The 288358-nt window shown below is 43.8% G+C and overlaps 1 protein-coding gene across 3 annotated transcripts; it reads left to right on the top strand.

Annotated features, from left to right (window-relative positions):
• The first annotated feature begins 92741 nt into the window (after positions 1–92741).
• On the top strand, positions 92742–210117 carry MVB12B (multivesicular body subunit 12B). Of its 3 annotated transcripts, none has more exons than XM_056540967.1 (10): positions 92742–92937; positions 108985–109107; positions 133193–133300; positions 133384–133480; positions 136366–136495; positions 142133–142261; positions 156612–156706; positions 192162–192217; positions 193690–193770; positions 209775–210117. In XM_056540967.1, exons 2-10 carry the CDS (start codon positions 108997–108999, stop codon positions 209859–209861), a joined length of 894 nt encoding a protein of 297 aa, XP_056396942.1. In that variant the 5' UTR covers positions 92742–92937; positions 108985–108996; the 3' UTR covers positions 209862–210117. The 3 variants fall into 3 exon arrangements, with proteins under 3 accessions (XP_056396942.1, XP_056396940.1, XP_056396941.1); XM_056540965.1 differs by lacking the exon at positions 92742–92937 and adding an exon at positions 92966–93104; XM_056540966.1 differs by lacking the exon at positions 92742–92937 and adding an exon at positions 92968–93104 and having other exon boundaries at positions 193711–193770.
• The last annotated feature ends 78241 nt before the right edge of the window (positions 210118–288358 follow it).

Below are 288358 nucleotides of genomic sequence, written 5' to 3'. Positions count from 1 at the left end.
GTATTGCTTCAAATAGTCTTGCTCTAGAGGACTTGGATTGACCATGAGTGAAATCTTCATCCATTGACTTCAATGGGTGCTGATCCTTACTACATGTCCTCCTCTATGAAATGTGTAAGGTCCAGTGGCTAGCCTTGGGTGATCATTTATTCGACAAGGGTTCCACCTCAAGATCTTTTTAGACAAGAATGATTGGGACCAAAGGTTTAACTCTTTGCTTACATCTTTGTCAAAAGCTTTATCGTAGATTTTGTTGACTCTTAGGATTCTGCTCCAATAGACAAAGCTGCGGATCACTTGGTCATCAGCCATTTATGAAATCTTCATCATTTGACTTCAAAGGGTTATGAATACTCTTAAGCCGAAATGTGTAAACTCTTGCAAATAAGTTGTGGAAGGTTCCAACACAAGATCCATGTGATCTGTGATCCATGTGAACTATTGGGACCAAAGATGTAAGAGGCTTCACTTCAGATTCTGTTAAAACATTGGATCTGACTCCATTAGACAAAGCAGGAACGACCATGAATAAAATCTTCATAGGGTGCAGTAGAAATGTGTAGACCCCAGCAGCAACTGATCATTGAGGGTCGCAACTGTCACTACTCTTGCAGCTATCCTTAGTGAAAAGTTAGTCAGAGAGGGTTCCAGCTGAAATCCATGTAATCAATTAGCCATTGGGACCAAAGACATAACATTCTGCTCACATCTTTGTCGGAGGCTTTAGTGCAGATTCTGTCAGAACCCAGTTAACGGAATAAGATGCACTACAAGTCATTGGGGTCTGTTGGGCACCACTGGTGTCTGCCATGCAACAGAATAATAACAACTTGCAGTATTGTGATTTCCATCATAAGCCTACCTTGAAGCTGTAACCCGCTGGAAAATCTTTACCAAGGACCCGAAAGATTACACGCTATTTAAAGTTCTTTCAAATTATTGAGTCCACACAGGTACCACCACTGCTCCTCCTATGGTGTCACCTCTGATAAGGACAGCTTCTTCTTAAAAGGAGTTATAATGCAAACCTTGTTTGTACTGGTTTGGACCCCCTTGCCTTCATTCTTCATGGCATACTTTTTGCAAGGAGCTGGAAATGTTCCTCAGAGGTTTTGGTCCATACGGACATCACACAGTTCCTCCATATAGACATGATGACATCACACAGTTCCTCCATATGGACATAATTACATCACACAGTTCTTCCATATGGACATGATGACATCACACAGTTTCTCCATATGGACATGATGACATCACACAGTTCCTTCATATGGACATGATGACATCACACAGTTCCTCCATATGGACACGATGGCATCACACAGTTCCTCCATATGGACATGATGACATCACACAGTTCCCCCATATGGACATGATGACATCACATAGTTCCACCATATGAACATAATTACATCACACAGTTCTTCCATATGGACATGGTGACATCACACAGCTCCTCCATATGGACATGATGACATCACACAGTTCCTTCATATGGACATGATGACATCACACAGTTCCTCCATATGGACACGATGGCATCACACAGTTCCTCCATATGGACATGATGACATCACACAGTTCATCCATATGGACATGATGACATCACACAGTTCCTCCATATGGACATGATGACATCACACAGTTCCTCCATATGGACATGATGACATCACACAGTTCATCCATATGGACATAATGACATCACAAAGTTCATCCATATGGACATAATGACATCACAAAGTTCCTCCATACGGATATGATGACATCACAAAGTTACTCCATATGGACATGATGACATCACACAGTTCCTCCATATGGACATGATGACATCACACAGTTCCTTCATATGGACATGGTGACATCACACAGCTCCTCCATATGGACATGATGACATCACACAGTTCCTCCATATGGACACAATGGCATCAAGCAGTTACTGCACATTTGTCGACTGCACATCCATGATAAGAATCTCAAGTTCCACTACATCCCAAATGTAATCTATTGTATTAGGATCTGGTGACTGTAGTGGCCATTGGAGTCAAGTGACCTCATTGTAATGTGCAAGAAACCAGTTTGAGATGTGAGCCTTTTGACATGGTGCATTATCCTGCTGGAAGTAGCCATCAGAAGATGGGGGGACAAAAAGGGATAGACATAATCGTCAGCAATACTCAGGTAGGTTGTTGCATTTAAACAATGCTCATCTGGTACTAAGGGGTACAAAGTGTGCCAAGAAAATGTCCCCCACACCATTGCACCACCCACAGCCTGATCCGCTGATACAAGGCCGGATGGGTCCATGCTTTCATGTTGTCTATACCAAATTCTGACCCTGCCATCTGAATGTCACAGCCGGAACCAAGACTCATTAGACCAGGCAACATCTTTCCAGTCTTCCATTGTCCAAGTGACAGTATTTGCACCCGGTGTGATCTGCTTCAAGGTCCAATGTGTTGTGCATTCAGAGATGTCATGCTGCATACCATGGTTATAACAAGCGGTTATTTAAGTTACTGTTGCCTTTCTGTCATCTCAAACCAGTCTGCCCATTCTCCTCTAACACTAACAAGGCATTTTTCGACCACACAATTGCCGCTCACTGGATATTTTCTCTTTTTCGGACCATTCTCTATAAACCCCAGAAATGGTTGTGAGTGAAAATCCCAGTAGACCAGCTATGGGATTCTGTTAACCCATAGACTGGCATTGGGGGGAAATGGCCATGACTGGCGATGCGGGGCGGAGGTTTGTGACATCACAGTCATGCCCTGCTTATGACGTTACAAACCTCCGCCCCACATCGCCAGTCATCCGGCACGGAGCTAAGTTCGCTCCGTGCACCGAATGTCTGTGGTGCCGCAGCCGAGATCGCAGTGGGACCCCCACAATCACATATCTTATCCCCTATCCTTTGGATAGGGGATGTGATGTCTAGGGGCGGATTACCTTTAAGGCATTTTAAGGAAAAACTCTTGCTTCTATATAAAGGAATATGACTAAAAATAATTCATATTATTTGCCTATCAGACAAATTGCAGTCATAATGTGCAGAAGGCAAACACGACGTTCTCGATTGACAGAGCGCGCCAGCCATAAATTGCACCTGGATTCTATTAACGCCACCTGCAGGGGCATTTGGGGAAGGGGATTTATTTTGTCCGCACCTGCACAAAAGTATATCAACCCAACAAGAATCTTTAATTCCTGCCAAATTTATATTTGCTATCAAGACAAGGCTTCCACATAGAGCGGACTAGGCCACCAGAGCTCCCGTCTCACTTAAAAAAAAAAAACTTTAAAAGATTTAAAACTCATTTGCTTTGTATCCCCAAAGATCGGGGGATCATTATCGCAGGCAGAAGAAAGGCAAAATATGCACAATTTTTATTTTTTTCAGATAATGCAAATGATATCCTGCTGATAAAAATGACTATTCTATTTAATTAATAAGCAAAGTTGCGTGTTGAAACATTTATCTGAATGTCGGAGAATTGGGTTCGCTGAAGCCTTTTTAATTCTGGCTAATGGACATTTATTGCATTGTACACTGTGTTTAAATATCATTCTTCCAGGCCTCCTCCTTCGGAAGACGAATTTTCAAGAAGTGCGGTATTTACGGCCTCGAAAAGTAAGAACTACTGAAAAGGATTGCAATGGCTCCACCCGGTGCTCGTTTGGTGTCATTGCAGGCTTGTCGCTTCTGTGCTAAATTTTTCGGCATGAGATCTTTTATAGATGGATCCGTTCAAAGAAGCTAAAGGGTTTAGAAGGTTGATCCGGGGACTTATTCTAATTGGGAAGGAACAGCCTTTTGTTGTCCGGGCATGCTGGGAGTCATAGTTTTTTGAACAGCTGGAGGCCCATGGTTGGGAAACCCTGCGGTAGGGACACAGTAGGGATATAGGTTGAACTTGTCTATTTTCATCCTTATATACTATGTAACTAAGTGTTTTCCAGTTTGTTTTCAGCCATTGCAAAACTACAACTCCCAGCATGCCCGGACAGCCTTTGGCTGTCCGGGCATGCTGGGAGTTGAATTTTTGCAACAGCTGGAGGCCCATGATTGGGAAACCCTGCGGTAGGGACACAGTAGGGATATAGGTTGAACTTGTCTGTTTTCATCCTTATATACTATGTAACTAAGTGTTTTCCAGTTTGTTTCCAGCCATTGCAAAACTACAACTCCCAGCATGCCCGGACAGCCTTTGGCTGTCCGGGCATGCTGGGAGTTGTAGTTTTGCAACAGCTGGAGGCCAATGGTCGGGAAACACTGCGGTAGGAACACAGTAGGGGTATAGGTTGAACTTGATAGACTCACCCCCCCCCCCCCCCTTTATAAACGATGTAACTCCATGTTTTTCAAACAGTGTGTCTCCAGCTGTTGCAAACCTACAACTCCCAGCATGCCTTGGCAGCCTTTTGCTGTCCGGGCAAGCTGGAAGTTGTAGTTTTGCCACAGCTGGAGGCACACTGTTTGGAAATCACTAATATAACTACTATGTATAGTATGTGTGTCTGTCTACTTTTGCTCTATTTGTTATTTGTTATGAATAATGTTACATATTGGGATTTTTGTAAACGTATTTCCCTACAGTTGTATAGTGTTGACATAATTTCTTATCGGCAGTAGAGCTCACAACGTAACTTTCCTAGTTAGGGTTAATGCATTTAACAATTTAATTTCATGCATCTACTACTATTACTGTATCTCCACATGAAGCTGAATATAAATACAATGGCTTATTTTGCAAAACCGCTGCTCCTTTCCAACAGGAGACTTGGGACCCCCTATTTATGACAAAGCAGTCAAACTCCAATGATAATGCACTTATTCTGGGGATAAGTGATAAGTGCTGTTTGGGGGACAACCCCTATAAATGGGCACTGTCAGAATCAAAAACTTTTCATTATATGTACATCTTGACAAAACATTAACTTTTCTAATATACTTCATAAAAAAATGTTATCTGCTTTATATGGAAATCATAGCTTATAAAATAAATAAATAAATAAAAATTAAAAAAGACCACTAGGGGTCCCCATACCATCCAGAATAAATTCCTGTCCGGCTACGTCATCCTCTCTGTCCCAGCTGAAGCACAGTCCAGTAAGTGAGGGCAGGACTAGCACTCCTCTGTGCTCACTCCAGTCCTATCAAACTGCAGAGGAGGGGGTTACAGAGCAGCCTGCAGTGATTGGATAAAGAGACCCAGCACAGCACAGAAGACTCAGGGAGGAAGTGAATACATGGTGAGTGAGGGCTGTCACGATCACACCCTATCGGTCCAGCTAAGATGCTAGAGAGAGTGTGATGGTGCAAGGGTTAAGGCCACCAGACCTCTGGGTATCCACTGCTAGTCCCAGCAAGTCACCAAATTAACCCTGAGATAAACGTGTTTCCACCAGAGCTGCCTTCAGAAAGGTGAGCTCATATATTTAGAGATCAAAGACCAGAGCTGATTAATTAAACATTTAATCTGATAAAAGGTATCACAGTGCTATATATATAAAAATACAGGAACAAATGACATACAGGTATAACAATATATAAAAGAGTTTAGCAAGACAAGTTGAGAAAACAAAAGATTAAGTTCTTACAGCATGATGATATAGCAGTCCATGAGAGTGCTGTTCTTAGGATAGGTGATCATAAAAGAGCAAAAAAGACCTCGCAAATGGCGCTGCTGGTTCCGTGGAGATGTAGGAATAAACCAAAATCCAAGTTGGAATATTGTAAAAGCTTGTGGATTTTATTGCAAATGAATAAAACCAATAAAAGCAATAGCAATAAAAGAGTGATACAAGTTAAGATTACGCGTTTCGGGGGAGCCACCCCCTTCTTGTTCTTAGGATGGTCTTGTCAGCTTGTGGCACAGCCTTGAACAACAGTTGAGTCCAGCATTTTAAGTCTTATCTGCTTCTTTGGAGGGAAACTCCACCCCCCCCCCTCCCCTCTGATCCCACCAGGTGGGGCATCTCTCTTCCTGACCCCTTATCTGTTTGATTATATGATGGGACCAGTGTGCATGACTTCAAAGGAGATGCCAAACAGACCCCCAATAAAATGCAATACACAAACCCATAGTCTGAATGACCTCTCACCCCCAGGTCTTAGTTTATACACAGATACGATTATAAAACACATGTATGTTTCCATAATCAGGCCTTGGGCCTGACACCTCCCCCTTAAGATGGAGACAGAGAGATCTGGCCTCTCCAGGCTGATAGATCTGTCTCCCTTAACCATCTATTTCTTTTCTTGACACCACAGGCCCTGCATTCCCAGGCAAAGATGGCACTGAAGGGGCTTAGTACCTGATTAAGCTGCCTCCTCCTTTCATCTGAGAGCTGTGGATTGATCTCCACATCCTGAAGGGATCCCTGGCTCTTAGCTTCCTTCACTAGGTCTAGTAGGGGATCACTACCCAGCCCTTCCTCTGGTGCACTACATACACCTTCTCAGGGTCATAGTATGCCATATTAATGTGGTACAGTCTCTACCTCTGACCTTTCTCATCAAGGGCAACTACATATGTGGTGGGTTCTAGGCGCTGCAGAATGGGGAAGGGACCCTCCCAGGCAGCCTGCAACTTATTCTTCCTGATGGGGTTCAGAACCATTCCCTTCTGTCCCACTTCATAGACCCGGTCCCTTGCATTGTGATCACACCAATACTTCTGCCTGGACTGTGCTGCTGTGAGGTTGTCATGTACCAGCCCAGTCAATGCCTGCATCCTGTCCCTGAATCTCAGAACATACTCCACCACAGAAGTCTCAGGGGCATGTAGCCCCCCTTCCCATTCTTCCCTAACTAAATCTCGGGGTCCCCGCACTTTGTGACCATATAATAACTCAAAGGGTGAGAAACCTGTAGGCTCTTGGGGTACCTCCCTGTAAGCAAATAAAAGATGGGGTTAATACTTTTCCCAGTCTCTGCCCGATTCTACAAATGTTTTTAGCATTTGTTTCAAGGTGCCATTGTTACCGTACACTCTGTCCAACCAATGCAGAGGGTTGTGATCAGTTATGACAGTAAAATCCCTGCCATACAGGTATGGCTGTAATTCTTGCAAAGCCCAGACCACAGCTAGACATTCCTTCTCTATGACCGCATAGGCCACTCCCAAATATCCTGCCAGGGAGGTCTCATGGGCCAACCTCAGCATCTCTTTCCTGTACTGCCTAGGAACCACTAACGGCCTTTCTCCCTCCTGGGCCCCTAGCATGCCTTTGGAAAGGGACTCCCAGTATAAGATATCATTTTCCCAATATACGCGATGCCCCTCTGTGTCAACATATGTATGCTCAGCACGTTGTCTCAGCCCTTAAAGGGAAGGGTCACTGCGCAGAGCTTCCCGGAAATGCTCATTTCCCTCCCCCCATCTTTGGGCATCAGGGAGCACATTTCCCCCCAGGTGAACTAGCATATCCACCTTCCTCTCCCTTAGTTCCAGACATAACAATACAGGCATCATACACAGGGCTATCACTCCTTCCCTCCTCCTCCTTAGGCTCACAGGATTGGGACATATCACTCACTGCTGGTCCCTCATCCTTACATGTCACCAGGGGCACACCAACCCCTCCCCCTAGCCCATCTCCACCAGGTTTTGGCATAGGCAATGCATTGTCACCACATTTTACAATACACCCCATTCCACTTTTAGAAAACATTACTGGTTCAGTCACAGGTAAACATTTATCAATCCCATGCACTCCCTCCCAGTCACCACGTTTCACAATACATCCCATTCTACTTTTGGAAAACATTACTGGTTCAGTCACAGGTAAACAATTATCAATCCCCTGCACTCCCTCCCAGTTACCACATTTCGCAGTGTCTCCCAAAGTCTCGCACAGTACCTCAGAATGAACAGGGCTCTCTCCTAGCCCATCCGGTGTGCAGGTAGTGTCCTCTGGAGCATAATGACAGAGCATCCGACCCAAATCATTCCCCAGCAGAACATTAACAGGGATGTCCTCAGAGACCCCCACCTCCCGCAAACCTTTGCCTGTACCCCAATCCAGGTACACACGAGCCATGGGCACAGCAGGCCGCACACCTCCAATTCCTTTTAAAGCCATGGTTCTTCCAGGGATGATGTCCTCTGTATCCACCACTTCAGGCTGCACCAAGGTAAAGGAGGCTTCAGAATCTTGCAAACCCACTGTCACCCGGTCACCCACAGTTACACTCTGCAGGTTATCCGCTCTTTTCTCCACCGCTCCGGACACCAGAAGAATGGCTGTGTGTCCTCCAGCTACTGGTGGAAAATTCTTTTTGTTGGGCCAAGTGGTACTCAGGTGCCCAATATTGTTGCATCTGTAACATCGGCGGGTGTCCCCCTGACCCAATGTGGCTCCTGTTGCTTTTGGGAATGATGGCAAGAATTTCCCGGCTGACCTGGTGGTGCTTTGTGGTTGTGTGGCTCCCCTCCAGGTACTTGCTCCAGCTTGTGCAGATCCACGCTTTGCTGCTGGCGCCCGGTTGTTGGCAAAGGCATCTCCTAGTTCTGCTGCTTCCGTTGCTGTCTTGGGCTTGCAGTCCAATATCCACTCTCTGGCTTCAAAGCTCCGTGTTTGGAGAAACTGATCCAGGACCATCAAGTCCTCCAGGGCCTCATAGGTAGGTGACTTGTAGGCCCCCAGTCCATTGCCTGAATGCAGTCCTTAGCTGACCTGCATGTTGAGTGCAGCTTTCTTTGGCACTTTGTTGCAAAGTCCGAAACTTTTTCCGATAAGCCTCTGGAGTCAGATTAAAACTTTTTAGCAGGGCAGATTTTATTGCCTCATAGTCCTGGTCACTCTCAGAGGGAAGCGAAGCAAACACATGCAGAGCTTTCCCTCACAGCCGTGGGGTTAGATATCGTCCCCACTGTTCCTTAGGTAGATGGAACTGCCGGTAAACCTTTTCAAATCCCCTCAGGAACACATCCAGATCACCATCTTTCTCCAACATGGGGAAATGTTCCAAGCGGGGTTTGTGGTCTCCTTGATCCTGCACATCATTCCGTGCGGATGAAGCATCCCCTCTCAGCCTCAGAACCTCCAGTTCATGCCTCCGTTGGGCCTCTCTTTCTGCCGCCTCTCTCTCTCTGCAGCTCATATCTGTGCCTCTCTCTCTGCGGCTCCTGCCTGGGCCTCCCTCTCTGCAGTTTGGTACTGGAGAAGCAGTTGGAGTTTCATATTAGCATCCACATTCCCAAGGTGTTGTAAGGCAGTCCGCATATAAGAGTCCAAGGCCTCATGTGGAGTACTGTCCTGATGGGGAGTAATGTTGTACTCCCCAGGAGATATCAGTCCTTGGATGGCAGTTCCAGCTGTAGGAGTTTGTCTCATGTCACTCAGCTCTTCTGCACGGGCATCATACTCCACAAGATCAGCAATAAGTTGTTCCTTGTTCTTTCCTGCAGTAGGGATGTCCTTTTCTTGGCACATTAGCTCCAGTGCAGGCTTGGACTGCTTGCGATATGCTTCCATATTTCCGAGATGAGACAGAGGAGGTAAAACAGGAGATGGGGAGGACAGAACTGTCTTGCACTCTTTTTGTATGTCTTTTAAACCAGCACTGAGCTCTGTCTTTGGAATTTACACACAAGAATATGTATGCAATTTCTTTTTAGTGCTAAGATTTCCTTACACGTAAAATCCAGCAAACACTAAAAATCTCTAAATATATCCGACGCTGCCACCAGTTGTCACGATCACACCCTATCGGTCCAGCTAAGACGCTAGAGAGAGTGTGATGGTGCCAGGGTTAAGGCCACCAGACCTCTGGGTATCCACTACTAGTCCCAGCAAGTCACCAAATTAACCCTGAGATAAACGTGTTTCCACCAGAGCTGCCTTCAGAAAGGTGAGCTCATATATTTAGAGATCAAAGACCAGAGCTGATTAATTAAACATTTAATCTGATAAAAGGTATCACAGTGCTATATGTATAAAAATACAGGAACAAATGACATACAGGTATAACAATATATAAAAGAGTTTAGCAAGACAAGTTCAGAAAACAAAAGATGAAGTTCTTACAGCATGACGATATAGCAGTCCATGAGAGTACTGTTCTTAGGATGGTCTTGTCAGCTTGTAGCACAGCCTTGAACAACAGTTGAGTCCAGCATTTAAGTCTTATCTGCTTCTTTGGAGGGAAACTCCATTCCCCCCCCCCCTCCCCTCTGATCCCACCAGGTGGGGCATCTCTCTTCCTGACCCCTTATCTGTTTGATTATATGATGGGACCAGTGTGCATGACTTCAAAGGAGAGACCAAACAGCCAGACCCCCTCAATAAAATGCAATACACAAACCCACAGTCTGAATAACCTCTCACACCCAGGTCTTAGTTTATACACAGATACGATTATAAAACACATGTATGTTTCCATAATCAGGCCTTGGGCTTGACAAGGGCGGACTCAGTTCTTGCTTTGGACATGCCCCTTCCAGAGCAGTGGATGTCGGAATGAGTGAGCAACAGAACAGAGGCATTTGTGAGCCAAATACAAAAGCTAAACATATAAACATGTAAAGAATCTGCTTGACCTAGTGAGTAACTTATTCAAGCATTATTTTATTTTTCTGTGATATGACAGATACACTTTAAGGAGCTGTAGTACTTCAATGCACTGCTATGGCTCTTCTGTGTGCATGAGCCTTAAATTTAGGTTAATCCAGACCTATTCATTTTTCCTCATTGTTTTTTGAAAGATCTGTGTAGATCAACGCAGCAGAATAATGGACAGAACTTGATCTACAGGGTGCAGGCAGCAAAAAGGTTATAAAGTAGTGCCTGGAGAATTTAACACCATCATTATGCAAATGTTGGTGCGCACAATATTCCAACATTTGATATGTCAGGACTATAGTTGAGTGAGCTTTCCGAAAGCGTTTGGTTCGCTGCGCAAGGCAACTTAACTCTTTTTGGCTGAGCGCTATTGAAGTAGGTAATTAGCGCTGCTGAGCAGCGCTAGCTAACACCTTGGGAGGGAAGGGAGTGTATACATTGTACAAACATTTAATTGGCTCTTTTCTCTATAGAGTTAAGAGAGTGATACTTACCATCTCATCGCTGGTCCGGGCCTCTTCTTGTGTAGCCTTGCATCTAGCGATGATTTCACTGGAGGGCAGAGCTACACAAAAAGAGACCCAGACCAGTGACGGGATGGTAAGTATCACTCTCTTCACTGTATACATAATACAGCCATTTAGATGGTTGTCTAATGTGTACACTCCCCCCCCCCCCAAGGAGTTAACTAGCTAATTAACTCCTTATTTGCTGGGCTAACCTGTGATCCGGGTTCGGGGGGCTATGCTCGGTCAACTCTCATCAGGACAACGGGTTTCAGTGCTTACCTACACCTTCCTCAGGTCTAAAGATTAAAATACTGCCCAGCGTTCTGTGTTAAGACAGCAGTGCCTCACTGTGTGTGACTGACCTAAGCTTTTCTTTTCTTCCTTTGGTCAAGTTATTACATTCCATTGGGCTGTTGGATTGGGTCCATTGTGCAGGACACTGCATAGGAAATCTGCTGTACATAATGTTGTGCCTATGTCTAGCACAATTGTCGAAGGCAGAGCTCTCCAAACTTTTCTCCAAACTTTGCTGACACCCTTTTTAGACATGCATAATTCAGCGACACACTCCTTGTTGTACCTCCAATTGCTTGTATCACATTACGCGTCCTATGACGCACAAGGTTATACTAGTATGGGATATCAGCATTACAAATGTGGCTGATACCCCCTGTGCCATTTCATCCCCCCTTCATCAGCCCCTGTGACATTTAATTTCCTTTGAATCCCCCTCTTGTGCGACATCATTCTCCTGCTTGATCTTTCCCTGTGTCCACATTATTTCCCCCTTGATCCTTCCTTTTACTATTTAATCCACCCTCCTGACCACCCCCTGTGCCATTTCATATCCCCCTTATAACCCCCTGTCCCACATTACCCCCTCTGATCCCCCCCCATTCCATTTCATTCCCCCCTTTATCCTCTTCAATGCCATTTCAATTCCCCTCATTTATACCCCCTTGTGCCACATAATTTCCCCCCTCCCTCTCCTCCTACATCTGATCCCCTGCTGTGCGATTGCATTTCTTACCTGATTACCTGGTATGTGTCTCCCAGTGCGCTATGGCAGGCTCAGGTGCAGCTCTTCCCCTTGGCGGGTCTAACGAGTGTCCTCCCACTTTGCTTATAGGTGCGAAGTGAGGGGATCACTTGTCAGTCTCGGAAGCCACAGCTGCTCACTGATTTAAAGTCCCATGCCGCTGATCTTAAACCAGAGCCACGGCCACTTTTACAGTTTGGAAAGCCAAGGTCTAAGGTTAGAACCATGTGGTGTGTTGGTGGGGTCACCTGCTCACCTTTTCTTTTTTCCTTATACTCAGTACCTTCATAATGTGGCATTCAGTCAAACATGTTACAATAGTTTTTTTTTTTTTAATAATCATCTTCAGAGCGATCCTGTATCAACCTGTAGCAACACTCCCCATGACATACTCTCTATAATAACATGTGGTCAGATGGAGTGCTTGACAGGGTATTATAGCAGTCCTGCTGTAAAGTGACACATCTCCCTGAGGAAGAAGAGTGTTCTCTTTTAGAAATGCGTCAGAGGAATTCTTTCACTGTACAGTACCCAAAGGTAAGGTGACACTGCAAGAAGCAAAGAGGCATTTCTATGTCTATAAAAGAAGAAATGGGATTCAGAAGGTCCAAAACGAAATGCAGCTTTATTAAAAATATGAGAGACCTGTAATTTTCATCATAGGTATACCTCAACTATAAGATATGTAATGAGAAAAAAAATCCATAAAATCACATTATCTGATTTTTAAAGAATTTATTTGAAAATTATGGTGGTAAATAACAAAAGTTCATCTCAATACTTTGTTATATACCCTTTGTTGGCAATGACAGAGGTCAAACGTTTTCTGTAAGTCTTCACAAGGTTTTCACACACTGTTGCTGGTATTTTGGCCCATTCCTCCATGCAGATCTCCTATAGAGCATTGATTTGTTGGGGCTATCACTGGGCAAAACAGACTTTTAACTCCCTCAAAGGGTTTTCTATGGGGTTGAGATCTGAAGACTAGCTAGGCCACTCCAGGACCTTGAAATACTTCTTACGAAGCCACTCCTTCGTTGCCCGGGTGGTGTATTTGGAATCATTGTCATGCTGAAAGACCCAGCCATGTTTCATCTTCAATGCCCTTGCTGATAGAAGGAGGTTTTCACTCAAAATCTCACAATACATGGCCCCATTCATTCTTTCCTTTACACGGATCAGTAATCCTGATCCCTTAGCAGAAAAACAGCCCCAAAGCATGATGTTTCCACCCCCATGCTTCACAATAGGTATGGTGTTCTTTGGATGCAACTCAGCATTCTTTCTCCTCCAAAGACGACGAGTTGAGTTTTTACCAAAAAGTTCTACTTTGGTTTCATCTCACCATATGACATTCTCCCAATACTCTTCTGGATCATCCAAATGCTCTCTAGCAAACTTCAGATGGGCCCAGACATGTACTGGCTTAATCAGGGGGACATGTCTGCCACTGCATGATTTGACTTCCTGGCGGCGTAGTGTGTTACTGATGGTAGCTTTTTTTACTTTGGTCCCAGCTCTCTGCAGGTCCTTCACTAGGTCCCTCTGTGTGGTTCTGGAATTTTTGCTCACCATTCTTGTGATCATTTTGACACCAAGGGGTGAGATCTTGCATAAAGCCCCAGATCGGGGGAGATTATCAGTGGTCTTGTATGTCTTCCATTTTCTAATAATTGCTCCCACAGTTGATTTCTTACCACCAAGCTGCTTGTATATTGCAGATTCAGTCTTCCCAGCCTGGTGCAGGTCTACAATTTTGTTTCTGGTGTCCTTTGACAGCTCATTGGTCTTCGCAATAGTGGAGTTTGGAGTGTGACTGTTTGAGGTTGTGGACAGGTGTATTTTATACTGATAACAAGTTCAAACAGGGGCCATTAATAGAGGTAATGAGTGGAGGACAGAGGAGACTCTTAAAGAAGAAGTTACAGGTCTGTGAGAGCCAGAAATCTTGCTTGTTTGTAGGTGACCAAATACTTATTTTCCACCATAATTTGCCAATAAATTATTTTAAAAAAATCAGACAATGTGATTTTCTGGATTTTTTTTTCTCATTATGTCACATTTTTTTGGGCCCACTGTATTTGTGTTGAAGATCAGAACATACAGTACAATTACTTTTATGAACTAACAAAGAGTTAAATTAAATGCCATTGGTCTGATCTTTGGCAAGTGGCATGTCCTATAGGGCTATAGTAGTTGTAGTAGCCAAGTGAGGTGGTAGTACACAACTCATCATTCACCCCATCTACTCAGTCGGAGTAGTAGTCCCCAAGATAAAGATTGTCAACCTGGAGTTACAATTGTTTTCCTGTTGAGTTATGTATGAAAAAAAGAAACATTTTACTAACTCAAAGGCATGTGGAGCTACAGTAAAAGCTCCATGCACGTTTATGGGAGCCTATTACTGCTCCATATGAAACAGAGCTAAAATAGGGCTGCATGTATGATGCCATAAAGTGTACCTGGACTTTCTGATAATGTTTCAGCTTAAATGGGCACTGTCAGACACAAAAACTTTTCATATGTTGGACCTCTTGACAAAACATGAACATGAAAATATATGATGATGAAGCCCCAGAGAGCACTGTGGACAAGACAAAAGAAATTCAAAAATAAAATAATTTCCTCTGTATCATACAGCTGCTAAAAAGTACTGGAAGGGTAAAGGTTTTTTTTTATAGAAGTAATTTACAAATCTGTTTAACTTTCTGTCACAAGTTGATAAAAAAAAAAAAAAATTTCCACCGGAGTACCCCTTTAAACAGATTTATGAATTACTTCTATAAAAAAAATCTTAATCCTTCCAGTACTGATCAGCTGCTGTATGCTCCACAGGAAGTTCTTTTCTTTATGAATTTCCTTTCTGTCTGATCACAGTGCTCTCTGCTGACACCTCTGTCTATGTCAGGAACTGTCCAGAGCAGGATAGGTTTGCTATGGGGATTTGCTCAGTTGCTGGACAGTTCCTAAAATGGGCAGAGGTGTCAGCAGAGAGCACTGTGGTCAGACTGAAAGGAAATTAAAAAAAGAGAAGTCCTGTGGAGCATACAGCAGCTGATAAGTACTGGAAGGATTAAGATTTTTTTAATAGAAGTAATTTACAAATCTGTTTAACTTTCTGGCACCAGTTAATTTAAAACAAAATGTTTTTCAGTGGAGTACCCCTTTAACCCCTTAACGACATGGACGTGTATGCACGTCCAGGCACGATGCATGTTTCCGCACCAGGACGAGTATAGACGTCCATGGTTCTCGTGGGTGCTGCCCAGTGCATCCACAAGATCGCAACAGGGACTCGGCTGTAACACACAGCTGGGAACCTGCCGCACTGCCTGGACCGAAGCAGTTTAACCCTTACAGCCGCAGTCGGAAGTGACCGCTGGCTGTAAGTGTAATTACAGAGGGAGGGAGCTCCCCCCTGCAGCACCCCGCAGCGCGATCGCGGGGTGCTATGTCTCTCTGTCTCTCTGTCTCTACCTCTGTCTCTCTCCTGTAGCACCCCGCAATGATCGCGTGGTGCTGCTGGTTACCTGGGCAGCCGGGGTCTGTCCTGCTATGCTGCCTGCTAGTGTAAAACTAAGTATTCCAAAGCATTAAAAAAAAGTGTAAAAAAAACATATAAAATAAATAAAAGTGAAAAAATGTAAAAAAAAAGTGTGAGAAAAGTGTAAATAAAAATGCATTTATTAAATAACTATAATGAAAAATAAAAATGCATAATGTATAGGATCACATGGCGCACATCCGCAGCATATTACATTCTGCGGATGCCCGCCAGCAGTCACAATAATGAGCTGCTGCGGCTGGGTAGCTTTGTGTGTCCAGTCATGGCGGCAGATTTCCTGCCGGCAGTCATGAGCAGACACACTGAGCTACCCAGCCGCAGCAGTGATCTCGCCCTTGTGACTGCTGGGGGGCAGTCGATGTGGGAAATATGCTTTGGATGCGCTCTATGTGACCCTACACTGCGTCCCGTTCATTCTGCGTTTCTGCAGTGTTAGAGGTATCTGTCTGCATCACGTCAAAAGAAGTGATGCTGACGTATACTATAGCAGCTCCATTCATTTCTGAATGAGACGGCTACAATATACATTGGCATCCCTTTTCTGACATGACAACGGACACTGATACTGCAGAAACGCAGTATGAATGGGGACTATTCATGCAATGATGCCCTGAAAGCCAGAGGGGTCTCCTTTCCTTCTTGGTCCTACCAGGCGGTCAGGCAACCAAATATGGCCTAAGTAGGGGTACTGCCCAGCCCGGGATGAGCAGCGTGATAAAATATGGGGTGTATTTCCTCCATTTCAAAAGCGACTTACCAAAGTGATGTCCCACAAATAAAGAATTTGTGGGAAAAAAAGCTAATTGCTATTTTTTTCCACTGACTTTGAAATAATTCTAGCCACAAAATAAGGGCTCAATGTATTCACTTTTGCCCTAGGTGAATACTTTAGGGGGCGTAGTTTCGAAAATGGGGTCACATCTGGGGGTGAGGTATTGTTCTGACAGCTGGAATGCTTTGCGGCCTATAATTTGTATAATGATATCCTGAAAGCCAAATGGTGCTCCTCTCCTTCTGGGTCCCACCATGTGGCCATGCAACCAAATGTGGTCTAAGCAGGGGTATTACCGAACACAGGACGAACAGCGTAATAAAATATGGGGCGCATTTTCTACTTTTCAGATGCAATGTACAAAAAATATGTCCCACAAATTATGCATTTGTGGGGGAAAAAAGAAAATTACAATTTTTCCACTGAAAAAAAAAATTGTAACTTTTCCAGCCACAAAAAAAGGACTCAAAATACTCACTTTTGGTCTAGGTGAATACTTTAGGGGGTGTAGTTTCCAAAATGGGGTCACTTGTGGGGGTTCTGTATGGTTCTGGCAGCTAAAACCCTTTGCAGGCATGAAGTGCGGCCTATAATCCAATCGGTGTAAAATGATGCCCTGAAAGCCAAATGGCGCTCCTCTCCTTCTGGGTCCTACCACGCCGCCAAGGAACCAAATATGGCATAAGCGGGGGTATTTCCAAACACGGGCCAAGCAGCTCAATAAAATATAGGGTGCATTTCTTTCAATATCAGAAGTGATGTACAAAAAATATGCCCCACAAATTATGCATTTGTGAAAATAAGCAAATTTCACATTTTTAACGCTGACTTGTTTAGTCTTGAGAAGAGACGTTTAAGGGAGGATATGATAAACGTATATAAGTATATTAATGGCCCATACAAAAAATATGGAGAAAAACTGTTCCAGGTTAAACCCCCCAAAGGACGAGGGGGCACTCCCTCCGTCTGGAGAAGAAAAAGTTTAGTCTCAAGGGGCGACACGCCTTATTTACCGTGAGGACTGTGAATTTATGGAACGGTCTACCTCAGGAACTGGTCACAGCAGGAACAATTAACAGCTTTAAAACAGGATTAGATACATTCCTGGAACAAAATAACATTAATGCTTATGAAGAAATATAAAATCTCATCCCTTCCCCAATATCGCGCCACACCCCTACCCCTTAATTCCCTGGTTGAACTTGATGGACATATGTCTTTTTTCGACCGTACTAACTATGTAACTATGTAACTTTGTAATAATTCCTGCCAAAAAAACTATGGTGTTACAATACTCACTGTACCCCGTAGCGAATATCTTTATGGGCCTAGTTTTTAAAATGGGGTCATTTTCGGGGTTCCTATCTATGTTCTACCACCTTCAAATTTCTGCTAACCTTGCATAGCACATAAAAAAAAAGATGTACTTTTTAATTGTTAGGCTTCTAATTCATTTAAAATGTTAAAGTAGATGTCCGGCGCAGACTTTTTCTATTCCGTCCTGCCCGGGCTGCAAGAAAAGACAAAACAAACTTTCACTTAACTCCATATGTTGCCCCGGAGCTCCGCAACAGCTGATCAGTCGGCCGGGCTGTTTACTTTCTACTTCCTTTAGCCCGGTACATCACACGGCGCTTCAGCCTATCACTGGCAGAGGCGGGACATCGCTGCGGCCGGTGATTGGCTGAAGCACCATGTGACGTACCGGGCTAAAGGAAGTAGGAAGCAGACAGCCCGGCCGACCGATCAGCTGTTGGGGAGCTCCGGGGCTGGACAGGCATGCTGGGAGTTGTAGTTTTGCAACATCTGGAGGTCCGCAGGTTGAAGACCACTGTTCTAGAGTAATGCAAACTGATGGCAACCCTTGAACTTGTTCATCTCTAATCTTACCCGTCCATTGAATAGAGAGTGAGCCATTTTTAATGACAGTGTGATTAAAGACAATCCTGTCGGGTGACAGTACTTGGAGAGTCACCGAGGACATTTTATAATGGGAAAATAAATGAGAAGCCTCCTGAAACAGATAAGTGTTTATTACCTGGCAGTCCAGTAACTTACACAAACCTATAAAACTTGATTTAGCTACTATATCAAACAAATTACGTAGATTTATTTATTTATTTATTTATTTATTTATTTTTTTGGTGGATAACTAATACCTTTTATTAGAAAGAGCAATACTGTAGGTGACTGTAACACAATGAAAAATCAATCACAACCTAGCGATAAAAAACACATTGCTAGGACGGAAAAGAAAGTAGTATAATGGTAGGTAGAGCATTCCATCTGGACGTGATATTTGTATACATGACCATGAGATGATCTTGGCCAAAGTAGAAGTTTTTTACCAGTTAAATTAAAATAGTATACTCAATTAGAAAACCCAGAAAAAAAATTAAAACCTGGGAAAAAAAACGGAAAAAGTCTTTTGTACTGGTTAGGGCTGAACTTTAAGGGGTGTTCCAGGTAGAAAACAAATGTTTTAAAGTCAACTGGTGCCAAAAAAAAAGTTAATCAGATTTGTGATTTACTTCTATTTAAAAATTTTAATCCTTCCAGTACTTATCAGCTGCTGTATGCTCCAGCGGAAGTTCTTTTTTTTTCTTTTTTTTTTTCTTTCCAGTCTGACCACAGTGCTCTCTGCTGACACCTCTGTTCAAATCTGGAACTGTCCAGAGCAGGAGAGGTTTGCTATGGGGATTTGCTCCTGCTCTGGACAGTTCCTGACATGGACAGAGGTGTCAGCAGAGAGCACTGTGGTCAGACAGAAAGAAAATTCGAATTGAAAAGAACTTCCTGTGGAGCATATAGAAGCTGATAAGTACTAAGATTTTTAAATAGAAGTAATTTACAAATCTGTTTAACTTTCTGGCACCAGTTGATTAAAAACGTTTTGGTTTTTTTCCAGGGGAGTACCCCTTTAAATTAATCCTGTGGAAGTTTAGAAAATGGTGTAAAATGCACAGTTCAAATGTAGGGCTTCCAACACTAACTACACTCTTTAAAGGGGTATTCCAGGAAAAAACTTTTTTTTATATATCAACTGGCTCCAGAAAGTTAAACTGATTTGTAAATTACTTCTAATAAAAAAATCTTAATCCTATCAATAATTATCATCTGCTGAAGTAGAGTTGTTGTTTTCTGTCTGGCAACAGTGCTCTCTGCTGACATCTCTGCTTGTCTCGGGAACTGCACAGAGTAGAAGAGGTTTGCTATGGGGATTTGCTTCTACTCTGGACAGTTCCCGAGACACGTGTCATCAGAGAGCACTTAGACAGAAAAGAACAACTCAACTTCAGCAGTTCATAAGTACTGAAAGGATTAAAAAAAATTAATAGAAGTAATTTACAAATCTGTTTAATTTTCTGGAGCCAGTTGATATATATAAAAAAGTTTTTTCCTGGATAACCCCTTTAACCTACCCTCACTATATAAGTGGCTTACTACCGGCCACCTGATAAAACAAGCTTTAAATGTGTTACCTTATACAACTGGCAGTTGCCCCAGGAAAGGCTGGCGGACATTGGGGGAGATTTATCAAAACCTGTCCAGAGGAAAAGATTCCAGTTGCCCATAGCAACCGATCAGATCGCTCCTTTCATTTTGCAGAGGCCTTGTTAAAAATGAAAGAAGCGAGCTGATTGGTTGCTATGGGTAACTGGACAACTTTTCCTCTGGACAGGTTTTGATAAATCTCCCCCTTTATCTCCAAAACACAGCCCATCTCTTACCTCAAAGCCCTCCAGCCATTTCCTTCGATGAACTGGTCTCAGCAGTGGCTGCCCACTCAGCCAATCCCTGCTGAAGCGAGACATCACTGTGGTCAGTGATTGGTGGAGCATGCCATCACCTCAGAGACTAAATTGTCTTAGAGAGGTGGAGGTCGGAGTGCTCAGAGGTAATACACAAGGCCCCGTTCTGAAGATACCAGATCCAAGATCACACAGCATAACACTGCGTAAAAATTCCACTCAGAAATTCCACTGCAGCAGCCTCTCATTGTTTGCAATGGGATTCTGCTGCACCCTGCACATTCGGAAATTCAGATTCCGGACTCCGCAAAAAGAATGAAAATGTTCCTTCCTTCAGCGGATTTCCTCTCGGAAATGCATTGCCGTCTACGGATACTGCACTTTTCTGAGCAGTCTCAGTGCCGTATGATTCAGCTCACCGTGTCAATGGACCCAACATGTTCATTCTGCTCAGAAATGGATTGCCATCTTTGTAGACGGTACCTCTGAGCAGGCCTGCTGCCCACGGAGTCCGCAGTGTGAATGGGCCATTTTTCCTACAGCGCCACCACAGGGGAAATGTAGTATTACAATATGTGTATTCAAATTCATTTGTCTGTTCATACAGGTCCTCTAGAGCAGTGTTTCCTAACCAGGGTGCCTCCAGCTGTTGCAAAACTACATCTCCCAGCATGCCCGGACAGCCGAAGGCTGTCCGGGCATGCAGGGAGTTGTAGTTTTGTGCAACAGCTGGAGGCACCCTGGTTGGGAAACACTGCTATACAACCAGGGAAGTGCACAGACATTTGAGGGGGGGAGGGGAAGGCCCAAGTAGAAAAAAGGGCACTTAAAAAATTATTAAAAATTATTAAAATGTTAATACAATTAAAAAGAGTGTAAAAACACATTACACTCTTTTACACAATTCCTGAGGTAAGGGACCTCCGGCAGTCATGTCAGCTGAATGGGACCTATATCACTCCGAGAAGGTCCCAATCAGTGAGGGGATCATAGCAGGTGCGTTAAAAGGGCTGGGGCTCAAGACCCCTTTTGAGTCTGTGGGGGAGATTTATCAAAACCTGTCCAGAGGAAAAGTTGGCCAGTTGCCCATAGCAACCAATCAGATCGCTGCTTTCATTTTTAACAAGGCCTCTGCAAAGTGAAAGAAGCAATCTGACTGGTTGCTATGGGAAACTGGGCAACTTTTCCTCCGGGCAGGTTTTGATAAATCTCCCCCTATGTGTGCACATCCCTGTATACAACTCTTAGTAGCCATTCTCCACTGTCTCTACGTCCTGCCGCCTTGAAACGTTCCGACCCTATTGCGCTTCAAATCACACTGGACGTGACCAAATTCGGACAAAATTTGGAAAGTTCTTTCGTTGCCAGGAACTACTGTACTCGGGTTTGAGGTTTAACCCTTTGGTAGTTGACTTAGGCTTCCAGTCCCCTTCGGTGACAACCGCCGCCTGCTAAACTATAACGGCCCTGACTGCGTCTGCCATGGACTCATCCCCTGGAGTGGAGCGGGAGAGAGAGAGAGTTGGGAGGGCAGCGGGGGGGGAGAAGAAGAGACATCTTGTATCATCGATCTTCCTTAAATACTCACAGCTGTGACAAAACGAGAGGAACGAAATGATGATGAATGAGACAGGTATCTGATGTTTACCTGGGACATTCCGCCGAACCCTTTCACTGCCAGCAGCCACCAGGACGCTCCACCGAGCACGCTACGCCTTAACCAGCGACAACGAGCTACATAAATTACCCCCCCCCCCCCCCCTACATCCCTTAACGAAATCCCTTCTGGTTACCCCAAATTAAACCAGGTGCCAGATCCGTAGCGAGTGCATCATTTAGGATAACGTGGATGATTTCAGATGGAAAAAAAAAAAAGAAGCTCTCCATCATTTATGGAATCTGTCTAGTGTGAATATGATGAATTTTCATTGCTCTGTTTGCTCAGGATGTGCAAATAATTGCAGACCTGACAGTTTCGCTGCAATTAATCAAATCTATATAGGAATTTCTTTATTGCTCGCGCCCGCTAACCAGAAATCCTTCCTGATCCAACAAGATGGGGACCTGGAAGGAAATTGAACAGAGCAGTGAATTTTTAGCCAGTTGTTTATATATGATATAGGCTTTCTAGGAGATTTTACATCCCTGATAATTGTAATACTACCGCGGCCAGCACGGGTTTGATCAAATAAATTGAGAATTGTCCGTGGACGGAGCAAGACCGGGCAATTACCCGGCCATTGTCATTGGCAAATATTCCTATCAGTCAGTAGTCATTGGGTGCAGTTTGGGGAAAATCATTTGGTGTGGGTTAGGCTATGTTCACACTTCCGGAACATCAACATTAAAAAAATGTCTCTGTCCGGACATTTCAGAGACTGTGGGTGCAGGCATAACTTGCCAACGCTAGGACGCACGGAAAGGCGCCATCTCATAGACAGTTATGTATTTGGTGCGAAGTCCGCAGAAAGAATATACTGGTTCATTCTTTCTGCGGACACGAAAAACAGAATTTCCATGCCGGAAACATCTAACGCGGAAATTCCGCCGTGTGCACTGCGCAGCAGAATCCCATTGAATACAATGCTGCTCTGGAATCTCAGGTCGAATTACAATGGAAATTCCGGATGCGTGAACATAGCCTTAGGGTACGTTCACACGAGCGGATTTTCACAGCATATTTCGCTGTGGATCCACCGCTGAAGGACCCTCTGTATTCTGCCTTAACATGTGCCTGCTTGGAGCCGCAATACGCCGCTACGAGCAGACACAGTGCGATGTGCGAGTCGCCGCGCGCATCCGCAGTATACTCGCACATCGTGGCAGCTCTCGGCCTGGCTCATTGAGCAGGGGGAGCGGCCACGATGTGTGCGAGTACACCCCGAATCGTTTCAGTGTGTCTGCACGTTGCGGCGTATTGCCGCTACAAGCAGGCACATGTGAGGGCAGAATACAGAGGGTCCTTCAGCGCCGGATACGCAGCGTAAAGTACGCTGTGGATCCGCTCGTGTGAACGTACCCTTAGGGTATATTTACACACAGCAGATTTTCATTCCGTACATGTTGATTGGGTGGTTTTCCGAAGCAAGGATGGATTTCTGCAAGCGTCATTCAGACTAAGGACTCGTTCAAATTCAATGGAATTCCTGAGCGGAATCTGGCGGAAAAAATTCTGCTCGGAAATTCCAAGTCCCCATTGTTTTCAATGTCAATTCTCTCTGTGAAACATACTTGAAAATGCATTGCAGTCTATGGAGAAAGTGCATTTCCAATCGGTCCTAGCGCCGGCATGTTCTGCAGACGCCCACTGTCTGCAGAAATTTTCTGGCTGATCATTCTGCAAGGATTCCGCTATGAGAAAATAGCCTAATGCTGGGTTCACATGATGTAGACTCAACTCATTGACAAAACACGGCACCAAGAATTGAAGTTGGCCGCTAGGATCAGGGCTGGCTCTGCCTATAGGCAAAATAGGCAGCCGACTAGAGCGACCTTTTGATGGGGGCACCACTCTGCCTGCTGCAATAAAGTTCGCAAGCATCAGAAGCACTCGCCCATCCGAAGCACATGCCCATCAAGCAAAACCCCTCCAAGTATTTTCCTGGATAACCCCTTTAAGAAACACTGCTATTAAAGGAAGTTATACGTGATCTAAGCTATATATAAGCAGCTATCACTGCCTGTGCTAATCTCCGCCAACAGATCAGCATCAGAGAAGACAAAGCTGATCAGAAGTGGTCACAAATATTATATTTTTCATACTGTGCCATGGACCCAGTGTTGTCTGCATCCAATACAAACTCTCATTGAAGACTCTGGGGTACAGAATGACAAAGGGTTTACTTATCCATCTCACTATAACATTTAGAAGTTTAATTCTAAAGGTCTAAGAAGAATGGAAAAGTCACATCATATCATAGATCCACGACTACATGTCTTACATTAACTTGCCAGCAGGTGGCGCTGCTACTAAGCTGCTATTTTTGTGTCTATGTAGAATAGAGGACTGAAAATATATGGTATAAACATTCTTTACCCTTGCTACATATCTCCTGATACATCACAGTACAATAACATATATTTACTTAATTACCAAGTATAATTTCATCTTAATTGCAAATTGTATTTTAGCTGTAAGTTTCGGGGGAGAAGTGTTTTTGATAAGAATCAAAAAACAATCTGAGGTCAGATGGGGGAAAGATTAGAAGCACCATCACAAAATATTATTAGGGTATTAGATAGTTGGAGAAAACATCCAGGAGATGTGGTTGGTAAATACACAGTATAAGGATAAGTTCACACGTGCAGATTTTTTAGCAGGTTTTCCACTGCGTATTTGAAAGTGGGCGGGCTCTTCTCGGCTGTCGGCAGCAGATTTTCCGCGGCGGAATTTACGCTGCGGTAAATCCGCCACAGTCCCTACTGACTTCAATGGGGCTTGCGGCGGATTTTCCGCAGTGTACATTCCGCCACGGAAAATCTGCTGCGGACAGCCGAGAAGAGCCCGCCCACTTTCAAATACGCAGCGGAAAACCCGCTATGAAATCCGCGGGTGTGAACGTACCCTAAGGATAAGTTCACACAAGGGAATGTCCGCATGGAAAATCTATGCGCAGACATTCCCCTGAATGCGGAGTGCCGAGACATCATAGACGGCAATGCATTCTGTGCGGGTCCACAGAAAGAATAGACATGCACATTCTTTCTGAATTTCCACGCCTGTTTCCAGCGCAGAAATTCTGCTATGTGAACAGCGCAGCAGAATCCCATTAAAATCAATTGGACTCCAATGCAGAATTCCGCACAAAAATTCTGCCGTGTGAACATAGCCTAAGTGATTGGAATCCTGCCTGCGGTAAACTAGTATCTATCCTAAGAGTTCAAGAAATTTCCTCTTCAAATTCCATGCAAATTCTGCCTTGCATTAGACTCCCATTGACTTTAAAGGGTTACTCCGGAAAAAAACATCTTATCTCCTATCCACAGGATAGGGGATAAGATGTCTGATCGCGGGAGTCCCGCCGCTGGGGACCCCTGCGATCTCCGGCCCGGCAGCGGCGGTGTCCGGAACACGGAAGCTTGGAGCTTCCATGTTTGTGACGTCATGCCACACCCCCTTCATTTATGTCTATAGGAGGGGGTGTGACAGCTAGTACGTAGCTGTGACGCCTCTTGCCATAAACATGAATGGAGGGGGCTTGGAGGTTGTAGTGGCCAATCATCTTGCATGGAGCGGAGTTCGCTCCGTGCATGGATGACGGGGACTCCCGCAATCAGACATCTTATCCCCTATCCTTTGGATTTTTTTGCCAGAGTACCCCTTTAATGGGTTTTTCCTCTACTCTGTGCACACAGATTAATTTCCAACATGGAAACGAATTCTGGATGAAAAATAAATATGTCCATTCTCCTGGTTGAATCCACCATTGGCAGGAGAAGTTTTGCAACAGCTGGAGGCACCTTGATTGGTAAACACTGACCTAAACTGAAGTTTAATTTTTATTTTGCGCCCAGTTCAGGCATAAAGCCAGTTATTTTATTTGGTTAAAAGAAATATCTAATTTGGTGAACAAAAATACTTTGTCGGCACCAGTGGAGATACCCGATGTTGCCAGGAGGGCATCCAGGTTTTCTACTTTTTTCAACTTTATGCTACCAGTGTCCTCTGAATAATGGAAAGTTGAGTGGCTGAGTGACCTATACAGTTATACAGTACCCCATCAGCAGTACTATGAAAGCTAAGTGCATTTATATACAGTGATCCCTCAACATACGATGGTAATCCGTTCCAAATGAACCATCGTTTGTTGAAACCATCGCATGTTGAGGGATCCGTGCAATGTAAAGTATAGGACAGTGGTCTCCAACCTGCGGACCTCCAGATGTTGCAAAACTACAACTCCCAGCATGCTCGGACAGCCAACGGCTGTCCGGGCATGCTGGGAGTTGTAGTTTTGCAACATCTGGAGGTCCGCAGGTTGAAGACCACTGGTATAGGAGGTTATACTCACCTGTCCCCGTCGCTCACCGTTGCCCTGGATGTCGGCCTCCATCGCTGTCGCCGCGTCCCCGGAGCGTCTCTGCTGCGTCTCTTCATTGCCGTCATCACGTTGCTGCGCACGCCGCTCCTATTGGATGACGGGACGGCGTGCACGATGACGTGATGATGACGATGGAGAGCGCCGGCCATGCAGGGGATCCCGAAGAGGACGTGCCGGAGCCCCGAGGACAGGTGAGTGACACCCACCGGACCACACGGGGCACTGTAAACGGCTATGCGGTGGCAGCTGAAGCAGTCTGCGCTGCCGGATAAATGTTTATGCGATGGCCCCAACATTAAAAAGCATCATATGTTGATGCTGCCTCTGTGAGGCCATCGCATGTTGAAATTATCGTATGTCGGGGCCATCGTAGGTCGGGGGGTCACTGTAGATATATATGTGGTGTCCCAGCACAAGTGGCTGTCCCGTGGTTTTAGACTGTCGCGGGCAGCCTGGAAGCACAGGGTGTTGGGCCCACTGGCGTCCGTCCTTTTGTTATATTAATTATGTAAATGTGTAATAAAATAACAAAATAATATATTTTTCTTAAATTCATTTTGTTATGGTTCCATGTTAAACCCGTTACTGTGCCTTTAAAAATGCAAGCAGTGAACCCCATGTGACCATGTGAGCCAATGAGACCCCAAAAGTCCCCTCTGGATAGTGAGATACAGGGGAGGAGTTAGTCCGTTCACTCTAGAGCAGTGGTCTTCAACCTGCGGACCTCCAGATGTTGCAAAACTACAACTCCAGGCATGCTGGGAGTTGTAGTTTTGCAACATCTGGAGGTCCGCAGGTTGAAGACCACTGCTCTAGAGTCTAGCAGCTGCTAAGCTCAAGTGTGCGTAATCGTGTGTCCTAAGCAGAGGCCTACTTCCGTTTACTACTCGTCATCCTACAAGTGTTACTCGCGGGGAAGATTCATGCCCCTGCAGAATAGTCTACAGTGCCTTGGAAGGACCCTGGCTGACAGAATTCCAAATTCTACAATTCCGTCCGGTGAAAAGCACCACAAGTCTCAGAACGGCAACAAGGCTCGCAAGGGATACACTGCACTCTCACACCAAGGCCAGCTGTTTGTATTATACCCTCTTCACATGCTCAGTAAAAGGCTGTTTACTGTAACCTGACGTCAGTGTGTTTATTGACTCATTGGCCCTGATTTCCCTTATTTACTAAGAGTGTTGTGTAGGTTTCTTTGTGGGTTTTAATTCCCTACAATTTTTTTTTTCGACCTACGGTGACCCCGACATACGATCATTTCCACATGCGATGGCATCTCAGAGGCAGCATCAACATACGATGCTTTTGTATGTCGGGGCCATCGCATAAACGGTGCCCCGTGTGGTCCGCTGACAATCACTTACCTGTCCTCGGGGCTCCGGCGCGTCCTCTTCGGGATCCCCTGCATCGTCGGCGCTCTCCATCGTCGTCATCACGCCGTCCCGTCATCCAATAGGAGCGGCGTATGTAGCAACGTGATGGCAACGACAGAGAGCGAGGATGCCGGGGAAGCAGAGGCCTTACCCGAGCGTCGGGGACGCGGGGACAGCGATGGACGGCGACATCCCGGGCAGCGATGACAAGCGGTTATGGTCCGGAGCGGTGGGGACAGGTGGGGAGTACAACTTTCTCTAACAGTGGTCTTCAACCTGCGGACCTCAAGTTGATACAAAACTACAACTCCCAGCATGCCCGGACAGCCAACATTCTGGGTGTTGTAGTTTTGCAACATCTGGAGGTCCGCAGGTTGTAGACCACTGTCCTATACTTTACATTGCACGGATCCCTCAACATACGATGGTTTCAATAAACGATGGTCCATTTGGAACGGATTACCATCGTATGTTGAGGGACCACTGTACTGTATATACTAAGGTTTCCCTACATTTTCCTTTTTTTTTTTACACATGCTGTGATCTGTCGGGTTTTCCTCAGCGGAATCCACCACATTTTCTGTGGAAACCTTAGTAAATATGTAGTTTTTTTGTGAAAATGTCGGGAACACGCCCCTTTTGGGTGACCCCGCCCTCTTTCCCAACAGCCATGCCCCTTTTTCGGGTTTTCATAGCAAAATGGAGAGTTCGTCTGGGTTTTTTTCAATTCTGGCTCAAATTCTAGCGCAGACATGTCGGGTTTGCAATAGTAAATGAGGACCAATGTGTCTGGCCCAGAAATACTGCTTCCCACCTTCGGACCGTGGATCGGATAAACGGTGCCCTGGCGTCACAAAGTGAACAAGGTATGTCTACTAGCACCCAGTGGCCGCCACATATTGAAAAAATTCTAAAAAGATTCCCTTAGCACATGAAGCACCTTCTCCATTATTTTCTATGAGATCCTCCATTATGCTGGTCTTAATACAACTATTGCTACCATATAGAGCAGCCATGCCATACAGGTTGGCTGTCTGGGCATGCTGGGAGTTTGAGACCTCTGGGTTAGGGGCTGCACACAAGAATTTTGACACTGGAGAGGAGAGAACACAAGTAGGCAAACCACGAAAGAAGCTGGGCTATATGCATATACCTAGGTTAGGGCGAGTGGCATCTACCAATCTGGAGGAACCTATAAACCCAATGCATTACATAGCCCAATAATATCACTAAGAGAAGTGCAGTGGTCCCTCAACATACGATAGTAATCTGTTCCAAACGGACCATCGTTTGTTGAAACCATCGCATGTTGAGAGATCCGTGCAATGTAAAGTATAGGACAGTGGTCTACAACCTGCGGACCTCCAGATGTTGAAAAACTACAACACTCAGCATGCCCGGACAGCCAACGGCTGTCCGGGCATGCTGGGAGTTGTAGTTTTGCCACATCTGGAGGTCTTCAGGTTGAAGACCACTGGTATTGGAGGTTGTACTCACGTGTCCCCGCCGCTTCGGACCATCATCGCTCGTCACCGCTGCCCCGGATGTCGCCTTCCATCGCTGTCGCCGCGTCCCCGGGGTGTCCCTGACGCTCCGGCAAGGCTTCTGCTTCCCCGGCATCCTCACTCTCCGTCGCCGCCATCACGTCATTACGCACGCCGCTCCTTTTAGATGACGGGACGGCGTGCGCAGCGACGTGATGACGACGATGGAGAGCGCCGACGATGGAGGGGATCCCGAAGAGGACGCGTCGGAGCCCCGAGGACAGGTAAGTGATCGTCACCGGACCACACGGGGCACCGTAAACGGCTATCCGGTGGCAGCTGAAGTAGTCTGCGCCGCCGGATAGCCGTTTATGCGATGGCCCCGACATACAAAAGCATCGTATGTTGAGATGATCGTATGTCGGGGGGTCACTGTATAGTCATTCATTTCTCCTATGGAGGTGCTGTAGAAAATGTGACCATTTGTAGTGTTCCTCCACAGACAACAGCTGACCACTGAACGTTCCAGCAATAGGACACCTTGTGGTCATCTTATTATCAATGGACTGTTCTACCAAAAAGTGGGCAAGCCCTTTGGGACATTATCAATAAGCACATCCTCGATGTTCTCATTCCTACAAACAGGTCAGTAGCACCAAGACTTGATGTTTACTCTCTTCCAACATATCGGTAAGATTTACAGACCTGGACTTCGTTAGTACCCATATATTCCATCTAATTATTTATATCTTCTTTATTATGCCTCCATAAATCCAGGTCTATTAACATGACTCTTCTTTTTGCTAAGCCAGATTAATGTATTATCCTCGAGACATAGTTATAAATACTTGCAGGGTTTTTTTTTTTTGATGTCACAAATTCTTTTTTTCCAGGATGAGCTGAATTAAAACAGTAATAAAAATCACAATAAATATGACTATTTGTTTTACAGCAGTATTGGAGTTCAAGGGATTTACTAGTCTCGTGGTAGATAACGGTGCAGTAGATTAACCTCTGGGGTCAGTGATGTATTGACAAGTGTCAAGAGGGAAGATCTAAGAAGATATCATTTAGCATTAATGAGTTATGTCATTGTCATTAAGAATATTTTCTATCGAAATCGTCTACTGATAATATAAGTGCAGCAAAATTCCTTTAATCCTGCATCGGATGGTTTGTTAATCCATAAAGGATTAGCAGGAATGTATATGAACCTGATATTTTGGCGCTGGGTGAGTCTATGGCATTACTGGCAGCACATTTACGCACTCGGCAATACCAAATATGTCTATTAAATTTATTTTTTTACGCTTTTTGGGGGTAAAATCGGGAAAAAAACAGACGTTTTACTTTTTTTTTATTGGGGGAGGGGATTTTTCACTTTTTGTTTACTTTAAATTTTAAATTTTTAAACATTTTTTTTTTTTTACACTTGAACAGTCCCCATAGGGGACTATTCATAGCAATACCATGATTGCTAATACTGATCTGTTCTATGTATAGGACATAGAACAGATCAGTGTTTTCGGTGATCTTCTACTCTGGTCTGCTTGATCTCAGACCAGAGCAGAAGACGGGAGCCGGACAGAGGCAGGAGAGGGGACCTCCGTGCGGCGTTCTGAATGATCGGATCCCCGCAGCAGCACTGCGGGCGATCAGATCATTCATTGAAATCGCGTACTGCCGCAGATGCCGGGAACTGTATTGATCCCCGCATCTGAGGGGTTAATGGCCGATCTCGCGGGCGTCGGCCATTGCCGGCAGGTCCCTGGCTGCGATCAGCAGCCGGGATCAGCCGCGCATGACACGGGCATCGCTCCGATGCCCCTGGTTATGTACAGGACGTAAATGTACGTCCTGGTGCTTTAAGTACCACCGCACCAGGACGTACATTTATGTCTTGCGTCCTTAAGGGGTTAAAAAAGGACCAATAGGGGTCCCCATACCACCCAGAACACAATCCTGTCCGGCGGCAGCATCATCTTTGTCCCAGTTGCAGCAGAGGCTGTAACAAATTCCAGGAAGTGAGGGCGGGTCTAACACTCCTCTGTGCTCACTCCTGTCCTGTCTATCAGACTGTCTGAACACAGAAAGAAGGGGTTACGGAGCGGCCTGCAGTAATTGGATGAAGAGACCCAGCACGGCACAGCAGACTCAGGGAGGAAGTGAATGCATGGTGAGTGAGGGCAGGCTCAGTGCTTGCCTTGGACACGTCCCTTCCTGAGCAGTGGATGTCAGAATGAGTGAGCAGAAGAACAGAGGGATTTGTGAGCCAAATACAGAAGCTAGGCACATAAAAAAGAAATATAAAGCATCTGCATGACCTAGTGAGCAACATTTATAAGTATTATTTTTTTTACTGTGATATGGCAGATAAGCTTTAAAATCCATGAATAGCCAAATAATTAAACTTCGCCACCATTAAGAGGGGTTTAGCAGCTTATTGCGGCAGATTTCACTCATTTAACTCTCGTGCTTTCTTATCAGGAATATTGAGCTTGAATTACTGTAAAGGAATATTTAAAATACACCCCCCACCCAAAGATAATTGAATTCTTATATCACTTATGGGAAAGTACAATAATAACATGTTAATTATTTACATTGGATAAATAGACCATTTCCATACATAATACGGGAAATAATTGTTTGTGTTGTTAATGTTCTTGAGCCCTATCCCCGGCTGTCCTCCCAGTATTCTTCCCATCATTTCTCTCCTCACATCTGGCCGCTGCTGTTCTGTGTCATTATTACAGATTCACAGGCTGGCAAAGGAATCTCCGTATGCCCCTCTTAATACCAGAACTGATGGCATTGCTAATGTAATTAAGGAGAATATTATGTGGTCCCAGTATCAAGGCAGATGGCGTCCGGCTGGCACTGCTAGCTGGACCGCCCCACACCAGTGCATTGAGGAATAGGGGTGGGGGGTTTGGGAGGCTAGCATGCTGTTCAACCAGTACATGTTGTGTTTTCGAGCAAGTAACAGTTGGTTTTGTTAACACAAATCGGTATTAAAGGTTTTTTTCCATCACAGTATAGGTAGGATATGCCAACACATTGATAGGAATCTGCCTGCCTGGACCCCCGTGATCCTTAGGGTCTATTCACACAGTGGAATTTCTGCCAGCAGAATTCGGTGTGCGGTATTCTGCCTTAAATGAAAGCCCAATACACTTCTATGGGATTCCGCACTCCCGTTGACTCTTCGGAATTTCAGCTTGCGGAATTCCGCTAGCGGAATTCCGCAAGCTGAAATTCCGAAGTGTCAACGGGAGTGCGGAATCCCATAGAAGTGTATTGGGCTATCATTTTAAGTGCAATTCTGCCGTGTGAATAGACCCTTAGAATGAAGGCCCCACAGCCCTCGAAAAGTCTCCCTGACTCCTCCACAGAAGACCAGGAGTGCTGCTCCTCAGGGAAACACTGACAAGAAGTGCAGCACTTAGCTAGGGCTGAGACAGATCCATTGGAGCTCTGTAAAAGACATCAGTATCCAAGATAGGACAGTCAATTTAAAGTGTTTATGTCCAGAGAGAATAAAGATGCACTCATCACGTCTTGTAGCAGATTACTTCTGTTTATTGCAGTGTAGCTTCAAGCAAGACCCTTGCAGCCAGTGTAGGGAGTTCGTGCAGGATGCTGCCCATGTGCACGGGTGAAACAGCTGTCACACCTGAGACTCCCTACACTGGCTGCAAGGGTCTTGCTTGAAGCTACACTGCAATAAACAGAAGTTATCTGCTACAAGACGTGGTGAGTGCTTCTTTATTCTCTCTGGACGTATTCACATTGCACTATGTGCATTATAGATAACACCACCTTTCGACCAATTTTTACCGTGGTTGAGGTCTGAATTGAGTATAGCACTGAACAGTATCTGCTACGCTACACCGGCGGTGCTCGGCGTCGCTATTTCTGCTCTAGTTTAATTTAAATTGTTTGTTTTACTTGTTGGATATCCCAGATCAGTTGGCAAATCACAAGAGGGACCCCCATGATTGCTTTAAAGGGGTACTCCGGCCCTAATATATTTTATCCCCTATCCAAAGGATGGGGATAGGATGTAAGATCGTGGGGGTCCCGCCGCTGGGGACCCCCGCAATCTGTCATTCTGCACCCACCTTTGTGAACGCTCCGCAGAGCTGGAGACTCCGAGTGTGAAGAGTGACGACCACGGGGCTGGAGTATTGTGATGTCATAACTCCGTCCCCGTGTGACGTCCCACCCCGCCCCCTCAGTGCAAGTCTATGGAAGGGGGCGTGATGGCCCCTCCCACAGACTTGCCTTGAAGGGGGAGGGGTGTGACGTCACACGGGGGGCGTTACGGTACTCCTGCCCCGTGGTTGTCACGCTTCACACTTGGAGCCTCCAGCGCTGCGGAGAGGTGGGTGCGGAATGACAGATTGCGGAGGTCCTGCCTCTGGGGATCATACATCTTATCCCCTATCCTTTGGATAGGGGATAAGATGTATTAGGGCCGGAGTTCTCTTAACTATGGGATAAAATGAATTACAAAAATGTTAGGAATCAAAAAGGCTGTTAAAGGGGTACACCCCGGGAAAACATTTTTTTTTTTTTATCAACTGGTAAACAGATTTGTAAATTACGTCTATTTAAAAATCTTAATCCTTCCAGTACTTATCAGCTGTTGTATGCTCCACAGGAAGTTCTTTTCTTTTTGAATTTCCTTTCTGTCTGACCACACTGTTCTCTGCTGACACATTTGTCTATTTTAGGAACTGTCCAGAGCAGGATAGGTTTGCTATGGGGATTTGCTCCTACTCTGGACAGTTCCTAAAATGGACAGAGGTGTCAGCAGAGAGCAATGTTGTCAGACATAAAGGAAATTCAAAAAGAAAAGAACTTCCTGTGGAGAATACAGCAGCTGATAAGTACTGGAAGGGTTAAGATTTTTAAATAGAAGTAATTTACAAATCTGTTTAACTTTCTGGTGCCTGTTGATTTAAAAAAAACAATGGAACTACCCCTTAAATACACTTAATACACTTACTGGCCACTTTATTAGGTATACCTGTTCCCATGGCTAATCAGCCAATCACATGGCGGCAACTCATTGCATTTAGGCATAGAAGGGGTCAAGACAGCTTGCTAAAGTTCAAACTGAGCATCTGAATGGGGAAGAAAAAGGTTTACCATCCTCAGGGTTTACAGAGAACGGTCAAGAAAAGAAAAAAAATGCCTTGTTGATGTCAGAGGAGAATGGGCAAGCTGGTTCCAGATGATGGAAAGGCAACAATATCTCAAATAACCACTTATTACAACCAAGGTCTGCAGAATACAACATTTAAATGCACATGTCCAACCTTAAAGCAGATGGGCTACAGCAGTACAGATGACCACACCGGGTGCCACTCCTGTCAGCTAAAAACAGGAAACTGAGGCTACAATTCACACAGGTCACCAAAATTAGACAATAAAAGACTGTTGTCTGGTCTAAGAAGTCTTGATTTCAGCTGTGACAATTATTTGGCAGGGTCTGAATTTGGCGTACACAACATGAAAGCATGCCCCAGTGGGGACAGGGAAACACGGTGCCCGGAGCGGAGCTAACGGAGAAGATTACCGAAGATCCTGCTGGAACGGGACAAGGTGAATACCGTTGTCATCAGTGTCACCTGCACTACCTGTCGGTACTGACAGGTTAGTGCAGGTGACACTAGTGACAGATTTCCTTTAAGCTTATTTCTCTCTCTTTTATATACAAATCAATAACATGACATGGAGGGGAATGGCTTTATGTGATGGAATGGCTATATTTGCCCTTCTATAATCTATATTCCCTCTCATATAGCGTATATATTTCATTTTATATAAGCCAATTCACCTCATTTCATATTATGAATGGAATGGTTATATGAAATGGGGAGAGTTCACCATTTGTTTATTATATCGCAATCACAATATTTACCTCCATAATCGCAATCACACATTTTTCCCAAATCATGCAGCCCTAGTATGAAGTCTACAGGCTTTTTACCACATTTTTGTATTTTTATTTTTTACACATTTTGACCAAATTTTTTCTGTGATGTTTCCCAATAACTTCATAAATGATGCATTTTATTGTAATTTGTGCATTAACAGTAAAATGTGCCATTTTCCTGCGATCTTGGAATTTTTTTTATCAAAAAACGATTTTACTTCACTAGCGTACCTTGTTTGTGCTATTTTGTAACCTGACCTGATCTGACCTCTGCTTGTGATCAGACCTTGCCTTTTGAGCACTGATTTTGTACCACTCTACCATTTTTGACCCATGCTTGTCCTGACATTTCTGGTTTCATTTGCATATTGCATTGCCCTCTTAGTTTTTTACTTCCTACGCTTGTCCCTGGTTTACCCTTTGTCTACTGATTTTGTAATTTTTTTCCCATGTGTTGCTGACTTTGCCTGTTTGACTTCTCTTGTCTACTGATTATGATTTATTTTTTTTAATTTTTTTTTCCCCATGTGTTGCTGACCTGGTCTGTCTGACTTCTTCTGATGCTCTGTGCATTAAGTCCAGTGTAGGGACCATTGCCTTTTTGGGGGCCACTGTTAAGGGCAGATCGTTTAAGTAGGCATGTACATAGGTTTGGGGTGAGCTCAGCTCTGCACTGTTTCTTTGAAGGGGAATACTTTCTTAACATTTGTTTGCCCATGGTGTGTGACTTATCTTACACCTATTTTGAAGCTTCCAATAGCTAAGTAGAATGGATAGTTAAGGAACCATCAGGTGTTGCACAGGAATCTGACATACCTGCGAATGCTAATAAACAATGTGTTCCAAATATCCACAGAATAAATGATAATTGTCTGATCACAGGGGGGGGGGGGGGGGGGTTGGACCGCTGGGACCCAAAGAGATTAGAGTATTATACTTGGGCAACTCCGGCGCTCCCATAGAAATGTAAGCGCATGCTACAGACGGCACATGTTCCTCCCATCCAGGGGTTTGCAGGGGTCCCAGCGGTCCCACTCCCCATGATGAGACACTTATCCCCAGCCTGGGGTGTTGGAATTTGGTGGGGTTTACCCAATCAAGTCAAGTTTTTAGCAGATGCCTAGTTATGGCTATTTATGGGGCAAAGGAAGCCAATCTTTATATCCGGTTAACTAGGAATCACTGGAAAGATCTCCAGATGTGGAATATTTTCCGGTCCTCCTTCTTTGGGGTCATTGTTTTTCCGTTCCTGTTCATTGCAAATGTCATTTAATTGCAGAATTTCCTTCTCTAAAAAAAAAAAAAATAAATAGAAAAATAAATTATTATAGAAAGAAACCAACATTATTATGGTGCAGTGGAATGGGTGGAATGACCTGGACTTTTAACAGGAGTCAGCGTATTATTGATCTATATTAGTGGTCTCAAACTGTGGCCCATTGAGACCACTGATCTATATGATCAGTAGCTACTATAAGCTCCCACTGAGCAAGGTATAAACCATAAAATAAAAGTATTATTAAGAGAAGCCTCCGAAACACAAGTTACAGATATGAGATGTTGATATTACACTGTCCAATTGATTGTCAATAACCAGATAGAACAAGTAATGAAGCATGTGCGCTATTGTTAGTTGGAGTATAGAAGATACAATTACTAAGCTTAAAGGGGTACTCTGGTGAAAACCTTTTTTTCATTTAAATCAACTGGTGGCAGAAAGTTAAACATATTTGTAAATTACTTCTATTAAAAAATCCTAATCGTTCCAGTACTTATTAGCTGCTGAATGCTACAGAGGAAATTCCTTTCTTTTTGGAACACTGATGACATCACGAACACAGTGCTCTCTGCTGACATCTCTGTCCATTTTAGCAACCATGCATAGCAGATGTATGCTAAGGGAAGCATGGTGGCTCAGTGGTTAACACTGCTGCCTTGCAGTGCTGGGGACTTAGGTTCAAATCCCACTAAGGACAACAATAAATAAAGTGTTATTATTATTATAATAACGTCAGCAGAGAGTACTGTGGTCATGATGTCATCAGAGAGCATTCCAACAAGAAAATAATTTCCTCTGTAGTATTCAGCAGCTAATAAGTACAGGAAGGATTAAGATTTTTTTATAGAAGTAATTTACAAATATGTTTCCACTCTGGTGGAAAACAACTGGTGCCAGAAAGTTAAACAGATTTGTAAATTACTTCTATTTAAAAATCTTAATCCTTACAGTACTTATCAGCTGCTGTATGCTCCACAGGAAGTTGTCTTTCCACAGTGCTCTCTGCTGACACCTCTGTCCATGTCAGAAACTGTCCAGAGTACAAGCAAATCCCCATAGCAAACCTCTCCTGCTTTGGACAGTTCCTGATATTAACAGAGGTGTCAGCAGAGAGCAATGTGGACAGACTGAAAAGAACTCCAGAAAGAAATATAACTTCCTCTGCAGTATACAGCAGCTGATAAGTACTGGAAATATTAAGATTTCTAAATAAAAGTTTAATAATAATTTATAATAATTATAATAGCAATTTACTAATCTGTTTAACTTTCTGGCACCAGTTGATTTGAAAAAAAAAAAAGCATTTTCCACCGTAGTACCTCTTTAAGGAGCTATTGAGCAGTAAATATGTAGATTCAGCAGCACAAATGAGATGATTCTTTGTCTAGATATTATTCTATGGAGTTATAATCTTACCTGGTTTATGGATAATGAGAGACTCCAGAGAACAGTCTTTGGGGGCGCTATTGCTTTTCTCCGGAAAAATCCATTGTATGATTTTGCATCTCCTGATTTGATAGAGAAAATACATTGTAACCTCTGCTCTGAGGACATATTTTTCTACAGTAATAACAAAATTAATCGCAATATAATGTAATGTATGTAATATTTTTACAACTTACCATTGACTCATACAGATGAAAAACAGGATCACTATCAGAATTCCAGGTAGGATGATTTTTAGTAAAAGTTCTCGAACTGTTAAAGAATAACAAGAAAGAAAAACAATAAGGATGAAAGAACATTTCTTACAATACTATATATACACGGATAGCGGAGGGGGTCGTAATGAAATCCTGACCCTTCTGTGTAACTGTACCTAAGGCACCGGACAATTATTGGGCAGATGAGAGTTCCTAGAATTAGGATCTTTTGTGCGGCCAGTAAAACCATTGTTTTGTTAGAGCTGTGTCTCTTTAAATTTTCTAGTTGGGTTGCTGTGGTTACACTCTGGCCTATCCGTGGTTCTGTCTCTGTTTTTGGACTTCTCTCTGGTTCTCGTCACTATATATTATTGTTCTCTTGGTTTCCAGACTAGGCTTGTTGATAATCCTTTGTGTTCGTTTGTCTCCCTTGAGCATTGTTATAGTGTGTATTTACCTTCTGTTCCTGACTGTTTCCATAACCCTTTACAGTGTTTTTTAGTTTGTTATTTTGACTTGATGCCCCAGCACTTTAGTTAGGAAGGGACGTTCTTTATGGGTTGTGGATCCGTCGCTTAGGGCAGATATGCAATAGGCATGGACTGGTGAGTACTAATTTGCACAATCATTTGCCAGCCCTTCTGAAGGCTCCTCCCCCAAATATTTCCCCCTAGCCCATTGGCCCATGTAAACTCGTCATTATGAAGGATTTTTAGGACAAGGTTGTGACATTTGGTAAACTGTACAAGAGATTTGGGTAAAAAGATGATTTAAAGGGATACTCCAGGGAAGTAAAGAAAAAAAAATGCCCCAGAGCCTCTACAGTACCTTGTCTGTGTCCCTGTGCGTATTCTTTCCAATTCCGCCCGCTCCTGTGGCCCCTGGTGTAGTCTGGGACTTTTCTATGTTTTCTCCCCCTGCTTCTCTGCAAAACTACAACTCCCGACAGTCAGCGCGGCTGAGCTCTGACTGTCGAACTGTTCCTATCGGCCCCTAAGATCAATATAGGTAGCCATAAATCATGTTACCCTCTAAATGACAGCGGTCTAAATGACGGCGGTTGTGGTTTTCAGCCAGACACTGTGAAGCCAGACAAGACAGAGGTCACGTGGGCTTGTCTCAAAAGGTGGGGGCTAGTCTCAATGAGGACTTTGCTTTAAGACAAAGTGGATCGGAGAATGACATATTTCTCTCACTCCCTGCAAGTGAGTGACAGCTGAAACAGGGAAACTACTCTATATAGGTAATGAATGATATTTAGACAAATACTTAGGTTTGGGAGAAGGAAAGGATGAGCTATGGGTTTAGTTCCCTGGAAAAGGAACTGGAGAAGAGTTTTATCAAATTGCGCCATGGATTAACTGGGATCCAATTCTACTTACCTCTGGCCTCCAGGTATTTTGACAGGTTCTTGGCTTTTCTGGTGCCTATAGTTTAAATAGAGATTAAATAAGTAAATTTATTGGTCAACTCTATTCCTATAAATCCACATGATGGAATCAGTTTTATGACAGCAGACAACACTGAAGTAAAAATTTCGCAGAGACAACTGCCCTGGAGGATAGGACTTGAAATCTGGTATTTGTGCTATAGACGGACTGATAAATCATGTACAGAGGTATCCAGCACCAAAACCATCATTGGCAAATTACATCTTGTGCAAACCATAACCCCTTTACACAGTTTCCATGGCACACTATGCTATTAGTGTAAGGACAATAGAAAGTACAGAAGGGACAGAAAATTAGGGATGCTTATTTACTTCCTATAGATTTCCTTTTGCCTGGGCACTCTGCTCCTCACCCAGAAAATCTAGGATGTGCACCAGAGTAAGCTGTATAGGAGAGTTTCCACAGCCTGCGGCTATATGGGAGAAAAGTAGACACTTTTCTGGCGCTTGCTGGATGTAGAGCTGCAATGAAGAATTCAGACTTCAGAGTAGTGCAAATAAAATCCCTTTTTATTTGGAACAGATGGAGTGACAACACGTTTCGAGGGGATGGCTCCCCTCTTCATCAGGTCATGAGGGGACACATACTATGGCTACCTTTTATAGTGTGGACTGTTTGAAAAAAGCCCGTGAAATGGCTTGCAGGGCCCGGGGCTGACTCAATAGCTGCAGGGACAAAAATATACACATTTTTTTAAGTAATGTATATTACAAATATACATATAATGTTATTTTCTACATCATATAATACGGTTTTGCTATTCTCCTGTCTTTGTCTCCAGTTTGGGGGCGCTGTTACAACTTAACTCCATTCACTTCAATGGAACTGAGCTGCAAAACCACACACAACCTGGAGACAGACGGGGAGTGGACTTTGAAATAAATTATTTCTGTTTTTCGATTCCTGGATAACCCCATTAAATTAGCCATGCTGAATTATGATCAACGGTATTTACAAAAACACTCAGTTAGAGAATTGGAATTGGAATATGTGGAAACTTGGGATGAGGGTTGAACAGGGGTGTTGCAGGGTAGTGTTGCTGGGTATAGTATTAACCCTTAATTGTCGTGACGCCAGCGTGCGGGTTTCAGTATATATATCCTACCGCCACCCGTCCCAGGAACGATAGGGAGGAATAAAGCCGGAATTGTATTGAACTTGAAATAACTTTACTGCAGATTTTATGCAGGATGCAATTAACAAACGTCTTTACAAGAGGACCGGAATTTAGGCTCCTCACAGGTTGGCTGGGACCTTGTAGGGAATAAGCTTTGAATCCTTGATTTACGCTGTTCCACTGAATTTAGGGGTATGTTTTAGGTTCAGTAGTCACGTAGGATTTTAGGATGAAGTTGGATAAATTCACGGTTCAGTACGCGGCCTAAATTGCTTGTAGAATTACACAGAGCTCCGCTCGCTGTCATATCCTGGAGGAACGAGAGCGATCATTGGATACAGCGCCCTTATATCTGAAGGGGCAGGCTTATTGGTTCCCCAAACACGTGACCTAGTCACATGACTCGAAGGTCCTTAACTTCTAATACAACACAAATATCACTGATCACGTGACCTAAGGTCCTGTATATTACTTACTCTACATTATACCATATTAAATATATACAATTTTAAGAATACTATGAGGCGACTAGGGATTATGCCACTAGGAGAGCCCTATCAGCATGAGGAACTCTGACTATGGGGACTTACAACCAAAGGTACGGGACCGAGTCCAGTACCGGGACACCACAAATATCTCTTACCATGGGCGGAAGTGATGAGCAAAAGTAACGGCTGTAGAAAGCGAGGCACCATGTCTATATTGAGCCAACAGCAAGATGGGATCAACATTCACAGCACGCAGTAGTTTCCCTGCAGGGAGCTGTGACATCATAACGGTGACATGTGACATCAGGCTTAAAGCCATGAAAAGGGTGGAAGACACCTTGTGCATACCTATATGGACAGATAAAAATAACCATCATAATCCAACATTATTATATACCGTACACATAAATAGTTATTAATTATTAACATGTTTCCACGATAGAGTAAAACTCCATTGGTTTGACATATAATAGTCCTGAAATCCTGATAATCTGGCATAGAACAGGAAAAACCTGAACCTCATGTGGAATGGTAAATGCTGCAAGTTAGCAAATATCCAAATTCTTCCTTCAGCCACTTGGATACTGCACCTGCCCCATTGTATTATGGGCGTCAGCATTTATGAAGTGTATTGATGATCTGTGTGAATGTGAATTCATTGCATACACTATGGGGGAGATTTATCTAAACCTGTGCAGAGGAAAAGTTGACCAGTTGCCCATAGCAACCAATCAGATCGCTTCTTTCATTTTTAAAAAGGCCTCTGAAAAATGAAAGAAGCGATCTGATTGGTTGCTATGGGCAGTTGGTCAATTTTTCCTCAGCACAGGTTTTGATGAATTTCCCCCAATATCTATATAATCTACATATAGAACTCTATGGGGGATATTTATCAAAGCTGTCTATGTCCCGCATCAATATAGACCAAACTACAGAGGGTTAGTCTGGTCTATTGTGCACCTAATTTATCAAATGGCGCACGGCTCTTGATAAATTCTGTGCACAGACTCCATGATCTATGCTTTAGTCTATATTTATACCTGCTCCAACACTGACATTTTGGCGTACTTTCAGCCTATGCGACTTGTCGCTGAAAAGTTGCTTTTGTTAAATTCAGCACCAATGCATTTTTCAATGCATTTCAGTCTAAAATAGACCAGAATGCATCATGTTCTAAAAATCCTCTAGAGCAAAAGTCGCAGAAAAGTCGCACATATTTAGACTGCGACTTTCTGTGCGACAAATTTAGACAAGAAAAACCAGTCTAAATTCTTTGATAAATCTCCCCCTATGTGTTTATTAACACTCATTTTTCCATACAGAGAACCCCATATTTTACAGATTTCATCTCCGTACAATGAACAGGCGGCATCCTCCTATCATTTCAAGGCTTTTATTAGTAGTTGTGTCTCTAATGTAACTAAATAAGGTAAGTACCTTTCTTGAGTTAAAGGCCATCTGTGGCCGATAACAACTTATCCCAGGATAGGCGATGAGTGTTTGATCGGGGGGGGGCTATGGGGGGGGGGGGGGGTTCTGAATGCTTGGCTCTGCTGTGGCTCTCCCGTGCAGAAGGCGCGCCAGTCGCAGCATGACACCGCAGCCAACACACCTCCTCCATGTAGTTTTATGGGAGGGGCGGGGAGGCGTTCGTGCCTCCCCACCTCTCCCATAGAACTGTATGGGGAAGGGGCGGGGGCATAACCATCGACCTCTCTAGCGCTCTCTCTAGCGCTCTCACTGAGCGATAATGTGGGGGCCACATTTAGGAGAGGTAGGTCCCCCGCGAGAGGAGAGGTCCCAGAGGTAGGACCCCCCCCGCGATCAAACACTTATCCCCTATACGTGAGCGGAGATTCCGCAGTGTTAACATACCATAACTTATTTCTCATGTTATAAACAGGGAAATAGCACCACCTCAAGTCTAAAAAGGTAGATCTATTCTCACAGGGAAGGGTCAACACTCGTATTCCACGTGGTGCTCGCGGAGGTACAGAATAGAAGTCAAGAAAACAATCCTGGCAGTTACCATTTGTTGCATTTTGGCCAAAGCCTTAAGTTCTTGACATGGACAGAGGTAGGTGGCAGCAGAGAGTACTGTAGTCAGACTGGACTACAGCCTTCCTGTACTTCTTAGCAGCTGTATGCTACAGAGTAAAGGAATACAGCTGCTAATAAGTACTGGAAGGATTAAGATTTTTAAATAGAAGTAATTTACAAATCTGTTTAACTTTCTGGCACCAGTTCATTTAAAAAAACAAAAATGTTCCACTGGAGTACCCTTTAAGATGATTAAATTGAAGTAATTTACAACTTTCTGACAAAGATTGATTTGATTTGATTTGACTGTGCACTATTAGGTGCCTTTAATTCAGAGATGTTATAGATTGGTATATTCCTTTATTGTGTCTAACGTATACAACCAAAGTCTTTAAAATTTTAGGTAGCAAACAATACTACAGAAATGGTTAAATGGTCACTATCGTTTCTCTCCATTTCCTCCATTGTTTCTCTCCATTTAGTGATTCCTGACATATTTGTAAATCACCTCACTAACCAAAAATGACTCCTAACTGCAGAAAAAAGCTCTAAAGTCTTGTCTACTAGGTGTCTTACATCTCTGCAATCTGCTGTCCACTACCACCAGAAAGGGGAATTCAGTCTGTAGTAACAGAGAGACCAGGACAGAATAGAAGTAGTGAGGATTGAGTTTAGCTAATGCTGTGTGTAGGAGACAGCGTGTGCTGTGTACCTACAATCTGTGAGCCTGTCTGCCTCCTCCAGAGGTTTTTCACTGTCCCTGAATTGTAAGTCAAGGCTTCCTTCTCACTCCAGCAGCAACAGTTCAGTGCCTAATGTATCTCCTTCCTTGCAGCTGCTGTTTCTTTCATCTTTGCTCACATGACATTTCTGCACCTTGCAAAGCCTGTGCATCCCTATCCCCCTTCTCCCACTACATTCCTCTATAGTAGTGTATTGTAAATCACCCCCAGCACAGTGGACAGTGGACTTTTACTAGCAGTATGTCATGGCATATTGATAAGGACTGGGTGCTGTGATTGGCCAGATAAGTGTGGGAAAGGAATGTTCCGGTGTGTGTATAGTGGCAAACAGCCCATCTCTTGCCCTGTCCAATGAAATGTAAAGAATGAAAAATAACTGTGCGCTATGGAGGGTGGGGGCACTCAGGGGCTCGAATAACAGCAGAAATGTAGTGAAACAATTGGTTCATAACCTTTATATTATCACGGTATTGATGAGGTTATTATTGGTTAATATGAGAATATGCTATGATCAGAATTAACCCCTTCAGGACGGAGCCCATTTTGGCCTTAAGGACCGGAGCGTTTTTTGCACATCTGACCACTGTCACTTTAAACATTAATAACTCTGGAATGCTTTTAGTTATCGTTCTGATTCTTAGATTGTTTTTTCGTGACATATTCTACTTTAACATAGTGGTAAATTTTTGTCGATACTTGCATCCTTTCTTGGTGAAAAATCCGTAAATTTGATGAAAAATTTGAACATTTTGCATTTTTCTAACTTTGAAGCTCTCTGCTTGTAAGGAAAATGGATATTACGAATACATTTTTTTTTTGTTCACATATACAATATGTCTACTTTATATTGGCATCATAAAATTGACGTGTTTTTACTTTTGGAAGACACCAGAGGGCTTCAACGGTCAGCAGCAATTTTCCGATTTTTCACAAAATTTTCAAACTCAGTATTTTTCAGGGACCAGTTCAGGTTTGAAGTGGATTTGAAGGGTCTTCATATTAGAAATACCCCATAAATGACCCAATTATAAAAACTGCACCCCCCAAAGTATTCAAAATGACATTCAGTCAGCGTTTTAACCCTTTAGGTGTTTCACACGAATAGCAGCAAAGTGAAGGAGAAAATTCACAATCTTCATTTTTTACACTCACATGTTCTTGTAGACCCAATTTTTGAATTTTTACAAGGGGTAAAAGGACAAAATTTTTACTTGTATTTGTAGCCCAATTTCTCTCGAGTAAGGACATACCTCATATGTCTATGTAAAGTGTTCGGCGGGCCCAGTAGAGGGTCTCAGAAGGGAAGGAGCGACAAGGGGATTTTGGAGAGTACGTTTTTCTGAAATGGTTTTTGGGGGGCATGTTACCTTTAGGAAGCCCCTATGGTGCCAGAACAGCAAAAAAAAAAACACATGGCATACCATTTTGGAAACTAGACCCCTCGGGGAATGTAACATGGGATAAAGTGAACCTTAATACCCCACAGGTGTTTCACGACTTTTGCAAATGTAAAAAAAAAAATAATAATTTTACCTAAAATGCTTGTTTTCCCAAAAAATGTTTATTTTTAAAAAGGGTAATAGCAGAAAATACCCCTAAAAATTTGAAGCCCAATTTCTCCCGATTCAGAAAACACCCCATATGGGGGGTGAAAAGTGCTCTGCTGGCGCACTACAGGTCTCGGAAGAGAAGGAGTCACATTTGGCTTTTTGAACGCAAATTTTTCTCTGGGGGCAAGCCGCATTTAGGAAGCCCCTATGGTGCCAGGACAGCAAAAAAAAACCCACATGGCATACCATTTTGGAAACTAGACCCCTCGGGGAACGTAACAAGGGGTTAAGTGAACTTTTATACCCCACAGGTGTTTCACGACTTTTGCATATGTAAAAAAAAATTATTTTTTTTTACCTAAAATGCTTGTTTTCCCAAAAATTTTACATTTTTAAAAAGGGTAAAAGCAGAAAATACCCCCCAAAATTTGTAACACAATTTCTCCCGAGTACGGCGATACCCCATATGTGACCCTAAACTGTTGCCTTGAAATACGACAGGGCTCCAAAGTGAGAGTGCCATGCGCATTTGAGGCCTAAATTAGGGATTGCATAGGGGTGGACATAGGGGAATTCTACGCCAGTGATTCCCAAACAGGGTGCCTCCAGCTGTTGCAAAACTCCCAGCATGCCTGGACAGTCAACGGCTGTCCGACAATACTGGGAGTTGTTTTGCAACAGCTGGAGGCTCCGTTCTGGAAACAGTGGCGTACCAGACGTTTTTCATTTTTATTGGGGAGGGGAGGGGGGCTGTGTAGGGGTATGTGTATACGTAGTGTTTTTTACTTTTTATTTTATTTTTTGTGTTAGTGTAGTGTAGTGTTTTAGGGTACAGTCACAAGGGCGGGGGTTCACAGTAGTTTCTCGCTGGCAATTTGAGCTACAGCAGAAAGTTTGCGGCAGCTCAAATTTGCAGCCAGATACTTACTGTAATCCTCCGCCCATGTGAGTGTACCCTGTACGTTCACATTGGGGGGGGGGAACATCCAGCTGTTGCATAACTACAACTCCCAGCATGCCCGTTGGCTGTCGGTGACTGCTGAGAGTTGTAGTTTTGCAACAACTGTAGGCACACTGGTTATGTATCACTGAGTTTGTGACCTAACTCAGTGTTTCACAACCAGAGTGCCTCCAGCTGTTGCAAAACTACAACTCCCAGCATGTAAGGTGACTGCTGAGAGTTATAGTTTGCAACAGCTGGAGGCACACCGGTCGTGAAACACTGAGTTAGGTAAAATAAAACTCTGAGTTTCACAACCAGTGTGCCTTCAGCTGTTGCAAAACTACAACTCTCAGCAGTCACCGACAGCCAACGGGCATGCTGGGAGTTGTAGTTATGCAACCAGCAGATGCACCACTACAACTCCCAGCATGCACTTTAGCTGTTTGTGCAAGCTGGGAGTTGTAGTTATACAACAGCTGAAGGTACACTTTTCCATAGAAAGAATGTGCTTCCAGCTGTTGCAAAACCATAAGTCCCAGCATGCCCATAAGGGAATGCTGGGAGTTGTGGTGGTCTGCCTCCTGCTGTTGCATAACTACAGCTCCCAGCATGCCCTTTTTGCATGCTGGGAGCTGTTGCTAAGCAACAGCAGTAGGCTGTCACTCACCTCCAACGATCCTCGCCGCACAGGTCAGTCCCGCCGCCGCAGCTGCTCCTGGGGCCCCGATCCCAACAGGGGCGCCGGGGATCGGGGTCCCCAGCATCCGGGGTGCACGTCCCGCACCCGCTCACGTCCTCCAGAAGAGGGGCGGAGCGGGTGCGGGAGTGACACCCGCAGCAGGCGCCCTGATTGGTCGGCCGGTAATCCGGCCGACGAATCAGGGCGATCGTGAGGTGGCACCAGTGCCACCTCACCCCTGCAGACTCTGGCTGTTCGGGGCCGTCAGAGACGGCCCCGAACAGCCAGTAATTCCGGGTCATCGGGTCACTGGAGACCCGATTGACCCGGAATCGCCGCAGATCGCTGGACTGAATTGTCCAGCGATCTGCGGCGATCGCCGACATGGGGGGGCATAATGACCCCCTGGGCGATATGCCGGGATGCCTGCTGAACAATTTCAGCAGGCATCCGGCTCCGGTCCCCAACCGGCTAGCGGTGGGGGCCGGAATTCCCACGGGCGTATGGATACGCCCTCGGTCCTTAAGGACTCGGGATGCAGGGCGTATCCATACGCCCTATGTCCTAAAGAGGTTAAAGAGGTTATCCAATGTAAGGTGACTTAACCTACCAAACAGTAATGGCCATTCTTAGGAAGGATCCTGTTGTGAGTCCACCATAACACTGCTGATTTCTTTTTGTGAAATATTGTTTGTTGGAGTTCTCTCCTTCCAACTACAAGTCCCAGTATCCCTTGTAAGTGTGAGGTCCCTTTTCTCCCTCCCTCACATCAGTCACCCCACCCATTGAAGCACACCTTGCACACTTCCCTGCAGCCCTGGGGAGAATGATCTCCACCCATTGAAGCTCAGACAGACTCCTTTCAACACCTGATTAGTGATGTAATGTCTCGGCTGCACTGCAACCTGGGAAAACCTGAGCCAATACTCATTTTGTATGCTGTTAAAAATAAATATTGGGGCAAAAATTACATAAGAATTGCGAGACCAGCCATTAAACACAGGTACAAGCATCATATTATGAACTATACTAACTTTACAGCTCCTGTAGCACAGTCAAATAAAAAAAATCTTGGAATACCCCTTTACATAAAAATGCAGAAATACTGTAGATATACAGTATATCTACAGCTCATGCTTGGTACCCCCTGCTCTTTATGTGGCCATACTATGGTCTGGAAATGTGAGGACATTGGTGGGATATTTATCAAAACCAGTCCAGAAGAAAAGTTGACCAGTTGCCCATAGCAACCAATCCGATTGCTTTTTTCATTTTTTTAGAGGCCTTTTCAAAAATGAAAGAAGGGATCTGATTGGTTGCGTTGCTATTTGCAACTCAGCGTCTTTTCTTCTGGACAGGCTTTGATAAATCTTCCCCATTGGCTCTATAAAAATGGCCCTCTGTGATACTGAGACAGTTCACACTCAACTTCTCAGTGTGTATGCCTCTCTGCTCAGTAGTACAATAGTATACATATTCATATGTATGTCACATAACATTTGTCCACAATGCACCTTTGACTCTGGATGAGGAGTGGATCAGTTTTTTTCCCTTTTCAATAGATTAATATGATTGTAGAAATTATCAGAGGGGAAGATAAGAATTCATTTTGTAGTTTAAGATGTCTGCTGATCTCCATCTCAAGTAGAATTACTGTGTATGAAATGTGCTATTTCTTATGGTATCTGTGATGTTCCTCAGTTGCTCACTCAAAATATCATTGGCTATTGGTAAGGTTATGGCACTTTAAAGGGGTACTCTGGTGGAAAACTATATATTTTTTTTTTTAAATCAACTGGTGCCAGAAAGTTAAACAGATTTGTAAATTACTTCTAATAAAAAATCTTAAAGGGGTGCTCACTTAAAGGGGTGCTCACTGACCAGCGTTCAGAACATTTAGTTCCGAACGCTGTGTGCGCTGCGGGGGTCGGCCACGTCGTGACACCACACCCCCTCAATGCAAGTCTATAGGAGGGGGTGTGGCGGCAGCCACACCCCCTCCCATAGACTTGCATTGAGGGGTCGTGGTGTGATGTCACAAAGGGGCGTGGCGAGTCCCCGCAGTGCACATACATAGCGTTCAGAACTAAATGTTCTGAACCCCGGTCAGTGGAGTACCCCTTTATTCCTTCCAGTACTTATCAGCTGCTGTATGCTACAGAGGAAGTTCATTTCTTTTTGAATTTCTTTTCTGTCTGACCACAGTGCTCCCTGCTGAAACCACTATGTCAGGAACTGTCCAGAGTAGGAGAAAATCCCCATAGCAAACATTTCCTGCTCTGGAAAGTTCCTGATATGGACAGAGGTGTCAGCAGAGAGCACTGTGGTCAGGCTGAAAAGAAATTTAAAAAGAAAAGAACTTCCTCTGGAGCATTAAGCAGCTGATAAGTCCTGGAAGGATTAAGATTTTTAAATAGTAGTAATTTACAAATTTGTTTAACTTTCTGGCACCGGTTGATTTACAAAAAATGTGTTTTTCACCGGAGTACCCCATTAAGGCACTCACTTTCGTGTCAAGTGATTGGTTACTAATATTCAATCTCTATGTACTTTTATAAGTATAAAATGTTTAAAACAATCATTAAAATTCAGATGAGAAACTACAGATACAATATTGTTGGTTAACACTTCTTTAGACCTGGACACAGTAGGACAGATTTAAAGGGGTCATCCACCATAAGGTGATTTTAGTACGTACCTGGCATACAGTAATGGACATGCTTAGGAAGGATCTGTAATTGTCTTGGGGCTAAATGGCTATGTTGTCAGATTACCATAATACTGTGGCTAGCTTTTTGAGAACTGGTATTTCCTGTTTGAGCTTTCTTCTTTTGCCTACAAATCCCATAATTCCATTTCTTCCCTCCCACACATCAGCCACCCCACCCATTGAAACATAAATGAGCTGCATCCATTCAAAAGACCTGTGGTTTTCAATCAGGGTGTCTACAGCTGTTGCACTAGTTGCAGATTGATCTCTCTCCCACCAAGCGATCGCTTTACCCATTGAAGCAGACAGGCTCCCTGTCATCAGCTGACTAGTGAGTCAGGTCTCGGCCGCATTGCAACCTGGAAAAAATCTGAGACAACAGTCATTTTGTATGCTGATAAAAATAAATTTTGGGGTGAAAATCACAGAAGAATTGTAAGATTACCATCACACACCGGTACAGACACTATATTATGAACTACACTAACTTTACAGCCCTTGTAGCATAGTCAAATAAAAAAATTCCTGGAATACCCCTTTAAGTATGATGGAGAGAAAATTAATGGAACATTCAAGTCATGGACACAAGGATTCAATCTAACATCTGGATTTAAGACCCGTTCCATGGAGTTGGCACTTCATATCCCTGTACCCCATCAGACTGACTCCAAACCTTCACATTCCTTGTAGGTCATCACCTCTATTACCTTTTCATCAGTAACAAAAAACTCACATTTATTGCTTTGGTTTATCTTAATGATGTATCATTATATGTAACATGCCTTAAGGGCCCATTACACGTGGCAATTATCAGCCAAACATGTCAATTATGGCCCCTTGTAAAAGACCCAGTGATCAGCACATAAACAAGCAATGGACGTTTATCAGCTGATCACAGGGATCACGTGGCCCTAAAATATGGCCAACAATGAGTTAAGTGAGTGGACAAAAGAACGATACAGCAATCATTCATGGTGGGGCCCTGGATGCACAATCATTGAGCCATGTAAGAGCTCAGACTTAGTAGATCGACACTTGTATCGGTCATGGGTCTGTCCGTCTAAAAGGACCATTAGTGCAACACCTCTTTACAGAGGGCTAAACTGTACAGATGGGTTAGAAAACAGTTTTTTAGGGTAAACTCTTAAACCTAGAGAGGTGAAACCGGTCAAAAAACTTACATTATAGTCTATGGCCCATCTTTAGCTCTCCCAAGTAAAGTCAACACAAGTGAAAACTGCTTTGTGCTTTATAGGTTCCTTATAAGCTTAGTAATAACAAATTATGGATTAATTTGGTGTAAGATGTCCAATACAGTGGTCTACAAAAGGGTTCCCTGTAGAGAAGAGTCGCACTTTTTAATTAAAACGTGTCCCCCATCCACCTCATGGAGGTGGTATCATTTCCGATGGGACCCTAACACGCTCACTCCACTCTTCTGGGCATAAAGCCTCTAACTGGGTGTCTGCTGGATCCACAATTAATTTAAAAACCTCCGTGTGGATGAAGTGCATGGCTAAAAGAGGTTAACACTGCATTTTTACCTGCATGACAGATGGGAGGGAACTATATTGTAAAAAATGTGAGAATGTGAGTGGATGCTAGTCTAAGGTGAATGGGTAAAAATGAGGCTGAGGGTCATGAGTCAGTCTAAGGGGGTGTAAATACGGGGCTTAGGGTGTGTGAATCAGGCTCAATGCCCGCAGCTTAGCAATCAGACCACAGCCTGAAATAAAGTTCCCGCCCATCTGACTATTCAGGGAAAAGTGCAGATAATCAACCAAATACGCAAATAGTAAAATACTTATCTCTTTCGGGAACAGGGAGGCTCAGGAACAAGATAAAACCAGGGTTAGGGTCAGGATACAAAATTATAATAAAACTCAATATATTTTACTGATCACATGTCCTCCTTAATTTTGCTTTTTAAAGATACATTTTTATGGATTATCACACTGAGTATGAAAATACGAGCTTTTGCAAAAATAACCCTAAAGGTTGTGAGAGTGTCCACCTGTTGGGAACCAGAACAGAACAAAAATCTGTAAGGAAACCTGGCATTCAGCTTCCCTGTCACCACGGGAGATATAAGGTAATATTCAATGGCAATTTAAATCATTGCGTTATCTGTGTATTTCAAAACAGGAGACACTCTCTGTAACCATTCTTCATTTTAGAGATGAGGACCCCCATCTCCTCTACTTTGTTAACTCTAAACTTGACAACCCTTAAAGGGTACTCCGGTGCTCCAGCGTTCTGAACATTTTGTTCAGAACGCTCAGAGCCGGAGGCCATGTTCGTGATGTCATGGCCATGCCCCTCCATTCATGTCTATGGGAGGGGGCATGATGTGACATCATGAGGGGGCGTGGTCATGACATCACGAGCACTGCCGCAGGAACCCAGTGTTTGTTTAGAACGTCGAGTGCTGCAGGAGATCGCGGGGGGCCCAGTGGCCTTTGGATAGGGAATAAGATGTCTAGCAACGGAGTACCCCTTTAAATATAGATACCATCTCAAGTAATAGATGCCCACTATTACCTCGATGTGTGCCCATTTACTCTTTCACTTTGTGCAGTAATTTGTTATACTGTATGTAATGTATTGTTCTCTTTTGGAGGTTTTTTTTTTTTTTTCAAGCTTTTTAGTTTATTCTTCCACAAATCCAGACCCGTTCTACAAGTTTGGTTAGTTAACAGGGTGTGGAGAGACACTAAATAAATATGGAATTACATCATACATTGCAAATTTTACACCTTTCAGGAAACTAGGAAACGGCTTTGCTGTAGGATGTTATTGCTCTTAGGGAATTTGAGAGATTATCAATGTAGTGTAAAAATAAGTTTTATTCTGAGAAAGTCATTAAAGGGGTAATCCACCCTTAGACATCTTATCCTCTATCCAAAGGATAGGGGATAAGATGTCTGATCGCCGGGGTCCCGCTGCTAGGACCCCCAGCAATCTCCGTGCATCACCTGGTGTTCTAAAAGCCCCCTCCAATAGACATGAATGAAGGAGGCATGACGTCACAACCCCTGTGCTGAAAACCTAAACTGAGATCGCTGCGGTCCCCGAAATCAAACATTTCCTTTGGAGAGAGGATAAGATGTCTAGGAGTGGAGTACCCCTTTAAGGTTTTTACAGTACATATGCGGTAATCACCAGAAATGTCTGGCATCTTCACAGCAAACACACTATGATGTCTCATTAATGCTGAGGGCAGCAGATTTGACTACTTAAAGGGGAAGTCTTACTTTTTCAAATCAACACTAATCCACAGGACAGAGTATAACCAGCAAAATGGTGGGGTCCATTAAACTGTGGCAAATCGAGCTCCCAAATGCACAGAGTAGGCAGCACATGTGCGCTCACAGTTCCATTTGTTCTCTGTGGCTCTATGGTGCTAAACAATGTTCAGAAGCCCTATAGAGAATGAATGGAGCAGTGGCCATGCATTTCACTCTGAAAATCAGCTGAGTTTTGTCCTGTGTTAGCAAGACAAGCCAATACAAGTCTATAGAGGGGGAAGGAGGGAGCTCCGCCCATCATCTCTGGGAAAACTACAAATTGGAGATAGAGTCTTCTGGAAAAATACCATAAACAAGTTATATAATGGTCATAAATAGTGTTGCACCTTGTGGACACACACAGGGTAGCGTATCCTAAAAAGTCACCTGAATTTACAGGTACGATTTAAACTTTTTAGATAATGGATGCCTGGTACTGGTTTGCTTTTTTTTTTATACAGGACCCTATTACAAGGCGATATGGTAACCCTAAATGCACTCCAACCTGATTCCACAGGTTCACTAGTATTGCAAAACTTGTAGATTATAAAGGCCCCACCTAAAACAGTATGGTCACAGTAAAATATTTCTGAGATGGTTTAGGTGGAGTATAAGCAGCTTGAGAAGGGGTGTAAAGGGGGTGTCTCTATTCCCTTTAAAACTTGTCCCACTCTTCCTTTTTATGTACACTGTAAATAAAATGTACATTTCTTTTCTTTTTTTTTTATTTTAATTTAATTAAAAATTTTGATATGGACAGAGCAGGAACAAAGATATGGAGAATGTCGTGTTGCTAGTATTGTAACTTTGTGACAATTTTTTTTTTTTTATTATAATTATTATTATCATTATTATTCATCTATATATTTTTATAGTCATTTGTGTCATTTTTGTCATTAGTCTTTTTTAGTATAGGTTGTGCTACATATGTCAAAACCAAATTCCGACTGCAAGCATTATTCCCTATTAACAGATTGTAAAGAATTAAGTCCTCATTGTGAAAAGTGACTCTTGATGCCTGTCCATAACCTGCCAAAATATCTCAACACGTAATATTTGTACAATTCTACTGCTGATCCTGGGTGTGTTATTGAGTGGTTTCAGTCTCTTGTAAACTGAATTGAGTCAAGGACTCGGGCACTTAACATTCTGAGCAATAAGTGGGAAAAAAAGGTAAAATAGTTGAGGAGTCTTAGAGGAGATAATGACTCCTCAATGCATAGGCATGAATGAGAGAGGAATCGTAAGTGTTAATATATGTCGAGAAGAAGAGTTCACTATTATGTCATGTTTTTAAAGAATGACAAGGATTACTTTAATATAAAGGAAGACTCTTCTACATGTCAACTCTCCAATGTATTTCCAAAGTCTTTTGCAGTCTATCCATAAGACCGTTTTAACTACTGGTGATGTCCATAGAGTGTAGACATTAACCCCTTAATCACACAGGGTGTACATGTACATCCTGGTCGCGGTTCAGTGCGTATAGAATGCTCACAAGCTGAGCGCACTTCAACTCTGTGAGTACAGGCTGCTATCAGCAGCCGGAACTCACTTCTAATACATTTACCCTTCAGATGCTATGATCAAAGTGCATTTGCCCTTCAGATGCCACGATCAAAGTCGACCGTGACATCTAAAAGTGGTAAAAAGCCAGTGTTGGTCAGTTAGGGGAGATCGTGGGGGGTGCGATCAGTTAAGATGCCAATCGGAGGTTACTTACCCTCCTTTGTTCTGTCGGATCTTCAGTCTGACTATACTGTCTGCCTCGACAGGCTTTATAAGCAGAGCAACGATAACATTGATTAATGCTATGCCATGGCATAGCAATGACTTATGTTTGCAATCTAAAGATCTTATGTAATATTCCCCTATGGGAACTTAAAGAATGTGTAATAAATGACAAAAAATGTTTTTTAAAAAAGTCTGTAAATAAGCTCCTCTCTAATAAAATTTTTTAGCACCCCTCCCCCTTTTCCTATTTTATAAATATAAATGTAAATGTGGTATGGCCACGTGCGGAAAGGTCCAAACTGATTAAATATAACATTAATAAAACCGCACAGTGAACGGCATAAAACATTTTTTTTTAAGTACCAAACGCTAGAATTGTTGCTGTTTGGTACTTTAGCTATCAGAAATCTAGACAAAAATGAGTCATCAAACAGCCCCGTATAGAAAAAATAAAAAGGGGTCAGAAAAGGACAATTGTAAGAATACTAATTTTCTTACAAAAAGTAATACATTTTTAAAAGCTGTAAAAACTTTTGTTTAATTAGTTTTTTGGTATTTAAACCCCCCAGACAGGTATTGTCATTGCCATAATTAAGAGCTTAGGCTCGAAATGTGTCTGCGTTATCTCAGCATTTTAAAGGAACATGTCGCTTTCCTTTTAGCCGGATTACCGGATTTTAATATGCAAGATTAAACTTTAAGATTTATTCTATTTTTGCTTTTTCCTGGGAGCTGGAACCATCCTTTTCTACTAAACTTTACATGTCCATGGGAGATAACGGTCTCCTCCATCAATGCTTCCGGATCTCATTAAAAGTGCCTACGTGTCATGCACAATGAGCTGATCTGTTTTTTTTCCCCTTGAACTTCATTACAGTTTTATGTTACTGTCGGGAACTAACCTGTCCTTGCTCCTGCGCCATGTTCGGGCCCTATGAGGCATCACTGGAACTGTTCCATTGCTTGGCATAGTGCTGCTCATCAAAATAGGAGGCAGGGCAGACTGACCAGTCAAGAGATAGGAGTCCTGGGCTAACTAGTTGCAATGCCAGAATTCCACACTTTCTGAATGATTGGACATTTAAACAAGCATCTGCTGGGCACAGATGCCTGTGATTGTGGTTCCATACCCTCACATTCATTATGTCCCTAGTAATATTACTGTTGCCTGGTTTGATCCTCTTGCTAGTTCCCTGACACTGCCTCCTGCCTACCTGACTCTATCTCTCCTGATTTAACCTCTTCTTGTTGTTGTTCTTGCCTTCTGATTCTGCTGCATAGTCCTTCTAAACCAATTACTGGTTATCCCGCTTTGTGTTCTGACTCTGTCCATGATGTGCCTGCTTGATATTAACCTGGCTTATCGTGACCCTTCCATTTAACACACCTTACACTTTGTGAGTGTAGGGACTGTCAACCAGTTGAGGTGCCACCACTTAAGGGAAGATCATTCCATTAGGTAGAAAGAAACGTGGTTGACGTTAGTTGAGGGCTGCACTGCTCCCTATCTACACTGACAGTTCCTTTCCTGCTGACTTTTTGGGTAGAGATGAAAACTCTCCCCAGGAAAGAAGCAATGAGCTCCCGGTTTACATTATTTATCAGCCTGCCACTTATGTGATAAGCTCCATACAGGGTATAGAACTATACTGAGCTGTGAGATGTAGTATATATTCAAGAAAAATCCATCAGGACAGCAGAAAATTATTAATGGCCGAGATGAATATTCTTCGAGCCTGGGGACGGGGACTTTCAATAAAGTGCATTACATTTTAATGAAAACACAATTAGCGAGTGGTTGAAAAGCAATCTCTTGTATTATGTATCCTATTTACTCAAAGTCTCTATTAAATATCATGGATCTGCTATGATCACTGGTGGCAGACGTCATTACTTGGCATGTATTATTGATAGTCTGTTTCTTTTAGTTTTACAAAAGTCAACTAGTCCTATTATAAATCATTTGTGAAAAATATGAAAAAGGGTTTTAATTTACATCTATCCATTCAAGTATAAATTATTCCATCTTTATCACAGGAAGATTAACTCAAAACTCTCAGACATCCTAAAAATGTTATTCTCTTTGGCTTATTTCTTTCTGTTATTAGGAACCCCAATGATAAGTTGGTCACAAGGTACATAAATGTTTAGGTCCGGATCTGCAGGGGAACCTTGCAGCAAGCGTTCAATTCCCTTCCAGTGCTACTGCAGAGTAAATAAAGTATTACACAGTATTTATAGAAAATTGCCTTTTTTTCTTGACAGCCAAGTGTCAAGGAGGCAGTGCCAAACATTTGGAGTGTCACATGCCTCCTCACTTGCCCTCCCAGCCCCTGCTTGACTAATGTGAAGGGCTCTGTATTTCAATCAAGGAAGGGGTGGGAGGTAAGGGCAAACAAAAAGGGTTGCAGGCTGTGGCACTTGAGAAGCTTGAGACCGCCTCTTTGACACTTGGCTGAGAAATGATGTGATTAAAGTTTAGCAACCATCATCAGCTCCATAAAGGGTACAGTTTGCTTTTATACCCTAACAACTATTCAATGGTGTCTGCAGCTCTTAACAGAAAAATAGAGCAGACATTTGCTTTAATATTTAAATAATGATATGGAAAATAAAAAAAAATAAAAAATAAATATTTGTAATTGGGTTTAACAAAAAATAAAGTGTACTAAATATTTATTTTAGTTTAGACATGTCAAAGCAACGTTTCAAAAGTTGTTATTGGTAGGGGTCCGGATATTATCTGAGACCCCCACGATCACTAGAACAAAGGGTCAGATGCACTCAGCTGAATACATTGTCCCGTAATTTCTTCTTGGCTTTCTTCAGAGTATGGACGCCATTACAGTCTCAGTCTCCAAGGAAAGCCAAGCACTTCTGTCTCGTTCTTCTTGGGACTGGTGTTAGCAGCCAGAAACCCACCAATCACAACTTCTAACATGTTGCTGTGACAAAGCTGAAGTTAAAGATAGGGGATAAGTTATAGATCGTAGGGGGGTACCAGGAGGGGACGTGTAGGCCGCGGCTCCGTGCGAGGGTCAGCACACCCCTTCCAGCAGACTGCCGGGCCCCCATTCAAGAGATTGCGGTGGTCCCAGTGGTCGGACCCCCAGCGATCTATAATTAAACCCCTATCCTTTGGATACGGGATAAGTTATGTTTCACTACAGAACTCCTTTAAATTAAAGTTTAGATACACTTTTACAGTTTTGCTTCTGAAGCTTACATGTATTACACTACATTTCAAGCTGCTTGATGCCATTCAGTCTCAATCCTGTCAGCCAAGCAACTCAGGTGCTTATTTAGTGTACGTTCACACCGGCAGATCTTTTACAAGTTTTCCGCTGCTGGTTAAGCAAGAAAATCTGCAACAGACCCAATTGAAGTCTACAAAATCTGCTGCAGCTAAAACTGTGGCAAAAAGCCTGCAGAAAATCCACCCATGTGAACAGACCCTTAAGGGTAAATTTACACACACCATCCACAATCGCAGCTGCAGATTTTACAAAGCAGTCAAAAATGCATAAGAATTACCATGTTAAAATCCGAAGTGGCAGATCCGTAATTGCAAATTTTACAACTTCAAATCCACAGCAGATTCTGTGTACGGGTAGGGTACGTTCAGACGGGCGGATCTGCAGCATATTTTACGCTGCAGATCCGCCACTGAAGGACCGCTACATGGTGCCTTTAGATGTGCCTGCTCGGAGCGGCAATACATAATTAGATACACGTGTATAGGGCACAATTCTAGCTGACACGCCGGCAACTAGGACTTAGGTGAGTGTACACATATCATAAGTGACTCACTGTTTAGTAGAAAATTTCTTTTCGGTTTATTCAAGTATTTTCAAGTGATTCGTTGTCTCGCAGGACATCAGGTTTGAAGCAATACATTGAAGCAGCATAGGTGAAAACACGCTCCGTGCTCCCTTCAGTCAAGGCCCAACTAGCGGCAATACGCCACTACGAGCAGACACACTGAAGCGGTGTGCGCAGTATACTCACACATCGCAGCAGCTCTCGGCCTAGCTCATGGAGCCGAGCTGTGCGAGAGTACACCGCGCATGCACGGCCACTTGCACATCACTTCAGTGTGTCTGCTCATAGCGGCACAGTGCCGCTCCGAGCAGGCACATGTAAAGGCACCATGTAGCGGTCCTTCAGTGGCGGATCTGCAGCATAAAATACGCTGTGAATCCACTCATCTGAACGTGCCCTAAGGGTCAGTGCACACATCCTTATTTTTTGCTGCAGCAGATTTTGATACTCATTAGCTCAGCGCAGTCTGAAGTATTGGACCCCAGAATGCGGGAGAAGCCCAGAAGATGGGAGAGTGATATTGCCTCATCAGGGAAGTGGCAGCAGTGGCAACAGGTAAGTTAAAATTTGTTATTTTTCTTTTTGCAGCCTGGGCAAAATGGAAAAAATAAAAAAAATTCAGTGGAGAACCCCTTTAAGTTTGGGTAAACAGGCTACCAGTTTCCATTTAAACAATAGTTAATGTTTTTTTTTTGTACAATTGATTCCTGGGTGAAGCCAAGCTGCAGCTTGTGAATATTTCGATACATACTATCTAGTTAAAATCATGTATAGGGAATAAGAATATTTAGGGTTTATTATGCCCTCTTTGCCTGGAAAGGGGCACACAAGGAAATTATGCACTGTATGCAAATGAAAGACATCTCTCATTTACATAATGTTTTCTCAGACACTGCTGCTTATTTAAGAATGCAGTGAGACCAATGCAAATGAGAGGCATCTTACACTCAATTACTGTATTCAGTGTTCTGTGCTTCTGCTGAGTTGAGGGGGCAAAGAAAAACCTTAAATGGCGCGTATCCTATGGATGTTTCCTATAGTCACTATTAAGTAGCCAAACATTACTAGTATACCTGGGACCATGACCTTTAGAATCATAACATAATCACATGATAATATTTTGCACATATTCTGCATAATGAAGTTTCTTATTGCCAAGGAACCAAGAGTCAAGCGAATTGATTAGCCTGGAAGGTGCTTAAAGGGGTACTCCGCAGGAAAACATCCTATCCCCTATCCAAAGGATAGGGGATAAGATGTTTAATCACGGGGGTCCCACCGCTGAGGACTCCCGCAATCTCTGCTGTGGTGATCATCCGGTGCATGGAGCAAGCTCTGCTCTGTGTCGGATGAATGGTGACTATGGGGGGTTATAAGTTTGTTACCCTCAGAGACTATTAAATTTGCGTTGCGGTTTTGAATGCCCTATATTTCCCTGTTGGGAGATATCAAGCACTTTGTTTCACACAAAAATTGTACAAAGCTAATTTTTCACCAGATCATTGTGTCAAGGTGGGAAACCAGCCATGTGGATAAAAACATAGCTTTACATAAGCCCAAAGTTTAATTTACATATATATATATATATATATATATATATATATATATATATATATATATAAGTGTATGGCAGCTTCCACTATGTTCTCTTCTAGGCTGCAGCTGAAGCTTGGTCTCATCAGGACAATGAGCCTCTTGGGAACAACCATGGGAAAGGCTCCATCTGTCCACAGCATCACACAATGCCAATATGGCAACTGAACAGAGCTCATTCAGAGACCACACATGGTGCGCCAAGGTTCTTCTAGTGACCAGGACACATCAGGGCACATGAATAAAGGTTGACTTACAGCTTCTGGGTAATTTCTATTTCCTATCAGGCATACTTTTGCATAGAGACCTTCATAAACCTCAGATCTGTTTCTATAAGCTTACAGTAGGGGGTCTTACCATCAGTCATGGCTTGCCCAAGGACTGCAACATTTGCTGAGCACAATACCTTAAAAGTCACACTCCATAAGAAATCACTGTAAATTTCCCATGACCATGATGCCTCCGGGTAATGTAGCTGCCATCCCATAACTACATGGAGGACCCAGACAAAGTCCTAACCGGGCAGCGTACTATCCTCCAGGATCACAATGATGAGAATATTACTCAAGGAGCAAACCGTAAGATAGTGCATAGTTCTTTCTTGGCACAGAAAACACAATGGGGGAGATTTATCAAAACCTAAGCAGAGGAAAAGTTGACCAGTTGCCCATAGCAACCAATCAAATTGCTTCTTTAAAGGGGTATTCCAGGATTTTTTTTATTTGACTATGCTACAGGGCTGTAAAGTTAGTGTAGTTCATAATATAGTGTCTGTACCTGTGTGTGACGGTTTTCTCACAATTCTTATGTGATTTTTACCCCAATATTTATTTTTACCAGCATACAAAATTACTGTTGTCTCAGATTTTTCCCAGGTTGCAATGCGGCCGAGACCTGACTCACTAGTCAGCTGATGACAGGGAGCCTGTCTGCTTCAATGGGTGGAGCGATCGTTTGGTGGGAGAGCGAGCAATCTGCAACTAATGCAACAGCTGTAGGCACCCTGATTGAAAACCACAGGTCTTTTGAATGGATGCAGCTCATTTATGTTTCAATGGGTGAGGTGGCTGATGTGTGGGAGGGAGGAAAATGGAATTATGGGATTTGTAGTAAAAAAAAAAAAAAAAAAGAAAAACAGGAACTACCAGTTCACAAACAGCTAGCCACAGTGTTATGGTAATCTCATGACATAGCCATTTAGCCAAGCGCAGATCCTTCCTGAGCATGTCCATTACTGTCTGCCAGGTATGTACTAAAATCACCTTATGGTGGAGAACCCCTTTAATTTTTCATTTATTTAAACTAAATGGGCACTGTCAGATATAAAAATAAAAATGATGTGTTGTACATCTTGGCAAAACAATAGTTTTTCTAATATACGCCTTTTAACCCCTTAAGGACCAAGGACGTACCGGTACGTCCTTGGTCCTGCTCTCCTGATATAACGCGGGGTTACACAGTAACCCCGCGTCATATCACGGCGGGCCCGGCGTCATAGTGAAGCCGGGACCCGCCTCTAATAGCGCGCAGCGCCGAGAGCTATTAACCCTTTAGCCGCGCGCTCAGAGCTGAGCCGCGCGGCTAAAAGCGAAAGTGAAAGTTGCCGGCTAGCTCAGTCGGGCTGTTCGGGATAGCCGCGGCTAATCGCGGCATCCCGAACAGCTTACAGGACAGCGGGAGGGCCCGTACCTGCCTCCTCGCTGTCCGATCGCCGAATGACTGCTCAGTGCCTGAGATCCAGGCATGAGCAGTCATGCGGCAGAATCGTCGATCACTGGTTTCCTATGAGAAACCAGTGATCAATGATAAAGATCAGTGTGTGCAGTGTTATAGGGCCCTATGGGACCTATAACACTACAAAAAAAAGTGGAAAAAAAAGTGAATAAAGATCATTTAACTCCTCCCCTATTAAAAGTTTGAATCACCCCCCTTTTCCAATAAAAAAAAAAAACACAGTGTAAATAAAAATAAACATATATGGTATCACCGCGTGCGGAAATGTCCGAATTATAAAAATATATCATTAATTAAACCGCTCGGTCAATGGCGTGCGCGTTAAAAAATTCCAAAGTCCAAAATAGTGCATTTTTGGTCACTTTTTATATCATTTAAAAATCAATAAAAAGCGATCAATAAGTCCTATCAATGCAAAAATGGTACCGTTAAAAACTTAGATCACAGCGCAAAAAATGAGCTCTCATACCGCCCCATACACGGAAAAATAAAAAAGTTATAGGGGTCAGAAGATGACAATTTTAAACGTATTAAACGGAAGCCCCCAAAAGTTACAAAACGGCGGGTTTTTTTCAATTTTGTCGCACAATGATTTTTTTTACCTTTTCACCGTCGATTTTTGGGCAAAATGACTGACTCATTATAAAGTAGAATTGGTGGCGCAAAAAATAAGCCATCATATGGATTTTTAGGTGCAAAATTGAAAGAGTTATGATTTTTTAAATGCAAGGAGCAAAAAACGAAAATGCAAAAACGGAAAAACCCCCGGTCCTTAAGGGGTTAAAAAAATTCAAATTTTTGTTAAATAAAACTGCCTTTAAAAATCCCACCACTATGGGTCCCCATACCCCTGGGACACTGATGAGTCCCACAGAAGCATGAGTGTGTCCAAGGGTCATGGGCAAAAGATGGCTGGTTGACAAGGCTGCAGGAGGAACACAGCCTGCAGCAACACTGCTGTAACACAGAATTTTACCAAACATGTGCCTCCAGCTGTTGCAAAACTACAACTGCAAGCATGCTTGGACAGTCCAAGGATGTCTGGGCATGCTGGGAGTTGTAGTCTTGCAAAAGCTGTAGGCACAAAGCCCCAGCATTACAGGGCTGCCTAAGGATGCCATAGATGGATGACATAGGAAGATGTAAGTTATACACTCACCATATTGTCTTTGGTGGTAGAGTATCCCCTAAGGACTGAGCAGTTTTCAGTTTTTGCACTTTCGTTTTTCCTCCTTATCCTTTCAAAATCATAACCCTTTCAATTTTGCACCTAGAAATCCGTATAATGGCTTATTTTTTGCGCCACCAATTCTACTTTGTAATGAAATCAGTCATTTTACCCAAAAATCGATGACGAAATGGAAAATAAATTCATTGTTGTCACGATGCCGGCTGGCAGGAGGTGGATCCTCTGTGCCAGAGAGGGATTGGCGTGGACCGTGCTAGTGGACCGGTTCTAAGTCACTACAGGTTTTCACCAGAGCCCGCCGCAAAGCGGGATGGTCTTGCTGCGGCGGTAGTGACCAGGTCGTATCCACTAGCAACGGCTCAACCTCTCTGGCTGCTGAAGATAGGCGCGGTACAAGGGAGTAGACAGAAGCAAGGTCGGACGTAGCAGAAGGTCGGGGCAGGCAGCAAGGTTCGTAGTCAGGGTGGATAGCAGAAGTTCTGGTACACAGGCTTTGGACACACAAAACGCTTTCACTAGGCACAAGGGCAACAAGATCCGGCAAGGGAGTGCATGGGAGGAGGTCAGATATAGTCAGGGAGCAGGTGGAAGCCAATTAAGCTAATTGGGCCAGGCACCAATCATTGGTGCACTGGCCCTTTAAGTCTCAGGGAGCTGGCGCGCGCGCGCCCTAGAGAGCGGAGCCGCGCGCGCCAGCACAAGACAGCAGGGGACGGGAACGGGTAGGTGACCTGGGATGCGATTCGCGAGCGGGCGCGTCCCGCTGTGCGAATCGCATCCCCGACGGCCATGACAGTGCAGCGCTCCCGGTCAGCGGGACCGACCGGGACGCTGCGGAGAGAGAGACGCCGTACGCGCTCCGGGGAGGAGCGGGGACCCGGAGCGCTAGGCGTAACAGTACCCCCCCCCCCCTTAGGTCTCCCCTTCTCTTTGTCCGGTAACTGCCCCCCCTGGGATGAGGACACCGGGAAAGGAAGGAGGGATTCCTCAACGGCAGGCAGTACAGCAGGAGTGGGAATGGGGAGGGAGGGCGAGGCCTGGCACGGGGCAGTGTGACACCAGGACGAGGGCCACGAGGAGGCACCGAGGCTTGCCTGACTGGACTGGGAGGGGGGGAGAGGCACTTCTTAAGGCGGGCAGAGTCCATAACGACCTTAGGGAGACCGGATACAGGAGGAACCACAGGGTCACGGCAGGGAGTACTGGGAACCGGTTTAAGGCAGTCCTTGAAGCAAGAGGTACCCCAGCTCTTGATCTCCCCTGTGGACCAATCCAGGGTTGGGGAATGGTGTTGAAGCCAGGGTAGTCCAAGGAGAATTTCAGAAGTGCAATTGGAGAGGACCAAAAACTCAATTTTCTCATGATGAGGTCCGATGCACATTAGGAGGGGCTCCGTGCGGAAACGCACGGTGCAATCCAACCTGGCTCCGTTGACCGCGGAAATGTGGAGTGGCTTGACAAGACGGGTCACCGGGATGCGGAATTTATTCACCAAGGACTCCCGAATAAAATTCCCGGAGGCACCAGAGTCCAGGCAGGCCACGGCTGAGGGGGAAGAGTTGGCTGAAGAAGAAATCCGTACAGGCACCGTGAGACGTGGAGAAGCCGACTTAGCATCAAGAGACGCCACACCCACGAGAGCTGGGTGCGAGCGTGCGTTTCCCAGACGTGGAGGACGGATAGGGCAATCCACCAAAAAATGTTCGGTACTGGCACAGTACAGACAAAGATTCTCTTCCTTACGGCGATTCCTCTCTTCCAGGGTCAGACGAGACCGATCCACTTGCATGGCCTCCTCGGCGGGAGGCCTAGGCGCAGATTGCAATGGAGACTGTGGGAGAGGTGTCCAGAGATCTAAGTCTTTTTCCTGGCGGAGCTCTTGATGCCTCTCAAAAAAACGCATGTCAATGCGAGTGGCTAGATGAATGAGTTCATGCAGATTAGCAGGAGTATCTCGTGCGGCCAGAACATCTTTAATGTTGCTGGATAGGCCTTTTTTAAAGGTCGCGCAGAGGGCCTCATTATTCCAGGAAAGTTCAGAAGCAAGAGTACGGAATTGTATGGCGTACTCGCCAACGGAAGAATTACCCTGGACCAGGTTCAGCAGGGCAGTCTCAGCAGAAGAGGCTCGGGCAGGTTCCTCAAAGACACTTCGAATTTCCGAGAAGAAGGAGTGTACAGAGGCAGTGACGGGGTCATTGCGGTCCCAGAGCGGTGTGGCCCATGACAGGGCTTTTCCAGACAGAAGGCTGACTACGAAAGCCACCTTAGACCTTTCAGTAGGAAACTGATCCGACATCATCTCCAAGTGCAGGGAACATTGCGAAAGAAAGCCACGGCAAAACTTAGAGTCCCCATTAAATTTGTCCGGCAAGGACAGGCGGAGGCTAGGAGTGGCCACTCGCTGCGGAAGAGGTGCAGGAGCTGGCGGAGGAGATGGTTGCTGCTGCTGTAGCTGAGACTGAAATTGCTGTAGCTGTGACTGAAGCTGCTGTAGCTGTGACTGGAGTTGCTGTGTCATGGTGGTCAAGTACGACAGCTGGTGATCTTGTTGGGCAATCTGTCGGGCTTGCTGGGCGACCAGTGTGGGGAGGTCGGCGACAACAGGCAGAGGAACTTCAGCGGGATCCATGGCCGGATCTACTGTCACGATGCCGGCTGGCAGGAGGTGGATCCTCTGTGCCAGAGAGGGATTGGCGTGGACCGTGCTAGTGGACCGGTTCTAAGTCACTACAGGTTTTCACCAGAGCCCGCCGCAAAGCGGGATGGTCTTGCTGCGGCGGTAGTGACCAGGTCGTATCCACTAGCAACGGCTCAACCTCTCTGGCTGCTGAAGATAGGCGCGGTACAAGGGAGTAGACAGAAGCAAGGTCGGACGTAGCAGAAGGTCGGGGCAGGCAGCAAGGTTCGTAGTCAGGGTGGATAGCAGAAGTTCTGGTACACAGGCTTTGGACACACAAAACGCTTTCACTAGGCACAAGGGCAACAAGATCCGGCAAGGGAGTGCATGGGAGGAGGTCAGATATAGTCAGGGAGCAGGTGGAAGCCAATTAAGCTAATTGGGCCAGGCACCAATCATTGGTGCACTGGCCCTTTAAGTCTCAGGGAGCTGGCGCGCGCGCGCCCTAGAGAGCGGAGCCGCGCTCGCCAGCACAAGACAGCAGGGGACGGGAACGGGTAGGTGACCTGGGATGCGATTCGCGAGCGGGCGCGTCCCGCTGTGCGAATCGCATCCCCGACGGCCATGACAGTGCAGCGCTCCCGGTCAGCGGGACCGACCGGGGAGCTGCGGAGAGAGAGACGCCGTACGCGCTCCGGGGAGGAGCGGGGACCCGGAGCGCTAGGCGTAACAATTGTGCTACAAAATTGAAGAAAAAACGCCATTTTGTAACTTTTGGGGGCTTCTGTTTCTACGCAGTACATTTATCGGTAAAAATGACACCTTATCTTCATTCTGTAGTTCCATACAATTAAAATGATGTGATCAACTTGCGATCAACTTTGGACGCCGGGTCTAAAGGGTTAATAGTCGCGCACAATTAGCCACGGGTCCCGGCCGTTGCTAGGTGTCGGGCCCAACCCGCTATGACGCAGGGCCATGCTGTGGCCCCGCGTTATAGAAAGGGAGTGGACTCAGGGCGTACAGGTACGCCCTGCATCCTTAAGGGGGTATAGGTAATCTCCAATAATCATTGTGTGTTTGTGTTTGTATACAGACTTCTGGTTCAATATCCAGACAGTTTTCATTTATTTTGCACTTCTGTTTTTTCCTTTTCTACATACATGCCAGACAGATAAGGGGTATTATTATCTAATAGCATCAGTAGAATATGCCATGAAAATATGATTACAACAATGATAGGGATCCTTATGGTTTATTCCTATGCAACAGCCCTTCTGGCCTCCCACTGTGCTTAGAACTGCAATACAAGTCTATTTAACTGAATGGACTGTGTTGTAATGCCATTCGCTGTAGGTGGCATAAAGCATTTATGTGTAGGGAAATACAGTCAAGGAGCAGCAGCACTGGCTTTATTCTGTGGATGTATGGGGGTCCTGGCACTCAAAACTCCAAAATAACATAGTGATGAAATATCCTTTAGTTTAACCTTTTGGGGTAGGTAGTCTTATTGTGGGTTACCTTTAGGTACTTTGGTTTCTTTCATTAGTCTAAAACTTTGTTTTTAAACCAGGGTGCCTCCAGCTGGTGCAAAACCACAATTCCCAGCATGATGGGAGTTGTAGTTTTGCACCAGCTGGAGGCAGCCTGGTTGTGAAACACTGGTCTAAAGACATGCTTAGGTTAACTGGCACCTGTGAAATTGAAATATTAGGCTATGTTCACGTGGCAGAATTTAGCCGGAATATTCCACACAGACATTCTGCTGAAGCAGAACCCCATTGATTTTGATAGGATTCTGCTGCACAGCACACATGGAGGAATTTCGGCTATGCCTCCGGCATCTGCAAAAAGAATAGACTTGACTCCACTCGTAAATGCATTGCAGTCTATGAGACTGAGCATTTCTGAGCGGTCCTAGTGCCCCCCCTGGATCGTGCAAATGTGCGGAAAGTCTGCCCATATTTTTGGGCGGACATTTCGCACATTTACAGCCATGTGGACCACCGCATCACCACGGTTCTCCCAGGCCGCTTTATGGTGATGCTGCATATGTTGACGCCGGGGCATGGTGCCAACATTGGGACCCTGGCCACGCTTCACCTTCTGCCGACACATCTTGCATGTGGCCAGGTTAACCTCCTCAGGATGCTTGATGAAAAACTGCCATACCACCAAGTAGCTGATTTTCCCCCAAAAAATTGACTGCTACTGCCGCCGACTCCAGGAACCCCTGTTTCACTACCTCCTGGGAAGGTAGGCTGCCTCAAAGCAGGTGGTCTACCGCGGGCATGTTTGGCTCCAGACTTCCCACTTCTGCCACCATGCTGATTTCCAACCATGCTACCACCCTGCTGGCTCAGCTGCTGCCTCACGGGCAACCTGCAACCCTCTTCTCCTGATGATGATGAAGCCCCTTCTGCACCCGAATCCCAAGTGCGATCGGCTTCATCATCATCGAGTTCTGTCTGCATGTCACTGATGTCCTCCTCATGTTGCTCAACAGTGTCTGCTTCAGGAGTCTGAATGCTTGCAACACCACCTCCCACGTCATTCTCCTCATCACTACTTGGCCGCCTAGCGGAGGAAGCGGCGGATGTCTCCTCCCCTTCTTGGCTGGGCAGTAGCTGCTGACTTTCCTCTATATCATCCTCACTAAATAGTGGAGCTGAACCCACAGCACAAGATACTTCTCTAGGAGAGGGAACAGCATAGGACAGAGGCAATGGTAGGACAGGGACTGCTCCCGGGCCATGCCAACTGAGGGTTGTGTCTGAGGAACTCACCGACTGTTGACTGGGGGTGTCAGATGTCAGTTGTGAGGAAGTGGATGACCAAGTTAAACAATCAATGACGGCAGATGGGTTGCTGGTCAAGACACAACCGCTAGCTGATACCTAGAGCTCAGGCCTCTTCGCTAGGACTCCTGCTGCCACTCGCCCTTAGTATGCTGCGACCTCTGCCTGATGAATTTAGGCCTCTGCCACTCCTCTGTGCATGTCCTGCCACTTTTCTGCCTGACATACTTATACACCAGTTGAGTGCGTATATGTTACATGTTATGAGAGGAGGACAATATCTACGCCTAAAACTATTTGGCTACAAAAGCAGGTGTGTAGTTTTGTCTGGCCTTTCAGAGTAACTAAGCCCTTATTACTTTAACAGGAACAAAATCGCATACCACGTAGGTGTACGTACAGTTTACACTCATCAGAGGAGGACAATACGCTCCACTACGCTTAAAACTATATTAGACTACAGAAACAAGAGTGTAGCTTTGGCTGGCCTTTCACAGTAACTAAGCCCAAATTATTTTAACAGGAAAAATATAAAGGACACCACGTAGGTGTATGTGTAGTTTACACTTATGAGACGAGGACTATGTGCTCCTCTACGCTTAAAACTGTATTAGACTACAGAAACAAGTGTGTAGCTTTGGCTGGCCTTTCATAATAAGTAGGCCCAAATTAGTTTGACAGGGGAAAAAAACGTACATCACCTATGTACGCACAGGTTACACTTATGAGAGGACAATACGTTTGCTACGTAACCTATATTAGGCACTGAAATCAGGTGATTATGGCTTTTCGTGCTCACAAAATTATTATTCACTAATAGCAGGTGACAATGGCTTTTAGTGCTCAGCCAAACTGGCCCCTATTAGCTTTAGAGTTGTTGTACACCCCACTGCAGCAGTACAGACTCGCTGTGTAGTACACCCAAAAGTGTACTTTCTCTCTCTCTCCCTTCCCTGTCAGTGATTTTCTGCAGTGATTTGGGCTTGTGGTGAATCACTGCTGTGAAGCTGTTTTTCTGTGCAACACATACACTCTGCTCTATCTCTTTCTGCAATAAAACGCTCTCTCTGACATAAAACGCTGGAATGGCTGGCTGCAAGATGGCTGCCGATTATATAGGGTTGTGACATCACAGTGCTGGCTGGCTGCTGATAGGCTGCATGCTGCATGTGATTCAGGGTCATCCCGTCAACCCACTTTTCCGCCTTCCCAGAGTTCCTTGCCCCATGTCCTCACATGTGGATTTGCCATTTTAGATGCCCTGGAGCCTGGACCGCACTAAATGGAGTTTAATGAAGCGATTTGTTTCATCGAATCGCGGCAATATTCGGATTCGTTACAAATCTAATTTTTCCTGAAATTCGTAACGAATTCGGATTCGTCAGATTCGATTGTCACTTTCTGCACCACAATTGATCACGAGATTTGGCGGTCATATTGGATTGCGCAATATATTGCAAACATAGTTTTCTCTAAAATAACAGGTCAGAACAGTTTAAAAATTAGCACACATGTTTGCAATCACTCCTGTATCACAATTGATCACCAGATTTGGTGGCCATATTGGATTGCGCAATATTCTGCAAACATAGTTTTCTCTGAGACTGCTGGTCATAACAATGTGAAAATTGGCGCGCTTTCTGTACAACCATGGATCACATGGTTTAGCCCCCCATATTGGATTGCACAATATTCTGCATACATAGTTTTCTCTGAGACTGCTGGTCATAACAATGTGAAAATTAGCGCACATGTTCATGATCACTTTCTGTACCACCATGGATCACATGGTTTAGCCCCCATATTGGATTGCACAATATTCTGCATACATAGTTTTCTCCTAAATTATTTATAATGTGGTAGCTTGGGGGGTGTTGGGTGAACAGGGGTGATGCTGAGTGGTGTTGCAGGGTCTAGCATTAACCCTCGATTGTTGTAGCGCCAGGGTGCGTGTTCCTCTGTGTATATATATATCCTACAGCCACCCGTCCCAGGAACGATAGGGAGGAATAAAGGATTGTCCACAGCTGGAATTGTAATAAACTTGAAATAACTTTACTGCAGATTTTATGCAGGATGCAATGTACAACAGTCTTTACAAGAGGACTGGGATTTAGGCTCCTCACAGGTTGGCTGGGACTTTGTAGGAAATAAGCTTTGATTCTTTTCTATACTCTGTTCTACTGGATTCAGGGGTAGGTTTAGGTCCAGCAGTCACGTAGGATTAGCAGGATGGAGTTGGATTAAACTCACGGTTTAGAAAGGTGCGGAATTGGTAGGCTTCAGGCCTAGGTTGTCTTGTAGATTTGTACGGAGCTGTTACTGCTTTTTCAGCGCAGGAACAAGAGAGCAAGAGCACGATCATTGGCTAACAGCACCCTTATATCTAAGGGGCAGGATCAAAGCTTATTGGTTCCCCAAACCTGTCAGTCCTAGTACAAATGATTCTGGTTACATCACATGACCACATCACATGACCCAAAAGGTCCTTACCCTTAGCATGACAGAATTATTAAATATCACATGACCTAAGGTCCTATACATTACTTATACCATTAGAAAATATATTAATTATATACATTATTAAAGACATTATGAGCCACTAGGGGTTAACCCACCAAGAGAGCCCTATCAGCACGGAGGAACTCTGACAATGGGTACCTACGACTAAGGTACAGGACCAGGTCCAGTACCGGAATACCACAATAAAAAAATTAGAAAATTAGCACACGTTTGTGATCCCATTTTGTACCACATGTGATCACAAGATTTGGCAGCTATATCGGATTGCGCAATATATTGCAAACATAGTTTTCTTTGATATTGCTGGTCAGAACAATGTGAAAATTAGCACACATGTTCGTGATCACTTTCTGTACCACCATGGATCACATAGTTTGCCTGCCATATTGGATTGTGCAATATTCTGAAAACTTAGTTTTCTCTTAAATTAATGGTAAGAACAATGGGGGAGATTTATCAAAACCTGTGCAGAGGAAAACTTGCCCAGTTGCCCATAGCAACCAATCAGCTCGCTGCTTTCATTTTTATGAAGGCCTGTCGGGAAACCGTATACGGGCCAAAACGGAGCCGACCGGAGGCAGCGTTTCACTCCGGTCGCTCATTGAAATAAATTAGATACGGGACCGCATATGGCAGCGTGCAGTTGCCCCGCCCCTGACTCTCCGCCCCCCTCTCCCCAGCCGTATACAGTCCCGAATCTTAAGAAACATAGTGTGCATGCACCCTAAGCCAGGTCTGGACTGGTGTAGATTTGGGGTGTTTTGGAGGGGTTTGTGTCTGTTTTGTGCATAATTCGCATCTGATAAGTCCGTGACCATTGCAAAGTAAAAACTGAAATTGACTTTCCTAAAGATCATTTGAAGCTTTTTGCTTGCAGCCAAAAATCGCGAAAAAAGTGCATTGACCTGCGTGCGACATTTCATGCGCCAGATATAAGCTAAAAAAAAGGCTCTAAAGACAACGATAAATCTGGAGGTTAAAGGGGTACTCCCGTGGAAAACTTTTTTTTTTTAAATCAACTGGTGCCAGAAAGTTAAACATATTTGTAAATCCCGTCTATTAAAAAATCTTAATCCTTCCAGTACTTTGGATTTTTGGAGAAATCCCAAAAAGAAATGCATTTTCTCTGATGTCATGACCACAGTGCTCTCTGCTGACCTCTGCTGTCCATTTTAGGAACTGTCCAGAGCAGCATATGTTTGCTATGGGGATTTTCTCCTGCTCTGGACAGTTCCTAAAATGGTCAGCAGAGGTCAGCAGAGAGCACTGTGGTCATGACATCAGAGAAAATGCATTTCTTTTTTGGATTTCTCTTTAGTATACAGCCCCTAAAAAGTACTGGAAGGATTAAGATTTTTTTTTTAATAGAAGTGATTTACAAATCTGTTTAACTTTCTGGCACCAGTTGATTAAAAAAAAAAAAGTTTTCCACGGGAGCAACCCCTTTAAGGTTGTTTGGGGAGTATGGGGAGAGACCGAGGGTCTTTGGTAAGAAGCAACAAGCTTTGTTGTGATGCTAGTGTGATGGCTGACTTTGAACAATGGTGGATTGAGCCTGAGGGTGCGTAGTCTGTACCATGAATAGCATCTCTCACACAGCCCCAGCCCCCACAGATGGCCCTATGATAGCTCCACAGATTTCCTGCTGTTCGGCCTGGAAGATTGGACTCCATTAACTACTTCTCCTCCGGAGAGACCGCATTACATCCCCGCGGTGGCACTCGGTGGCACTGGGCACTCTAACTAAAAAAAAAAATAAAAAAAACGTGAGTCTGTATAAAAACTATTGATGACTTTTGCTAAGGTTTTCTACTTCGTGATGAGTGACATGACCCATGTATTCTGCATTACAGTTATGGGCGAAGGCTTGACACCATCTGTCGTCACGTGCTTGGCATGCATTGCATTAGCCCAGTGTAGTGTTTCCCAACCAGGGTGCCTCCAGCTGTTGCAAAACTACAACTCCCAGCATGCCCGGACAGCCTTCGGCTGTCCGGGCATGCTGGGAGTTGTAGTTTTGCAACAGCTGGAGGCACCCTGGTTGGGAAACACTGGCCCAGTGGATGATCTCATAAAGCCAGTGACGTCACGAAGGCCAGTGACTGGGGGTCTATAAAAAGGGAGGGAGCAGGGCGCTCAGTGCAGAAGAGACTAGGACAGAGAGAACACAAGGTATTGTGATGGTGCATATCATTTACCATGGGGATCGCACGGAATCCAAAGAGCACAAAGACATCAGACACCCTCGTAGAACTGTTTTGTCCTGCAGTCTCTGAGAACTCGAGTACTTTATATGCCACATAGAGAGAACATATGGGAACATATGGAGACACGAGGACCATACACAAACACAGGGGAGACATAGATTAGTTAAGGAGTAAACACTTTGTTTAGTTCTTGTTTACGTTATCACTGTTAATGTCGAAAATATTTATACTTGTTGTTATTTATACTTGTTAGGCCCCTTTCACACTGTAAAAAAATGAATCCGTAATTAACGTCCATCATAAAAATCTTGAAAATCGGCCGTCAGAAAATCCCATTATAGTCTACGGGATTTTTCTAATAGCCGTTTTAACCCATTATCGCCCGTTATTAATAACGGCCATTATTTTGTGACGGGCGATAAGTAGTTCATTCGCCCGTCAGAAAATAACGTGCGTTATTAATAACGGGCGATAACGGGTTAAAGCGGCTATCAGAGAAATCCCATAGACTACAATGGGATTTTTTTAACGGCCGATTTCCAGGGTTTTTATAACGGGCGTTTATAACGGAGGTATTTTTATAGTGTGAAAGCAGCCTTAGGAGAACAGAAATTATTTAATTATTATCAACACATCTCAGCTCATAAAGGATGATATAAACTGTAAGATCATTGGACAAGGCTGTGTTCACATGACTGGATTTTCCATCAGAAAAAAATAGTTGTGGATTTGGACGAAAATCTGACTTTTATGCTACTTTTATGCTACTATTATGCTACTGACTCAGACACACAGTAACCTCATTCATTGGGGCCCATCTGCGTGTGGCTGCCGGCCGCAATTGCTATGTCCCTTCTGTTTTTTCCCCAATTTCAATGGAATTAAGGGTCATGGATAACATCCAAATTTCATGCAAAATCTGCATGGAGAATCCATAGTGTAGACATGGCCTAAGATTGCGTAACATTTACACTGTACTAATACCAATTAGGCTCTGTTCACACTAGTGTTATGACATCTATAACAAAGAATGGTATTAATTGTATTCACGGTTGTTTTCAATATATTTTAAAAGCAAGAATGGGCTGTAAACTGTGCTGTTCTTAAAGGGGTACTCCACTGGCCAGCTTTCGGAAGTAAATGTTCAGAACGCAGTTTTCGTGCTGCGGGGGTCGGCCACACCCCTTGTGTCATCATGGCCATGCCCCCTCAATGCAAGTCTATGGGAGGGGGCATGACGGCAGTCACGTCCCCTACCATTGACTTGCATTGAGGGGGCGTGACCATGACGTCACGAGGGAATTGTCCTGAGATCCAAAGTAATCCACTGTCCACAGGTGATAAGTAGCTGATTGGTGGAGGTCTGATAAGTAGCTGATTGGTGGAGGTCTGATAAGTAGCTGATTGGTGGAGGTCTGATAAGTAGCTGATTGGTAGAGGTCTCATAAGTAGCTGATTGGTGGAGGTCTGATAAGCAGCTGATTGGTGGAGGTCTGATAAGTAGCTGATTGGTGGAGGTCTGATAAGTAGCTGATTGGTGGAGGTCTGATAAGCAGCTGATTGGTGGAGGTCTCATAAACAGCTGATTGATGAAGGTCTGATAAGTTGCTGATTGGTGGAGGTCTGATAAGTAGCTGATTGGTGGAGGTCTGATAAGTAGCTGATTGGTGGAGGTCTGATAAGTAGCTGATTGGTGGAGGTCTAAGTAGCTGATTGGTGAAGATCTGAAAAGTTGCTGATAAGTGGAGGTCTGATAAGTAGCTGATTGGTGGAGGTCTAAGTAGGTGATTGGTGGAGGTCTGATAAGCAGCTGATTGGTGGAGGTCTAAGTAGCTGATTGGTGAAGGTCTGATAAGCAGCTGATTGGTGGAGGTCTAAGTAGCTGATTGGTGGAGGTCTGATAAGTAGCTGATTGGTGGAGGTCTGATAAGTAGCTGATTGGTGAAGGTCTGATAAGTAGCTGATTGGTGGAGGTCTGATAAGTAGCTGATTGGTGGAGGTCTGATAAGTAGCTGATTGGTGGAGGTCTGATAAGTAGCTGATTGGTGAAGGTCTGATAAGTAGCTGATTGGTAGAGGTCTCATAAGTAGCTGATTGGTGGAGGTCTGATAAGCAGCTGATTGGTGAAAGTCTGATAAGTAGCTGATTGGTAGAGGTCTCATAAGTAGCTGATTGGTGGAGGTCTGATAAGCAGCTGATTGGTGGAGGTCTGATAAGTAGCTGATTGGTGGAGGTCTGATAAGCAGCTGATTGGTGAAAGTCTGATAAGTAGCTGATTGGTGGAGGTCTCATAAACAGCTGATTGATGAAGGTCTGATAAGTTGCTGATTGGTGGAGGTCTGATAAGTAGCTGATTGGTGGAGGTCTGATAAGTAGCTGATTGGTGGAGGTCTGATAAGTAGCTGATTGGTGGAGGTCTAAGTAGCTGATTGGTGAAGATCTGATAAGTTGCTGATAAGTGGAGGTCTGATAAGTAGCTGATTGGTGGAGGTCTAAGTAGGTGATTGGTGGAGGTCTGATAAGCAGCTGATTGGTGGAGGTCTAAGTAGCTGATTGGTGAAGGTCTGATAAGCAGCTGATTGGTGGAGGTCTAAGTAGCTGATTGGTGGAGGTCTGATAAGTAGCTGATTGGTGAAGGTCTGATAAGTAGCTGATCGGTGGAGGTCTGATAAGTAGCTGATTGGTGGAGGTCTGATAAGTAGCTGATTGGTGGAGGTCTGATAAGTAGCTGATTGGTGAAGGTCTGATAAGTAGCTGATTGGTAGAGGTCTCATAAGTAGCTGATTGGTGGAGGTCTGATAAGCAGCTGATTGGTGAAAGTCTGATAAGTAGCTGATTGGTGGAGGTCTAAGTAGCTGATTGGTGAAGGTCTGATAAGCAGCTGATTGGTGGAGGTCTGATGAGTAGCTGATTGGTGGAGGTCTGATAAGTAGGTGATTGGTGGAGGTGTGATAAGTAGCTAATTGGTGGAGGTCTTATAAGTAGCCGATTGGTGGAGGTCTGATAAGTAGCTGATTGGTGGAGGTCTGATAAGTAGCTGATTTGTGGAGGTCTAAGTAGCTGATTGGTGGAGGTCTGATAAGTAGCTGATTGGTGAAGGTCTGATAAGCAGCTGATTGGTGGAGGTCTAAGTAGCTGATTGGTGAAGGTCTGATAAGCAGCTGATTGGTGGAGGTCTAAGTAGCTGATTGGTGGAGGTCTGATAAGTAGTTTATTGGTGGAGGTCTGATAAGTAGCTGATTGGTGGAGGTCTGATAAGTAGCTGATTGATGGAGGTCTGATAAGTAGCTGATTGGTGGAGGTCTGATAAGTAGCTGATTGGTGGAGGTCTGATTAGTAGTTGATTGGTGGAGGTCTGATAAGTAGCTGATTGGTGGAGGTCTCATAAGTAGCTGATTGGTGGAGGTCTGATAAGTAGCTGATTGGTGGAGGTCTGATTAGTAGTTGATTGGTGGAGGTCTGATAAGTAGCTGATTGGTGGAGGTCTGATAAGTAGCTGATTGGTGGAGGTCTAATAAGTAGCTGATTGGTGGAGGTCTGATTAGTAGCTGATTGATGGAAGTCTCAAAGTAGCTGATGGGTGGAGGTCTGATAAGTAGCTGATTGGTGGAGTCTAACTGCTGGGCTCACCAATCCTGAGAACAGAGCACAAAGTAATGTGCATACTCAGCCAGCACTCAATTCATTCTCTATGGGGCTGAGGAACATTGCCTGGCTCATTCGTTCAGGGGACAACTGACCTCCATACAAGGGATCATTGGAGGTCCCAACATTTGAACCCCCTGCCGATGAGCTAAACATCCCCTATCCAGAAATAGGGAATAACTTTGGATCTTTGGATAACCCCTGTAAGGTCAAAATGCCAGAAAGGCTGCTATAAACTCCCACTTTTATTCAAGTGTGAACTGAACCTTAATGGTCATTGTAAGAGATTAGGAAGAAAAAAACATGGCTGCTTTGTTCTAACAGCACCACAGCTGTCCATGAGTTGTGACTGGTCCTGCAAGTCAGCTACATTCAAGGAAAGAGCTGATCTGCAATACCAAGTTCTACATGTGGACAGGTGGGGCAGTTTTTTAAAGAATGTAGCTACATTATTATCTACTATCTTTTTAAATGCAAGTTCTATGCTCATACATTAGGGAATTGCCTTTCTTGCAGTTGTGTAATGTAGTCATGTTTGGCTGGATTTGTTTTGCCCTGCAGCTGATCACATGATCAGCAAACTGATGACAAACACCAAACTCCTACAAACCTCAATGACAAAACACCAAACTCCTACAAACCTCAATGACAAAACACCAAACTCTTACTAACCTCAATGACAAAGAGCACACTACTACTAACCTCAATGACAAAACACAAAACTCCTACTATCCTCAATGAAAAATGCCAAACTCCTACTATCCTCAATGACAAACTCTTACTATTCTCAATGACAAACACCAAACTCCTACTAACCTCAATAAAAAACACCAAACTCCTACTAACCTCAATGACAAACGCCAAACTCCTACTAACCTCAGTTACAAACACCAAACTCCTACTAACCTCAATGCCAAACACTAAACTCTTACTAACCTCAATCACAAGGAGCAAACTACTACTAACCTCAATTACAAACACCATCTCATAATATCCTCAATGACAAATACCAAACTCCTACTAACCTCAATGACAAAACAACAAACTCCTACTATCCTCAATGACAAACACCAAACTCCAACTATCATCTATGACAAACACCAAATTCCGACTAACCTCAATAACAAAAACTAAACTCCTACTAACCTCAATGACAAAACACAAAACTCCTACTAACCTCAATGACAAAACACAAAACTCCTACTAACCTCAATGACAAATACCAAACTCCTACTAACCTCAATGCCAAACGCTAAACTCTTACTAACCTCAATCACAAAGAGCACACTACTACTAACCTCAGTGACAAACACCAATCTCCTACTAACCTCCATGACAAAACACCAAATTCCTACTAACCTCAAGGACAAACACCAAACTTCTACTAACCTCAATGACAAAACACCAAACTCCTACTGACCTCAATCACAAAGAGCACACTACTACTAACCTCAATGACAAAACAACAAACTCCTACTGACCTCAATGACAAACACCAAACTCCTACTATCCTCAATAGCAAATGCTAAACACCTTCTAACCTCAATGACAAAACACCAAACTCCTACTAACCTCAGTGACAAAACACCAAATTCCTACTAACTTCAATGACAAAACACCAAACTCCTACTAACTTCAATAAAAAATGCCAAACTCCTACTAACCTCAATGCCAAACGCTAAACTCTTACTAACCTTAATAACAAAGAGCACACTCCTACTAACCTCAATGACAAACACCAAACTTCTACTAACTTCAAAGACAAACACCAAACTCCTACTAACCTCAATCACATAGAGCACACTAACACTATGTGAATCCAGGTAGAAAAAACAGACATGGCCAGACATGATCTAATTGCTTCTCAGCATAATTTCAAAAACTAACAGGTTGTTAGTATACATTTTGATCAAAAGGTACAAGCCCACTCGCCATGTCAAGGCCACCTATTAAGAGTGGGTCCCTAACGTCCCTAGCATAAAATGGCGTAGCACTGGGCGGCGTCCACCACCACCGCGACACCAGTGCCCACAGGTTGAACGACCCACTGGCAGAGCGGCACCAATGCCACTTAAACCAGTCTCCGGGCCGCACCCCCCCATAGACACGGCACCGCGGCAGCAACGGATGCCGCACAGCACTACACCAGTGTGAACAAGGTGTAAAAGCTCACTTACCATGTGCTCCCAGTCAAACTGGGAGGCTGCTAGAAAATGAAAGGGCCTTGTGTAGCTACCTGCTACTTATATAGGGTTGGGCTGAGGGGGTGGGGCGGAGTGCAGGCCAACTGGAAAAAACAAAAAAGGAGGGGATAGAATACACAATGTGAATCCAGGTAGAAAAAACAGACATGGCCGCACATCCACAGTTTTGTATATTGATCTAATTGCTTGTCAGCATAATTTCAAAAACTAACAGGTTGTTAGTATACATTTTGACACTAACATTAACCTCAAAGACAAACACAGAACTTCTACTAACTTCAAAGACAAACACCAAACTTCTACTAACCTCAATCACATAGAGCACACTAACACTAACCTCAATGATAAACACCAAACTTCTACTAACCTCAATCACATAGAGCACACTAACACTAACCTCAATGATAAACACCAAACTTCTACTAACCTCAATCACATAGAGCACACTAACACTAACCTCACTGGTAAACACCAAACTCCTACTAACTTCAAAGACAAACACAGGACACTGTCCAAGAGTACAACTAGAAATCAAAGGCCCCATAGCAAAGTCAAGGCTGTGTATCTGTCTTCAGATTATCTATGATATTACAACTTCACTTCTACCTCTTTAAATATGAAAATTTACATCTCTATATTTGTAGGTTCAACAAAGATAAAATAAAAAAAGTTCCTTTAGTTCAAGAACTAAAAGATTAGATGAAGTTTTCAAGAGCCCTACTGTTGTTCAGAACAGTATATGCCGTTGTTAATAAACAATTACATTGATCTTTTTGAATATAAATAAATACTGTACAGTATGATGCTTCCAACGGAATTGATGCAGAACACTTTGCTGTCTTTAGGGACACCAATGTCCTTGCATTCCTTGCCTAGACTGTGAACATGGCCTTAGAATGGAATGGAGCGATGTGCAAGTTCGACCATCGTTCCATTCAACTAGGAGACACATGGGACCCCTGATATCTGAGTTCCTGTGATTACACCACCACGGATCAGACACTTATCTCTTCAAACCCTTCATATGAAGACACCGTAAAATACTAACTCAAATTCTGATGTAATAACTTTAGTCATAACTGGTTTTCTCTGGTCTATCTTCTATAAAAGAGAATGTGTAGTACACACAAGCATTTTCTCATGACCGTCTAACCTAGTGCCCATTATAACAATCTACTTCTTTTTTTACCTATACAGCCTTCTTTTTCACCTATACAGATAGGGAATCTGTCAGCTATCATGCTCAAAGCTGAAGCACCAGAGAGGCTAAGCTTAGCTGCAGCATGCATGCCTCCTCCCTCCCCCACCCTCCCTGCCTTTACTGATTGATGTATAGGGCACAGCTTTCAGCACTGAACCCTATAAGTCAATTAGTCAAGGCAGGGAAGGATGGGGGAGGGAGAAGGTGTGCATGCTGGAAGGACACAGTTTGGAGACCACTGATCTAAACACCCAGACATGTACTCAAAAAAAAAAAAACACACAAAAAACTAAAAACACACACACAAAAAAATACACAGCCAAATGCTAGGAGCGTAGTTAGAGGGTAGTTTTTCCCAAACAAGGTGCCTCCAGCTGCTGGAAAACAACAACTCCCAGCATGCCCGGACAGCTAAAGGCTAGGAGTTGTAGTTTTGCAGGCATCTTGTTTGGGAAACACTGCCCTATAGCTCCTAGCACTTGGCTGTGTATTTTAGTTTTTTGTGTGTTATCATTAAAAAAGTTGTACAGGATTAGAAAAACACGGCTGCATTCCTCCTGAGAAGGGTTGGCCATTGCAGTATTTACCAACCAGGGTTCCTCAAGCTGTTGCAAAACTCCCAGCATATCTGAAATTTACCCTTCAGATGCTAAAATCAAAGTCTATTGTGGCATCTAAAAGTGTTATAACTGCATTTCCAGTTAGATAGGGGGCTATTCAGAAACTCTTCCATGCGATCGCGAAGTACTGTTTAGCTGACATGGCGGTGGGAGGTCTCTCACTTGTCTCCCTGCCATCCGCTATTCATCTCCGTGCTGCTCGGGCCGATAACACTCATCAGTTGCATTGCTCAGTGTTTGCAATCAAAATATTGTATATAATAGGCCACTATGGTGACTAAAACATAGTGAAAACAAATGTTAATAAATATTAATAAGTCCCTCCCCTAATAAAAGTTTAAATCACCCCCCATTTTTCATATAAAGCAATGTAAACAAAAAAAAGTAAAAAAAAAACATTAATATATTTCATATCGCCACAAACTGAAATATCAGAACTATTAAAATAGAATGTTAGCAAAACTGCATGGTGAACGTAAAAAAAAGAAAAAAAATTTACATTTGTTTTAAAAAAGCTCAAAATTGCTGATTTTTGTTCACTTCCTATACCCAAAAAAATTAATAATAAAAAGTAATCTAAATGTCTCATGAAAAAAAAAAAAAAATCAACTGGTGCGAGAAAGTTAAACAGATTTGTAAATTAGAAAAAATTATATAGGTATGTGCAGCTCACAACTAATACGCACCGAGGTCAAACTGGGCAAGCAACTATACCTTAATTGCTAAAAAGGGAAAACCAAAAAAATATAAAATGTAGCCCGGACCTTCTAGGTGAGTAAATGAAAATGGATATACGTGGATCGTACTTCAATAATAATCAATATTTATTATAAAATATAAATAAGATTCGACACTTCTCACAGGGCCCTTGTGAGAAGAACATACATAATAAAAGGCAACCTAACAATGTATTTAGGCAATAGTGATTAAAACTATAATCCTGGCATAGGATAATAAAATAGAGTAAGATCTGTACCAAACAAATATGTTAAAGAGTTGCTCTTCTGGGTATTTAGGGTAGATATGTCCCTTTTAGATACAGTATCAAACAGTCTGTAATATTAGAAATTGTTACCGGTCTGTAAATGGTAACTCAGGCGATGGGTGTTGTTCCCGCAATGGCTGAGTGTCCGTGGTGCGCACAGTCCTCTGTGCGGCGCTTCCAATTGTGAGCCTGGTCCAGTAGTATCTGAGCGCGGTGGCAGTCGCTGATGGCTGAGGCGCTGGCAGGCGCCAAAGATCGCGATGATGTCCGGGGACTGCTGGCGCTGGCGTGCGCTGGAGTTGGTATTCCTAACCGCTTTGCTGACTGGTAAACAGGACCATGTACTGGAGGGCTGGAAGTTCACCTCGTGTTGCCGGCGTCTGACGTCAGCTGTAGTCAGAGCCGGGATGGCTACACCAGGATGGTTATACCGGAATGGATCTGAACTGCTGAACCGGGTAGGTAGCAGAGTAAGAGCGCTGATAATGGTACAGTTCATAAAGGATAACTGGCCATGAGGTTTGGGCACAGTTCTTCGAGGGTAATACTATGCCAGTAAATAACGACTAGACGCGTTTCAGGGTTGTATAATATAACCCTTTCCTCAGTAGTCATGATAGTTGCCATGAATCATCAGTTGTTTTATATAGGCACAGATCCCACCCCTTAACACATTGATAGATAAAAATAAAAAGCATAAATGGATTCGATGAATCGGTTCACCTAGAGAGCAATACTAAGTGTAAAGTGATGTATGAATTCTGTTGGAAAAGTATAACAATGCGTTTTCCCAAACAAATGTATTTTTTTTTAATAAAGAGAGATAAGAAATAAAAATAGAAATAAATCACAGACAGCGTGTTGGAAATAAATAGACAAATAAATAAAAAAAGGAGGAATGGAATAAAATAAAATAAAATAAAACAAAAATAAAAAAAATTAAATGAAAATACTGAAATAAAATTAAAATAATTATACTAATAGAAATAGAATAAAAATAAAAATAAATATAAATAAAAATAAAAATAAGAATAAAAATAAAAATAAAATAAAAATTAAATAAAATAAAATGTAAATAAAAAATGAAAAATGAAATTTTTTATTTACATTTTATTTTTATTTTATTTTTATTCTTATTTTTATTTTTTTTTATTTTTATTTACATTTATTTTTATTCTATTTCTATTAGTATAATTATTTTCATTTTATTTCAGTATTTTCATTTAATTTATTTTTATGTCTATTTTTATTTTAGTTTTGTTTTATTTTATTTTATTCCATTCCTCCTTTTTTATTTATTTGTCTATTTATTTCCAACACGCTGTCTGTGATTTATTTCTATTTTTATTTCTTATCTCTCTTTATTATAAAAAATACATTTGTTTGGGAAAACGCATTGTTATACTTTTCCAACAGAATTCATACATCACTTTACACTTAGTATTGCTCTCTAGGTGAACCGATTCATCGAATCCATTTATGCTTTTTATTTTTATCTATCAATGTGTTAAGGGGTGGGATCTGTGCCTATATAAAACAGCTGATGATTCATGGCAACTATCATGACTACTGAGGAAAGGGTTATATTATACAACCCTGAAACGCGTCTAGTCGTTATTTACTGGCATAGTATTACCCTCGAAGAACTGTGCCCAAACCTCATGGCCAGTTATCCTTTATGAACTGTACCATTATCAGCGCTCTTACTCTGCTACCTACCCGGTTCAGCAGTTCAGATCCATTCCGGTGTAACCATTCTGGTGTAGCCATCCCGGCTCTGACTACAGCTGACGTCAGACGCCGGCAACACGAGGTGAACTTCCAGCCCTCCAGTACATGGTCCTGTTTACCAGTCAGCAAAGCGGTGAGGAATACCAACTCCAGCGCACGCCAGCGCCAGCAGTCCCCGGACATCATCGCGATCTTTGGCGCCTGCCAGCGCCTCAGCCGACAGCGACTGCCACCGCGCTCAGATACTACTGGACCAGGCTCACAATTGGAAGCGCCGCACAGAGGACTGTGCACACCACGGACACTCAGCCATTGCGGGAACAACACCCATCGCCTGAGTTACCATTTACAGACCGGTAACAATTTCTAATATTACAGACTGTTTGCTACTGTATCTAAAAGGGACATATCTACCCTAAATACCCAGAAGAGCAACTCTTTAACATATTTGTTTGGTACAGATCTTACTCTATTTTATTATCCTATGCCAGGATTATAGTTTTAATCACTATTGCCTAAATACATTGTTAGGTTGCCTTTTATTATGTATGTTCTTCTCACAAGGGCCCTGTGAGAAGTGTTGAATCTTATTTATATTTTATAATAAATATTGATTATTATTGAAGCACGATCCACGTATATCCATTTTCATTTACTCACCTAGAAGGTCCGGGCTACATTGTATATTTTTTAGATTTGTAAATTACTTCTATAAAAAAAAAAAACTTAATCCTTCCAGTACTTCAGTTGCTGTATACTACACAGGAAATTGTGTAGTTCTTTCCAGTCTGACCACAGTGCTCTCTGCTGCCACCTATGTCCATGTCAGGAACTGTCCAGAGCAGGAGAGGTTTTCTATGGGGATTTGCTCATGCACTGGCCAGTTCCTGGCACAGACAGAGGTATCAGCAGAGAGCAAAGTGGTCAGACTGGAAAGAACTACACAACTTCCTCTGGAGCATACAGCAGCTGATAAGTACTGGAAGAAATTTACAAATCTGTATAACTTTCTGGCATCAGTTTATTTAAAAAAAAATGTTTTCCACTGGAGTACCCATTTAATACGACTATAAAAACTGGAGCAGTAAACTTTGTGCAAACCAAATATTTGTGTCATTCTCAAATCTTCTGCCCGCCACTGTATGCAGCGTCGTGTCCGGATCAACCACAATGTGCTACCAGCCGCGTGAAGGAAACCGGGAAGTGAAAGTAGAAACAGGGACTCCATCCAATAAAAGTTTTATTACTTTATTACAGCAGCTTCATAAAAAATATAAATATAAAAAAATACATAAATATAAAAAATACAGCAAACGGTGGAATGCAATTACCGACTGTTGACGCATTTCGGACCTCTTGAGCCATAATAAAGTTTTTATTTATGGTTCTGCTTCTACAATGGTTGACCTATGGCAACGCTTTGGCATATGCACCAGGAGCTTTGGCGCTGAACACAGTGTGAACAGAGCCTTAGAGTACAGATATTATGACTTGTGTTTGTGATTTATTCCTTTGTACCACTAACCACTAATCCTGGGCTGACGTTCTCTTCTCTCCTTTTGTAACAGGACTTCCCTACCTACAGTGTCCCATTTATAATATTGATATTTTCTTATGTTGCAGAGGGCACTCATGTATCAGACTTTAGACCCTATAGCATTTTTTCTTAAAGGGGTACTCCAGTGGAAAACACACACACACACACACACACACATTAAATATATATATATATATATATATATATATATATATATTTCTTTTTTATTATTATTATTTTTTTTTCTCAAATTAAAGGGGTATTCCAGGAAAATACTTTTTTTTTTTTTTATATATCAACTGGCTCCAGAAAGTTAAACAGATTTGTAAATTACTTCTATTAAAAAATCTTAATCCTTTCAGTACTTATGAGCTTCTGAAGTTAAGGTTGTTCTTTTCTGTCTAAGTGCTCTATGATGACACGTGTCTCAGGAACCGCCCAATTTAGCAGAGGTTTGCTATGGGGATTTGCTTCTAAACTGGGCGGTTCCTGAGACACGTGTCACGAGCAGAGACAGAAAAGAACAACCTTAACTTCAGAAGCTCATAAGTACTGAAAGGATTAAGATTTTTTAATAGAAGTAATTTACAAATCTGTTTAACTTTCTGGAGCCAGTTGATTTATAAAAAAAAACGTTTTTTTCCTGGATAACACCAGAAAGTTAAACAGTTTTGTTAATTACTTCTATTAAAAAAATCATAATCCTTCCAGTACTTATCAGCTGCTGTATACTTCAGAGGAAGTTGAGTTGCTCTTTTCTGTCTGACCACAGTGCTCTCTGCTGACACCTCTGTCCATATCAGGAACTGTCAAGAGCAGGAGAGGTTTGCTATGGGGATTTTCTCCTACTCTGGACAGTTCCTGACATGGACAGAGGTTTCAGCAGAAAGCACTGTGGTCAGACAGAAAAGAACTTTCTCCCTAGAATACAGCAGCTGATAAGTACTGGAAGGATTACGATTTTTTTTATAGAAGTGAATTACAAATCTGTATAACTTTCTGGCACCAGTTGAATTGAGAAAAAAATTATAATAATGTTTTCCACCGGAGTACCCCTTTAAGCAGGCTGCCTCCAGCTGTTGCTAAACTACAACTCCCAGCATGCCCAGACAGCCAAAGGCTGTCTGGGCATGCTGGGAGTTGTAGTTTTGCAACAGCTGGAGGCACCCTGTTTAAGAAACACTGCCCTATAGCTACGCTCCTACCTACATTCTGGAATCTGAGGCACAGATAAAGATGTAGTCTGACTGCTGGGACCCCCCCAGAGATGTCATGTACGGGGCCCGGGCTCTCGACTCTCTACTCACCTTTGGGCCTTTGGGGCCGGAATGCTCAGGGGACTGGTAAGTAAAGTGGCGAGAGCAGGCCCCATACAGGAAATTGTGAAAGGATTAGGGACAAGTGTCAGATCGCCGGGGAAGGTCCGACAGCTGGTACAGCACTTACAGCACTTCTACTCCCCCATAGAGAGGAATGGAGGGCGCGTACTTACCCCCAATCCGTGCAGGAGGAAAGCCAGGGGCCACGGAAGAAAATCGCGGGAGGGGGGTGGGGGGCAGCAGTCAGACGACCCCCCCCCCCCCCATGATCTGACACTTTGGATAGGGGATACATTTTTCGTAAGCTGGATAACCCCCTTAATATACACTGCTCAAAAAACATGAAGGGAACACTTAACAACACAATGTAACTCCGAGTCAATAACACTTCTGTGAAATCCCACTGTCCACTGTGACCACAGACCACTTCTCAGTTCCTATGTTTCCTGGCTGATGTTTTGGTCACTTTTGAATGCTGGCGGTGCTTTCACTCTAGTGGTAGTATGAGACGGGGTCTACAACCACAGAAGTGGCTCAGGTAGTGCAGCTCATCCAGGATGGCACATCAATGCGAGCTGTGGCAAGAAGGTTTGCTGTATCTGTCAGCGTAGTGTCCAGAGCATGGAGGCGCTACCAGGAGACAGGCCAGTACATCAGGAGACGTGGAGGAGGCCGTAGGAGGGCAACAACCCAGCAGCAGGACCGCTACCTCCGCCTTTGTGCAAGGAGCAGCAGGAAGAGCACTGCCAGAGCCCTGCAAAATGACCTCCATCAGGCCACAAATGTGCATGTGGCCACTCAAACAGACTCCATCAATGTGGTATGAGGGCCCGACGTCCACAGGGGGGGGGGGGGGTTGTGCTTACAGCCCAACACCGTGCAGGACATTTGGCATTTGCCAGAGAACACCAAGATTGGCAAATTCGTCACTGGTGTCCTGTGCTCCTAACAGATGAAAGCAGGTTCACACTGAGAACATGTGGCAGACGTGACAGAGTCTGGAGACGCCATGGAGAACGTTCTGCTGCCTGTAACATCCACAAGCATGACCAGTTTGGCGGTGGGTCAGTAATGGTCTGGGGTGGCATTTCTTTGTGGGCCGCACAACCCTCCATGTGCTTGCCAGAGGTAGCCTGACTGCCATTAGGTACCGAGATGAGATCCTCAGACCTCTTGTGAGACCATATGCTGGTGCAGTTGGCCCTGGGTTCCTCCTATTGCAAGACAATGCTAGACCTCATGTGGCTGGAGTGTGTCAGCAGTTCCTGCAAGAGGAAGGCATTGATGCTATGGACTGGCCCGTCCATTCCCCAGACCTGAATCCGATTAAGCACATCTGGGACATCATGTCTCGCTCCATCCACCACAGACTGTCCAGGGGTTGGCGGATGCTTTAGTCCAGGTCTGGGAGGACATCCCTCAGGAGACCATCTGCCACCTCATCAGGAGAATGCCCAGACGTTGTAGGGAGGTCATACGGGCATGTGGAGGCCACACACCCTACTGAGCCTCATTGTGACTTGTTTTAAGGACATTACATAAAGTTGGATCAGCCTGTAGTGCGGTTTTCCACTGTGATTTTGAGTGTGACTCCATATCCAGATCTCCATGGGTTGATAAATTTGATTTCCATTGATAATTTTTGGTGATTTTGTTGTCAGCGCATTCAACTATGTAAAGACGAAAGTATTTCATACGATTAGTTCATTCAGATCTAGGATGTGTTATCTTACTGTTCCCTTTATTTTTTTGAGCAGTGTAATTGCATTAGGGACCCAAGACCCTGTCTGACCAAGGGTCTGATGGTCTGAAATGACAGCTGTCACATGGGGTCATCAGACCTGCAGTCAGGGTGACACTTGGGGAAAGGGGGGGGGGGGGGGTAATATGGATGCAAAAATGCAACTATATTAAGCCTGAGTGAACCCAGTGTTGGATATGACTGTGGGTCACATGTGTATCCCTTGTGTAGGCTCCGCAGGAAGTTGTGTAGTTCTTTCCAGTCTGACCACAGTGCTCTCTGCTGACACCTCTGTCTGTGTCAGGAACTGTCCAGAGCAGGAGAGGTTTGCTATGGGGATTTGCTCTTACTCTGGACAGTTCCTGATATGGACAGAGGTGTCAGCAGAGAGCACTGTGGTCAGACCGGAAAGAACTACACAACTTCCTCTGTAGTATACAGCAGCTGATAAGTACTGGAAGAATTAAGATTTTTAAATAGAAGTAATTTACAAATCTGTTTAACTTTCTGGCGCCAGTTGATAAAAAACAAACAAAAAAAAAAACAGTTTTCCACTGGAGTACCCCTTTAATGTTGCTGTATTTTATCCCTGTTCTTTCAATTTATTGTAAATAATGACTTGTTTGTTTTTCAGATACAATGTTTTTATGAATAAGCAGATATATCAGTGTATATGTGTCTCATACAGTAATGGACACTCTATTATTATCAACACACTTTATTATTCCATCACAGCTGCAGCCACTGTTCATTACTGTAACTGGGTCATGTGATCACAAACCTAACATCTCACACTATATACTGCTCACACAATATATATCTCACGCTATAAACTGAACACATCTCACACAGTAACTGATACAAATATTTCTGTTGGTAAACACTGTACACATGTCATACTATATACTGTACACACCTCACACTATACACGTCACACTATACACTGTACACATGTCATACTATATACTGTACACACCTCACACTATACACGTCACACTATACACTGTACACATGTCATACTATATACTGTACACACCTCACACTATACACTGTACACATGTCATACTATATACTGTACACACCTCACACTATACACGTCACACTATACACTGTACACATGTCATACTATATACTGTACACACCTCACACTATACACTGTACACATGTCATACTATATACTGTACACACCTCACACTATACACTGTACATGTCACACTATACACATCTCACACAATATACTGTTCGCATTAGACACATCTCACACTGTAGAAATCTCCCACTATACATTGTACAACACATCTCACACTATACACATCACACTATACACCTCTCACTATACACCCATCATACTATACACATCTCACACTATACACACATTACACATCACACCTCTCACTATACACACATCACACTATACACATCTCACTATACACACATCTCACTATACACCTCTCACTATACACACATCACACTATACACATCTCACTATACACACATCACACATCTCACTATACACACATCACACTATACACCTCTCACTATACACCCATCACACTATACACACATCACACTATACACCTCTCACTATACACACATCACACTATACACACATCACACTATACACATCTCACTATACACACATCACACTATACACATCTCACTATACACACATCACACTATACACATCACACTATACACATCTCACACTATACACATCTCACACTATACACACATCACACTATACACATCTCACTATACACACATCACACTATACACCTCTCACTATACACATCTCACACTATACACATCTCACACTATACACACATCACACTATACACACATCTCACACTATACACACACATTACACCTCTCACCATACACACATCACACTATACACACATTACACCTCTCACTATACACACATCACACTATACACATCTCACACTATACACACATCACACTATACACACATCTCACTATACACACATCACACTATACACACCACACTATACACACATCACACTATACACACATCACACTATACACATCTCACACTATACACACATCACACCTCTCACTATACACACATCACACTATACACATCTCACACCTCTCCCTATACACACATCACACTATACACACCTCACACTATACACACCACACTATACACATCTCACACTATACACACATCACATCTCTCACTATACACACATCACACCTCTCACTATACACTATACACATCTCACTATACACATCACACTATACACACATCACACTATACACACATCACACTATACACACATCACACTATACACATCTCACACTATACACATCTCACACTATACACATTACACATCACACTATACACACATCACACTATACACATCACACTATACACACATCACACTATACACATCACATCACACTATACACATCACATCACACTATACACACATCACACTATACACATATCACACTATACACATCACATCACACTATACACACATCACACTATACACATATCACACTATACACATCACATCACACTATACACACATCACACTATACACACATCACACTATACACATATCACACTATACACATCACATCACACTATACACACATCACACTATACACATCACATCACACTATACACACATCACACTATACACATATCACACTATACACATCACATCACACTATACACACATCACACTATACACATATCACACTATACACATCACATCACACTATACACATCTCACACTATACACATCACACTATACACACATCACACACTATACACACATCACACACTATACACACATCACACTATACACACATCACACTATACACACATCACACTATACACATATCACACTATACACATCACATCACACTATACACACATCACACTATACACATATCACACTATACACATCACATCACACTATACACATCTCACACTATACACATCACACTATACACACATCACACACTATACACATTACACTATACACACATCACACTATACACACATCACACTATACACATCTCACACTATACACATCTCACACTATACACATTACACATCACACTATACACACATCACACTATACACATCACACTATACACACATCACACTATACACATATCACACTATACACATCACATCACACTATACACACATCACACTATACACATATCACACTATACACATCACATCACACTATACACACATCACACTATACACATATCACACTATACACATCACATCACACTATACACACATCACACTATACACACATCACACTATACACATATCACACTATACACATCACACTATACACATCACATCACACTATACACACATCACACTATACACATATCACACTATACACATCACATCACACTATACACACATCACACTATACACACATCACACTATACACATATCACACTATACACATCACATCACACTATACACACATCACACTATACACATATCACACTATACACATCACATCACACTATACACACATCACACTATACACATATCACACTATACACATCACATCACACTATACACACATCACACTATACACACATCACACTATACACATATCACACTATACACATCACACTATACACATCACATCACACTATACACACATCACACTATACACATATCACACTATACACATCACATCACACTATACACACATCACACTATACACATATCACACTATACACATCACATCACACTATACACATCTCACACTATACACATCACACTATACACACATCACACACTATACACACATCACACTATACACACATCACACACTATACACACATCACACACTATACACACATCACACACTATACACACATCACACTATACACACATCACACTATACACATCTCACACTATACACATTACACATCACACTATACACACATCACACTATACACCTCTCACTATACACATCTCACTATACACACATCACACTATACACACATGACACTATACACACATCACACTATACACACATCACACACTATACACACATCACACTATACACACATCACACTATACACACATCACACACTATACACACATCACACTATACACATTACACATCACACTATACACACATCACACACTATACACACATCACACTATACACACATCACACTATACACACATCACACTATACACACATCACACTATACACATCTCACACTATACACATTACACATCACACTATACACATTACACTATACACACATCACACTATACACACATCACACTATACACATCTCACACTATACACATTACACTATACACACATCACACTATACACATTACACTATACACACATCACACTATACACATTACACACTATACACATTACACATCACACTATACACATTACACATCACACTATACACACATCACACAGTAACCGATCCAATAGTTCCCATTAGTAAATCCCGCACACAGCGCAGAGTTCCCACACTCAGGATGAAAACCCACCCCTGCAGTTGCGCATCTTGGCCACTAGAGGCTGCATCCTTCCTGCCGCCCGCACAGCCTCACATGTCCGCCGCACTTTGTTAGCGCTGCTGGGTTGTAAAGTTGACATGGTCAGGAGGTGACTGCTGGGACCTGACGGGCGGATACGCGGCTCGGACAAGGGGTGGGCACGCCGGGGGCATCAGTGCTGAGGCCGTCACACGCTGGGTAAGCCTGTCCCCTCCTCTGTGCACTGGATGATATGTGTCTCCTTTCTCTCTCTCTCTGCTCAGCCTCCCCCTCCTCCCCAGACCTCCCTCCGCTCTCTCCCTCCTCGCCCGGCAATGAACAGCTGCCTTTGCATGAAAAGAAGGGACGATTATCCTCGGGTAACAGTTAAGTGTCCTATGGATCCTCCACCGATCCCCGATCCCTCCCCAGATCCGCACAGTAGGTGTTGTGGTCTCCGGGTCTGCAGGCTTTGTTGTTCTAGCTGAGTGTTTGCAGAGATGCAGCAGGCCTGAGATCTCATTGGATGCATCAGATTAACCCCTTCCTGGCCCACCAGCTGGGGGTCAGTGTATGGATACTGCATTATGTGTGTTGTGGTACATCCCTCCTCTCCTTCCTTCCTCCTCTTCTTCCTTCCTCCTCTTCCTCTACAGCAGCCATAGCAGGTTGATGTCAGGCAATGATCATCTGATGTCATGAAGAATATCTGCAGAAGATAATGGCTGGTGCATGATGTGTTACTGAAGACCAGAGGCCTTGTAGTGGCTGGAAGCCTGCCTCTAGTGTGTGTATATATATATATCTATATATATACACACAGGGGTCAAGTCCTGGGGAAAAAAGTGTGGGAACTCACCCTAGGTTTCCACTTAAAGGGGTACTAGGCATCTTATACCCTATCCAAAGGATAGGGTATAAGATGTCTGATCCTGGGGGTCCCGCCGCTGGGGACCCCCACGTTCTCCCTGCTGCTGACGACGTTCGTTTAGAGCAGTGGTCTCCAACCTGCGGACCTCCAGATGTTGCAAAACTACAACTCCCAGCATGCCCGGACAGCCGTTGGCTGTCCGGGCATGCTGGGAGTTGTAGTTTTGCAACATCTGGAGGTCCGCAGGTTGGAGACCACTGGTTTAGAGCGTTGGGTGCAGCACCAGAGGCTCATGACGTCACAGTACACGGCCCCTCAATGCAAGTCTATGGGAGGGGGGCGAGATGGCCGTCACGCCCCCTCCTATAGACTTGCATTTAGGGGGCATTACTGTGACGTTATGAGCCTCTGCCCTGCATCACCAGTCATCCGGCACGGAACGAAGTTCGCTCCGTGCGCCGGATGTATGGGGTGCCGCAGCAAAGATTGCAGGGGGTCTCCAGCGATCAGACATCTTATCCCCTATCCTTTGGATAGGGGATGACATGTCTAGGGGCGGAGTAAATCTTTAAGGGCTGGTCCTGCAGGACTCCTGCTAATGGGAACTGCGTTCCTGCTGTGGAAAAAGTGCAGGAACTCCGTTCCCATGAGAGTTCCTGCAGGACTTGAGCCCTGTGTATCTATATCTATATCTATCTATCTATATATATATATATATATATATATATATATATATATATATATAAAACCAGCCTTGGGTTGGTGCTGTCCATAGTTATCATATAATGTTTGTTGCAGCGTCTATCCAAATGGTGCAAAACTACCACTCTCAGCAAGCCCGGACAGCCAACGGCTGTCCTGGCATGCTGGGAGTTGTAGTTTTGCACTATTCTGAGGTCAACAGTTTAGAAACCACTGGACTTTATTCTCAGTTTGTTGAATACGGCCCCTTTCACACTATAGTGATCCCCCGACCTACGATGGCCCCGAAATACAATCATTTCAACTAGAGATGAGCGAACTTACAGTAAATTTGATTCGTCACAAACTTCTCGGCTCGGCAGTTGATGACTTTTCTTGCATAAATTAGTTCAGCTTTCAGGTGCTCCCGTGGCCTGGAAAAGGTGGATACAGTCCTAGGAGACTCTTTCTTAGGACTGTATCCACCTTTTCCAGCCCACCGGAGCACCGGAAAGCTGAACTAATTTATGCAGGATAAGACATCAACTGCCGAGCCGAGAAGTTTGTGACGATTTGAATTTACTGTAAGTTCGCTCATCTCTAATTTCAACATACAATGCTTTTCTATGTCGGGGCCATCGCATAAACTGTTATCCGACAGCGCAGACTGCTTGATCTGCCGCCAAATAGCCGATTAATGTGCCCCGTGTGCTCCGGTGTCGCTCACCTGTCCCCGCTGCTCCGGACCGTCCTCTTCATGCTCCGCTGCATGGCCGTCGCTCTCCTTCATTGTCATTATGTCGCCGCGCACGCCGTCCCGTCATCCAATAGGAGCAGCGTGCGCAGCAACGTGATGACAGCGACGATCCAGGGCAGCGGTGACGGTCCGGAGCGGCGGGGACACGTGAGCATAACTTTCTAGATTATTATTGCACGGATCCCTCAACATACGATGGATTCAAGTAATGATGGTTCATTTGGAACGAATTACCATCGTATGTTGAGAGATCGCTGTACAGGTATCATCCTGTAAAAAACTTTGGTTAGTCCTGAAAACGGCCGTCAAAAAATCCCATTCATGTCAATGGGATATTTTTTAAACATCCTTTTGCATCAGTTGTGTCCGTTTTTACTAATGTCAGTTATTTTTGCCGGCACAAAAGACGGTGCATGCACTAATTTTTAATCCCGCAAAAAAATGGTGAAAAAACAGATGTTAAAGGGATACTCCGATGGAAAACGTTTTTTTTTTTTTAATCAACTGTTGCCAGAAAGTTAAACAGATTAGTAAATGATTTCTATTAACAATTGTTTATCCTTCCAGTACTTATTAGCTGCTGAATACTACAGAGGCAATTTTTTTCATTTTTGAACACAGCTGTCTGCTGACATCATGACCACAGTGCTCTCTGCTGACATCTCTGTCCATTTTAGGAACTGTCCAGAGCAGCATATGTTTGCTATGGGGATTTTCTTCTACTCTGGAGAGTTCTTAAAAGGGACAGAAATGTCAGCAGAGAGCACTGTGCTCGTGATGTCAGCAGAGAGCACTGTGGTAATTTTGTCAGCAGAGAGCTCTTTGTTCCAAAAAGAAAATAATTTCCTCTGTAGTATTCAGCAGCTAATAAGTATTAGAAGGATTAAGATTTTTTTAATAGAAGTAATTTACAAATCTGTTTAACTTTCTGGCACCAGTTGATTAACAAAACAAAACAAAAAAAAGTTTTCCACCAGAGTACCACTTTAAAATTTAACATTGAAGTCAATGGGAACCAGATGATGTTAAAAAAATAAATAAATAAATAAATAAAAAAAACATCCGTTATTTGGTGACAGAGGTTTTACAGGAGGATTACAGTAGTGTGAAAGGGGCCTAGGTCAAGATGTCATGCAACTTCAGGATGAGGGTGTTGGTAACATTGTATTATTGCTCCCAGAGAGAAAGAGACCAAATAGCAGTCTTGCAGATAAACCTTTTAAGGGTAGGGTCACACGTAACGGATCCGCAGCGTATTTTATGCGGCGGATCCGCCGATGACCGACTGCTGTGCCTGTGTTGTCTGCTCATAGCAGAAATTCGCCGCTACAGGGACCCTCAAGTCGCAGTGTGCAAGGCCATCGTGCTACAATCATGGCCGTAAATGTTGGCACCCCTGAAATTGTTTACGAAAATGAAGTATTTCTCACAGAAAATGATTGCAGTAACACATGTTTTTCTATACACATGCTTATTCCCTTTGTGTGTATTGGAACTAAACCAAAAAAAGGGAGGAAAAAGAAAGCAAATTGGACATAATGTCCCCAAACTCCAAAAAACCCTTTGGAAAAATAACTGAAATTAGTCGCTTCCTATAACCATCAATAAGCTTCTTACACCTCTCAGCCGGAATGTTGGACCACTCTTCCTTTACAAACTGCTCCAGGTCTCTCTTATTGGAAGGCACCTTTTCCCAAAAGCAATTTTAAGATCTCTCCACAGGTGTTCAATGGGATTTAGATCTGGACTCATTGTTGCCACTTCAGAACTCTCCAGCCCTTTGTTGCCATCCATTTCTGGGGCTTTTTGACATATGTTTGGGGTCATTGTCCTGCTGGAAGACCCAAGATCTCGTACGCAAACCCAGCTTTCTGACCCTGGGCTGTACAGTGCGACACAAAATCCATTTGGGGCAGCAAAAACAAAATCCACCAGAGGCAGCAAAACATCCCCAAAACATAATTGAACCTTCACCATATTTCCCTGTAGGTACTGTGTTCTTTTCTTTGTCGGCCTCATTCCGTTTTCGGTAAAGAGTAGAATGATGTGCTTTGCCAAAAAGCTCTATCTTGGTCTCCTCTGTCTACAAGATGTTTTCCCAGAAGGATTTTGGCTAACTCAAGTTTATTTTGGCAAAATTTAGTCTTGCTTTTTTATGTCTCTGTGTCAGCAGTGGGGTCCTCCTGGGTCTCCTGCCATAACGTTTCATTTCATTTAAATGTCGATGGATAGTTTGCTCTGAGACTGATGATCCCTGAGCCTGTAGGACAGCTTGAATATCTTTGGAACTTGTTTGGGGCTGCTTATCCACCATCCGGACTATCCTGCATTGACACCTTTCATCAGTTTTTCTCTTCCGTCCTTGCCCAGGGAGATTAGCTACAGTGCCATGGGTTGCACATTTCTTGATAATGTTGCGCACTGTGGACAAAGGCAAATCTAGATCTCTGGAGATGGACTTGTAACCTTGAGATTGTTGCTATTTTTCCACAATTTTGGTTCTCAAGTCCTCAGACAGTTCTCTTCTCCTCTTTCTGTTGTCCATGCTTAGTGTGGCACATACAGACACACAATGCAAAGACTTAGTGAACTTCTCTCCTTTTTATCTTTTTCAGGTGTGATTTTTATATTGCCCACACCTGTTACTTACCCCAGGGGAGTTTGAAGGAGAATCACATGCTTGAAACAATCTTATTTTTCCACATTTTTAAAAGGGTGCCAATAATTCTGCCCATTTTGCCCATTTTTAGAGTTTAGTGTGACATTATGTCCACTTTTTTTCCTCCTTTTTTGGTTTAGTTCCAATACACACAAAGGGAATAAACATGTGTATAGCAAAACATGTGATACTGCAATCCTTTTCTGTGTCTGTGAGTACACTAAGCGCCGTCCCTGTGTGTCTGCTCGTAGCGGCATATTGCTGCTACGAGCAGACAATGCAGGCACACTCTAGGGTCAGTCATCGGCGGATCTGCAGCGTAAAATACTCTGTGGATCTGTTATGTGTGGTCCCACCCTAAGAGTGTATTCACGCGTACAGTATCCTGCACCTGTTTGATGTGCAACAGTATCCTGCGCATATTTGATGCGCAGGATTTGAAGCTGCAGATTTTATTCGGCAGATTTCAATGTAAACTAAATGACTGAACACAGCTTCAAAAGTACAGCATCAAACACGCACAGGAGACTGTATGTGTGGATAGACCCTAAATCAGATGTTACACTGCGAGCATTCACACCGGCTTAGGCTAAGTTCACATTAGCATTGTGCTTCATTCTGCTCGATATCCATTCTGCCCTATTTTTTTCTTTTTTTGGGCTGAATGGACCCGGAATGGGTCGGGGCACAACGGATATTGCCGGATCTCGACAGGTCCCATTGACATTCAGTGTGGTCCATTGGGTCAGGTGTCGGTTGTTTTAGTGGAGAAAATATTACTTTTTTTTTTGCTAAAGTCCTGTATAGGGATTGACCCATATCGTTTTTTTAGGGCCGATACCGATAATTGGTGGAGGTTAGGGCCGATAGCCGATAACTTATACCGATATTCCGGTATAAGTTATCGGCTATTTATCCCCTTGCGACACCGCTGCAGATCATTGATTTAAAGCGGGCGCTTTATATCAATGCACTGCAGTGGCTTTTGCGGTGCCATAGGCCGCCGCCGCCGCCACCCGCTTCTCTCCCCCTGCCTGTCCGGGGGTCCTGAGACCTATCACCGCCACCGCTCCCCGCGCCGCACCACGCCTAGGGGTGCCTCCAGCTGTTGCAAAACTACTACTCCCAGCATGCCCGGACAGCCGTTGGCTGTCCGGGCATGCTGGGAGTTGTAGTTTTGCAACAGCTGGAGGGCCTACTGTAGGTATAGTATATTCTACAGACCCCTGTCCATCCCAGAACCCTGACTCACCTTCCCAGTTGCTGCAGGGATCGTCCGGGGAGGGTGGTCCGGGCCATCCATCCTTCCTGTAGTGTCCGGCGTCATTCCGGGTGGAGGGTGAACCGGTCCGGGCTGTCCTTCTTCTCCGGGGGTCCTCTTCTCCACTCCGGGCAGGCTCCGGCCTAGTAACGCTGCATAGATGCCGCTGCGCAGCGACGCGCCTGACGTCACGGCGTAGCGGCGTCTATGCAGCGTACTAGGCCGGAGCCTGCCCGGAGTGGAGAAGAGGACCCCCGGAGAAGGACAGCCCGGACCGGTTCACCCTCCACCCGGAATGCCGCCGGACACTTCAGGAAGGGTGAATGGCCCGGACCACCCCCATTACGGGTAAGTTTAATTTTTTTTTATTGACTGGGAGAGTGGGGGAGGGGCCCGACTGGTATAGCGGTATGGGCAAAAATCCATACCGTGGGAGAAGAAAAAACAGGTATCCGGTTAATACCGATATACCGCCCAGCACTACGGTAGGGGGTGCGACGCGGTGCGGTGGGTTGGGGGGGGCGGTCGCGGTGCGGCGGGTCGGGGGGTGGGCGCTCGCGGTGCGGTGGGGGTGTTGCGGGGGGGCGGGGCATTATCGGCTTATCGGCAAGGTAATTGCCGATACCGATAATGCCCAAAATCGTGATTATCGGCCGATAATATCGTCCATACCGATAATCGGTCGATCCCTAGTCCTGTAATTTAGACTGACACAGAGAACGAGGTGATGTGAAAGACGCCTAAGGCCATGTTCCCATTGTATTCAACGGGATTCTGCTGCGCTGTGCACACGGCGGAATTTCTGTGCCAGATGTTTCTGGCACGGAAATTCTGATTTCCATGTCCGGAGAAAGAGTGACCCTGTTCATTCTTTCTGTGGAATCTGCACAGCATGCATTGCTGTCTATGAGATGGCGCATTCCCGTGCGGTCTTAGCGCCAGCATATTAGCCAGCGCCCGCAGTCTGCGGAATGTCCGCACAGAGATTTTCCATGCGGACGCTCCAGGCGTGTGAACATCTTCTTCTGGCATGGTATAACAAAATATCTGAAGAGACACACGTATATTATACACACACACAACCTAGCAGAGCGGGCATTTTAAAAACAAACAAAAATCCCTAGCAAAAACGTATTTATAATAAACAAAAAACTGAGTTTAGAAATTGAATTCTTCATGAGGAATCCTAAATCTGGTTTTAAAGCTCGACATGTAATACTATTTTATTTGTTTTTGTTAGGGGGGGGGGGGGGGGAAATGAACAATAGAAAACAAAACATTTTCAACTAGCTAAGGAAAAGTACCGTATTTTTCGCCGTATAAGACGCACTTTTTCTTCCCCAAAACTGGGGGGAAAAAGTCGGTGCGTCTTATACGGCAAATACACCCCTATCGCGGCGGTCCCTGTGGCCATCAACGGCCATGACCCGCGGCTAATACAGGACATCACCGATCACGGTGATGCCCTGTATTAACCCTTCAGACGCGGCGATCAAAGCTGACCGCCGCGTCTGAAGGGAAAGTGACACTAACCCGGCTGTTCAGTCTGGCTGTTCGGGACCGACGCGATTTCACCGCGGCAGTCCCGAACAGCCCAACTGAATAGCCGGGTTAGTGCTTACAGGACACCGGGAGGGACCTTACCTGTCTCCTCGGTGTCTTCTCCGTTCAGGGATCCCCTGTATGGCCGGCGCTCTCCTTCCTCGTCATCACGTCGTCGCGTACGTGCGTCGGCGTGCGTAACGACGTGATGGCGGCAACGGAGAGCGAGGATACCCGGCCGGCAGCAGAGACGTTCCGGAGCGACGGGGACACGGCGACAGCGATGGAGCGACATCCAGGGCAGCGGTGACGGGTCCTGAGCAACGGGGACACGTGAGTATTACCTCCTATGCAGTGGTCTTCAATCTGCGGAGCCGTTGGCTGTCCGGGCATGCTGGGAGTTGTAGTTTTGCAACATCTGGAGGTCCGGAGGTTGAAGACCACTATTGGGTTCAAAATCTTTATTTTTTTAGATTTTACACCTATAAATTGGGTGCGACTTATACGCCGGTGCGTCCTATAGGACGAAAAATACGGTATATACTACTGTTATGCCCCATCTTGTTCTGGGTCCTTTCGGTTCTATTTTATTTATTTTTTCTTGCAGAACAGACACAAAATGACTCAACTGGATCCTAACGGATCCCATTGACTTGTATGGAGTCTGTTGGGTATCTAGTATTTTACAGGAGTTGAGCGGAGATAAAAAAAAATAATTTTCTCCGCTCACATCCCCTCGTTCCGACGGACTTACTGATGGGGCTCCCTTTACCGGAGCACAACTGCAGCACGATTGAGCCACAAACCCTTGTCATGCTTGAAGGGGAATTCCATCTGATGTATCACAGTGTCCCAAATGGTAATTTTCTTGCAACCTAGTAACACGCTGTTGTTAAACTTTAACATCTATGCCATGAAATGCATCAAACCGCTGTTTTCTAACCAATGTGCCTCCAGCTATTGTAAAACTTACTCTCCCAGCATGCCCTGATCTGTCCGGGCATGCTGGGAGTTGAAGTTTTGCAACAGGTGGAAGCACTTTGGTTGGGACAAAAATTCTGGTTTGACCATGGGTATAATCATCCAGACTGACGGCATCATAGGGCTCTCAGAAGCTTTTAGTTGATGCCATTAGACCCCTGCTTTGGCAGCCGCTTTGTGGGTGTGAAATTGAACAGGCGGATATCACTCTGTGTAATAGGACTCTAAGGGTACGTTCACACGAGCGGATTTTTGTGCGGGTTTTCCGCTGCGTATTTGAAAGTGGGCGGGTTCTTCTCGGCTCTTCTCCCTCTTTCAAATACGTAGTGGAAAACCCACAAAAAAATCCGCTCGTGTGAACGCACCCTAAGGGTGGACAGATTTGTTGCAGAATTTTCTGTGACTGTTTTCTGAATGAGATTTACAGAAGTCCATGCCCAACCCCATTCAGATGTATAGAACACATTTTTAGAAATTTTGGCAAGAAATGTGTCCTAATTGTAGCAGAAAACCTCCCCAGGAGAATGGAGGCTGATAGAAAAGCCGAGATGGAAATAGATCCATTGTTAGAATAAGGGGGGAGATTTAACAAAACCTGTCCAGAGGAAAAGTTGCTGAGTTGCCCATAGCAACCAATCAGATCGCTTCTTTCATTTCTCAGAGGCCTTTTCAAAAATGAAAGAAGCGATCTGATTGGTTACTATGGGCAACTCAGCAACTTTTCGTCTGGACCGGTTTTGATAGATATCCCCCATAGGATTTCAGATATAAACTGCCCATTAACATGCTAGAATATAGAACATCAGTGTTTTTGGTGTGTGGGAGGTAACCACAGTACCCAGAGAACCCACACACGGGGAGAACATACACACTGCTTTGAACCTAGCGTAAAAAAAAAAATCTTTGATACTTTGATGATTTTGTATGTTTGCTCATTGACAGAAAAGATCAGTCTATAACTTTATTGGGCGTTTTTTTATTTTTAAACAGCGAAAGACAGATTAATAACAAAAGAAATATATGAATTGAGTTACATTTAACTCTAAAAGGGAGTGCTCCTAATCTCAGTTTATCTGTATAAAAGACACTTGTCCACAGAAGCAATGAGATTCCAAACTCTCCACCATTGCTAATGCCAAAGAGCTGTCCAAGGATGTCAGGGACAAGATTGTAGACCAACACAAGGCTGGAATGGGCTACAAAACCAAAAGACCATCGCCAAGCTGTTTGGTCAGAAGTTTACAACAGTTGCTGCAATTTTTCGCAAATGGAAGAGACACAAAATAGCTGTCGGAGGGTCCATGTAAGATTTCACCTCCTGGAGTTTCAATAATTATGAGGATGGTGAGGAATCAGCCCAGAACTACACGGGAAGATCTTGTCAATGATCTCAACGTAGCTGGTCACCAAGAAAACAATTGGTAACACCCTACGCCGTGGAGGACTGATGTCCTGCAGCGCCTGCAAAGTCCCCCTGCTCAATCACATGTACAGGCCTGTCTGAAGTTTGCCAATGAACATCTTAAATGATTCCCGTCTAGTTGTTGGCTGATTCCCCACAGTTCATCATCAATGAAGTGCCACGAGGTGAGATCTTGCATGGAGCACCAACCGAGTGGGATGGACCTTTATTTTGTGTTTCTTCTATTTGTTATCAATTGCACCAACTGTTGTAAACTTCTCACCAAGCTGCTTGGCGATGGTCTTTTGGACTTGTAGCCCATTCCATTCTTGTGTAGGTCTACGATCTTGCCCCTGACATTCTTGGACAGGACTTTGATCTTTGCCTTGGTGGAGAGTAGGGATGTCCCAATACTGGTATCGATATCTGGACCGACACTGGACATTTGAGTACTTTTACTCGTACAAATGTCCCCGATACCTAATCTGATACCTGCCCCTGCCGGCAGGTGTCACCATGGTGCCCTGTGCATGCTACCCAAACTATGCAGTGTGTTCAGCAGCTAAGCTCGCGTCAAAGCCGGGAACTGTGGCTAATGTCGGACATCACCAATCGCGGTGATGTCCCGCATTAATCCTTTAGACACCACAATAAAAGTTGATCGCGGCATCTAAAAGTCCTGAGATTAAATGTTGTTAGCTCAGGGATGCTGATCGGGATGAGGATCAGTTTCCTGATCAGCTCAGAGGATGGCTGGAGGTCCCTTACTGTGCTTTGTGCTGTCCAATCGTTGCTCCTTAACTGCAGCCAGCCATGGCGGACAGTAGTAAAGGAGCTTCATTATCACTGATCAATGCTATGCTATGGCATAGCATTGATCAGTGTATGTAATCTACAGATTGCATGTAACATTCCCCTATGGGGACTAAAAAATTGTGAAAAAAATGTATAATACATTTCCTAATAAAAATTTCCTAATAAAAATTTGATTTCTCCCCACTTTTTTTTAAATAGTTTAAATAAAATATAAATGAAAAAGATTTTGAATAAAAAAGTATTGGTACATAAATAAATCTTTAAAAAATGCTATCGGGACATCCCTAGCAGAAAAAGACAACTTATCCCCTATCCACAGGATAGGGGATAAGTCTTTGATCGCGGGGGGGTCCGACCGCTGGCACCCCTCGATATCTCCTGCGCTCGCAGCTTTGTAGATCCCTATAGTTCTTTTGGACCACAGTCTTGCCAGGATCTGTGACCTGTGTTAGGCTGGGTTCACATCACGTTTTACCAATACGAGACAGCATACGGCTGGGGGGGGGGGGGGGGGGGTAGCTAAAACCTTAAGCTCCCGTATCCCTGCAGTATGCCGCCCATATGCAATTCATTACAATGAGCCGACCAGAGTGAAACGCTGACTCCCGTTGGCTAATTTTTTCCCCGTATGCGGTTTTCCACCGGACCTCAAACCGTGGTCGACTGTATGCTGTCTTGTATTGTAAATATAGCAAAAACAGACAATGTGACCTGGGGAGAGGAGAATTGTGTAAGATTATGCCAACATAATGGCAGGTTAACCCTTAAATATCCCAGGTACAAGTGTAAGCCGTATTAATGTGAACTTCATGCATTTATAACAAAAACCAGAGCGAAAAAGTGAAGTCACTTTTATAAAACACATTAAGTGTTGAATTTGATTAATTCCGTAGAATGTACAATACAAAAAATGGTTAAAATTGCGTAATATCAAAGAGGAATACAGCAAAAAAAAGGTGGTATCACCGGCTCTGCACATGACACTAAAGCTGTGGTATATAAAGTATATTGTTGTCTGCGTCAGCTACAAAGCAATAAAGTATATGTAAACCTGTCTCGTATTGGTAAAACGTGATGTGAACCCAGCCTAACTTAGCCCCTATCAGAAGGTTTGGGGATAAATTATAGATTGTCGGGGACCCCTCTGCAATCTCCTGTACGGGGCCCCGGCAGTGCGCAGGAAGGGGGCTTGTCCCTCCCCAGCATGACACGGCGGCCAGCACACCCCCTCCATGTATCTCTATGGGATATATGTGGGGGGGGGGGGGGGGTGTCACAGTGTCAAGCTAGGGATAGACAGGCACCCTTCCTGCGCACAGCCGGGGCCCGTACAGGAGATTCCAGAGGGGTCCAAGCAGTTGGACCCCCCCGCGATCTATAACTTATCCCCTATCCTTTGGATAAGTTATATACCACTACAGTTTTCCTTTAATACAATAAATAAGTAAATTAAGCTTCAGGGCACGGTCTCACTAGAGATGAGCGAACTTACAGTAAATTCGATTCGTCACGAACTTCTCGGCAGTTGATGCCTTTTCCTGCATAAATTAGTTCAGCCTTCAGGTGCTCCAATGGGCTGGAAAAGGTGGATACAGTCCTAGGAGACTCTTTCCTAGGATTGTATCCACCTTTTCCAGCCCACCGGAGCACCTGAAGGCTGAACTAATTTATGCAGGATAAGTCATCAACTGCCGAGCCGAGAAGTTCGTGACGAATCGAATTTACTGTAAGTTCGCTCATCTCTAGTTCTCACGTACAGGATTTGCTGCATGTATTCTGCAGCTGATTTTGCTACCCATTAAAGTAAATGGGTAGCAAAATCAGCTGCACAAAATATGCAGCAGATCCTATATGTGTGAACGTACCGTTTCACTCCAACATAGTTTGCACCGCGTAGTTAACCAATTCTCGACAACACTCCATTGCCTTTGGCTTGACCGATCTTGAATGTTGATGGTGATAAACTTCCTGCTGTGGGTTCTTGTTCCCTCCTTTCTTCTTGTCCTATAGCTTGTGCTTCTCGTGTAAGCCGGTGACTATAGGCCCTATTCTTTATTTGGGCAGTGAACGTCTAGAGAGTTTTTTTTTTTTGTTCTCAAAAAAAGTCTTTTGGAATGCTGATCACACATTGCCCTACATCTTCTGCCATGGCTGCTGACACCTAAATCACTAATCCATCTACTCTACTGCAGAACCTCTAATACCGTATCCCCTATAAATCTAATTATTTTGGTCAAGTGCTCTCTTTATAGCTATCTGACAGGTTGGCCCTGAATTGACAAAGTGACTTTGTATTGGAGCAGCATCTCTAATGTCACTTGGCCACAATTGGTTAATCAAACGAGGATGGTTGTACCGACCAAGTACAAGTTTGGGTATAGTGTGTAGACTCGGGATAGCAGATTCCCTGCAGCTACTCCTAGCCACGATAGAACAGTATGTAACAAGTTTATTCACCCATAATGCAACGCGTTTCGTGGAACTTCCACTTCATCAGGCATGCTCGATGAAGCGAAAGTTCTGCGAATTGCTTTACATTATGGGTAAATAAACTTGTTCTCACCTGAAGACTCCCAGCACCCGAAAGTTTGTTTGCTATATACAATAGGTTAAGAGGTTTTATTGTGATATGCAGAGAGGTCTTTGCCATATTTTTGATATTGGGCCTAAAGTTTTTGTTTGTCACCTGACAGAATTTTTACTCTTTGTATCCTGAATATCTGCCTGCTCATGGATAGTTAGAAGGGAACAATGTCTCTTTAGGACACCCACCTGTTTGTATGCCCTTCAAAATCGGTATTCCAACCCCAGAAAAAATTAGAAAGTGGATTGTGCATATATAAATATATATATATATATATATATATATATATATATATATATATATACACAGTGGCCCCTCAAGTTACAATATTAATCGGTTCCAGGATGACCATTGTATGTTGAAACCATTGTATTTTGAGACCAGAACTCTATGGAAACCTGGTAATTGGTTCTAAAGGCACCAAAATGTCATCCAAAAATAGGAAAAAGAGAGAATTAAAGAAAAATAAGTAGATAACTAATATAGATAAAGCAAATCCTTACATATAAAAGTAATAAAGATCTGCTGGGAGCTGTAAATCACTGTCTGTCAGTGTTTCCCAAGCAGGGAGCCTCCAGCTGTTGCAAAACTACAACTCCCAGCATGCCCGGACAGCCAAAGGCTGTCCGGGCATGCTGGGTGTTGTAGTTTTGCAACAGCTGGGGTGCCCTGCTTGGGAAAACACTGGTCTATGTAGAGGACAGGAGCTTCTTCAGGGTCCTGTACAGTACACGCAATGTCCTAAAAAAGTAACATGGAGTCGCCCTCATCTGGTGTCCAAAGGAGCAGCTAATCCTGGCACAGGTAAAGTGTACAGAACATGTAATACCTCCCTGTACTGTAGGGGGCGCTACCAGGCAGCCAGTCAGTGCATACACTTCAGTAATACAGGGGTCTTACCAGTGAAATGTCCATTCTGATTGGTCGGTTCTTCCAGCCATTGACACGTTTCACAGATCTAGACTGTCTGTACATTGTATGTTGAGTCTGGTTTCAACATACAATGGTCTAGAATAGACCATTGTATGTTTAAACTATTGTATGTTGAGGCCATTGTAAGTTGAGGGATCACTGTATGTGTGTGTGTGTGTGTGTGTGTGTGTGTGTGTATATATATATATATATATATATATATATATATATATGATACTTACCTGCCCTGATCCCCTGCGGCTGCTGGTCCAATGTAATTTTTTCCTCGTTCACTAAGGCTACATGCTTCTGAATATTTATTAGGGGACAAACATCAGGGACCAGCCATAACAGTGCACCAAGAGGCCAAGGAATGCCCCTAGTGGTCCCTGGAGACTCCTTTTCATATTATAATTTTTGTAGATATGTCGGGAACAATGCGATGTAGGAGAAAAAGGCCAATTGTGATAAGTCACCCGCACCATTAGCCAATACCGGAAGGTTATTGCGGGTGAGGATACTGTTTTTTTTATTTTTTATTTTTTTTTGGGGGGGGGGGGGGCAAATTTACTATTACAAGTAAACAGACAGTAACAGGATGCAAAAACATGGCGTGACCCTAGCCTAAGAGTGAAATTAGAAACACCTATATTACTTATTGGTCAGATAGGAAGGATATGTGCGAGAGCACGGCAAGCTTATGGGAATAACTGGTTCTTAGGAAACCAAACCTATTATAGTTCCTCTTTCCCTAGACCGGCAACTATTCAGGATGTTAAAGGGTACCTCTCAGCAAAAAAACTTTTGATATATTATAGATTAATGTATGCAGAATAACTTTACAATTGCATGTTATTAAAAAATATGCTTCTTTCTATTTAATTTTCCACTTTGAAGAAATGACCACTAGGGGTCTCCCTACCAGTCCTGGCAGCAAGCATTTCAGACTCATGCTGGAGTCCTAAACACTACGAGCTGCCAGTCTGCTTTGTTCACAAAGGAGAACACTCAGAGCTGCCAGCCTGCTTTGTTCACAGCCTGTTTGGCTGTGCACAAAGCAGGCTGGCAGCTCTGAGTGTTTAGGACTCCAGCACGAGTCAGAAATGCTACTATTGGAAAGTTATTCAACATTCATTAATCTAAAATATATCAAAAGTTTATTTGATGAGAGGTACCCTTTAATAAAACTTCTTAATGTAAAAAAGTATTACTGTACCTTTTTAGGCCGACAAACAAAAACCCCATAAAAATGTTATACAGAGGTATATTTAACTATCTCTGGTCACATCTAGTTTTTTTGCATTCAACTGTGGTGTAGATCAGGAATATTTCCAATGGAAACCTCTGACATATGCTGCCGAATAAATGCAGTATAAATGTACAGTGGCATGCGGCAGCCATTGACTTTAGTGTGTGTGTATATATGTATGTGTGTGTATATATATATATATATATATATATATATATATATATATATATATAATATTTTTTTTTTTCTATAAAAATATATTATTTTTATAGAAAATTTTTATGTTTTTTGTACGGTGTTCCTGTCCATAGCATGTTGTGTGGGCGCACGGTTCCTACAGGTGCTGAGTGTATTGGCAGCTTTCCAGGCAGTAAAGGTGACCACAGCCTGGATGGTGGTTTGGGCGGAAGTGTTCTTAAGGGTTACTTATATTTTTTGGCAGTAAAGGAAAGCATGTCATGTCAGGGTGGTAGGGACGTGTATATACTCTCTCTGCTGGAATTTCATTAACAGAACATGAGCTCAGTGATAAATGTTCCTTTTCTCTGCAGGAACGCACTATAATGCCTGAGGTTCGGGACCTTTCAGATGCTCTAACTGACCTGTCTATGGATCCCATCACTGGTGTTGGGGTAGTAGCATCAAGAAACAGAGCGCCTACAGGTTATGACGTGGTAAGTATTGGTTTGGGTCTAGAGCAGGATGTGAGATGATCAATGCCCGTCTGTCATTCACATTTAATTCTCAATATTTGTGTTTACGTTCTTCTGAACTAAATGAATGTCTTATGAAGAAATCATGTAGATCCTTACCTTCTGGGTGTGAAGTAGGACTGCACGATTTGGGGAAAATGTGCGATTACGATTAGGGAGGTAAATATTGCAATTTTGACATGTGATTGTGATGTAATAAGCAACTTGTGAAATTCCCCAATTTCATGTCCTTTCTCCCCCATGTCATGTCCACCCCCCCCTTTTTTTTTTTTTTTTTAATCACCAACTCCATGTCACATTTCTTCCTCCCATGTCAAATCACCCCTTCCATGACACATTTCTCCTCCATGTCGGCGTTGCTGCCCCCCCTCCATGTCGGCGTTGCTGCCCCCCCTCCATGTCGGCGTTGCTGCCCCCCCTCAATGTCGGCGTTGCTGCCCCCCCTCCATGTCGGCGTTGCTGCCCCCCTCCATGTCGGCGTTGCTGCCCCCCTCCATGTCGGCGTTGCTGCCCCCCTCCATGTCGGCGTTGCTGCCCCCCTCCATGTCGGCGTTGCTGCCCCCCTCCATGTCGGCGTTGCTGCCCCCCTCCATGTCGGCGTTGCTGCCCCCCTCCATGTCGGCGTTGCTGCCCCCCCTCCATTTCGGCGTTGTTGCCCCCCTCCATGTCGGCGTTGCTGCCCCCCTCCATGTCGACGTTGCTGCCCCCCTCCATGTCGACGTTGCTGCCCCCCTCCATGTCGACGTTGCTGCCCCCCCTCCAAGTCGGCGTTGCTGCCCCCCCCTCCATGTCGGCGTTGCTGCCCCCCCTCCATGTCGGCCTTGCTGCCCCCCCCTCCACGTCGGCCTTGCTGCCCCCCCTCCACGTCGGCCTTGCTGCCCCCCCTCCACGTCGGCCTTACTGCCCCCCCTCCACGTCGGCCTTGCTGCCCCCCCTCCACGTCGGCGTTGCTGCCCCCCCTCCACGTCGGCGTTGCTGCCCCCCCTCCATGTCGGCGTTGCTGCCCCCCCTCCATGTCGGCGTTGTTGCCCCCCTCCATGTCGGCGTTGTTGCCCCTTTCCATGTCGGCGTTGTTGCCCCCCTCCATGTCGGCGTTGTTGCCCCCCTCCATGTCGACGTTGCTGCCCCCCCTCCAAGTCGGCGTTGCTGCCCCCCCTCCACGTCGGCCTTGCTGCCCCCCCCTCCACGTCGGCCTTGCTGCCCCCCCCTCCACGTCGGCCTTGCTGCCCCCCCTCCACGTCGGCGTTGCTGCCCCCCCTCCACGTCGGCCTTGCTGCCCCCCCTCCACGTCGGCGTTGCTGCCCCCCCCCTCCACGTCGGCGTTGCTGCCCCCCCCCTCCACGTCGGGCTTGCTGGGAGTTGAAGTTTTGCAACAACTGGAGGTTCACAGTGTCGAAACCACAGCCTTAGGTGATCTCCTCCTTACTCTATGAGTCTAATAATAGGAAATGCTTGTACAAATTCTATATGCACGTTGATTCATTGACGTACATGGAATATTTATAATTTCTATATCTCCAACTTCTTTCGTCAGGTTTAATGGATGTTTAAAGTGTAAAGACTGACGTGATATTTGAGTGTATGTCGCTGTTATAGAGTCTTGGAAGGACTGTAATATACTCCAGTGCATTTTAGCATGTTGTCCATGTAACCAATATCCCCCCCCCCTCCGCTTTATCCTTACTTGTCTTGATATAGACATGCTTTACTGCTGTGCTATTTTTACGTCCCCTAATAAAGTCTTCTGCGCCCTATATACGTTCGCGCTCCTCCGAGAGGCACATTTCTCCACTGATTCATTAGGCCTCAGCGAAATGAATAAATAGGAATTTGTCTTGACTGCAAAATATTAACAGATGTTCACAGTCCTGACATTTGCCAAGTTGAGTAGAAGTTGCATGTTTGTGAATTGAACTTGAAATGTCAACGTTTCAATACGAAGGGGGGTGGGGGGGGGGGGGGCGCTTACGACTTTATGGCATCAGATTTCAGAAAGCCTGAACGGCTGCATCACATGTAAAGGAGATATTTTATGTAACTGTATCACTCTATTTACTCCGTGGGCTATATATTTATTTTATTTATTTATTGATGTATTTATTTATTAATGTACCGTATTTTTCGCCCTATAGGACGCACCGGCGTATAAGACGCCCCCAATTTATAGGTGCAAAATCTAAAAAAATCAAGATTTTGAACACAATAGTGGTCTTCAATCTGCGGACCTCCAGATGTTGCAAAACTACAACTCCCAGCATGCCCGGACAGCCGTTGGCTGTCCGGGCATGCTGGGAGTTGTAGTTTTGCAACATCTGGAGGTCCGCAGATTGAAGACCACTGCATAGGAGGTAATACTCACGTGTCCCCGCCGCTCCGGACCCGTCACCGCTGCCCTGGATGTCGCTCCATCGCTGTCGCCGTGTCCCCGTCGCTCCGGAACGTCTCTGCTGCCGGCCGGGTATCCTCGCTCTCCGTCGCCGCCATCACGTCGTTACGCACGCCGACGCACGTACGCGACGACGTGATGACGAGGAAGGAGAGCGCCGGCCATACAGGGGATCCCTGAACGGAGAAGACACCGAGGAGGCAGGTAAGGTCCCTCCCGGTGTCCTGTAAGCACTAACCCGGCTATTCAGTCGGGCTGTTCGGGACCACCGCGGTGAGATCGCGGCGGTCCCGAACAGCCCGACTGAACAGCCGGGTTAGTGTCACTTTCGCTTCACACGTGGCGGTCATCTTTAATCGCCACGTCTGAAGGGTTAATACAGGGCATCACCGCGATCGGTGATGTCCTGTATTAGCCGCGGGTCCCGGCCGTTGATGGCCGCAGGGACCGCCGCGATGGGGGTGTATTCGCCGTATAAGACACTCCGACTTTCCCCTCCGACTTTGGGGAAGAAAAAGTGCGTCTTATACGGCGAAAAATACGGTAGTTTTTTATTTGGTTGTTTTTTATTTATTTATTTATTTTATAGGCTTTGGTTAGGGCACATTTCCTTTAATGTGGCACTAACCAATCACTCTTCTTTGGTTATTTATTTCATTTATGTATTTATTTTTATTTATTTGGTTTGTTTAATTCTTCATTTATTTTTTAGGCTTTGGTCAGGACACATGTCTTTAATTTGGCTCCTATCTGTACATAGTATAATAGCTGAGCATGGAATATTTAATTTTCTAGGATTTCATTAATAATTTCCATGTATAAAGCTTTAAACGGTTGCCAGTAGTCATAGAAAAAGCCTGTGAGCTCTCAATTAGAGATGAGCGAACTTACAGTAAATTCAATTCGTCACAAACTTCTCGGCTCGGCAGTTGATGACTTATCCTGCATAAATTAGTTCAGCTTTCAGGTGCTCCGGTGGGCTGGAAAAGGTGGATACAGTCCTAGGAGACTTCCCTAGGAATGTATCCACCTTTTCCAGCCCACCGGAGCACCGGAAAGCTGAACTAATTTACGCAGGCTAAAGTCAGCAACTCCCGAGCCGAGAAGTTCGTGACAAATCGAATTTACTGTAAGTTCGCTCATCTCTACTCTCAATCCCTGCCCACACAAAGTGATTGACAGCGATTTCACATAGCGAACCCTGTCATTTGCTGTATGTGGACAGGCGGCGGCAGGACTCGCGGGCTTTCTCCGAGGCCCCCTTTTGTCCACCTGCATTTTCTTCTGGTGCTGTAGAAAAAAAGCAGAGAGCGCCCTGTGGGTTCCCGCCTCCATTGCGCAAAAGACGGCATTGGCATATTAGCAACGCCCCCAAGTCCCCATTCACACTACGGATTTTCATAGTGAAATCCCGCTTGGGGAAATACAGTGCAGCAGCCTCCAATTCTTCTCAATGGGATTCTGCTTCACGAGTCACACTACGGAATTTCCAAGGCGTATGTGCCGCCACACAAATTTCGGACACCAGACTTAGCCGATAGAATGAACATGTTTATTCTTTCAGGGAAATCCTCTGAAATGCATTGACATCTGTTGAGGTGGCTCATTTCCACATGGTCCTAGCACCGGCTTGTTTTACTGTCGCCCGCTCAAGACGGGATCACCATAGTGTGAATGAGTCCTAATACTTCTTGTATCTCCTGAACAGCGGCACCAAGCAGAGAGATATATATCTCATTTTAATCTGTTTATGGAGTTTAGTATGGGAGATCCAGCTGTAAATTTCCCTTTAAACAACTCCATTTCATAGTTTATATGATTTCTAATGTATTTGTAAATTTAGTTCATTTTTCCAAAATTGACTCCTTACCCCAGAAAAACTGCTGTAAAGTCTTGTTCACTAGCTGTTTCGCTTTCCTGCATTCTGCTGTTCATTGCCTGTTGTTAGGCTAAGTCTGTCTCTGGTAACAGCTATAGAACACAGGAAGAAGGGGGCGGGCCTTGGCATGTGCTGTGTACAGGAGGCTGAGAAAGCTTCTGCTTTGTACCTGAGGGCACATTGCTTGGTCAAGGCCTTGACAAAACACAGTGGGTTGCGAGAAACTGCTCTAGGCCAGGTGTGCTGCTATGTAATACCATTTTGAATAAACGGAGCTGACTGTGTGAACATCACTGGTGAGTGCCATTTTGTTGTTTTTCTTCATATAGATTGGAATTTGTTATTCCTTAGGACAGTGTTTCCCAACCAGTACGCCTCCGGCTGTTGCAAAACTACAACTCCCAGCATGCTGAGAGTTGTAGTTTTGAGACAGTCGGTGACACCCTGGTTGGAAAACACCCCTTTAAAAGATAGAGCACTCCAGAATATTTTACGTAATTTTAACCACTTGTAGCAGTGAAATCATTCAATCAGTGCCTGTCTTCTATTACTCTTTATGTGCGGATTATAGTATATCCTCCATTAAGGGCAAAACATACTCTTTTGTGGACCGTATTGTAATATCCTTCTGAATAAGAGCTAATTTGCATACTCTTTCCCAGAAAGCATAGCAAGGCCTATAAGACTCCTTATGCCCGTTTTACAGTCTCTCCAAGGAGACACATTACGCTTTCTTGTCTATGGGCTAGAGCCCTGCATTGGGATCGGGATCCAGCGGGATCCAATAAAAAACACTCGGGTGGTCACAAAACATACAGCTGGTCCCGCAAAATCCTGCACAGTCCTTCAAACTAGGGATCGACTGATTATCGGTTTGGCTGATATTATCGGCCGATATTCCAGATTTTTGACGTTATCGGTATCGGCAATTACCTTGCCGATAATCCGATAATGTCCCGCCACACGCCCCGCCCACCGCGCACCGCCCCCACCACCACCACACGCCGCGGCGGTGGTTGGGAGGACCCCCGGACAGGCAAGGGGAGAGAAGCGGGAGGCGACGGTGGTCTCTGATTCAGCCAAAGCCGCTGCAGTTCACTGATTTAAAGCGCCCGCTTTAAATCAATGATCTGCAGCGGCTCCTTTGGGGGATGGAGAAATAGCCGATAATTTATACCAGAATATCGGTATAAGTCATTGGCTATAGGCCTGAAAGGCCACAGATTATCGGTATCGGCTCTAAAAAAAACGATATCGGTTGATCCCTACTTCAAACCTATGAATTATATATTAAATTGCACGGGGACGGGGGGGGTACCCCTCCCTCAGCCAGGGGTACCCTTTCTTAAAACTGTGACAAAATGTTTGTGGACACACTGGACATGTTGCAGGAAAGGGTGGGAGTGGAACACACACCTTGAGGGAGCTGGTGATCATGGTTAAAAATTCAGCAGGAGCGGCGGAATAAAAGTCCTGCGCAGGGCTCAACTATGGGGACGTGCTTGAAAAAAGTTTTCCCGATCTTGTATCGAAATCCTCGTGTCTAGTTCTATCAATTAGAACAATGTTTCCCAACCGTGGTTGGGAAACACTGAATGAGAGGATCAAATACTGCTCAAGTTTTTGATCTTTCCTACATAGATATCACTTAAAGGAGTAGTCTAGTGGTGACCTAGTGGTGAACAACTTATCCCCTATCCTAAGGATAGGGGATAAGTTGCAGATCGCGGGGGGTCCGACCGCTGGGGCCCCCTGCGATCTCCTGTACAGAGCCCCGACAGCCCGCGGGAAGGGGCGTGTCGACCTCCGCACGAAGCGGCGGCCGACACGCCCCCTCAATACAACTCTCCTCGGCAATCTCCGGCTCTGCCATAGAGATGTATTGAGGGGGCGTGTCGGCCGCCGCTTCGTGCGGGCGTCGACACCAGCTATCTGGCCGGAGAGCCTGGCCCCCGTACAGAGAGATCGCAGGGGGCCCCAGCGGTTAGACCCCCCGTGATCTCAAACTTATCCCCTATCCTTAGGATAGGGGATACGTTTTTCACCACTGGACTACCCCTTTAAAGCCCACTCCATTGCATTTTTAGTGGGCTTAGATGTAACACTTTTATATAATGCACATTAGATTTCTCCCAAATAGACCTTCCCTTCATGGATCATTTAGCAAAATACGTACACCACCTGGTTCAAGTCTATAGGGCTGGTAGTTGTACTTGCCCCTATAGGTTGCTCCCCACTATGGTATGGGTGGTCTGACATTCCGCGTACAGTAATGACCTGCCCTGATTGAAGTAGTCCTGTAAAATACACAAGGCCTTTGTTTCTCAAAGAAAGATTTTCGTCAAAGCCCAATGGAAATAAACAAGAAAACCTTTCCTTCTCAGGCACTGAGACATCTGGACATTGTACATCAGCGGCCGCACGGTTACTGTAGTCTGACATTCTTCTTTATTGTCTTTTGTTACTTCTCCTCTTCACCCTCCGCCCTCGTACAGAATGTAAACGTTGTGTCAGCATGTTTTACAGTGCCAATCCCAATACCTGTAACACACATTTTTAGGGGCTTTTTGTGTATTGGTTAAAGGGGTACTCCGGTGAAAACCTTTTTTCTTTTAAATCAACTGGCGTCAGAAAGTTAAACATATTTGTAAATTATAAGTCAAATTTATAGCCTTTACCTCAAGAACCTCCCCAACTAAGGTGCATATTGATATGTATGGAAACGTGAATAAGTTGAGTAAAAAACTGCTTCACTAGTACAAAAAGAATTTTAATTCAATAAAATATATAAAAATATACTACACAAATACAGGCACTAATAAATACCCCACTGGGCCCTAGTGGAGTATCAAATGTTAAATAAATGGACATAGAATGTTAATTCGGCATATATGTGTATGCAGTCCAATAATCCGGCACCTGGTTAAAAAGTCCCTTTGCGGAGCAGATGGTTAAAGTGCACTTGAAAGATAATGTAGAATCAGACTCCGAATAGTCAATAGATGTTAGAAATATTAAAGAGATATTAATACTTGTATTTCTCACCGGCTGCAGCCGCCTGGTTCTCACTGGCGTGGACCGATGTCATGCGGCTGTTATGGGCTCTCCCGTATATCCACAAGATGGTACGTGGCGATCTCACACTAGGTTCGCAACACGGTGGTCCGAGCAACAGCTTGGACTGCATACACCAATCACCAGTTGATTTAAAAGAAAAAAGGTTTTCACCGGAGTACCCCTTTAAGCCTGTGGCGTTGTTTCTTATGACTTTTTTAATTGCTTGTAAAAAAAAAAAACTTTTTAGGAGAGTTTTTAAAACCTGTGTAGAGGAAGAGCGGTGCAGTTGCCTATATATATATATATATATATATATATATATATATATATAGCAACAAGTCGGATTACTATTATTTTTTTTTTAACTTAAAGAAGCAATCCGAACTAGGGATCGACCGATTATCGGTTTGGCCGATATTATTGACCGATAATCACGATTTTGGACATTATCGCCTCCCCCCCCCCCCCCCATCCTCTGCCCACATACCGCCTCCGCCCCTCCCATCCTCTGCCCACATACCGCCGGCGCCCCATCGCCTCCCCCCCATCCCCGTTGTTATAATTACCTGTTCCCGGTGTCCGCGATCCTTCTGGCTCCTGTGCTGTTGCTGTGCGCTGCGCAATGACGAGTGACTTCCCCAACGCAGGACACCGACAGAAGTATCGCGAACCCCTGGGAACAGGTAATTATAACACCGGGGATGGGGGGAGGCGATGGAGCGGCGGCGGTATGTGGTTAGAGGATGGGGGGGGGGCAGATTATCGGTATCGGCCCTTTTAAATCGATATCGGTCGATCCCTAATCTGAACAGTTGCTACGGGCAACTGCACCACTCTTCCTCTGCACAGGTTTTAAGAAATCTTCCCCAAATATAATAGCGATTTACCTGCTTCAAAAATTACCGGTCAGTGCTGCGTCTTTACCTCTTATTAGTTTGTGTTTCATGACACTGTCTGCATGTAGCAGCACTACCTACCAGATCTATACGGGGTCACCAGTTTGGAGATTTATACGTTGCATAGAGTGTGAATAGAGTCCAGGATATTAAAGGGTACCTTTCATATAAAAAAAAAAATGTTAATATATTATAGATTAATGTATTTCCAATAGCAAGTTATTAAAAAAAAAAATGCTTCCAGGGGGCAGCGCTGAGCTTGTCTGTGTCCCGGCTGCAGTCTGAGATTTAGGACTCCTGCATGAGTCTGAAATCTATTTAAAAAAAATTTTTTTCATGACTGTGTGAATCTATTTTTTTTTTTTTCATGACCGTGCCCGTTAAAATAGCCAGGGAGCCCTGATCAAACACAATTTTACAGTCCCTGGGAGTGGGTTAATATTTTGTCCGCCGACAAATTACGTATTTCCGTCCGGAGAGTCCATAATTTGAGAATAGCCTTACACGACCAGATATCTGACTCTCTGTTGTCTCTCGACTTATCAGCAACATTACATGGCAGCCATTTGTGTGGCTGGCCAGCTGAGTAATAAATGGATTGACCGGGTCTGCCAGAGTGGGGGCTGCTCTCAGAGTGGCTCTTCATTCTGGCTCATAGACTGAGATCCTGGATAGCATTCATATACCCCAAAACAACTACAATAGTACAATGGCACTGTTAGATTTCCTCACAACAACTACTATGCAGTGCCTGGTATAAAGACTAGTCCTCCCAAAGTCATCAGAGCAGTGAACCAACAAAGAACGCTAGAATGTTTTTGTTTGGAATTACTGGTGCAACTTTTCATTAGTAAAAAAGTTGTTTCTCAGGATCAGGTTATGGGCACTGTACACACGGAGATGGTGGCTTCACTGATACTGATATAATGGAACCTTTTTTTTATTTTTTTCTACCCAGTAGAGTCAGTCAGTCAGTGAAATCAGAGATGTGCCGGCCTGGCCCTGACCCCGTTTCCTGCTACGAGCCCTCTCCAGGCAGGAAGCAGTGCAGGAGCGTCCTAGTCTGCTCATATATATAGATTTCTGCATCCAGCAATGTTTTCTGTGACAGCAGGAGGAGAAGCAGCCGGTTACATGGAGCAAAGCCTATTTGTCTGGACTGATTTTGTAGTCATCGTGTAGATGGCTTGGTAGTCCTGACTTATTATTTTATTCATCTTTATTTGGCTAACGATGAAACATTATTTTGGAAATAGTCCGTACTTGTTAGTCAGGGTACTAAAGGGTTTTTCCCAACATATAGTAAATTAAAGGAGTATTCCGGCCATAGACATCTTATCCCCTATCCTTTGGATAGGGGACCAGATGTCTAATTGCGGGGGGCCCGCGAATGCGGGCCCCCCGCAATCAGACATCTTGTCCCCTATCCAAAGGATAGGGGATAAGATGTCTATGGCTGGAATTCCTCTTTTAATACAGTCACTCCATTTTTAATCTAGAGTATTTTTGTTTTGTTTTTTAAAGACCAGGCCAATTTTCATTTTGACATTTTTGGATTAAAGGAGTACTCCGGCGTGCACTTTTTTCCTTTTATCCCGTCCGGGCTGCAAAATAAAAGAAAACACACTTTCTCTTACCTGCCAACGAGCCCCCCGGAGCTCCGGTACACTCCGGTACAGGTGTTCAGCCCCCGGGCTGTATTCTTCTTACTTCCTGTTAGCCCGGCACGTCACGCGGAGCTTCAGCCTATCACCGGCCGCAGCGATGTCCCGCCTCGGCGGGCTCGTTTTTATTTGTATCATCCTTGTTTAGATGGGAATTTTTGATCACTTTATGTCCATTTTTCTCTGGTATATAAAGTAAAAAAATCTGCATTTCTGCTGTTTTGGAATTTTTGCGCTTTTTCACCTCGTGGGATCAGAAACATTATACAATGCCAAATATGTTTTTTGTTTACATAAAATTTGTATTGGGGACGGGCTTATTTACATATTAAAAAATATATTTTTTTAGTTAACATTTTTTTTTTTTGTCCCTATAGGAGAATATTACTGGTAATAGCAATCATTCGATTTCTAGTACTGTTCAGTGCTGTGCAATAGCATAGGAGTGATCAGTAGCATCGGCGATCTACTTACACTGTCTAGGGCAGCCTGGATGAGATGATCAGCGATCGTGTGTCATGGAGGTATGGAGAAGCCCTCCGGCCACCGTGTTAGCTAATCCGAACAGCTGCACTGCACTGCAGAGGTCCTGATCAGACTCCCCAAAGCCCTGGCACCTTACATTTCTTACTTTTACTCCTTTTTACTCCATTAAAGGGAACCAATCATCAGATTTTACACTATGTAACTGTTGGCAAAGCGTTATATAGGGTAAAATCTTTATCCCCACTAGGGATCGACCGATTATCAGACTGGCCGATATTATCGGGCGATATTCACGATTTTCTAAGTTATCGGTATCGGTATCTAACCTGCCGATAGTGCGGGGGCTTTAAATCAATGAACTGCAGTGGCTTTTGCGGGGCCAGAGACCGCCGCCACCACCCGCTTCTCTCCCCCTGCCTGTCCAGAGTCCAAACACCGATGCTGCCCAATTGCCTCCCCCATCCCCGGTTTTATAATTACCTGTTCTCGGGGTCCACGCTATTTCTGGCTCCGGCGACATACTGAGCTATCACTGTGCGCCGGGCCACTGACGGTGACTTCTGGTTGAAGACGTTACTAGTCATTGTGCAGGGCACAGCAACAGCGCAGGACGCTGCAGGAGCCAGAAGTAGCGCGAAGTACCCCGGGAACAGGTAATTATAAAACCGGGGATGGGGGAGGCAATGGGGCAGCGGCGGCGGTCTCTGGCCAGAGGATAGGCAGGGGGAGGCAATCGGGCAGCGTCAGTGGTTGGACTCAGGACCCCAGGACAGGCAGGGGGAGAGAAGCGGGTGGCGGCAGGGGGTCTCTGGCCCTGCAAAAGCCGCTGCAGTTCATTGATTTAAAGCGCCAGCTTTAAATCCTTGATCTGCGGGGCCAGAAACAGTTTATCAGGGTATACCTGCACACACACACATGCACCCTCATTTTACCAAGGATATTTGTGGGGGGGGGGGGGGAATTAAAATGTGCGGAATATCGGTATAAGTTATCGCCTATCGGCCTGAAAGTTCACAGGTTATCGGTATCGGCTCTAAAAAATCAATATCAGTCGATCCCTAATCCCCACTATCCCTGGGGGACGCTCCTGCCCCCAGGGATGGTGAGGATATGAAGTTATAAACTAGTCACCGCCGTGCCCCTAAGTAGTCCCCTGGGCGGGGAGCTCATCTCACCTAGTCCCGTTCTTCGGCCGGCAGTAACACCCCCTCCACTGGATTGATGGCCCATGTCCTCGCTCTGCTCCATCTGTTCAGTGAGAGGAGCGTCCCCCGGGGATGGTGAGGATAAAGTTTTTACCCTATATATTGCCAAGCGTTATATGGGGTAAAATCTGATGATTGGTTCCCTTTAAATGGACCAGCAGTGTACATACACGCACATGCTTTTTTAACTTGAGGACTAGGGACCCCCATTCTTGTGATTGGTGGGGATCCTAGTGTTTGGACCCCCATTGATCAGATGCTTATACATAGTGATGCGTAATCTTATGATAACCTTTAAATCTGCACAGACAAGCATCAAAGGTCACAACAAACCAACCTAAATATTAGATTTTGGTGCCTGTGCTTTCTTAGTGGTTTTATTGCCAGTTTTGTGTCCCACAGACACTAGCCTGAGCGCCTTTTAAATGTGCTGTGCAGATGCTACATTGAATAGAAGATGGAAAATTGGAGAAATTTCCAGTCATGTTAGGAATGTGACACTCCTTGAGTTCTGGATAACCTAGAAAGAGGAGCCAATCCACCACGGAACTGTATCTTGTCATCTAATATTAGTCTTGATCCGCTAGAAATATTTTGGCATTATAGTCATTTGTTGTGAACTGCTGCAACGTTATAATCAGTTCCAGACTTAAAAGTGATCCGAGCTGTGTCCTTAAGAAAGTCCTTACCGATACATGATTCCCCCATAAATAGCTGCAGATAGCTTCTCTGGTGGACATGCCCTGTCTATGTATTAAATGATTGGCCGTTCATTTGAATGACCGACCTATAATACAACACTACATCTCCAGACTTGTGGTGATCAACTCCTTGCCCGCTACCACAATCCATGGAGTTATTCAGGCTTTGACCAGTTTTCCATGCAAGTTATTAGTTGGAATAGCGTGTGGCCAGGTCCTCACCAATGTTTGTAGTACCCTGTCATTTAAAGCCAAAGGGAATGAGCTTCCCGCTCAAAATAGGGGCCACAATAGGTAGAATATGGGCGATTAAAAACCACTAAAGCTAGAATTTATCCTGGGGTCATGGTTAGAAAAGGTGTCATTTACATTTTAGTGATATCTTTAAAAGACAAAGGTAGTCAGGACCTCATTGCAAAGTGAAATGCATGTACAGGTACAAATCTACAGTGAACATAATGCAAAAACCCTGCAAGTACTAAGATGTATGCATTAATTCCATTTAAAGGAGATATCCAGTGGTGAACAACTTATCCCCTATTCTAAAAATAGGGGATAAGTTTGAGATCGCGGGGGGGTCCGACCGCTGGGTCCCCCTGCGATCTCCTGTACGGAGCTCCGACAGCCCGCGGGATGCAACTGCAACGCCCCCTCAATACAACTCTATGGCAGAGCTGAAGCGCTGCCTTCGGCAATCTCCGGCTCTGCCATAGAGATGTATTGAGGGGGCATGTCGGCCGCCGCTTCGTGCGGAGGTCGACACCCGCTATCTGGCCGGAGAGCCTGGCCCCCGTACAGAGAGATCGGAGGGGACCCCAGCGGTCGGACCCCCCGCAATCTCAAACTTATCCCCTATCCTTAGGATAGGGGATACGTTTTTCACCACTGGACTACCCCTTTAAATTTAAAGGGGTATTCCAGCAGGGGATAAGATGTATGATCACAGGGGTCCCGCCGCTGGGACCCGAGATCTCGGTGCAGCCCCTGGCATTCTGTGCTGGGCGCTGCCTCCGAGGCCAACACGTAACGTCACAGCCACGCCCCTCGTGATGCCACGCCCCCATTTGTGTCTATGGGAAGGGGTGTGACGGGCGTCACACCCCCTCCCATTAACATGAATGGAGGGGGGCGTGACATGACATCACAAGGGGGCATGGCCGTGACATCACATCTCAGAATGCCGGGGGCTGCACCGAGATCACAGGGGTCCCAGTGCCGGGACCCCTGTGATTATTTATCTTATCTTTTGTCCTTTGGATAGGGGATAAGATGTATAAAGCCGAACTACCCCTTTCAGGTCCTTGGTGCAAATGTTGACAAATTTTGTAGGCCCATCGGCCATGACAAGGCAACCTCACTCATAGGAATGTACCTGGAGCACAGAAGACTTACGCCTCCCGCTTAGGACTAGACTCACAAACTGAACTCAGGATAAGTAAGAACTAGCTTTATTTTATAAAGAGCTTTGGACAGGCTAAAAACTATTCATACTCCCTACTACAGATGAGCGAACTTACAGTAAATTCAATTCGTCACGAACTTCTCGGCTCGGTAGTTGCTGACTTTTCCTGCATAAATTAGTTCAGCTTTCCGGTGCTCCGGTGGGCTGGAAAAGGTGGATACATTCCTAGGAAAGAGTCTCCTAGGACTGTATCCACCTTTTCCAGCCCACGGGAGCACCTGAAAGCTGAACTGATTTATGCAGGAAAAGTCATCAACTGCCGAGCCGAGAAGTTCGTGACGAATCGAATTTACTGTAAGTTCGCTCATCTCTACTCCCTACTTCCAATCCACAGTAGTTCCTGCTGAGATGTCTCTTATTGAAAGCGGGGACAATTGGCAATGAGCAGGGGACTGGAAGGTGCTGGAATGAAATCTGTGGTGGACTGGGGTAGGTTAGTATAAATGTTCTTACATTTATACTGTGTTGTATTTTCTAATGGCGCTATTTTTGGGTATATATTAAATATATGGCATACCTTTTTATTATTTTATTTAATAAAACTTTATTTTTGGTGGAGGGAAAAAAACAGCAATTCCACATTTTCTTTTTGGGTTTGTTTTTATGATGATCTCCATGCAGTACAAATTACATAAGCTTATTTAGCGTGTTGATATGATTACACCTTTACTAAATTTGTTGTTTTCTATGTGTTATCACTTTTGCGCACTAAAAATAGTTTAAAATTATAAAATTAGTTAAAGGGGTACTCTGCCCCTAGACATCTTATCCCCTATCCAAAGGATAGGGGATCAGATGTCTGATTGTGTGATTGTAGGGGTCCCACCGCTGGGGACACCCGCGATCTCCCTCCTGCACCCTTTAGAGCATCGCGTGCAGCGCCGGAGGCTCGTGACGTCACAATCGCAACCTGCTCGTGACTTCATACCACGCCCCCTGAATGCAAGTCTATGGGAGGGGGTGTTACGGACGAGCAGGGTGTGACCGTGACATCATGAGCCTCTGCCCCGCATCGCCATTAATCTGGCACGGAGCGCAGTTCGCTCCGTCCAGCAGATGTCTGGGGTGCCGCAACTGAGATTGCGGGGGTCCCCAGTGGCGGGACCCCCGCAATCAAACATCCTTTCCATAGGGGGATAAGATGTCTAGGGGCAGAGTACCCATTTAAGTCTCACCGCCCTACATTTTATCTTTCTCTTTCATGAAGGTTTGTTTTTTGTGGTGCAAGTCGACCTTTTTTTTTTTTTTTTTTTGTACCATTTGGTGTCTTTTTGTTCTGCTTTTCGGTTCAGGGAATGAACAAAAATCTGCAATGCTGACATTGTTTTTTGGTTGTTAGCCTTTGTTATGCCCAGCTATCATGGCAAACCATTGGCACCCTACAGTTGCATTGCAGGGGCGCTAATTGGCTTCCAGAGTATGCCCTGTCCATACTGCAGTTGCTATTGACCATTATCTCCCCTTGCTCTGCCCTCCCCCAGCTCTATCCCCTGCTGCTTCTATCTTGCAGAGCCACGGGTTTGAATTTTTCACCTCACAACGGCAGTGTCGGTTGTGCCCTGCAGGGATCCGCGCACAACGCTCGCTCCCGTCTGTCTGATTGGCAGGCGGGGAGCTGCGTGAGTATGCCATTTCGGACTCAGCTGCCAGGCCGGCGTGAGTCCGAAATCACTAAAAAAGGGACTCCTAGGGAGACCTCTAGTGGACAAAAGTATAAACACAAAAAACACAAAAGTATACATTTTTTTTTAATAGAACCCTATTAGAAAATTAATCTATACATATTAAACTATAAAAAAATATATATATATTTTTTGATGAGAGGTACTCTTTAAATGACTGGGACCGTATTTGGCTCCTGTCCTTGCCAAGCAGGTTGTCAGCTGTGTGTTAACAACTTTAGATTCTGCACGCTCAGCTCCTGATGTTGTGTCTCGTGGTACATTGACACCACTGTGTAGCTACCTGCCCTGGCCATAAATGTACAAAGTGGTACAGAAATTAAATTAAACTATTATAAAAAAAATAAAAAATAAATGTATTCCACAAACGCCCCCACTCTTGGCTATGGGCTGCGTCTGGTGTTGTAGTTTAGCAAGTTAATGGTCCCAAGCTGCTCAGACAAAGCCCATGGACAAGGGTAGTAATTAAACGGATCCCTCCAAGGAACAAACCAGGATAGAGGCAGCGCACAGGACTTCAAAGGTAAAATGGTTTATTTACCCGGCATGCAACGCGTTTCGCTGGATAACCAGCTTCATCAGGTCTGGATGCCTGATGAAGCTGGTTATCCAGCGAAACGCGTTGCATGCCGGGTAAATAAACCATTTTACCTTTGAAGTCCTGTGCGCTGCCTCTATCCTGGTTTGTTCCTTGGAGGGATCCGTTTAATTACTTCGCCTGTGTGTCCAGGAGCAGCTGCCGCTCTTCGCCCGTTGCAGGGTCACTTCACGCCTTCACCATAGTTGTACTTGGTCGCAGTACAACTATACTTGGTGAGCAAGTTTTCTTGTCTGTCTATATCATCTTTGCATTACGGTATCACACTAGGAGCGCTCTCCTTGTCTGCATGGACAAGGGTGACCCTGTTGTTGGAAGAAAGCAGCCATGGATTTCTAGTTTTGTGCATCCCCTGTACTTTGTGTAAAATATGATTGCTTGTATGGGACAAAGCACATAGCGATGTGTAGACTCCTGTTTGTAGTAGTTGTGTATGTTTATGTATAGAATTCCTTATAAACAATAGTTTGAGACAATCTGTTTCCATATTGAAACCGCCTGTTCAGCTCTGGCGACTGTGGGTTACAAATCCGCCACAGAGATCAGCGCAGTCTTCGGGATTTTTGTCTGCCGGCCAGCTTACTCATGTTGTGGTTTGCTTATACAGCTCTAGAGGTTTGCAAATTGTAGTGGTGCTATACAACTGTAAAAGGGATTTTTTTTTTTTTCTTAAAGGAACACCAACACAAGGTATGATTGAGATCAGTAGGGAAAAAATCATTGCCCAATGGTGTTAAAAGGGTTATCGAACAGTAGAAAGTTGTAATACCACACACAACCTGAAGACAGGTGTGGTGCTGTTTTTGGAACAAATCAGCTCTGTTTTCCTATTACTAAATAACCCGCTGCAGAAAATCCACAGCAAGTAACACTACAATTCACTTGTATGGGGCCAATACTGCCAGATTTGCTGACTAAAAGCAGATCGGCTGAAGTTAAAGGGTACCTCTCATCAAATAAACTTTTGATATATTTTAGATTAATGAATGTTGAATAACTTTCCAATAGCATGTTAATGAAAAATATGCTTCTTTCTATTGTATTTTTCCCGATCAGTCCTGTCAGCAAGCATTTCTGACTCATGCTGGAGTCCTAAACACTCAGAGCTGCCAGCCTGCTTTGTTCACAGCCGAACAGGCTGTGAACAAAGCAGGCTGGCAGCTCTGAGTGTTCTCCTTTGTGAACAAAGCAGACTGGCAGCTCGTAGTGTTTAGGACTCCAGCATGAGTCTGAAATGCTTGCTGCCAGGACTGGTAGGGAGACCCCTAGTGGTCATTTCTTCAAAGTGGAAAATTAAATAGAAAGAAGCATATTTTTTAATAACATGCAATTGTAAAGTTATTCTGCATACATTAATCTAGAATATGTCAAAAGTTTTTTTGATGAGAGGTACCTTTTAATTGGTAAGAAAAGAAAATAATCGAGGTGATACATTCCTTTTAAGTCACATACAGAGCAGTAGGGAAGGGCTTCTGCTATAGCTGGTTGCCTTACAGCTAGATATGGTCCTGATAGATGTGGGAGGATTGGAAATGAATGACCGCCTTTAGAACATATATGAACCATTATAAAGTTGTAAAATGTTTTCAGTACACATGATATATAAGTGTGTGTGTATATATATATATATATATATATATATATATATATATATATATATATCAATTCTGAACTGTGCCGGGTTCACACAGCGGAAAAATGGGCAACATGTTTTATTTTATGCAGTGATTATTGTCTGATTATGGGGATTTTCCCCTGTGTGAACCTGACCTAATGCTGTTAAAAAGTACAGTGGTCCCTCAAGTTACAATATTAATTCGTTCCAGGACGACCATTGTATGTTGAAACCATTGTATGTTGAGACTTTAACTCTATGGAAACCTGGTAATTGGTTCTAAAGCCCCAAAATGTCATCCGAAAAAAAGAAAAAATTGAGGATTAAAGAAAAATAAGTAGATAACTAATATAGATAAAGCAAGTCCTTACATATATAAGTAAGAAAGATCTGCTGGGAGCTGTAATCACTGTCTATGTCAGTGTTTCCCAACCAGGATGCCTCCAGCTATTGCAAAACTACAACTCCCAGCATGCCCGGACAGCCGTTGGCTGTCCGGGCATGCTGGGAGTTGTATTTTGAAACAGCTGGAGGCACCCTGGTTGGGAAACAATGGTTTATATAGAGGACAGGAGCTTCTTCAGGGTCCTATACAGTACACACAGTGTCCCAAATGGAGCCGCCCTTACCTGGTGTCCAAAGGAGCAGCTAACCCTGGCACAGGTAAGGAGTAGTACAGAATTTGTAATTCCTCCCTGTACTGTAGGGGGCGCTTCCAGACACCCAGTCAGTGCATGCACTTCAGTAATACAGGGGATTTACCAGTAAAAAGCCCATTCTGATTGGTCAGTTCCTCCAGTTGTGACACGTTTCACAGATCTGGACAGTCTGTAGGAATGTATTTTGAGTCTGGTTTCAAGTTACAATGGTCCAAAAAGACCATTGTATGTTGAAACTATTGTATGTTGAGGCCATTGTAAGTTGAGGGATCACTGTAATTGAATAGTCACTTTCCACATGGGTCATTGTGGTATGGTCATTGGAGACCTTTGGTTCATTATCTTGTTAGGATAGATTAATACTATATGCACCATATATATTATTACTTTATGCACCATTTAATCGCATCCATTGGTATGCCACTGAAAACGGGATGACGACCCATACTGTTTATGGGAGCAGCAGACCTTGCTGCTTTCTGTGGATGACCGGGGTCGCCTTGTGACTCTGTTCGGGACTTATGTGTACTTTCAGAGGGCTTTTGTGCTTTTAAAATACGACTACCAGAGGCCCAAACCTAGTATGAACCTGCCCTAAGAAGTACAGCAAGTCGGACTCCTTGATCTTTCAGAATTGGTATTAGAACGGTTTGCAGACCTTTTAATGTAGCCCTTCTGAGCCATGTACTCCACTCCGTTTTCCATTAACACCCATTAGGGATGTGGAAAGCCTATCGCCTGATGCCCGGGACATGCATTTCCGCCAGGAAGGTGAATTTTTCAGGCCCTTAGCCCTGCTTCGGGCAAGCAGAGCCGGACTTGAAAGCCCCTTACAAGCACAGCGACCCTCTGCGGGGTGTATGGAGCGGGCTCCTGACTCAAGCCCGCTCCATACTCTGCAGCCCCCAGCTGTTTTCAGTAGCAGGGGGCCCGCCGCTAATAGCCAGCATGCGGCGATCGCTTACCGCTGCTTCCCTGCTGTCTGTGGCTTGATAGAGCCTGGCTGAACTAGGCTCTATCAATGGATCGCAGAGCACACAGATCAATGGAGTTCAATAGAACTGCCTTGACCTGCATGAGGAATCTAATGATTTCTCCTAAAAGTCCCCTAGGTGACTAATAAAGTGTAAAAAAAAAAAAAAAAAAAAAAAAAAAAAAAAATTTAAGTTTAAATGACACACATTAAAGGGGTTATCCAGGAAAAAACTTTTTTTTTTTTTTATAAATCAACTGGCTTCAGAAAGTCAAACAGATTTGTAAATGACTTCTATTAAAAAATCTTAATCCTTTCAGTACTTATGAGCTTCTGAAGTTAAGGTTGTTCTTTTCTGTCTAAGTGCTCTCTGATGACACGTGTCTCGGGAACCGCCCAGTATAGAAGAGGTTTGCTATGGGGATTTGCTTCTAAACTGGGCTGAGGACGGGGTTGGGGCTGTCTTTGGAAGAAATTAGCTCTGTTTTTCTATTCCTAGATAACCCCTTTAATGTATCTCTGAGCCATGTAACATTTGTGTATGTGTGGGTATTGGTTTGTAGTGTTATCTTGAAGAAAATGCTCATTGTGGGAGTGACCGGTAATAATGGAGATGTAATTGTAGTGCAGTGGCGGCGATGTCCAGTCATAATGATCATTTATATATCCTAGATAAATGTGAGAAAATTATATTGGCGGTAGTTTGGTCTAGACTTCAGCAAAGTTTCTTCTTTTTTATTTTTTTCCCATATCCAGCATTTAGCAAAGCGAGGATACATTTCCAGCCAAACCAAATTCAAGTCTTGTTAAAATTTTAAGCTTTCAAGGGAAAATGTGATTTTTTTAAGGTTTTGAACTTGGCTGCTGTGTTCTGCAAAGAACGTAAAAATTCTGGAAGTATATAATTTGCTAAACCCTCTAGCCGTAAACTAAACTTCATACAAAGTAAATGCGAAAGTCAGTAGTTTACAATCCAAAGTAAGGTGATCCTGGGGCCAGTGGATGGTAGCAGTATACTGGTAGCCAGGGCTGCCATCAGAAATTTTGGGGCCCCTTACACAGCTCAGTTCTGGGCCCCTGGACACCCCTCACAGTACCGCCAATTGCACATATCGCGTTGCGCGTCCTACGACGTACATTATACCATCATTCTTTACTGAGCTAAACCTTGTAGTAGACGTTTTTCCTAAGTGACCAGAAAAGCACTTCCCTAAAACAAGCTCTTTGTGATCTAATAGAACAAGGTCTAACCCCATGTGTGTCTCAAAATACACTGCTCAAAAAAATAAAGTGAACACTTAAACAACACAATGTAACTCTAAGTCAATCACACTGTCCACTCAGGAAGCAACACTGATTGACAATCAATTTCACATGCTGTTGTGCAAAGGGAATAGACAACAGGTGGGAATTATAGGCAATTAACAAGGAGTGGTTCTTCAGGTGGTGACCACAGACCACTTCACAGTTCCTATGCTTCCTGGCTAATGTTTTGGTCACTTTTGAATGCTGGCAGTGCTTTCACTCTAGTGGTAGCATGAGACGGAGTCTACAACCCACACAAATGGCTCAGGTAGTGCAGCTCATCCAGGATGGCACATCAATGAGAGCTGTGGCAAGAAGGTTTGCTGTGTCTGTCAGCGTAGTGTCAAGAGCATGGAGGCGCTACCAGGAGACAGGCCAGTACATCAGGAGAGGTGGAGGAGGCCGTAGGAGTGGAACAACCCAGCAGCAGGACCGCTACCTCTGCCTTTGTGCAAGGAGGAGCGGGAGAAGCACTGCCAGAGCCCTGCAAAATGACCTCCAGCAGGACACAAATGTGCATGTGTCCACTCAAACGGTCAGAAACAGACTCCATGAGGGTGGTATGAGGGCCCGACGTTCACATGTGGGGGTTATGTTTACAGCCCAACACCCTGTGGGGTGGCATTAATTGGGGGACCGCACAGCCCTCCATGTGCTTGCCCAGAGGTAGCCTGACTGCCATTAGTCACCGAGATGAGATCCTCAGACATCTTGTGAGACCATGTGCTGGTACGGTTGGCCCTGGGTTCCTCCTAATGCAAGACAATGCTAGACTTCAGTGCTGGAGTGTGTCAGCAGTTCCTGCAAGAGGAAGGCATTGATGCTATGGACTGACCCGCCCATTCCCCAGACCTGAATCCGATTGAGCACATCTGGGACATCATGTCTCGCTCCATCCACCACAGACTGTCCAGGAGTTGGCAGATGCTTTAGTCCAGGTCTGGGAGGACATCCCTCAGGAGACCATCTGCCACCTCATCAGGAGCATGCCCAGGCGTTGTAGGGAGGTCATACGGGCACGTGGAGGCCACACACACTACTGAGCCTCATTGTGACTTGTTTTAAGGACATTACATAAAGTTGGATCAGCCTGTAGTTTGGTTTTCCATTTTGATTTTGAGTGTGACTCCATATCCAGACCTTCATGGGTTGATCAATTTGATTTCCATTGATAATTTTTGTGTGATTTGGTTGTCAGCACATTCAACTATGTAAAGACAAAATAATTTCATACGATTAGTTCATTCATTCAGATCTAGGATGTGTTATCTTAGTGTTCCCTTTATTTTTTTGAGCAGAGTACATGCCCATGCATAGAGTCCTTAATACTGGCATGTGCACAGAGCAAGACAAGCGTCTACTTCTCAGATTTCAGTAGACGACCCAATGTTGAGGTAGTCTGCTGCTCAGACGAAACCCCTGCTTAGACTATAGGGCTTTTTCTAAACTAATTTCACTGTGTTGTTTTGTGTATGATGAAGGTTTAGATGGTGTATGAAGATCTCAGTAAAGCATATAGAAATGGCACTGTGAGGATAGTACACTATGGTAAAATAGTCCATATATACAAAACAAAAAAAGAACAAAGTAAGTGCCATTATTCAAGTGGTCACTGGTGTAAAACTAGGAAAGCAAGAGGTGCACTCACACAACACCAAGAAGCACTGCACCGCAATGGTACGTAAAATGTGCGAGATGCCTTGAGCAGCCTGTGTCCACCCGCGTCTGAAAGAGTTTGAGGTCACAGAAACAATCAAGAAAGGAGACCCTCAGGGAATCTCAGTTGGCCAGAAGATCCTCAGGAGTCCTCAGAACATCCTTGCTGAAAATATATATGTATGATTTATTTCTGCATGACCAGACAAGATGTTTGCAAAATAACAAAAAGTTTATTGTAGATAAATCGGGACAACGCGTTTCAAGTGTCCAGCCATCTTTGTCAGGTCCATAATCCATAGACTTGAAGAAAAGGGTTAAACTCTTGAACTGTGTTGTCCCAATTTATCTACAATTTAAATTATCTTGCCCGGTCATACGGAAATAGATTATATATATATATATATATATATATATATATATATATATATATATATATATATATTCTTTATCCATCAGTGCCGTCTCCAGACAACCGTATGTTCTGAGGACTCCCGAGGATCTTCTGGCTAACTGAGGCTCCCCGTAGGTCTCCTTCCTTCACTATGGTACGATTGCACATTATAAGCTATGGGGTCTGAACATGTTACATACCATGATGCGGCTAAGTTAACACTGACTATTGTTTTAATGGCCTGTGATTGGTTAAAAATCCATTTAAAGTCTGCAGCCTGTATCCGTCAAGTTAAAGTTTGCCACATCTGTACCTTATCACTACTTTGTAGACTGTCAGAGGTTTATTATTTCATGCCATAGGGCTAGTTTCTATATAGATGACTTGACAGTGAGTTTTTTTTCTCTTTCCTTTCATATTACACATTGTATATTACGTCAGTCACCGGCAGTGTTATGTTTGTACAATATTTGAGGGTTGCGCTGTCATTGCCGTTGCAGACGTTTGAGTTGCATCAGTCAGTTCCTTCTTGCCAAATAAGCAGATGTCCTGCACTGTTAGGCAAAGTTTGTATCTGGCTTTCCTCAAAAGCAGAATTTGTGTTGACCTGCAGTATAAGGGGAGCCATGTTTATACAATATTTACAAACATTATAATCAGATTAGGAGCCTAAAGTCCCATTCACACCAACCAGTAATCGTGATTTACTCTTTTCCGAGAGCTTGTAATAATAATTGTTCAATGTGAATTGATAAGACTAGTGAAATAAATATGACTGATTATTGTCCTTTTAGTGATTGTGCCACCATAAAAATCTTTGTTCTTGGCATCACCATCAGTAGACGCGCGTGCCGCTCCTTGTGCACGGTGGCGCGTGGCGCTCCTTGTGCACGGTGGCGCGTGGCACTCCTTGTGCACGGTGGCGCGTGGCGCTCCTTGTGCACGGTGGCGCGTGGCGCTCCTTGTGCACGGTGGCGCGTGCCGTTCCTTGTGCACGGTGCCGCGTGCCGCTCCTTGTGCACGGTGCCGCGTGCCGCTCCTTGTGCACGGTGCCGCGTGCCGCTCCTTGTGCACGGTGGCGCGTGCCGCTCCTTGTGCACGGTGGCGCGTGCCGCTCCTTGTGCACGGTGGGGCGTGCCGCTCCCTGTGTACGGTGGCGCGTGGCGCTCCCTGTGTACGGTGGCGCGTGCCGCTCCCTGGAAGCACCATCTATGTTTTGTTTTCGTTTTTTACCCCGCTGGAGATGCTGTTCTTCTGGATCTTGTGCACTTTATAATGCACCCGTCTCATTTTTACCAATCATGCCTCTAAGTTGTTTTGGTTGTTTTATTGCCTATTTATTAATTTTTTCTTTTTAAGAGAAACTAGAGTTTATAGATGTGTAGCCATCTCTGTACTTATGTCCTCCTCCTCCATGTCATGTCTCAGGTTTCTCAGACAACAGATGGCCTGGATGCGGATCTTTGGAAAGATGGTTTATTTAAGTCCAAGGTGACAAGATATCTTTGCTTCACCAGAGCCTTTTCAAGAGAGAACGTAAGTCTGAACACCCACCAGCCACTTAGTTTCCATCCATTACTTAGTCATCTTCTCACCTTTTTCTTTTTGTTCTTCCTCAGAGCCATTTAGGAAACGTCTTGGTAGACATGAAACTCATTGATATAAAGGACACATTACCTGTGGGCTTCATACCCATCCAGGAGACGGTGGATACACGTAAGTGCTTGTCATTGGTGGACAGCTGAAAAAAAGGCTTTAGACTATGTTCACGCGGTGGAATTTCCGAGGGGTCCTAGCACCCGCCGTAACATTCAAATGTGCGGAATGTCCGCCCGTGTAGATATGCCGCACATTTTTGGTGGCGTGAACGTGGCCTTAGGTTGCTTTTTTTTTTTTTTTTTTTGAAGACCATTGCTAGCTAAGTCATGTCTTTAAAAGGCTTGTCCAGAATTAGAAAAAAAATGACTACATTCAAAAACGGCCCCACGCCTGTCCACTGGCTGTGTGTGGCAGTGCATTTACTTCAGTGGAGATGAGCTGCAGTACAACACATAACCTGTGAATAGGGGTGGTCCTATTTTTGAAATTCTCTACCCTCTGTCCCCTTTGTTGTCTACCATATATTTTAAAGTGGCTGAGCCTGGTACTGCAGCTCAAAGCTGCTTAGTCCTGTTCAAGTTCCTACGTCAGTGTTTTCAAACCATGGTGCCTCCAGCTGTTGCAAAACTACAACTCCCAGCATGCCCGGACAGCCTTTGGCTGTCCTGGCATACTGAGAGTTGTAGTTTTGCAACAGCTGGAGGCACCCTGGTTGGGAAACACTGACCTAGGAACTTGAACTGGACTAAGCAGCTTTGAGCTGCAGTACCAGGCTCAGCCACTTTAAAATATATGGCGTTGTGCTACGGTAAACAATGAAGAGGCCACAATACTCCATGCAAGAATATCCTACTTTCCCTTAAAGGGGTACTTCTCTGAAAAACATCTTATCCCCTATGCAAAGGATAGGGGATATGATGTCTGATCAGGGGGGCTTGCTCGCTGCTGGGGACCACCACGATCTCCGGCTTGGCACCCCAGTCATCTGTGCACAGAGTGAACTCCGCTCCCTGCAAGATGACTGGTGACTTCAGCCACCACGCCCCTCCATTCATGCCTATGGGATTAGGCCTGATGGCTACATACTAGCCATCACACATCATCTTTAAAGAGTACCTGTCATTAAAAGGGTACTCCACTGGCCTGCATTCAGAAGTAAATGTACTTTTCTTAACTAAGCAGGGTTCACGCTACGTTTTTGCCATACTGTTTTCAATCCGTTTTTTCTAAAGAAAACCGTATTGCAAAAAAACTGATGGAACAGTATGGAAAAAAGTAAACCGTATGCGTTTTTAAACAGTATACTGTTTTTAAAAGTGCATACAGTTCCGTCAAAAAAAAAAAACATACGTTTTTGAAAATTTTGTCCATTTTTAATGGGAGCGGTCTTGGGTGGGGACCTTAGGATTCAAATGTGCATGTGCAAAGTAAAAACATATACGTTTTTCCCGTTTGGAACCGTATACGTGTGCGTTTCCCATTGACGTCCATGTTAAAGAAAAACATATGCGGTTTCAGTATGGTTTTTAAAACGGAGTCCAAACCGTGGTTGACCACAATTTTGTTTCCGGTTTAAAAACCGTACTGCAACCGCATACGTTTTTTTTAACATGGACGTCAATGGGAAACGCACATGTATACGGTTCCATACGGTAAAAACGTATACGTTTTTACTTTGCACATGCGCATTTGAATCCTAAAGACCCCTCCCATTAAAAATTGACAACATTTTCAAAAACGTATGGTTTTTTTTTTCTATAAGAACTGACGGAACTGTATGCACTTTTAAAAACAGTATACTGTTTAAAAACGCATACGGCTTACTTTTTTCCATACTGTTCCATACGTTTTTTTGCCATACGGTTTTCTTTAGAAAAACGGATTGAAAACAGTATGGCAAAAACATAGTGTGAACCCAGCCTTAGGCTGGGTTCACACTACGGTTTGTAATTACGGTTCCCGTATACGGCTGGGAGGAGGGGTGGGCGGGGCTTAATCGCGGTGCCCGCACTCAGCCGTATTCGGGAACCGTAGTTAATGTATGTCTATGAGCCGACCGGAGTGAACCGCAGCCTCCGGTCGGCTGCTTTTTCGGCCGCATGCGGTTTTCCGACCGCAAGCAAAAACTCCGGTCGGCTCATAGACATACATTAACTACGGTTCCCTATACGGCTGAGTGCGGGTGCCGCGATTAAGCCCCGCCCACCCCTCCTCCCAGCCGTATACGGGAACCGTAATTACAAACTGTAGTGTGAACCCAGCCTTAGTCAGATTATATTCCCTAACTACTCCTAACACTTCTCCTGCCCTAAAAAAAAAAAAAATTCCGAGCTTTTAAAAGCTCTGTATCATGCCTTTCCCCTTACTCACATTGTGTGAGCTCCCGGCAGTAGAAAGTGGGCGTTCCCCAGGAGGCTCAACGTCACTGAAGCCTGTGAGAGTTGTGCCTCGCCATGCCCGACACGCACATCCTGAGTTTGGTCTCCTGCCAGGCTGGGAGGACAACAAACTGTTTGACAGAACAGAGCCACCTAGTGGCCGTTTTTTCAATCGCATTAAAAACACATAAAGGTTGAGAATTTGAACAGAAAGTAAATAGCAATGTGTCTTATAATTACATAAGGAACAATATATTAAAAGTTTAGTTTGGTGACAGATACTCTTTAATAAAAATAAACATGTATTAAATGTCTTACTGATTTATGCAAGTATGACTTATAAGAAGTACTTTTTAACATTGACTACCTGTCATAATATCAGATGTTTTTTTTCTTTTTTGGGGCACTGAAGAAACTTATGAGAAAATGTCATTCTTTGTAACGTTCCAAAACAGTGTTTTCCGACCAGGGTGCCTCCAGCTGTTGCAAAACTACATCTCTCAGCATGCTGGGAGTTGTAATTTTACAACAGCTGAAGAAACCCTGTTTGGGAAACACTGTTCTTAGAACTCAGTCCTATGACCATTGCCTTGATTATAATTCCATGTTTTTTTTCCCCTACAGAGGAAGTAGCCTTTAGGAAAAAGCGCCTGTGTATTAAGTTTATCCCGAGAGACTCCACGGAGGCTGCGATCTGTGACATCCGCATTTTGAGCCGCTCTAAACAGGCCCCACCTCAGTATACGTTCATAGGGTGAGTGTGATCCCTTTCAATGGCTCGGCAGTGCCACCGCTGCCTACAGCCTTCAACACGGTTCCCAAAAAGTCCACTACTTACCTACTTCCAGATGTTCTGTATTCTAGCATGTTAATGGGCAGTTTATATCTGACACCTAGGGGGACATCTATCAAAACCGGTCCAGACGAAAAGTTGCTGAGTTGCCCATAGCAACCAATCAGATCGCTTCTTTCATTTTTGAAAAGGCCTCTGAAAAATGAAAGAAACGATCTGATTGGTTGCTATGGGCAACTCAGCAACTTTTCGTCTGGACAGGTCTTGATAAATCTCCCCCAATGTGTCTTGAGTCAAAGGGCGTTATCCAACATTAGAAAAACAGAGCTGATTTCTTCAAAAACTGCATCAAATTTATCTGCAGGTTTTGTCTGGTATTGTAGCTCAGTTCCATTAAAATGAATAAAGCCAAGTTATAATACCACACACAACCTGAGGACAGGGGTGGTGCTGTTCTTGAAGAAATTAACTTTGTTTTTTCGATTGCTGGATAACCCCTTTAAATGGAACCTGTCATCAGATTTGTCCATATATAATGACTAGCAACCTGTTATATATGGTAAAATCATCTTCCTCACCATCCCCGGGAGACATTCCTGCCTACAGGAATGGTGAGGATATTATGTTAGAAAGTGTCCTTTGTCAGCCCTGTTAGTAGTATCCTGGGTGGCTATACTTACCTAGTCCCACTTCTTTGGCTGTAATCACGCCCCTCAGTGTGATTGATAGCCTGTGCACGGCCCGCGTCATCGCACAGCTCCGTTTGCTTAGGGGGCAGAGCGGTGACGTGGGCTGTCAATCACACTGAGTGGCATGATTACAGCTGGAGAAGATGGGACTAGATAAGTATAGCTCCCCGCCCGGGGGGCTACTTACGGGAGTGGCAGGGGACACTTTTATATGATATATCCTCACCATCCCTGCGGGCTGCAGGAACGTCTTTCAGGGATGTGAGGAAGAAGATTTTACCTCCTTTTATAACTCGTTCCCTCACAGAAAACACTGAGCTGGACCGTCCGTTGAACAACTAACACCAATGGGTCCTGCTGGATCCCATTGATTTTTTTTATGGGATCCATCTGGATTCCGTCTGGTGTCAGTTTATTTGTTCGGAGAAAGAAAATTATTGTTGCATTTTTTTTTTTTTTCTCGGCATACACCCCACTATTTTAACGAATTCTGCCCACAGCCCTTCATGAATGGAGCCTTGACGTAGATGTGAACTTAGCCTTAGTTTTTAAAGGGGTTGGCAAAAATGACTCCTTGTATGGATGTTATGGAGAAGGCGGGGGGGGGGGGGGGGGGGTTGTGAGCAGGCTGGCTGTCAATCAAATCTGACCTTTTCTGTGCATACAGCTATGCCAGTGTTTCCCAACCAGGGTGCCTCCAAAAACTGTGGGAGTTGCAGTTTTGCAACAGCTGGAGGCACCCTGGTTGGGAAACACTGGTCTATGCAGTAAAAAGGTCAGAACTGCTGGCCTAGGAGGCAGCGTGCCGCCACATACTTCGCAGGCCTTTAACAATTGCACCAGGTCCCACGAGACCTGATGCAATCTCAACCTTTGCCATGCCTGAGCAACATGTCCAAAGATGTTTTAAAGGACACTAACGCTTATAAGTGCCGATGTAACCGTTAAGTAGCATATCCACATAAAATTACTTTTTTTTTTTTTTAAATGTAATTTTCATTTGCACAGCCCACTGTTCCAAAAATCTGTCAAACGCCAGTGGGGTGTAAATACTCACTGCACCCCTTATTAAATATTTTGAGGGGTGTAGTTTCCAAAATGGGGTCACATGTGGGGGGGGTCCACTGTTCTGGCACCACGGGGGGGGGGGCTTTGTTAAAGCACATGGCCCCCCGACTTCTATTCCAACCAAATTCTCTCTCCAAAAGCTCAATGGCGCTCCTTCTCTTCTGAGCATTGTAGTTTGCCAGCAGAGCACTTTATATCCACATATGAGGTATTTCCTTACTCGAGAGAAATTGGGTTACACATTTTAGGGTGATTTCTCTGCTCTAATTAAAAAACTGGGTCTACAAGAACATGCGAGTGTAAAAAATGAAGATTTTGAATTTTCTCCTTCACTTTGCTGTTATTCCTGTGAAACACCTAAAGGGTTAACACACTTACTGAATGTTATTTTGAATACTTTGAGGGGTGCAGTTTTTATAATGGGGTCATTATTGGGGTATTTCTAATATAAAGGCCCCTCAAATCCACTTCAAAACTGAACTGGTCCCTGAAAAATTCAGATTTAGAAAATTTTGTGAAAAATTTGAAATTGCTGCTGAACTTTGATGTCTTCCAAAAGTAAAAACATGTCAACTTTATGATGCAAACATAAAGTTGACCTATTGTATATGGGAATCATTTTCATCATACTTTGGAATTTTTCACCAAGAAATGATGCAAGTATTGACAAAAACTTAACACTGACATAAAGTAGAATATGTCACGAAAAAACTTTCTCGGAATCAGAATGAAAAGTAAAAGCATCTCAGAGTTATTAATGCTTAAAGTGACAGTGGTCAGATTTGAAAAGGGGTCTTTAAGGGGTTAAAAAAAAACAACAACAACTTTTATTAAAAATAATTTGAAAGAAATAAAGACAGTAACTCTCTTAGGGTGTATTCACACGTACAGTATCCTGGGCATATTTGATGTGCAGGATACAGTACGTGTAAATGGACCTTAACCCCTTAAGGACTTAAATTTTTTCACCTACAGACCCATATCAGGGCTTGTTTTTTGCACCACCAATTTTACTTTGTAATGACATCAATCATTTCATCACAAAATCTATGGCGAAACCAGAAAAAAAAATTTGTGGGGCAAAAAAAAAACAAGAATACCTAATTTATGTAGGTTTTATTTTATTTTACTACCTAAAAAAAAAAATTATAACTACATGCACCAAAATTTGTACATTTAAAATTGTCATCTTCTGACCCCTATAACTTTTTTATTTTTCGGTAAACGGGGATGTTTGAAGGCAAATTTTTTAGACTGTGAGCTAAAGTTTTTATCGGTACTATTGTTGTTTTGTTGGGACTTTTTAATCACTTTTTATCATTTTTATAGGGTATACAAAGTGACCAAAAACATAAAATTTGGGAATTTGGTTTATTTTTACGTCAACGCCATTGACCGTGCGGTTTAATATTTTTATAGTTCAGACACCTGCGCAGGCGGCGATACCACATATGTTTATTTTTATTATGTTTTCATATTTTTTATATGGGATTTGGGAAAAGGGGGGTGATTCAAAGTTTTAATATGGAAGGGGTTAATGTTTTTTTTTTTTTTTTTTTTTTTTAAATACACTTTATTTGTCCCTTAGGGCACTTTTATGAGGAATCAATAGATTCCTTATACAGATCAATATAGTTCCATACAACTACATTGATCTGTTTGCTCTACGCTCAATTGATAAAGCCTGGACCAGCCAGGCTCTATCAATGCAGGAGCCACAGCAGCCACGAGAGCAGAGGTAAGCCCTCTGGCTACCTTAGAAGTGGATCCACCCCCACTGGACCACCAGGGACTGGTAAATGGTCCCTTTAGATCGCTGCATGTCGGCTATTAACGGCAGCCCCCAGCTACAGGAATCAGCTGGGTGCCAGCTGGTATGGCACGGGCTCGAGTCCATGTTTTAGTAGTTTCTATAATTTTTTTTTTTCTTTAAAAGCCAAATGCTTTAAAAATGATAAACTAGCGGTTACTTACCTCTATCATCCCACACTGATCCCCCTCCCCCATGAATGCTCCCATCAGCACGCTGGTTTTCCTATGGGTGAGGTCGTCATGTTACTATCACTGCAGCCAATCAGCAGCCTCTGCTGCCAAGTGGCGTACTCCAGGCATCACTACGCAATGATAGGAGCCATAATGCTCCACTGATTGGCTGCTGCAGTGGTCACATGACAACTGCGCCAAAAGGAAGACAAGGTTGTCAACGGGAGCCTGAATGGGGGATTAACTCGGGATCGGAAAGGTAAGTGACTGTTGGTTTATTATTTAAAAAAAAATAAAAAAAACATGAATAACTCCTTTTTAAACTAGAAAGAATATGAGCAAATAGATGTTTTCCCATTTTGTTCAATGACTTTAACAAAAAAAAAAAAGGCTGTCCCTTTGACCTCAAAGTGAATATAACCTTCCGACCGAACTTGTTCATTCTTTAGGCGGAATCTGCTGTGCTCAATTGGCACTGGCCACACTCGGAAGCTCCGGACGGAAGGTTATATTCATTTTGAGGTTTACAGAATTTCTATTCTACATACCGTATATACTCGAGTATAAGCCTACCCGAATATAAGCCGAGGCCCCTAATTTCACCCCCAAAAACCCAGGAAAAGTTATTGACTCGACTATAAGCCTAGGGTGGGAAATACATCATCCCCCCCATGTCATCATCCCCCCCCATGTCATCATCCCCCCCCCATGTCATCATCCCCCCCATGTCATCATCCCCCCCCCATGTCATCATCCCCCCCCCATGTCATCATCCCCCCCATGTCATCATCCCCCCCCATGTCATCATCCCCCCCCATGTCATCATCCCCCCCCATGTCATCATCCCCCCCCATGTCATCATCCCCCCCCATGTCATCATCCCCCCCCATGTCATCATCACCCCCGTCATCATCACCCCCGTCATCATCACCCCCGTCATCATCACCCCCGTCATCATCACCCCCGTCATCATCCCCCCTCCCCTTCATCATCAATCACCGCCTGTCAATCCCTTTCAGTGGTCTTCAACCTGCGGACCCCTAGATGTTTCAAAACTACAACTCCCAGCATGCCCGGACAGCCATCGGCTGTCCGGGCATGCTGGGAGTTGTAGTTTTGTAACATCTGGAGGTCCGCAGGTTGAAGACCACTTCGGCCTTCGTCATCATCCGGACCCCCCCTTTAGTTTTCTACTCACCTCCCCTCGGTGGGAAGGAAGTGTGAGCTGGTCTGGGCCATCTATGCTGCAGGGACCGTCCGGTGGGGAGGGTTAGTCGTTCCAGGCTGTCCATTTTCACCGGGAGGCCCTCTTCTCCGGGCCGGCCCCGGCCTAGTGACGTTGCCTTGACGACGACGCACAGGGACGTCTGCTGCGCACGGCCTTACAACTCGCTTTCAGTTTTATTGAGAACCCTAACATCATAGCCGTCTGTCTAGCACATGGGGCAGAAGGGGAGCCGGGGGGACTTAATGTGCGTTTTCCCAGCAGATCGCTGCTACTTGAGATCTGATAGCTGCGGCCACTAGACCACTTCTTTGTTTTGTGTAATCTGTAAAAGAATACATTTTGCTATGCAAATTTAGTCTTGGTGACAAAAGGGTTAAACACACGCCGTAATAATTTTACAAAACTGTTCTGCTTTTACCCAGGTCCTTTTGTCTAAAAAAAACCAGAATTTGTTTATAGGCGAGAGTAAGTCAACTGTGACAAATATGCAAAAACAAGGGATTATCTGGAAGGGGGGGACATACTTTTACACAGCACTGTAACCTTAGGGAATGCAAGAAGTTTATACGTTAACTCTTAATTTACCAGCACCAGATCTTGCGTGTAATTTGCTTTTAATCTATTGTACAGGGAATTGAACAGTATGGGCATCTGGTATCGAATGGGAAGAGTTCCTCGAGCTCCAGATTCTCCACAACCTTCAACGCCTTCTTCCCCGACTGCAATGGTCACATCCGCATCTGCCCCAAACCTCCCAAGGTAATCCCTGCTCTTCTTATTGGCTGTGTCATGTCATTAAGGATTTAATATTAAAGGGAATCTGTCAGCTGTAATTGCTGTTTAGAGCTACAAACACCATTTCATAGCTGTTAGGATATAGGTTGAACTTGGTGGACTATGGTCTTTTTATAATCTTATGAACTATTTTACCATGTTACATAAAGAGCAGCACTATTTCATATATCCCTAGTGGGTATAGAATAGCCTCTCTATTTCCTATACACTGCACACATACAGAATAGGGAACCCTCTCTTCTATGTCTCTATACGCACCCTAAGAAATAGTGTTACCATAGAGGACATTACAGAGCAGTAGTAAACAGTCTAAGCCATTAAATAATTTATTGGCTGACTGGGCCGCTCCTGCACCGAGCTCTTGTCTCTGAAGCAGGAAGAGGACAGTAGATCAGGTGACTGAAAGAAACAGAACAGGAGCTTTTTTTTTTCTATTTTTCCCCAGCTCTAGCAACCTATGATTTATTTTCTGTAAGTAATGAAACACTTCCTTTAACGCATATCACAGAAAAAATAATGCTTCTATATGTCACTCACTAGGTCATGCAGATGCTTTACATGTCTTTTTTATGTGTCTAGCTTCTGTATTTGGCGCACAAATCGCTCTGTTCTGCTACTCACTCATTCTGACATCCACTGCTCAGGAAGAGGCATGTGCAAGGCAAGCACTGAGCCCGCCCCCACTCACCATGCTTTACTTCCTCCTTGAGCCTGCTGTGCTGTGCTGGGTCTCTTCATTCAATTACTGCAGGCTGCTCTGTAACCCCCTCCTCTCTGTTTTCATTCTGCAGTCTGATAGGACAGGAGTGAGCTCAGAAGAGTGCTAGTCCTGCCCTCACTTCCTGGACTTTTTCTCAACCTGTGCTTCAGCTTTGACAAAGATGATGATGCAGCCAGACAGGATTATGTTCTGGATGCTATGGGGACCCCTAATGGTCTTTTTGTTTTATAAGCCATGATTTCTATATAAAGGAGAGCATTTTTTTATGAAGTATATTAGAAAGGTTAATGTTTTGCCAAGATGTGCAACATATAAAACATTTTTGATTCTGACAGTGCCCATTAAAGAAAGGCAAGCGATACATTCTTTTGCCTTTTATAAGTTCACTTTTTACTAATAATGTGTATGCTATATCTATATGTTTATTTATAAATAAATCAATATATAGTATACTAACCAAAAAGATAGGTCATGCAGAATAGGCATTGCAGGACTCCTCTTTCCAGTAGGCAAAATGCCACAAGATCACTGAAAAAGGTCACGAAGAGGAAGCAAACACCCCGACTCTTCTATCTTGGGTGGCACGGTGACTAATAAAATACCAGTTGTAATTTTATTCATGAGGCCTAACAAATTGATACCATGTATGGCAGCAATTTTTTATGTGGGGAAGCTATTGGAGATGAGTATAGCGCCATCCCACCACAGTCTCTGCATGGAGTCATCTCGCACTACTAACGTGTATAAAAAAAAAGCCTCATCATTCATCGTTGATCAGTTAACGCCAGCTCATTGCCAGGGAGTGAGACGCACTGTTCTCCGCGGGATTCAATTGGCGTCTCTTTCCTCCTCAAATAACCTGATTCATCTTCGGACTTCATGTCTCACCACAGTTTATGGCTTTGCAGGGAAATTGAATCAGTTTTGTTTTACTCGGCAAATAAAACAAGCGTCAGAATAAAATGTATTGTAATCTGGTTGAGTTAAAACGCACAGTGTTCGGCGGAATAATTGAAAGTTCAATTAATGGCGTATGGTAAAACCTGTCTGTCTGTCTGCAGATGTATGACAGCGCTCGGCGTGTCTGTAATGAGCGGCCGGCTCCTCTGACAAGAGGTTTATGTCTCTCCCAAAGTTATCATGATTTTATGGGCTGCATGTGAGACAAATCCTCTGCGCCACTTATCATGTTTGAACAGTGGGAAGAATTTACTAGTGTGCGGCAGCAGAGGGATTGCGGGTGTATGAATACAGAAATGGTGATCTATATTACAAGCCTTCCTGCTACATAAAAGAAATCCTGTTAGTATAGATTCAGGTGTATCTGGTCCAAATTTAGCTTTTTAGCTGGATACATACATATAGAAGGAGATTTATCAAGCTCCTTAGTAGATGCTTGCGCTGCTGCCAGTTGTGCTAATTTTTTTTAGTGGCTTTCTTACCACCCGCACTAAATTGCACCATCAGAATCCCGCCCCTTCATACTCACCCGCCAACCAAGAGCCCCACAGATGCACGCAAACACACCCGAGCCAAAACTACAACTTCCAGCATGTTGCTCCGTAACCTAAACTGTAGAACTATAAAGTGTAACATGCTGGAATTGAATTTTTCACCTCACAGCGGCGCTCAGCCACTTGCAGTTAGGCCGCATGAACTCAACCCCAATAAAGACCGGCCTGCACCTCAGGGGCTAAGAGCAGACGTGTACCTGCCTGCGCAGCGCCCGTCTGCAAATCTGCTCCCAGTAACAACAAGCCTGTATCACAGAAACGCCAGCAGGGGGCGGGTATTCTGAGCAGCGGCCCCCGGCTACTGAAATCAGCTCGGGGCCGCCGCCGCCCCCTCCATACACCCTGAGCGCTGGTGTGAGGTGCAGACTTGCATCGGCTCCTGCGCCTCACACCGGCATTAAAGAAAAGTAAGGGGGAAGTAGGTCTGTCCCTGCTTGCCCGATACAGGGCTAAATCTATGACTATTTCACCTGCCCGGCGCCTGGAACTACATGTCCCGGGCGTCGGGCGATAGGATTTCCACATCCCTGCAACGCTACTGGTAATAAATGGTAGATAGAGAACTTCATCCATTAACATATGGGAAAACTTTTCTGCTTTAAAAAATGCTTTTGTAAGTGGGTTTTGCTTATGTTTGATTTATTTATCAAGGTTGTGCGATTATTTGATAAATAGGTTGCATGTACCGTAAGCAAAAGTAAGTTAGAAAAAAATTGTCATATAAAAGCCATATGCTTGAAAAGAATGACGAATCTCCTTTATAGTGTTTCTTCTAGCACCCCCTCCTAGGGCAATTTTTTTCTTTTTTGGGGGTGGTAGAATTCCACAGTGATTCCCTAAGGGTCCAATCACACGGCAGAATTTCCGCATTTGCAGAATTCTGCCTCAAATGAACGCCAAATAGACTTCTATGGAATTCCACACTCCCATTCACACTTCTGAATTTCTGCTTGCGGAATTCCGCTAGAGGTGCAGGGCATCTTATTCCCCTATCCTGTGAATAGGAGATAAGATGCCATGCATCAGACTACCTCTTTAAAGCAGTGTTTCCCAGTAATCTGAGGACGCTCTAATGAGCGAAACATGTTAGAGGGGCTAGGTGTTTCTACATTATAAAGAATAGTGTTGCTAGAGTATAAAGATCTTGTGATTGGAAGTCCCAGCCAGTGTGCTAGGAGTTGAAGTTTTGCAACAGCTGGAGGTACACTGGTTTGAAAACACTGGTGGCTATAACGCCCTGTGTCCTTTGAGCTGTGTTTTAAAGAAAAACTATCAGCCTGTTCACCCACACTAAACCATATACTGGGTTATAGTGTGGGTGAACAGGAGCCCAACGAGGGGTCACTTACTTAACTATGCCCAGTAGATCCTGAGATATGTCCCCCAGAAAATTCTCTGCTAAATTCAGTAAATTGTGTGCAGGGGGCGGGGCTTAGCCAGTTCAATTAACATATCAGTTGTTGTGACTCCACATCCTAGTAAGTGGCACACAATTCACTGAGGATCTTCTGGGAGACATATCTCAGGACCTACTGGACATATTTAAGTAAGTGACCCCTCGTTGGACTCCTGTTCATCCGTACAATAACCCAGTGTATTGAGTTCAGTGTGGGTGAACTGGTTGACCGTTTTCCTTTTAATAAACAAGCCTGTCCGATAAAAGATTTGTAAATCTTCTAGAAACTGACAGCCTGTTCACCCGCACTAAAGCCAATATTCTGGGTTATAGTTTGGGTGAACAGCTTTAACAAGAGTGGTTACTTATTTTAATCTGTGAAGTAGTAGCTGCCTTTCAGGTGTAGCAAGGCAGCGGCACTTGCACTTTGCTCAGAGAGCAGAGCGCACATACCCGGCTGGCTCTCACGACCTAGTGATGTGAGAGTTGATACTTTTGTATATCCACTACAGGGCAGACTGGAAAGTTAATATTGAGGAGGCGGGGGAGCTTGGCAAGCCAGCTCCCCGCCTCCAGGAGTGCAATAGGAATAAAAAAAATACAACTGACATAACCTTGGAAATAAGCAACAGATTCAAGCAAGTAATGTTAACAATAACCCAGTTTATTGAGTTAAGTAAGGGTGGACAGCCTGTCAGTTTATCTTTAAAGAGGTTCCTGGGACTTTAATATTGATGGGGGGGGGGGGGGGTCAGACTCCCAAAAGTCCCACCAATGATCAAGTGCAGCCACTATAGAATATACAGATCTATGTCTGGACTCAGCAATGAAGAGACAAGCACTCTTCTGTGTACCTTGTCTCCCCTCCCATCTTATATTGATGACCTATCCTAAAGATGGTTCACAGAGCAGATTTTACCCAAATAAATTTTTAGAAATTCGGCAAATGCTTTGGTCATTTCATGCTGGTGCATGGGTTGTTGGGGTGATGTCTCTTGCCTCAGATTTTCACAGGCCTGAAGAGCGACTGTTGTTTATTCCCACATTTGTTTGCACCTTCTGGTGTGAACATAATGGTGAAATAAACTCACCGATAATTCCTTTTCTGGAAGTCTCCAGGACAGCACCGCTGAGATTAACTTCTCCTCCTGATTGGCACAGGAAAAAACTGAGAGGTTAAATTCTACACCCCTTCCTGTCCACACCAGTGAACACCGAAAGAAAGGAAAAAAAATGCATAAGAACACCACAAAAACAAAGGGTGGGCTATATGGGTGCTGTGATAATGTCATATGGCCCAGAGTGGACATTCCTGTCCTGATTGAACAAGAGCGAAGGGCTAGGAACCGGGAGATTAGGGCACAAAGTATTACTCTCTTGAAATCTGGAAGAAAGGAGGTCTGAATTCTCGAATCCAAGGGTACCCAGGAAGATCGTTTTTTTGACTGGGAATAAGATCTGACTTCTCCAGATTTAGAATCCAGCCCAACTTCTGGAGAACAAGAATAGTTCTCTATATTTGGAGTTCCAATTGAGGGACTGAGTCTGCCACTATCAGAATGTCGTCTAGATGAGGGATAATTAGAATAGACTCCTTCCTGAGAACAGCTACCATCTCTTCCAATACCTTGGTGAAAATTCGAGGGGCAGATGACAGGCCGAATGGAAGACAGACAAACTGAAAGTGGCGAACACTGGACCCCCACCGGATGGCAAACCTCAAATATTTTTGGGAACTTAAATGGATGGAAATGTGATAATATGCATCCTGTAGATCACCGCCCCCTCCTTTATTAAGTGAACCGCAGATTTTACAGTTTCCATCTTGAATTTACTGTAAACCACAAATTTGCTCAAGGGTTTCAGATTTATAATTGTACAAAATTTCCTGTTTGGTTTGGAAACTAGAAACAGGGAAAAATAATGACTCTGAAGAATGAATCTCTGAAGGAGAGGAACCTCCTGGATAGCTCCCAGGCTGAGAAGGTCCTGAACACCCTTGAGAACCAATTTAATTTTTTTTGGACTCTGCTGAGTTAGAACATATCTTGAAGGTGGAGGTGATGACAATATCTCTTTTATCCAGGGATTGGGAATCGGACTCCCAAACTGGGGCAAAATGAGAAAGCCTTGCCCCTACTGTCTTGGTGTCACTGTTTAGGGTTGGAAGAGAACTGACCAAAGTTAGTAAGGAGATTTCTTCCACTACCCCCTTTCCTGTACAGCCAACAGCCTGTTTTCCCTTTACCTCCTCTGGAAGACTGAACTGACTGCAAAAAAAGCTGAAAAGGAGATTTATTTTTTATTTTTAGGTTGAGCCTTATCTAAGGGCAATCCTTTTTTCTTGTCTGCTGCTTTCTCTAATATTGAGTCCAGATTTGGACCAAATAAAAACTGACCATGGAATGGAAGGGGACAGAGTTTACTTTTAGATGTAATGTCTCCTGACCAAGATCTTAGCCATAGTACATGCCTAGTGGTATTAGACAAAATAGCAGTACGAGAGGCAAGTTTTACAGATTCAGCTGAGGCATTTGACAAAAAATTCGAAGCCATTTTAAGAAGAGGCAGGGATTCCAAGATCTGGTCTTTGGGCGTATCAGACTGAAGATGGAATTCCAGTTGGTCTAACCTAAGACTCCTAGAGTTCTGGTCACAAGTAGAGGCTACACTGGGTCTTAATAAAGATGAAGCAGCCTCCCAGATCTTTTTTTTAACAAACTCTCTGCCTTTCTATCCATAGGGTCTTTTAGTTGCGTAGCATCCTCAAAAGGCAGAGAGGTACGTTTAGCTACTTTAGCAACCGGGATGTCAACTAAAGGCATGGTATCACAAGTGCTAGAGTCTGTTTCATTGAAAGGGTGGCGCCTTTTCAGACCTTTAGGGATAAAATAATTATTTTCAGTTTTTTCCCGTTCATCCTTAATAATTTTATGTAAATTAGCATGAACAGGGAAAGTACAAGACTTTGTCTACTAGCACTCCAAAGAGCTCATCAGAAGCGGCCAGAAGTGATGTCAGAGGCCAGCGTTCCCGCCGGAAGGAGAAATGACTAGTCTTCTCGACGGAAGTGACATCATTTGGAAATGCTCGCGCGTGTCCGTGAAGCCAGGCCGCGGCTGAGGAAGCCGGGACTGCCTACGTGCACCATGTTAGAAGGAGGACCCCGTGCAATGATCCGGCATCCTCCGTACTCCTGGAGCGGAAGATGCAGAAGCGGACCGGACTGACGGGAGAAATATGACGGGGGTACGATGCTCAGTACCCCAAGTCTACTAGGCCCTGGTAAGGACCTTCTTTTGCGCAGGAGACCTAGTCCCCTGCACCTCTCAGTACTCTTTCCCTGACAGGGACAGGACAAAACACTGGTGTGGACAGGAAGGGGTGGAGAATTTAACCTCTCAGTGTTTTTTCCTGTCCCAATCAGGAGGAGGAGTTAATCTCGGGTGCTGTCGTGGAGACGGAAGGGGGAAAAAACCCTCGTAAACAAAAAAAACACACAAAAAAAGAAGAAAAAACCCTGACAGACAAAAACCCTAGACTTTTAGTAAATCAGGGCCATTGTCTTACCCTCTTTTCTTTTTTCTCAACCAAGGCTCTTCTTTGAATGTCACATCATTTTTTTTTTTTGTAGTTTTCAAAGTTGAATTTTTTTTTTTTTTTTTGTGGTGATATCTTCTAGAGTCTTTACAATCTGTTCATATTGGGGTGACACTAACATCCTATGGTGTGAAATCCCTTGTGCACTCTCGGTAAAACTCTTCAGAATCTTCGCGTTTGCATTAAGTTTATTGTAATTGTTTCAGTCTTTACCTAATTTGATGGAGTTTATTCTAATTACAAATGTAGAGCGGTTGTTTGTGTCAGTTTAGTTCCTCCAAATGATGATTAATTGTAAAGACTGTAATTTGAATGGAGACGTGTCCCGGATTATTTCCTGGGGGGAACTAGTCTTTATACTGGTATTTGATTTGCCATATGCTCACGCTCCATATGCGGGGGAACGATGGAAGCTCAGAGTCTGCAAAGCGCTTTCTCATCCTGCACTCAAATAGCTTTTTATTTTATTTATTTATAGGAAACTACAAATAATATTTAGAAATCCCCACGCTGAGAGGGTGGTCACCCACATATAAATAGGGGGTAGGAGATAAGTTATTTTTCGACGGAGATATCCTTTAAGAGCTGAACATACTGTTTTCATGAAACATACCTCGTGAAGGTATCATGAAGAAGAACAGTGGTCTCAAACTGTGGCCCTCCAGGTGGTGCAAAACTTCAACTCCCAGCATGCTCGAACAGCCGTTGGCTGTCCGGGTTTGCTGGGAGTTGAAGTTTTGCAACATCTGGAGGTACCACGGTCTGAGACCACTGAAGAAGAAGAAAAGATTATGGAATTGTCAACAAAATAATCCTAGCTTGAACTTTGTTCCTTTCTTCTTGTGCTTATATGTTTCCTAAATAAATTAAGGCCTGGGTTTAGCAATATGCTCACACCAACACTATTGACCATAGAAAATACTCAAGTATCAGAAAAATATTAATCTTTATTAGTAGCAAAAATTATGTAAAAACAAGTAAAAACAAAACATATAATGATTAGGTACAACAGGACGCACAGGCAGAAAAAAGCAGGAGGTGAGGGCAAAAGTAAAATGATCACATATTTGTACAGGTATACAGCGGGGCATATGTAAGAATGGTAAAAATCATCAGGTGAAACGTCAACATTAAAGGGTACCTCTCATCAAATAAACTTTTGGTATATTTTAGATTAATGAATGTTGAATAACTTTCCAATAGCATGTTAATGAAAAATATGCTTCTTTCTATTGTATTTTTCCCGATCAGTCCTGTCACCAAGCATTTCTGACTCACGCTGGAGTCCTAAACACTCAGAGCTGCCAGCCTGCTTTGTTCACAGCCAAACAGGCTGTGAACAAAGCAGGCTGGCAGCTCTGAGTGTTCTCCTTTGTGAACAAAGCAGACTGGCAGCTCGTAGTGTTTAGGACTCCAGCATGAGTCTGAAATGCTTGCTGCCAGGACTGGTAGGGAGACCCCTAGTGGTCATTTCTTCAAAGTGGAAAATTAAATAGAAAGAAGCATATTTTTTAATAACATGCAATTGTAAAGTTATTCTGCATACATTAATCTATAATATATCAAAAGTTTTTTTGATGAGAGGTACCCTTTAAAGTGCACACTGATGATAAAGGTATCACCAGTGGAGCTGTGCTAATTCACATAGATGAGTGAACTTCTGTGGGAGGGACAATGGCTACTCCCACAGGCAACAATGGTATAACAATGAAAGAAAAATGTAAACAGATCAGCAATAAATAACAGGACACCTGGACATGCACCCCACAAGTTACCTCTCACCTGTAACCCCGAAGGCTTTTCGCAATGCTGCTTCATCAGGGGTCGTGTCTAGCAGCATTGCGAAAATGCATTCAGGCCAATATGCTTTTAGGTATTTCTTAGCAATATGCTGTGTTCCAGCTTTCTAGAAGAGCAGTAACAGATCAGCTTTGCAGGGTGGAGCCTTGTTATGGACCAGGGATACCTAAAATGCAAACCAATATAAAGGGGAAAGTTAATTGGCCAACACAGACTGGTGATCACTAAATATCACTTTCATCTTCCTCACTACATGATTCTTCTATTTTACTTATTGTGACCTTATTTTTAATTTTTTTATTTATTTAGGTATTCATGCACATTTTCTGGCACATTTTTTTTACTTTGGAGTTTTTTTATCATGATGCTCTGATGTCATCTTTGGTCTACCCAGATGATTTCCATTAATCATCTTTCTATTTTCTTTATACTTGCACCACATTTTACCCACAACTAAGTGGGAACAACCAACATCTTCATCACCCTCTGTGTTGGATTTCCACCTTAGAAGAGTTTTCGAACCATTAAAGTATACCTGTTGTTAACAAAAACTTTTGACATAATGTAGATAATACCATTTAATGTATATTTGTAGTATACATTAATTAAAAAATTTGTATATTTTTTGGGGTGAAAAAATGCTGTCCCTATATCTATTGCCTCTGTGTCTCTGAGGAGTCCAAATACAGGAAGTGAGCGCAGGACAAGTAGAGCTCTGTGCAGGTTCCTGGCTTGTCAATCATCCTGATGTGTGAGCTGTGTCGCAGAGCCTCACTGCACAGAGCCCTGCTTGTCCTCCGTGTACAGAGCCCTGCTTGTCCTCCGTGTACAGAGCCCTGCTTGTCCTCCGTGTACAGAGCCCTGCTTGTCCTCCGTGTACAGAGCCCTGCTTGTCCTCCGTGTACAGAGCCCTGCTTGTCCTCCGTGTACAGAGCCCTGCTTGTCCTCCGTGTACAGAGCCCTGCTTGTCCTCCGTGTACAGAGCCCTGCTTGCCCTCCGTCTACAGAGCCCTGCTTGCCCTCCGTCTACAGAGCCCTGCTTGTCCTCCGTCTACAGAGCCCTGCTTGTCCTAAGTGTACAGAGCCCTGCTTGTCCTCAGTGTACAGAGCCCTGCTTGTCCTCAGTGTACAGAGCCCTGCTTGTCCTCAGTGTACAGAGCCCTGCTTGTCCTCAGTGTACAGAGCCCTGCTTGTCCTCAGTGTACAGAGCCCTGCTTGTCCTCAGTGTACAGAGCCCTGCTTGTCCTCAGTGTACAGAGCCCTGCTTGTCCTCAGTGTACAGAGCCCTGCTTGTCCTCAGTGTACAGAGCCCTGCTTGTCCTCAGTGTACAGAGCCCTGCTTGTCCTCAGTGTACAGAGCCCTGCTTGTCCTCAGTGTACAGAGCCCTGCTTGTCCTCAGTGTACAGAGCCCTGCTTGTCCTCAGTGTACAGAGCCCTGCTTGTCCTCAGTGTACAGAGCCCTGCTTGTCCTCAGTGTACAGAGCCCTGCTTGTCCTCAGTGTACAGAGCCCTGCTTGTCCTCAGTGTACAGAGCCCTGCTTGTCCTCAGTGTACAGAGCCCTGCTTGTCCTCAGTGTACAGAGCCCTGCTTGTCCTCAGTGTACAGAGCCCTGCTTGTCCTCAGTGTACAGAGCCCTGCTTGTCCTCAGTGTACAGAGCCCTGCTTGTCCTCAGTGTACAGAGCCCTGCTTGTCCTCAGTGTACAGAGCCCTGCTTGTCCTCAGTGTACAGAGCCCTGCTTGTCCTCAGTGTACAGAGCCCTGCTTGTCCTCAGTGTACAGAGCCCTGCTTGTCCTCAGTGTACAGAGCCCTGCTTGTCCTCAGTGTACAGAGCCCTGCTTGTCCTCAGTGTACAGAGCCCTGCTTGTCCTCAGTGTACAGAGCCCTGCTTGTCCTCAGTGTACAGAGCCCTGCTTGTCCTCAGTGTACAGAGCCCTGCTTGTCCTCAGTGTACAGAGCCCTGCTTGTCCTCAGTGTACAGAGCCCTGCTTGTCCTCAGTGTACAGAGCCCTGCTTGTCCTCAGTGTACAGAGCCCTGCTTGTCCTCAGTGTACAGAGCCCTGCTTGTCCTCAGTGTACAGAGCCCTGCTTGTCCTCAGTGTACAGAGCCCTGCTTGTCCTCAGTGTACAGAGCCCTGCTTGTCCTCAGTGTACAGAGCCCTGCTTGTCCTCAGTGTACAGAGCCCTGCTTGTCCTCAGTGTACAGAGCCCTGCTTGTCCTCAGTGTACAGAGCCCTGCTTGTCCTCAGTGTACAGAGCCCTGCTTGTCCTCAGTGTACAGAGCCCTGCTTGTCCTCAGTGTACAGAGCCCTGCTTGTCCTCAGTGTACAGAGCCCTGCTTGTCCTCAGTGTACAGAGCCCTGCTTGTCCTCAGTGTACAGAGCCCTGCTTGTCCTCAGTGTACAGAGCCCTGCTTGTCCTCAGTGTACAGAGCCCTGCTTGTCCTCAGTGTACAGAGCCCTGCTTGTCCTCAGTGTACAGAGCCCTGCTTGTCCTCAGTGTACAGAGCCCTGCTTGTCCTCAGTCTACAGAGCCCTGCTTGTCCTCAGTCTACAGAGCCCTGCTTGTCCTAAGTCTACAGAGCCCTGCTTGTCCTAAGTCTACAGAGCCCTGCTTGTCCTAAGTCTACAGAGCCCTGCTTGTCCTAAGTCTACAGAGCCCTGCTTGTCCTAAGTCTACAGAGCCCTGCTTGTCCTAAGTCTACAGAGCCCTGCTTGTCCTAAGTCTACAGAGCCCTGCTTGTCCTAAGTCTACAGAGCCCTGCTTGTCCTAAGTCTACAGAGCCCTGCTTGTCCTAAGTCTACAGAGCCCTGCTTGTCCTAAGTCTACAGAGCCCTGCTTGTCCTAAGTCTACAGAGCCCTGCTTGTCCTAAGTCTACAGAGCCCTGCTTGTCCTAAGTCTACAGAGCCCTGCTTGTCCTAAGTCTACAGAGCCCTGCTTGTCCTAAGTCTACAGAGCCCTGCTTGTCCTCAGTGCACAGAGCCCTGCTTGTCCTCAGTGCACAGAGCCCTGCTTGTCCTCAGTGCACAGAGCCCTGCTTGTCCTCAGTGCACAGAGCCCTGCTTGTCCTCAGTGCACAGAGCCCTGCTTGTCCTCAGTGCACAGAGCCCTGCTTGTCCTCAGTCTACAGAGCCCTGCTTGTCCTCAGTCTACAGAGCCCTGCTTGTCCTCAGTCTACAGAGCCCTGCTTGTCCTCAGTCTACAGAGCCCTGCTTGTCCTCAGTCTACAGAGCCCTGCTTGTCCTCAGTCTACAGAGCCCTGCTTGTCCTAAGTCTACAGAGCCCTGCTTGTCCTAAGTCTACAGAGCCCTGCTTGTCCTAAGTCTACAGAGCCCTGCTTGTCCTAAGTCTACAGAGCCCTGCTTGTCCTAAGTCTACAGAGCCCTGCTTGTCCTAAGTCTACAGAGCCCTGCTTGTCCTAAGTCTACAGAGCCCTGCTTGTCCTAAGTCTACAGAGCCCTGCTTGTCCTAAGTCTACAGAGCCCTGCTTGTCTTCAGTGTACAGAGCCCTGCTTGTCCTCAGTGCACAGAGCCCTGCTTGTCTTCAGTGCACAGAGCCCTTCATGTCCTCCGTCTACAGAGCCCTGCTTGTCCTAAGTCTACAGAGCCCTGCTTGTCCTAAGTCTACAGAGCCCTGCTTGTCCTAAGTCTACAGAGCCCTGCTTGTCCTAAGTGTACAGAGCCCTGCTTGTCCTCAGTGCACAAAGCCCTGCTTGTCCTCAGTGCACAGAGCCCTGCTTGTCCTCAGTGCACAGAGCCCTGCTTGTCTTCAGTGTACAGAGCCCTTCATGTCCTCAGTGTACAGAGCCCTGCTTGTCCTCAGTGTATAGAGCTCTGCTTGTCTTCACCACAGAAGGTCTGTAAGCACATTTACTTTTAACTGCATGCCAATTTGTTAGGCTTGTGGCAGTATTTGTTTAGAAATGCAAAAACGCTGTAATATTTTTTCAGAATTTTTTTCCTTTTCCTTGATCTGGAATAACATCTGCTGCCATTGATTGAAAAAAATGTTTATTTCATAGAGAGAAGTCTCACACAGCTTGAATGTTCTGCTATAAACTAAACGTTTTGTGTCCTATCTGTGCTTTCTGCATTTGCTATGGAGTAAAAACGCTGGTGACCTCCATTAAGTTTGGTTGTTTGCTCTCACCTTTAACAGGGGGGTGTATGTAATATGTGGATAGCCTTTATTCCTCTTACAGACTGTAGTACTGTGATGTTATATGTTCCAAGCTCCAAATCCTCTGCATAGACCATCAGCCCCTGCACTTGTTTGCTGTATGATTTGTGGGAGGAGCTGCCTTCAGAGAGCTGAGCAGGTCACATGGTTAGAGAATCTAAAAACAAGGATAAAAACACTCCATGATGTAATTCAAACAGGGAAAACAATGGTAAAAGAGAAGCATGAAAGCCGCTCACCTGACATGTTGTGTAGCCACATACACAACAATGGTGTTATGTTTAGGTATAAAAGTGACGTCCGCTGCCCTCCGGCTAGATAATATGTGCAGGTAAAGGTAGCCTGAAGAAGCTGTGCCAGCGCAGTGAAACGCGTTGCATCTTGGGATTAAAAGTTTTTTACGTTCTCACCTGGCTGTGCCTCGAGTCGTTCCTGCGCTATGTTGACATGGTTAGAGAAGCAGTGAATATAGATGAGGGAGGTATGTGCAGCCTTAGACAATCAGGGACAATCTCACACTGACATGCTCTGGCACCCTAAGAACTGAGGAGAAGGAAGTGTGATGTTACAAAGTGAAGTGTTGTCTACACCCCGCAAAGTAGACACATCATGAGATAAGAACCACTGGACTTCCTGCCTGGAGAATGGCTGGAGTTATCCTTTAAAACATAAGTACAGCATTTTGGTCTTGAAAAAAAGTGGACCAAACCCTAAAGGACTATTCAGAACCATGATAGATTAGACACATTTCCAGGCCAAGAATGCTTCTCATTACGGTAAATGTTCATCAAGTGTATTGATTCTGTACCTGCTTGTACAGACTTTGCATTGTGTTTAGTTGTTACACAAATGGTAAATGTATTGCTCAGGATGCATTCATGTGTATCGTTTGTGTTTGATTTACTCTTGACAAGTTGTGCACTTTTTTCTCCTGATATGTCAGTAGGTAGCCGTTGAGATTTGTGCTTCCTTTTAGTTAGGATGTAGGTGCAATGTATTGGTGTTTTCTGTTGACACCTTGTATGAGATGGACAGAAGTCACTTCCAACATTTCTGCTCTCTGGTGCTGGTGTCCATTAAACTATATAATTCTCATTTCAGACATATATCTCTGACCCTTCCTGCCACATTTCGAGGTAGAAATAATACCCGGCCAGACTTTGAGAATCAGCAGTCCAACCTGTATGCAATATCAGGTAAGCGTGTTCTATCTGAGCCACAATGAAATACTATATTTACCGTATTTTTCGCCCTATAGGATGCACCGGCGTATAAGACGCACCCAATTTTTAGGGGCAAAATCTAAAAAAATAAAGATTTTGAACCCAATAGTGGTCTTCAACCTGCGGACCTCCAGATGTTGCAAAACAACAACTCCCAGCATGCCCGGACAGCCAACGGCTGTCCGGGCATGCTGGAAGTTGTAGTTTTGCAACATCTGGAGGTCCGCAGATTGAAGACCACTGCAGGAGGAGGTAATACTCACGTGTCCCCGCCGCTCCGGACCCGTCACCGCTGCCCTGGATGTCGCTCCATCGCTGTCGCCGTGTCCCCGTCGCTCTGGAACGTCTCTGCTGCCGGCCGGGTATCCTCGCTCTCCGTCGCCGCCATCACGTCGTTACGCACGGCGACGCACGTACGCGACAACGTGATGACGAGGAAGGAGAGCGCCGGCCATACAGGGGATCCCTGAACGGAGAAGACACCGAGGAGGCAGGTAAGGTCCCTCCCAGTGTCCTGTAAGCACTAACCCGGCTATTCAGTCGGGCTGTTCGGGACTGCTGCGGTGAAATCGCGGCGGTCCCGAACAGCCCGACTGAACAGCCGGGTTAGTGTCACTTTCCCTTCAGACGCGGCGGTCAGCTTTGATCGCCGCGTCTGAAGGGTTAATACAGGGCATCACCGCGATCGGTGATGTCCCGTATTAGCCGCGGGTCCCGGCCGTTGATGGCCGCAGGGACCGCCGCGATAGGGGTGTATTCGCCGTATAAGACGCACCGACTTTTTCCCCCCAGTTTTGGGGAAGAAAAAGTGCGTCTTATACGGCGAAAAATGCGGTGTGTATATATATATATATATATATATATATATATATATATATATATATATATATATATATATATATATATATATAGTGTGCATCTGTATTATAAGCTCCACAAAGTGAAAAGCGTATGAAAAAGGGAGGAATCCTGCAAGCTTTTCTATGCAATCACTTTTTCTATCATAATTGTGTAGTATTGCAGTTTTCAGATCATGGAGCGCCCTCTAGTGTATAGAGACCGGTATTTTCTGTGCCAATTCTAGATTTAAAAAAAAAAACTGTAATAATAAAAAAAAAGTGGAGAGGTGGTAATTTTTAAAATTTTACTTATTTAATTTTAGACTGGGTTCTTACTGCCGAAAATGGGGACATCATTTTTAAAATATGCCTGCATTTTCAGGCATATACACTCGTAAAATAAAATATGAGCAGAAAAATTAACATTGTGTGAGCCCATTATTAGACTTTAGTATTGCACCACAAACATGTTCCTTGAAAGTGATCATAGGCTGCAAGAGTTCTGTTTTCTATATGGCATGATATCCATCTGACTAGAATCTTCCCTGGGTCCTTAAACATATGAGAAACATTTTATGTCACTATTAGTTGGCACCACAATTGTAATGTAGCATACAAAAATAAATATGTATATCTTATCTATATCAATATCTATCTATCTAGCTTGCGCTCTCTCTCTCTGTAGATATATATGTGTGTGTGTGTGTGTGTGTGTGTGTGTGTGTATGTGTGTGTGTATATATTTATATTTAAAAAAATAAAATAGGGAGATTTAGATATATAGTGGTAGTGCGGGGGACGCTCATCCGTTTGATGCTTATCATGCCTGGATCCGCCGTGCCGTTCGGCCGTAATCTTCTATTTTCGGTATATGCTAATGAGGTGCTAACTGGCACCGGCCGGGATAACTGGCACGCTGACGTCAGTGCCACCTGCGCAGCGCCGCCCAGCTCATCAATATTCCTCCCCACCCTCACCCTCTCCCTCTTCTCCCTGCTCTACAATGACGCTGCGGCAGGCGGCAATGACATCAGAGTGCCAGTTAGCCCGCACGGTGCCAGTTAGAACCTCATTAGCATATACCGAAAATAGAAGATTACAGCCTATGTCTATGGTAGTCAGGATACAGTGATAGGTGGGGGCCTTACTTAAAAAGTAGCTGTCACCAAATAAACTGTTCTTAACTATCTCAGGCTGTGTTCCTTAACTACTCCTAACACCCATTCAGCCCTTAAAAACTATTTCAGAGATTTAAAAAGCTGTGTATCATACCTTTTTTTTTTGCTTGCTTGCATAGTGCAAACTCCCAGCAGGAGAAAGTGGGCATTTCCCAGCAGGCATGACATCACTGAAGCCTGCTGGGGACCACTTCTGCCCTCACATTGTTGCAGCATTGTGATGAATAGAAGATCTCAAGCTCTGTGCAGTATGTGCAGATTTCAGTGAGGCTCTCCTTCAGCTGTCAGTCTGCGTGGCTTTCTGTGAGAATCTGTGGAGCTTTCATTTTCTGTGCAGCTGTCAATCAAGCTCAGCACTTCCTGAGTTTGGAGTCCTGACAGGCTGGGGGGGAGAGACCAATCTCACTGTATTAAAGGGGTACTCTGTCCCTAAGACATCTTATCCCCGATCCAAAGGACAGGGGATAAGATGCCTGAATGCGGGGGTCCCGCAGCTGGGGACCCCCGCAATCTTTCATGCAGCACCCTACTATCATCAGTCTCCGGAGCGAACATCGCTCTGGGTCTGATGTATGACAATCACGTGGCCAGAGTATCGTGACATCACAGCTCCACCCCCGTGTGACGTCAAGCTCCGTCCCCTCAATGCAAGCCTATTGGAGGAGGCGTAACGTCACAATACTCCGGCCCCATGATTGTGATTCATCAGACCCGGAGCGATGTTCGTTCCGGAGGCTGATGATGGCAGGGTGCTGCATGAAAGATTGCGGGAGTCCCCATCGGCGGGATCCCCGCGATCAGGCATCTTATCCCCTATCCTTTGGATAGGGGATAAAATGTCTTAGGGCTGGAGTACCCCTTTAATTGTTGCAGGGAACAGAACAGAGCCGCCTAGTGGCCGTTTTTTTCTATTACATTTTAAACATATTTATGTTGATAATTTTAAAAGCAAGTGAATGGGAAAGTGTCTGCTAATTACACAAGGAACACTATATTAAAAGTTTTATTTGGTGACAGGTACTCTTTAACCCCTTAAGGACCCAGCCAATTTTCACTGTAGGACCCGGCCATTTTTTGAACATCTGACCACTTTCACTTTAAGCATTAATAACTCTGGGATGCTTTTACCATTCATTCTGATTCCGAGATTGTTTTTTCGTGACATATTCTACTTTATGTTAGTGGTTAAATTTTGTCGATTCTTGCATCGTTTCTTGGTGAAAAATTCCAAAATTTGATGAAAATAAAGGAAAATAAATATTCCAAATAAATTATATAATGATTCACATATACAACATGTCTACTTTATGATTGCATCATAAAGTTGAAATGTTTTTACTTTTGGAAGACATCAGAGGGCTTCAAATTATAGCAGCAATTTTCCAATTTTTCACAAAATTTTCAAAATCGAAATTTTTCAGGGACCAGTTCTGTTTTGAAGTGGATTTCAAGGGCCTTCTTATTAGAAATACCCCACAAATGACCCCATTATAAAAACTGCACCCCTCAAAGTATTCAAAATGACATTCAAAAGGTTTGTTAACCCTTTGGGTGTTTCACAGGAATAGCAGAAAATTGAAGGAGAAAATTCTAAATCTTCATTTTTTACACTCGCATGTTCTTGTAGACCCTGTTTTTGAATTTTTACAAGGGGTAAAAGGAGAGAAATCTTCCTAAAATGTGTAACCCAATTTCTCTCGAGTAAGGAAATACCTCATATGTGTATGTCAAGTGTTTGGTGGGTGCACTAGAGGGCTCAGAAGGGAAGGAGCGACAGTGGGATTTTGGAGAGTGAGTTATTCTGAAATGGTTTTTGGGGGGCATGTCGCATTTAGGAAGCCCCTATGGTGCCAGGACAGCAAAAAAAAAACATGTCATACTATTTTGGAAACTACACCCCTCAAGGAACGTAACAAGGGGTACAGTGAGTCTTAGCACCCCACAGGTGTTTGACGACTTTTCGTTAAAGTTGGATGTGTAAATTTATTTATTTATTTTTTTTCACTAAAATGCATGTTTTCCCCCAAATTTTCAATTTTTGCAAGGGTAATAGGAGAAAATGCCCCCCAAAATTTGTAACCCCATCTCTTCTGAGTATGGAAACACCCCATATGTGGACGTCAAGTGCACTGCGGGCGCACTACAATGCTCAGAAGAGAAGGAGTCACATCTGGCTTTTGCAAAGCAATTTTTTCTGAAATGGTTTTTGGGGGGCATGTCCCATTTAGGAAGGCCCTATGGTGCCAGGACAGCAAAAAAAAGCCCACATGGCATACTATTTTGGAAACTACACCCCTCAAGGAACATAACAAGGGGTACAGTGAGCCTTAACACCCCACAGGTGTTTGACGACTTTTCGTTAAAGTTGGATGTGTACATTATTTTTTCTTTTTTTTTCACAAAAATACTAGTTTTCCCCCAAATTTACAATTTTTGCAAGGGGTAATAGGAGGAAATGACCCCCCAAATTTGTAACCCCATCTCTTCTGAGTATGGAAACACCCCATATGTGGACATCAAGTGCACTGCAGGCGCACTACAATGCTCAGAAGAGAAGGAGTCACATTTGCAAATTTTGCTGAAATGGGGGGGGGGGGGCATGTCGCATTTAGGAAGCCCCTATGGTGCCAGGACAGCAAAAAAAAAAAAACACATGGCATACTATTTTGGAAACTACACCCCACAAGTAACGTAACAAGGGGTACAGTGAGCCTTAACCCCCCACAGGTGTTTGATAAATGTTCATTAAGTGGGATGTGAAAAGGGAAAAAAAATTTTTTTTACACTAAAATGCTGGGGTTACCCCAAATTTTTCATTTTCACAAGTGGTAAAAGGAGAAAATGTCACTGTAAATTTGTAAGTACATTTTTTTGGAGTAAGGACATACCTCATGTCTGGGCGTAAACAGCATGCACACCTATAACTTCAGTTCCTTGGGAAGTCCGGCCTGCTCTTTCCCGGTCGCCAAAGATCAGGACCTTTAGGACTTCTTCTTGGAACTGGAGGAATGTCCCTGTGTTGCCAGCGTACTGGGACGGTACAAAAGAGTTGTACATGGCAACCTGTACCATGTAGACCGCAACTTTCTTGTACCATACCCGTGTTTTCCGCATGGCGTTATATGGCTTGAGGACTTGATCAGAAAGATCAACTCCCTCCATATACCAATTGTAGTCCAGAATACAATCGGGCTTGAGGACCGTTGTTGTGGTACCTCGCACAGGGACAGGTGAGCTGCCGTTACCATGAATAGTGATCAGCATAAGGACATCCCTCTTATCCTTATACTTGACCAGCAACAGGTTTTCATGGGTAAGGGCACAGGACTCACCCTTGGGAATAGGTGTCTTAACAAAATTTAGAGGGAGGCCTCTCTGGTTTTTCCGCACGGTCCCACAAGCGGACGTCGATCTGGCGGCAAGGGATGTGAACAGAGGGATGCTGGTATAAAAGTTGTACACGTGGTAACCCTTATCCAACAATGGGTGCACAAGCTCCCAAACGATTTTCCCGCTAACACCCAGAGTGGGGGAACAATCTGGGGGTTCAATACGGGAATCTCGTCCCTCATACACTCTAAACTTGAGAGTGTACCCGGAGGTACTCTCAAGAAGTTTATATTCGTGGGAATATACTGGCGGAAGATGAGTCTCCCCTTAAAACTGATAAGAGACTCATCAACCGAGAGCTCCCTAAGCGGTATGTAGGCCTCCAAAAATTTGGCCCCAAAGTGATCGATGACATAAGCAGGATCACTTCGGGGTGGACATGCCGCATTATCTGCATAATGCAGGCATTTCCAAATGGCCTCGAACCGCTTCCATGCCATGACCATACTGCACAGCGGGGTCTGGTATAGGACGTCCCCGCTCCAGTACTGTCTGACACTTGGCTTTTTGACCAGGCCATATGCAGCAAGAGGCCCCAAAATGTCCTAATTTCTGCCGCACTGACGGCGTACCATTCATTGGACCTGGCCAAAAAAGAATCAGGGTGGTGGGCGATGAACTGCCTGGCGTACAGATTCGTCTGCTCCACCATCAGATTGACAAAACTGTCACTGAAAAAAATAACTGAAATAGTCAATTTCAGTGAATCCAGAATTGTCAATCCGGATTCCGGAGTCGCCAACAAACTCCGCAGTCCGTGGCTGATAAGCCTCTGGGGGTCTCCAGACAAGTTCATTGGAAGGGGGCTCCGGTAAAATTGTCTGGGGGGTTGGACTCCTAGTACGAGCGGCATCACCACTCGCACTAGTGCCGGCCACTGGGCCACTATCATGGGTGGTGCGTGGCCTCGCCTGGCGGCGTCTCCGCCGCCGTGCAGGGGGCTCATCATCACTACTAGATGATGATGAGGAGGATGAAGAACACAGGAATGTTGGATCTTCATCATCCTCACTGGCAGATTCGGAGTCGGAGGCAAGAAAAGCATATGCCTCCGCTACTGAAAATGCCTGGCGAGCCATCCCCTTTTCTCTACGGTGGCGGTTCGTCGGCGGGGGAGGTAGGGGGTCGGGGGGGGGGTGGGGGTGTTGAATTTAACTTTTTTTTTTTTTACTTTTACCCGACCTTTCCCTGGATTGTATTCTTTCCCTGATCTATGGGGGGCTTCTTTTCTTCTGTGGGGGCTCCGATCTCGGCAGAGGGGGGTTTCCGGTCTTCCTCCAGCAGCTCTGACCGCTGACTGAACTCAGCCAGCGGCGGGAGCTGCGGGAAGATGCTGTTAACCCCTCCCCTGCCGGCTGCTATTGACTGGACGATTGTCCAGCCAATAGCAGCAATCCTGGGGGGGTGACGAAATCGCCACCTCCCCATAGATACAGTGGGTGATAGGCGGTGTATCATACACCCCCAATCACCTAATATCTCCGGGTCAGCGGGTCACATGTGACCTGCATCGCCGGAATAGCCGCAAATCGCATGTGTGAATTCACATGCGATTTGCAGCGATCGCCGACATGGGGGGGTGATAACCTGATGACCCCCCTGGGCATTTGCACGGGATGCCTGCTGAACGATTTCAGCAGGCATCCCGGTCCGATCTCCGCACGGCGAGGACCGGAACTGCCCATGACGTAACGTTATTTCATGGGGCCTGAACGGGTTAAAGGAGTAGTGCAGTGAAAGATAACATCCCCTATCCAAGGGATAGGGGATAAGTTATAGATCGCGGGGGTCCAACCGCTGAGACCCCCCCCCCCCCCTTGATCTCCTGAACGGGGCCCGGCAGTCTGCTGAAAGTGGCCATTCCGCCCCCTTCATGTATCTCTATGGGATACATAAAGGGGGCTTGTAGGCCGCCGCTCCGTGTGGGGGTCAGCACGCCCCCTTCCAGCAGACTGCCGGGGTCCCGTTCAGGAGATCAAGGGGGGGTTTCTGCGATTGGACCCCCGCGATCTATAACTTATCCCCTATCCTTTTGATAAGAGAAAAGTTATTTCACTACAGAACTACTTTAATAGAGAGGGCACTTACTATAGCAGTGTTGCCCATCCAGTTTGCCTCCAGCTGTTGCAAAGCTACAACCCCCAGCATGCCCGGACAGCCGAAGGCTGTCCGGACATGCTGGGAGTTGTATTTTTGCAACAGCTGGAGGCACATTGGTTTCAAAACACTGTCCTACTTACATACCATACACATTGGAGTTGCAGTGATTTTCTTTTTTTTATCTTGTATGTATATTGTACTGTGTATTTGTATATTGTGTGTGTATGTATATATATGTATATATATATATATATATATATATATATATATATATATATATATTGTATATTTGCTGAATGAGCAGTCGGGCAAGAGTAAGCCGAGGACATCGCCGGCTTCATCCGTAACTGGAGCAAATTTTGTTAGCGATGGATTTGATGAGTTCTCTGTTGAAAAGACAAATTGTCTGCCAGGATAAGGTATACAATTCATATATAGAGGCGGTGTGAGCGGGAAGAGAATTGGCGGGGCACACTGCCTCTGTCATGTTATTTGTAAGCTGCTAATTTAATCTTTTCTGGTGTGAGAAATGAACAGGGTCGAGTTGCCTTGAAGGGTTGAGAAAGCGAGATGGTGGACCTGACTAATCGAATATAGGTGGGACGCGCAACGTGTCCTTCAGGGGCTGCTGAGGAGGGGTCCTTGTGTTACTATGAAGGACCATACATTCACTCACCGGATGAGTCAGGTCACAGGGAATCTGTCATTACTCATTTCTATTGATTGTGGAAAGAAACTAGCAAGTTAATGGTGGGATGATGTTACCCTGAAACGCGCTAGTACTGTTGTCCTCATATCATGGCCTTGGGGAAGGTTCAGACATTTGGATGATTCTCCCAATCAGACCATGGTCCCAATAATTCCCATTATTAGTGCTAATGTCTTTAGATGTTTTGGAAAATTGGAAAACTGTTTGTACAAAATAGAGATCTTCCTTGATGTTCCCACATGTGTGTTCTGGTGAGGGGTCCAATTATCTTGCTTATTTACATGTTACAGTGGATTTCGATGTATGCTCATTTGTGGTTGGCAGTTAGAGCTGGCTTGAAAGTCTGGACTTAAAGGGGTATTCCAGCTTTATACATCTTATCCCCTATCCAAAGGGGATAAGATGTATAATTGCAGGGGTCCCACCGCTGGGAACCCCCGCGATGTCTGTGCAGCCCCTGCATTCTGTGAGGGGCGCTGCCTCAGAGACGGGGATGTAATGTCCCGGCCACGCCCCCTAGTGATGTCATGTCACGCCCCCTCCATTCATGTTTATATAAGATGTATAAAGCCGGAATACCCCTTTAAATTACTATTTATGAGACCGGCTCCTCCCGCTTGACTATTCACAGGAGACTTGGAATCTTCAAGAGTACCTGTCATCTAACCATATTTTCTAAACTAACTCAAATTATATTCACTAACTACTCCTAACACCCCTCCGGCCTTAAAAAAAAGATTTCTGAGCTTTAAAAAGCTGTGTATCATACCTTTTCCCTTGCTCACATTGTGTGAGCTCCCGGCAAGAGAAGGTGGGTGATCTCCAGCAGGCGCAAAGTCACTGAAGCCTGTGAGAGCTGTGCCTCGCCATACCCCGCACGCACTTCCTCATTTTGGACATCTGCAAGTCCGGGTGGAGACCAAATTAACTGTTTGGGAACAGAACAGAGCCACCTAGGGGCCATTTTTTCAATCAAATTGAAAACTTATAAAGGTTGATCATTTTAACAGCAAGTAAATAGCAAAGTGTCTTATAATAACACCAGGTCTGATGAGCGTGGCCTCTATAAAGGGGATGGGCTTTCTGTTTAAACAGGGGGTGGGGCCTAATAACACCTGAAATGCAGCAAATGTTTGGTGCACAATTTTGGTTCAAAGTAAGCCAACTAATAGTTTGGTCTAAAGACTAGACAGTCTTAAGATACACCAGATTTCTCAATCCGTCTGATACACTTTGGTAAATCCAATGGGTTTAAAGATTGTCTAGTCTAAGTTTGCACTGTCTAAGATTGTGTTTCCCAACCAGGGTGCCTCCGTACGGTCCTGGCATGCTGGCAGTTGTGGTTTTGCAACAGCTGCAGGCACCCTGGTTGGGAAACACTGGTCTAAGAAGGTACACAGTTGTAGTAAATTTGGGCCTGTTTGTGAACTCTCCCGAAGGCTGGTGTCACACACAGTGGTTCTTTATTTACTTAATTAATTAATTTATTTATAGATTTTTTATTTATTTACCGTATTTATTTTTATTATTAAAGGGGTATTCCGGGCAAAAATATCTCATCTTAGGGGATAAGATGTCTGATTGCGGGGGGCCCGCTGTCGAGACCACCCCCACCCCCGCTAACTCCCAGCAGCAACCGCATTTTATGCGGGGCTGCGTCTCCAGTTTCGGAAACCTCCGGAACGCCACGTCCCCTCCTTTCATCTCTATGGGAGGGGGCGTGATGCCCATAACGCCCCCTCCCATAGACATGAATGGAGGGGGCGTGGCGTGACGTCATATCCCCAGTCCCGGAAACCCAGAGGCTTCCGAAACAGGAGACGCAGCTCTGCATAGAATGCGGGTGCTACAGGGAGATAGCGGGGGGGGGGGGGGACTAGGATGGTGGGGGGTCCTGGCAGCGGGCCCCCCCCCCCCCCCCCCTGCGATCAGACTTCTTATCCAAAGGATAGGGGATAAGATGTTTTTGCCTGGAATACCCCTTTAAATAGCTGCAGTTTTTGTTGCAATTTTTAATTGTTTTTTTGAGCCCATAAAAAAAAAAATTGCACTGCCATTTCCCCCCCAAAAAATGCTTACACGTAACCACAACCTACAGGAGTAAAATAGAGGTAGCAAATTCCTTTGATTTTGCATAAAAACAATCTATACCGAGCACTGTTGACCCACCCTCTCAGACAATAGCCCTGCTGCGGCTTGCCATAGGTTAATGTGAGCGTCCTCGCCATTGTTACACGGAATGGCGCTCACCAGATTGTTGCCCAAAATTGTTTTCTTTTTTGCATTTCAACATCCGTTACGGCGGCTCGACAACAATGAACGCGCGCTTCCCCGCGTCCTCTCGGAAATCTTTAATACGCTGTCTGCATCTGCTTTTAATTTACTCCTAATAATTGAAAGATGCAGCCGAGTTTTCCAATTAAAGCGCCGCTCTCCGCTGTTTGTGAACGCTCCTCCATATCGCCGATCGCAAACTGACAGGTGAACTTGCCCATGAATTAAACATGAAGCCGGCGTCGCGGCGTCCGCACTAAAAACCCGTGCCATCCTGGAGAATTTTAAATACAGGATGTCATTTGCATAATAATTTCTTTATCAAGTGTTCTCCTGTATTCAAAGCTAAAGTCGCTCTGACAAGGCACCGAAAATGGCTTTTTGCCCCTTTTTCCTTTTTTTTCTCAGTTTTTTTGTTTCGCATGGATTTATTGCCTGTATAATTCCAGATCCTTAATAATATAATGTGAACGGCTCTCAGATTTCTATAGAGGACTTGTTAATTGTTCCAGATGGCACTTGCTGATTATGCAAAATTATTATAATATTTTTTTTCTCCCCCTCTGGAAATATTTTGGACCAAATTAATTTTTTTTCTTTAAAGATTATTATTTTTTAATTTTTTTATTCTATCTTTCTGTATCAACGTTGAATTTAATCTGTTCTTACATTTGTCTGGGCTGTGTTTCCTTGTTCCATTTTCTCTCGCTGACAAAGAAGGATTAAACCCATTTTTTCCCCTTTTGTGAATCAGTACAATGAGCTGCGCCATGTGATGAGTTCACATCATTTTTTTTATTTAAGTATGAAAGTCGAATTCTGTTTAATTTACTGTACAAGTGAATGGGAAGCCGAGAAGAGAAGGAGTCTTTATTCTTTATAGCGGCAACAAGGGGAACCTTGGTCATGTTTTCAGTCTATTGTAGAGGAAGGGAGCAACATTTGCCCATATTGTCGAATTAACAGAGTAACATTTGCCAATAGCGACCTACTATATGTTTTATGTCTTTTTTTTTAATTTAATGCATAAAGTTAAATTAACACCATATCTGTGGTAGGGCTGGGCAGTATGGCCAAATATGTGTATTGCGGTATTTTTGTAACTTATGGCGGTTCCACAGTATATAACGGTATCCTCCCTAACCCCCCCATCCCCAAATTATCAGCCCAGCACTGTCCCCATCGGGGTAAATACTCACGTCACCAGCAAGCGCTGCGCTCCTCGTCCTCCTGTCTGTTGCGGCCGCCGGCGCTGACACTCTATAGCGGTCTGATGAAGCGTGCCTTGCGCACGCGCAACAGCTGTCACCCATGTCCAAGCTGAAGCTTTTGTAAGACGGCCTGCTGGATGATTTGATGTACCTCTGCAAATAAAGAACCGAACATTTTTTGCACTTTAATGGTGAGTTCCATTAGGTTGTATGCTGTCAAACAAATAAATCCACATTGTTTCTCTGTTACGGAGATGCCGGACAAGATCTCCACCTCTCTTAGGGCCAGTTCACACTATGTTTGTAGTGTACGGGAACCGGATATGGCTGGGGTGAGCGAAAACTGGGTGCTCCCATATCCCTGCCGGACCCGGCCCGTATGTAATGCATTTAATTTTTGCGTCACATTTTTGCCACGTATACGTTTTTCTGACCGGACCTAAAACCGTGGTAAACCACGGTTTTATGACCGTTTAGAGAACTGTATAAGTGGCAAAAATGAACCGGCCGGAGTCGGCGTTTGATTCCGGTCGGCTCATTGAAATGCATTACATACGGGCCGGGTCCAACAGGGATATAGGAGCGTCAGGTTTTTGCTCGTACACATCTCTTAGACAAGGTAAAATCTACCAATGCAGCTGATAATAAGGTAACATTTGTTACTACTGATAGTACAGAATTCCGTATGATTAAAGGTATTGTTAATAAGCCTTTACGTATGCTTTTTAGTGATCCAGGTTTAAAACCTCTCCAACAGGAAGGTATACGTTTTTCCAGCAGAAGAGCGCCCACTCTATAATCATTGCTGGTTCCCAGTTTAGTGGAGGAAATAGATAAAGAAACCTGGTTATCTGTGAAAGGGTTTCTCAAATGTTCAGAATCTAGATGTGTGGTGTGCCAATATGCTCGAAAATGTCTGGTAGTTGAAGGCACCATAGACAACCAAACATATCCCATCGGGAATTTCATAAACTGTAACAGTAAATACATAATCTATAAGAAAACATGTACAGAATGCAACCAAAATTATATAGGTAGTACAAGAAGATCACTCCTAAAAAGAATACAGGAGCATGTGAGGCATGCTTCTGGACCTACATCCACTAACATGTCCAATGTTTCCTGGCATTTTCCCGTTAAGAATTTAGGGAACACCTCCACCTTAATCTTTACTGGCATCGAAAGGGTTGTTCAGAATAAGAGAGGTGGAGATCTTGTCCGGCATCTCCGTAACAGACAAACAATGTGGATTTATTTGTTTGACAGCATACAACCTAATGGGATGAATAATAGGACTGATCTAATTCTACATTATTGAAAACAGATTATGTACATATGATGTCTCTATATAATATTGGAATTTTCGCTTTTTTCCTTTTTCTTTTTGGTTTGTTGTTAATGTGTACATGGGTGATAAAGTTTGTTGAACCCTCCCGGATATTCCCCCTCCCCTTGGTTGGAGGTGGGAGTATTGTACAGTATAAAACTGAAACACAGACCCAGATTTATCAAAGAATGTCTACAGTAGAGCAATTTTGCCAAGTTTATTTGGGTGATGGGTTTTACTAGCGTGGATCTTATTTATCAAGAAGGTGCAGCAGGATGATTAATTTTGCGCAGCTCTGCTATGGTGGGAAAAGCTCTACCACATACACTTTTTCTAGACTCTTGTGAGGGAGTGAAGTAGACACTTTCCCGGGTCCAGAATTTGGCAGGTTTCACAGAGCTGCTGTGACATTTTTACTTGCATTTTAAACGCTACGATCAAATTTGGTTGCGGTGTCTAAGGGGTTAAAGCCGGGGATCACTGTGATCGGTGATGTCTGGCATTAGAGACCACCCAGCTATGACCCCCGCTCAGCTTCTCAGCGGATGTATGCCTAGCTGTTGCTACTGCTATATTGCCTGATGTACCCCATTATACAGCCTTTCCAAATGGCATTTTAAAGGAATCTAATAAGTTGTGTTTTTACGGTGCTGGCTCTTTCATCGGTTTGTGATTGTCGTGAGGACTGCCGCGCACCAAACTCCCTTCTACTACAGTTATACAGACTGTGCACTCACTACTTTACATTATAGCAATGTGTCACTTCTTTAGAGTTGTCACAGGAAAATATATAAATATTTACAAAAAAAGGGGTTCTACTCGCTTATGGGAGATACTGTAGATAATTTCCCCCATTAAGTAGTAGCCTACAGTTTATAAATAATTCTCCCCCAGTAGGTAGATAATTCCCCTACATTATGTAGATGGTCCCAGTAAGTAAGTATTTTTGGTTTAGGTAGATGTAGATGCCTGCAAAAGGTAGATAATCCCCCCATAATTAGTAAAATACCTACAGGTAGGTAGATAATTTCCTCCTGTTAGGTAGATGCCCCCAGTAGGTAACTAATACCCTCCTCCTTCATGTAGATAACTCACCTCCAGTAGGTACATAATTCCACCCATTGGGTAAATGACCTCATTACGTACATAACCCGCATCCCCCCCAGTAGGTAGATAATTTCTCCCCATTTGGTAGAAGCCCTTAGTAGGTAGGTAATCCACCCTCCCCCCAAATTAGATAAATACCCCCATTAGGTAGGTAATTCCCCCCCCCCCCCCCCCCAATTTGGTAGAATCCTCTAGTAGGTACGTATGGGGAGATTCATCAAAACTTGTGTAGAGGAAAAGTCAGATTGCTACTTTCATTTTTGAAAAGGCCTCTAGAAGCAATCTGATTGGTTGCTATGGGCAACTGGTCAGCTTTTCCTCAGCACAGGTCTTGATGAATCTTATCAGTAATCCCCACATTTGTTAGATGCCCTTAGTAGATACTAGGGCTGCACGATATGGGGAAAATGTGCGATTGCGATTTTGGGCCTAAATATTGTGATTTCGATATGCGATGCGATATAAAAGAAATGGAGAAATCCCCCCATTTCATGTCCAATCGCCTCCATTTCACATCTACCTACCCATTTTATGCCCACTGCCTATTTCACATCTCCCCCCCTGTCACATTCTCCCCCCCCCGTCAAATTCTCCCTCCCGTCACATTCTCCCCCCCCGTCACATTCTTTCCCCCCGTCACATTCTCCCTCCGTCACATTCTCCCCCCGTCACATTCTCCCCCCCGTCACATTCTCCTCCCCCTTGTCACATTCTCCTCCCCCTTGTCACATTCTCCTCCGCCTTGTCACATTCTCATCCCCTTGTCACACCCCCTTGTCACATTCTCCTCCCCCTTGTCACATTCTTCTCCCCCTTGTCACATTCTCCTCCCCCTTGTCACATCCCCCCCCCTTGTCACATCCCCCCCCTTGTCACATCCCCCCCTTGTCACATCCCCCCCCTTGTCACATCCCCCCCCCTTGTCACATCCCCCCCCCTTGTCACATCCCCCCCCTTGTCACATCCCCCCCCCCCTTGTCACGTTCCCCCCCCTTGTCACGTTCCCCCCCCTTGTCACGTTCCCCCCCCTTGTCACGTTCCCACCCCTTTTCACGTTCCCCCCCCTTTTCACGTTCCCACCCCTTTTCACATTCCCACCCCTTTTCACATTCCCACCCCTTTTCACATTCCCACCCCTTGTCACGTTCCCCCCCTTGTCACATTCCCCCCCTTTTAACATTCCCCCCCCTTGTCACATTCCCTCCTGTCGCAAATGGCTACAAAGAAGCAATACGCATCATTTATATATGTTAGCCATGTAGATTACAGTGCTGCTATAGGCAGGACTCACAGGTGATGTCTTCTCTGATCAGTCATTCACTTTTCTTTTCTTCTCCATGTGGCCCAGACCGTCATTATGGTTTTTTCCAGTCACAGCTCTTCACCACAGAACCTTAAAAAAAAAAAAAATACATATTAGGCTCCGTACTTTTCCAGCATCATCCTATCTTTCCCCCCCCCCCCCCCCCAAATACCTTCAGTCTCACACACACAGTGCCTCCAGCAGCCTCACACAAACACAGTGCCTCCAGTCTCACACATACAATGCCCCCAGCAGCCTCACACATACAAACAATGCCTCCAGCAGCCCCATACACAGTGCCTCCAGCAGCCTCACACATGCGCACACACACACACAATGCCCCCAGCAGCCTCACACATGCACACAGTGCCTCCAGCAGCCTCACACACATACACACACTGTCTCCAGCAGCCACACAAACATACAGTGCCTCCAGCAGCCTCACACATGCACACAGTGCCTCCAGCAGCCTCACATGCACACACAGTGCCTCCTGCAGCCTCACACACAGTGCCTCCAGCAGCCACACACACACACACATACACACACAGTGCCGCCTCCAGCAGCCTCACACATGCACACAGTGCCTCCAGCAGCCTCACACACACACTGCCTCCAGCAACCACACACACACACACACACACACACAGTGCCTCCAGCAGCCTCACACATGCACACAGTGCCTCCAGGAGCCACACACACACATGCAGTGCCTCCAGCAGCCTCACACACACACATACAGTGCCTCCAGCAGCCACACATACAGTGCCTCCAGCAGCCTCACACACACACACACACACACACACACACACACACACACACACTGCCTCCAGCAGCCACATACTCACACACACAGTGCCCCCAGCTGCCTCACACACACAGTGCCCCCAGCTGCCTCACACACACATGCACACAGTGCCCACAGCAGCCTCACACACACACAGTGCCTCTAGCAGCCTCACACACACACAGTGCCTCCAGCAGCCTCACACACACACACACACACACACACAGTGCCTCCAGCAGCCTCACACATGCACAGTGCCCACAGCAGCCTCACACACACACAGTGCCTCTAGCAGCCTCATACATGCACACAGTGCCCACAGCAGCCTCTCACACACACACACACACAGTGCCCCACAGCAGCCTCACACATGCACACAGTGCCTCCAGCAGCCTCCCAAATGTCTCAAACCTCTCTCCCCACCCACACACAAATACCTCCAACCCCCTTCTCACACACAATACCTCCAGCCTCTCCCACACACAAATACCTCCAACCTCTCAAATGCCTTCAGCCTTTCTCCCACCACTACTGCCTCCAGACTTCCATCCACCCACCACTACTGCCTCCAGACTTCCATCCACCCACCACTATTGCCTTCATACTCCCATATTGCCTCCAGACTCCCAGCCACCCACCAACTCTCATCTTGTGCCTTCAGCCTCCCACCCAATTGCCTCCAGCCAACCACCCACCCATGTTGCTTCCAGCCTGCTGCCTCCCAGCACCATTGCCTTCATTCCCCCCGCCATTGCTTCCATTCACCCCCCATCCACCCTGCCACTGCTTCCATTCACCCCGCAGCCACCTATCCACCCCTGCCACTGATTACATTCACCTGCAGCCACCCAACCACCCACCCCTGCTTCCATTCACCCCCCCCCCACTGCTTCCATTGACCCCCCCCCCCCACTGCTTCCATTCCCCCCCTGCCCCTGCTTCCATTCAAACCTCCCCTGCCCCTTCTTCCATTCAAAAACCTCCCCTGCTTCTATTCAAACCCCCCCTGCTTCCATTCAAACCCCCCCCCCCCCCCCCCACACACACACACTTCTGCTCCTGCTTACATTTAAGCCCTCCCGCTTCGGCCCCTGCTTACATTCAAACCCTTCCCCCCTTCCCTTGCGCCCATTTTCATAAAAAATCCTGCTTCCATTCACCCCCCCTTGCCCCTGCTTCCATTCAGCCCCCTGCTCTTGCCCCTGCTTCCATTCAGTCCACTGCTCCTGCCCCTTCTTCCATTCACCCCACTGCTCCTGCCCCTTCTTCCATTCCCCACCGCTCCTGCCCCTTCTTCCATTCCCCACCGCTCCTGCCCCTTCTTCCATTCCCCACCACTCCTGCCCCTGTCTCCATTCACCCCACCGCTCCTGCCCCTGCTTACATTCACCCCACCGCTCCTGCTTACATTCACCCCACCGCTCCTGCCCCTGCTTTCATTCACCTCACCGCTCTTGCCTTGCCCCTGATTTCATTCAAACCCCCACCCCCCCTTGCTTCTGCCCCTGCTTACATTCAAACCCTTCCCCTCTTCCCTTGCGCCCGTTTTCATTAAAAATCCTGCTTCCATTCACCCCCCTTGCCCCTGCTTCCATTCAGCCCCCTGCTCCTGCCCCTTCTTCCATTCACCCCACTGCTCCTGCCCCTGCTTACATTCACCCTACCGCTCCTGCTTACATTCACCCCACCGCTCCTACCCCTGCTTACATTCACCCCACCGCTCCTGGTTACATTCACCCCACCGCTCCTGCCCCTGCTTTCATTCACCTCACCGCTCTTGCCCCTGATTTCATTCAAACCCCCACCCCCCCCTTGCTTCTGCCCCTGATTTCATTCAAACCCCTCCCCCCTGCTTCTGCCCCTGTTTTAATTCAAACCCCCTCCCTGCTTCTGCCCCTGTTTTCAAACACCCCCGCTTCTGTCCCTGCCCCTGCATACATTCTATCCCCGCTCCCCAAGCCCTCACCTACGCTGTTCTGTATGCTTTCCCACCCGGCGTCCCAAAGCAGGATCCTCTCTGGCGGAAGTGTTCAGCGAATGACGCTGACACTTGCGCCAGGAGGGAAATTCAAATAAAAAAAGTTTTCCCCTTTGGAGCCCGTGGCACCCCGGGCACTGCCAAACGGCACCCCAGTTGGGAATTACTGGGCCAGACTGAAAACTTTTGACAATGTCTCTCTAACATGTCAAAACTGTTTTTTAAAGTAAAAGTGCACATTTAAATTAGATTTTTAGAATTGAAATATGAAAAACAGCTTATAGATACTTTTTTTTTAGGGGTGGGGGGCGTGGGCGGCGAAGTTGGGGGTATTGTATGTGTATAGTATAAATTGTTGTGTTCCTTGGACTCAATTTTCTCTCTTTTTTTTTTTTTTTTTTTGTTAATGACATTTTTCCCTGCAATTAATTAAAGTCCTTCATGTGTAACCTTTTACGTTTGCACAATATGGGCAGATTTTTTTATTTTTATGGTTGACTTATCCGTATAATACAAAACTGTCATATAATTGGGTGCTTTAAAGTGCAACCCTGTCATGAAATCTTGGTGCAATAACCTGCACACAGCCTTTGTACTGTGTGCAGGGGGTGGGTATAGCAATGTTTTTACCTAATATTTGCAGGCTTTCATGACCCTAAAAAATGCTTTTGATCAAAGCCACTGACGGTTGGATAGGCGTGGCACGAGGTACGCGATGCCACGCCCACCCCCTGTATGTCAGCACTGGGACCACTGTGTGATTGACACACAGGTCCCAGCCCATGCGCCCTTCAGCTAATCTAACGTGTGTTCCGCTGCGTGTCATCCAGCAAGCGCTCGCTCTCGCCGCAGTCTTCCTCCTCAGTGCGCCTGCGCAGTGCTAGCTGGATGACATGCAGCGGTGCGCACGTTAGATTAGCTGAAGGGCGCATGTGATGGGACCTGTGTGTCAATCACACAGTGGTCCCAGCGCTGACATACAGGGGGTGGGCGTGGTGGCGGCGGGGCATTGCGTACCTCGCGCCACGTCTATCCGACCGTCTGTGGCTTTGATCAGAAGCATTTTTTGGGGTCATGAAAGCCTACAAATATTAGGTAAAAACATTGCTATACCCACCACCTGCACCCAGTACAAAGGCTGTGTGCAGGTTATTGCACCAAGATTTCATGACAGTTGCGCTTTAATGTAAAGGGCCATAAAATATTATATAGATAATTATAGATCATTGTTAATGGGGCTGTTTGATTTAGAACTTTCTTAGAGCATCTCCCGTTCTGAAGAACCCAACCCGTTTGTGAATTACAATTTGGTGGCGCTATAGGAGAATTTAAAGCTTGTGACCAGGGCCCTCAACCCTACAAGGCTTGTGACTATGAATGCTCTTTATCATATATATATATAAAAACAAATTTCTGCTATTGCACTCCTTATGGTAAATAAAAAAATCTTTCTAGTGTACTTTGTTAAAAAAAATGAAGTTTTCTATGTTTTATTTGTGTTTTAAAAAGCTGCCATTAGGTGTCTCTCTACTTGTCCAGAGCACATTCCCCCCCCCCCCCCCCCCATCTCTTGCACAGACTTTGGACTCCTGTTGGCCTGGCAAAAGTCCAAAATCAGGAAATGTGGTCTGGGATGCTGAGGGGGGGGAGTGGGGCGGTGCAGCCTTAGCCAATCATAGCTCATCTCACTCTGAACTGCTCTGGGCTGTGTGTAGCTGAGTGAGGGAGCAAGTTCTCCCTTGTATGGCTTCAGATGATGTCACGCCTGCTGGGGAACGCCCCTTCTCAGTCTGTGAATCTGACTGAGCAGAAAATACAGAGTAATATCAAGGTAGAAAACTAAAAAAAAATAATAATAAAAATAAAGGCAGGGGATGGTTTATCATGATGGGGCAGTGAACTGGGAGGGTTATAAAATTTAACAAGATCATGAGAGGTACTCTTTAACAATACATTTCCATATTTAGGTGATGACAATGACAATGTCCCGTTTCCATACAATTTCCTTCCTTGCGTCTTCAGAGATGACACCCCTGTACGTTGACATTCGGCAATTTCTGTAGTGAACTGTCATCATCTTCTCATTTCCACTTAAAGAGTCTTAACAAGTATTGAGTGTGTAATTATGTTCTGTAGTAAAAGAAGGTGTTATTAGAGCTACTTATAGTTGGGTGAACATTCGGATCATCATATCGCTCGAGGGCCCTGGAAAGGCTGAGGAGAACATGGTTACGTGCCCTAATTTGGATCAATCCATCAACACCAAACTATAATAGGCTATAATGTTCCTCCGAAGCTGCTTCTAAGCACTAGGTGATGATATGTGTTATACTTAAATGTAGTCCAGGGGAAAAAAAAATTTTTTATATCAACTGGCTCCAGAAAGTTAAACAGATTTGTAAATTACTTCTATTAAAAAATCTTAATCCTTCCAGTAGTTATCAGCTGCTGAAGTTGAGTTGTTCTTTTCTTTCTGACAATAGTGCTCTCTACTGACACCTCTGCTTGTCTCAGGAACTGTCCGAAGCATAAGAGGTTTGCTATGGGGATTTGCTTCTACTCTGGACAGATCCTGAGACAAGCAGAGGTGGCAGAGAACACTGTTGTCAGACAAAAATAAAGAACAACTCAACTTCAGTTCAAGATTTTTTAATATAGATGCTGGAAGAAAGAAAGGGCGGCAACTCACTTTATAATTTCCACCAACACTTTTATTTTTGGAGCTGCAGGTAACAAACAGTTGCAAAAAGGATCAGCAAGCGACAATTGTTTCGCACTCCACGCGCTTCCTCTCGGCTCACTAACATCACGTCACTAGTCTGTGTCTATATACATTTATCAGTGCGTGACAGAGAACATATTTTTGCTGTGCGTCACCTGTAACTCAGGACCCTCATCTGATGCCCATAGGGAGGAGCTTCGATCCTGCTCTGGAGGGTCCGCTGAATACGATTTGTTGGCGACCCTGGTAAACAGAATAAGTCTGGGTTCACACTACGGTTTGTACTTACGGTTCCCGTATACGGCTGGGAGGGAGGGCGGGGCTTAATCGCGGGCCCGCACCCAGCCGTATTCGGGATCCGTATTTAATTCATGTCTATGAGCTGACCAGAGTGAACCGCAGCCTCTGGTCGGCTGCGTTTTCGGCCGTATGCGGTTTCCCGACCGCAGGCAAAAACGTGGTCAACTGCGTTTTTGCCTACGGTCGGGAGACCGCATACGGCCGAAAACGCAGCCGATCGGAGGCTGCGGTTCACTCCGGTCGGCTCATAGACATGAATTAAATACGGTTCCCGAATACGGCTGAGTGCGGGTGCCGCGATTAAGCCCCGCCCACCCTCCTCCCAGCCGTATACGGGGACCGTAAGTACAAACCGTAGTGTGAACCCAGCCTAAGATGGATGCTTCTTCCAGTGTGGCATTAACAAGTCATGTCACCAATATTTACATACATTCTGTCTAAGCCGTCCTCATATTCACCAATACTAAAGCGAGTACAAGACCCTAAACCTATATGCTTAAATGACAATTCTAATTATTGCATAGTACAAAAACACATAGACTAAGTGTTACTGGCCAAGAACTAAATTACAAAGAATCGCAGCTAACAGAGCGAAGCCTTGGCTTATAGAAAAACAGTCATATCATTTTTGTCATTTAACAAACTTGGACCTAAAGCATTTGTTTTTAATATCCATCTTGCTTCTCATTGCATTAACAGTCTATTTCGGTCTCCACCGTTCTGGGGTATCTTTTGGGTTTCCAATCCTGCAAATTTTAAAACATTAAAATCACCATGGTGATCCTCCTATATGCGCAATCAATCTTGGGCAACCTTGTCCTGTTACTATGGACCTACGATGTTCTCTGATCCTCTCAAATATAGAACCGGCCGCATGTGCATACCATCGCGTAGACAACATACCTTGTTTTACAAGTAATACATTCTTTTATGGACCATTTGATGCCTCCTATCGACATAGGTTTCATCTCTGAGTTCATTTTACAAAGGGAACATTGTCCACAGCGATGGTTGCCCATGGGGACCGCTCTACCCAGCCAAGTAGTATTTTCTTGTTAAATTGATTAGGACCCAAGGTGTTGGCTAATGTGCAGTTTCTCCGATATGAGAACAGTGTTTTTTTATTTGATACTTTATAAAGCTTGGGATCATTTTCCAAAATATACCAATTCTACAAATTGCATTTTGTATAGTTTTATCCATCGGGCAGTGTTGAAAAGAGAAAGCAAATCTCCTCTCTCCCTTCCCTCTTTTCTTACCCTTTTTCAGGAGTATTTCTCTCTCCACTTTTATAACCTTCAAATAAGCTTTTTGGACCTCTTTTGTTGGATATGCCCTAGCCACCAAATGTGCTGAGAGCTCACTCTTTTTTTTTTTTTTTCAAAAATTTCCGCCTTATTGTTTATATGTTTTATGTGCAAAAATTGCTCATATAGAATGGCTTTCTTGACTACTATAAGTTTACCTCAGGACATTATTAAAGGGGCACAATTGCTTAACAGGAAACATAATTCTTACACCTACCCAGTTAGAGAAGGAGAAAATGATATTCACCGGTGGTAATTAATCGACATTCTGTCCCCCACTTCAACAAGGGGGAAGTTTAGAGTCCTTCACCTCTGTAGTCACATGTGATGTAAAAGCACTACTGTTCCCTCAGAATTCTAGCAATTTGTCCTCGGGAGAGGAACTGGCATTAAAATGGATGCACGAGCAAAAAAAATCTTATCTACCGTAAAGCAGATGAGGGGGGGGGGGGGGGGGGCTAATGTAATTATTCTGACCACAGAGTAATACTTAGAAGAGGCACATAGGCTGTTAAGTGATACCACAGTGTATGCTAAATTAACTGGTGATCCTACCGGGTGGTAGGAGAATTACTACAGTCCTTGGGTATTGACCACAAAGTGAGACTGTTCATTACAGAATCATTACAATTTATTCTGTCCCACAATGCCTATACATGGTATAGGCAGGACTCGGGCATGGCTATCGGGATGCCAGCAGCATGTTCCTTTGCTAATTTATTTTACATACATTAAGACCTTTTTTAAGGTATATGGACGATATATATATTCATCGTCTGGTCTGGAACGGAATCACAGTTTAGCGATTTTGTTGCATACCTGAATGAGGAAAAAGAATTTAACATGCAATTCACTGCGGTCTATGGTGATCAGAAAATTGACTTTCTTGACGTGAGGGTGGAAATAGTGGAAGGTAACATCAGAGCCTCAGCTTTTAGAAAATCTACAGCAACAAATGCGTTGCCTCACTACAGCTTTCACCCCCCTCACGTCAAGAAAGCCATTACATATGGGCAATTTTTGCACATAAAACGTATAAAAAATAACATGGAAATTTTTGAAAAACAATCCAGTGAGCTCTCAGCACATTTAGTGGCTAGGGGATATCCAACAAAAGAGGTCCAAAATGCATATTTGAAGGCCAAAAAAGTGGATAGAGAAATACTCCTGAAAAAGGGTAAGAAAAGAGGGAAGGGAGAGAGGAGATTTTCCAACTATCCAAAATGCAATTTGTAATTATTGGTATATTTTGGGAAATGATCCTGAGCTTTCTGAAGTAGCAAATAAAAAACCACCGTTCTCATATCGGAGAAACCGCACATTAGCCAACACCTTGGGTCCTAATCAATTTAACAGCAAAACTACTACTTGGCTGGATAGAGCCGTCCTCATGGGTAACCATCGCTGTGGACAATGTTCCCTTTGTAAAATGAACCCAGAGATGAAACATATGTCGATAGGAGGCGTGGAATGGTACATTATTTTATGGATTACTTGTAAAACAAGGTGTTTTGTCTACGCGATGGTATGCACATGCGGCCGGTTCTATATAGGCAAGACTATTCGTTGCCTATTTGAGAGGATCAAAGAACATCGTAGGTCCATAGTAACAGGACAAGGTTGCCCAAGATTGATTGCGCATATAGGAGGATCACCATGGTGATTTTAATGTTATAACATTTGCAGGATTGGAAACCCAAGAGATACCCCAGAATGGTGGAGACCGAAATAGACTGTTAATGCAATGAGAAGCAAGATGGATATTAAAAACAAATGCTTTAGGTCCAAGTGGGTTAAATGACAAAAATGATATGACTGTTTTTCTATAAGCCAAGGCTTCGCTCTGTTAGCTGCGATTCTTTGTAATCTAGTTCTTAGCCAGTAACACTTAGTCTACGTGTTTTTGTACTATCCAATAATTAGAATTGTAATTTAAGCATATAGGTTTAGGGTCTCGCTTTAGTATTGGTGAATATGAGGACGGCTTAGACAGAATGTATGTAAATATTGGTGACATGACTTGTAAATGTCACACTGGAAGAAGCATCGATCTTACTCTGTTGTTTGCCAGGGTCGCCAACAAATCGTATTCAGCGGACCCTCCAGAGCCGGATCGAAGCTCCTCCCTACGGGTATCAGATCAGCGTCCTGAGTTACCTAGGCAACAGGTGATGCACGGCAGAAAGACATTCTCTGTCACGCACTGATGTAGGTTTATAGTGACGTGATGTTAATGAGCCGAGAGGAAGCGCGTGAAGAGCGAAACAATTGTCGTTGCTAATCCTTTTTGCAACTGTTTGTTACCTGCCGCTCCGAAAATAAAAGCGTGAGTAGAAGTTATACAGTGAGTTACCACCCGTTCTTTCTTCTAGCATCTATATTTTGGATATCTACCTTAAAGGGAATCAATCATCAGATTTTACCCTATATAACGCTTGGCAAAGCGTTATATAGGGTAAAATCATTATTTTCACCATTCCCGGGGGACGCTCCTGCCCCCAGGGATGGTGAAGATATGAGGTTATAAACTAGTCACCGCCGCCGCCGTAAGTAGTCACCTGGGCGGGGAGCTCCTCTCACCCACTCCCGTTCTTCGGCCGGGAGCGACGCCCCCTCCGCTTGATTGATGGGCCGCGTCATCGCTCTGCTCCGTCTGCTCAGTGAGAGGAACAATGACGCAGCCCATCAATCAAGTGGAGGGGGCGTCACTCCCGGCCGAAGAATGGGAGTAGATGAGAAGAGCTCCCCGCCCAGGTGACTACTTACGGCAGCGGCGGTGACTAGTTTATAATTTCATATCTTCACCATCCCTGGGGGCAGGAGCGTCCCCCGGTGATGGTGAGGACAACAATTTTACCCTATATAATGCTTTGCCAAGCATTATATAGGGTAAAATCTGATGATTGGTTCCCTTTAATGGACTGAGCACCGCTGGTTACATACGCAGGGAGTGTGAGTAGCTGTATCGCTATATAGGAACCAGTGGGCTGTTATTCCGGAGGAAAGGGTAAACCAGGGGTTGCAGTGCAAGCTGGGATTCTACCTGTCTACTATTTTAAGATTTTTTTTTTTTTATAGAAGTAATTTACAAGTCTGTGTTTAACTTTCTGGAGCCAGTTGATATAAAAAAAAAAAAAGAGGCCGAGGGATAGTCAAACACTAACTCGGCAATACACTCATATGTGTATGCACATTGTCTACAGGTGAGCAACAATACATAGCAATCCCTGCAGAGTTTAATTAACACAATGTAACTTCTGATAATGTGTGAATATTCATTCACTTCTAATGATGTAAGGCAGTGGTCTCAAACGGTGGCCCTCCAGATGTGGCAAAACTTCAATTCCCAGTATTCCCGGACAGCCAACGGTGACATACAGCACCCCCCCAAACTCTTTTTCTAGGGGCTGCAAATATGGCCCCAATAAATGGGCTAGCTACATACATTTGTCCTCACCTCCTAAAATTAACAACCGGTATACCAATATTTTACCCCCCTCCCCCATAACCCATACATAAAGTGCCAACCTCGATGTCGTCCATAACATATACTCCTTTGAGGTTCACTGTAACAACATCTAGGATGTCGGGAGAGTTCTGTTAAAGTTGCATGCTTCTCCTATTTATGATGCATTATTTATGGTAGAAGGATCAGATCCCGTCTGTATACTTGATGTGTTACAGGCAATGAATTTGAGGGGTCAGGTCCTGTAGAATAAGACAGATGAATTCACCCCGCCATTGATTAATCATAACTAATTACGCCCTGACAAGGTCGGCATTAATAGCGGAATAAGTGTAACCTTTCTGGAGATTGGTGCAAACACTTTGGCCCTTTTCTCCAGGGCTCTTCTACCGCTCCGCTAATAAAGAGAAAGATCTTTGATTTGCATTAACGAACGGGACTAATTGTTGTCTTGTTAATTGGCTTCAGGGACTGAGTATTATCTTAATTACAAGGCTCAATTATCCTAATAGCTGCAATGCCAGACAATTGAACATTTGCGCACATAGAGCTGTTATTTTTATTGGGGCCAGCGCTAACTGAATTCATTAATTAGCAGGAAAAATTATGAGCATTTCTGATGACTTATTAACTCTCTCTCTTTAGATCTGGAGAATTCTGATACGCAATTTACATAAAATAAACATATGATAATTGTTCTTAAACCCCGATCAGGGGAACGAGCCGGGAGAAGTTCGTGCTCAATGCGCCCTCTCTCTCTATTCTGTGTCATGTGATTGAGACACACAGGCAATGAAGGCAGGGAGAGGAGTGCACAGCAGCAGGGACTTCTCCCTGCTCACTTTCCTGAACACTCAGACCCCCCCCCCGCCAATTAAAATTTTTGATATGTCACTAGGTACACTTTAATAGGTTTTTATGGTCCCATTGCTGTTTAGGTCCCTTCAGCATGGTCGTATGTTTTGGGTTGCATGGGCCTCTACTGTGCCCCTGTGCACCTTCAATTTCATCCTTCTTAAAGAGTACCTGTCATCAAAACATATTTTATTTACTACTCCTAACACCCCTCCTGCCCTTAAAAAATTGTTCTGAACTTTAAAAACCTGTGTATCATACCTTTTCCCTTGCTCACATTGTGTGAGCTCCCGGCAGGAGAAAGTGGATGTTCCCCAGCAGGCGCGACATCACTGAAGCCTGTGAGAGCTGTGCCTCCCCATGCTCTGAACGCACTTCCTGAGTTTGGTCTCCTGCCAGGCCGGGAGGAGACCAAACTAACTGTTTGACTTGCGGCAGGGAATAGAACAGAACCACCTAGTGGCTGTTTTTTCAATCACATTAAAAACATATAAAGGAATTAAACAGCAAGTAAATAGAAAAGTGTCTTATAATTACATAAGGAACAATATTTTAAAACGTTTAGTTTGGTGACAGGTACTCTTTAATGGGGTTCTGCAATGAAGGACAATATATCCCCCATCCAAAGCATAGGGGATAAGTGTCGGATCTCCTCCTGAAGCTTTGCATTACCTCCTTACATATAGCACCCCGTAAAGCTGTTTATTGATAAGTTACTATATAATTTTTTTTATTAACAAAAAATATTTATATACTAAAACTGTAATAACCCTTTGCAGAGCTGCAATACCATATATAGCCTGTGGACAAAAGTGGCACTGTTTCAAGAAGGAAAAAAAACAGACGCTTTTTCAAATGCTAGATCTTCAAGTTTGAGAAGATTCTTTCAGCTTGTATCCCTTTTGTTGTGACATAATGCAGTCTATATATGGGGCATACTTATAGTGGTCCACAAACAAAGCATCTGGACGGCTGGTGGGAGCAGGAGGGGTTTGGGGAGTGGAATACTTGCAGTCGCACCCATAATTCATTGTACACACAGTTTGTGTTTATTTGGTTGTAATATGTAATGAGGTGTAATTTATATACTAATCAGTGTACGGTAACAGCCGGATGATTTACATATTAATATAATATTTTATGATCATTTCAGGCTGACTTTAGCCATCCATGTAGGCAGCGCAATTTATGAGTGGGCTGAGGGATCTGCTGGGTGAGCGCTCTTTAGTGTGCGCCCTCCAATTACCAGACATAACAATGCAGTGTGTTGCTTTGTCTGCCCAAATGCAGAGATTGCTTGCTATACTCAACCTAAAGGGATCACTCACACAGCCTGTCTGCGGCTTCAATTGTCAGCGGCTGGATTCCACAGAGGAGCAATTCCCGCACTCACTCCGTGGACCGCGCATTGGAGGTTGAGAGGTACCTGGTACCAAGCTGTGTTTTATTCAAGTGCAATAAGACTTGTGTTTATAGATCTTAACAGCGTATGCACGATTGTCCCGATGCTGATCTCCTTATGGGCATGTGAAATCACTGTGCAAAATTAGTGGTACAACTCTACCAACTTTTCCCTGACTGTATGCATTAACAAGTGTTTACATGAAGGCAGCAAGACTTTTTTCATATTGTGGTACATTACAGCCTTAAAGCCCAACTGTCATGAACTCTGGGTGCTATAACCTGCACACAGCCTTTGTACTGTGTGCAGATGGTGTGTACAGCAATTTTTTTTACCTAAGTTTTTGCAGGCTTTCATGACCCCAAAAAATGCTTTTGATCACAGCCACTGACAGTCGGATAGGCGTGGCGCGAGGTATGCGATGCCCCACCGCCGCCGCGCCCACCCCTTGTACGTCAGCGCTAGGACCGCTTTGTGACTGACACCCAGGACCCAGCACATTCGCCCTTCAGCTCTTATAACATGTGCGCCGTCGCGTTTTATCCAGGCAAGCGCTCGCTCCCGCTGCCGTCTGCCTCCTCAGTGCACCTGCGCAGTGCTAGATTCAGAGAGCACGCTTCCTCTCTGCCCCTAGTATCGGGAACTGAATGGCACATGCACTGGGACCTGTGTGTCAATCACACAGGGGTCCCAGCGCTGACATACAGGGGGTGGGCGTGGCAGCGGGGCATCGCGTACCTCTTGCCACGCCTATCCGACTGTCAGTGGCTGTGACCAAAAGCATTTTTTGGGGTCATGAAAGCCTGCAAAAATAAGGTAATAACATTGCTGTACACACCATCTGCACACAGTACAAAGGCTGTGTGCAGGTTATAGCACCCAGAGTTCATGACAGTTGCGCTTGAAGTTCAATGGTTTGTTAATCCAAATTTTATGTGATGGATCAGAACACAATAGTCTAAGTTGGTGAAGTGAAATTAGAAAAATATATAAATAAAACTACACTGCTTAAAAAAAATAAAGGGAACAGTAAGATAACACATCCTAAATCTGAATGAATGAACTAATCGTATGAAATCCTTTTGTCTTTACATAGTTGAATGTGCTGACAACAAAATCACAAAAATTATCACTGGAAATCAAATTTATCAACCCATGGAGGTCTGGATATGGAGTGACAATCAAAATCAAAGTGGAAAACCAAACTACAGGCTGATACAACTTTATGTAATGTCCTTAAAACAAGTCAAAATGAGGCTCAATAGTGTGTGTGGCCTCCACGTGCCCGTATGACCTCCCTACAACGCCTGCGCATGCTCCTGATGAGGTGGAGGATGGTCTCCTGAGGGATGTCCTCCCAGACCTGGACTAAAGCATCCGCCAACTCCTGGACAGTCTGTGGTGCAACGTGGCGCTGGATGGAGCGAGACATGATCGGATTCAGGTCTGGGGAACGGGCGGGCCAGTCCATAGCATCAATGCCTTGCAGGAACTGCTGACACACTCCAGCCACATGAGGTCTAGCATTGTCTTGCATTAGGAGGAACCCAGGGCCAACCGCACCAGCATATGGTCTCACAAGGGGTCTGAGAATCTTATCTCGATACCTAATGACAGTCAGGCTACCTCTGGCAAGCACGTGGAGGGCTGTGCGGCCCCCGAAAGAAATGCCACCCCACACCATTACTGACCCACCGCCAAACCAGTCATGCTGGAGGATGTTGCAGGCAGCAGAATATTCTCCACGGCGTCTACAGTCTCTGTCATGTCTGTCACATGTGCTCCGTGTGAACCTGCTTTCATCTGTGAAGAGCCGGGCGCCAGTAGCAAATTTGCCAATCTTGGTGTTCTCTGGCAAATGCCAAACATCCTGCATGGTGTTGGGCTGTAAGCACAACCCCTACCTGTGAACGTTGGGCCCTCATACCACCCTCATGGAGTCTGTTTCTGACAGTTTGAGTGGACACGTGCACATTCGTGGACTGCTGGAGGTCATTTTGAAGGGCCCTGGCAGTGCTCCTCCTTGCAAAAAGGCAGAGGTAGCAGTCTAGCTGCTGGGTTGTTGCCCTCCTACGGCCTCCTCGACGTCTCCTGATGTACTGGCCTGTCTCCTGGTAGCGCCTCCATGCTCTGGACACTACGCTGACAGACACAGCAAACCTTCTTGCCACAGCTCGCATTGATGTGCCATCCTGGATGAGCTGCACTACCTGAGCCCCTTGTGTGGGTTTTAGACTCCGTCTCATGCTACCACTAGAATGAAAGCAACGGCAGCATTCCAAAGTGACCAAAACATCAGCCAGGAAGCATAGGAACTGAGAAGTGGACTGTGGTCACCACCAGCAGAACCACTCCTTTATTGGGGGTGTCTTGCTAATTGCCTATAATTTCCACCTGTTGTCTATTCCATTTGCACAACAGCATGTGAAATTGATTGTCAATCAGTGTTGCTTCCTGAGTGGACAGTGTGATTTCACAGAAGTGTCATTGATTTGGAGTTACATTGTGTTGTTTAAATGTTCCCTTTATTTTTTTGAGCAGTGTATTTTTTAGAAATAGAAAACAGAAAATTGGCATGTGCGTATATTGTGTATACGCGTATATATGTGCGTGTATTCACCCACTTTGTTAGGAAGTCCATAGAAAGCTCTGGCGCAACCAATTACCTTCAGAAGTCGCATAATTAGTGAAATGATGTCCACCTGTGTGCACTCTAAGTGTCACATGATCCGTCATTACATATACACCTTTTTTTAAAGGCCCCAGAGGCTGCAACACCTAAGCAAGAGGCATCAGTAACCAAACACTGGCATGAAGACCAAGGAACTCTCCAAACAAGTAATGGACAATGTTGTTGAGAACTACAAGTCAGGGTTAGGTTGTAAGAAAAAAAAAAATCAAAATCTTTGATGATCCCCAGGGAGCACCATCAAATCTATCATAACCAAATGGAAAGAACATGGCACAACAGCAAACCTTCCACCCACCAAAACTCACGGACCTGGCAAGGAGGGCATTAATCAGAGAGGCACCACAGCAGAGACTGGAGTATCTGTACACAGGATGACAATAAGCCGTACACTCCATAGAGTTGGGCTTTATGGCAGAGGGGCCAGAAGAAAGCCATTACTTTCAACTAAAAACAAAAAGGCTTGTTTTGAGTTTGTAAAAAGGCTTGTGGGAGACTCTCAAAATGTATGGAGGAAGGTGCTCTGGTCTGATGAGACTAAAATGTAACTTTTCGGCCATCAAAGCAAACCCAACATATCACATCACCCAAAGAACACCAGCAGCCGGGACTGGGAAACTGGTCAGAGTTGAGGGAAAGATGGATGGTGCTAAATACAGGGATGATATTGGGCAAAACCTGTAGCACTCTGTGCATGATTTGAGGCTAGGACGGAGGTTCACCTTCCAGCAGGACAATGACCCCAAACACACTGCTAAAGCGACACTTGAGTGGTTGAATGGGAAACATGTAAATGTGTTGGAATGGCCAAGTCAAAGCCCAGATCTCAATCCAATCAAAAATCTGTGGTCAGACTTAAAGATCGCTGTTCACAAGCGCAAACCATCCAACTTGAAGGAGCTGGAGCAGTATTGCCAGGAGGAATGGGCAAAAATCCCAGTGGTAAGATGAGGCAAGCTCATAGAGACTTATCCAAAGCCACTTGGAGCTGTGATTGCCGCAAAAGTTGGCTCTACAAAGTATTGACTTAGTTATGAATAGTTATGCATATTGGGGGAGATTTATCAAAAACCTGTGCAGAGGAAGAGTGGTGCAGTTGCCCATAGCAACCAATCAGATTGCTTCTTTCATTTTCCACAGGCCTCTTTAGAGGCCTGTGGAAAATGAAAGAAGCAATCTGATTGGTTGCTATGGGCAACTGCACCACTCTTCCTCTGCACAGGTTTTGATAAATTTCCCCCATTGACTTTTTTTCTATTTGTTGTTTGCTTCACAATAAAAAAAAATCTTCAAAGTTGTGGCTATGTTCTGTAAATTAAATGATCTAAATCCTCAAACAATCCATGTTAATTCCAGGTTGTGAAGCATTAAAATCCCCCCCAAAAAAGTCAAGGGAGGTGAATATTTTTGCACGGCACTGTATTCTTGAAGGCCAGTGTTTTTTATAGTGTTGTCAGTATTTTAGGTTGATCTTACTATTGAGTTTCTACACATAAGTGTATATACCTATTAGAATTCTGTTTTGCCTTACTGTAAGCTGCACCTCCTAGGGCCCGGTGGGTGTCAGCCCAGTATGATATGCTGACTGGTGTTTATGTATTTTAATAAATGTACGGTATTAGTTTGCCCATTCATCTTTGAGCTTCACTTTTATATTAGTTCCGTACATTGGCACAGATTTATCAAACTCTGTGAGAGAAAAAGTGGAGGGATTTTCCCACAGCAGCCAATCACAGCTCAGCTCATGAGCTGAGGTAAAGTGAAAGCTGAGCTGTGATTGGTTGCTGTGGGAAAATCTCTCCACTTTTTCTCTCACAGAGTTTGATAAATCTGTACCACTGTGTAGAGGACTGCATTGCCAGCTATGACACGGCGCACACCCACGCGGTCCTACTGCCCATGATTTTGGTGGCTGAATGTCCAGAATGTGGACAGGCCTTAAATCGGAATTTCAGCTGTGAGAATACTGCATTGGGTCAGTTGCAATGGCCGTCCCCTTGAAGTAAACGTAGCGACTATATATTTTTTCTTTTTTTGCTGATCAGCACCAGATTCCAACAGTTGTTTTTCTTTTTTTTCCTATTTTTTATTCTAATTTATTATTTACACTTTCTTAAGCCGTTTTTAACTGCGTTTAGTAATAGGCTGTCCAGGCATGCTGGGAGTTGTAGTTTTGCAATTTTTTTTTATTTCTTTCACATTTTTGATAATTTTTTGTTCCAAATTTTTTTTCTAATTTTCCATTTTACAATCTATATCAGCGTGCCGCTGGTTGGGAAACATTGATATAGATTGTAAAATGGAAAATTAGAAGAAAAAAAATATTGGAACCAAAAATTTTCAAAAATTTGAAAAAAATAATATTGCTAACAAATATGTTTAACATAGATATAATTTAAACAATAGGCCATTTTCTGATGACACCTTCCCTTTAAAGGGGTACTCCCATGGAAAACTTTTTTTTTTTTTTTTTTTTTTTTTTTTTTAAATCACCTGGTGCCAAAAAGTTAAACAGATTTGTAAATTGCTTCTGTTAAAAATCTTAATCCTTCCAGTACTTTTTAGGGGCTATATACTACAGAGGAAATGCTTTACTTTTTAGATTTCTCTGACATCATGACCACAGTGCTCTCTGCTGACCTCTACTGTCCAATTTAGGAACTGTCCAGAGCAGGAGAAAATCCCCATAGCAAACATATGCTGCTATGGACAGCAGAGGTCAGCAGAGAGCACTGTGGTCATCACATCAGAAAAATCTAAAAAGTAAAGCATTTCCTCTGTAGTATATAGCCCCTAAAAAGTACTGGAAGGATTAAGATTGTTTAATAGAAGTCATTTACAAATATGTTTAACTTTCTGGCACCAGTTGATTTAAAAAAAAAAGTTTTCCACAGGGGTGCCCCTTTAAGACCAGAAGTGTTGTCCTCATCGTCTTCAAAAATCCTAATTTAGCGATTGTTCAATTTTGCCGTAGCAAGAATTCAGCAGCCGCATACCCCACCCCCCCAATCTGTACCTTCTTCCCCCGCGTCCCTGATAGACAGGACAGAAAAAAAAAAACGTACACGCACAGTCCATATTAATAACTCGCCTTGGAAACGCGCAACTTTTAGTGTTTGCCAATCCTACCATAAAGTAATTAAATTTAACATTGGTGTAGTTTCCATATTTATGCACAACACCACGCACCCGGAATGTGTTTTCTAATCTGCGGAGGGAGCGAAACGCGCTGACAGCCCGGGCGAATGCCTGTGATTTGACATTATCACATTAATAACACATTCATTCTTCAAAGCGTTTTTAAGCATGATCTGTATGATAAAGGGCATCGACTTAATTACAAGCTTGCTTAATTACAGCTGTGTGGAAACTCGTTTGTTTAGGAGGATGCTAATTACACTGCTGAGCCCTTGGCATGGGCTGGCGCTCTGTATGCCGTACAGGGGCAGAACGCCCAGATGAAGTGGCTTCAGCTTTTAATGACTGCAGGTGACACGGAGAGAGCTTGTTATGCCGGAGCGGCGGTGTCCTAACTCATATGTGACAGACGCCCAGATGAGAGCGCCTCTGTGCGGGACCCGGGCGGGCAGGAGACATTTCTATGAATAACCGTCAGAGCCGTATCCTCGCTGTCACGTAACGGGCAGCGCGGTTTTATAGGGTTATGAGAAATGTGTTGAGAGCGGCAGCACAAATTAAATTTTTTTTTTTTTTAACAGATATGTTTTGTGAATCAGGGTTTCCCAACCAGGGTGCCTCCAGCTGTTGCAAAACTACAACTCCCAGCATGCCCGGACAGCCAAAGGCTGTCCGGGCATGCTGGGAGTTGTAGTTTTGCAACAGCTAGAGGCACCCTGGTTGGGAAACAATGTTATAAATGTTGGCTGTCCTGGCATGCTGGGAGTTGTAGTTTTGCAACAGCTGGAGGCACCCTGGTTGGGAAACACTGTTATAAATTTTGGCTGTCCTGGCATGCTGGGACTTGTAGTTTTGCAACAGCTGGAGGCATTCTGGTTGGGAAACACTTATAAATTTTGGCTGTCCTGGCATGCTGGGAGTTGTAGTTTTGCAACAGCTGGAGGCATCCTGGTTGGGAAACACTGTTATAAATTTTGGCGGTCCTGGCATTCTGGGAGTTGTAGTTTTTTTTTGCAACAACTGGAGGCACACTGGTTGGGAAACACTGTTATAAATTTTGTGTGTCCTGGCATGCTGGGACTTGTAGTTTTGCAACAGCTGGAGGCACCCTGGTTGGGAAACACTGTTATAAATTTTGGCTGTCCTGGCATGCTGGGTGTTCTAGTTTTGCAACATCTGGAGGCACCCTGGTTGGGAAAAACTGTTAAAAATTGTGATTTTTGTATGTTGTTTTTTTTCTCTTCTAACTATTATTATTTTATATTAATTATTATTATATTTATTATAATATATAATATAGTTTTCTCTTTTCCACTCAATCATATTCCTTTTTTTTTTTTTTCCAGCAATGGATGGCGTTCCTTTTATGATTTCAGAGAAGTTTGCCTGCGCGTCGGAGGCAGTAAGTGTACAGTCCGCGCTAAAGTCAAATATATTGGTGTTGCTTTTAGGTCTTGTGCCTGTAACTACTATTATCATATTTCATCGGTTCTTTATTGCCACCTGTATTCTGAAAATAGAAAAAAATTATCTCCTTTCGAGAAACAGCGCCAATCTTGTCCATAGACTGTGCCTGGTATTGCGGTTAAGGCGTTATGCTCTGACCTGTATAGGGTCTGTTTTTTTTGTTTTCTTTTTTGTGTGCCAAACTGACCCTTGGGCACAAATGACACAGCCTGGTCCTGGCAGATCTCATTGACTGTTATAGGGCAGGGCTCAAGTCCTGCAGGAACTCATGGGAACGGAGTTCCTGCACTTTTTCCACTGCAGGAACCCTGTTCCCATTATCAAGAGTCCTGCAGGACCAGTCCTTGAGTGGAAATCTTGGGTGAGTTCCCACACTTTTTCTTCCAGGACTTGATCCCTGTTATAGGGTCTGTTGGGTGTCCGATATTTTACAGAGGTGTGGAGTGGAGGGAAAAAATAGGACTAGCGGTATTTATTTTTTCTTCGCTCAACTCTCGTCCTTCCGGCGGTCTGACCGCTATTGCTCCCTTCACCGGAGCACAATAGCAGTGTGAACAGGCCCTTAGCCTCATTTACTTGAACAAAGCTGAGCTGCAATACCAGATACAGCCCTTGTACAAGAGTGGCGCTGTCTGTGGAAATAACGTAGAACCACTTTTCTAACCTTTTTTTTTGGCCCATTTTATTTTATTTGATGGGAATATATATAGAAAGACATGTGTGAGAGTACAGGTTATGCCAACATGGCGGCACGTACTGTATATTCCCTCAGTGCAGTCTGTACAGGACACCCCTATGTTAGCCAATGTATATAGATTGATCTAAATTCTTTCCTATTTGCTCCCAAAGACCTAGACTTGTTTCCATGCTCTTTGATAATAAACGCATTGGCGGGCTGGATAACACCAATGTAAGAGCAATGTATCACTGTATTTTATTTATTTTTAATTTTATTTTTATTTTTTATTTACATTCTATTAGTTCTTTTTTGGTTAACCAATAAAATATCACAAACTTAAAATGTGTAAAAATTATAAAGTAGCATAGGTTATTTTTACATATTTTAGTTACTAGTCTGTTTTTTTTCGTTATACGTATAATATGGCAATTTTTAAATGTATATATATATATTTTTTTTTTTTTTTTGAATGTCCAATCCCTTGAGTGTTACTGTGTAAGATAAATACTTATTGTTAGACTTTTTGCTAGCTGTGGAATTCTCCGTTCCTTTGGTTTTTCTGCCATCATGTGGTCAGTAGGAGAATTACAAGGCACCACAAGTCGTGATTTTTAGAAGACTGTTGTATTGATCGTTGCTTGTGTTGAGAAAATGATGCAATCTACACTTTTTGTAATACAATGATTCCTGTTTCTTTTGATTGAACCTCTTAAATTCTGGTTAATCAGAAAGAGGTTTCTTTGTTTCAGATGCAGCAGGTTGACCTTTTGGGAATAACCATCAAGTCCCTGGCCGAAATTGAGAAGGAGGTAAGAAGAGAACAAGTCTGGATATGAGTAAAGTGCCCTTTAAAGTGTAACTACTTTGTTGCGGCAGCATGGTGCGCTTTGTCAACTGGCAACTCCATTGCCCGCTGCTAAAGTAAGTGGTCTACTTAACCCCTTAATGACACAGGATGTACATTTACGTCCTGGTGCAGTGGTACTTAACACACCAGGATGTACATTTACGTCCTATACATGACCATGAGCATCGGAGCGATGCTCGAGTCATGCGCAGCAGGTCCCGGCTGATAGCAGCCAGGGACCCGCCGGTAATGGCCGACATCCACCATGTCCACCATTAACCCCTCAGATGCCGTGATCAATACAGATCGCGGCGATCCGATCATCGAGAGCGGCAGATGGAGGTCCCCTCACTGCCTCCGCTGCCTTCCACGGATCTTCTGCTCTGGTCTGAGATCGAGCAGACCAGAGCAGAAGATGACTGATAACACTGATCAGTGCTATGCCCTATGCATAGCACTGAACAGTATTAGCAATCAAATGATTGCTTTAAATAGTCCCTTATGGGGACTATTAAAGTGTAAAATTGAAAGTAATAAATAAATAAATAAAGTGAAAAAAAATGTGAAAAATCCCCTCCTCCAATAAAAATTAAAAATTGTCCCATTTCCCCCATTTCACCCCCAAAAATTGTAAAAAAAATTAATTAATTATGTGCATATTTGGTATCGACGCGTGCGTAAATATCCAAACTATTAAAATATAATGCAAATGATACTGTACGGTGAACGGCGTGAACGTTAAAAAAATAATCCAAAAAAAAGTTATAAAAAATGTATTAAGTTTTATATATGCAAATATAGTATCAATAAAAAGTACAGATCACTGCACAAAAAAATGAGCCCTCATACCACCACCTATACGAAAAAATGAAAAAGTTATAGGTCTTCAAAATAGAGGGATTTTAAGCGTACCGATTTGGTTAAAAAGTTTGCGTTTTTTTTTACGCAACAGTAATAGAAAAGTATGTAATTATGGGTATCATTTTAATCGCATTGACCCAAAGAATAAAGAACACATGTAATTTTTACTGTAGATTTTGCGGCGTGAAAAACGAAACCTTCCAAAATTAGGTTTATTAATTAATTAATTTCCCCACACAAATAGTATTTTTTTGGGTTGCGCCATACATTTTATGGTAAAGTGAGGGATAGCATTACAACGGACAACTGGTCGCCCAAAAAACAAGGATGAAAATATAAGAGTTATGATTTTTTGAAGGCGAGGAGGAGAAAACGAAAACGTTAAAATAAAATTGTCTGAGTCCTTAAGGCCAAAGTTGTCTGAGTCCTTAAAGGGTTAATTACCGAACATATTTTTTATTAAAGATTTTCTATAAAAAAAACAAAATGGCACAATGTGCAAAATATGGGAATATAGAGGCAAAAAGCACTACAGTACAAAGCACTCCACCTGGAACAAGAATGCCCCCCAATACATTAAACCACCCTATACCCCCCTACCCCCCTGAAAGAAAAAATGAAAAAGAGCACAGTCGCTAATCGTCCACGAAGAATACGAGACTATGATCTGGGAAAAGGTGTCTTCGGTCATCATGAAATAACCATTCGGAAAGAAATATGCGTTGCCAGTTGAGAGAAGGAAGCACAATATGTCTTAACTCCCTAGGCCCCCTACCAGACAGACTAGCATTGGATAAGGCTCCACTCCCCTGGAACGCCACCCGATCCCAGCAGTATCCCCTTTGACTCCTAGGGGATCTCAACAGAGATCAACAATGCTTAAAAAAGCGGGTGAACTATATTAAGCATCCGGAAAACGTAATGCCCCTAGAGAACCTCTCATAGATTCCACACTGCATCTAAACGGTCGTACAATTTCAATGATCCACTGAGAGGCGGTCACAATAAAGGATTTCCATTTCTGGAAAAAGTGCCTGGTTCCGGAATCAGAGTGTCGCTCAGCATCTTAGCGGTCCATTTCCGGAAAGGACTTCAGTTGGGCTATCAGTAGTGGAAAATCTGGAGTAGTAGCATCCAACCATTTAGCAAAAAGACAACACAAGGCAACTAAGAGGACAACATGAACATACAGTGGAAACCTCCCTTCTCCCTTCGGTGGGCGTAATTGGTGAAATATCAGCTATTGTGGTGTGAAAGGGACCCTTACCTTCCAATGGTCCCATATGTGCGACTGTATGAGACGCCAGTAATTGGCAGGAGCGCTCCCAGATCCCGTGATACATGTTTGTGAGCGGGGATTTACATTTAGGACAATGAGTGATCCTGCTCGAGAAAGGAGAGGGCAGTATGTTAAAACCATATTTCAAGGTAGCTCACGCAGCTTTAAAAGTCTCCCTCCACCTCTCATTGATAAAATTTTTCCGTACAGTGTCCCACCCTCTTAAAGCCATGTCTGTAATGTCAGCATCCCCGGTCCATCGCTCCCACGTACGGAATACATATTTGGGGTCGAATTTGAGAAAATTGTCACGGAAGACTGCGTATAAATCAGAGATCGATTATTTCTGGGGTTCACTACCAATAATGTCATCTAGGGTGTGGGTCGGGGCTTCCTTCAAAAAAACCAGCAGTCTAGAGGAGCAAAAGGCCTGGACCCACATAGAGAGTGTGGGACAGAGGAAAGTCAAACGTACAAAGCATCTCACTCAGTGTGAGCCATCTACGGTCATCACTGAATCAGTCGCCCCACCGTCCAAACCCCTTTAGAACACCATAAGCGCAACCACGGGGAAGACCTACTCTGAGGGAATTCTGGAGGATCATGCAAGGGCATCCTCTTGGACGTAAGAAACGGAAGGCCAAAGACCTTCCGCACTTCCTTCCAGGTCAATATGGTATCTTGCAATAGCGCTGAACCATTAATCCCTTTCGGGAGTTTAGCATAAGAGGTGTAAAGAAGTGCTGGCAAAGACCATGAGGTAGCAAGCTCCACTTCCACCGCTAGATTGGAAAAGTAACTGGAGGCATGAAGCCACTCAAGCGTGTGGCGAAATAAGCAAGCTTAACTATAACCGTGATATTTGGGAAGTCAACCCCCCCCCCCCCCTTCCGCCTTGCAAAGCATGAGTATCTGCAGGGCTATGCGCGGGCGCTTGCCCTGCCATAGAAAACGTTAAAAGGCAATGTTGAGGCACCTAACATCGGTATGCTTAAGTAGGAGCGGGAGCGTTTGTAGGGGATACACTAAGCGAGGGAAGCTAATTATTTAAACAAGATTGCATCTACCCAAGGAGGACAGAGGGGATGTCTCCCATCACTTTCATTCGGCCAATATATGCTGAAAGAGCAGCGTAAAGTTGAGGGAATAAAGCGTATCAGTGGTCTTCCCAATGCAAATGCCCAAATAAGTTATGGAAGAAGGGGCCACCGTTATGCCCAGCTCAGTCTTACCAGTAAGCCATCCGGGAGGAGTCGCACCTAAAGGCAATAGCATACTCTTGGCGGAATTAACCCTGTAGCCAGTAAAACTCCCCACATTGTAGGAAAGAAAATTGAGAATTTTAGGGACCACCTCTCTGGGACTGTAAAGGTAGAGAGAAGACATAAAAGAGAGGGAAGCAGGGTGGACACGTTGAGAACATGGAGGAGGAGGAGGAGAGGATGAAACTAAAACAGAAGAGGATCCTTTACTGCGAGAAAATTGCAACGGGGGTGAAGGAGAACCCAGACATGGAAACAAAGTCAACCAGAAGGAGAACAATAACATGAACACAAAAACCCCTGGACAGACCGATCCCCAGGATAGAATATGGATGGGTGTGAAATGGGTAAGGGACTTCACTTTTTTCAGGCATATGGGCAGCTAGGGCTCCCACCCCGGACCCCACACATGAACAACTCAACTAGGCTAGGACTCGGTGTAGGAACCAAAACTGATAGTGATCGACTGCAGCATCGCCAGCATTGTAGTTGGGGGACATTTTGGGGTGAGTGCAAATTTTTTTGTATTTTATCCCCAATTCCATTATGTAGAAAATCTTTTACAACCAGCAACCTGTCTTTGCTGGACATAACAAGAATCTTGCTTTTTGCTCACTTACTATTAAAGGGGTTATCCCGGTTTAATATTTTTATATAAAATTTGCTCCAAATGCTTTAAAATAATAAATCAGCAGTTACTTACCTTTCAATTCCACACCAATCCTCTGTTCAGGCTCCCATTAGCACCTTGATCTTCCATTTGAAGTGGTCGTCACCTGATTGCCGCAGCCAATCAGTGGTCATCGAGCATCACTGCTTAGTGATGAGAGGCAGGATGCCCAGAGTATGGCCCGTGACGTCCAAGGCTATGGATTGGCTGTGGCGGTCACGTGACAAACATGCCAAAAGTATGAGGATGCCAACAACAATTATTGGAAAGGTAAGTAACTGCTAGTTTATTATTCTAAAGAGGTACATGTTTGTTTGTTTTTAAACCTGTTGGCATTAAAACCAAAAACCTGGACTTAACTCCCTCCACTGCCCCAGTCTCCGGTCTTTTTCCTGGTTGCTGAGGGTTGACCTGTCAGACTGCAGCTCAGCTAATAGCAGGCCTCAGCAGTGTCCCACCTCTACCAGTGATTGGCCAAGCAGCAGTCTGTAGTAAAAGGGTACTCCGGTACTTAAAAACCTATCCCCTGTCCTTGGGATAGGGAATAAGTGTCTGATCATGGGGGGTCCGACTACAGGGACCCCCTACGGTCTGTCTCCCAATGTACAGAGCGGGCACCAACATGTCCCCTCCATACATCTCTATGGGAGAGCCTGGGCAGGAGATCACAGGGGACCCCCTCGATCAGACACTTATCCCCCTGAGGATAGAGTATACGTTTTTAAGTACCGGAATACCCCTTTAAGCCCCGCCACTGGCCTTCTTCCTGGTACCGGGGCCCAATATGTTATACTGCCACTCAGCCTATCATTGACCTAGGTAGTTAGCAGGGCTGCTCTAAACTTGGAGTTGCAAAAGCCCATCTCCGTAAGGTTGGGTTTACACCACATTTTTGCAATACAGTTCCCGTCACAGGTTTCTGATTTAAAAAAAAAGCAATTTCCTCAAAATCTGACTAAACTGTATCAAAACGTGTGTACAAATTTTAATCAATTTGAAAATGATGTCCGGTTGCATCTGTTTTTTAAGAAAAAAACGTATACGTTTTTACGTTTTCATTCCATTATGAATAACGTTTCACTTGTTTGATTGAAATTCTAAGAAAAAAATCTGTACAAAGTCAAAAACCGTATGGTGAAAACCAGATGGAACCGTACGCACATACGGGCCTGTATGGTTCCCATTGACTCCCATGTTAAAAAAAAAAAATGTATACATTTCAATAAGGTTTTTCACCCGGACCAAAAACCGTGGTAGGCTACTGTTTTGGGGGGAAAAACTGACAAAACTGTACAGGATGCAAAACGGACACAACCTGATGCATCTTTTGGCATAGGGTTTTCAATGGAGAGTCAATACATACGGTTTTCACTACGGTTCTGTACGGTTTTCAAATTCAAAACGTATACGGGAACTGTATTGCAAAAACGTGGTGTGAACCCAGCCTAAGCAGAAACCAGCCAAAATAGTGCATTTTGGTAATTTACTGATGCACATCTATAATCTATAATTCTTTTCATGACGGTACCAAGCATTCACTTTAATGATGTGTGTTTGCGGAAGGGAGATACATCGCGAGGTGATAGAACACATTAAGCTAGAAATGCAGCTGTAAATGTCCTATACACATAGAGTATATTCCCTGGTCGTCCTTCTCCTCACCCCTTTTGTTTCTCTCTCCTTTTCCCCAATGGCTGGAGATCCGTCTTGATATAATTGCTGGTAGCCGCGCATATCTAATTGTGTCGTCTTAAGAGCTAATTAGCGAATCCTCAACATCTTTGTCTCCTGCTCGGATCCCGTCACCTCCTTGCGATTCAGCTCCAGGTGGTTTATGTTTGACAAACAGTCTCCCACTTGACTGCAGTAACCCCTTCCGCTCATTTTGTTCATTTTGTTATAGGGGTATTATTTTAGCCATAGTAAAAATGTGCACCTGAAATGTTTGTATAACTAACTTATCTATGGCATCACTAAGCTACGCAGACAGAGCTTCTTAGAGTCAGATTCTTTTATGCGGCCAAGGGAGGTGGAAATCTAAAATATTTTGACTTTTTTATTTTCAAATGTTCTCTCTTCTTTTTACATTTTAAAGCTGATCGCGGGGTCCCTACCTGCCTTCGTGCTGTCTTATCTGCATTCCAGCAATACAAGCAGCCTGTATAAGCTGAGCACTGATAACACTGATCAATGCCATGCCATTGATCAGTGTTATCAGTGCTCAGGAACGTAGGAACGTTGTTAGCATTTGTAAGAAAAAAAATTTGAATACCCCCCCTCCACCCAAAAAAAGGAAGAGAAAAAGTTAAATCACCACTGTCTTCCCATTTTTCACATAATATAATTTATAATAAATTTAGTAATGCCATATACAGAAACTACAGTGGGGCAAAAAAGTATTTAGTCAGCCACCAATTGTGCAAGTTCTCCCACTTAAAAAGATGAGAGAGGCCTTTAATTTTCATCATAGGTATACCTCAACTATGAGAGGCATAATGAGAAAAAAATCCATAAAATCACATTGTCTGTCTGATTTTTAAAGAATTTATTTGCAAATTATGGTGGAAAATCAGTATTTGGTCACCTACAAACAAGCAAGATTTCTGGCTCTCACAGACCTGTAACAACTTCTGTCCTCCACTTGTTACCTGTATTAATGGCCCCTGTTTGAACTTATCAGTATAAAATACACCTGTCCACAACCTCAAACAGTCACACTCCAAACTACACTATGGCCAAGACCAAAGAGCTGTCGAAGGACACCAGAAACAAAATTGTAGACCTGCACCAGGCTGGGAAGACTGGGCCTGCAATAGGCAAGCAGCTTGATGTGAAGAAATCATCTGTGGGAGCAATTATAAGAAAATGGAAGACATACAAGACCACTGATAATCTCCCTCGATGTGAGGCTCCACTCAAGATCTCACCCTGTGGTGTCAAAATTATCACAAGAATGGTGAGCAAAAATCCCACCACTCGGGGGGACCTAGTAAACGAAGGAGTGGCTTTGTAAGAAGAGCTTCAAGGTCCTGGAGTGGCCTAGCCAGTTTCCAGATCTCAACCCCATAGAAAGCCTTTGGAGGGAGTTGAAAGTCTGTGTTGCCCAGCAACAGCCCCAAAACATCACTGCTCTAGAGGAGATCTGCATGGAGGAATGAACTAAAATACCAGCAACAGTGTGTGAAAACCTTGTGAAGACTTACAGAAAACATTTGACCTCTGTCATTACCAACAAAGGGTATATAACAAAGTATTGAGATGAACTTTTGTTATTGATCAAATAATATTTTTTTTTACCATCATTTGCAAATAAATTCTTTAAAAATCAGACAGGATTTTTTTCTCATTATGTCTCATAGTTGAGGAATACATATGATGAAAATTACAGGCCTCTCTCATCTTTTAAAATGGGAGAACTTGCACAATTGGTGGCTGAATAAATGCTTTTTGGCCCCACTGTATTAAAGGGGTATTCTGGCTTAAAAGGCTTTAAAATGGAATAAGATTGCAGCGGAACTCCTGCAATCTCTGTGCATCCCCCAGCATTCTGTGCCGTGCGCTGCCTCTGAGACGGGGAAGTGACACCAAGGCCACGCCCCCTCCATTCGTGTCTATGGGAGGGAGCATGATATTGATATTCAACATGGTATAATGGTTCTGCCCCATGGAAAAGAGTTTTGTACACAAAGTACACTTAGTGACATGCATAAGTACCATATGCATCCTATAGGACTGAAAGTCATCTTGGGTTCTCTTTTTTTTAAATGTATCAATATGTACATTCTATTATTAACAACAGTTCCTTTACACTGATGTCCTAAAATCCAGAAAGTTTAATAATCTGACACAGACCTGCATGACAAATTTTAAAGGATATGAAATGGCTTTCACAAAACCTACTTGGGGAATGAATCCCCTCAGGATTAACCCTGACTAGAAATCCCCCATAAAAATTAACTTTTAATTACGCTCATTAAAATAGTGTCCAAACTAGGAGGTTGCACATCTATTGCTTCTAATTAGCAGTGGTGTTTAAAATTATCAGTACTGTATCCAGTTAAATCCTATAATATCATACAAATGTCTGCCATTCAGACTATTGGTTTATCGTTACTATCTAGTGTACCACGGTGCCGTGCTGCAGCTTGGGCACTCGGTGTACTGACTAGAAAAGGTCTCTGGTACAGTCTGTGATTAAAACATTAATCCTCTCTTCTAAACGTTTTCGCCATTCTGAATGGCTTTCTCAAAGAAATGAGGCACATTTCTTTGAGAAAGCCATTCAGAATGGCGAAAACGTTTAGAAGAGAGGATTAATGTTTTAATCACAGACTGTACCAGAGACCTTTTCTAGTCAGTACACCGAGTGCCCAAGCTGCAGCACGGCACCGTGGTACACTAGATAGTAACGATAAACCAATAGTCTGCATGGCAGACATTTGTATGATATTATAGGATTTAACTGGATACAGTACTGATAATTTTAAACACCACTGCTAATTAGAAGCAATAGATGTGCAACCTCCTAGTTTGGACACTATTTTAATGAGCGTAATTAAAAGTTAATTTTTATGGGGGATTTCTAGTCAGGGTTAATCCTGAGGGGATTCATTCCCCAAGTAGGTTTTGTGGAACTTAAATTGGCCCAGAAACCCCTAGGGGATTTATCTTGTGGCATGAAATGGCTTTCAACCCATCTTTATTGATCCAATGCATCTAAAATAATCTCTATGATTAATCTAAAATATTATCCTTTAAATTATCTAGAATAATAGCTATAAGTAATATAAAATACAAAAAAAGGTCTATAAATAATCTCTATAAATAATCTGAAATCTATAAATGTAAAAATATGTATAAATAATCTAAAATAATATCTATAAATATAATATTTAAATAAAGATTTAACATTGTTGATAGTCATGTTGTGTATAAAGCTCTAATGCAGAACCATTGGGTCACTATGACCACAAACAAACCCTTTATAGTTTAATCCCGCAGTCCTATTACTCCATTCCTTCTTCGTACATGGGGACATCTAGTTTTACTTTTCAAGTGTACCTGTGGTTAACAAAAGCAATTTATATAATGTAGATATTTCCATTATATGTCTATTTATATTATACATTGGTTAAAAAACGTGTATATTTTTGTCCCTGTAGCTCTTGCCTGTGTCTCTGTGAGGAGTCCAAATACAGGAAGTGTGGGAGGACAAGCAGGGCTCTGTACACTGAGGACAAGCAGGGCTCTGTACACTGAGGACAAGCAGGGCTCTGTACACTGAGGACAAGCAGGGCTCTGTACACTGAGGACAAGCAGGGCTCTGTACACTGAGGACAAGCAGGGCTCTGTACACTGAGGACAAGCAGGGCTCTGTACACTGAGGACAAGCAGGGCTCTGTACACTGAGGACAAGCAGGGTTCTGTACACTGAGGACAAGCAGGGCTCTGTACACTGAGGACAAGCAGGGCTCTGTACACTGAGGACAAGCAGGGCTCTGTACACTGAGGACAAGCAGGGCTCTACGCTGAGGACAAGCAGGGCTCTACGCTGAGGACAAGCAGGGCTCTACGCTGAGGACAAGCAGGGCTGTGTACACTGAGGACAAGCAGGGCTGTGTACACTGAGGACAAGCAGGGCTGTGTACACTGAGGACAAGCAGGGCTGTGTACACTGAGGAGAAGCAGGGCTCTGTGCAATGAGGGCAAGCAGGGCTTGGGTAATGAGGACAAGCAGGGCTCTGTACGCTGAGGACAAGCAGGGCTCTGTACGCTGAGGACAAGCAGGGCTCTGTACGCTGAGGACAAGCAGGGCTCTGTACGCTGAGGACAAGCAGGGCTCTGTACGCTGAGGACAAGCAGGGCTCTGTACGCTGAGGACAAGCAGGGCTCTGTACGCTGAGGACAAGCAGGGCTCTGTACGCTGAGGACAAGCAGGGCTCTGTACGCTGAGGACAAGCAGGGCTCTGTGCAATGAGGACAAGCAGGGCTCTGTGCAATGAGGACAAGCAGGGCTCTGTGCAATGAGGACAAGCAGGGCTCTGTGCACTGAGGACAAGCAGGGCTCTGTGCACTGAGGACAAGCAGGGCTCTGTGCAGTGAGGACAAGCAGGGCTCAGTGCAGTGAGGGCAAGCAGGGCTCTGTGCAATGAGGGCAAGCAGGGCTCTGTGCAATGAGGACAAGCAGGGCTCTGTGCACTGAGGACAAGCAGGTCTCTGTGCACTGAGGACAAGCAGGTCTCTGTGCACTGAGGACAAGCAGGGCCCTGTACACTGAGGACAAGCAGGGCTCTGTGTAATGAGGACAAGCAGGGCTCTGTACGCTGAGGACAAGCAGGGCTTTGTACGCTGAGGACAAGCAGGGCTCTGTACGCTGAGGACAAGCAGGGCTCTGTACGCTGAGGACAAGCAGGTCTCTGTACGCTGAGGACAAGCAGGTCTCTGTACGCTGAGGACAAGCAGGGCTCTGTATGCTGAGGACAAGCAGGGCTCTGTACGCTGAGGACAAGCAGGGCTCTGTACGCTGAGGACAAGCAGGGCTCTGTACGCTGAGGACAAGCAGGTCTCTACGCTGAGGACAAGCAGGTCTCTACGCTGAGGACAAGCAGGGCTGTGTACACTGAGGAGAAGCAGGGCTCTGTGCAATGAGAACAAGCAGGGCTCTGTACGCTGAGGACAAGCAGGGCTCTGTACGCTGAGGACAAGCAGGGCTGTACACTGAGGACAAGCAGGGCTCTGTGCAATGAGGACAAGCAGGGCTCTGTGCAATGAGGACAAGCAGGGCTCTGTGCAATGAGGACAAGCAGGGCTCTGTGCAATGAGGACAAGCAGGGCTCTGTGCAATGAGGACAAGCAGGGCTCTGTGCACTGAGGACAAGCAGGTCTCTGTGCACTGAGGACAAGCAGGGCCCTGTGCACTGAGGACAAGCAGGGCCCTGTGCACTGAGGACAAGCAGGGCTCTGTGCACTGAGGACAATCAGGGCTCTCTACACTGAGGACAATCAGGGCTCTGTACACTGAGGACAATCAGGGCTCTGTACACTGAGGACAATCAGGGCTTTGTACACTGAGGACAAGCAGGGCTCTGTGCACCGAGGTCTGTTGTGAAGAGTTTGTTTAGCTACACGTTACCTACGTAGGTTTTAGAGAATTGAACTCATTGGCTCCTGTCTTGTATCTCAACCCTTCTTTATCACACCATACAAAACTCACATACACATGCCAGTGTTGTAGATGCCATAGTAAGTTAATGTGCCCCCAATATATACTGTGTAGGTCAAAAAGTGTGCCCCCCAAATAAATACTGTGTAGATTAGAGTGTGCCCAGCATGCTATCCAGTTGTAGTTTTGCAACAGCTGGAGGCACACTGCTATAGACAGTGCAGCTGCTAGAAAGTGGCATTTGCAGCCTGAATATTTTGCATCAGTCTGTCACCTGCATATATGTGTAATTTCGTTAGTATATTTCGTTAGTATATTTTCCACTTTATAAAAAAAAAAAAAAATATATATATATATATATATATATATATATATATATATATATATATACAAAATGGATTGCCGCTCACCACACCCGCAGCTGCTCCTGAGTTCGTGCTGCGGACACGCCGGTTCCGCCTCCGGCTCACACAATTGACAGCAAAGAAGATAGTCCGGCACAGAACTGTAGTATGCAGGTAAAAACTCAGAATTTTATTTCAGCAGGACGCAGTACACAGAAGCCTGACGCGTTTCGCACCGGAGTGCTTAGTCGTAGGTAACAAACAACCACAATGAACGTCTTAAAATACACAAAATAGCGGTCACATGACCATACACATCATAAAATCGTTCACATACAAAACATGGCGCTGGAGCATCGAGTTGGGAAACACCAATTTTTTGGAACATGTTCACACCTGGGTGCGCCCAAGGCATTTGTTGTTACAATAGGATTATTCTAAAGAACAATGTAAACATTTACATAATTGATTCCTGACTTGAGTCGAGGAAAACCAAATACAAGTACTCATCTGCAAGAACAGTAGTATAGGTATCATGTTTTTAATTTAGAATATTTATTATTAGTGTATATTAATTCACAATTAGATATTAATTTATATATGTATCATACTTAATTATGTTGATAATACATTTGCACATGACTATGTATTTGGGGGTCTAAGGGCAAGTGAGAGCTAAATCTAATCTCTTGTTAAGACCGAGGGGATGCCTCGTGCTAAGGAGGAATATCCAATATGCCTCCCTGTTAAAAAGTTTATTCCTAAGATCTCCCCCCCTCGGACCCAAAGTAACCCTTTCTACTCCCGATACCCGTAGGCCCGTCACATCTCCTCCATGTACCTCCCTAAAGTGACGGGATAGCATCGACATACCTGTAATATTGCTTTTAGCATCTGAGACATGTTTTCTAAATCTCATTTTTAGAGAATTACTAGAACAACCTACATACTGTATCTTGCAGATGGTGCAGGTGGCTACATAGACGATAGACTTAGTATTACAGTTTGTGAAATCCCGTAGTTTATATAGGTTGCCTGTGGAACAAGATGTCACCGTGTCAGTGTTTACCATATGGTCACACGTGAGACATCTTGTATGTCCACATTTCCTATTTCCCACAGTTTTTAACCAATTATATTTGCTACTAGACAATTTGTTACTCTGGAACAGACTGGGCGAAATTTTTGAGCCTATTGAGGGGCCTTTTTTAGATACTATTTCTATACCTTCCGACACTATTTCTTTTAGTATCGGATCAGATTCCAATACTGGTATGTATTTTCTGATGATAGCCTTAATTTGTCCAAAATTTACGCTATATGGTGTTACGAAATATGGTTTGGTGACACTTTTGTTTTTACCCACTATCCCCTCCGTGTTATATCCTCCTCTCCTTGGTTGCTTTCTCCTAGAGTAGGTGACTAACTCCTTTCTGGTAATGCCATTCACTTTCTCCTGAGCTAAATCAATGGTGTGCTCACTGTACCCTCTGTTCTTAAACCTTTTGTGTAGTTCTGATGCTGCCACTCTAAATTTGCTGTCACTGGAGCAATTCCGTTTTGTTCTACACAGTTCCCCAAAGGGGATATTATTCAAGACATGTTTAGGGTGGCAGGATGAGGCCAACAGTATCGAATTAGTAGCTGTCTCCTTTCTGAACGGGAGTATTTCTATATGGTCTCCTTCACCTACCACTGTGATGTCCAGGAAATTAATCTCCTTTTTATCGAAATGGTAGGTGAAACTGAGGTTAAGATCATTTCTGCCTACATAATGTACAAATTGTTTAAACTGTTCCTCTGACCCTCCCCAAATTATGAGGAGATCATCTATGAATCGTCCGATCCAATATATGTGGCTGCTAAAGGGGTTGTCAATATTAAAGATGAACATCTGTTCCCACTGGAACATAAAAATGTTCGCAAAGGAGGGGGAGTATTTCGCCCCCATTGAAGCTCCCCTGGTCTGAAGGTAGAAATCACCATCGAACACGAAATAATTATGCCTAAGCAAAAATTCCGTGGCGATGGTGATAAATTCCCTCAGACCAGGGGAGTACGTACTAAATCTTTCCATATGTATAGATAACGCCTCCAGTCCCTTATTCCAAGGGATGGATGGATATAGACCAATAACATCGCATGTTGCCCATGACAACTCCTGATTCCATTGTATTTTGTCCAGGATATTAATGACATGTTTCGTATCCTGGATAAAAGTGGGGGTAATTTTTGTTAAGGGTTGGAGATAGTGGTCCACCCACTCCCCAAGGCGCTCCACAAGGGACCCAATGCCAGCGACAATGGGTCTTAGGGGAGGTGGAAAAACCCCTTTGTGTACCTTGGGGAGTGAGTGAAACACCGGTGTGATGGGATTAGCTACAAAGAGATATTCTTCCAATTTTTCATTTATAGCTCCCAAAGCTACACCCTCCTTAAGCGTTTTTTTAAGGTCTATTTGGAAGGATTTAGTGGGGTCACCTCTAAGTTTCAGGTAAGTATCCGTGTCTGATAGAACTTCTGTATTAAGTTTCTTATAGAGACCTGCATCTAGGACAATAACATTACCGCCTTTATCGGCATTACGTATAACAATGGATTTGTTATCCATAATTTCTTTCAATGCTTTACGTTCACATTTATTAAGGTTATCATAGATTTTAACAGAAGAGGTCCTATCTCTTAATTTCACTAGGTCCCGCTCTACCAACTCCTGGAATCTATCCAGGGCTTCCACACGGGAAGCCACAGGATAGAAACCAGGGTTGGCAGAAAGCAACCAAGGAGAAAGCAACCAAGGAGAGGAGGATATAACACGGAGGGGATAGTGGGTAAAAACAAAAGTGTCACCAAACCATATTTCGTAACACCATATAGCGTAAATTTTGGACAAATTAAGGCTATCATCAGAAAATACATACCAGTATTGGAATCTGATCCGATACTAAAAGAAATAGTGTCGGAAGGTATAGAAATAGTATCTAAAAAAGGCCCCTCAATAGGCTCAAAAATTTCGCCCAGTCTGTTCCAGAGTAACAAATTGTCTAGTAGCAAATATAATTGGTTAAAAACTGTGGGAAATAGGAAATGTGGACATACAAGATGTCTCACGTGTGACCATATGGTAAACACTGACACGGTGACATCTTGTTCCACAGGCAACCTATATAAACTACGGGATTTCACAAACTGTAATACTAAGTCTATCGTCTATGTAGCCACCTGCACCATCTGCAAGATACAGTATGTAGGTTGTTCTAGTAATTCTCTAAAAATGAGATTTAGAAAACATGTCTCAGATGCTAAAAGCAATATTACAGGTATGTCGATGCTATCCCGTCACTTTAGGGAGGTACATGGAGGAGATGTGACGGGCCTACGGGTATCGGGAGTAGAAAGGGTTACTTTGGGTCCGAGGGGGGGAGATCTTAGGAATAAACTTTTTAACAGGGAGGCATATTGGATATTCCTCCTTAGCACGAGGCATCCCCTCGGTCTTAACAAGAGATTAGATTTAGCTCTCACTTGCCCTTAGACCCCCAAATACATAGTCATGTGCAAATGTATTATCAACATAATTAAGTATGATACATATATAAATTAATATCTAATTGTGAATTAATATACACTAATAATAAATATTCTAAATTAAAAACATGATACCTATACTACTGTTCTTGCAGATGAGTACTTGTATTTGGTTTTCCTCGACTCAAGTCAGGAATCAATGATGTAAATGTTTACATTGTTCTTTAGAATAATCCTATTGAAACAACAAATGCCTTGGGCGCACCCAGGTGTGAACATGTTCCAAAAAATTGGTGTTTCCCAACTCGATGCTCCAGCGCCATGTTTTGTATGTGAACGATTTTATGATGTGTATGGTCATGTGACCGCTATTTTGTGTATTTTAAGACGTTCATTGTGGTTGTTTGTTACCTACGACTAAGCACTCCGGTGCGAAACGCGTCAGGCTTCTGTGTACTGCGTCCTGCTGAAATAAAATTCTGAGTTTTTACCTGTATACTACAGTTCTGTGCCGGACTATCTTCTTTGCTGTCATATATATATATATGTATATATATGTTTGTATAATATGTGCACAAGTCAACGAATGAGGTTACATTTTAGAGAACCTAAAATGTTAGCACCTCTTAAAGCGCCATACACATTCCTGATGTCTGTGTTTCTATATGTGCGATAGATTAAACAGAATTTATGATCACTTGCCATTTTTGTTTTCAGCCACAAGATGGCAGTGCTGATATATAGTTTTTAACCTTACTGCGCGGAATTACAACCAACCGCCTTATCTGTCTGGCCAGTTACTTAGTAATCGCTATAAATAATATCCAGCTGACAACCTTTTCCGCTTTGTCTTCCCACAGTACGACTACAGCTTCAGAACAGAACAGAGCGCTGCTGCCCGCCTGCCCCCCAGTCCTGCCCGTTGCCAACAGATGCCCCCACCATGAGATCCAGGAAGATGGCTGAATGCATTTGGCGCGCACAAATACTACTGAGCAGAAACCCGTTGCTGCTAACCATAACTTCTAACCCCTGCCCTGCCGGAGTGGCAGAACGTGAAGAGTTGGTGGATTTTTTTCTAACAGAATCTGTTTTTTTGTATTGGTATTTTGTACATATAGCTACTTAAAAAAAAAAAAAAATAGCCATGTTGAGTTGTATTAAAGGTGCGGAGCTCGCCGGCTCGACACTCTCCAGTGTTAACCTATAGTAAGTTTGTCTGCACACTTCCAGTCTCTGTAGAAGCGATAACAGTGAGAAGTCAGGGACGGCGGCACGTGACGATGCTATATAGCGCTTTAACTCGCCAAACAAGGCCAATATACCTAATCCGGGGTCTCATGAGGTTTTGTGAATGGTGAAGCCCACTCATGCTTCATTTAAAAAGCGCATTGCAAATGGGGAGATCCTATAGTGTTTGTGCATATCACGATGTTGTATTTATTCCATAGGCTTTAAATGGGCAGGTCCGAGTTTAGAAAGGTGTTTTTATTTTTATGTTGTTATTTTTTTTTTTTTTGTATAAATTTATATATATATACACACACACATATATGCAGCACCACTATTGTACATGGGCTTTGTCAGAAATTGCAGCTTAAAATCACTCACTGGGCCTGAACTGCAATACCAGACAAAGTAAACGCCATAAAGCGGACCGTTTTTTCCTTTTCTTAGCCAACATAAAATATAAGCAAATATGCTTTCCTCCAGAAGGAGGAATCTCATGATAGCCTACCACAGTTTCCTCTAGGAGGAAGAGTCATCCATGTGTAGACAACTGTTCCTGAGTTCTTGCTCCTCACCCATATGGAGTAGGGTGCCGGTTGGCTAGTGATGTCTTCTTCTGGTTTGACTAATATAGAGTTTTCTTACTTCTGGAGGAGAGCTAAGCATTGCTTACTAAATAAGCCTTCATACCACTAATCTTTTCAATATCCGCCATAAAACCTACATACCTCACTTGTTTTGAGTAGGTGACCCTATCTGCCTATTAGGATCCATATTACTCTACGCAATGTCAGTAGTTGGTCAGCCATCTCTATAGCATAATGAAGTGTTTGTAGCTTAAGTCTTGGAAGAACTCATGCCGGTGTTGAAGAAAAGATACTTGTAGTTGTTTTTATTCTTAAGATAATGAGGAAGATGTTTTGGAGTTCTTAAATGTTCTCAAATAGAACTATAAAGGTTGTCAGTTCCAGCCTCTTGGTTGGCAATAACATAATCACCCTTGGAAAAATTCTTCACAGCTAGCTGTTAGGGAATATAGTAACATGTCTGTATAGTAAATATATAGTATAGTATCTCTGTACTACTTAAAGGAAATCTGTCATCTGTTTCACCTGACCTAACCTGTCAGTACAGACAGGTGGTGCAGATGACACTGATGACAACCATACTTACCTGTTCCTGGTCTGTGCTCCTGTTCTCTAGCAATCCTCTTTGGTATCTTCTGTTCGGGGCCAGCTTGGAGTATGGGTAGAGCTTTGTGACGTCAGACTGCTGTTTGCTAGCAGCGGGACCCAGAGAAACAGGATCGGTGACGTCGGGAAGCTCCCCCCATGCTCCAAGTCAGCCCCAGAACAGAAGATACCGAAGAGGATAGCCGAAGAACTGGTGCACGGAACGGGACCAGGTAAGTATGGTTGTCATCACTGTCACCTGCCCTACTTGTCTGTACTGACAGGTTAGTGCAGGTGAAACTGATGACAAATTTCTTTAACAGGGCAGTAGTGTCCTAAAATGCATGCTTACCCTTAGAATGGGCCGCTGTTAGAAGCCCTTCCTTATACGTTTCTAGTATAGATGCAGCTTTGGATGAAGTCATCAGCATGTGGTAGACCATAGTGATCAAAATTATGAGTGGTTACTGAATGTATTGCCAACTGGGCTGAACACCTGTAGAATGAACCAGTTGCGACCATTTAACCTATGGGTGATCACCACGTACACCAAAAACTTCTTGTTTAGACAGAAGATGCCTATATACACAATCATTTTATTAGGGGCTGTCACCAGCTGGACATCATAGGCTTCTAGGATTCTAAACAGCCTACCTTAAAATTATGAGTGCAGTTGGGCACTCTATGGCTATATTTTGGGCACGTAGATTCTAAAGTAAAGGGCTTGGTCCTTGATGAGGCTTCAGTGATATTGGTATTGGACACCATTATCCAGGAATAGAAAAACACAACTACTTTCTATTAAAAAAAACGCTCCCAGTCTGTCTCCAGGTTGGGTGTGGTTTTACAACTTGGCTTCATTCACTTCAATGGGACTGAGCTGCAGAGCCACACCCAACCTGGAGACAGACTGGAAGTGTTTTTTAATAGAAAGTAGCTGTGCTTTTCTATTCCTGGATATAATGGTGTCCAATGCCAATAACATTGATGCCTCTTCAAGGACCAAGGAAGTATAGTGATGACATATTGCTAGGTCATGTGATCGCAAGCGGAAATTCAGAAGTGTGAATGGGAGTGCGGAATCCCATAGAAGTCTATGGGCTTTAATTTAAGGCGGAAATTCTGTTGTGTGAATAGACCCTTATCCTCAGCGGTTAGACGCCTACTGATCATAGAGTGAATGCATACTCTAGCGATAAGCCATCATCTTATGAGATAGCGATACCTTTTCAACAGAAGAAGATTCAACAATGGCAGACAATATGTAATTACTCATAATTACTTTCTGGAACTTCAATTAATTTTTAATGAAATTCTGGGCACCTGAGCTCCTTTTCTTTTTAGCACAAATAATATATATATATATTTTTTTTTGTGTTTCGAAGCAAAGCACAACAATGGTCATTTCTTCCCATTCTGAAGCTAAAAGCAGATTAGATGTTTGACAGATGGCATAAAGCAGATATTCTGCGGGGTGTTTAGAATTCTTTTTGTATAAGACACATACAGGATACATTTCATAACCGACAGATTTCTTGTAATTATTCTTTTTAATTAAAACTGCGGAAGGTTTATGAGAGGCAATCCCGCCGGCTGTAATACGATATTGTGCGAGAGCTGGACTCTTAATGAAATATTAAATGGACTTTCGAAAGGAACGGATTCTGTAAATTCAAAAAAAAGAAGAGTATGATGAACCGGCGGAGGTAGTCGATCGTCAAATAATTTAACTGATTGTTGTCCTATGCAGACTGGGCTTTTTGAGGGTTTATTTGTACGGTATTTCAAAAAATGTATAAAAAAAAAATTGGAATGTCCATACCTAAAAAAAAAAAAAAACACTAATGTCATTGTAAGTTATTTAAAGTTGAAATGTATCTGTCAAAAAATTACAGTGCATGCCGATCCATAAAACATGATGTGATGTCTTACCATCGTAGTTGGAGATTGAGAAGCCTCCGTATGCCAGCATTAGCATAGCCTTATCTGTAGATTTTTGGGTAGCCCCTACTCCCATTCCTACCTCAAAGATGCTTGGTATAAGCACTCCATAGGTTTGCCCAATATTGATATGCAGGCTGAGATTTGTGGACTTGTATGCTTTGGTTTTTAGGTTGATGTATAGAAGTGGCAAATCTATGGGTTCCAAAGAACACCAATGGTTTGGAAACTACTCTAGTTGGCCCCTATTGGAAAGGTCTCTGTCTTCTACCAGCTAATATTAAAGGGGTATTCCAGGCAAAAACTTTTTTTTATATATCAACTGGCTCCGGAAAGTTAAACAGATTTGTAAATTACTTCTATTAAAAAAATCTTAATCCTTCCAATAGTTATTAGCTTCTGAAGTTTTCTGTCTAACTGCTCAATGATGATGTCACGTCTCGGGAGCTGTGCATGATGGGAGAATATCCCCATAGGAACTGCACAGCTCCCGGGACTTGAGTCATCAGAGAGCAGTTAGACAGAAAACAACAACTCAACTTCAGAAGCTAATAACTATTGGAAGGATTAAGATTTTTTAATAGAAGTAATTTACAAATCTGTTTAACTTTCCGGAACCAGTTGATATGTAAAAAAAAGTTTTGGCCTGGAATACCCCTTTAAAGGAGATCTGTAGCCATAGACACTTATGCCCTATCCACATGATAGGGGATAAGTGTCTGATCGCGGGGCGTCCGAATGCTGGGCCTCCCGCAATCTCCCATGCAGGAGACATGTCGGCCGCAGCATCACGCCGCAGTCAACACACCCCCTCCATGTTCCTCTATGGGGAAGGTGGGGATACAGCGTTCATGCATCCCCGCCTCTCCCATAGAGCTGTATGGGGGGGGCAAGTCGTCGACCTCTTTTAAGTCGATGACACACGCATGAGCTGCGCAAAGCTGCGGTAATGCCCGGGTCCCCCTACTGGAGAGCACCGGGGGGTCCCAGCAGTCTGACCCCTGCAATCAGATACTTATCCCCTATTCTGCGGATAGGGTATAAGTGTCTAAGACTGCAGTACTCCTTTAAATTATAATCTGTTGCTTTCACTGGTGCAGCGGCAGTAAACTGGTGGCTGCATGTGGTCAGAGTGCTTACCCTGCGTCCCTTAAACTCACTCTTTTATCTTCTGTACTATACAGTGTCAGTACTACAAAGCTCTTTGTGCCCACTCTCGAAACAAAATCAACAAAGAAGTGGCCACATATGCACTACCACCCTCTATTGCAGAGAACACAATGCCTCGTACCTGATTGTGTGTAGTCCCTTCTCTGCTGAACATGGTGTAACAGGACCCTGAACATAGTTTATGGCCTCCCAATTGAGACAGCAGCTGTATTTGAGGCCCAAAATGTGTGAGGTTAACCAACACCTAGTATGACCCATCCCTTAAAATCTTCATCTTGTAAGCTTCTGAATGTGATCTACAAAGGGCTCAAGCTGCCACATTATAGACCGAATTAAAAAATTGTGGCACTAGGTGCGAGAGCTCAAACAACTTTTCTTAGCTTGTGTAGAATTCTTATTCTTAAAGACGTACTCCTTGATAGGGATAAGATGTCTGATCTTGATGCTGGGACCCCCGCAATCTCCGTGCAGCACCCGGCGTTTTGAGCGAACGCTGGGTTCCGGCAGTGGTCATGATGTGAAGACCATTGCCACGGGAACCCAGTGTTGCCGAGTGCTTCGCGGAGATATCGTCGGGACCTCCGTGATCAGACCTCTTATCCCCTATTATTTGGATAGGGGATAAGATGTTTAGCGGTGGGGTTATACAAGACTAGAAAAACAGGGCGCTTTCTCCCAGAAACATACCTGCCCATTGGCGTCGTGTTCATAATGCCAAACCAACACTATGGTCAACCAGTATCCTGTGGACGGGCAATTTTCACAGTGCCAGAAAACACAAGGAAATCTCTCCTGAAATGTGCTATTCTATGCATTTTCTGTTAGGATTTCTTGGAAGTGTGCAGTATATGTATACATATTATTTTATATTTATTTAACACGACCCCTGTATTTTAAGTAGGGGATATTTTTTTTTTCTTGTGATATTAGTGTGTATTCTTAATATAATTTGTTAAATAAAAGTTTGTCTTTAACCTCTCCTTTGTTTTTGTTTTGTTTTTGTTTTTTTTCAATAATTGATAATAAATAATTTATAAAACTATTGTAATTCTGCTTTTCTCCTTTATTGTGTACTAAGCTGAACACTAAAAGATGGTCTGAAGAGTTTATGTCATATTGCGGATAAGATACCTGCAAATAAAAAAGGGAATTTTATAAATAAAATGAAATTTTATTTATATAATTATAAATGTTGCAGAATTTTCATAAAGTGAACAGTCAACCATTTACAATTTGTTTTTAGAAGATATTTCTTAAAAGCTACTTTACTACATCATTAGGGGTTCTTTAGGTCCACCACAGCCATTGGTTAAAGCAAAAGCTACATATTACTGCCACTAGGGGAACAATACATGAAATTTAGTCTAAAGTGATCTTAATCATTTTATTCTTCTAGCTTTTAATGACCCAGTCAATGAAACTAAAGGGAATGTCTCATGCATTAAAGGGGTATTCCAGGTAAAAACTTAAACAGGTTAAACAGATTTGTAAATTAATTCTATTAACAAAAAAAAAAATCTTAATCCTTCCAGTAGTTATCAGCTGCTGAAGTTGAGTTGTTGTTTTCTGTCTGACAACAGTGCTCTCTGCTGACACCTCTGCTTGTCTCAGGAACTGTCCGAAGCATTAGAGGTTTGCTATGGGAATGTGCTCCTACTCTGGACAGTTCCTGAGACAAGCAGAGGTGTCAGCAGAGAGCACTGTTATCAGACAGAAAGGAACAACTCAACTTCAGCAGCTGATAACTACTGGAAGGATTAAGATTTTTTAATAGACGCAATTTACAAATTTGTTTTACTTTCTGGAGCCAGTTGAGATATATATTATTTCATATATATATATATATATATATATATATATATATATATATATATTATTGTCTGGCCTTTAAGGCCTTCAGCAAGCGGAGTTTCAATCTGGCGGGCGCCACCGAAAATACTTCGGCGCTAGGACCGCGTGGCCCTACGCATTCACCATTGACTTCACAGCTACGCCTCTCGTGATGTCACGCCACACCCCCTCAATGCAAGTCTATGGGAGGGGGCGTGACGGCCAGCGTTCGAAAATAAATGTTCAGGATGCTGGGGGGGAGGTGGAGTACCCCTTTAACATTGTGGTAATGGACCGTTTTGTTCTTTCTGTAGGAATGACACCTACAGCAGCAAGTTGCTGTAGACTCTTCAGCATAACCCAGTCCGAATGAGAGGATAAAGTAGGTTAACTACAGTAGAGATCAGAACACATCAGCACAATATTTTATGTATTTGTGTGTTTTAAATTTTTGTAATTTTTGTGTTTCCATCCATCTTGTTGTAATTCCCTTCCTGCCACATTGTATCTTTACCACATACGTTGCTGTTTCACTGAATAAAAACTACAAATCAAAAAAAAAGCTTCATCCCGAAGGATAAAAAGTTTCCTTCAAAGTCTGAGCACAAGTATGACTCTGCATCCTTCTTGTGAATTGCTCTCCGCCTGTCCCCTAAATGTGGAATGTCCTTTTGAGGTTGAGCAGATTAATCATGTGGTTCCTGGCGTTCTTTTCTTTTCTTTTTGTTTTTCTAACCTCTGGTTATTCAAAATGAAAACCACTTGTGGGATAGAAGAGGAGGGGAAGCTGGATTTGTCCCTGACCTCTAAAGGGTTCACCTGATGGAATATCAAGCATACACGCCACATCATTACCGACCGTGCAATCATATATTTAGGTTTTATGGCCTTGTTGGAGGAAATACATTTCATGAACTGGGTCTTGTGTAGATCGTGGCCTTGGGTGAATTGATGGGCAATCGAAATGCAATGTTTAGCTGAATCAGGTACCCCTGTGTTCCTCTCGCAGGTGTATTTTAGAACTTAGGAGCCATTCCTACATCTGCAGCATTTTGGGTACTACTGGTCATAGACTGGCACCCAAGTATTGATGTTGAGCACTAGTATCGGCCATGTCTAGGCTTTCATGTTTGGTCAAATTCTCCTTTTAGAAGCCATGCATCCCAGTTACAGTATTTGCATATAATGATCTTCTTGTGCTATAAACAATGCCATTTATTGCCATATTTCTACAGTTTTTTCTACCTAAGGCTCCTTTAAAGGGTTTATCCATCTATTTAAAGGGGTACTCCTGTGCCCCAGCATTCTATACATCCTGTTCAAAATGCTTGGAGCAGGCGGCCATGGTCGTGACATCACAGCCATGCCCCTTGTCACACCATTCCCCCTCCATTCATGTCTATGGGAGGGGGCGTGACTACTTAATGGAGAGGGCGTGGCGTGATGTCACAAGGGGGCATGGCCGTGACCTAACGACCATGGCTGCCGGCTACTATTGGCTACTATACTTGGCTCAGCAGTGACTGCCCGCTCAACCAATCATCGCCCACAGTGGTTTCCCGCCTCAGTCAATGATTGGCCGATTGTCTCAGAAGCTGGATAACCACTTTAAAAGAGGTCATCCAGCATTAGAGAAGTGGAGCTGATTTCTTCATAACTAAATATCCACCACATTTGTCTGCAGGTTGGGTGTGGTTTTTCCGCTTATTTCCATTAAAGTGAAGGTGTAATACCAAACACCTGTGGACAAGGTTGGTGCTATTTTTGGAATAAATTAGCTTTGTTTTTCTATTGCTCAATAGCCACTTTAAAGACAAAAGTGTGAACTCCCATGTGCCAGGGGCCCTTGCTTCACCCTGAACATCAGTCTTGGTCCTGAGATTTGAACCTCTACCTTATGCAGGTACAGACAGATGAGATATAATCTTATAGAGTGTAGAAAGCTTCTTTAAGGGGAACGTGTCATCACTTTTGTGCTGCCCGAACCTGCACAATCACAAACAATATCTGTGCGCTCCATTCTTTCAGGGACTATTTTAGGCTGGACGGGCACAACGTCCAATATGTAGAAGCCAACAGCGTTCCTTTTTTATGTAAAATTAATTTCTAACAAATTAATATTTAAAATAATGATATCTGTTATATTTATTACAAATCAATGCAGCGCTGTGTATTTAATTCATAATCAGAAGACATTACACAGTGACTTCATGAATTATAAACAATTTCATTAAAGGGAATCTGTCAGCAGCATCACCCGCACTAACCTCCTGGTACTGCCTCTTAAAGCCGGAGACACTGAAATATCCTTACCGGTCCCAATATGTAAATGAAGGTCTTGGTGCACTCGCTTTTCTTATTCCTGACCTGCACTGGTTCTTCTTCCCAGTTGGTGTTGTGCCTCATGCCCCCTAATGTAGCTGCTTCTTGCTGAGGTCCCAAGCATGCGCAGTGGTAGTTTAGGTCAGCCCTGTTGGAGATCTGAGCACTAATCTGTGGGAACAGCATGAATATTCATTAGAGGGTGTGAGGAGCAACACTGACCGGAAAGGACAACTGGTGCATGCGGGGGCTACGGAACACCCAAGACTATCATTTACCTATTAGGATTTGTAAGGATATCTCTGGCATGGCGGCACCTAGGAGGATAGGGTAAAGACCACTTTGATCACTGCCCCTCCATTATAACAGTATAATAGTATAATAATTATGGTCTGGTACGCCCAATCCCATAGACATGAATGAATGGGGCGTGGTGAGACATCACATCTCCAGTCCCGGAAACTCTGAGGTTTTTGAGACTGGAGCACAGAATTTCGGGTGCTGCACGGAGATTGCGGGCGGACCCCCCGCGATCAGATATCATATCCCCTATCCTTTGGATAGGTTATAAGATGTCTATGGGCGGAGTACCCCTTTAAGGTCAGGTCGGATACCATTTCATATGGATGTTTTGGTCATCTCGAACCTTTGTCAACTCGTATATATATCTGAGGCATACTAGTACGTATCATTGATGAAAAGACCATTTTAATGTCCTCCGGTTTGTATATATGTCCATGCAGTTGTCGAGCAGACTGAGCCCACTTGGCTCTGTAAGTGTCTTCTGAATATGAAATAAATGTACAGAGCCTTATGGGATTTTATAATGAAAAAATTTTTGGATATGATAATTCTCAATAAATCAAAGTTTATGAATACATTTGCATACAAAGGATTGCCACTAATGTCTACATAGTGAACCTGCAGGCCTTGATTGATTGATCTCTATCGAGGCCGGCAGGGACTGCTCCAAGGGCTTGTGGTTCAGATAGTGATGACCGTTTTTCTTTAAAGTAACAGTGGGGCCCCTCTACCTACCTAATGGGTGATTGTCTGCGCCTAAAACGGATATTTCTATTTTCTAAGCAAAATGCCCCCAGCGCATAGGGGCGTGGCTTGGCGCCGACGGAGATGGCCGCACATTGAGAGGGCTCCCGCTCTGTTGGCCATAAAGGAGCTTTAAATCCCCTAAGGTGACCCTGCTTTCAGATGGGGAAGAATTCCCGACGTGCCCGAAACCCCTCTGCACCCGCCCGACTGACTTTATCTACCTCCGGAGGCATACCACGCTACTTTCAGCCGTCCCCGGCCTCAGCTTCTTCTTCCCTCGCCGCCATTACGGGACCTGCGCTGGGCCTGCGCTCCCGTTCCGGCGCTCACTCAGTGCTACCCACGAGGGATCTCTCTGCTTACCATCTGCCGAAGACACCAGAGACGCCTGCGCTTCTACTGCCGGTGACTGCAGCTGCCGTGACTGAGCCTGTGACCCCGCTTCAGCCGTCGGGGAGCAGCGCTACTGACCCTGCTCCGGATCTCCTGCCTGCTGCTGCGGCCCCTGTTGTGGGCTCTTCTCCTACGCTGGAACTGTTGCCTGTGGCGGTGAGTGCTGCTGGGGGACCTGTGTTAACGGCGGATTTCCCCCCTATCCCCGCTCTACAGCTGTCCCTGGTGGGCTCCTCTCCCTTGTTGCTGGGTGGACCTGCTGGGACTCCATCTTGGGCTTCCTTGGTGGGGGGCCGGCCTTCTCCTGCAAGTTCTCTGCCGAGCTCAGCTACTCACTACTGCTCGGCCTCCCACTCCCCTACACAAGTGGGACCTGCCTCTGTTCCCCAGCCCATTCTCCTATTACCCCTCTGGACCCTCTAGCAGCCTGCTATACCCCCTCACGTTCCCCTAAGCCACAGAGGACCAAGCAAGCTGCCATGCAGACCTCCATGCCAGCTTCTGGGGCACTCCATCTGTCTCCTAAGGGGACCCCCTGCTCTCAACCTGGGCCGGTAGCACCACCGGGGCCGACCCCAGCCCTCCAGTCCTGGGACTTGGCATCTGACTCTGATTTACCCTGCTCGGGCCTGTCTGTGCATTCCTCTGCTCCCCCTGATTTGAGCCAGCTCCTTTCCCAAATTCCTACTAAGGAGGACTTCCGCTCTCTTATTGCTGAGGTTAAGGAAGCCTGCCGAGCGGAGATCTCCTCTATGCGACAAGACCTCCAGCATGTCTCTGACCGAGTGGATGGATTGGAAGATGCTCATGATCACACCAGAGAGTATATTACCCAGCTCCACTCTACCATTGCTTCTCAGAAGGACTTCCTTGGGGATCTCCATGCCCATGTTGAGGATCTGGACAATAGAGGGAGGCGTAACAACATTAGGGTGCGAGGGCTGCCGGAAGCTGCACGTGAGGAGGACCTTTTTACCACCCTGGAAACCATTTTTAACCTGATACTTGGCGAACCCCCCTCCCATAGGATCAAACTGGACAGAGCTCACAGGGCGCTTCGTCCTAAATCTGCCTCGGGCGCTCCACGAGATGTTATTTGCTGTGTACATGATTTCCAGGTTAAAGAAGCTATAATGGCTAAGGCTAGGTCCCTGAGACATTTTGACTTCAATGGGGCTCCTCTTCAACTTTTTCAGGACTTGTTCTGGTTAACCCTCAGGAAGCGACGACTGCTCCAACCCCTCCTGGAGGTCCTACGCTCTCATCAGGTGCCGTATAGGTGGAATTTTCCATTTGGGCTCCATGCCCGCAGAGATGGACGCTCCGCTGTTTTACGCTCCTTTTCTGACCTTCAAGCCTTCTGCTCCACCTTGGAATTGCCTGTACCTCAGTTGGAAGATTGGGACCTGATGTCTCCCCCTCCACCTTTGCCTCCTGTGTGGCAACCAGTCCGAGCTCGCCGGTCTGGTTCCCAGCGGAAGTCTTCACCACCCGCCCTGAGGGCCCTGGCTCGGGCTCCCCCCTGAGTTTCTGACTGGGACGTTGTATTTTTTCCTCAATACATCTTGCTTGGGGGTTCCTGCTGGACTCTGTCGGTCCCCTGATTGACGGAGATTATCCCCTCCGAGCGGCTGCATTTGTTCTAGAATTATATTATCCCCATCATTATAGTACAGTTGCATTTTTTGGTCACCTGTGGTTCTTATTCATATGTGTTTTTTCTGCAATGGCCTCAGAGTTGGGCTCCTGCCTTTTTGGTGGTGGTTCTCCAGTTGACTCCTTCCATTTCCCCTCCTGAGGCCATAGTTATGGATCGCTCATGCTTTGGTTCATGGTCCACCTTGATGGTCCTGGCCTCCGCATTGGCTTCCTGGTCAATGGTTTATTTTACTATTATCTGTTGTACTTTATTTGTTTGTTTGGTTCTCTGGTATCTGTTTGGTCTTTCGTCGTTTTGTTTGTCTTTGTGTTTTCTCTTGATTTGGTATTGTTTTCTGTTGGTCTTCTGTTGTCTTGTTTGTCCCTTTCCCCTTTTTCTCTCCCGCCTTAGATTCCCTTCTCCTGTCCGTACAGTTGCTGGTCCCTGCTCTTTTCCGGTCCCCATTGAGGTTTTGATGCTGCCCGGTGTATCCTGCCAGGTTGTCCTTGTGAGTATGCTTCTTTATAGCTGTTTCTTTTTCTTCACTCACCCGCCATGGTCAGGTGTGTCTCCCTGAATGTTAAGGGGCTTAATTCCCCCACTAAGCGACGCCTACTCCAAAGGGAGTTGGTTGGTTTACATGCTGATATAGTTTTCCTTCAGGAGACGCACTTCGACCATTCTGGGTCTTTCCAATTTCTTCAACACCTATTTCCCCAGTCTTACTCAGCTACCACAAGTAGGAAAACAGCGGGGGGTGGCTATTCTGGTCTCTCGGTCCTGCTCGCTTCAAGTTTCTTCCTCTCTCTCTGACCCTATGGGACGATACGTAATCTTGGAGGGTACACTGGGAGGGGTCCCCCTTTTGCTCTGTAATGTCTATGCGCCTAACACTTCGCAAATCCCTTTCCTGCGTAGGGTTTTTGCTAAACTCCAGAGGTATCCCCCTTCTGCATGGTTAGTGGGCGGTGACTTCAACCTCATTTTTTCCCCATCCTTGGACCGCCATTCTGTTACTAGTGCTCCCCCTGCGCCTGCACAGCTGCGCCTGGCTTCGTTTTTTCGACGTCTCATACGTAACTCCTCGCTCTACGATTTGTGGCGGATTGGCCATCCGACGGAGCGCTCTTTTAGTTTTTACTCACATCCCCACAAATTGCATACTCGTATCGATTATTTTTTTGGGAATCTCCCTATGGTGCGCATGCTCTCTGATACTTCTCTAGACCCTATCTCCTGGTCTGACCACTGTCCAGTTCTTCTCTCTTTTTCTTCTACCCCTTCCTCTCTGAGATCCTGTCATTGGAGGATGAACGACTCTCTTCTTAAATCCTTACCTTCCCGTGAATCGATTCAGCAGTGTATTTCCGACTACTTTATCACCAATGATGGCTCTGTATCCTCTCAGGCTATCCTTTGGGAAGCTCACAAATCGGTGATCCGGGGCCATTGCATTGCTCTGGGCGCCGGTCTCAAGCGGAGTGCTCTGAATCGATCTCGGGAACTTCGTATGGAAATTGCTCGACTGGAGGCTCTCTTGTTGTGTTCTCCTTCTGTTTCGACCCTGAGGAGCTTGGTGGCGGCTCGGGCACGCTTAAGCGACTTAGCTCTCCATAAAGTTGAGAGGCAATTGCTTTATGCTAGGCAGCGTTTCTATGAGAAGGGCAACAAGGCCCACACTATGCTGGCGAGACGGTTGCGTGACCGGGCTGCTGCTCAATCCCCCTCAGCTTTGAAGGACCCTGCTGGGGTGCTTCATTACCACCCTGCTGATATCTCTCGTCTATTTGTTGACTATTACACTAATCTTTACTCACTTCCTTCCCAGTTGCCATCCGACCAGGGGGAGAGAACGGCGGCCTTAGATGCCTATCTTTCTCAATGTGGTTTGCCCTCTCTTTCAGGGACAGACCGGGACGCTCTTAATGCTCCTATTACTGGAGAGGAGATCTCTGAGGTCCTTAAATCTCTCCCCTCTGGTCGCTCCCCTGGGCCGGATGGCTTCCCTTACCTGTACTATAAAACATTTTCATCTTTGTTAGTGCCTAAACTTGTCCCCCTTTTCAATTCCTTTCTAGACGGAGAAACGATCCCGCAGTCTTTCTTGCACTCCCTTATCACCCTCATACCCAAGCCTGGTAAGGATCCTCACGATTGTTCGAGTTACCGGCCCATTGCCCTCCTTAACTCTGACCTTAAGCTTTTTTCCAAGGTTTTGGCAGTTAGACTATGCTCCTTCCTCCCGGCCCTTGTTCATAAGGACCAGGTTGGATTTATCCCTTGTCGCCAGGGAGGAGACAACACTAGGAGGGTAGTGGACCTGATTGATTTGATCAATCGGAGATCTGAACAGGCATTGATTCTTAGTCTTGATGCTGAGAAAGCTTTTGATAGGCTTGGGTGGCCGTTCCTTTTTGCTACCTTACAGAAATTTGGGATTTCGGGGAAGTTTTTGACTGCACTGCGGGGTCTCTACTCCTCCCCTACAGCTTCACTTAAACTTCCTCACTCGCCATCTCCTACTTTTTCTTTGTTTAATGGGACTCGTCAGGGTTGCCCGTTATCCCCGCTGATCTTTGCACTCTGTATTGAGCCTTTGGCTGCCATGATCAGGGGCGATCCGGACATAACTGGTATTTCCTTACATGATAGGGAGTTCAAGGTTTGTTTATTTGCTGATGATGTCCTTCTTACGCTTTCTCGACCTCTACTGTCTCTTCCTTCTCTCTATAGGGTCCTGCATGACTATGGGGTGGTTTCTGGCTACAAGGTAAATCTTTCTAAGTCGGAGGCTCTTCCTCTTAACCTTCCCCCTCATCTTTCTACTCTTTTACGCTCTAACTTTTCTTTTCGGTGGTCTCCCTCTGCTATTAAATACCTTGGGGTCTGGATCTCCTCTCACTATTCCTCACTATACTCTACCAACTATCTCCCCCTATTCAGGGATCTCCGTGCCCTTATGGAAAAATGGCGCTCGCAATATATTTCTTTTTTTGGCCGCATTGCTGCGGTGAAAATGACTGTCCTTCCGAAACTCCTTTACTTTTTTGAAACCCTGCCAGTTCGGGTCCCGCTGTCGGCCCTGCGCTCCCTACAGGTAGCTATTTTTCGGTTCATTTGGGACGGTAAAAGGCATCGGCTACCGATGTCCGTGATGTTGGCTGGGCGGGCGTTTGGGGGTCTGGCGGTCCCGGATGTAGTGAAGTATTACTGGGCTGCCCATTTGCGCCATCTCGCGGCGTGGTCCACCTATCATGCCTACAGCCGCTGGATGGAAATAGAGAAGCTGTGGTTGGCGCCTATCCACCCTAACGCTCTCCTCTGGACTCCTCCTGCCTCTGCTCCTACTCTCTCCCCTCTCCTGGGTCCTATGGCATTTTCTAAATATGTGTGGAATTACTGTTCAGTCAAATTTAAATTACTGTCTCCCTCTTCCCCTCTTCAATCTTTCCTTTATCATCCTAGCTTTCCCCCTGGCCGGACCTCTCTTATGGTAAGGGAATGGGGGTCTAGAGGCCTTTTTTGCTGGGCGGATGTAGTTGATCCTTTGGTGCGTACCCTCTTGCCCTTCTCTCAGTTACAGTCTCGTTGGGATCTCCCCTCGTCTGAGCGTTTTCATTATTCACAGCTACGACATTTTATGTCCTCCATGCTGGGTGCGCTAGTGGTGTCTTCCCCTACGGGGTTTGAACGGCTGTGTCGTGGTGGACCTCAGGCGAGGGGGCTTCTCTCCGATATTTATTCTTTGCTAATCCAACCTCAGGAGGGAGCCCTGGTATCTCATCGCTATATGTCTCGCTGGGAGGAGGCACTTAATACTACTATCACTCTCCCTCAATGGAAGATAATATGGGAGCGGGCCTCTAGGGCATCTATATGTACGGCTTATAAGGAGACTCAATACAAATTACTTATGGGTTGGTACCATACTCCAGAGTTATTGAATAGGCTGAATCCCGATATCCCCCCCCAGTGCTGGCGTTGTGGGGTGGGTTTGGGCTCTCTGTTTCATGTTTTCTGGTCATGCCCTCTTATCACGGGGTACTGGGAGTTAGTGAGTCGTTTGGTATCAGATGTTCTTGGAGTCTCGGTCCCTCCTGACCCTCAGGTTACTGTTTAAACTGTTTAAACTGGCTATGCATATGTTCTTGGCAGCTAAGACACTTGTTGCCAAATGCTGGAAGAGGACTCTTCCTCCCTCTGAATCGGACCTACTCTCCCGAATATGTGATATACGCTCTTTAGAATACCTTACTGCCTCTTTGAATAATACTATCCCTGCCTTCCTTTCAGTTTGGGAACCATGGGACCGTTTCTCTGACAGGCAACCTCCCTGAGGCGGTACTGACATCCTCCTTCCCCCTCCCCCCCCTCTTTCCCCTCCCTCCTTGTTCCCCCTCCCCCCCCTCCCTTTCTGTTTGTTTGTTTGTTGTTGTTTGTCCGAGGTTCTGTTGTCCTTGTCTCCTTTTTGTCTTTGTTTCTGTCCTCTCTCTTTGTCTTCGTGTTGTAGAGTCTTAGTTCTCTCTTCGAGTATTTGGCTATAAACCTATGTTCATTCACTACAGTCTTTATGGGTTATCTGGGATTGGGGCTAGTTGTATTAGACTACAATTGTTCTGAATGCTCTGGTCTCTATCTTAGCTTGTCATTTGCCCTGATGTGATCGCCATGGGCACTGCCCCAGATTATGCTTTGAATGTGTTATACTAACTTTCTATTTTTATGTGAAAATCTTTAATAAAAATTACAGTTGAAAAAAAAAAAAAAAAAAAAATGCCCCCAGCGTTTTCTTTTAGTATAATACCATATAAAATGACAGCTATACTTTGGGACAGCTATACTAGCTCTTTGGGTACAGATCTTTGTAAAAAATTATTTTTAAACATATCAAGTGGCTCCAGAAAGTTAAAGGAGATGTCCGGCGCAGACTTTTTCTATTCCGGCTGCAAACTTTCACTTGTCTCCATATGTTGACCCAGAGCTCCGCAACAGCTGACCTGTCGGCCGGGCTGTTTACTTCCTTTAGCCCGATACGTCACACGGCGCTTCAGCCAATCACAGGCCGAGGCAGGACATCTCTTCGGCCGGTGATAGGCTGAAGCGCCGTGTGACGTACCGGGCTAAAGGAAGCAGACAGCCTGGCCGACTGATCAGCTGTTGCGGAGCTCTGGGGCAACATATGGAGGTAAGTGAAAGTTTGTTTTGTCTTTTTTTGCAGCCCGGGCAGGACGGAATAGAAAAAGTCTGCGCCGGACATCTCCTTTAAACAGATTTGTAAATTACTTCTATTAAAAAAAATCTTTATCCTTCCAATAATTATCTGCTGCTGAAGTTGAGTTGTGCTTATCTGTCTGGCAACAGTGTTCTCTGCTGACATCTCTGCTTGTCTCTGAGACTGCACAGAGTAGAAGAGGTTTGCTATGGGGATTTGCTTCTACTCCGGACAGTTCCCGAGACAGGTGTCATCAGAGAGCACTTAGACAGAAAAGAACAACTCAACTTCAGTAGCTCATAAGTACTGAAAGGATTAAGATTTTTTAATAGAAGTAATTTACAAATCTGTTTAACTTTCTGGAGCCAGTAGAGATATATAAAAGTTCGTTCCTGGATAACCCCTTTAACCAAATAAGAATAAGCCAGGCTTATTAAGAAATTGGGACTTTGAACTCACGGCAGCAAAGATTCTACGTACAAGAAGAGAAATGTTCAGAGGCCTTCAAAAGACTTTACAAAGAACTGAACTTTTTCGACTGTCTGAATGTGGAAAGCAGCACCATCTTCCCATGACCCCAACCGGGGGAATCTCGGTCTTACTATGCAACCTTCAGGGTAAGCGCTGAAGGAAAAATAAGTCACGAGGATTATGATGGATTTATATTAGTAAGTACCAAAAGTGTACAAGTGTATCCTGTGGGGCTCGGACAGACACATCCAGAGATATCTGTATTTAATGCACGTTGAGAGAACCAGGATAGATTCTTCCCCAGACAGTGATTTCTGAGAGATAAACTAAGCAAAACTCTTTAAGCTCCTTCACATGTTTTTCGTTTGTGACCTGCTCTAGTGAAAGATGGGAGAACTGGAAGCCCACCACATGTGATATTAACCCATCCAAAGGGGAAATGCCGGTCTATAAGCCTCTTTCCTTTGTATATAATCGAGTTCAAGAGGAAGGCTAACCTTTATTATCAGTGTGGGACTTTCATCGGTAGAGCCCACTTTAGCTGCCATATTAGTGAGTGACTTTGTGACAGGAATAAGTTACCATCTAATATTCGGACATTTCAGCTCAATGACTGGATTCAAGGAACTGTACAGGGAGAGATTAATCAAAACCTGTCCAGAGGAAAAGTTGCCCAGTTGCCCATAGCAACCAATCAGCTCGCTTCTTTCATTTTTAACTAGGCCTCTGCAAAATGAAAGAAGCAATCTGATTGGTTGCTATGGGCAACTGGGCAACTTTTCCTTTGCACAGGTTTTGATAAATCTCCCCCATAGGGGGAGATTTATCAAAACCTGTGCAAAGGAAAAGTTGCCCATAGCAACCAATCAGCTCGCTTCTTTCATTTTTAACTAGGCCTCTGCAAAATGAAAGAAGCAATCTGATTGGTTGCTATGGGCAACTGGGCAACTTTTCCTTTGCACAGGTTTTGATAAATCTCCCCCATAGGGGGAGATTTATCAAAACCTGTGCAAAGGAAAAGTTGCCCATAGCAACCAATTAGATCGCTTCTTTCATTTTTAACTAGGCCTATGCAAAATGAAAGAAGCAATCTGATTGGTTGCTATGGGCAACTGGGCAACTTTTCCTCTGGACAGGTTTTGATTAACCTCTCCCTGTACAGTTCCTTGAATCCAGTCATTGAGCTGAAATGTCCGAATACTAGATGGTAACTTATTTCTGTCACAAAGTCACTCACTAATATGGCAGCTAAAGTGGGCTCTACCGTAGAGACCTTGTTAAAAATTCAGCGATCGCCGCACTGGCTATTAACCCTTCAGATCCCCGCTGTCAAAGTTGACCGCGGCATCTAAAGGGACATGTAAAGGGGTATTCCAGTAAAAAAAAAACTTTTTTTTTTCATATCAACTGGCTCCAGAAGGTTAAACGGATTTGTAAATTACTTCTATAAAAAAAAAAAAACATTAATCCTTCCAGTACTTATCAGCTGCTGAAGTTGAGTTGTTCTTTTCTGTCTAACAACAGTGCTCTCTACTGACACCTCTGTCTGTCTGAGGAACTGTCCAGAGCAGGATTGGTTTGCTAGGGGGATTTGCTCCTACTCTGGACAGTTCCTGAGACAGACAGAGATGTCAGCAGAGAGCATTGTTGTCCGACAGAAAAGAACAACTCAACTTTAGCAGCTGGTAGGTACTGGAAGGATTAAGATTTTTTTTTAATTAGAAGTAATTTACAGATTTGTTTAACTTTCCTGAGCCAGTTGATGTGAGAAAAAAAATTTTTTTCACTGGAATACCCCTTTAAACCATCCCTGGTATTTTTGCTCACTTTTTATATCATGAAAAAATGAATAAAAAGCAATTAAAAAGTCCGATCAATACAAAAATGGTACCGCTAAAAACTTCACATCATGGCGCAAAAATGAGCCTTCATACCACCCCGTACATGTATAAATAAAAAGTTATTGGGTTCAGAAAATGACAATTTTAAAAGTATTCATTTTCGTGCATGTAGTTATGATTTTTTTCAGAAGTAAGACCAAATCAAACCTATATAAGTAGGGGATCATTTTAATCGTATGGACCTACAGAATAAAGATAAGGTGTCATTTTTTGCGCAAAGTGTACTGAGTAGAAACGGAAGCCCCCAAAGGTTACAAAATGGTGTTTTTTTCGCACAATTTTGTTGCAAAATAAAAAAAATTTCCATTTTGCCGTAGATTTTTGGGTAAAAGGACTGATGTCATTACAAAGTAGAATTGGTGGCTCAAATAAAAAGGCATCATGTGGATTTTTAGGTGCAAAATTGAAAGGGTTATGGATTTTAAAATGTAAGGAGGAAAAAACTAAAGTGCAAAAACGGAAGAATGCTTGGTCCTTAAGGGGTTAATAGCATGTGAAGATTTTATTTAGGTGTCAAGAAGAAAAAACAAAGAAGATACATCATTCTTATAAGAAGTATTTCTCCTTGGCTTCTACCAACTTCACTGATAGGATTTTAGAATTCCAATGATCTCAATGGAAGTGGCGTTGGCTTCACTTGGACATAAGGAAATGTATTACTAGAGACACAGGGCCGTGGCTTCTTGCAATTGGGGGGGGTCCTCTACAATAAGATCTTATACTATAGCACTCTAAGAGTTTCAACAATATTTTCAGTGGAGTCATAAAACTATTACTACACACTCTGCCTTAGATTTCGGGGGGGGGGGGGGGGGGGGTGGGGGGGTAGTGTTTCTCCTTGTGGAGACCACCAGCCGGTGTAGAGTCTCATAGGCCTGACTCCTCACTGCACTCTAGGTGTCAATGTTGTCTATAGTAAACATGTGTGAGCCCAAAGTGTTATGTTGGAGGCTTCTGACACAGGCAAACTCTCCCAACAATGCCAATTTCTGATCTAGGCAAACGATATTCCCAGGCCATAGACCGTTTATATGGGCTGCTAATTCAGAAGACAGTGCATGTAGTATTCTATGACAGAAAAGTGTCATAGATTAATTTGTAGTCTCCTCCCCCCAGACACCTGGAAGTGGCAGTAGAACTGCATACAGTGCCTTATTTGTGCAGCGTAAGGATGGCTACACTCATTATAAAATTAAAGGCAGAATTTGAAAAAGTTGGTAGGATTGGCCAAAAAACCTATGTGAGTTGGAATGTCCCAACTCTATAATTGCCAATTCCAAAGGAAATAAGTATTGGACATATTGAATTTTAACATGCCAAGTTTCTGGCAGCGCCTTACTTTAATATGCATTGGGAGAAAAGTAGAAATAGCTGTCTGATTAAAGAGTTTGGGTTTACTGCTAAGGTATATTGTGGCCACCTTTACTATCCTGCCCTGTCTCCCCCATCAGTACAATGCAGTGATATTGCTCATCCTCTCTTATCATATATATTAAACTTAAAGGGGAACTCTGGTTTTGTAAAACATAGGGGTAAGTGCCTGATTGTGGGGGTTTGACTAGTGGGATCTCCTAAACTAGGCCCTGTCTCCCCCTGCTGAATTCACCAAACGTGTCTTCTCCCCTGAGCTGCGGCCCCATAGGGGTGACAGCCTGCTCAGGAAATCGGGGGGAATTGGCGTGTGTGTGTGGGGGGGGATGTTGTGGCAAATCAAACTTTTATCCCCCAATCTTTAAGGGGCCTTAAAGGTTGAAAGGATAAATGGCTTGCGTAAAAAGGACAAAAACAGAAAAACGCTTGTTAATCAGCTGATCCTATCTTTGTGCAGACAATGAAATAACGTTGGTCTGACTTACATCAAGGATGTATGGCCAACAATAAAGAATGTGAAGGTCCAGGGATTTACTGGCACATTTAATTACCCCCATCTTTGTTGTCAAAGAAGATAGGCTGCTACCAGAAGGGTCTGTCAGGGACTTACTTCCCTCTCCCTATTGATAACACACGCATGCCCAACTGAACTGAGCATGTAGGTATTTTTGAAGTTGGGGCATTTGTGCGACAACTTTTTAAAGTGTACGGCCAGCTAAAAGGGTTTATCTACATCATTAAAAATTGAGCACCTCACCCTCTTCAGTGTTTCCCAGTGCTCGTCTTTGCATGTAAACAATGAAGAGGCTGTGGTGCTCAATGGTCGTCGTCAGCAGTGATGGCTTTTAGACCCTCCGCCAATCTGATATCCTGAGCATCAATTCTTAAAAGTCGAATAAACCCTTTAATTTCAAGTGTAACAAGTGTGTTACAGTATCCATGAAGTGTAAGCTTTTTGTAACAGCTTTAGGGGTCAGTGGAAAAACCTGAAATTGTTCAAGATTTTTTTTCCTTTGAAACATTAAAATAAAAAAATGAAGGGAAAAAAAACACTGCTTTAAATATAAAAATAATATTGTTTTGTTTTTTTTTAGAAAAAAAATCATTTTTAATATTTGGATACTCTGGGAGTTGTATCCAAAAAATGTTCCCCCCCCCTAAGAAAACCGAAATGGGCCATTATGAGTGAACATAGCCATCCATAGTCTCCTATGGTTCGGTGTTGGTCCTCCACCATTCCCAACCTATTAGAACTTTAAAGAGGTACTCCACCCCTAGACATCTTATCCCCTATGCAAAGGATAGGGGATAAGATGTCTGATCGCGGGGGTCTCCCTGCTGCACCCGGTATTAATTTAGAGCATCAGGTGCATCGCCGGAAGCTCGTGACGGCACGACCACGCCCGCTCAATGCAAGTCTATCGGAGGGGGCATGTCAGGCGTCATGCCCCCTCCTATGGACTTGCATTGAGGGAGCTTGGCCATGACGTCATGATCGGGACGTGACCTTGACTTCATGCTCCTCCGCCCCGATACATCGGTCATCTGGCACGGAGCGAAGTTAGCTCCATGCACCAAATGTCTGGGGTGCCATAGCCTAGATCCTTTGGATAGGGGATAAGATATCTAGGGGTGGAGTACCCCTTTAAGGCACACTGTTTTTTTTATTCAAATTGCTCCTGGAAGAGTCATTTTTGTTTGGTATTAGGATAGAAAAGCCCAAGTTTGATGAAGTGATTATAAAAAAAAACGGCCACCCGTACGTTCCCAAGACTTTACCTGCCGGTCTAGGCTTTTGTTTTTGCCCCTTAGAAGGACAGTGAGTTCAGCAATGTGTATGTAAACTGTGATCCAAATCTCACCTGGTTTCTCCTTAGCACGCAGGATAATATGAAGTGCATCTACTTGCACATGGCCCAGGACAGTCTGATTCCCCTTAGGAGTACTCAGCTAATCTGCCGGAGTAAACTAGGGGTCAAGAGGTTGGCAATAATTCCTGTCAGTGGAGAATTCAGCAGAGGCCAATTTCTTTCCTAACCCCTAAGGTTCCTCCGGAGGGCACCTCTTCACCTCTTCATCACTTGAATGGAGAGGAATCGGGGGCAAGAGAAGCACACTCAGAAGTGGAAGCTTTTTAACTCATTCACTACTGAAGGAGACCACAAAGAATAAATAGCCTATCAAAGTAGGGTAAAGTAGAAGTCATGTGAAAATTATAAGGCAGAATAATAAAATAATATATATAAATATATATAAATTTAATTTTTTGGACATTCAATGGACCTTATTCAACAGCAATGAGCCAAAAAAGAAAGATCCAATACTCCTAGTTATACTGTACACCAGGCTTAAAAAATAAAATGAACGTTAGCTTCTGTATGGTGCTTCTTATACTACCGTTTTGGGGAGGTGTTCTATTTACCTTTTTCGGTCCGATTCTGTATTGAATCGCATGCATATGTGGTAGGGGTGGTATGTTGACTCTGCACAGCTAAGGCCTTGTTCACATCAGCATTGGAGCTCCGAATGCTGAATCGGTTGTAATGATGGGACTTGAGTGGAGAAAAAAAGTACTGCAGGTCAGTTTTTTTTCTTCTTTGCTTAAAGGGGTACTCCGCTGCTAGACATCTTATCCCCTATCCAAAGGATAGGGAATGAGATATCTGATCGCGGGGGTCCTGCCTCGGGGGCCCCCGTGATCTTCCACAGCACTGCGGCAGTGGTTGTGACGTCACGGCCATGCCCCTCATTCTGTCACACCACGACCCCTCCATTCATGTCTATGGGTGGGGGCGTGTCGGCTGACACGCCCCCTCCCATAGACATGAATGGAGGGAAGTGATGTGATGTCACGATCACGGCCTCCAGCCCTGAGTGTTCTGAACAAAATGTTCAGAATGCTGGAGCACCGGAGCACCCCTTTAAATCCAACAAAACAAAGGAAACCAGATAGACCCTATTTGAAGTCAGTGGGGCCTGTCAGGATCTGTTCGTGTGTAATATGCAACAGATCATTCAACTCAGTTTTTTTTCTATCATGAATGGAGTGTGTGATGGAGCTATGACACTAGGGTGAATGTAGCCTAACCGTATGCACCATGCCTTAGAATAGAATATTTAACAAAACCATTACTTTATATCTGATAAACACAGCAAGAGACAATGGTGGTTGAAAGCTGGTGCTTCGACCATAAGTCAAAATGCGGAAAATTCAGTCTGCAAGAATGTTCTGGCAGACAATTATTATTAAAAAGATCAGATATTCTGCCGGTTTGTGCTACCTGTGAGTTTTTACTACCAGTTGTTGCCACTTTCGCGACCAGACTAAAGCAAATAGTCTAATATAGTGAAAAATCTACAAAAGACCACTTCTTTGAGAAGATCACCTTCTTACCAAGACTGGATTTTCTGTGACAGATTTTCAATTCCTCATTTATTATCCATTCTTTGAGAAGACCACTTCCCTAAAAGACCAATTTTTGTGCAATTTTGGTTGGTCGTCTCAAGAAAGTTGGGGATTGGCATGGGAATTACCATGGGAAATTCACATTTCTTTTAGCTATAGTAAAGAGTTGAAAGTGAAATTTAAAAGAAAAAGGAACTTTAGCACGATGTGTCCTATCCACGTTATTTGACATAAAGACCAAATGACTGAATAAAAAGGATAAAAACACAAAACCACTGTAAAAACTGTGATCTTGTTGACACCTATCATAATGATTTATCTTAGAAACACTTTTTAAGGGTACATTCCCACACGGCGTATTTGCTGCGTATTTGCTGCTGCGTATTTTATTTTCTCTGTTGAAGTCAATGGGTAGGAAAATACGCAGCACCAAATACGCAGCAAATACGCAGCAAAATACGCCGTGTGGGAACGTACCCTTAGAAACATTTCTTAGAACGGATGTATTTTATTTATTTGTGTCTTTAAAGGGTTTTCCCACAAATAACATCCATCACCTATCCTCAAAATAGATGATACATTGCTGAATGGTGGAGGCCTCAATCATCATTAGAACAGAGGTCTGAACTTCATTTAAAGGGGTTATCAGGCCAAAGACATCTAATCACAGGGGGCCTGCCGCTGGGACCCCCCGTGATCTCTTTGCGGGTCTGCGTCTCCAGTCTCGGAAAGTTCTTTGTTTCCGGGACTGTAAAATGTGATGTAGCGCCACACCCCCTCCATCCACGACCGTCCCACCCCCTCCAATAGAATTGAATGGAGGGTGCGTGGCGTTACGTCGCATCTCCAGTCCCGGAAACAAAGAGCTTTCCGAGATTGGAGACGCAGCCCCGCATAGAATGCGGGTGCTATTCTTTGGCCAGACAACCCCTTTGAAGTTTATGGGCTAATGGAAACAGTCGAACTTTCCACTTTAGCCTCATAGACTTTGAAAGTAACAGTGCATGCTCGTTTTTCTTCCTTTTCTTCTTCAAAAATGCATCAATCGTCACCCAGCCTTGTTACCCATTTTGCAAAAAAAAGTTCAGGGCTGGATAGGGAAAAACACCCATATTTTGTTATCCAGCATTTGCACCTGTCCATTGTATTACTAACCCACCAGAGGGTGAGAATGAACCCATTGACGACAATGGGGTTGGTTCTCCCACCAGTTTACCTCTGGTGTTTTTCTACCATGGAAAATTAGCCGGATCACCAAGTATATGGGAACGAGCCCTTACTGCGGTTGTGCAATAAGGAGAAAAAGGAGACATGGGGAATTGGGACCCCTATTCTATTGATCAGATGGACCTTCAGCCATCTTACGTTTATACCCTATTTTGCATGAAGGGAAAAAAAATTATTTGTGGAAAATGTCTTCAACATATACAGCCTTTTCAGACAAAAGACAACACCACTGCCACTTTGTGGGGGAGATTTATCAAAACCTGTCCAGAGGAAAAGTTGCCCAGTTGCCCATAGCAACCAATCAGATCGCTTCTTTAATTTTTCAGAGGCCTTTTTTTTTTTTAAATGAAAGAAGCGATCTGATTGGTTGCTATGGGCAACTCAGCAACTTTTCCAATCGACAGGTTTTGATAAATCTCCCCCCTTTGTGTGTCTATTCATAGAAAACAGATAACCTAGAGTGTTTTTTTGTTTTTTTTTAAATCTTTTTAACAAATGACTAGCTGAGTCCGGATGTGCACAGCTATGTATATATATTGTTTGATGTGAACTGTATATAATCCTAAGAGAGCAGGTATAAAGGTATAAAAGCATTTGCACACTAGAACAGAGAGGTGGACAGGTGAAGGTGTGACAATACGGCAAACCATAACATTTCATGAGCAGAATTATGATTTTTGCGGCATTATTGGCAAATTACATCCCCGGAGATTGTGTCAGTTCATCCTTCTTCCTTGTTAATCTTTGTGAAATGACTTCTGGCCACATGAAACCAGTTAAGGTAATTGAGTTGAGTTGGATGAAGGTGCTACTGATATTCACTATGGTTTTTTTTTATTTTATTTTATCGGGACAAGAAACAAACTCCCACTCTATGAGTCAGGTTCTGATCTTCCTCAAGCATCAAGGTTATAAAGTATTTTTTTTTTTCCTCTTTCAAGATTTTAAGAGAAAACATTTCCCCAATTTCCCAGATTTTATTAGTCATTAACCTCTGGACTGTCAAAGCAGCAAAATAAGGAACCAGCGGTTAAAGTGCCCTCTGGCAAGAAATGGGTTAAGTTTGTTAGAACTCTAGTTTCCTGCCACTGTCTTATTGGGAAAACACTGCAAAGATTTCATGCTGTCAGAGCTTAGTTAAAAGGCGCAAATCTTTTCCGAAATTAGACATTTGCAAAGTGGCGGTACTAAAGATCTCACCTTGCTAGAGAAACAGTCTAACATTATTGTATTTATTTTATTTTAAAATTTGAAACATTTATTTATTTTATTTTATTTTTTGTAAAAAAAAATAAAAAAATTGAAATCAAATCGGCAAGTTGTCAAATGGACCCAAATCTTGTTGCGGAATTTGGAGGTAAGGCAGATAAAAAAAAAAACAGAAAGGAACCAATCTATAACACTGGGAGGCCCTGGAGGATTCTGGGAATGGAACATTCAAACAGGTTGGTCTGCTACAAAAGCCTTCTAATATTGTGGCCTGTATGGGGAGAAAGTGGAAACAGACAAGTCATTAAGATGTTGTGCAAATATGGTAAAGGCGGAAAAATACATAATACTAATCACTCCAGGTTATAGGTTACTATTGCAAGTACCAGACGTCCCAAAATAGTTTAATTTAGATTTATACAAATAAAAATGTTTTCAGTTACAATTTACTTATTTATTTATTTATTTGCCATACATTACATATTTTTTGGGGGAAAAAAATCTCCTTTTGAGTTGCAATTACGATATATAGCGGAAAAATAAAAAATATATATATATATTAAAATAAAAAATCTTTATCCACTAAATATTGTAATTGCTACTTAAAGGAGATCCCTGTAAAACCTGCATGTCAGCAAGAAGGTGATGCAAGATGTGAAATACTTATATATTCATAACCGTGGTTACTAGTACAAATACAGCCAACAAGCCGCAGTATTTGCTTTACCAAAGTGCAATATCAAATAGTAACAGAAAATTTCCGAATATGACTTCAAATTTTCAGTTTGAAGTTATTGTAATATTTTTTTTTTTTATCGCATCAGAATTTTAAAATTTTTGGGATGTTTTTAAGTGTAATTTGCGAAATATTAGGGGATTTGTTAGTGAAAACATTTGCAAACAAAAAAATGTATTTCTCTGCAAAGAGTCCATGTCATTATTTAATCTTACATTTCATATTATAAAAAAAAAAATATATATATATATAATTATTTTTTTTAGGTTTGTGGCTCCCAGAAGTTAATAATACAAAAAAAAAAAATCATACATTTAAATAAACAATTTAAACAATTAAAAAATTTTTTTTTTTAATTTGTGAAATAGTTTGCAAATATTTTCTACTACGGTATCTAAAATTGGTTTATTAGGTGTCATTTGTGTAGTAGAAGAATAAAAAAGAAAAATGTCTTTCTCTATCCACATTTTTCTTAATTCTATTTCTTAAAGGTAGTGCCTTTTTTTAAGCCCATTTATTCTTTAGTCATGAATATAGTAAAAGTAACATATCATGAATTATTTATGTTCATTGTGTTTTATGTAACTCTTTTCAGAATAAAAAAAAATTGTTTTAAAAATAGTTTTTGAAATATGCGCTTTGTCAGTTCCAATTATTACTGAAACGTAATATTGTTTTTTTATTTTTTTATTTTGCAAAGTAAAAATATTTTTGGATTCTTTTATATTTTTGTATAATTTTCTTGTTACTCATATTTCACCTACTTGGTAGGTATATATATATATATATATATATATATATATATATATATATATATATATATATATATATAGAAATATATATATATATTTTTTATAATATATATTTCAACTTATGATATAAGTACGGTATATATATATATATATATATATATATATTATAAATATATATATATCATATAAAGTATATATATATATGATATATATAAATATATATACTTATATTATAAGTTGAAATATATATTATAAAAAATATATATATTTTATTTATTTATATATACATATATATATATATATATATATATATATATATATATAAAAAGCAAATATATACTAAAAAAAATTTGAAACATGAAATAATTTACGTATGTATTGTTGAAGTAAGAAGTAAGATAGGACAACTCAGAATAGCCATTTTAGCGGGTAGTTTAGCGCTAAATAGTTTAATCTGTCAAAATAAAAAATAAATTACATAAAAAACGACAATCTTTTTAGACAAACTGTTGTTGTAAATGACCCATTAGGATCACTAAATAAACACTGTAAAATTTCAATACAGAATTGAAAAAGCCACAAACCTTTTGAAAACAGAACCTACAAGAAAGTTGGCTCTAATACAACCGTTTACAGCCACGGTCTATGGTTAAAGGGAGGGCTGATCAACCTATTTATTGTACAGTATAAACCTAAAATTGCTTATATTTGATTTATTAGAAACATTCACGTCAACTATTCCTTCGTTTTCTAAACTACTTATTTGAATACTGTAAATTCCCAATAATATGTTGTATACAAAGTAGATTCACTTCTTTTATATGTATTTTACAATGCAACTTTTTGATTGTTTTTAAAGACACAATGGTAAAAACATTAACATTACGTAGTATACGCTATAAAACTAGTAAGCTAGGTGTAAGATGAAAATATTTGACAAAATTTAACGAAAAGTTGAACGTTATTGTGAAAAATAATAGTTTTTTCATTGTTTAGAAGAATTTTATTTTATTTCTTTTATTGATTTCTTTTTTTTAAATGTATTTATTGTATGTAAAAACATATAGATTATAAAAAATACATATTGTGGAAGACTTCAAAATGAAAACTTTATGGGGGGTTTTTCTCCTGCTAATCATTTCCTAAATACGGTATATATAGGCAATTTTTTCCTAGCGCATTATACATGAATGAAACAAATATGTGCGCTGTTTCTTTAAAATGTTCAAAAACTGTATAATGACATAAAGAACTTTAAAATGAATACTATATTGACAGTACACTTTCATGGGTATAAAAATATTTTTTAGCTGTCAATTTTTTACAAAAAAGAATACATTTTGTAACAATTTTTTCCTATTCAGTTTTTGTTGTGAAATCATCTTGAAAATACTAAACATTTTAATTTGGTGTTTGATATGTTTTATTTCCTGTATTTTCACTAGTATGAAAATTCTCCTATTTAAATATGTCAATGTCCTTAGGTCCATGGAAAAGTAATATCTGGCCACATGGATCCCATTTCACTGGTCTTGTAAATGCTACAATGGCAGTGATCTAAAAATGGAAATTAAATGATTTTTCCACTTATAATATTTTTCTTGTGATTATGGAGCCTTGTGGCTAAAATAATAATACAAAAATCTCTAAATGAGATTTGCACTTGGAGTTAAGACCAATCACTTAGAGGCAAATAGAAGCCTCTGGATAGACCAGTTTACTAAAAGTGTGAAATACTTGAACTTCAATGAAAAGATGAATTTGTCTAGTATTTCCTTTTATGGAAGGAAAATTCATGATTGGAAAACATTTTTCTTTTCCTATATTTTACGACTCTATCTATCTAACTATCTATCTATCTATCTATCTATCTGTTTATCTATCATCTATCTATCTCATACCTATCTATCAATCTATCTATCTATCTCATATCTATCTATCTATCTATCTATCATTTATCTATCATCTATCTATCTATCTCATATCTATCTATCATCTATCCATCTCATATCTATCTATCTATCTATCTATCTCATATCTATCTATCTATCTCATATCTATCTATCTATCTATCTATCTATCTATCATGTATCTATCTATCTATCTATCTATCTATCTCATATCTATCTATCAATCTCATATCTATCTATCATTTATCTATCATCTATCTATCCATCTATCTATCTCATATCTATCTATCTATCATTTATCTCTCTCTCTCTCATATCTATCAATTTATCTATCTTGTATCTATCTATCTCACATCTATCTATCATCTCTCCATCTCATATCTATCTATCTATCTATCTATCTATCTCATATCTATCTATCTCATATCTATCTATCTATCTATCTATCTATCTCATATCTATCTATCTATCTATCTATCTCATATCTATCAATCTATATATCTATCTCATATCTATCTATCATTTATCTATCATCTATCTATCTATCCATCCATCTATCTATCTCATATCTATCTATCTCATATCTATCATCTATCTATTTATCTGTATATCTTGTATCTATCTATTTATCTATCTATCTCATATCTATTTATCTATCTATCTCATATCTATCTATCTATCAATTTATCTATCTCTCTCATATCTATCAATTTATCTTTCTCGTATCTATCTATCTATCTCTCTCATATCTATTATTATCTATATATCTAATATCTATCTATCGTATCTATCTATTATCTCATCCACATAGATTGTTACCAATGATTGTAACATATTTGGTGAAACCAGTTCTAACTGATGAAGAATGATTTTTTTATTTATCAAAACATTTATATATTTTTTTATAACAAGGATCAGAATTTAGAATTTTGTGTGAAAACTGGGTGGATCTTGCTCTGCCGTAGTTCACACTGTAGATTACAACTTGGATATTTTCCAGATTTAAAAAAAAAATTTGCTCCACGGAAAATAAGAAGTGACGTGGATTCTTAGTTGAGTAGCCTGAATAAGGGTTAGCCCCATTTGAAAGATCTGTCATGTCAGAATACCCTATATGTTTGTGGTTTTAATTGTTTTACAAATATAAGTAGTAAATGCTGCCATTTTTGTGTTTTGGTTTGTTATCTCACAAGGGAAAATACTTGTGATAAATTTAAATGCTTGATATTTCCTCTATTTATCTATCTAATGAAAAAGTGGGAGATATATGAATGAATTAGACAAAATGCATGAAAGATGGCAGTAAGGCCTTGTACACACACGGTTATTGATATCTATCTCATATCTATCTATCTCATATCTATCTCTCTTATATTTATCTATTTATATTTATATATCTATTATCTATCTATTCATTATCTATCTGTCTATCTATAATCTATCTATCTATCTATCTCATATCTATCTATCTCATATCTATCTCATATCTATCTATCTCATATCTATCTATCTATATCATATCTATCTATCTATCTCATATCTATCTATCTCATATCTATCTATCTATCTCATATCTATCTATCTCATATCTATCTATCTATCTATCTCATATCTATCTATCTATCTATCTATCTCATATCTATCTACCTACCTACATTTATATATCTATCTATCTCATATATATCTATCTATAAGCGCTGCGGAATCTGTAGGCGCTATATAAATAAAATTATTATTATTATTATCTATCTCATATGTATCTATCTATCTCATATATCTCTCTCTCATATCTATTTATATATATATATATATATATATATATATATATATATATATATATATTCATTATCTATCTATTTCATATCTATCTATCTATCTATCTATCTATCTCATATCTATCATCCACATAGAGTGTTACCAATAAATGTACCATATATGGTGAAATCGGTTTTGACTGATGAAAAATTACTTCATTGTTTACCAAAACATTTAGACATTATTTTATTTTTTTTTACAAGTATCAGAATCCATGAATTTGTGTGGAAACTGGTGGATATTTAATATATAATTTTTAACCATCTTTTTTACCAGCTAAAAGGCCATTTTTCTGCAGTCATCTTTTGTGAACAAGGGCCATTAAAGGGGCACTTTAAAATAACCTATTTAAATTCTATTTAAAAAATGTATAGCCTTCCCGTACTGTATGCTGGAGAGGTTTGCTGTGGGGATTTGCTCATGTTCTGGACAGTCCCTGACATGGCCAGAGGTGGCAGTAGAGAGTACCATGTCTTACTGGAAAGACTACATGACTTCCTGTAGGGTTTACAACAGCTGATAAGTACCGGAAGACTTAAGATTTTTAAATAGAAGTACTTTTCCGATCTAAATAACCTGCTGTTACCAGTTGATTTGAATTTTTTCTCTTTCCTCCGGAGTACCACTGTAAATAATGCCATGTGCGCAGTAGCAGCCATTTTTCCGTTAAGTTCTATTGGACTCAATAACAAAAAAAGGCCTTTTGTACCATAAATCAGCCAAATAATGACATTTTTGGAATAAAAAGACTGGAGATAAAAAATGGAGTGTGAACATAGTGTATTCCTGCTCTGTACAGTGGTCCCTCAACTTACGATATCAATTGGTTCCAGGATGACCATTGTTAGTTGAGACCATCGTATGTTGAGTACATACATTGAATAAAAAACAGAAATTTGGTCCCAGGACAACCATTGTATGTTGAGTGTATGGGGAGTGTTTAAGAAATCAGTGTGCCTCCAGCAGTATCATGCCTGTACAGCCATTGACTGTCTGAACATGTTGGGAGTTGTAGTTTTGCAACTGCTGGAGGCACCCTGGTTGGGAAACATTGATGTATGTGGTGTATTGTGTGTACGGGGAGTTGCAGTTCACCTTATCTTAGTCCCGGGAGAGGAGGACAGAACTCATAGAATCCAGCTACTGCCAGTGAGTGCCCGGGTCCCACCTGCTGGTACAGTTGCTCAGTGATCGCTGCATGAAGCTCCTAGGCAGAAGCAGCTGCCCCCTCCTCCCGCACAGCGCCGGGCACTGTTGCAATCAGGAGCCGCAGTACTGTACATGACAGCTCTCCTCTCTATTACCGCCCGGATACCGGAAGTATCGGGGCGGCCACACAAGCCAGCAGCGCCGACTCCGGGAGGCAGAAGGTAGTGGCGGCAGCCCTGGAAGGACAGGGAGACGGTGAGCAGCACCTCCTCGTCCTCACTGTATGTCAGGGAGGGAGAACACACTGTGGGCGGAGCTCAGTCAGGCAGAACCGGGCACATTAAACGGCTATCCTGTGGCAGCTCAAGCTGTCAGCACGGCCAGATAGCCGTTTTTGCGATGGCCCTGACACACGGCAGCATCGTATGTTGATACTGCCTTCAACATACGATGGCCTCTCAGAGCAAATGATTGTCTGTCGAGGGACCACTGTATATGGTTTAGTTAGGAACAATCTCATAGCTGATATATCAAAATACACGTTAATCCTGATATGTAATATAGTCAATCCATATAGATTTATCCAGAAATAGACTTTGTCTGCATGTTCTCAACACAAAGCCTTATGGGTAGTATGGGCTTAACACTCACTAAACCTACTTTATCCAGGGGGAAGCAAATCTCAGTGAGGTGCCAAATAAGAGTACCCCATATGTATGTATGAGAAAAAGAACCGAATGAGATTGACCTGGTCACATTGCTGGCAACTTAGGGCATGTTAAAAAAATGTTATGTAGGAATGTTTAGGTCCACTTTATTCTGCACATGAATTTAGTTGGTAGCGCAGGATGGTTGGGTTGCTCTAACGTTTGTGCCTATTCACACAATATAGGTGTGCATGTATATTTTAAAGTTATTCCATTTGCCTTACTGTTTATGAACTCTTTAGAAAAAAATATAATAAAAAGTAATAGAATATGATCATTAAAATTCTCATGTATTATTAATGAAGAATAGTCCCAGACATGGCGCCCCTTCACTCTTCACTTCCCATACAGCACTTTTTTCTACAAGCAAGAGTTAGATTGGCCCATAGATTAGAAGATCTTTTAATGACTTTAAAGGGTTGCTCCACTGCCCAGCGTTCGGAACGTTTTGTTCCGAACTCTGGGTGTGGGATGCGGGGGTCATGACATCATGGCCACGCCCCTCAGGACATCACACCACACCCCCTCAATGGAAGTCTATGGGAGGGGGCGTGGCAGCCGCCACGCCCCCTCCCATAGACTCCCATTGAGGGGGCGTGGTGTGACATAATGGGAGGCGTGATCATGACATCATGACCCCGCAGCCGCACCCAGCGCTCAGAACAAAATGTTCCAAACGGTAGGGCAGTGGAGTACCCCTTTAAGGCCTGATACACTAATGGGTCTGAAAGATCCAGCAAAAGACGAATCCTGGCGATCTGACTTTAGAGCCAGTTGCCAGTGACTATTTGTTTTGGGTTTGTTTACAGATACATTTTTAGACCTTATTGGTGGTATGTCCTGTGTGTGAGGATAACAAAGCAATGCAAATAAAATTGGGCATGCTCTATATTTATGAAGGCCCCTAGAATAATTTCCCTTGGTGGGCCCAAAGAACTCCAGTCTAACAATGCATTTGGATAAAAGTGGATAAAATGTCATATCACATGAAATGTAACTATAACATATGACATCGATGTATTCCAATATACTACACTAAGTAATTTATAGAATTATTTTTGTCCACACACCGCTGTCTCTCTTCAGTGAGAATCAATACTCCCTTCACTTGTTATCGTTCAAGCCAACAGTACCCTTCTCTGTATAACAAGGGGCAAAAGGAACCCTGAAACAGTTGTATACAGATAGGTGACTCTTCCTTCTGGGGGAGACTTTGATTTGGCTAGTATGAGACAATATTCTTCATTCTGGAGGAGAGTGAATCTGCAGATTTTACTCCATTAAAGGGGTATTCTGGTGAAATATCAACTGGCTCCAGAAAGTTAAACAGTTAAAAATTACTTCTATTAAAAAATCTTAATCCTACTAGTACTTATAAGCTGCTGAAGTTGAGTTGTTTTCTGTCTGACAACAGTGCTCTCTGCTGACACCTCTGTCTCAGGAACTGTCCAGAGTAGGCGCAAGTCCCCATAGCAAACCTCTCCTGCTCTGGACAGTTCCTGACATGAACAGAGGTGGCAGCAGAGAGCACTGTGGTCAGACAGAAAACAACAACTCAACTTAAGCAGCTGATAAGTACTGGTAGGATTAAGACTTTTTATTAGAAGTCATTTACAAATCTGTTTAACTTTCTGAAGTCAGTTGATATGGAAAAAAAAAAACATTTTTTCACCGGAATGCCCTATCATTGCCTGAAAATCTAAGTCTCTATGATACGGCCCTCTCCATTGAGAGTCAGGATCTGCTACCTTAGCTATATTTAGAGCCCCGCTCCATCCTGCCAAGTACTAATGTGGGGGCAATGACTCCCAAACAGACGTCTAAATATGGGTGGAAATTTTGGATTGGCCAATATGAAATAGTTTTCTTCCTTCTGGAGCAGAGCTACTTTGCATACTTTTTTTTTCCCTTCCAATGGAGCATTGCCTGAAAAGAAGTCTCCATACCGAACTGCCTTTTCCTTATGACAAATAGAAACATCCTGGGGGAGATTTATCAAAACCTTTGTAGAGGAAAAGCTGCCCAGTTGCCCATAGCAACCAATCAGATTGCTTCTTTCATTTTGCAGAGGCCTTGTTAAAAATGAAAGAAGCAATCTGATTGGTTGCCATGGGCAACTCAGCAACTTTCCCTCTGCACAGGTTTCTGATAAATCTCCCCCTATGTATATTTTATGTGTGGATATTCAAAACAAGTAGTATGTTTTTGAATCGGGATTCCTCTCAGATCTTCTCACCAGTTTGGTGTACCACCGAAGGTCTTTGGGAACGGTTGGAGATGGGCATCCCCCAGCTACATATATATGTATATATTTATACAGTATACAAATTGCTAGGTGGTGTTATTCCCAGAGTGCCACGCTAAAAGGTCTCACCAATCCCAACTAAAAACAAAGGACCTATACAAAGGACCCCCGCGATTTCCGGGCCGGCAGCAGCGGTGTGCGTAACACGGAAGCTTGGTGCTTCCGTGTTCATGAAATCACACCACGCCCCCTCCATTCATGTCTAGCCGTCACGCCTCCTCCCATAGACATGAATGGAGGGGACATGGCAGCTGTAGTCGCCAGAGGGGAGTTTGCTCCGTGCCAGATGACTAGGGTGCTGTGCCGGAGATCGCGGGGGTCCCCACGATCAGACATCTTATCTCTTATCCAAATGCAGAGGGCAGAAGTGAGCACCGCGAGCAGAACAGGTGAGATCTTTTCTGCTCCCCGGAAAACCCCTTTAAAGTTAGGAGGTAATGGCATATAGAGTGTTTTCTTTGAGGGAGCGTCTTCGTTGAGGAAAGTTGGTTTTCTAAAGGAATACAATTAAAACATATCCAAAACCTATTCATCGGTGCTTTCCATGATGCCTAAGATGACCTATCCCAAAGAAACAATGAAGCTACAGGGTCATAGTATTTGCCTTCCCATTCGATCCTTTTCATTCTACCCTTCGAGAATGACCTTGGTGTTTCCATGGCTTTGGCTAGGCCCATCCTGTCCCCCTATCTATCTATGCTTCTCAAACAGGTGCACTCCGCCATCCAGAGGTAGGTGGTACCTGTTCCTTCCTTGACGTTTATTAGCAAGCTCTGCTATTGTACCCAAGCACCTGCATGCAATAAAAACCATTACGTATGGGAGGCCATGAGGAAATTAAGTGACCTTTCCCAAGGGCTACATATTTCCTTAAGATGTTTATTACAGATGAAGAGGTCCCGAGGTAGAACATTAACAACTTGTAGAGTGATAAAAGGATTTTTTATCATTTCTCTCTGACAGAGAAAGGAAGAAACCTTGCAGTTGATCCATTAAAAAAAATATTTCCTACTTGCTCTTTCCAGCAACCAGGAGAAACCAATGTGGCCGACATAGAGGGAAAATAAATATAGATTAAAGTCTTGCGGCCCGTGACATGCTGTCAGGTGTTGCGCTAATTAATAATTGGAGAGATTTAATAGGGACAAACTTCAGCGGTTTCAATGGGAGTCATTTGGAAACCAGATTTCCCAAAAAAATACCAACCCAAAAAAAAAAGTCTGGAATAGATCTATTTCCCAACAGCATGTGGAAAGGTGCCGTAAATGTCTGGAAATCTGTTCCTTCTGAATAATTTGCGAACGCGGTATAACGTTTTAAACAGTTTGCATTTGGAAAAGTTTGCCCCAAAGCTTTTATAGCATCAAGTCATCAATAAAACCTTATCCACAAAAAAAATGTGCAGAGATTTTAACCAATGACACGGCTTCCTAAACCGTTTATAAGAGCAACTGTGTTTACAAAAATTATGATCAATTTCATTATAAAATTCCATATTAAACGTGGAACGTTCCGACAATTATGTCTTGGATATTTTTTTTCCTTCTTGTGTAAAATTGACTTTCTTTTTTTTTTTCATCTAATTTTGAATATAGTCAACCAAACGGGTTTTTACTGGGGAGCAATTTATATCTTTACTATGACTATACCATACCAGATTACATTTTTATTGTTTTAGATTGTTTCTGTATAAATCTAAAGTTTCATTGTTTTATATATTTTTTGTTACATTTTCCTGAATTTAATTTATCTGCCAATGTTATTGCCACTAGTATATGTAACCCATAAAATACATCTGCTTTTCGAGTTTATTCCTGGCTTTAAAAGTCTTCCATTATTTAGACAAATAACTGTGACATAAATATCTTAAATCTATGGTTTATATATCATCTTTCGCTCCTTGGTTAAAAACGTGAACAAAAGCTTCTCCCTATTGCCACCTAAAACTTAATTCTAATGTCATCAGGCTAGTAGTTTACTAAATCCCACTTATATTTTTCTAAGGGTGAATTGCACTGGGATAGCTCACGGCACGTCCAACAAACTCATCAATAGGGCTGCATTGATCGAAAGTACACAAAAATGGTGTCCTTTTGGCATACATCACAAGAGGTACACACTCTCTCTAGGTAACTGCACTGTCAGCAAATTAAAGTAAAACTATAGTGGTATATAACCGATCCCCTATTCGAAAGATAGGGGATAAGTTATAGATTGCGGGGGGTCCGACCGCTGGGCCCCCCTGTGATCTCTTGTACGGGGCCCTGGCAGTGCGCAGGATGGGGGGCCATCCCCAGCATGACACGGCGGCCGACACCCCCCCCCACAAACATCTCATAGGGATACATGAAGGGGGCGCCACATCAGCAGCGCCTGCTCATTGTCACTCTAGTGCGCATCACATTAGGTGTGACAGTTGTGCAAATAAAAAAAAATACCTTTTTTGGCTGTTAAATAAAATCAGTCATCACTGTTAGTTCACGTCACAGTTGACATTTTTCCTGCCTGCAGGGCAAATGGTGTCACCCTAGTGCAAATCACATTAGGTGTGACAGTTGTGCAAATTAAAAAAAAAATACCTTTTTTGGCTGTTAAATAAAATCAGTCATCACTGTTAGTTCACGTCACAGTTTACATTTTTCCTGCCTGCAGGACAAATGGTGTCATCCTAGTGCAAATCACATTAGGTGTGACAGTTGTGCAAATAAAAAAAATAAATACCTTTTTTGGCTGTTAAATAAAATCAGTCATCACTGTTAGTTCACATCACAGTTGCCATTTTTCCTGCCTGCAGGGCAAATTGTGTCACCCTAGTGCAAATCACATTAGGTGTGACAGTTGTGCAAAAAAAAAAACCTTTTTTGGCTGTTAAATAAAATCAGTCGTCACTGTTAGTTCACGTCACAGTTGCCATTTTTCTTGCCTGCAGGGCAAATTGTGTCCCCCTAGTGCAAATCACATTAGGTGTGACAGTTGTTCAAATAAAAAAAAAAACCTTTTTTGGCTGTGAAATAAAATCAGCCGTCACTGTTAGTTCACGTCACAATTGCCATTTTTCCTGCCCGCAGGGGAAATTGTGTCAACCTAGTGCAAATCACATTAGGTGTGACAGTTGTGCAAATTAAAAAAAAATACCTTTTTTTGCTGTTAAATAAAATCAGTCGTCACTGTTAGTTCACGTCACAGTTGCCATTTTTCCTGCCCGCAGGGCAAATTGTGTCACCCTAGTGCAAATCACATTAGGTGTGTCAGTTGTGCAAATAAAAAAAAAAAACTTTTTGGGCTGTTAAATAAAATCAGCCGTCACTGTTAGTTCAAGTCACAGTTGCCATTTTTTCTACCTGCAGGGCAAATTGTGTCACCCTAGTGCAAATCACATTAGGTGTGACAGTTGTGCAAATAAAATAAAAAACAACCTTTTTTGGCTGTTAAAATCAGCCGTCACTGTTAGTTCACGTCACAGTTGCCATTTTTCCTGCCTGCAGGGCAAATTGTGTCACCCTAGTGCAAATCACATTAGGTGTGACAGTTGTGCAAATTAAAAAAAATACCTTTTTTTGGCTGTTAAATAAAATCAGTCGTCACTGTTAGTTCACGTCACAGTTGCCATTTTTCCTGCCTGCAGGGCAAATTGTGTCACCCTAGTGCAAATCACAGTAGGTGTGACAGTTGTGCAAATTAAAAAAAAATACCTTTTTTGGCTGTTAAATAAAATCAGTCATCACTGTTAGTTCACATCACAGTTGCCATTTTTCTTGCCTGCAGGGCAAATTGTGTCACCCTAGTGCAAATCACATTAGGTGTGACAGTTGTGCAAATTTAAAAAAAAATACCTTTTTTTGGCTGTTAAACAAAATCAGTTGTCACTGTTAGTTCACGTCACAGTTGCCATTTTTCTTGCCTGCAGGGCAAATTGTGTCACCCTAGTGCAAATCACATTAGGTGTGACAGTTGTGCAAATTTAACCAAAAAAATGACAGGCAGAGGAAGGCCATCCCGCAGGGGCCGTTGTGGTGCTGGGATTCCCTTTGGCCCTAGAGGACTTAGTTGACCGGCTATCACAAGACACCCAATCTACTACTAAAGCTTCCGCTCAGAACCTTGACACACCGTCCTTCTCCTCCTCTAGCTTAGCTTCGGGCACCTCTCATGCTACCACTTGCCCGCCTGCCGCCACCACCAACACTAGCACCACAGCAGCTTTACTTGATCCGTCAGAGGAGTTATTTACACATCAGTTTGAAGACATGAGTGATGCACAACCATTATTGCCAGAGGATGTAGTTAACATGGATATGTCTCAGTCAGGCAGCATTACACACATGGACGTACAGTGTGATGATGATGTTGTACCCGCTGCTGCTTCCTTTCTTGAGGTGTCAGATAGCGGTGAAGGTGTTGATGATGACGATGTGTACGTGGATGCCACATGGGTGCCCGCTAGAAGAGAAGAACAGTGTGAAAGTTCAGATTGGGAGACAGAGAGGGGGAGGAGACGAGTTGGAAGCAGGGGGAGGTCGTCGCAAGGAGCTAGTGGCACAGTCAGACAGCATGCATCGGCACCCGGGTTCAGCCAGACAGGACGCCAATCAACGTATACTGTTGCCACCACCAGAATGCCGTCATCGCAGAGCTCAGCAGTGTGGCATTTTTTTTGTGTGTCTGCCTTTGACAGCAGCGAGGCCATTTGCAACCTGTGCCAGAAGAAACTGAGTCGTGGGAAGTCCAACACCCACCTAGGCATAACTGCTTTGCGAAGGCACATGATGTCACATCACAAACGCCTATGGGATCAACACGTCAGTACAAGCAGCACACAAAGTCAAAGCCGCCATCCTCCTCCTGGTCCAGCATCTTCAGCCAGGTCAACCACTGCTGCCCTCCTTGCCCCCTCTCAACCATCCACCTCTAAGTATCTTGCCTTGAGCAGTTCCTGCTCATCTGTCCACAGTCAGGTATCTGTCAAGGAGATGTTTGAGCGCAAGAAGACAATGTCTCAAAGTCACCCCTAGCCCGGCGTCTAACAGCTGGCTTGTCGGAACTGCTAGCCCGCCAGCTTTTACCATACAAGCTGGTGGAGTCTGAGGCCTTTAAAAAATTTGTAGCCATTGGGACAGCACAGTGGAAGGTACCCGGACAAAATTTTTTTGCACAAAAGGCAATTCCCAACCTTTACTCCATTGTGCAAAAGGAAATTATGGCATGTCTGGCACACAGTGTAGGGGCAAGGGTCCATCTGACCACTGATACCTGGTCTGCAAAGCATGGTCAGGGCAGGTATATCACCTACACTGCTCATTGGGTAAACCTGGTGACGGCTGCCAAGTATGGAATGCGTGGCTCTGCAGAGGAGTTGGTGACACCGCCACGACTTGCAGGCAGGCCTGCTGCCACCTCCTCTACTCCTCCTACTCCATCCTCTTCCATAACATCCTCGGCCGAGTCCTCTTCCACTGCTGCGTCTTGCTGCACATCACCAGCACCCCCCCCCCCAGCTACCCAGGTGCTCTTCCACATCCCGGATACGGCAGTGTCACGCCATCTTGGGGTTGACTTGCCTCAAAGCGGAGAGTCACACCGCACCAGCGCTCCTGTCAGCCCTGAAAGCACAGGTGGAACAGTGGCTGACTCCACACCAACTGGAGATCGGCAAGGTGGTTTGTGACAACGGAACAAATTTGTTGCCGGCATTGAGGTTGGGCAACTTGACACATGTGCCGTGCATGGCACATGTGTGTAATCTGATTGTACAATGCTTTGTGCTCAAGTACCCAGGCTTACAGGATGTCCAGGAAGGTGTGTGGCCATTTCAGGCGTTCCTACATGGCCATGGCGCACTTGTCAGATATCCAGCGGCAAAACAACATGCCAGTGAGGCACTTGATTTGCGACAGCCCGACACGTTGGAATTCAACACTCCTAATGTTCGACCGCCTGCTCCAACAAGAGAAAGCCGACAACGAATATTTGTATGACCGGGGTGCTAGGACATCATCTGCGAAGCTGGGAATTTTTTTGCCACGTCACTGAAGGCTCATGCGCAATGCCTGTAGGCTCATGCGTCCTTTTGAGGAGGTGACAAACCTGGTCAGTGGCACCAAAGGCACCATCAGCGACATCATACCGTTTGTTTTCTTCCTGGAGCGTGCCCTGCAAAGAGTGCTGGATCAGGCAGTAGATGAGCGTAAAGAGGAAGAGTTGTGGACACCATCACCACCAGAAACAGCCTTATCAGCATCGCTTGCTGGACCTGCGGCAACGCTGGAAGAGGATTGTGAGGAAGAGGAGTCAGAGGAGGAATGTGGCTTTGAAGAGGAGGAGGAAGACCAACCACAGCAGGCATCCCAGGGTGCTCCTTGTCACCTATCTGGTTCCCATGGTGTTGTATGTGGCTGTGGGGAAGAAGATTATACCTTCCCTGACATCACTGAGGATGAGGAACGGGACATGAGCAGCTCGGCATCCGTCCTTGTGCAAATGGGGTCTTTCCTGCTGGCGTGCCTGTTGAAGGACCCTCGTATAAAAAGGAGGAAGGAGAACGACCTGTGCTGGGTGTCCACGCTACTAGACCCCCGGTATAAACAAAAAGTGCCTGACATGTTACCGCATTACAGCAAGGCGGAAAGGATTCAGCAGGTCGAAAATAAATTCAGAAGTATGCTGTACACAGCGTATAAGGGTCATGTCACAGCACAACAGGGATCTAACAGGGGAAGAGGTGAAAGTAATCCTCCTCCTCCTCCCACGAACATGCCGGCAAGGACAAGAAGCTGTACAGACATGCTGTTGATGGAGGACATGCAGAGCTTTTTAAGTCCTACGCATCGCCACAGCCCTTCGGAGTCCACCATCAGAGAACGACTTGACCGACAGGTAGCAGACTACCTAGCCTTAACCGCAGATATCGACACTCTGAGGAGCGATGAACCCCTTGACTACTGGGTGTGCCGGCTTGACCTGTGGCCTGAGCTATCCCAATTTGCGCTCGAACTTCTGGCCTGTTCCGCTTCAAGTGTCCTGTCAGAAAGGACCTTCAGTGCAGCAGGAGGTATTGTCACTGAGAAGAGGAGTCGCCTTGGTCAAAAAAGTCTGGATTACCTCACCTTTCTTAAGATGAATGAGGGATGGATCCCGAAGGGACTGACACTGGGCGATACATTTGACTGAACAAGGCCTGATCAGATGAGCTGCCTTGGCCTAAAAATGGTCCACACGCTGCTGTATTTGAACTCTGAATGCCGGATGACTTGCGTGACTTATCTGCCACCAACTAGGGTTCAAGCTGCAATGTTTTAGGGCACTTTCTGCCTGGCAAAACAAACAGAAATTTTTCAGGCTGCTGCTACAGCAGCGGCTGCAACAGTACCAAATTTTCCAGCCAGGTGTACATGCCTAATTTTTCTGGCCTCTGCTGCTGCACTTGTTATCGTGCTGCAATTTTTATGGCTGCTGCTACAGATGCGGCTACGACAATACCCAATTTTTCATCCATGTGTACATGCCTAATTTTTCTGGCCTCTGCTGCTGCAATTGTTATGGTGCTGCAATTTTTATGGCCGCTGCTACAGAAGCGGCTGCAACAATACCAAATTTTTCAGGCATGTGTATATGCCTAATTTTTCAGGTACTCTCTGCAGACATCTCTGTCCATTTTTGCAACCGTGGATATTAGATGTATGCTAAGGGTAGCATGGTGGCTCAGAGGTTAGCACTGCTGCCTTGCAGCACTGGGGCCTTGTTCAAATCCCACTATTTCTCTTCTGTCACGACCACAGTGCTCTCTGCTGACCTCTGCTGTCCATTTTAGGAACTGTCCAAATCAGCATATGTTCACTATGGGGATTTTCTCCCAGTTCCTAAAATGGACAGCAGAGGTCAGCAGAGAGCACTGTGGTCGTGACAGAAGAGAAATCCAAAAAGAAAAGCATTTCCTCTGTAGTATACAGCCCCTAAAAAGTACTGGAAGGATTAAGATTTTTTTAATAGAAGTCATTTACAAATCTTAGTAGAGAAAAATGGAGTGGCTCTTGTTCAAATCTTGACTGAAATAGACCTGGGCTTCCCAAAAGGTACACCTATACCCACGGTGTATCAGGTAAATGTAAAATTGAGAGAAAGAAGATTGGGGCTCAAGGTCAAGGATTTATGGACACGCATAGGGTAATAATTAATTTATTAATAATATATGTGTACACAGTGATCCCAATAACCTACAGGGCCCTTGTAAAGTCACGGAAATCACTGGATATGGTATAACATTATTCACTAGATAAAAGTAATATATATATTAATCATACAAGGTTAAAAAATCTGTTGAGACCACCATATAACTCACGGTAAAATTGCAAATATTAATAGCCTATAGCAATGTTTACATAAAAACCATTAGTGGGTTAATAGAACCATCCAGAAAATGTTCATAGCCTATAAAATGATTGCAAAATCTCCACTGATAGGTTGATATCACAGAATGACAGTCAGACTGCTGTATCCTATGGCAACAATCAGATGGATTCACTGGCAATAGTCTATAGGATATAATGAAGTAATAGAGATCTCTATGTTTGTTAGCTCCAAATGGAAATGACTGTCACTTTGTAACAATGATGAAAGATATAGCCGGCAAGAATTTACAAATCTGTTTAACTTTCTGACACCAGTTGATTAAAAAAAAAAAAAAGTTTTCCATGGCAGTACCTCTTTAAAGGGGTACTCCGGTGAAAACCTTTTTTCTTTTAAATCAACTGGTGGCAGAAAGTTAAACATATTTGTAAATTACTTCTATTAAAAAATCTTATTCCTTCCTGTACTTATTAGCTGCTGAATACTACAGAGGAAATTCTTTTCTTTTTGGAATGCTCTCTGATGACATCACGACCACAGTTCTCTCTGCTGACGTTGTTATAATAATAATAACAACGCTTTATTTATTGTTGCCCTTAGTGGGATTTGAACCCAAGTTCCCAGCTCTGCAAGGCAGCAGTGCTAACCACTGAGCCACCATGCTGCCCTTAGCATACATCTGCTATGCATGGTTACTAAAATGGACAGAGATGTCAGCAGAGAGCACTGTGCTCGTGATGTCATCAGTGTTCCAAAAAGAAAGGAATTTCCTCTGTAGCATTCAGCGGCTAATAAGTACTGGAAGGATTAAGATTTTTTAATAGAAGTAATTTACAAAAATGTTTAACTTTCTGCCACCAGTTGATTTAAAAGAAAAAAAGGTTTTCACCGGAGTACCCCTTTAACAACTCCTCGAACTGATCTTCGTTCACAAGCAGGTGGACAAGTGAAATCCTCTTTGGACTCAACCAGTGCAGGGAACGGACAAGGTAGTCACCATAATACATTGCTCTGCAGCCATATACATGTCAGCAGTGTCACATTTGTATTGCCTGTGCATCCATAAAAATCTAGATTTACCCACCCTGGCAGCTGGATCTACTCCTTACTAAAGAGCTGTATCCTACACTTCTGCTGGATGCACAGTTTTTATTGTACATATACACTGGCATGCTGGCAGCCCTTAAAGGGGTACTCCGGTGGAAAACTTTTTTTTTTTTTTTAAATCAACTGGTGCCAGAAAGTTAAACAGATTTGTAAATTACTTCTATTAAAAAAAAAATCTTAATCCTTCCAGTACTTATTAGCTGCTGAATACTACAGAGGAAATTCTTTTCTTTTTGGAACACAGAGCTATCTGCTGAATCAAGAGCACAGTGCTCTCTGCTGACATCTCTGTCCATTTTAAGAACTGTCCAGAGTAGGTGAAAATCCCCATAGCAAACATATGCTGCTCTGGACAGTTCCTAAAATGGACAGAGATGTCAGCAGAGAGCACTGTGCTTGTGATGTCCGCAGAGAGCACTGTGTTCCAAAAAGAAAAGAATTTCCTCTGTAGTATTCAGCAGCTAATAAGTACTGGAAGGATTAGATTTTTTAATAGAAGTAATTTACAAATCTGTTTAACTTTCTGGCACCAGTTGATAAAAAAAATAAATAAATAAAATTTTTTCCACCGTGGTACCCCTTTAAACAGAATTTATATAAAGTCAGCGCTACTACTGTTTGGGACATACGAGCCTCTGCCACCAGTGCCCTTTGGGCTTAGAACACTCTCAGCTATAGCATGCTAAAGCCGCCTTCATCTTCTCTCATGCCAAAGGGGCACTCAATCTTCCAGTACTTATTAGCTGCTGAATATACTGGCGTCTGTCAGTGCCTATAACCGTATCTAAACAGACTGTGCTATACCACATACTTAGAACACTCTCAGCTATAGCATGCTAAAGCCGCCTTCATCTTCTCTCATGCCAAAGGGGCACTCAATCCTTCCAGTACTTATTAGCTGCTGAACATACTGGCGTCTGTCAGTGCCTATAACCGTATCTAAACAGACTGTGCTATACCACATACTTAGAACACTCTCAGCTATAGCATGCTAAAGCCGCCTTCATCTTCTCTCATGCCAAAGGGGCACTCAATCCTTCCAGTACTTATTAGCTGCTGAATATACTGGCGTCTGTCAGTGCCTATAACCATATCTAAACAGACTGTGCTATACCACATACTTAGAACACTCTCAGCTATAGCATGCTAAAGCCGCCTTCATCTTCTCTCATGCCAAAGGGGCACTCAATCCTTCCAGTACTTATTAGCTGCTGAACATACTGGCGTCTGTCAGTGCCTATAACCGTATCTAAACAGACTGTGCTATACCACATACTTAGAACACTCTCAGCTATAGCATGCTAAAGCCGCCTTCATCTTCTCTCATGCCAAAGGGGCACTCAATCCTTCCAGTACTTATTAGCTGCTGAATATACTGGCGTCTGTCAGTGCCTATAACCGTATCTAAACAGACTGTGCTATACCACATACTTAGAACACTCTCAGCTATAGCATGCTAAAGCCGCCTTCATCTTCTCTCATGCCAAAGGGGCACTCAATCCTTCCAGTACTTATTAGCTGCTGAACATACTGGCGTCTGTCAGTGCCTATAACCGTATCTAAACAGACTGTGCTATACCACATACTTAGAACACTCTCAGCTATAGCATGCTAAAGCCGCCTTCATCTTCTCTCATGCCAAAGGGGCACTCAATCCTTCCAGTACTTATTAGCTGCTGAACATACTGGCGTCTGTCAGTGCCTATTACCGTATCTAAACAGACTGTGCTATACCACATACTAAAGAGCCACATACTTTTCCCTTGACAGTGCAGAACAACGTGTTGATCAGTGAAGCAGGACATTTCTCAACTGTATATATATATGAATATTTTTTGTACTTATGATATACTGCCGTTACCTTAGAGGATTCCAGCTAAAATCTTCTTATGTCATAACGCCACCTTGTGGGGGAATTCTAACCCTTCTGCATAATACAATGTGCTCTATCCATAGTGATGGCCGTATTCGAATTCGCGATATTTCTCGAATATATAGACGAATATTCACCTTATATTCGCGAATTTCGCGTATTCGTTATATTCGCATGTGTGAATATTTGCATATTCGTGTATTCGAGGAAGAAAACAGTGAGGGGGTGGGCAACTTTACTAGGGATGTTGTTGTCGCTAGGGATGTTGTTGATGACTTCTGACAAGTGTATTTGCATCATTCTAATTGGCCCACAAGTGAAAAGAAGGAATATGCGAATATTCACATATGCAATTATGCACATATGCGGAAAAACGAATATTCGCAATTTCGAATATATATCGAATATATTCGCAATATTCATGAATTCACTAATGTGCGATATTCGCGATAAAAATTTGAAATGCGAATATTCGCACCCAACACTATCAGCTAACAAGAAGAATTGCAAGACCTGCACATCTCCCCTTAAAGGAGTTCACATAGGAGAGAAACCTACTTCTAGAACAGTGGTCTCAAACTGTGGCCCTCCAAATGTTGCAAAACTTCAACTCCCAGCATGCCCGGACAGCCGTTGGCTGTCCGGGCATGCTGGGAGTTGAAGTTTTGCAACATCGGGAGGGCCACAGTTTGAGACCACTGATCTAGATGCTACTTGACATAGTCCATAATCCATGATCCTGCCCTAATCTGGTCCTTAAGCGCCTGAAGTCCACTTTCCTTGGAGGTTTTTGTCTTGCAATTGCTACACCGGTGGCACGGCAGCAGTGGACCATTGTTACATACCCTCACCCAAGTTGTGCTGGCCCATGCACAACTTGTTCTGGTAAGCGCTACTATCATCTAGTGTCTTACTTTGATTTGGCGATATTACACCATGGAGCGCTCCTTTTCTGTTTATTTCTAATGTTTAAAGTTAGGCACTCTTTTCAGGGTGGTTCCTCCTCTGTTAGGAAGTAAAAGATATAGTGTAGGGCTAGTATCCTACTTATCGGAAAACCACCGTATGGACACTGTCTCTGATAACTGCATCTGCCACATGATCATTGCAATCTCTGTTAACTAAACAATGGGTGTGAAACAGCTGGTTTGGTTTGACTTGAGGTCACACTCAGGAGCAAAATCTAAGTACCCTCTAGTTTTCCACTCTTTATCCCACTCCAGGATGTGGAAGCTTGACTTAGCTTCTAGGGGGTATCAGGTTGCTTCCCAAGACTGGTCCCAGTGGGGCTAGAAGCTGGCCTAGCAGACCAGAAGACACTGGTGCATGGCACTGAAGAATTGGGCAACACACATCAAGGTTCGGGCCTAAAGTAGACAGTGTAGGACCTAGATAGGTGAAGGGCAAGCGCTGGCCCCTTAAGATGCAGAAGGAGGACATGCATGCCTCCTACACACTAGACCAGAAACGAAAGCAGAAGTAGTGGCAGTATATCAATGACCAGGGCAAGAGAGCTGGGCAGGTACCAGGAGGTGGTGGGGAGTCATAGTATTCTGGTAAGAACTGAACACCAGACTTAAAGGGGTACTCCGGCCTGAAGACATCTTATCCCCTATCCAAAGGATAGGGGATAAGATGTCTGATCGTGGGGGTCCCGCTGTTGGGGACCCCCGCAATCTTGCATTTGGCACCCACCCCTTTGAGCTGCACGTCGCGCTGCCAGCTCACAAACTGTTGGGTGCCGACCATGGGGACGAAATATCGTGATATCACCCCCGCTATTCAAGTCTATGGGAGGGGGCGTGATGGCCCTCATGCCTCCTCCCATAGACTTGCATAGCGGGGGCGGAGTCGTGACGTCACGATACTACATTTGCCTCAACTTTGTTTGCAAATATACTCTAATTATTGACTAATAATTTTTTTTTTTTCAGCTTCAATATCTATTACTAGCTGAGTAGTCGGCGTTGCCCGGTTTTTCCTTCCTAATCCTTGTTGGGGAGGAAAATCAACAAAGGAGGAAGCTTTTGACTTCATATCCCATCCCCATAAATTGTTGTCATATCCCAAACCCATATCCCGTCCTCATGTTCCGTCCTCATACCATGACCTCCTATCCCGACCTCATATCCCGTCCTACTATCCAGTCCTCCTATCCCATCCTCCTATCCCGACCTCCTATCCCATCCTCCTATCCCGTCCTTATGTCCCATCCTCCTATCTCGACCTTCTATCTCAACATCCTATCCCGACCTCCTATCCCAACCTCCTATCCCGACCTCCTATCCTGACCTCCTATCCCTTCCTCCTATCTTGACCTCCTATCCCGACCTCCTTTCCCATCCTCCTATCCCGTCGTCCTATCCCGACCTCCTATCCCGTCCTCCTATCCCAACCTCCTATCCCGACCTTCCATCCCGTTCTCCTATCCCGACCTCCTATCCCGTCCTCCTATCCCGTCCTCCTATCTCGACCTCCTATCCCGACCTCCTATCTCTACCTCCTATCTCCACCTCCTATCCCGTCCTCATATCTCGTCCTCCTATCCCGACCTCCTAATTCGACCTCTTATCTCGACCTCCTATCCCGACCTCCTATCCCGACCATACGGTCCTTCTATCTTGACCTCCTATCTCGACCTCCTATCTCGACCTCCTATCCCGTCCTCATATCCCAAACTGTAATATGTGTACCAGGTATTGAAATATCTCCAGCCGTACGGATGTTATGCAGTAACATATATTTCCCATAGACTTGTATGGAACTTTAAACAAAAACCCTGCCCCTGGCAAATGGGGGTGAGTAAGTTTTAAATTACCTATCCTATGTTTATTGTTGACATATAAGTAACATGTGTGCCAAGTTTCATGTTAATATCTTTAGCCGTTTGAACGTGATGCTGGAACACACACACATACATACACACATACATACACACACACACATACACACATACATACACACACACATACACACACACATACATACACACACATACACACACATACACACACACATACATACACACACGTTGAGTTTTATATATAGCTTTCAGTTAGTCCACTACTGAGACTAATTTCTTTGATAACGTCACTACGTTATTGACCAATCCCTGGTGTCTAGCACCTACAGTATCCTGTGTATCCTTCTAGTATCGGCAGGAGATGCAAGCGGCACTTACCAATACATGAAAATTTTAGTATTAGGCTACAGACAGGTATTTGTGGACTTTTATTATTCAGTGGTGTGCCCGCTTTCTCATTTTCCTTAGTATTGGGTGAATACACAAGTAAGTGGGGTGGATTTTAGGATGCAAAGTACAAATTTTTACATCTATGCCTCCTATAAGCTTCAGCAATAAATCCACTAGGTTGCTAGAATACTTGCTGCTGTTTTCTAAAGATCACCAGATTTTTTGTCTTTGAGGTGATCGATAGATTTATCGCGATATTTCTCTTAAATTACAAAAAAAATAAATGGCTATTGTATCTGACACTAGGGATCACGTCAACACAGTATGGAACCCATGTCCTAACTCTAAACCTTACTTATCTTTAACCTTGGGATCTAATACTCTTATACACTCCATCCTATATAATGACATCCCATAAAAGTATACAGCTTCCATCTTTTCAGCACATGGTCGACCTCCTTGTTGATGTTTCTTTATTATTCTATTTTAGCCATGTATGTAATATTTTCAAATAAACCACACCATTTTCCTTATGTTTGTCTATTTGGCAAATGTATTTCATTTGTATCACAGATGTTAGAACAGCTTTCTTCGCATTGGGGTTATAAAATAACTTTATTTATACATTTATACAATACCTGTATCTAAATAATGTCTGTTACCCTGTTGGTTATATCACCTAGAATTATCTTTTAATAGTAAAAACAATTGCAGTTCCCGAGAACCCATGTCCCAGCTGCAACAACATAGAGTTGTCGTGTGGCTGAGGAATTCCTGATCTGAAAGTCTAAATCTGTGTTTGGGGCATCGCCAGTTAACTTGCATAACTGCGATTTTGTTTGTTACACTGCCATTGCAGCATGGACTGAGGAACTGCAGACGTGTAAGGGTTAAACATTTGCATAATCTGTACAAGCGGATCATTGGTCACATGGCACATACTCCCCAGCTAGTTTCTATGCAGAAGCTTCTAGAAAGGCTGAGGGAAGAGTCCCCTTGTCCAACCCCCTAACCCCAGAGGGCAAGACCCAAAAATCAGTTTAGTCTTTAGAGAAGTATGAACATCTCTACTAGCTCTGCTCTCACTAGGTCGACCAGTCAGACAGAGAAAAGTGTATACACTTTGTCAGAGTATACCTACTCGGTTTAGTCAGTAAAGTTTAGGCCTATCCTGTGTCCTGTTCAAGCAAGTCTCTACACTCTATCAGTTGAAAAAGTCATCTAACCAGAGACAGATCTGGGTCGCCTGCGCAGTGTTCGCGGCACTGTGCGAAGTTTGGAGGTTTCACCCAGAAGGTCATCTCCAGTCCACGCTGTTCGGGCATCTTTCTTCTTGTATCCTGTTTCTACCTCCAAGAAGGTACACCAGAAGGTTTTCTGGCTCACAAAATTTGCTCATTTTTTGTATAAAAAAAATAAACAAATCCCTTTTCTATTTTTACACCGCATATGACAATTTGTTGTGGGCAGGGTGGAGCCTGGTGGTCTCCGCTGCCCAGTGGAATTACCATAATATACGCCAGAAATTGTAAATTATGCCAGAAATCTGATCCAGGTCGTGGCTCACATAGTGTGTGAAAGATTGCACCTCTCAATAAATTTGGATCATCTTGCTCCAGTGCACTTTGCCTTTAGACCAGTATAAGAAACAAAGGTCATAAAAAATTCTCACCAAGGTTCATTGCCTGTTGCCAAATAATAGTTTAGGCGTTTGCCCTGTTTCTTGAAATTGCTGCAACTAAGTTTATCAAAACTTGTGTAGAGGAAAAGCGGTGCAGTTGCCCATAGCAACCAATCAGATCTCTTCTTTAATTTCTCAGGGGCCTTTTTAAAAATTAAAAGAAGCAATCTGATTGGTTGCTATTGGCAACTGCTTCACTCTTCCTCTTCACAGGTTTCGATAAATTTCCCTCTATAAATATATATATATATATATAATGTTTCCCCAAAAGCTTCAAGTATGGTGTCCCCCCCAGGCATTCCTCATAAACTTCTTTCTTTATAGAACTAGAAAATCTACAAAAAAAACAAAACAAAAAAAAAACAACAAACATGTTAAATATGTCTGAATCAAAAAATGGCCACAGGGAAAAAAAAGAAAATTGTAAAAAATGCTATGACCCATAGATGACATGTGATCGCTTTATCCCCAGCCAGGACATATTGGTAATGCTAGGCATCTGTGAACTCACCGATGTCCGCCGTTGATGGCAGCATCTAAGGTGGTTACAAATGCAACGCTGGTCCTTGGAGTATCTGATTGTGACCTTTTTGTCGTGTTTGTGGGGTCCCTATCAGCCTGCATGGCGGCCCTACCTGTCTTCGTGCCATCTGATCTGGTCTCTTCTTTTCCAGGCGGCTTTACCGTAGGTTCTAAAATGAGTAATATCACTAAAAGAGTACAATTGGTCACACCTATAAAAAAAAACTCTCGTATGGGTCTGCAAGTTAAAAATCAAAGACTTACGGCTATTAAAATGCTAAGAGGAAAAACGAGAATCGAAAATATTACAAATCTTTGCGTCCTCCAAGGGTTAAATTCATGTTTTTTCATGTTTTACAAACAAAAAGAAACTTTCAAGACAATAAAACAGAACAAAAAGTAAAGGGCCGGTTGAGCATGTGCCCTGGGTACTAACACACTACTCCAGGGTACGGTATTGGGATACAGGTCGGTGTTTTCCAACCAGGGTGCCTCCAGCTGTGGCAAAACTACAACTCCCAGCACTCTGAGCATGCTGGGAGTCATAGTTATGCAACAGCTGGAGGCACCCTGGTTGTGAAACACTGACATACGTACACCAATATGGAGAAGCGCGCCGCTTTATCAGCTGTTTTCGGCACTTTATGGCCTACAGATGTCCTATAAGATGTGACCTGATGATTACAGCATTTCAAGAGACGCCTAAACCCTCCGAAATCTAGCAGATGTTTTACCATGGGCTGAGACCTCCTCACCGGAGCTGCCGCCACGCGGTGACCGATCAGTCACCGCCTTTGCTGCGCACTTCCAATTCACGTTGTTTTGCCTCCGAAATTCTCTCATACATTCCTGATTGATCCCAATTGTTAAAACCACAGAATCCCAGGGCATGGGGCAGACAGATTTTTCCGTCTGGTTTTGCTTTGAAGAAGATAGGGAGAAGAAAAAAAAAAAAAACGAAATAAAAGAAAAAAAATAAAGACATATCCGCAGGGTGAATTCATGAACATGAATGCGAAAAATGCGTAGAATGTGTCCGCTTGCGCCTGGCAACTTCCTAATGGCTTCGTCCGTTTCCCTAAATAAAACAACCCCAGATGGGACATGTTTCCCTGTCTGGGAACGTGAAAAGTCTAATCTCTTGCCCCCGAACTTAAAAAAAAAAAAAAAAAATTCATCTAGATGAAAAGCAAATAATGGCGTTTACACAAGTAAGGTCAGAGGAAGAACAAGCGGAATGAGCGGGATGGGAAGGGTTAATCGAACAAAGAGGGCTACGAGGTACAAGAAGAACCGATTCCTTGTGTAATAGATACAAGCCTTGTGTTTCTAATGCAAACACCCTCAGTGTACAGTACAGATACTCTCAGCCGCTTGTGGATAATAGGCAGACTGTATAAACCCTGCCCGTTGTTTATTGTAGATACCACACTGTGCTGTATACTATACACACACTGGTTTATATACATGTATGATACCGATCTACCCTCTACATAGGCGGCCAAAGTAGTGTGCGGATCAGGAGGCAGCAGGTGCAAATACCAAAGAACATGCACTCATGTACGGGGTCATTGCTTCCTATTCTGCACACAGATAAGGCCCACATACTGCCTAACACAGTGTTTTCCAACCAGTGTGCCTCCAGCTGTTGCATAACTACAATTCCTAGCATGCCCGGACAGCCTTCGGCTGTCCGGGCATGCTGGGAATTGTAGTTATGCAACAGCTGGAGGCACCCTGGTTGAGAAATACTGGCCTAACAGCCAAATGGTCACACTTGGGATACTATTAGATTAACCCCTTAAGGGATACTCCGGTGGAAAGCTTCCAAAGGATAGGGGATAAGATGCCTGATCGCGGGGGTCCCGCCGCTGGGGACCCCTGTGATCTTCCACGCCGCACCTCGTTAGAATCAGCCCCCGGAGCGTGCTCGCTCCGGGTCTGATTACTGGCGATCACGGGGACGGAGCATAGTGGCGTCACGGTTACGCCACCGTGTTACGTCACGCTCCGCCCCCTCAATGCAAAACTATGGGAAGGGGCGTGACAGCGATCAGACACACAGGAGGAAGGTAGGGACCCTCCTTGTGTCCTCCAGCTGTTCAGGACGCCGCGGCCCACTGAGCTAGCCGGGGATAGTTTACTTTCACTTTAGACGCGGCAATCAACTTTGAATGCCGTGTCTAAAAGGTTAATAGCATGCAACACCGCGATCAGTGCCGTGCGCTATTAGCCACGGGTCCCTGTCATTGTTAGAGGTCAGGCCTGACCCGCTTTATAGAAAGGGAGCGGACTCAGGGCGTACAGGTACGCTCCGGGTCCTTAAAGGGGTTCTCCGGTGCTTAGACATCTTATCCCCTATCCAAAGAATAGGGGATAAGATGCCTGATCGCGGGAGTCCCGCCGCGTGTTCGCTCCGGGTCTGATTGCCGGCGACCACGCGGCCGCGCGGCGTGTGACGTCACGCCTCCGCCCCCGTGTGACGTCACGCTCTGCCCCTCAATGCAAGCCTACGGGAGGGGGCGTGATTGGTGTCATGCCCCCTCCCGTAGGCTTGCATTGAGGGGCGGAGCGTGACGTCACATGGGGGCGGAGGCGTGACGTCACACGCCGCGTGGTCGCGCTTCGGGGACTGATTACAAACAGGGTGCCGCGTGCAAGATCCCAGGGGTCCCCAGCGGCGGGACTCCAGCGATCAGGCATCTCATCCCCTATCCTTTGGATAGGGGGGTTAGATGTCTAAGCACCAGAGTACCCCTTTAAGTGGTTAAAGGGGTACTCCGTAAGAAAAAAAAAGTTTTTAAATCTATTGGTGCCAGAAAGTTAAGGAGAGTAGCAGGAGAGGTTTGCTATGGGGACAGTTCTCATGTTCTGGACAGTTCCCCTTAAAGACAGAGGTGGCAGCAGAGAGTCCTGTGGTCAGAGTGGAACTATTCAACTTCCTCTGGAGCATACAGCAGCTGATGAGTACTGGAAGGCTTAAATGGGCACTGTCAGATCCAAAAACTGATAAGATTGATTAGTTGTTTCTGATGAAAATTAAAGACCTTGGCCCAGATTTATCAAACTGTGTGAGAGAAAAAAGGGGAGTGATTTTCCCACAGCAACCAATCACAGCTGAGCTGTGATTTGGGCCCTTGTGTAATATGGTTGTTTCACATTTTTTTTAATGTTTATTAAAGAAAATGGTACCTTTATCCCCTTAGGGACCTTTTTTTTTTGCAATTCTGACCACTCTCACTTTATGCATTAATAACTGTGAGATACTTTTACCTTTTGTTTTGATTCCAAGATTGTTTTTTCATATTCTACTTTATCATACTGGTAAATTTTCCTTGTTACTTGCATCCTTTATTAATGAAAAATCCCAAAATTTCATGAAAATTTTGAAAATTTAGCATTTTTCTAACTTTGAAACTTTCTGCTTGTAAGAAAAATGGACATTCCAAATAAATTTTAGATTGATTCACATATACAATATGTCTAGTTTATGTTGGCATCATAAAATTGACATGTTTTTACTTTTTGAAGACATTAGAGGGGTTCAAAGTATAGCAGCAATTTTCATAATTTTCGCGAAAAATTCTAAATCTGAATTTTTCAGGGACCAGTTAAGTTTGAACTGGATTTGAGGGGCTTTTCTGTGAGAAATACCCCATAACTTACCCCATTATAGAAATTGCACCCCTCAAAGTATTAAAAATGACATTCAGAAAGTTTGTTAACCCTTTGATTGTTTAACAGGAATAGCAGCAAAATGAAGGAGAAAATTCAAAATCTTCATTTTTTACACTCACATGTTCTTGTAAAGCCATTTTTAAATTTTTTTTTTACAAGGGATAAAAGGAGAGAAATCCCCCCCGAAATGTGTAACCCAATTTCTCTCGAGGAAATACCTCATATGTGGATGTTAAGTGCTCTGTGGGTGCAGAAGGAAAGGAGTGACAGAGGGATTTTGGAGAGTGAATTTTGCTGAAATGGTTTTTGGGGGGCATGTCACATTTAGGAAGCCCCTATGGTGCCATAACAGCAAAAAAAACAAAAAAAACACATGGCACACTATTTTGGAAACTACACCCCTAAAGGAACGTAACAAGGGGTACAGTTAGCCTTAACACCCCACAGGTGTTTGACGACTTTACGTTAAAGTCGGATGTGTAGATGGAAATTATGATTTTTTTACTAAAATGCATTTTTTCCCCAAAATTTTTCATTTTTACAAGGGGTAATAGGAGAAAATGCCCTCCAAAATTTGTAACCCTATTTCTTCTGAGTATGGAAATACCCCATGTGTGGATGTCAAGTGCTCTGCTGGCAAACTACAATGCTCAGAAGAGAAGGAGTCACATTATGCTTTTGGAAAGCAAATTTTGCTAAAATGGTTTTTGGGGAGCATGTCACATTTAGGAAGCCCCTAAGGTGCCAGAACAGCAAAAAAAACAAAAAAAACACATGGCATACTATTTTGGAAACTGCACACTTCAAGGAATGTAACAAGGGGTACAGTGGGCCTTAACACCCCACAGGTTTTTGACGACTTTTCATTAAATTTGGATGTGTAGATGGAAATGTATAATTTTTTCACTAAAATGCATTTTTTCCCCCAAATTGTACATTTTTATAAGGGGTAATAGTAGAAAATGCCCACCAAAATTTGCTGCACCATTTCTTCTGAGTATGGAAATACCCCATATGTGGATGTAAAGTGCTCTGCGGGCGCACTACAATGCTCGCTTGTTTGGAATGGAAGTCGAGGGCCATGTGCGTTTACAAAGCCCCCATGGTGCCACAACAGTGGACCCCCCCACATGTGACCACATTTTGGAAACTACACCCCTCACAGAATTTAATAAGGGGTGCAGTGAGCATTTACACCCCACTGGCATTTGACAGATCTTTGGAACAGTGGGCTGTGCACATGAAAAATTAAATTTTTCATTTTCACGGACCACTGTTCCCAAAATCTGTCAGACACCTGTGGGGCGAAATGCTCACTGTACCCCTTATAACATTACATGATGGGTGTAGTTTACAAAATGTGGTCATATGTGGGGCGGGGTCCATTGTTCTGGCACCATGGGGGCTTTGTAAACACACGTGGCCTTCAATTCAGGACAAATTTTCTCTCCAAAAGTCCAACGGCGCTCCTTCTGAGCATTGTAGTTTGCCCACAGAGCACTTTACATCCACATAGGGGGTATGTTCTTACTCAGAAGAAATGGGGTTACACATTTTGGGGTTACAAAATTTTGTGTAACACCAGCATTTTAGTTAAAAAACTTTTTTTCATTTTCACATCCAACTTTAAGGGAAATCGTCAAACACCTGTGGTGTGTTAAGGCTTACTATACCCCTTGTTACATTCTGTCTGGGGTGTAGTTTCCAAAATGGGGTCACATGTGGGTATTCATTTTTTTGCGTGTATGTCAGAACCGCTGTAAAATCAGCCACCCCTGTGCAAATCACCAATTTAGGCCTCAAATGTACATAGTGCGCTCTCACTCCTGAGCCCTGTTGTGCACCCGCAGAGCATTTTATGCCCACATAGTGGGTATTTTGGTACTCAGGAGAAATTGCGTAACAAATTTTGGGGATCTTTTTTTCCTTTTACCTCGTGTAAAAATGAAAAGTATGGGGCAACACCAGCATGTAAGTGTAAAAAAATATATATTTTTTACAATAACATGCAAGTGTAGACCCCAACTTTACCTTTTCATAAGGGGTAAAAGGACAAAAAGCCACCAAAATTTTTTAGGCAAATTCTCCCGAGTACGGAAATACTCCATATGTGGCACTAAACTGTTGCCTTGAAATACGACAAGGCTCTGAATTGAGAGAGTGCCATGTGCATTTGAGGCCTAAATTAGGGATTTGCATAAGGATGGACCCGGATTCAAGAATTACACTTGCCTCCGATACCAAAATTACCCTACTCTCAGCATGCCTGGACAGTCAATGGCTGTCCGGAAATACTGGGAGTTGTTGTTTTGCAACAGCTGGAGGCTCCGTTTTGGAAACAGTGCCGTACCATACGTTTTTCATTTTTATTGGGGGGGGGGGGGGGGGATTTTGTTGCTTAAAGGGGTAGTCCAGTGGTGAAAAACTTATCCCCTATCCTAAGGATAGGGGATAAGTTTGAGATCGCGGGGGGTCCGGCCGCTGGGGCCCCCTGCGATCTCTCTGTACGGGGCCCCGGCTCTCCGCCGAGATAGCGGGTGTCGACCCCCGCACGAGGCGGCGGCCGACACGCCCCCTCAATACATCTCTGTGGCAGAGCCGGAGATTGCCGAAGGCAGCGCTTCGGCTCTGCCATAGAGTTGTATTGAGGGGGCGTGTCGGCCGCCGCCTCGTGCGAAGGTCGACACGCCCCCTTCCCGCAGGCTGTCGGGGCTCCGTACAGGAGATTGCAGGGGGCCCCAGCGGTCGGACCCCCCGCGATCTGCAACTTATCCCCTATCCTTAGGATAGGGGATAAGTTGCTCACCACTGAATGACCACTGGACTACTCCTTTAACTCAGTGTTTCACAACCAGTGTGCCTCCAGCTGTTGCAAAACTACAACTCCCACCATGCACGGTCTATCGCTGGAGGCACACTGGTTGCGAAACACTGAGTTAGGTAACAAACTCTATGTTGCATAACCAGTGTGCCTTCAGCTATTGCAAAAGCTACAACTCTCAGCATGCAGTGACAGCTGAAGGGCATGCTGGGACTTGTAGCTATGCAACAGCTGGAGGCAGACTACTGCAACTCCCAGCATGCCCTTTGGCTGTCCGTGCATGCAGGGGGTTGTAATTTTGCAACAGCTGGAGGCACTCCAGCTGTTGCATAGCTACAACCCCCAGCATGCACAAACTACCAAAGGACATGCTGGGAGTTGTAGTTGTGCCTTCTGCTGTTGCATAATAACAACTCCCAGTATGCCCTTTTGTGCATGCTGGGAGTTGTTGCTAAGTAACAGCAGGAGGCCAGTCTTACCTCCTGCTGCTGCGCTCTGATGATCCACCTGCTGCCGCCATTGTCTCCGCACCTGGGGCCCGATCCCGCCGCTGATGCCATGAGTCATGGACAAGAGATGACTCATGGACAAGAGATGACTCATGGACAAGGCTGCATGAGCAGACACACCAATCCCCTCCCACAACCACAAGGAGGGACACGCCCTCTTCCCCTGAGAGGATTTCTTACACTGTGAGTTAAAGGGGTATTTTTTATAATAAATAAAGGGGATAGAGGCATAACAATTAGATGTACATGGTCAGAATTAGGTACTGTGGAACACTTTTTTTTTTGTGTGTGGGATCTGACAGGTGGGAAATGATGGGGACACTCTTCACATCACTTCCCATAACTGTATGGCAGGTTGACCATATCATTTATTTGGATGCAGTGTATTGATGATGTGACTACTAAAATGACCATGAGTGAGATAGGTGTTATTAAACTGTATTGGTATACACAGTATCTCTTTGTTATTATCAGACCTAATGTATTCTGCCTTGATACCATCTCTGGCATTACCCATTGCGATGTTTATTATTTTGATATAATCAGTAGTGACACCCACTGGCAATGTTATAATGTTATATCTTGTAATACTGTTATTGGTAGTGCCTATTTTTGGTGCCATTTGAGGTGACATCGATGATGGTGTCCTTACTTGAATGATATATCTCTATCCCTGTCATGTCACTTGTCTTTGCATTGGGATCTTTTAGCTATTATGAATGTGATTTGTTCTTCATATAATTATTTATAGTAATTTTTTGCTTGATTTTTACACAGGCCGATGCTAACCCAACACAAATGCAGATCTCAGTGATCCGCAAAAACGCTTGTTCATCAGCTGATTGAATAATTTGTGCAGCCCTTCAAGCGTATCATAGTTGGCTGCACATCGCCTTTTTTAATACAAGGTGATCTGTGACTAACAATGATCATTTAACCCCTTAACGATGAGCGCCGTAAAAATGTACATTTACGGCTCTGTGTTCCTTGATCACTGCGTCTCCCGACGGGGTGATCAGAACGGGGTGACTGCTGATATCTATCAGCAGCCATACCAGCATATCGACCAGGGGGGTCCTGAGACCCCCCTCCCTTGTCGGCGATCACCGTGAATCACGGCTTTTCTGGGCTGATCGGAAATAAGGGATTATGGGAGCTGTCAGAGCCACCTCCTCCTATCCCTTGCGATTGGATGGTCAGGGCTGAGTGGCGAATCCCAGGGCAGGGGCGGCGGGGGAGGGGGGATTGTGTCAAAGTTGAGATCCCCACTTTGCCCGATCTGGAAGTCCGGGCCGAGCGGGGAAAAGATGGCGGCAGCGGTTACCAGCGGAAGACAGCGGGGGACCGGCGGCAGACAGCGGGGGACCAGCGGCAGCAGAATGCAGGTGGCAGTGGTGGAGACAGAGGCAGCAGTTAAGATCTTCACTTCTGCCTTGTAGTTTCACAACTACAACTCCCAGCATGCCCAGATACCCAAAGTCTGTCTGGGCATGCTGGGAGTTTTAGTTTTGCAACATCTGGAGGGCTACAGTTTGGAGAGCACTGTAGTGGTCTCCAAACTGTGTGCTTCCAGATGTTGCAAAACTAAAACTCCCAGCATGCCAAGACTGTCCAGGCATGCTGAGCGTTGTAGTTTGACAACATCTGAATGGCCAGATGTGGCAAAACTACAACTCCCAGCATGCCCTTTGGCTCTCCAGGCATGCTGGGAGTTGTAGTTTTGCAACAACTGGAGGCACACTGGTTGGGAAACACTGTCTATTTCCTAACTCAGTGTTTCCCAACCCGTGTGTTGCAAAACTACAACTCCCAGCATGCATTGACAGACCATGCATGCTGGGAGTTGTAGTTTTGCAACAGCTGGAGGTACACTGGTGCAGAAACACTGGTAGTCTGTTACCTAACTCAGTGTTTCCCAACCAGTGTGCCTCCGGGCAGGGCTTTACAGCAAGTTTCCCACTTTAAGTTTGAGCTGCAGCTAATTTTCTGCTGCAGCTCAAACTCCCAGTGGGAAACTCGTTGTGAACCCCCGCCAGTGTGAATGTACCCTAAAAACACTACACTACACTAACACAAAATAAAAGGTAAATTAAATTTTTCATGGACCACTGTTCCAAAAATCTGTCAGACACCTGTGGGGTGTAAATGCTTACTGCACCCCTTATTATGCACCATTATGGGGGGGTTCCACCGTTCTGGCACCATGGGTTCTTTGTAAACGCACATGGCCTTCAATTCCAGGCAAATTCTTTCTTCAAAAGCCAAATGGCGCTCCTTTCTTCTGAGCCCTGTAGTTCGCCTGCAGAGCACTTTACATCCACATGTGGGGTTTTTAGATGCTCAGAAGAAATGGTGTTACAAACTTTTTCCTATTACCCCTTGTGAAAATGAAAAATTTGGGATAACACCAGCATTTTAGTGAAAAAATTAAAGAATGTCATTTTCAACGGAAATTCTTCAAACACCTGTGGATAGATAAGGCTCACTATACCACTTGTTACGTTCCTTAAGGGGTCTAGTTTCCAAAATGGGGTCACATGTGGGTGTTTTTTTATTTTAGTTTATGTCAGAACCGCTGAAACTATCAGCCATCCCTGTGCAAATCACCTCAAATGTACATGGCGCTCTGTCACTCCTGAGCTTTGTTGTGCGCCGCAGAGCATTTTACGTCCACATTTCCGTACTCAGGAGAAATTGCGTTACAAATTTTAGGGGTCTTTTTTCCCTTTTATCTTTTGTGAAAATAAAAAGTATGGGGCAACACCAGCAAGTTGCTGTAAAAATAACAATTTTTACAATAACATGCTGGAGTAGACCCCAACTTTACCTTTTCATAAGGGATAAAAGGAGAAAATGCCCCCCAAAATTTGTTAGGCAATTTCTCCCGAGTATGGAAATACCCCATATGTGGCCCTAAACTGTTGCCTTAAAATACAATAGGGCTCCGAAGTGAGAGAACGCCATGCGCATTTGAGGCCTAAATTAATGATAGGGATGAACATAGGGGTATTCTACACCAGTGATTCTCAAACAGGGGGCCTCCAGTTGTTGCAAAACTCCCAGCATGTCTGGACAGTCAATGGCTGTCCGGCAATACTGGGAGATGTTTTTTTGCAACAGCTGGAGGCTCCGTTTCAGAAACAGTGCCATACCTGATGTTTTTCATTTTTAATGGGGAGGGGGGACTGTGTAGGGGTATGTGTATGTGTAGTGTTTTACTTTTTATTTTGTGTAATGTAGTATAGTGTAGTGTTTTTAGGATACATTCACATGGTCAGGTTCACAGTGAGTTTCCTGCTGGGAGTTTGAGCTGCAGCGGAAAATTTGCTGCATCTCAAACTTGCAGCGTGAAACTCGCTGTAAACCCGCCCGTGTGAATGTACCCTGTACATTCACATGGGCGGGTCAAACCTCGAGCTGTTGCAAAACTACAACTCTCAGCATGCCCTTTGGCTGTCTGTTCATGCTGGGAGTTGCAGTTTTGCAACATCTGGTGGGCCGCAGTTTGGGGACCACTGTGCAGTGGTCTTCAATCTGTGCTCTTCCAGATTTTGAAAAACTACAACTCCCAGCATGCCCAGACAGTCCAGGCATGCTGGGAGTTGTAGTTCTGTAATATCTGGCCCTTCAGATGTTACCAAACTACAACTCCCAGCATGCCTGGGCGGTCTGGGCATGCTTGGAGTTGAAGTTTGGCAACATCTGGAGGGCTACAGTTTGGACACCACGACTTAGCGGTCTCCCAACAGTTCTCCTCCAGTTGTTGCAAAACTAGAACTCCCAGCATGCCCTTCAGCTGTCTGGGCATGCTGAGAGTTGTAGTTTTGCAACACCTGGAGGGGCATTGGTTGGGAAACAATGTTTCCTAACTCAATGTTTCCCAACCCGTGTGCCCCCAGCTGTTGCAAAACTTCAACTCCAAGCATGCCCAGACTGCCGAGGCCTTCCGGGGAGTTGTAGTTCAGAAACATCTGAAGGGCCAGATGTTACAGAACTATAACTCCCAGCATGCCTGGACTGTCTGGGCATGCTGGGAGTTGTAGTTTTGCAACATCTGGAAGAGCACAAATTAGAGAGCACTGCACAGTGGTCTCCAAACTGCGGCCCTCCAGATGTTGCAAAACTACAACTCCTAGCATGCCCAGACAGCCAAAGGCTGTCTGTGAATGCTGGGAGTTGCAGTTTTGAAATTCCTAGAAGCAGCAGTGAATATCACTTTACGGCGATTTTCACTGCTGCTTCAACTTGCCTGCTGCTGCTTCTTTACTTGCCTGCCGCTGCCTCCATGTGGGCCTGCCGCCGATCCCCGGTCCCCACTGCTGCGCCGTCCTGGCAGGTATGTGCCGCGGTCCCCCCGCAGCTCCCAGGATCCTCTTCCCCGCTCTGCCTGACTTCTAGGGGCAGGCAGAGTGGGAATCTGAACTTTAGCCTCCCCCAGTCAGTGATCACTGTGATTGGTCCACAGGGACCAATCACAGTGATTTCTGACCAGGACCATCCACAGATGGTCCTGGGGGGGGGGGGCTGGCAGAAGTTGTCCCCCGCTGGTAACAGCGGGACTTCTGCCAGTCAACCCGTGCGATGCCACGCATCGCCGGGTTAACTGAATGACTTTTATAAACGTCATGATGCGGGAACTACCAGCACATCATGATGTTTATATAAGTCATAATGCGGGATGGGGTTAACTATATAAATAGCAAAAAGGTCAAAAAGGAAAGTGTTGGCCCTTGAAAAAAATGATGAGGAAGAGATTATAGATGGGGATCAGGAAAAAGCAAATATACTAAACAAATTCTTCTCCACTGTATTCACCAAGGAAAATGAAATGCCAGGTGAAATAGAGCAAGAGAAGGTAAACTCCCCAGTACAGGTCAACTGTCTAACCCAGGAAGAAGTACAGTGCCGCCTACAAATAATCAAAATAGACAAATCACCAGGTTCAGATGGCATTTACCCCCGTGTTCTATAGGAATTAAGTAATGTAATAGACAGACCCCTATTAATATTCAGGGACTCTATAGTAACAGGGACTGTTTCCCAGGACTGGTGAATGGCAAATGTGGTGCCAATATTTAAAAAGGGGACAAAAGGTGACCCCGGGAATTACAGACCCGTTAGTTTAACCTCCGTTGTATGTAAATTCTTTGAGAGTTTTCTAAGAGATACTATTTTGGATTGTATTGATAAAAATAAATGTATGACTCCATATCAGCATGGCTTCATGAGGGATCGGTCCTGTCAAACTAACCTGATCAGCTTTTATGAGGAGGTGAGCTCCAGACTGGTCCAGGGGCAATCGCTGGACGTCGTATATCTGGACTTTTCCAAAGCATTTGATGCGGTGCCACATAAAAGATTGGTGCATAAAATGAGAAGGATGGAGCTGGGGGAGAATGTGTGTAGTTCAGTGATAGGAAACAGAGGGTGGTTATGGTACTTATTCTGATTGGGTGACTGTTACTAATGGGGTACCACAGGGGCCAGTCTTGGGTCCTATTCTATATAATATATCCATGAATGACCTTGTAGAAGGGTTGAATAGTAAAGTAGCAATCTTTACAGATGATACTAAACTCTGTAAAGCGGTAAACACAATAGAGGACAGTGCACTGTTACAAATGGATCTGGATAGGTTGGAGGTTTAGGCATATGTGGCATATGAGGTTCAACACTGATAAATGTAAGGTAATGCATATGGGGAGGAAAAATCCGGGCTGGGATTATGTATTAAATGGGAGAACACTTGGGACGACTGTTGTAGAAAAGGACTTAGTTAACAGTAAATTTAGCTGTAGTGACCAGTGTCGGGCAGCTGCTGCCAAGGCTAATAAAATCATGGGGTGCATCAATAGGGGCATAGATGCCCATGACAAGGAAATAATTCTACTGCTGTACAAATCACTAGTCAGACCACACATGGAATACTGTGTACAGTACTGGTCAGACCACACATAGAATACTGTGTACAGTACTGGGCCCCAGTGTACAAGAAAGATATAGTGGAGCTGGAGAGGGTTCAAAGACGGGCAACCAGAGTAATACGGGGAATGGGAGGACTACAGTACCCAGAAAGATTATCAGAATTAGGGTTATTTAGTTTAGAAAAAAGAAGGCTTAGGAGAGACCTAATAACTATGTATAAATATATCAGGGGACAGTACAGAGATCTCTCCCATGATCTATTTATACCCAGGACTGTATCTATAACAAGGGGACATCCTCTACAACTAGAGGAAAGAAGGTTTCTACACCAGCACAGATGGGGGTTCTTTACTGTAAGAGCAGTGAGACTGTGGAATTCTCTGCCTGAGGAGGTGGTCATGGTTAACTCTGTAAAAGAGTTCAAAAGGGGTCTGGATGCATTTTTGGAGAATAATAACATTACTGGTTATGTATACTAGATATTTAGGGACAGAACGTTGATCCAGGGATTTATTCTGATGCCATATTTGGAGTTGGGAAGGAATTTTTACCTCTAGTTTTTTGCCTTCCCCTGGACCAACTCAGTAGGGACTCATTAGAGATATAGGTTGAACTAGATGGACTCTGTTTTTTTTCCAACCTTATGAACTATGAACTATGTAATGGTATATACTTAAAAAAAATTCCAAAGTACAGAATTGTGTATTTTTGGTCACTCTGTATACCCTAAAAAGCGATCAAAAAGTCCCATCAAAATAAAAATGGTACCAAAAAAAAAGAAACACCACGGCACAAAAAAAAAAAAAAATATCCCTCACACATCCCTCTATATGGAAAAATTAAAATGTTATAGAGGTCAGAAGAGGACAATATTATTATTGTTAATATTATTAATTATTTTATTACATGCTAATTTCCATACAAAAAGTAATTATTTTTTAACAGAAGTAAAACAAATCAAACCTATGTAAGTTGGGTATCATTTTAATTGTATGGACCTACAGAATAAAGATAAGCTCTTTTTTTTTTTTTTTTTACCAAAAAGTGCGCTGCGTAGAATCGGAAGCCCCAAATGTTACATAATGGCATATTTTTTTCAATTTTGCCCCCACAAATGTTATTTTTTTTCTTTTGCTGTAGATTTTGCATTGAAATGATTGATGTCATTACAAAGTAAAATTGGTGGAGCAAAAAAACACAAGCCATTATATGGGTCTGTAGGTGGAAAATGGAAAGAGTTATGATTTTTAGAAGGGGAGGAGGAAAAAACAAAAGTGCAAAAATGGAGAAAAACCTTAAGGGGGTTAAGTCCCTAAGGGGTTAATAGTGTGTCACCGATTGTGATGCAATCAGTGTCAGTTGAGCTGACATCATAGATCCCCTGTGATGTCATTTGTGATATTAGCTTTCTGAAACCATCTTCTACTGTTATATTTTATGTCGTTATAAATTAAAGGGGTACTCCGGTGAAAACCTTTTTTCTTTTAAATCAACTGGTGCCAGAAAGTTAAACATATTTGTAAATTACTTCTATTAAAAAATCTTAATCCTTCCAGTACTTATTAGCTGCTGAATGCTACAGAGGAAATTCCTTGCTTTTTGGAACACTGATGACATCACGAGCATGGTGCTCTCTTCTGACATCTCTGTCCATTTTAGCAACCGTGCATAGCAGATGTATGCTAAGGGCAGCATGGTGGCTCAGTGGTTAGCACTGCTGCCTTGCAGTCCTGGGGCCTTGGGTTCAAATCCCATTAAGGACAACAATAATTAAAGAGTTATTATTGTTCTAATGAAGTCAGCAAAGAGCACTGTGCTCGTGATGTCATCAGAGAGAATTCCAAAAAGAAAATAATTTCCTCTGTAGTATTCAGCAGCTAATAAGTACAGGAAGGATTAAGATTTTTTAATAGAAGTAATTTACAAATCTGTTTAACTTTCTGGCACCAGTTGATTAAAAAGAAAAAAGGTTTTCACCGGAGTACCCCTTTAATGCCTACAGGCTCGGGAGCTGTTGTGCAACTACAACTCTCAGCATGCCCTGACAGCTGAGAGAAGCCACGGCAGATCAGACATCACTGTTATAGAGGATATCTCCATTGTGAGAAGATGACACAACATGATATGTCTATCACCTATTAGCTTTTACACTAGAAGACTCATGTGCAAAATGGCCACCGACCATTCTTAATATAAATAGTACAATTAAAGATAAATTATCATCAATTCGTCAATTCTCGTCCTGCTTTTTTGCCACCAATTTTATCTTGCGTTAGTTATTTTTTCCTGTAGATGGTGCAATTGAGTTAGGTGTGGACATTTCTTTTCACTACCTACTGTAGAGAGTCAATATCAACTAGGTGCAAACTCGTTTATCTAGAATAAGCTAAAGAGATGGAGTTAGGACCATATCTATAAAAAAAATCACTTTATTTCAGAGGCAGCTTTTATAAGTAACACTGGGAAACACTGTTGGTTACATAATGGAAGTTAAAGAAGTGTTTCCCAACCAGTGTGCCTCCAGCTGTTGCAAAACTACAACTCCCAGCATGCCCGGACAGCCAAAGGCAAAGGCTGTCCGGGCATGCTGGGAGTTGTAGTTTTGCAACAGTTGGAGACACAATGGTTGGGAAGCACTGCTCTAAAGACGTGAAGTAAATGCAAAAAAGGAACCTTAGGCAGTCACATAAATAACAATTCCCATATATTGTAGCAATTTCATTTGCACTGTCACTTTAAAAATCTTTGGACATATCACAGAGAGTTTTGATCTGTCTGGGTCTCAGTGCCTGGCCCCCACCGGTTGGGAGAACTGAAGAGTTTACTTCTTGGCTTACAGTTTCATTGTTCTATAGACTTATAATGGAGCAGAAAGACAAAAGATCGCTACAAGCCAGGGAGTTAAAGGGGTTCTCCACTATAAGGTGATTTTAGTACGTACAGACAGTAATGGACATGCTTAGGAAGGATCCGCGCTTGTCTTGGGGCTAAATGGCTATGTTCTGAGATTACCATAATACTGTGGCTATATTTTTGTAAACTGCCTATTTCCTGTTGGAGTTCATCTCCTCAAACTACAAATCCCATGATTCCTTGTTTTAAAGTGTGAGGTCAGTTTTCTCCCTCCCACACATCACCCATGCAAACACACCTGTGATCCCTACACCAGACCCTTGTTTTCTGACCAGGGCACCTCCAGCTGTTGCAAAACTACAATTCTTACAGAATGATCTTTCTCCCACCCAGCAGTCACTCCACCCATTGAAGCAAAGACAGGCTCCCTCTGAACACCTGACTTGTGATGTAATGTCTCGGGCTGCACTGTAACTTGGGAAAACCTGAGACGACAGTCATTTTGTATGTTGTTAAAAATAAACATTAAGGCAAAAATCCCAGAACAATTGCGAGACCACCATGAAACACAGGTACAGAAACTATATTATGAACTACACTAACTGTACAGCCCCTGTAGCATAGTCAAATAAAGAAAATCACGGAATAAGCCTTTAACTGCGCTGCCGAGCACTTCTCCTGGCTCGCTTTCCTGATCGGTTGTGGTGTCAGCACTGAGACCCCGACTGATCAAAACATTTGATGTGTCTCTGTAACATGTCAATTTTTTTTTAAATGACAGGGACACTTGAAAGTGACAGAGCTGATTTATAAACCTCCCATGACACAATTATTTTATCAGTCTATGCATCTAGCCCAGATTGATAATCCATTTGTAGTGCACACACCTGCACAAAATATGAGAAATGACTGTAGCCTCAGCTAGATACTGTGTTCTGCACAACATAGGCAAACATGATGTTGTGCATCGTCTATATCACTGGTGTACAGTACACAAAACACCTTAATATACTAACCACAGTCTACATTTAATGGTTTACTTTAGGGAAGCTAAATATGTATGGGCTTTTATCTTATGCAATCCTTAACAGTTCATGGTCTGTATATACATCCTTTAAAAATATACTATACTGTAGATGGACTTTGAGGTTGACCAAGAGAATGCTCATAAGCAAGGGACTCGGGACATCTAATAGGGCGCTAAGAATGGGGCCTGTTCACCTTGAAAATAAGTCTGTCCTTCTTCATGAGGGTCTGTGAGGCTGAAGGCTGTGGAAGCGATGGTGGACAGGATACTGGGCATGACTTACACTCTGGAAGCGCTGGTGGTCTTGAGGCTGATAGAGATAAAGTGGGCATGTGGAGATCTATGCAACAGGGCACATTCAAGTCTCTGAAAGTGGCTGATTTACCAAACAGGGCCTGAGGAACAAGTCGTAGAGAAGATGGTTGGCTAACAGGGTTACAGTTAGTAAACTGGTGCTAGAAGTCTGGCCTTGGAAGAGTTTGGCTTACGATGTTGAGAGGGCCACTGCAGAGGTGGGATAGGCTGAGAGTAGTGTCAGCCTGGGAGTGGTTAGCTCTGGAGAGTCTGCTGGGGCTTTGGAGATAAAGTCACCAGGTAGTAAAAGCCAGTAGTGGGCAAGTGATCGAGTGCTCAAACACAAGGGAAGTGCTAGATCCTAGATCCTACCTTATGGGCCTGTGGTGTGGCCTGAAGCCTAGAGTGTAAGCTAGAAAGTAAGGCTTGGGGAGTGGCCTACTAAGTGAGGACTGTAGTGTGGCTTAGTTAGGTCAGTCAAGAATGAGGTAGTAAAATGAGGTTCTACTGAATTTACCATCCTAGCAGTAGTGTTGGGGGTTCAGGATAAAGACATGGCAAGTGGTTCTGTTGTAATATATAGCCTACTGGACAGTGTCTCAGTGGGAGTCAGTTTGGAGAAGGTTGTTTTGACCAATAGTATGTAATAGACCAGAGTATGGTCCCTAAGAGAGACCCTAAGACAGCCACCAGATAGATATCAGAAAGTGTGAAACTGGTATGGATGTATGTGAAGTATGTATGTGACTACTGGGAACAGAACAGGGACATGAAACAGTATATATACTGTTATACATCATTATACTCCTGTTAAAAAGGAATCTGTCAGCGCTTTATACTGCTATAGACCTGCAGACACCATTGGATAGCAGTAAGAGTATAAAATAAAACTATTCCTTTCCTGGAGCTGATGGTGGTTGTAAAACTTTTATAATGGCCCTTTTCCTTCTCTTCCAAGTGTCAAAGAGGAAGAGCCATCTGCTCAAGTGCCAAAGCCTGGAACACCTCCTTGCACAACCTCACCTCCCATCCCCTCCTTGGTTGACATATAGAACCTTGTACATCAGTCAAAGAGGGGCTGGAAGACAAAGACAAGGGAGGAGGTGTGCCAGATTGTGGCACATAAGCATCTTGGCCCCGCCTCCTTGACATATGGTTGACAAATAAAAACATGATTTTTTAGGTTTGGCAGCAACCACCATCTTCTCTAGGTGAGATACAGTTTGCTTTTATACCCTATCAGCCATGCAATGCTGTGTGTCGATAATAGCAGCAGATACAGCTGACAGATTCCCTCTAATGTTGTATTTCAAAATATTGCCATCGTGCCATCTATGTAACCAGTTGGTCTGCGTTTGTCTTCTTTTAAAGGAAAATGACTCCATGTTAGAAACCGATTGGTAACAAGAATACTTTCACATTTTGATACCGGTTTTAGAGGTATATCTGTTATTGGGTTCACTTATTTCATTTGTGTGTGTTGTGTGTGTTGTGTGTTTTAACCCAGTTAAGGCTGTATTCACACTACGTTTGCAGCATACGACTGGACCTGCGCAGCTACTCATTCACTTTAATGAGCCGACCGGAGTCAGATAGTAACTCTGGTCGGCTCATCTTTGCCCTGTTACCGGGTTTTGTGTCCTAAAACCAGTCACAAAACCGGGTACAGGACAAAAATGAGCTGACCGGAGTCAGACAGTGGCTCATTGAAGTGAATGGGTTTCGGTGCCAGTCCGGCTGGGATACGGGGGCTCCCCGGATACGGCAGTCATAGGCTGCAAATGTAATGTGAATTCATCTGTAGATGGACCACTGCCCACCACCACTATTGCTATAAGTGTATATGGAAGAACACTTTTCTCCTGCATGTAGTCCACTAGGGAATCAACCTATTCTAACAAACCCTGTTCAGATCTTTATTGGCGCCCCTGGCTGGAGCCTTCATCTCACATATTTGACAGTGAAAGCGTTGGAGGTCCATGGTGGAATGTCAGCTAGGGCCTGAAGACTTTTCATTGCAGTTTCATTGATGTAGCGCCTAGTGTATCCAGAAAGTGAGGAGTACATGATTGTTTTAGATATATGCCTTTGGAAAATGGGCTTTTTTTTATTTGAAATCCAGATTATGTAGATTAAAACAAGATGAGATTTGGTCTATTCCAGGAAACCCTAAGAGTTGCTTTATAGAAATGATGACTCCACATCAAATACCGGCTTGCTGTTTTTAATCTCAATAAAAAACAATATGTTACATTCTTTTGGCTGAAGATATTATGGTTTATATGTTTTTTTGTTTGTGTGTGTGTGTGGGGGGGTAAATAATTTGGCTATGAGGTCCTCCCTCCATGGGGCGTGAACGTGACACACTTGTGTTTTCATGGTTCTGCCAAATGTGTGCTCTAAAGCTATTTCCCTATGATTTATACCAACCACACTCTTTTGATGATTTGTCTTTTATGAGCAGGAGACGAGCCCGATTCCTGGTAAGTATATGTTATTATCCAATTACCCGACTGTCTGCAGGATTGGTCATGTATCTCTCTATACTCCCCACACAGCTCTAAGCACAGAGCCATTGAGAACCCAATTTATGTGATGCTGGGAAGCAGTTCTTATAAGGAAATCTAACACGTTGGTTCTACAGCATTAATGCCACCCAATGTTAGAACGGCAGCCAAAGGATCATCTGCCAAAAAACTGACAGAACAGATCTGTAGGCTCCATGGTAGCAGATTAACAAGATGAACAGTGATAAATATGTCCATCACAATATTTTGTCATCTTTATAGCATATGAATCAGCAATCATGTTTAAAGGGGTTATCCACCATAAGGTGATTTTAGTACGTACCTGGCAGACAGTAATGGACATGCTAAGGAAGGATCTGCGCTTGTCTTGGGGCTAAATAGTTATGTTGTGAGATTACCATAACACTGTGGCTAGCTTTTTGTGAACTGGTATTTCCTTTTTGAGTTTTCTTTTTTGCCTACAAATCTCATAATTCCATTTTCCTCCCTCCCACACATCAGCCACCCCACCCATTGAAACATAAATGAGCTGCATCCATTCAAAAGACCTGTGGTTTTCAATCAGGGTGCCTACAGCTGTTGCATTAGTTGCAGATTGATCCCTCCACCCATTGGAGCAGACAGGCTCCCCGTCATCAGCTGACTAGTGAGTCAGGTCTCGGCCGCAGTGCAACCTGAGAAAAATCTGAGACAACAGTCATTTTGTATGCTGTTAAAAATAAATATTGGGGTGAAAATCACAGAAGAATTGTGAGAAAACATCCCACACAGGTACAGACATGACATTATGAACTACACTAACTTTACAGCCCCTGTAGCATAGTCAAATAAAAAAAAATCCTGGAATACCCCTTTAAGGGTACGTTCACACATACAGGATCCTGCAGGATTTGTAACTGCAGATTAGAAGCTGTGATCAGTCATTTAGTTTACATTGAAATCTGCAGCAGATAATCCTGTGCATCAAATCCTGCGCATCAAATCTGCGTACGTGTGAACGTACCATAAAGCAGATATAATAAGGGTGCTAGCTATCTGCTGCCTTTTTTTAATGTCTTTTAAAGGGGTACTCTGCCCCAAGACATCATATCCCTTGTCCAGCTACCTCGACTGTGGCACCCTAGACATCCGGTGCATGGAGCGAACTTCACTCCACGCCGGATGACTGGTGATGCGGGGTGGAGGCTCGTGATGTCAGGGTCATGCCCCCTCAATGCAAGTCTATGGGAGGGGGCGTGACAAAAAGTGTGTACGAGAGAAGGTCATAAATATGGAAGCATGCTCTCAGTGTTTCTGCTACTAGAACTGGGTAGAACTGTGATGTTTCATTTTTTGGTCATGAGTTGTTGATACAGCCAGTTTAGCAAAGAACCTGCTAGATAAAAGTAGAGGCCTCAAGCAGACAGGAAAATCTTAGCTCAGCTCACCATTCTCTGCATATTAACCCACAATGTGTAAGGACTGGCCACGGCAGGTTAACTTTAAGGAGACATCCAGCATCCAAGTGAATAAAGCAAAGTTCTTCCTTTATTTATCCATTGCGATAACAAACAGGTAAACTGCTAACAAGTATCCAATAAGTGCTAATATCGATGTTTCGCCTCATGAGTGCAACAGACCAGACGTGTAACAGGGGTAAATGGATATGAAGTGCTGTGTAGTGCTTTGTGAGAGAACATATAAGTGCCTAGTGACAGCTCAACTTATGGGGTTGTGTGAGGACACAACACCTATATGCATCATAAGAGTCAGAATCAGATCAATGTTCTGGTGAGGGAGCCGCAGTCTCAACGGGTTTAATTCCACAATTACCCCATTCGTAGACAGGTGTCAAGAAACATTTTCCAACAAGGATAAAAATTAAAGGGGTACTCCGCGCTTAGACATCTTATCCCTATCCAAAGGATAGGGGATAAGATGCCAGATCGCGGGGGTCCCGCCGCTGGGGACCCCCGTGATCTTGCACGCAGCACCCCAGTTAAAATCAGTCCCCGGGCATGTTCGCTCTGGGTCTGATTACCGGCGACCACAGGGCCGGCGGTGTGTGACATCATGCCTCCGCCCCTGTGTGACATCACGCCCCGCCCCTCAATGCAAGCCTATGGGAGGGGGCGTGACAGCTGTAATTTTAACTGGGGTGCTGCGTGTAAGATCACAGGGGTCCCCAGCGGCAGGACCCCCGTGACCAGGCATCTTATCCCCTATCCTTTGGATAGGGGATAAGATGTCTAAGCGCCAGAGTACCCCTTTAAGCCAGATGCGGCACTGTGACCCTCCTAGGATGAAGTTCTACAGAAGCAGATAAAAGTAAAAGACAGAAGTACTCTGTCTTCCACTTGAAAAAGAGGAGACACATCCCCGAAAGGCATGGTGATTGAGACATAATACGTACTCTTGGATAACCAAGATGCATAGATGTTTTTAATGCACTTGTCTGTATCCGGAATTCACACTTTGATGGATCCTCAATAAAGACGGGTATTATTATTGGATATGCCAGACTTTCTTTCCCACATTTTCCTAGACCATGCTGAGATCACACCTGTGTAGCTGGCTATTTAAACCTGCAGTGTGCTTCTAGTTCTTGCTAGTGAAAGACTTTGCTTAGTAACCAGCAATCTTATAGAGGGACGGACATTTATCATTGTTGCTTTGGTAAGCGAGTTCTGTAGTCATGTTTTTTTTTTTTGCTTTGGTTTTGTTTTGGTCTGTGTGACATATTTATCATGCTATCACAGGGGGTTGATACATTTGGCTCACATAAGCAAAAACCAATAAATGAATGGGTGAATGGGATCCTCTTTGCCTGTTATAACTCCCATTTTGCTCTGTTACAATAACGGACGTTAATGGAAGCCAAAGTAGAAAAAAAAAAAGCCATTAACGTCCTTTTGTAATAGAGCAACAGTATAGTGTGAAAGAAGTCTAAGCCGGGGCTTAGCGCTTGCCCCCAAAACAGCTAGCGCTAACCCCCAAATATTTCTCTGGTACCCACCACCAGAAGGGTACCGGGAAGAGAAGAGCCGATACCAACAGGCCCGGAGTGTCAAAAATGGCGCTCCTGGGCCTAGGCGGTAACAGGCTAGTGTTATTTAGGCTGGTGAGGGTCGGTAACAATGGTCCTCACCCATCCTGGTAACGTCAGGCTGTTTGGGTGGTATTTAGCTGAGAATAAAACTAGGGGGAACCACACACATATTTTTTTTATTATTTATGGGGGAAAAAAACGCATAAGGCTCCCCGTATCTTCCTTCTCACCCAGATACCAACCAAGCAGCAACAGCCTGAAGTTACCAGGATGGGCGAGGACAATTGTTACAGGCCCTCCACAGCCTAAATAACGCCAACCTGTTACCGTCTATGTCCAGGAGCGCCATTTTTGATGCTCCGGGCCTGTTAGTACCGGCTCTTCCTGGCACCCCTGTTGCGGTGTGTACCGGGTTAATAATTGGGGGTTAGCACAAGCTGTAATTGGGGCTTCCACTACTAAGCCTGTAAAGTGAATTAAAAAACAAAAACACTCAACACGTTTTAAAATCTTTTAATCCAAAAAACACTCCCCCACAAGCCCTCGTTATCCATTTTATTAACAATAAACAAAACAAAAAATGCCGGAAATCATCGTAGTCCACCAAATCTGAAGTAGTCCTCTGCATACATGAATCTGAAATGAAAAGAAAAAAAAAAAAAAAAAAATGGTTAGTACATTTATGGCGCTCTCCCCTGGGGAGAAAGTAAAAAATAATAAAAAAGCTGGACGTATTCCGCATGGCGCCTGCCCCCAAACAGAGGTATGCTAAGGTATTTTCAGTAAAATTGGCATTTATTAGAATAAAAGGTGCACCTTTTATTCTAATAAACGCAAATTTTACAGAAAATACCTTGGCATACCTCTGTTTGGAGGCAGGCGCCATACGGAATATGTCCAGCTTTTTTATAATTTTTTACTTTCTACCTTACCGCACCATTCCCTGAAGGTCACGGTGAAGGACACCGGGGCAGCCACCCATCTGAATCTACAGACTTCAAGCGAGTCTACAGGCATTACATGGTATTGTGCCCTTAGCACATTTACATACGGTAAGGTGCAATTAACCCTGCACACGCTACCCCACCATAATAATATTCCACTAGGAGCACATCTCTTTCTTTCTATTTTGTTTCCCCTGGGGAGAACGCCCATAAAGAAGGGTTTCCCAAACAGGGAGCCTCCAGCTGTAGCTAAACTACACCCCCCCCCCCCCCCCATCATTTCCAGACAGCCTTTGAATGTCTAGGAATGATGGGAGTTTGAATTTAACAACAGCGAGCCTCTAGTTAAGCAACAGCTGGAATTTCGCTGTTCCTAAACTACAACTCCTGTGATGGGAGTTGTAGTTTAGCAACAGCTGAAGGCACCCTGCTGTTAAAATGTCTCTTCGGCCACCCGCCCGCATCTCCCACCTGCCCACTAGCTTTTGCAACTAAAACTCCCAGCATGTACTCACAGTAAGGACATGCTGGGAGTTTCTAGTTGCAACAGCTAGCTGGCAGGTGGCAGATGCAGGCGGCTAGCCAGGGAGCAGAGCCGGCCGTCTCACAGAAATATGAAAGTACAGCAATGTAATTTCATATTTCCCGCCCAGGGCCCTGATCAAGACTCCGGGCGGGAAATATGAAATTACATTGCCATACTTTCATATTTCTGTGTGTGAGCCAGCTCTGCTCCCTGGCCAGCTGCCTGCATCTGCCACCTGCCCGTTAGCTTTTGGAGGACTACAACTCCCAGCATGTCCTTACAGTGAGAACATTCTGGGAGTTATAGTTGCAACTACAAGCAGGCAGGAGGTAGATGCAGGCGGGGAACAGAGCTGCACAAAAAGTAGCACAAAAGTCGCAGCATGAACTTTTCATGCGACTTTTTAAAAATGCTATGAAAAGCAAGTTTTGTTAGCCAGGTCTGACCTGGCTTACACTTGCGACTTTTTAAAGGGGTTTGTTTTGCTTATGTGTGACTTTTGCACTTGATAAATTCCCGACCACTACAAAGTGAAAACTGAAAATTGCTTTGGTAGGGCTGATTGGTATTTTTTGCTTACCCACAAAGGTCACACAAAAATTTGCTTAGGTGCACGTGCGACTTTTTATGCGACTTTTGTAAGCAAAAAAAAAAAAAACCCTAAATTTCCTCCATGGTGTTTCTGACTTCAGGTTTTGATCTTTGGCTCAGCTTTTTGACTACTCTCCTGCTTATTGTTCCTATACTCTGCTATTTCGTGGTACCGACCTCGGCTAGACTGACATTGATGACATTAAGACTGTGTGTCTTAGTGTATCTCTGTTAGTTTGTGTGCCTCCAGCTGTTTCCTGACTCCTACTGTTTTTGTATTTTATTATTTTGACAATGCTGCCCTAGCCCTTAGTGGGGAGGGTTTGTCATCGTGGTTATCGATCCGTCACTTAGGGCAGAATGACAATAGGTAGGGACAGTGGCTGTGGGGGGAGTTAGGGCTTCACTATTCTCTGCTAGGTGACAGTAAGTTTCTAGAAACACATTACATTCTGGGATACATTGTAAAAAAAAAAAGATGTCTAGAACATAGATATAGGGCATAATATACAGCCTAAAGCACTTAGCCTATTCAAATATGGCACAATATCAAACACATATCTTGAATCCATCCAAATGATGGAGCATCTTAAAGTACACAATACACATATACAGTATATTGGGACAGTGTTTATTATTTTTATATATAGAAACAGTATACGGTACATTCTGTACTTTTGTATAGAAACAACATGCAGACAACATCAAAAGCTACCATATAGCTTACTACTCTATTTTAAAGCTACAATATTATCTATAAGGCATGTCTCATGTTCATACTATTTTGGAAAAAATTTAAAAATTTAAATAATTATTCAAAAACTTAATTTCCACCTCTAACCAGAGAAGTTAACTTCTCTATTCCCATGATGCTCATGCCATGTGTTTTTGATACAGCCAGTTTAGCCGAGAGCATGCTGTATGAGTGGACAGCAGTAGAGATCTTTTTTTGTGAGTGATATGAAATGTATTATGAGTGATGCCCCATAGGGTCTGAAGCTATAACCTGCAGGAAACAATAGCAGGAATTTTGTAATGCCAATGCCAAGGTCATCAGACTCACCACTGTAACCAGCGTTGGCT

Source organism: Hyla sarda, chromosome 9, assembly GCF_029499605.1.
Source record: "Hyla sarda isolate aHylSar1 chromosome 9, aHylSar1.hap1, whole genome shotgun sequence".
Classification (NCBI taxonomy): Eukaryota; Metazoa; Chordata; class Amphibia; order Anura; family Hylidae; genus Hyla; species Hyla sarda.
This window is presented reverse-complemented; position numbering and strand designations above follow the sequence as displayed.

Coding starts and splice junctions, on each gene's coding strand:
- MVB12B (XM_056540965.1), top strand. CDS start 92,967: ATGATATGTGTCTCCTTTCTCTCTCTCTCTGCTCAGCCTCCCCCTCCT. Junction 93,105..108,984: donor ACGATTATCCTCGGGTAACA/GTTAAGTGTCCT, acceptor TTTTCTCTGCAG/GAACGCACTATAATGCCTGA. Junction 133,481..136,365: donor CCAGGAGACGGTGGATACAC/GTAAGTGCTTGT, acceptor TTTCCCCTACAG/AGGAAGTAGCCTTTAGGAAA.